The 237,728-nt window shown below is 35.3% G+C and overlaps 12 protein-coding genes across 13 annotated transcripts; 4 read left to right on the top strand and 8 right to left on the bottom strand.

The window, feature by feature from the left end:
- Positions 1 to 14,824: 14,824 nt before the first annotated feature.
- On the bottom strand, positions 14,825 to 28,694 carry LOC117329733 (delta and Notch-like epidermal growth factor-related receptor). 2 transcript variants are annotated; one of them, XM_033887826.1, is made up of 18 exons: positions 28,328 to 28,694; positions 27,093 to 27,270; positions 26,677 to 26,777; positions 25,985 to 26,143; positions 24,240 to 24,425; positions 21,990 to 23,804; positions 21,201 to 21,445; positions 20,830 to 20,941; positions 19,865 to 20,434; positions 19,392 to 19,619; positions 18,978 to 19,031; positions 18,604 to 18,777; positions 17,983 to 18,096; positions 17,298 to 17,510; positions 16,900 to 16,947; positions 16,304 to 16,489; positions 15,358 to 15,393; positions 14,825 to 14,878 (listed from the first exon to the last, which is right to left on the bottom strand). In XM_033887826.1, the coding sequence occupies exons 7-17, from the start codon at positions 21,435 to 21,437 to the stop codon at positions 15,380 to 15,382; spliced, it is 1,950 nt and encodes a 649-aa protein (XP_033743717.1). In that variant the 5' UTR covers positions 21,438 to 21,445; positions 21,990 to 23,804; positions 24,240 to 24,425; positions 25,985 to 26,143; positions 26,677 to 26,777; positions 27,093 to 27,270; positions 28,328 to 28,694; the 3' UTR covers positions 14,825 to 14,878; positions 15,358 to 15,379. The 2 variants fall into 2 exon arrangements, with proteins under 2 accessions (XP_033743717.1, XP_033743718.1); XM_033887827.1 differs by lacking the exons at positions 14,825 to 14,878; positions 21,990 to 23,804; positions 24,240 to 24,425; ... (2 more) ...; positions 27,093 to 27,270; positions 28,328 to 28,694 and having other exon boundaries at positions 15,023 to 15,393; positions 20,830 to 20,937; positions 21,201 to 21,299.
- Positions 28,695 to 32,275: 3,581 nt separating this feature from the next.
- Positions 32,276 to 35,759, bottom strand: LOC117329732. The gene is made up of 5 exons (XM_033887825.1): positions 35,567 to 35,759; positions 34,850 to 35,024; positions 34,272 to 34,375; positions 33,860 to 33,988; positions 32,276 to 32,661 (listed from the first exon to the last, which is right to left on the bottom strand). Exons 2-5 carry the CDS (start codon positions 35,017 to 35,019, stop codon positions 32,408 to 32,410), a joined length of 657 nt encoding a protein of 218 aa, XP_033743716.1. The 5' UTR covers positions 35,020 to 35,024; positions 35,567 to 35,759; the 3' UTR covers positions 32,276 to 32,407.
- A 16,133-nt stretch (positions 35,760 to 51,892) lies between these two features.
- LOC117329731 lies at positions 51,893 to 61,193 on the bottom strand. The gene is made up of 6 exons (XM_033887824.1): positions 60,668 to 61,193; positions 60,005 to 60,046; positions 56,377 to 56,557; positions 54,460 to 54,548; positions 54,241 to 54,327; positions 51,893 to 53,163 (listed from the first exon to the last, which is right to left on the bottom strand). Exons 1-6 carry the CDS (start codon positions 60,729 to 60,731, stop codon positions 52,991 to 52,993), a joined length of 636 nt encoding a protein of 211 aa, XP_033743715.1. The 5' UTR covers positions 60,732 to 61,193; the 3' UTR covers positions 51,893 to 52,990.
- A 1,728-nt stretch (positions 61,194 to 62,921) lies between these two features.
- LOC117329730 (sulfate transporter-like) lies at positions 62,922 to 79,462 on the top strand. The gene is made up of 16 exons (XM_033887823.1): positions 62,922 to 63,331; positions 66,658 to 66,768; positions 69,493 to 69,749; positions 69,988 to 70,152; positions 71,071 to 71,226; positions 71,927 to 72,009; positions 72,230 to 72,377; positions 72,743 to 72,856; positions 73,416 to 73,493; positions 73,901 to 73,996; positions 74,374 to 74,480; positions 74,972 to 75,038; positions 76,142 to 76,312; positions 77,056 to 77,205; positions 77,924 to 77,978; positions 78,982 to 79,462. The coding sequence occupies exons 1-16, from the start codon at positions 63,058 to 63,060 to the stop codon at positions 79,098 to 79,100; spliced, it is 2,151 nt and encodes a 716-aa protein (XP_033743714.1). The 5' UTR covers positions 62,922 to 63,057; the 3' UTR covers positions 79,101 to 79,462.
- Positions 79,463 to 82,979: 3,517 nt separating this feature from the next.
- On the bottom strand, positions 82,980 to 88,660 carry LOC117329729 (MAM and LDL-receptor class A domain-containing protein 1-like). The gene is made up of 7 exons (XM_033887821.1): positions 88,091 to 88,660; positions 87,412 to 87,564; positions 86,848 to 87,011; positions 85,646 to 85,762; positions 85,117 to 85,255; positions 83,779 to 83,979; positions 82,980 to 83,301 (listed from the first exon to the last, which is right to left on the bottom strand). Exons 1-7 carry the CDS (start codon positions 88,278 to 88,280, stop codon positions 83,054 to 83,056), a joined length of 1,212 nt encoding a protein of 403 aa, XP_033743712.1. The 5' UTR covers positions 88,281 to 88,660; the 3' UTR covers positions 82,980 to 83,053.
- A 2,224-nt stretch (positions 88,661 to 90,884) lies between these two features.
- LOC117329728 lies at positions 90,885 to 97,155 on the bottom strand. The gene is made up of 7 exons (XM_033887820.1): positions 96,484 to 97,155; positions 95,857 to 96,021; positions 94,390 to 94,553; positions 93,937 to 94,047; positions 93,400 to 93,535; positions 91,753 to 91,950; positions 90,885 to 91,178 (listed from the first exon to the last, which is right to left on the bottom strand). The coding sequence occupies exons 1-7, from the start codon at positions 97,031 to 97,033 to the stop codon at positions 90,931 to 90,933; spliced, it is 1,572 nt and encodes a 523-aa protein (XP_033743711.1). The 5' UTR covers positions 97,034 to 97,155; the 3' UTR covers positions 90,885 to 90,930.
- A 10,760-nt stretch (positions 97,156 to 107,915) lies between these two features.
- LOC117329727 (zinc finger CCHC domain-containing protein 10-like) lies at positions 107,916 to 126,646 on the bottom strand. Its single transcript, XM_033887819.1, has 4 exons — positions 126,546 to 126,646; positions 118,631 to 118,792; positions 111,759 to 111,809; positions 107,916 to 110,421 (listed from the first exon to the last, which is right to left on the bottom strand). Exons 1-4 carry the CDS (start codon positions 126,587 to 126,589, stop codon positions 110,154 to 110,156), a joined length of 525 nt encoding a protein of 174 aa, XP_033743710.1. The 5' UTR covers positions 126,590 to 126,646; the 3' UTR covers positions 107,916 to 110,153.
- Positions 126,647 to 129,668: 3,022 nt separating this feature from the next.
- On the top strand, positions 129,669 to 131,551 carry LOC117329725 (homeobox protein Wariai-like). The gene has a single exon (XM_033887818.1). The coding sequence runs from the start codon at positions 129,799 to 129,801 to the stop codon at positions 131,242 to 131,244; it is 1,446 nt and encodes a 481-aa protein (XP_033743709.1). The 5' UTR covers positions 129,669 to 129,798; the 3' UTR covers positions 131,245 to 131,551.
- A 3,051-nt stretch (positions 131,552 to 134,602) lies between these two features.
- On the bottom strand, positions 134,603 to 157,009 carry LOC117329724 (ran GTPase-activating protein 1-like). Its single transcript, XM_033887817.1, is given in 18 exon segments — positions 134,603 to 136,109; positions 138,096 to 138,220; positions 139,057 to 139,148; positions 139,366 to 139,426; positions 140,550 to 140,594; positions 140,958 to 140,990; positions 140,992 to 141,054; positions 146,746 to 146,835; positions 147,988 to 148,042; positions 148,556 to 148,640; positions 149,353 to 149,452; positions 151,278 to 151,391; positions 152,143 to 152,301; positions 153,485 to 153,619; positions 154,267 to 154,446; positions 154,849 to 154,908; positions 155,560 to 155,687; positions 156,811 to 157,009. Coding segments are annotated over 18 exon segments (1,710 nt in total). The 5' UTR covers positions 156,926 to 157,009; the 3' UTR covers positions 134,603 to 136,039.
- A 1,658-nt stretch (positions 157,010 to 158,667) lies between these two features.
- LOC117329723 (leucine-rich repeat-containing protein 74B-like) lies at positions 158,668 to 171,575 on the top strand. The gene is made up of 13 exons (XM_033887816.1): positions 158,668 to 158,977; positions 161,319 to 161,556; positions 162,271 to 162,491; positions 163,688 to 163,795; positions 164,757 to 164,850; positions 165,105 to 165,154; positions 165,954 to 166,035; positions 166,790 to 166,875; positions 168,091 to 168,285; positions 169,161 to 169,247; positions 169,609 to 169,872; positions 170,456 to 170,541; positions 171,154 to 171,575. Exons 1-13 carry the CDS (start codon positions 158,966 to 158,968, stop codon positions 171,317 to 171,319), a joined length of 1,689 nt encoding a protein of 562 aa, XP_033743707.1. The 5' UTR covers positions 158,668 to 158,965; the 3' UTR covers positions 171,320 to 171,575.
- A 1,574-nt stretch (positions 171,576 to 173,149) lies between these two features.
- LOC117329722 (leucine-rich repeat-containing protein 74B-like) lies at positions 173,150 to 184,202 on the top strand. Its single transcript, XM_033887815.1, has 13 exons — positions 173,150 to 174,139; positions 175,665 to 175,941; positions 176,469 to 176,659; positions 177,653 to 177,760; positions 178,439 to 178,532; positions 178,783 to 178,832; positions 179,746 to 179,832; positions 180,213 to 180,293; positions 181,054 to 181,248; positions 181,545 to 181,640; positions 182,602 to 182,883; positions 183,401 to 183,486; positions 183,805 to 184,202. Exons 1-13 carry the CDS (start codon positions 174,071 to 174,073, stop codon positions 183,950 to 183,952), a joined length of 1,764 nt encoding a protein of 587 aa, XP_033743706.1. The 5' UTR covers positions 173,150 to 174,070; the 3' UTR covers positions 183,953 to 184,202.
- Positions 184,203 to 199,537: 15,335 nt separating this feature from the next.
- LOC117329721 (protocadherin-11 X-linked-like) lies at positions 199,538 to 225,448 on the bottom strand. The gene is given in 6 exon segments (XM_033887814.1): positions 199,538 to 201,666; positions 202,038 to 202,191; positions 204,317 to 204,484; positions 206,235 to 206,801; positions 206,804 to 209,189; positions 225,249 to 225,448. Coding segments are annotated over 5 exon segments (3,561 nt in total). The 5' UTR covers positions 208,967 to 209,189; positions 225,249 to 225,448; the 3' UTR covers positions 199,538 to 201,157.
- Between the last annotated feature and the right edge of the window lie 12,280 nt (positions 225,449 to 237,728).

The following is a 237,728-nucleotide window of genomic DNA, read 5'->3' as shown; positions in this document are numbered from 1 at the left end:
AACAGAACCGTTCAATTTTTATCTTCAAAAGGTGTCATTTTAGAAGCTCTGCAGGTTCGAGACAATAGTTTTTTAGTATGATGTGTTTAAAATTTCTAGTGCCAGATTTCTGCCCGCTTGGCTTTTTACAATGTACTCTTATTTCACCTACAAGTATATCCTTCTCTTCCCATCTCTTCCTCTATCCGCCTTTTTTCTCGTTTAACTGTTCTTTTTCTGTTCTGTCTAAGATATTTTATTAGACTTATCATATGCTGATTATCATAAGGCTATTGCTAAGGTTTGTATAATTGTATTATGGAAAGGACATTGATAAGTTATGGTAACTTGCGTCCAATCCTTTCTGTGTATTGTTGATGCAATTTTTGATTTGAACTCAATTCAATACAGTGCTAAAATATATTTGAGGCAGACTATGTCCTCTTTGCTCATCTAAGGCGCACTTTGTATTTTCTGGCCCTATTTAGGCGCTGTGAGGCGCATTATTTGTCCCTTGATCCCCTCTGGCCGCAAGACGTTTTTATACGAGGGGAACTGCTTGACTCCTAGCCCGAGTTTCCTCTGGCCCAGACACCAGACATGGTGTCATGGCCAGAGGAAACTCGGGCTACTTGACTCCAAATTATGTCCGACACTAGGCTTCATATCTCATATGGCATTTTATTTATTTTATTTATTTTTATTTTTTCAGTACTCACGAAAAGAAGATGTTTTCATGGGCATTAAAAAGCACTTGTGTTTTACTATGATAATATTACGATAAATAGTGTAAATTAGTATTTGGACCCAAGTCCCTTATTAGCGCGGTGGCCGAGTGGTTAAGGTGTCCCGACACTTTAACACAAGCCCTCCACCTCTGGGTTGCGAGTTCGAAACCTACGTGGGGTAGTTGCCAGGTACTGACCGTAGGCCGGTGGTTTTTCTCCGGGTACTCCGGCTTTCCTCCACCTCCAAAACCTGGCACGTCCTTAAATGACCCTGGCTGTTAATAGGACGTTAAACAAAAAACAAACCAAACCAAACCTTATTACCTTAATAAGAGCTACATACCAGGGGAAGTAACTCTCACTCCTATACCAAGGTCAGATTGTCGCGGTATTGTGCCAAAACCTGAACAGTAAAATATTTTCGCATGATTAATATCTCATATCGTTAATCATATACAGCTCGTTTACTCGTGACACAACTTATTATCTCAACCCAATGTTACATTTGTTTGTACAAAGTCACCTTTCATGAATATAGATGTTTTAACGTCATAAAGGCTTGGAATTGATTGGCGGGTCTCGATGTCGTGCGCCAGGTATTGAAAAAAATGGTTAGATTACGTCCATCAAATGGGACAGAAATATGTAGCTTTACCGCTGAACAACAAACGCACATTAATTGGATAATTACGTCCACATTCAAAGGCTCGATTAAAAATAATTATTTTTCCGCATGATGGCCACGAGACTGTGTATAGCGGGAATAAAAACAAAGGTTGCGATATTATCGTTCGGGTTTATATTCAACGGTTCCGGATGAATGGTCACGTGATGTTATTTATATTCGTCAATAGCACCGGTGATCAGATTACCCATGGTGCCATCGTCAGCCCATTCATGAGCAACTTAAAGTGCATGACAGCCGGACATATATACATAAATATATTTGGTCAAATCGACTATTTAAAAACATTATCAGGTGAACTATACATTTCTGAAGGATACAAGTGTATTTACGACAGCTAAAACAAATGATATTTTCTTTTTGAACAAAACGTGAACAAAGATCTATTGAGTTGACTGTTGTGAAAAATATTCATATACATATATATACAAAAACGGCACCGCATGTGTACTCGGTAAACGAGAACCTTAATTTGTACATGGAATTTACTCGGTGAGAATATTCTTCACTGGTTATACTGACAAAGGACATTTAGCATTAACGACCGCCAGGTAAGTCACTTGATATTTAATTCATGCAAATAATTGTTAACCTGATGCCTAACTAGAAATTATACGTTTTAATGACGTCACAAGAAACATCTGTTAATTTGCTGCTGAATGGAACGGTTACAGAAGAACAATGAATATCAATTATAGATCACAAGCTTCAGATTGTTTTTAAACGCGTCATTGTTACGCGGTCTAGTCAATTGTGAAAACTCCTGAAGGGGACAAAATGTGCTTAACGTAACCTGTTAGTACGACTCGTGGAGACTGGTACCGGTCTGTTTAAATTGACTTTAATAATTTGGACTAACGGAAAACAGCTCAACAAGGGGAAAGGTGTTTTTATATAGCCATTTCCATGTCATTAAAGGCCCATACAAGGTCACGGATGGAATTTAAACTGATTTGACCCTAGCGTTACAACGTTTTCGCTGGACTCTGATCATTACTGAGATTCTCGGACAACAAGTAAGTAGTATGGATTGATTAAGTATTTAATAAATGCTCTTCCATTGAAGATGTAGAGTCTACACTAAAAAAAAAAAAAAAATCATTTTAAATATTAGCCCAGATTTTCATATTCTAAATTTCCAATAGATATTACCGGTTGTGTTATAGCGAATTTTGTGCAATGGAAGAAATGCGTATAATACATACAGGTAGTATATTATTTTTTTTTTTAGTATATATATATACATTTCATTTATCGATACTTAGTGATTGAAAACTAATACAGTAGATGGCCTCATTTTATGTCGCCTTTAATTCACCGGGTTTGAATGTAATTGTGATTTGTATCTATTTTATTGATTAATGTCCCATATACCACAGACAAGTCTATATGTTGTGTGGGCCAAAGGATTGTATTTCGGAATCATTATTTGGCAAAAATAAGGACGGATTCTTGGCAAGTTACATTCGGGAGTCGCGTGCGGCCTCGGTGACATCATCATGCTTGAAATGTAAATATTTACGTTTAAGCTGTTTTTCTTCGGTCGATTGATTTTTTTTATTGTGTGACATACTATTTAAAAACAAAATATTTTCACACTAACAAAAATCTAGTTGCATTATACTTGATGGTAAATTATAGTGACATTACCACCTAAACACAGCGAAACCTCTCAATATCGACCCTTGGTTACTGTAAACCTATTTGTACTGAAAACCTCTATAAAAGACACGTGTATTCCCCTCTGTAATCCGACCAATATTATTGGTACGACACGAGGTATCAGACTAGACAGATATCGCTGTATACCTCCCAGATGTCTACGTCCAGGTGCGTTTACTACATAACCTCTTTAGTCCGGATCCTGACTAAAACGTTCATTTATTTTGATGTCCTGATAATCATGTACGTTCAAGTCTTCATTTTTATGGTTGATACATGGACAGCTTTATTTTTTAATCAACTCTGTCTTATTCATTATACAAATTATTGTCGTTTTTTATTTGTTTGTTTTGTTTTGCTTTGCAATAATGGATGTTTTTTTCTGGACATTACTTACATATATCGCATGATGGCTTTGGCCATCTAGGTACCAAAATTCATGACGATTTTAATTTCCCGCCATCACCTGCGGAAGATCATTCAAAATGTCGTGTAATCATGACGGATAGGAATACTTGATTTAGAACCTCGAGCAGACGACACACAGTACTGTAGGTTAACGTTTAATCATGCGGTTTAATTTGAAGACAATCGGATTGGCATATTCGTGAACATTTTTGAAAATATTGTCTATTTCATAATCCGTATTTAATCTATCGTTGGAATGACATGTTTCTGTTTTCATTGGTGTACATGTTTTCAATCTCTACCCGGAATGGTTCCTATTTTCTCATGAAGCTGAGATCGCGGGCCGTCCTTTTCCATCGTCGTTGAGACCTTGGACATGACATTTACCCCATTTCTATAGAATACATGTTCATGCTTTCCGAAAGTGTTAAATGAGGTAGCCACCAGCTACTACAAGAATATCCCGCCCTAAATCGATCATGGAAGGTCACCGGGCGAAAAATCCAACAAATAATGTCTTTGTTAAAAAATATCAAATTATGCAGGGTACTTATCCACTCCTAGATAGAAGATATCTATCGGCCGAATGTATAATAGGGCCATGGAAATTAACTACCCGGAATTAGTACACCGGCTCATGGAATCGCAAACCAATACCGGATTTGATCAGGATTGTGATTTGTATCTCTTTCAATGGTTCATATCCCATATTCCTCAGGCAGGTTTTGTGTTGTGAGGGTCAAATGATCGTATTTCTGAATCACTATTTAGCCAAAATAAGGACAGATTCTTGACAAGCTTCATATGGCATTCGCTTGCGGCGTCAGTGACGTCATCATGATTGCAATGCAAACAGTTGCATTAATTGGTATTTGGTAAAGGATTCCTGGAAATACACATTCAACCATTCCAATCCTCTCTTCCCTCCGATTCCCACAATTCCTTCCCTCGTATCAGTCCCGTGACGATATAGTCCTGTACTTTATACATGTAATAAGAGATCCGTCTTTGCAGATTTGAAGATGGCGGCCAGCAGACAGGCGCTAAAGGGGCGGTTGGAGCGGTTAAAGTATGACCTTGAAAAATGTTTCAAGGAAACCGAAGACGTTTTACGACAGTATCCATGGAGAAGCTACACAGATGGAACTATCCAGACAAAGTATGAGACAATGCTTCGGACCATTCGCTCCGGAATGGATAAAAAATTGGTAAGTATGATAAACAGAACATCAGAATACTATCGGTAGATGTCGACAGGTAGGTCTATATCTATGACCTTCACCTTGACGTAAATCACCAATTGATCAAACAAATGCACACTGTACATAATTTAAGACTACTGACACATTTCGAATCAACCTTAAAGAGACTGAATATGATTGAGATGGTTGATTGGTTTAATTGTTTACCGGTGAGGTCAAGTCTTTACTGGTGACGTCATCACATCTTGGGGACGCACCCGTAGGGCTTTCCAGCTGATTCCTAAAATATGTGATTCTAAAAATAAGAGCAACACAAACATCCGCATCCATTTTGTTCTTTAGATCGGACTGGTCAAGAACGACCGTATTTAGGCTTGTAATCTTAACTCGGGCGCCACTGTGTACACTCGAACAACCGGAAATAGTTTTTCTGAGCATGCGCACTGTGAAAAATACCATTGATTTAGATCTAACGTTTCATGCGAGTAGGGCAATGCTTGTCAATAATATCTCATATTTTATGCGATCCTTTCGAAAGTAAATATGTGCTCGGTCAATAATTCCAAATCGTTCATACCCTCTCCGTAATAGCATGATAATCGTTGTCATAATTACAAAATATAACAGACAGGTACAAATGGATACTAAATATGCTTTAAAATAACAAACCTGGCGTTTGTAATTAATCAATTACTCTATTAAACGCCCGATCGATAAAATATTAATGCTTTATTGACATTTAATGTTCGAATCCGGAAAAAAGAAAAGCGTTCGGATCGACCTGAAAATAATTATATACGATTATTTCGTTTAATGCTGGCGCGGAACAAGTATGTGGGTCGTCATAGAGATTTCAGCTTCAGTAGCTCGCTATTAGAATGTTTTTATGTGCGTTTAACATATTGATTTTTTTAAAATTTGTAACGGGAACCTGACGCGGCTAGGTGAAGTGATGGAAATAGATCTGGAACAGATCAGCTCGAAAATTTAAATATCCGGAAAAAAGTATATTTCCAAGCGTTTGTAACTATGCGAGATTAAAACATTTCTTCGACACCGATCCGGTCCTCTTGACCGTCTTTTTCTTACTTGCGATTATGTGACGCTTAATATTCATACTAGTATTGTTAAATGTTTTATGCTATTTCAGGGAATGGAGATTTTGTTAGATTTGCTCAATTCCGGCATTATATCTTGCAAATGAATATTTCATTCAATATTACTTATGATTAAGTTTCCTACGTTTAATCAGTGACAATGAGCATGTTAAAAACCAAGTAATTTTATTGTTTGTTTATTTATTTATTGTTTTAAGATAATCTGTTAAAGGAGACTTTCAAAAATTTGGAAACGGGAATATCCTAGTCTTTGAGATGGCGAGGAACAATTATACCAAATTATATTACTGATATATATGTAGTTATTGTCCAACTATCACTCAACCCCGCATATCTTTGTCCTCACCAGACAATCTGCCCATTTTGGTTGTTTGTGTGTGGTACATATATAATATTGTATAGTACACAAAGCACATATGTGTCACGAGATCTCGAGAGTGAATTTACAAATAGATACATTTCGCATATACTAGTTACAATAAATTAAAAACAAATGCATATTTAAAAAAAACTTTATTAAAAAGAGTATTTAATTATACAGGGACCAGGGGACAGGGAACAACCCTTTGCCGTGCCCGGGACCCCACGACGAGGCCCGGTGGACTCAACTTCAGCTGAGACCGCTTACAACATATACAAAGACCTTCAAGCCAAGTAAGGGCAACAACTCTTGATATACTGATTCGGATAATTGTACCAAATAATTTTTCTCGTCACTAGTTAATGTCCTTTGTTACATAATATCGGACTGCGCCGATGAGTTCGGATTTTTAATTATTGGTGTCTGTTCCTGTCATGAATTAAGACACGCTTATAATTTCGGATTAAAAATTGTATTGGGATTACATGGGGATACGACGGAGATTCTAAATATAACATGGTCTTTGTCAGCAATTGCAAGGGAAACCCTCATTGCACTTACAGCTCTTGGTCATTTGGTATACTGACGCTCAGTGATCAGACCTTTTGAATTTAACCGCGACACAAAAACCCGCCTTGGGCAAGTCATAGTTTTTGTAGACATGTCAATAGGTCAAAGCTTTTTATAGTCAGGTCAATAGGTCAAAGCTTTTTATAGTCATGCCAATAGGTCAAAGCTTTTTATAGGCAGGTCAATAGGTCAAAGCTTTTTGTAGTCATGTCAATAGGTCAAAGCTTTTTATAGTCATGTCAATAGGTCAAAGCTTTTTATAGTCAGGTCAATAGGTCAAAGCTTTTTGTAGTCATGTCAATAGGTCAAAGCTTTTTGTAGTCAGGTCAATAGGTCAAAGCTTTGTGTAGACATGTCAATAGGTCAAAGCTTTTTGTGTTCATTTCAATAGATCAAAGCTTTGTGTAGTTAAGTCAATAGGTCAAAGCTTTGTGTAGACATGTCAAAAGGTCAAAGCGTTTTGTAGACTTGTCAATAGGTCAAAGCTTTTTTTAGTCATGTCAATAGGTCAAAGCTTTTTGTAGACATGTCAATAGGTCAAAGCTTTTTGTAGACATGTCAATAGGTCAAAGCTTTTTGTAGTCAAGTCAATAGGTCGAAGTTTTTTTGTAGCCATGTCAATAGGTCAAAGCTTTGTGTAATCATGTCAATAGGTCAAAGCTTTTTGTAGGTGTGAGATACAAGAGCGAGAAGGGAAAGAGGCCAAACATACTATTGCAAGGTTGAGCAAGGAAAAAGCGGACCTTCAACGTCAATTGGACAAGACAATAGATGACGTCAAGATGAGTACGCAGTAAGCAAATTATTAATTGTGTCTTTAAATAAAATGTCAGTTGCTGATTAGGCAAAGATGAACATTTCAGTTTTTAAAAAGTGGAATTTAATGGTCGTTTAATTCAAATAATTTTAACATATTTCTAGAACTCCCCGTATTCACCCGGATGTTGTGACGGAACTCCGGAAGCAGGTGAACGTACTGAGGGGAGAGAAAGCAGAACTCCGGAAACAGCTGAAACAAATGTACTCGGAGAAAAATGAACATATGAACAGGTATATTTACACATAAGTCAGGAAAAGTGGCATTAGACAGGGCGACAAACTTGTTCCTACTTCATTCATTATTTTAAAGTGTCTGTATTATATCATTTCAGTGAGAATTAATCGTCGGAAAGACGACATCGATTCATTATTTGAAATGGAGACGTTATCGTTAAAAATACATAAATAATGTTCAAATTTTAATAACTATACATTATATTATGTACCTTCTCCTCGATATCGGATTATGCAATATTGTAAGTAATTCCATACCTGAATAATTATACTATAGGTTTAGTTTAGTCAGTGTCGATACATGTAAAAGGTACTTAAGATCATATAGATAAATCAAATCATGATTAATAATTTCAAAATGTTCCTTTAAAAGGATAGAGTGGGAATTCGTTCTACAGATTTGGTATAAGTAGAATGAAAACATGTAGACCAAAGGGTTTCAAATCGATGATCCAAATCTAAAGTAACACAACGAGGAAAATCACATCATTTTATTTCGAAATAAGAAAATCAGAAAAAATGTGTTTTCTAAATTCCATTTATTGTAAAGATTCCGTTAATAAAAAATATGCCTTGGGCGTATTTGTCATTAATTTTGACCAGCTATCTGGCTAAACTTTCATTTCAAGTCTTTATTTTTAAAGAGTGGTTGCTAAGAACAATCGTCTTATAGACGGAAATCCCGCCCTTCAGGACCTGAGCGACCCCAACAGACCGACAACGATTGCCGAACGTCTCACAGCTGTTTACGGTCAGGAATGGACAGAGGCGTTCGAGATTCTCATCAAATCTCACGAGACTGAGAGAGCGTGCACAGACACATTACTCGCCTGGGTCACGGTAATGCGTTTGTTTTAAAGTTACCTACTCAGAATATAAATATTGTTGGTGGCTATATATTAAACGACCATTATCTAAGAGAATTACATAAGAACTCTGTTTTAAAAGCAAAAAGTGATGACCGAGTATCCTTAAGCAGACTGCCTTGTGTTTCAGACATGTTATGAGATTTGCCGGAAGAAAGCGGAAGACCAGCGGGAATGGTGTAAACGCTGTTTGTCCCTAGATAATAAGGTTGGTAGATTGTCCAGCTTTATGGAAAACTTTTAAACCAATTAACATCGGTCATGTGTAACTTCATTTTTTCTCATTTACTAAAATTCACGGTCTCCTAGTATGTGGTGAAACCAGGAGGACTTTATATTTCCTCCCCGTCTGTCTGTCTATCTGTCAGTCCGTCCACTCAGATTTCCGCACTTTTCTCAGCCATGTTTCAAGGTATGCTGGGAAAAGGGGTATGTAACTTCAGTATGAATAGCTACGGATCAAGTTTGAGTTTCAGGGTTTTTGGGTAAAGGTCAAGGTCACTGTTACTATTTTTAGCAGGGGCCGGTAGGGGGCATGTATTGCTTATTCATTGCACAGCATGCTTAATAATTTTGATGTCGGATTTGTGTAAATTTCAGTGCTCTCTTAGTTTCAAAGCAGTAGAAGAGCTTCAATCACTTGGAATATTCTAAATATCCTCCTTTATTTTAAACAACAAAACCCCTAATTCGCATATTATTTGCATATTTGCCGCCGTCAATCGAACATCTATGACATTTCTTACCTGATAATTATCCTACATCGTTGGAAATTCGGTTTTTGCAAATTGAAATAATAAATGTTTGTTCTGTCTCGCCTTATTTTTTTTATCTTGCTCATGAAGCCGAGCGTGATGATAAGATGGCGTGAAAGGTGGAGTGACGGAGGATAGAGAGAGAGAGAGAGAGAGAGAGAGAGAGAGAGAGAGAGAGAGAGAGAGAGAGAGAGAGAGAGAGAGAGAGAGAGAGAGAGAGCACGTATTACAATTGAAATGATTTCATGACTGGTTAAACTAAATTAAATTTTATTGATAAAACCAGTCCCAGTCGACAGCGGTACCCACAGCAGTAGCCGTGGCCATCAGAGACTTCCAGAAGAAAACCGCCGTAAACACACTTCCTCACGTCAGAGAGGTAAGCTTACCTTTTCATTTCTGTATGTCGTAAAAGCTTCCAAAAGTGATGAAATAATATCGCAAGTTACGATGAAGGATTTGAATTTGAGTAATAAATTTCGCTGTTTACGATAAAGGATTTGAATTTTAGTAACAAATGTGGCTGTCTACGATAATGGGTTTGGCTTTGATAAACAAATATCGCAGTTTACAATAAAGGATTCGAGATGAAGTAAGATTTCAATGTGAGAGGAACAAATGAATGGGATATATCGAGAGACCGTATGTTAGAATATCTGCAATGTACGTATGGATTATAATGATTTCACATCATTGTGTACATACTTACAAAGTCATTGTGCCCGTTAAGAGGTCCAAGGAAACACCTATCTAGTTATCGTCATTCGTAAGCGGGTTTTCTCCTTTCCCCATTTTAATAAGCAAATGCTAAGCAGGTCTGTTGTTGCGTTCGTTTTCCTCTCTTTATATCCTCATAACCAATCACACTCGATCTTGCTTGGTTAAGACGGCGTATATCTTCTGGTTCCATCCTCACCACATAGCCAATCACACTCGATCTTGTTTGGTTAAGGCATCGTAGACATTTTGGTTCCATCCTCATGATGTAGCCATTCAGATGCAGTGTTGTCTGGTCTCGTTTGTGAAGCAATTTCCGGCTTTCCTGAGTTCATTTTTTTTTTTTTTTTTTATAAAATTGTTGATAAAATTATGAAGTAAGACGATATTCCAGTAGAAGGAAGCAACCTTACTTATAACCTTTTCATTGAATCTTTGGACATCGATGACTGTATCTTTGACTTCTGGATGAGTCGGAGTATCTTAAAACAGAGCTTTGTGAATCCATGGATTGACGTGTTTATCTGTTTCTTTGAGACCTATACTCCATCTCCATCTTTGGTGCCGGTAGTGTTCACCATATGAATTAATCAAGTGCCATTTAGCTGTGTTTAATTTGGACTATTGTTTCATGACGTCTTGTAGCATCAAATGTACAATACCCCTTCCCATCTATGGTAGTGATTAGTTTCTAATAATATTGCATAATGTCTATATTAAGAATTGATCACAAGAAGATTTGTCTTGATGGTAAATGAGAAATATGTTCATATAATACTCAAACAGGAATACTGAATTTAAACATTGGGCTAATTATTTCTAGATTAAAATGTTTGAATATCTTTCTTCATTTAAAATAACATTTATGTCTGCCTAATGAAACTTTTACGGCTAGGGAAAGGTTTTGAAGTTAAACAAAAGAAAATATGCGACGTATGCCTTACAAGTTATTTTTTTGTTTTGTTAGATATGCTGGTCACGTCTGGGTGTGCGGTCGGAGGAGCCAGAACTGGCTGCTTATGTACACAAGTGTGCGGAGCTGTGCTGGTACATGGCCATACAGGTAACACACCAGGATAACGATTGATATATATTGATTTAGGTTTTGTTAAATGTTCTATCAAAAGCTATAGTCAGTTAAGAATATTTCTGAATGTTCTTTGGGAAAGAATGACCAGCATTACTACAAATAAAGTTATTTGATACGCGGATGCAATTGACATATTTTGCATTTTTTTTTAAACTTATTTTATCCTCGACTTAATGGTCGAATTGAGAGTACAGCTTAACCTCATCATTTGAGTCTGTATGTCACCTTTTTTTTAACACATCGAGCCTCAAAACAAGTAATCTGTCAAATATCTGATAGTTGCTATTAATTATTGATTTCGAGATTTACGTTTTCGCCATGTGTTGGCATATCTTGATATAAAAGAAACCTTCCTCTTCTTCATTAAAGCAAGGGCAGCTCTTGGAGTGAATATTTGAACTTGCATGTTATTTCATATGCCATTAATTTTGATTTAAACATTCTATCCTTGTGTTTGAAAAACATATATGTATATTCGATTGTTTCTGCTTGATGTTTGTTCGTTGCAGAACCCACCGTTAGAAATGGAGTGGCTTGTAGAGCAGGGGAAGGCCTCTGATTCAGAACTGTTTTCTCCCTACACAACCCATGGCAATAAAGTGGACTATGTAGTATGGCCAGTGTTATATATGGGAGCTGGACTCACGGTATTGGCCAAAGGAGTTGCTCAGTGCTTCGAGAAATGATTTAGACATGTTTTAGATTTAGTGATGTTACAGTCATGTGTGGCTAATAGTTCCTAGCTTCTTGCCCTACATAATATTTTAGGCTATAGTAATTCATGGAGATGTAGGAGATTAGGAAGTTATTTGATGTTTTAGAATGTTTTTCTTCAAGTAATAATGAAATCGAGTGGTTTGATATCTGCTGCATTACTTTTAAACAATGCTATAATCCAAGATAGCGTTCGCCTTCGCTCTCTGCACCTCTGGAAAATGTCATGGCCAAATTGAAGGCTCATAAGTATTTGATTGGTGCGAGAGAAATAAACCTGACCAATCGCTGAGAAGATGCATCGCTTTTGAAAAAAAAGAGCAACGAACATCTCATTCAAAGCCAGTTAACTGGTAAAGTGAACTTGAGATTGTTTGATACACATCAAAGGAGCAAACTAATCATCTTGTTTTTTCCACAAGATGGCGGCGACTGAGTCTCCGATCGACCAATGACATATTCTAGGGATGAAGAGAGCGAACGTGAACGTGAGCCTTGAAGTATTGATGATCCTTAATGGATTTATCATTCATTGAAGATGATTTAAGGGGTATTCCGAAAGTAAACGATTGCCTCAATCTTTATGTAATAACAAATTAATGATTTAATGGTATAATTTGGGTAAAAATATCATAAAATAAATGTTAAATGTGTGGCTCTCAAAAAAAGTCTTTAAGTACGTTTCTGCAGAAGTGTAGCAACTACTTATCACGCCACATAATGTATTTTATAGAATTCCAGTGTTAGACATTTTATTATTTGAAAACGAGGGCAAACAAAATGGGGAAATAAGTACTTTAAAAGATCTTTGGATATTTATATTGTCACTGTAATATGTTTTATTCATGTTATATCAAATAATAACGAATGTAGTTAAAAGTACAGGGTAAAGACAGAGAAAATATGCTTGCTGTTTCATCGTCTAATGTGTGTACTAAGGGAAATAATCCAGGTAAAATAATTCGGAACTTTAATGACGAAGTAACACTATTATACGTTAGAATGTTCTATTTAAGGTTTAAAAAAACACAACAAAAACATCGGTATATCAAGCTAACTAAGAATACACAGATGCTTAAAGAAACATGTTAGAATACATGATGTTTTATGCTGTTAAATATTTTGAAATCAAATTTGTTCTCCTGTTAAAGATGCTTGTCAAATGTCTAGATTGAATATCATGTTTAGTTTATTTTCTTTCTGATTTTATAAATACAATCATCATCATCATCATCATCATCATCATCATCTTTGCCTTTGATTGGATTTTAATGATGGTATAAATGAAGTGTTATGTTTTTTTATTAGTTTTTCACGACCCATTTTTTGTTTGAAGTGGTCAGTGATGAGAAGTGACATTTTTGTTATAAGTTAAGCACAACAGTGAAGGTATGATAGAGTACGTGTTATTTAAATGCCAATCTTGTCGTGTTCTGTTATTTTTTTTATAATTAGATACACCATTTACCAGATGTTTGAAATATCAATATCAGTTGCGTTTTAAATGTTTTATAGTGATATGAATCAAATCTTCATTGTTTGTATATAATGAGTACTGTTGTAACATCAAATGGAGAATTTCGTTTGCATGATAATTTAGAAGCTTGCTTTGCTATAGCTTAGCATAAACATTCGAAAGGACATACAATGTGTGTTTTTTTTTAAATTTTTTTTTTAAAGAAATGATGTATGTTTCTGCAAATATTTCCAAAATAGTTATGCTGTTTTTGTGTCATTAACTTATGGTTTAAAAGACAAACAAGTTGTTACCACCTTTCAAAAAATATATCTTTACTCAGGAGACAGCATCGCTCAAAAAGTTACCCGTTCTCTATAATCGGTACATCACGTTTAAAAGTATCCAATTGGTAATAGGCTTCACAATATACACTTGTCTGTTAGACCTAGGCATAATACTTTAGATCTTAGCATCACTGACGAGCCCTAGTAGGACGAAATAGCTGTATGATGTCCCTAACATCACTGATGACTCATAGAAGGACGAAACAAATGTATGATGTCCCTAACATCACTGATGAGTCCTAGAAAGGCGAAACAGGTGTATGGTCCCTTATATCACTGACGAGTCCTAGAAGGACGGAACAAGTTTATGATGTCCCTAACATCACTGATGAGTCCTAGAAGGACGAAACAAATGTATGATGTCCCTAACATCACTGATGAGTCTTAGAAGGGCGAGAAAGGTGTATGGTCACTTATATCACTGACTAGTCCTAGAAGGGCGAAACAAGTGTATGATGTCCCTATCACCACCGATGAGTCCTAGAAGGACGAAAGAAGTGCATGATGTCCCAAACATCACTGATGAGTCCTAGAAGGGCGAAACAAGTGCATGATGTCCCTATTACCACTGATGAGTCCTAGAAGGACGAAACAAGTTTATGATGTCCCTAACATCACTGATGAGTCCTAGAAGGGCGAAACAAGTGTATGATGTCCCTAACATTACTGACGTGTCCTAGAAGTATTTCATTTTGACTCTTACAATGTAACGAAATCTCAGTTTGTGTTGAAAGGTACAAATATCTTGTGTGACTTACAGACACCTTATAATGAAATATAATTATGAAATAACAATTATAAGAAAACAATGTGATTAAAACTTGTAACAAATGATTTCAATGCGGATTCTTGTAATTTGTTTTTTTTTCAGTCTAAACTTGGTGTGTCATTAAATATTTGAAGGGATTTATTAACTAGATATTAGAATGATTTTTTCCTAGTATTCTTTTATGCAGTTTTTGACGTAATCTATTTGACTTAATTGCTCCAATTGTGCTTTGACTAGAATGGTCACTGTTACCTGTTGTTGTGAATGATTTTAATGTTTACTGTGTATTAATATAATCTTGTTAATGATTAATAGAAAACAATTAAGTCATTCCTGTTTGACTTTTTTATTTGTATTTTTTTTAAATGTTAAATTAAAATATATGCATGCATCTTACCCTGAAAAAGAAACAATGTATTTCAAATTAATGTCCATGTTAAGAAAATGTAGCAAAAATAGTTCAACGTGAGTTTCATAGGTAACAAACAAAACGACTAGAGATTTACCACGAGATTTTTATATAAAAAAAAAATAACAAAATTATTTCAACAAGAGTTTCATAGCTAGCTAACTGAATTATTACTAATATGATTTTATAGATAACCGAATTTTAAAGTTTTGAAATTGCCTCAATGCATTTTAATTTCAGATAGGTAATAAAATGACTTCATATATACAACAGCGTAATCATCAAACAAGCAGAAAGAATTGATCACTTTTATACATATTTGTTTACTTATGTTGTTGCGAATTCCACGTCTTAGCTGTACGGTGTCTTGAGTTAATTTAAGCGGGGTATTAACCTTTCTGATATAAAGGGATAGGACGAGTATTTAAGAAATCTTTTGAAAGCAATGGGACACTTGTGAGCTCTTACCTTTATTAATTTGTTCTGAGGTCTATAACAGTATATCTGAAAAGAGAAAACACTTTTATGGATTATTAAGTACTTCACGAACTTAGGCGAAGTGATTAGATCGGAAAATGGTGTGTAGGTGTTACATAAAACATTAACAAATACACGTTATAAGATGAGATCATCAGTTCATCAGCTGATAGATCGCCTACATCTGGGTGATCACAGCATATCAGTTGTAATTTAGAGCAAAAAATGTTGAAGGTTATAGAATGCAAGTAATGTATATAAAAATAGTAATTGACAATCCAGGGCGTTGCATTATTACTATTACTATTTCTGCATTTCATTTCGGATCAGGGTTTCGTTATATTTTCTCCTTAACGTGTTTCTATATGGTTAAATGTCATATGTCGTCGATTTTCTGTCCCTCCTTTTTTTTTTTTTTTTTTTAGTAAATACGATTTTCATGGAATATGCGTCTAACTAACGCACAAACCAACTCCAATTTTGGGTCAGCCGTTTGGCATAAAGTTAATGAAAATCTGTTTCATCCACAACAGTAAATCAAGAATTGATAGGTCGCCAAATTTTTCTGGATATACGGGTTTGCATTTGCATTTCTTGTGTATATCTCCATTGTCGTTAATAAAAAAAGGATATTTTGAAGATAATAGAAATAACGTCTTTTTAGAAGACTCGTCAAAGGCTGTTGTTGACTGTGTCACCACCCTGACTCTCATTTAAATTGTGACTTGACCCAACTTTGACCAAGATTTGTTTGACGGGTGACGTCAATGAAGCAGAAAACGCTTACTCTTCCGAAACACCTGGTCTTATTCTCCTTGTGCTTTTCCAGTAGTCTCCATGGAAATCTGTATTTTTTGTTTATATTTTACCATTGATTAATCGACTATTGATTGGAATGATGTTTTGGATACTATGTCTTTCTTGTTATTAACCTTACCTATACACTCTCCACGATAGTTTCGAAGTGACCGCTCCGGACAGCCACAGTCTGAAGACAGGTAAGCCTCCGTGATGTTTTCCTTGCACACACAGTATAAATCGTTCTTGAAAGTGTGCAGCGCGGCCACACACAATTGACCAGTCAAACACACGTTTTCAACACACGGGGTGAAATTATCCAGGTCTAAAGGGACAAAAATGTTACCATATATTAAACAATTTTGTACATTTCAAAATGTTGTTTTCGAATGAGTTGTTGATGGATAGATACTTGGACTTTCGTGAGTGCACAATAGCAGACAGATGTGTTCTTTTATTACAAAAAACTCTCGTGTATGCCAATATGTAACTGCTAGTTGTATTACACTTCAGTAAATCAAACAGATGTATTTTATTTACTAAGTAAAGGACAAAACATTTTATAAATATTGCTAGTAATAGAACAAAATATATTTCCATATGAATTCAAAACAATTCAGAGTCAATAACAAATCAAAGCATAACTTCTTTTGGCGTCTGTTTTTTGGATATTGGTACAGTGGAATAATTAAAAACTGAAAACTAGTGATATCTTTGAAAAGCAAAGTGACTTACCATTTCCATAACAGTGTCCGCCAAACTCCTGACCAGAACACTGCATGACTTTTTCAATATAAAACATTACCACATATACTTAGGTTTCAGGCAAACCATGTCATGCCTAGTTATAATTTGGATGCTACATGTAGTATTACTATATGCGCATCAATGCAGTACCATGGTACACCATTTTCTTTTCATTTTTTAACGGATGGGATACAAACGTTCCAAAGAACAAGATTGGATATTACTCACTCAATCAGACGCTTGTTTAGGAAATTTAGAAATCCGTCAAGACAAATTTCATAATTTTCCATTTTTAGATCAAGTAAGCATGAGCTTCTTCAAAATGTCTTAATTTGTTACAAATAAACACATTTGAAATAATTTTTAGAATACTTGTCAGCCCTCACCTTGGTCACACTTTGGTCCGCTGTATTCTTTGTCACACACACACATGGGTTGGTTGTACCTGTCCAGGATACACACACCGTGGTGACATTCCTGTTTTCCACACATGTCACATTCCGTGCCCGTCCAGGCGTCAGCACAGTGACACATAGCGTCCGGGTCTTGTATACATGTCCCGTTATTATTACAGTGATGGTCACCACACTGCGTCACCACTGAGGGACAACAGTAACATATGTATATAGATACAATAGTGTGCATTCCAAAAATGCAAAATCACAAATCAAACATTTTAAATCAGCAAAAGTAATATTGGGTAGTTAATGACGAAACAAAGGTGCCATGCGACTTAATTTCGCATTTTCTTGCCTAAACTAAAACCCAACAGCAACCGATACATACCTTCAATAATACCAAAATATAGTGTATCATAGAAACTCTTTACAGTATATTAAGTTAAAACTTGCCGACTTACTTAAATAACAAGTGTTACAATACGAAGTGTATCATAGCGACACTTATTGACAGTATTTTAAGGTAATCAAACCCTGCCGACTTACCTAAATCATAAAAATACCAAAAGATAGTGTACCGAAGCAACAATTATTTACAGTATTTTAAGTTAAACGCGGCCGACTTACCTAAATCATAAAAATACCTATACATGAATATCATGACAACACTTACCTAAATCACAATTCTCTCCTTCCCATCCTTCATCACATAGACAACCAAAGTTATAAAATGACCGGAAGTAACAAGAACCATGGGAACAAGATGACACTCCTCGACAGTCTATTTCTGAAATGTGGAAACACGCAATATACTATCACAATCTTAACGTTCTCTGTTTTTGCATGTGTGCTATATTTCATTTACTCACCAAATCAATTTAGCAAACATCAACCAACACGTTACTGTAAAGTACTAATTTTAGCGGTACTCTTATCTTAGCGCTTTTTATGCTGAAATCTTCCGCTAATTTATTTATGACAGCACTCTTTACACTTTATTATAGTGATTTTAACGTCATGAATTGGGTGTGTTCATTCAGTATTTGGCCTTTTTGTTTTACTTTGGTTATGCGCCAAAATTTGGACTCACTAAAATAAATCTTTTAACAATAGTCCCCCTTCTTAACACAAATATTATCATTCATGACTGCATCGCTCTAGCGAAACTGACGTTTTATTAGAGTAACGAATGCTATTTGTTCCAGACAGAAATTTCATTTTCATATAGGTTGAGAATTTGTGAAATACAATTTTCCGCGATTATGATATATATCTAAAATCTGTAACTACATACCGACACATGTCCCATTCAGATGCCTAACTTCGCCAGCAGGGCATCCACACGGAGTTGAATCTGTTGGATTGAACTCGTCCTTACAAAGACAGTAGATGCCTTCCGAATTGACAAGACATTCGGTACCTGGCTGGTTTACGCAGTAGTTTTCTTGACATGTTTCATATACATAGTCTGTTGGGAACAAAGTTAAGTAAGAAATAATTATCATAATATGATGTTCATTTTAAACAATATTTGATTTAAAATGCTATATGATATACGTATTTATTGATATTCCAATAGAAAAATATATAAACTTGAAAAGTTTAAAAAAAAAACCCATAGGAAACACTTTTCGCAACATTACTTCGGAAGAAATAGAACATACTTACTAAAGGTATAGCAATTCCCTCCGATAGAAATCTCAGATGAATTACACACGTGACCTACAAAAATATTAAACTCAGGCACAAAAATATCAAAATGTCAACAATTTACTGTGAAAATAAAATTTTATGTTTACATGTTAATTTAACGAGATAGTGATCTTATTTTTCTTTGCTTTTGTAACAAACACAAACGTTCATTGTACATCTGAAAAACAAATATTTTTCACAGAATCAAAATCGAATCGTGGGTCAGAGTTGTTTGATTAATTGTATACATGATTTGTTTTAAAATACACAACTACTTAATATTCAAAGAAGTTTCGACCCACGTTTCCGAATTCCGGAAGTCCTTATCACCTGAATAGCCACCCTACACTCTCTGACGTCACTTCTACCCATCATGACATCAATACTTACTTTCATTACACGATACTCCTGTATATCCGGGATAACACACACACTTGGGCGTGGCTCCAACCATTACGCAGTACCCTTGGTCACATGTAGAACCGGCACACAGGTCACATGACTCGCCTGTCCAACCCACAGTACAGAGACAAGACTCGAAGGGATCTGTGATGCATATACCTCCATTCAAACATGTCAGATTACATGACGTATCTGTCGTGTTGGTGTTGGATAATGCTGAAAGATATCAATGCAGAAACATTTCATAGTCAATACTGTACACTAACAAAAGACGGGTTGGGATCAAGCATTATAAAACATTGTTTGGTTCTCTGAACATTTGGTTAATTAGCATACCTGTAGCATAACATACATGTAGAATAACATACCTGTAAAATAACATACCTGTAGAATAACATACCTGAATAACCTACCTGTATAATAACATACCTGTAGAATAACATACCTGCAGAATAGCATACCTGTAGAATTAAATGTAGAGATCGTCGTAAGATCCACAGTAGGGCTATTTCCTTTAGTATTTGATGACGTCACATACATCCCAGTCGTGGATAGATAATCTGGTGTTAATTCATGTATCGTAGTAGCTGCTGGTGTATCACGTGACGTCGTTTCCACAACAGAGCCTATGATTTGTGTATTCTGTGTAGTGGGTCGAGAAAGTGACGTCGATGATATTTCGTCTGTGGTTTGCGAGGAGGTTGTGGACTCGCTATTTACCACAATAGGTGTAGTGGTTGATAGAGGTTCATTGGTTGATGCCGAAATAGAAGTATGTCCATCGGTAGTTGCCGTCTCAGTGGCTAGTGGTGTAGTATTTAGCTCTTTGGTTGGTACCGAAGTATCTGGTAATTTGGTTGGTACCGAAGTATCTGGTACTTTGGTTGGTACCGAAGTATCTGGTACTTTGGTTGGTACCGAAGTATCTGTTACTTTGGTTGGTAGCGTACTGTCTGGCACTTTTCTTGTCGTCGAAGTAGAGATGGTCGCTGTTGTTATTGTTTCCTCTGTAGATGTTAATTCTTTATTATCTAAAAATAGATTAATTATCAATATTATTTTATTAAATAGAAAAACAAACAAAAAAACCCCACAAAAACAAAAAAAATCCATTTCAAACCAGGGTAAATGTATTTGTCAATAGGAAAGGTGTTAAGATAATGAATCATCCTAGGTCAGCAAAACGGTTGTGTATTTATTTTCTAAAAGATTGTGACGTTGACTCAAGGTATTCTGTATTCCCCATATCACTTCGTCATTAATACAATGTGAATAAGATTATATTTAGAATTGTTCCTCACGTCTTAAATCGACTGGCGGTACCATATCATTAAAAGCAATCACCTGGATATCAAACGATAAATATTCATAATTATTATTTTAATAGCATGCATAAACATTAGATCAAGCGAAGAACTAGGCGTACCTGTGGTTGAACTATACGAGATGTAGGATTCGGTGGTGGTAAGGAAGGCTATCGCCTGTCCATCACTACATTGTTGATATACCAAATTACTGTCCCGTACCATGTAACCTATCTAAACAATACGTTCATATACAATATTACATCTTAACCATTAAAAATATATGAAACAACAATTACGTCAAATAATATATCTTTCAAATGCCATAACTAATATTTCATAATTTAGGAGTTGTACATAATTTTTTAAAGTTATTTATGCAATTTATTGTATAACTTCTTTTTTAACTTGGACTATTAAAACTTGTAAGCATTATTCTAGCTTTTTTGACAAGAAATATTTCACTTATTTTCACTTAAACAGTAATACTCACTAAATGAAATTGATGAAATATGATATTCTTTTTGAAATCGACAGCAACCCATGATTTGTTCTCGTCGTTTGTGTGGGCAACAGGTAGACACTCCCCACGTATAGCGAGGCCAATGGCCTCCTGTGTGACATCAGGGCCTGTATAGATCTTTTTTGTGGAACCTGTCACGCACAGACAATCAGCGGCCAGAGTGATTTCTAGGGTGAGCAACGTCACGAGACAGGAGAGGGACCACATTCTGGTAACTAAGTAGACAATGTAAAATAAATACCAGTATTACTTTTTGTAAAAGTTGCTTCTTGTGTGCATCGGTATATCTAATCTGTTAAGGACATTTTCTCTGATCTCACTATTCTTATTCTTAGATCGCTATATATGGATTGTTGAACCCGATAGTTACACCCAGAAATGACAACAAAGGGGTAAAAATGTCAAAAAATATTTTTGAAAATTTTCTCTGGCATTATGTCTGATTCCAATTATCTTCTTGCTAAAACATGCGACTAGTTTGGAGATCCATGAGAATGCTACTCAAACTTTCCGATACCATTAAATACTTCATAATGTTAGTATAGCAGAGATAATGTTATCAAATTTTAACCAGGGGATGATCTTAATATCTAGGTCGAGGTAGTTCAGAACTTTATAACAGTTAAAAATTAGATGCGACTAACTTAAACAATTGATGGCGATAGTGAGAGATATTCATTACAATTATTTCATTGTAAACATCATTAGTGCTTTAATGGGCTCTGACAAAATATAACAATAATGACAAGCGACACTTACCTCTGATCCGCTGTAAAGGTCAAGTAATTGAAGTGTCTTATCAGTGTTACGTCCATCTACCTCCTGACCTCGAGTAATGACACACTGCCAGACTAACCGCGATTACAATGTTACAATAACAGGAACCTGTCCTCAGATATAATCGCAACTACAGAAAGTAACGTCACAACACAGGAACTAGGATGATGTACAACAACAGAAACTCGTTCTCACGCACTCTCTCACTCTCTTACTCTTTCACTCTCTCACGCGCTCTCTCTTTGCCATTGATTTTCAACACATAGCGTCCAGTTGAAAAAACTCTTTTGATTCTTAGGTCTTACTTTTGTCAAAGATAATTATTTCAATATCTTATTTTCTTTTCCTTGCAGCAACATATATAATTCTTCAGCTTATGTAGTCCCATGCCATAAATGAACCGTTATTGCTACATATATTATAATATATCAGAACATCTTGGATTGCCTAGTCCTTTGAACCTATTAATCAGCTTTTTGTACTAGTCAATTTACGTCATTCTATCTTGGGACTTTTTCAGAAATGCTTACAATTCTTGAGAAGTTAGTGTTTGTCGGCATCTTTTCATGTTAGCATCTTTTTGTTCCTCTTTTATTCTTTAGTTTTGACTCATTCGTTTTCATTATCCTGTAAATGTGGCACATGCGAATACAATAATTCAGAGTTGTAGTTGTGTAACGAATCAAAATGTCATCTTCCTGGCCAGGCTTGGCAAAGCTACCTTAAAGTAATGCTTCCAAACCTGCTAACATGTCCAATTACCTTATTGGTACAAAGAATACTTCCCTACTATGTAGGCAACGGGGACAGACAGATAAGCTATGGGACAGTTAGTTGATAATGCATCAGTGGTCATAGAAGACTTGAACTTTCATTATCATGCCATATGTCATATGTAATGTTGTTTACGAGTATTTCATATGTTTCAACTTGCCTGAGATATAACACCTTTCATTTCCATTTGCTATCATATTTATATCTTTATATTCTTTTCCCTCTTAGCCTTATCTCGAAAGATCAGCTACCGTGCTGGTCATATCAACTCTTATCACATCACCTGAGCTATTGATATTATCGACCAGAATGTTCAATGTTTTGTAACAAGTCGAGCCAAAATCAATTAGAATTAAAAGTTGCTGGCAAAAAAAGGTTTTTTAATTCCATAATATTGTCTAGAAAATACATAATAATTTAATCTTCATAATTGCAATCGACAATCGTAAATTATTGATTGGTTATTTCTGTTGTAAAATTAAATAAGTTTTGAATTTAACAAACATGCCATTCAACCACCTGGAAACATAATGAACCATTCACAGGCCAGAAACACGTCAACGTTTTATTACTGACCAGTGGTCGTACATCAGGTGATACGTTCCTGACTAACTAACATTAATTAGGAAAGAGTACAATAGTGATACTTGGTTAACGTTACTTTATAGCGATACACTTAGTACAAATCTTAAATGCATATTGTTAATTGATAAATAAGAAAATAACTGAGATCAACAGTTTATCCAGAAATCGAAAAAAAGAAGAAAAAGAAACAGCATTTTCTCAATAACATAACCATAACACGTGTTTTTAGCGTTCGTGATTGTATCATGTTTTTTATGAAGAAAAATTATTTCGCTGAGACACGCTCAGAAAAAAACCACAACCTTTTTTTCTTAAAGAACCACACTAAACCTCCGACCACGACTACCATGATCACTAGAGCCCCCACAGTTCCTCCGACAATGTAGCCCGTTACATTCTCCGATGCTTCAGTCATTGTAGACCTGGCGGCTTTATTTGCTACAACATATGCATTGATCAATAACATGATATTTGGACGATTATGGGTCATCTAAGTTCTTTTTTGACACTACTAATGTAGTACTAATGGATCTTTTAGAGGCTATTATATACATATAACAATTCATTAATGTTTCACCGTTAGATGAAATTAATGTCTCTCAGACTCTAAAGAGAGCTTGTCAAATACAAAATGCAAAAGATTATGTTATTTTTTAATTATATTGAATTTCAAGAATGATAAAGCTTGAATTTAGGTGAAAATTAAACAATGAATTTCATTTAAAATTTATTACAAATCGGATGATATTTTGTTTAAGTTTCTAGGAAAAATACCAGTCACGGTCAAGAAAGAAGAAGAGAAATGAAGAAACAAAGTAAAACTAACAAGTCCCTCTTTTCATTAAGTGGAAGTAAGGTGATAAAAAATATTACTTGTTTCTTGTGCTTGAGGTGTTGCGCCTTGAGATGTAGTTCCTTGTGTTGTGGCTATAGTCGTGGTCGAAGGTTGCGTTGTTGATGTTGTGGTTGTTGTTGTCGTCGTTGCTGCTGCTGTTGTTGCTGTCGGGTCACAAGGGTTCGGTGCAAATGATGGACTGACCCCTAGTGTCGTTGCAGATCCTGGGATTGAAATAAATGCATTAAATAATGAAATATGACGTAGAATTATCACCCATATTCGACAGTTATCTTTATTTAAAAAGAAACCAGAGATTGGTCAATTCAGTTTTTCAGATTTCTTGCGTAAACAAATTACTAACTTACTACCAGTACTTATCCGATAATATGCGAAGATGTCTATACCCATATGTAGTTTTCACTTGCTTGTATGTATCCATTTGCTTCTCTTTGTAGTCATAATCAAGAACAAGAGAATCTCAAAAATGAATTGATTTTTTTTCAGCCTGACGATGTGGAACTCAGCTACTACTGAACTGAATTTTGGGACCAGGTTTCATGTTTCACTGATCTAAAACTTCACAAACCATCAACTAGAGATTTTCGGTGAGTTTTCAAAAGATTTTCACGAATAAAGCCAAAACTATCGTCAAATAATATCTTTTTAAAGAAGTGGTCAGTCACAGAGGATGATTTTAGAAACATTCTAAAATATTACCATCTCGATTTTGCATTTCACAAATAGCTACAATACTTGAAAGTAAATATTACTGTGGGTCTCCCTTAGATCGCCTTTCACTGTTTCATTATCTACTTATATTTACCAATATGCCTAAGAGCTAGGGATGTTAATTAACTTGCGTAAATTACGTTAATCTAATTACAATGTGGCTGATTGGTTATCATTTCATTGCAACAAATTGTATCTACAATGTCAATAGAAGTATAATGGATCAACAATAGGGAGGTCTATATTAGTTTCAGGCTTGAGCAGTGGTACAAATAAAGAATATAACAGATTGATTTTTATAGATTTTTTAAAAGAAAAAATATTAATACGAATGTACAACAGTGCAAGAGGAGTAACTCTTTCTTTTTTGCATACTAGGTATTGAAATACATTCACAATTAACACACGACACCCTCAAACAACTATTATTCAAATTATTAAAAATATTTCAGCTTTACTTTCGCATATTTACTGGTTGGTAAAATGTCCCTATATGCATGTAAACCTAATTGTTTCAATGCTTGGACTTTCTTTTACTTATTCTTAACATGTAATGCACAAAAGCACGGATATTTTTTTTTTATTGTGATGATATATGAAATCGTCTGTGAATTAGTGTGACCAATCATGTCTTTTCAATTTTCAATGTAAGAAAGTTTTTTTGGGGATTTTTTTGTACAATGTATATGCATGTGCTTCATTTGATTTGATGCGATTTTCAACGTGAATTCTTGCCATATACCACACAGTTTAGGCGAATAAAACAACATGCAACGCAAGTCAGACAAATTTTAGTCAACAGGATTATCTTATCTGATGGGAAGTGTAATGATGATTTATTGGTGTTTAATAGATTGCCTTGTAAAACTATCGCAAAATACAATTATCAGATGAAATTGTTTTGATGAATCACTAAACAGCATGTCCTCTAAAGACTAATTTCAATGTATATTTCATTCTTTATACTTGAATCTCCACTTTATTAGAAAGTTTGTTCTACTATTGACATCCAACACATTTATATTTTAAGTTAAATACAAACTACACATACCGTCGTCTGTCATAACAGTAAATTCTGAAACCGGAAGTGAGATCGACGTAGGATTCTGGGCACATATCGTGCAGATGTCTGACACAGAATCTGTCAAGAGTCTCACTGTTGATCGCACCGCAGTAGATGAACCAGTCATGACTATACTGGAATCGGTATCTTAAAAGACAAAATAAAATGAAGCATTTTTGGCTAAAATTCTATGTTTACACATTTCGCCAGTTTTCTATCTTCTATTTTCATGTTATATATAACAAAAATATCGATCATTCTCTTTACAAAAGAAAAAGTAAACTAATTCCATGATATTTATAAAAAGAAATTAATACATACTATCATCAAGTAACTTATTTATTTACATTTTTCTTCAGACTTAGTTAATCTATTAATGAAAAAAGGTGATATTAGAATGTAAAATATCACAGATCCTGAAAGGACAAGAGCGATATTTAAACACACAGGTCAAGATAATAAATAGAAAAAAGAAAGATATGAGTTTCGTTTTTGCACCATGTGTGGCCCCGTAATGATAAGACATACGCATTGATGCAAGATGCTTTTCATATGTTTGTATATAACCTTCATATTGAATGGTAGCGTGGGAATGATTTATTTGCTTGAAGAACGTTACGACTATGATCAGTTTTAGTCCTTCAGCCAAATCACATGGTATATATGATTTAACCACTTACCTGTCATTAAATGGTAGTAGACCTTGTTACTGGATACCGTATTTACCAACATACACACGTACAAGTAGTAGTCATCACCGGCTACATTGATGCTAGGCGATCTGGAAAGTTCCAAAATATGTTTCCAACTGTAATTTTTTTTATTTCTATTTCATTTTTTTATTCAGAAGTTTTTATTCAGTATCTTATAAAATATGCTTCTTCATATTTATTCTTCTGTTTGTGAAAAAGTATGTTTAACTCATTCGAAAAATGCATCTGACCAGCAAGGTTTGGTCGGACCCCTGGCAGTGTTATCGAAACAAAATGGGCTCTGATGTATCATCGGCAATAGAGCTAGACATTAGGTATATATAAAAATGTTTTAATTGTCTTCACTAGGTAATTTCGTGTACTGATATTCAGTTAAGGCTTACCGTGAGAGAAACAAGGATGTGTTATAGTACAGACAGTTCCAGGAAGATACATCAGATCCTCTGTAGGTGAGACCATAACCTTGCATGGTGCTGGTACTAAATGTAATGGCGGTCCGTCCGTGAGAGTCTGACCAAGGTCCGGCTCCCCAGGGATAGGTGCATGTGGAGTTTACTAAACCTCAATAAAGAAAATGGAAATTCACCGCGTCACATGTGTACTCATGGTTGTACAAATAGAGATCCCCAATATCCCTACAGACGTAATACTTTACATTAAATATCATACAGACGCACTGCAATATCTAATTTGCATTCATTTAAAGGCAATTTCCCTCATTTGAGCGTATATCACCGCTTCGTCAGACGTGGACCTGATCTCGAACACCTATTTAAAACGTGTGGCTCTGACATTTTTTGCAAAAGGTCTAGAGGAAGACGTAAGTATGCATATTAAGGCTGACAACGACTTCAAAAACTATCTGTAGTAAAAACGACATTTATTTCGCCTACATCTTCACAACAATTCTGTGCATTTACATGTTTCGAAATAGTCTAAATGTCTTTAATCATTTTCCTACCTATGCCATGTTATATTACCTCCGGAGAATAGGAAATCCCCTATGAATAATTATACAATTCTTTCCTTTTGTTTAGATGAATTAAATGGACGAGTAAAGCCATTTTAGATACCAGTACATACAAAATCAAAAAAATGTACATTGGATATCTCTGTAGTAGGAATATAACTCACTGCCCAATCAGAACTAAGATGGTTTCTCCGAAACCTTCCTTTTAGGCGTCATTTAAGAGCCTAGCTTGTTGATCATTAGTGGTGACTTTTCAGAATTTTCAATAATCACGTGCTAACTATTTCCTTCTTTGTATCGACTTCTTTTGATTTCTCCTTACACTTGATGAACATGACTTTTGCAAGGACAAACGTAAAATACAAAAACATTTACTTAAAGAAGACAAGGCTACGAATTTCGTTTCCTTGGTATCTGTGGAGTAGTCAATTTTAGGCAGCGCACGCTTTCCTATAGTGAGACAGGAATATAAAGGTCGGGGTTTCTATGATGATTAAAATAGGTCAAGGCAGTTATCATTCGTTTTCTTGGTGTTTTCGTTTGCTTACACAACATAGTATGTTGATCCGAATTGTAATATCTGCAGTTTGTTTATCTATTATTAAAACACATATCATCAATCAATGACGTACATATTTTCATACCTACCGAAGAAAGAACAAATGGCGAGACCCAGATAAAACTTCCATCTTTGAATCATTGCAATAAAGATTTCCCGTATTCCCTCGGATTGAGTGTTAACGTCTATCACAGATCACAATAAAAGGATGATATCCATGTTACAAATCAGCTGTTATCCGTAAACCTTTGTGTGGACACGTCACATCTCACAATAAAACGATGATATCCATGTTACAAATCAGCTATTATCCGTAAACCTTTGTGTGGACACGTCACATCTCGCAATTCAAAGTCTAACTTAAATTGTTCTTTGATTATCAACTTCCATTCCCATTAATTCAACAATGATAGACATATGAAATTTAGATGTCAAAAATGTAAATTGCTGTGCAATCTTGTACCTCCCACCGACGTCAATCGCCTATAGCAAGGTAGGGGTGTATAACGGATATTGTCGATGACTATTGTAGAGAAAATTGTGTTCCGGATGGATTGTGCATTACAGGTAAATAAATTACACTTGGAACTAAATAAATACAAATACTGCAATCACGCGGCACATTTACCTTTAAAATTGCTGGCTGGAATGTCTGCCGTGTAAAATGTAAATTTAAGAGAACAAAAATTTTTTTTTTTAAAATGTAAACATAATTACCACAGTATCCACCCTTCTTTTAGTAGTTTTATGCTTTTGCTTATTTTAATTTCGGGGGAATAGAAGAAATATTTAGCTTAAAGAAAGCAAACAAACAAAGAATTGTAAACATTAAACATATTCTATTTCAAGTTGATAAATTTTGATTAAGTTTCGAATCATACGAACGAGGATTTGTACAGAATGAATTTCGATAGGACATGCCGTTGCTGTATTTTCTAACAACAGAACGAAAACATTACTAGTAAAGGATTTGCTGGTGTAATGTTTCTTTGTAGATAAGATAGATACATATGTAATACAATTATAAGTATTGTTAGCTTTCAAAAACAAAAACACAAAATAAAAACAAAAACAAAGATCCATAAAGAGAAAAGGAATGGAAATGAATGTATAGCTTTAACTGGAAAATAACACTTTCTATTAAAAATTAGTATGTAATTAATTCACGATGTTGTTAAGTATGTAAACAATCAATTTTAATGGTAATTTATAATCTATACAAATACAGTGAATAATTATTGTATCAATTGATGTATGAATGCCGAGATTTGAAATATTTTCAAAATAGGATCACATCAATGATGGATTGTTGTTGAATTTTATATTGAATGTTGCACTATTAGACAAATCTCTGCTAAATAAAATGAGGTTAAATCGTGGCGGAATGTATAGCTTGTATAACAATCAGAAAGCTGTCAATACTTATTCATTGATTCGTCATGTTCATGCTGTTTGGACATATACCATAGAGGGATTAACTCCATTGGGTGTAGTGAGGTTATCAACGCCATGCACATTCTAAATGTAAAAGTGGGAATTTAAATAAACGTAAAACGAAAGTGAAATGTGAGACTTTTATATAGCAGGGTATATGTAGTGGTTTACATTTATAAAACATGTTTCAGAAACTTTCAATATGCATGATCTAGATATAAAATATTCATCATTGTTACCAAAAGAAAACGAAATACATCATAAAAGCTAACGTCATTAATAAACACCAACAAATATTCATGATGAGCTGATGTCACTGGATGAGAGCAATAAATCTGATTTTAATCTCAAAAGCGTTCTCGAAAAAAATAAATTGTGTGAACATGATATTGAAATTGTCAGTGGCAGGTTAAATGATATCCCAAGAGTATAAAGAGTGCAGAACTGCATATCATTGGCAGGTGAACTGCGATTCATTACAGGATGAACTGCATTTCTGCATTATGTAATGGAAAGCATGTGTGGTCCAGATAGCATGTATCGCCCAGCCTAAATACCACCGATTTATCCAGGTCGAATTGCGTCGCTAATGATGTCGGAAAACAAAACATTTGAGGTATGCGCGAGACCCGATCTGACGAATAGAACCAATCAACACCTTCAAGACCTCAATTCCTAGAAAGACGAAACATATGTATGATGCCGTTTATTTCATTTTTGGACCTACTGTATCTAAAAAGTTGTATAAAAAGGAGCTCTGGTGTGCCTGTGTTCAGCTCTTTGTACATCAGATCTTGTTTTTCTTTTGTGTCTTTGTACAAACCTTTGTCCATTTGATCTGGTGTTTCTCGCGTCCCTTTGTACAACCCTTTGTACATTTGTACAGTCTTTTATAGATTTGATCTGGTATTTCTTGTCTGCCTTTGTATTACCCTCTGTAGATTTGATCTGGTGTTTCTCATGTGGGTTTGTACAACTCTCTGTAGATTTGATCTGATGTTTCTCATGTGCCTTTGAACAACCCTCTGTAGATTTGATCTGGTGTTTTTGTGTGCCTTTGTACAGTTTTCTGTAGATTTGTAAAGTCCTTTGTATATTTGATCTGGTGTTTTTGTGTGTCCTTGTACAACCCTCTGTAGATTTAATCTGGTGTTTCCCGTGTGCCTTTGTACAGCCCTTTGTACATTTGATCTGGTGTTTTTGTGTGCCTTTGTACAGCCCTTTGCATATTTGATCTGGTGTTTCCCGTGTGCCTTTGTACAACCATTTGTACATTTGTATAGTCATTTGTAGATTTATTCTGGCTTTTCTCATGTGTCTTTGTACAACCCTCTGTAGATTTGTAAAGCCCTTTGTATATTTGATCTGGTGTTTCTCATGTGTCTTTGTACAACCCTCTGTAGATTTGATCTGGTGTTTCTCATGTGCCTTTGTACTGCCCTTTGTACATTTGTATAGTCATTTGTATATTTAATCTGGCTTTTCTCATGTGCCTTTGTACAGCCCTTTGTACATTTGATCTGGTGTTTCTTGTGTGACTTTGTTGTTTTTGCATTCCTACATCCCCATCACTTCCCATTACAGCGCAGATATCGTTTTGATTGAAGAATGTCATCTGGATTAAAATATAGACTTTCTTAACGATAAAGTTATCGAATTATCTGACATGTTGAAACTAGAGTCAAACTTTAAATATATCAATATATATTTACTCTCAAACTATTTAACGACTTTATCAAACCTTGTCTCAGATTTGCCACCTTAGCACTGCGCTGGAACGACATGAATAGCACGTGTCTACCTGCCGTAAATTACGTAATCTATAGAGGTGATTGACTGCATCCATCATTTAAACATTAAACTGTCGTGACATGGTTAAATGCCGGAGCTTTACAGAAAAAAACATATCATATTTCGCGATTTACATAACAGAGCGTCGCAGACAAAACATATCATATTGCGAAATTTGCATAAAAAACATCATATTGTGTGCAAGTGTCTATTTTGAATAATATACACTATAATTCAAATTATGGTTACCGTTTTAAAAACCAGGCCTTAACGACAGTACCGATATTTGGTTTTAACAAGGGGACAACCGCTTGTCGCGTACAGATTGCTTAACAAAATATATCAGGGATATGTTATTATTATTTTTATTGATAAAATAGTTAATTACCAGTAGACTCATGTATTTTGTCCCCGTCTTTTTATTGAGTAACGATATTATTTTTAAAATTATACTTTTTAGAACTGTCAGCCGGAAAAAAAAGAAGCGAGTGGACAAATTTAACACCCTACACCGTCGAGCCGCTAGTTTCATATGGGCGCGTCGAATTTACAAAGAAACACGGCACGAACCAATTCATCTACTGGGTAGAGATCAACCTGACAGTTGTATTAGATCTTAAGGTACATGTGTCAGAACACAGGGGCAGTTCACTATCGTGTGGCTTTGTATTCGGATGAGTTGTCTGTATACTCTGAAAACTTCAAAAAATGCCATACGATAGTGACATGCCCCTGTGATATGGTCTTACATATGATGGAGGAGGAGGAGGAGGAGGAGGAATACTATCAAAATTTAAACGCAACAAGATGAATTTAAAATGGAACAAGTTTTTAATGTCTATTAATATAAAAAAAAATGGTCGCAAACAAGATACAAACGATAAATATTAACCTTAACCGTATAACCCTACATCTATCAATCATGAATATTAAATGTCTTTGTATCAAACTTGTATTTCTCCGAAATCAGATCTCATTGAACCTGTCTGTGTTTTTCTTCCATTAGAAGATCTGCTACTGTGATTATCTAATTGTGGGACCAGATTTCGAATAACGACTACACAGCCCAGCACCGCAACAAAAGAAGGAATGCCGAATATGATAGAAAATATCATCGAATTGTCCTCTTCTTCTGTTAAACAATTGGGAAGGTTTCCTAGGGGTAGCTGGACATTATTAGATATCTCAGTCGATGCACCTATAAGGGAGAAAAACAAATTGAACGTTTAGTAGCATTTAATGCAACGGAAATATAAATCTTAACTGTTATATTGCAGCAAGGCTCAACGTGGGAAATCAAAATATCATTCACTGTATTTACTTTTGCCTATACTGTTTACACTTTCTTTACCTGTGCCTGCATCGAAGTATATTTACATTGGGGTAACTACATATTGCTTAGAGCAAGATTGATAGCAAAGTTCCTTTGAAGCGTCTGTTTGGAAGAAGGTCGCTTTTTATGTTTAAGTAAAATTTTTATTTTCATTACTGCTAGAATTGATTATTACTGTTTTCTTTAGTTTGGGTACTCTATCAAATTTTAAATTATGCATATTTTCATTAGTTATTTCAATACGCTGGTGATTTTTTGACAAGTAGTTCTGTTTACGTTGGATATTCTTGCGCAAGCCTAATCACTATGTGTAAACATTGATAATTGCTTTCATTGGATTGGGTTAGCTTCATCTAGAGACAATCCAACACTAGCGTAAATATTAACCTTATACTTAGTATTTTTTTTTATATTTCTTCAGGAGAGGTTGTTTGTGTGTATCATTCAACATGCCTTCTTAATATAGATATACTATTCGTAGACGTGAAATAGAGAGCCAAACTGTTGATGATTGTGATATGTTAAAACAGTGTTGATCATTATACAAATATATCATCGGTGTCTGTGCAATAGTCCAGAATATTTGACACGAGGTAGAACATTGGTCGATTACCAATACCGAAGGTCAAATATTCTTGAGTATTGCACAGACACCTTTGATAAACTTTTTTGTTTCATCATCACAAAAAAAATATTTAGAATCACTGACATCTCGATATTCCTGTAGACCTAGAAGTCATCATGACTGTCGTCGGCAGTATTGACATCTAAGTGACTTAGAAACTTGAAAGGAAAGGACGAAATTCCGAAACATTACAGGTGTTCAATAGTTCTCATGTGACCTAATTCCAAAGCGTCATAGGTGTTCAATAGTTTGCACGTGATCGTACAATAGGCATTTTAGCAGTGCAATAGTTCATGATATAGCTTATGTGTATATTTAAGGAAAATCAAACGCCTGATGTAATCAAACTATCTAGTCATTGTAAAAACTATAAATAGCTAATCAATGTCTATATGACGACTTATTGCTTGAAATAATATAATTGTTTTAATAAATTACCTGGTTTAGAGAGAACTTTATATTCATACAAACTTGGTATATCGTACTTCGGGCAGCAACATTCACTAAACGTGGATTCAGCCTTCACGGAGAAATGAATTCTCTCTGTTGAATATTCACTTCTCTTTCCTGTAACGAGATCAAGTGATCGTTGTATTCCAATAGAATGTGGTCAATTTACACTAAAACATTTGTATAATTTCTTTTGCAACTCCATTGAATTCCAATTCGTAATGTTTCGGTCGTATGGTACGACCAGGCTTAGGCCATTTATTCTACCAAGAAACATAATCAGCGGACGAAAGATCGTTATTGCCCTATTGTAATGGTAGATGCTTAGGTAATGTAGCTAGTATAGAAAGGTGGGAAGGGGGGTGGAGGGTGCATTCTTATTTGTCCCTGAGAAGCTTACCTGACCACAAATGGTAATAGACGTGGTTGGAGTCTTCATAGGTTATGGCCATGCATAAGAAACCGTATTGGAGTTGACCATCAACATTAAATCTGCGATCAGACCTGTAGGCACATCAGACAGTCTTTATCAAAGCTACAACATATCTTCAACAATTTAGAAACTATGGGCTGGCAAAATAAATTATTAGAAGAACCAGAAGAACCGGTACTAATACAAAATAATTAGCTCCCTTCCTTTGAAAAGGAAATAAAGAAGAAAGAGGTGTACTTATGCGGATACGTGTTTTAAATACATTGACCGGTGTTATACATTTCCAGGTGATAAAGTTCATCAGGAATTACATAATTCTAATGCTTAAGTAAAATGCGTTCAGTGTGCAATATCAAAACAGTAGATGTTCATTTCACTAATTGCAATCACCACTTAGTAACAGTAACACCATTTTATATTTTCAATTTTTGCTACATTGTACACAGTATTGATTTCGTTCGCTATTGGTGATCAGTAAACAATATGAAATTAATATATATGTATCTTAAGTACCATAAGTAATTTTAATTAACTTAGATTCTCACCTGTATAATATCAAGTCTGGTTCTTCCTCTACATATGTCCAATTGGACTGAGTTTGACTGGAGATTACAATAGCCATGCCAGTTATTTTAGTCTGTGTATACTGTATGTTGGTGCGACCAGACTGGATCCAAGGACTACCATCCACCAGTTTAGCAATCAAAGGAGACATATTCCCTACAATGTAAGGAAGAATGTTTGTTTAATATATCTAGATTTGTTTACTCCTACAACAAATACAAGGATGGATGACGTATGTTCTAAAGATTAACAAGAATCAGTCTTATAATAACTACCCATGTATCGTTGAAAACAATTCAATTGATCATGGTCAGACTTCAATATAGACAGACGAACGGAGCTCCAACCCAACCATATAGACATATAGATAACGTGGTATATATAAATACGGTTACCTGCTCACCAGATATATTCCCTGATATATATAAATAGGATAACCTACCCCACCACATAGATACCCTGGTATATATGAATAGGTTACCTACCCCAAAACATTGATAACCTGGTATATATAAATAGGGTACTTACCCCACCACACAGATACCCTGATATATATGTTAACATAGCATGTAAAGCAATTCTCAGGAAATAACATAAAAATGATTTACAAATTTCTTCCTGTCGAAGATTCAAATGACTATAGATACCAACAAGACTGACTGAAAAAGTGAACATGTATTCGCTAAACACACACTTACCTCTTGTTGTTTGGGATGTTGTGGTTGTTGTTTTAGTAGTTGTTGTTGGTGGTGTTGTAGTTGTTTGTGTAGTAGTAGTTAGTTTTTGGGTTGTTGTTGATGTAGTGGTTGTAGTTGGTTGTGTAGTAGTAATTGGTGTTGTAGTTGTTGTTGGAGTGGTTGTAGTTGTTGGTGTAGTGGTGGTTGTTGGTGTGGTAGTTGTGGTTGTTGGTGTAGTAGTTGTAGTTGTTGGTGTAGTAGTTGTAGTTGTTGGTGTAGTGGTTGTAGTTGTTGGTGTAGTGGTTGTGGTTGTTGGTGTAGTGGTTGTGGTTGTTGGTGTTGTAGTGGTTGTTGGTGTTGTAGTAGTTGTAGTTGTTGGTGTTGTAGTTGTCGCTTGCGTCGTAGTATCTGATAACGGGTTACATGGATTTTGTGCAAATGTTGGATTTGAAATCACACTTTTGTCCGCCGAAGACCCTATATATAGAAAAGAGGATATTTTATGCAAAACATCTATCAAAATTCAAATTTTATCGATGATTCCTATTCTGACTGTTAAATCGATTTCAAAATTTAGAACTGGTGCTTTTTCCGCAATATCTACCCAATTTGTTATCTTGTGCCATACCGGCAATGCGACACTTCCGGTCTTTGAGATGAACGTTCGACCGGCGTAAAAGTTGACTGCAACAAAATGATTTTGGGTACGAATGGGATTACTAAAGAGTGTGGTCTAAGATTTTATCAGGGTTGATTTTATTTCTAATCATTTTAATATTTCATCTTTGTATGTTCTAAGCCTTACATTTCTAAATTGAATAATACATTTAAAACTAAAATATACATAAACTCCATATTAACCTACCGTCGTCTGTCATGACAGTGAATTCTGTAACCGGAAGTGAGATCGAAGCGACATTCTGTGAACATATCGTACATATGTCGGTCACAGGATCAGTTGTAAGTTTAAAAGTTCCTCGAACCCCTAAAGATGTACCAGGCTTGATTATGCTATCATCTATACCTGAAAAGGGGAAAGAATTTAACATTTTTTTCTCGATTAAATAATGTCAGCAAAGCAGAGAATTGCTTCCCCAACCACAAACCAATTGCAAACTTCCGGTTCATCCATAAACATGACCACAATTCTGTAAAACCCATCCTTTAAATAAAAGACATACACCAATTGGTGTGTGGTTATCTTCATTTTGTTACGTGTACACATATATTGATGGGGAATTACGACACATCAAAAAGATCGTTGTAAGTATCAACTTAGCACACAATGATCTCATTGGAAAAAGCTTTGTTTGCTTTGGACATTTCTAAAAAAAAACTAGCATTAAAACAAAGTAAAGTATAATCATGATTTCATAAGTTTGCATGACTCCATGTCTTTTTCGATAGCATTTTTCATCTTCACATGAATGCTGTAGTCAATAATCAAGGGCATTTTCGAAGAAAGTGTAACTTAAGGAGATTACCAAACCAAGAATGAGAAATAGGTAATTTAATAGTGTCATATACTGAAATGGTGTCTATCTGTCCGGGCCGTTAAACTGACTCTGAAATGGACAGGTTATGTTTCATTGTGGGCCAATGCAGTGATGATTGCCAAGCACAGAAGCAGAAATAACAAGTATATATCTTAAATGTCCACGTTGCTTATATCTACCTGAGTGGGAGAGTTTGTACTTACTCGTCATTAAATGATAGTAGAACGTGTTACTGGATAACGTATTTACCAGCATACACACGTACAAGTAGTAGTCATCACCGGCTACATTGATGCTAGACGATCTGCAAAATATTAACATCTGTACTTAGTGGGATGATAACTGCTGTAAAACAATATAATTACGATAAAACTATGAAATACAATAGAAATTGTGACAACATTATTTAAACGAAATTGAGACGGAAAAAACCCATTTTTTTTACATATAAAAATGTATGTGAAAAATGTTTGAAAGTTATAAGACCCATCTTACAACAACAAAAATATTCCTGTATGGTTTTGTAATAAATAAGGAGACCATTGAATACATAGTTATAAAGCTAGACTTTCTTTTGAGGGCTCTTAATGATAAGCATTTTGAGGTTGTGAAAACTTTGCGAATGATTATAGAAAGGAGATAATCCAGCTCTATAAATAGATTATAAATCACATAATGATAATAGATAAAATTATGTATATAATGTACCTTGAAAGAAACAAATTCCCATCTTTGTACAGACAATCCCACGAGGAGACATCAGAACCTCTATAGGAGAGGTCATAACCTGACATGGTACTGCTACTAAAGGTTATGAACGTTCGTCCGAGAGAGTCTGTCCAAGGTCCGGTGGCCCAGGGATATGTACATTGGGGAAGCACATAGCCTAATATAGATAATGATGTATATCATTACAACATGTCTATTTTACATAGATATATGTTTCTATAAATAATTTACAGAGAGTTCAAATTAGTTTATCTTCTTGAGAGATAAATGTGAAAGTTTTTTTACCTATAGTCTCATAAATACTACTCATCAAGTTATGTCATAAACAAAATCTTACATATTTGTAGAATTATTGATACATATATAAAGCACGGTTTATCATTTTGTTCTAAAAGTTTCAATACCTGTTAATGCATAATAAAAATTCTGAAAAACGTGCTGATAACAATGCTACAAGCGCAGACCAAGTACCAAAGAATAACAAAGAATGCTACCTCGAAATTGACAAAACGAGGGCAGAAACAACAGATAATACCGACATAATAACGAAACCTAATTCTAACTCGAAATCGATAAAACGAGGACAAAATATTAGCATAAATACGGTATGAATTTGGTTGCAGTCTCTTGAAAAAATACAAGGAGAATAAGACCAGAAGCTTCGGGGCAATACGCATTTCCAAACAAGTTTTCACAAAAATACCTTTAGTATCATATGTTTTAGGTAGGTTTCACTGGTAGGTACTGTATATATTTAAGATTAGGTATTGGCAATACTGATCACGAGTCTCGAAATGTGATATATTATGATAGAACTCACGCCAAAATCTATGGAAAAAAAAAGAAAAAAAAAACAGTATCCACATAATAGAATTATAATGATAATGCAACTTACGCGACGTAAACCATTATTCACAGACAGATTAAGATGATGAATAAGATAATGTTTACACAAGTCATCTCTTGTTATTTAGCGTGTCTTTTTAGATTTTCCTGATATACCTGCGGATCATAAATCTTTATAAACCCTTTCATATGATAATATCTTCTGTATAATGCAAGAAAAATCATTCATTGGAGTTTGAGTTATAAACACAAAATATGGCAGAGGATATTTCATTTTGAATAAAAAAGATATTTCTGTTTATAAATTCATGACTTAGTATTGTTATGTAAAATCAAACGGCACCCATCAGTCATTTTAAGTTTTGCCCCACTAAAAACTAATCTTGGGATTATTGTGTTTAATTATTTAAAAATATGTAGTAATACAAACCTTGAAATTTTAGTTAAATTTTAATTATCATTTACTTAAAAAAGTAATAAGTAATTAACAATATTAATTAAAACAAAATAGTTTTAAAATGTCACCTAATGAACATGTTTCTAAATGTTAGTATGCCCAAATCAAATGTAACCTTGCACTGTTTATCACTATATATGCATTACCTGTCTCATGTTAAACTCTGATGTTGTTACTTACTCACAATATATATATATATATATACTGTAATAATATATATATATATTTCATTTCTGAGTGTGAGGTAAATTCCCCTTACAATTTAGTCAACACTGCCATGAAGGATATATAATTCCCTATCCTTTGACAAACACTCCCCGTATTTTATACATTTATACATTTGTAGTATTTACCTAATGTGTTAAGAATGCAAACATGGAGTATCGAATAACAAACAACCTAGGATACAAGGTTTAAACTCATGTCCAAAACAGATGGAATGCCTTTAAACTGTACACTGTATATTATACATACTGTAAATCGGCAAACAAAAAACATTTTCATTCGTCTCATCTTACTAAATATCTGAAAACTGCCATTGCGAAGGCGTTTTAAATCAGATATGAAAACAGCGGGTGGAATTTATAAGAAATATAATACATTAAGTTTCGAATTTATATCTATTTCTGTCTTTGTGTCCTTGAATAGCTTCGTTTTCGTTTTACTTTTTAAAAAATGACTACTGTTGACACAATGCATTATCATATTAAGGGCACTGTAGTTTTTGCAATCATCTCCTAATAACCTGCCTTGTTTAAGGTGTTTTGATTTCTACCCGTTTCTCCTAGGGGCCTCTCATTCAATAAACCAAATTCTGTCTGTTATAGAAAACACATGTATAAGATGTAGTGTATAAACACAATATGAGTACATGAATATAATTTTCAGATACATCAGTTATGGAATTTTGTAAATTTTATGAATCATTTATGAAAATTTTAAGCTTTTCCAAATGTAGTTTTACATAATCCGTTTTCTTCCTGAATGAATGATTTATTCTGATATCAATAAACACTCGACACATTACGGTATGACTTACTCAGACATTTCATTATTGTACTCCCTTATAAGTTCATCTATAATATCAATATCAGAACCATCGGTATATTGACTATTAACATACCTGTATACAATGCCAGCAGAAAGACAATGGGTTATTCTACTCTCTATCAATGATCAAAACTTCTATCAAACTTGATTGATATCTAAAAGAGTCATGTTTATCGGCAATTTAAGGAATAAAGCTAAATCTGTAAGCCGTATCATTATCAGAACCATTGATATGATGATTGTTGACATACCTGTATGAAATGCAGACAGAAAGTCAATTATCAAAACTGCTACCAAATTTATTCAATATATAAGAGTCATTCATTTTTATCGACAATTTAGGGAATAAAGATGAACTTGAAAGCATTATCAATATCATAACCATTGATATGATGATTGTTGACATACGTCTATGAAATGCAGGCAGAAAGTCAATTATCAAAACTGCTACCAAAGTTATTCAATATATAAGAGTCATTCATTTTTTTCCACAATTTAAGGAATAAAAATGAACTTGTAGGTACTATCAATTTCAGAACCATTGATACGATGACTGTTAATATACCTGTAGGGAATGCCAGCAGGAGAACAATGTGTAATTATACTCCCTATCAATTATCAAAACTGCCTCCAAATTTATTCAATATCTAAGAGTCATTTATTTTTATCGACAATCTAGGAAAAAAGAATGTTAACATACCTGTATTAAATGCCATCACCAGGACAATGGTGTGTATTAGAGTCCGCATGGTCGCTGGACTAATTGGCCTTAGGTTCAGAAATAAAGTAAACCTCACAGGTAGAGGCCGCTCTCACTTCCTAGGAAAACATTCAACTATCTCACTATAGTAAACACCTCCGTGTTGCTAGATTAGGGAAAGCCAGCTCTCACCCTAGCCTCCTGTGGAAATGTCAAGACCTGTTCTTGATTTAGGGACTGTCAGCTCTCATCCTCGTCTCCTAGAAAAAGTCCTCCGAGGTGCCTAAATTAAGGATTGTTAGCTCCCACCCTAGCCTCCTAGAGAAATTCCTCCGTGATTACTAGATTAGGGCCAACCAGCTCTCACCCTATCCTGCTGCGGAAATATCAAGCTCTTTTGCTTAATTAGAGACACTCAGCTCTCATCCTATCCTCCTGCAGAAATATCAAGCTCTCTTTCCTTACAGGAAAAAGGTCGTTGGCTGAAAGGTTAGGGACTTACAGCGCTCACCCTTGCCTCATAAAGAAATTTCTCTGGGGTTGCTAGATTATGAACACTCAGCTATCAGCACAGTCCCCCGGCGGGAAGGTCGTTAGGGACTGACAGCGCTCACTTTCGCCTCCTAGAGAAAGTTTTCCTTGGTTGCTTAATCAAGGACACACATAACCCTCGTCGTTGTAAGTTCCACAGAAACTCTGTAAAAAGAGAAGGGCAAGACTGGATTTACGAATTATCAGGTGCAGATGCAATGACGCGCACAATGGTCCTGCGATTATATTACCTAACAATGGTAATATGGTTGTCGGACAAAACGTTGTGTGGCCAACCATGACTGGTGTTGGGTTACATATTTAAGTCATGTATTTTTTTTCATATGGACGGTCACGTTTTACGACTATTTTCTATCAGTTTTTATATGTACATTCTATCAGATAGGGTAGAGACAGTGTACAACTAATGACTGATGTGGTATCTGTGTAAACATGAAGTATTCTATTTCAAAACAAATCTCCGTGATATTAAAGGGGCATTCCATCGTTCGAATAAAATTTAGGTTTTCAAAATTAAACTTACTGGAAAATATGTATGTTTTCCAAGTATTAAAAGTTATAATCTTTACATTTATACGCAGTTTTACTCTCAAGATAAACCAAAGTTCTTCGAGTATTAATTCCTGAAAATTCTTAATTCGACCCGAAGAATCACTAATTACCGCAAAGACATACGGTATTTGGATACGATACGTCTTTTTCTTGTACATTTCAGCGTTTATTTCATTATTTGTAGGCACACACACTCATATAATCATCGTTCGGACATATATTTCATCAATACAAATTACGCATGTTTCTGATGTCCACATGAAGGAATGGCCATTAAGAAATCTGTCTTTTGTACCTTGGTTATAGACAAACCAGAATGACCTATCGCGTTGACTTTTTTTCGTGGAATATTCAAAGTGGGTAGTTCCATTTGTGCATTTAAGCAATGAACAGTGGTTTTGATGTTGTTATTGTCGATATGGCAGCAAGATGTATGGTGGGCAAATGGCATGGGAACCCGGAACCCGTTAGGGTTCCCATGCTATATTTGCCCACCATACATCTTGCTGCTATATCGACTATAACAACATTAAAACCACTGTTCAATACTTATATTCACATTGTCTTACCATTTCCGTCAACTTTGAAAAAAACTGAACCAACAAAAAAAATCCCGCCTTTTTAATGTCACATGACCCACTGGGTGTTGTAGCCTGAGGCACTGGGTGTTATAGGCGTATTGTGGCAACTGCCTCTTAGCATTGTGTCAATGGGGAAATGCGGAGCAAATGTAAATACAAGTGTGTTAACAAAACATATTGATTAGGAATACTACTTTGTCCACCAGGGTGCTGTTTTGGACCATTCGTTTTTGTTATAATTTTATATTGACAACACAGATATTGCATCATTTATTTTTGATGCATGTTTTACACATATTCAAGTAACTATGTGATGCATTGTTCACATGTAAACAGTTTTGTCGCTTAATCTTGACCAGTATAAATACAAATGATGCAGCTGATGATAAGGTTTGTTACATTATATATACATGTATATATACAAAGCACATATTTCCCCTATATGACTGTAGACTCATATGTAACCAATATGCTAATCAAAGTTCAACACGACAGGTCATTCTGGTCGGACTACATATATTATATCATGTTATGTATGCATTGTATCTATGTAATACATTTTGTATCAAATAAAACAATGAATAGTGACGTAGTATTAATTAAATATCTTAAATGTATAAGATATGAATATGTTAAGAATCTAAATAGTAAATTCACAATGTACTATAATAAAATGGTTTCTGTTAATAAAATTTTCTATGCAAATTTAGTTATGTTATTCAAACTAAAATAATTTCCAAAAAATGTAAATGATCAAACATGCTTCGCAATTGTTTCTAAATTGTTGCAAAATAAAAATATTTACATCTTTATAAAAACTGTATTCGTTATTGTTTCGCAATGGTTGGCAAAATAAATAAAGTTTAGATCTATATAAAACATGTAGATGTTATTGTGTTTGACTGGCAAATTGGTGTTTGTCTTTGTATATCTTGTAATTACTTTTGTCAGTATACGGTTGATTTGGACTCAAGAGTCCCAGATAGTAACCTTATATTAAAAAATATATCATGGCACAGTGCCAATATATAGACTGGCAACTGAAACGTAATATGTAAATGACGTCACGATAAATTGATATCTAAAAACAGTTATAAGTCACGTGTTCCCTTAACAAAATTAATACCTTACAGGTCTGAGGCAAATTTTAAACTCAAACTGGTTAGTACTACTTAGACTGGCCACAAGAAGTTTTTGTAAAGAATTGCGCAGCTGAATAATCATATAAGGTTATCTCAACTTGTTTGAGAGTTAGTATCGTTCATATCCTAGAGACAAATATTTAAAGCTGATATTCAAAACTCTCGAGACAGGTGGCCATTTTATGTATCAATATGCAGCAATTGTTATTGTTCGAACTTATTTCAAGGTATATGTAAGATCATATCAGATGAAACAGAGGAGAAATAGATATACAGAATGGAAATTAATGTAACAACACATCCTCAAAATGAATAAATAAATGAATAAACAAAAAATAGATAGATCGATAAACAAAAACAAACAAATGAATAAATAAAAAATAGATAAATCAAAATAAACAAAAAATAGATAAATCAAAAATAAATTAACAAAAATTAAATAAATAAACAAAAATGAATAAACAATCAAAAATAAATACAAATAATTAATAAATGAATTAAAATAAATAAAAAATGAATAAATCAATCAACAACTTTAGAAATGATTAAGTTATGGACAAGAATATTCTTAGCAATGAATACACCACTTCATCATTAAAATTAACGTTCTTCTATGTCAGTCACTGATGATAGAGACCTAAAACCTGGATATGCAGAGAACATGTAGTGCCCTCTTCTGAGCAACTCCTGAACTGGTAAAAGTATTACACAGTATGTTGACATACCTCGAGTAATTACAGGGGAGATTTAATAACAAAGACCAAACATTCTGAATGGATTCTCTAAGGTGATTTATTACCTCTGTATACAGTATAACAAACATCTTTTTCTTTTCTATTTGTATTTTGACGAGCTTATCATGCAATCACGGGCGTGGCCCCGCTTAAGTTACCTCACGCAATGCTGTTATGTAGTGAAGGTGACGGAGAATTAGACTCTATATATACTATAACACAATATATATAGCTCGTAACTGTCGCGAACCTATCATTCAGGTTAGGATTTGTTATGTTACAAAGCCCTACAAATCTTGCCATTCTTCAAATTATGAATAGAATTTACACTTAAATCTTAAATCTCATAAAAAACATTATCGCCAGTTTCCAGACACCTGCTACTTCTCATAATTAATAGACAACAATCGCTTGGAATGTTGCCTGGGTGTACTACATTAGGGGTACTGTAATCAAAATGACTTCACTGTGATATTTGTGCAGCGTTGAGGCGACATTGATGTCCCCGCGTAATAGACAGAAAAGACCGTAATATGTTACGAAATATCGTTTGTTATTAAAACACGGTATGGCATAAAACTATAGTGTATTGCTAAATACATTGTATGGCATAAAACTATAGTGTATTGCTAAATACATTGTATGGCATATAACTGTAGTGTATTACTAAATACACTGTAGGTCATATAACTGTAGTGTATTACTAAATACACTGTATGGCATATAACTGTAGTGTATTGCTAAATACACTGTATGGCATATAACTGTAGTGTATTACTAAATACACTGTAGGTTATATAACTGTAGTGTATTACTAAATACACTGTATGGCATATAACTGTAGTGTATTACTAAATACACTGTAGGTCATATAACTGTAGTGTATTTCTAAATACACTGTATGGCATATAACTGTAGTGTATTACTACATACACTGTATGGCATATACCTGTAGTGTATTACTAAATATAATGTATGGCATATAACTGTAGTGTATTATTTAATATACTGTATGCCATATAACTGTAGTGTATTACTAAATACACTGTATGGCATATACCTGTAGTGTATTATTAAATATACTGTATGGCATATAACTGTAGTGTATTACTAAATACACTATATGGCATATAACTGTAGTGTATTGCTAAATACACTGTATGGCATATAGCTGTAGTGTATTACTAAATACACTGTATACGATATAACTGTAGTGTATTACTAAATACACTGTATGGCATATACCTGTAGTGTATTATTAAATATCCTGTATGGCCCATAACTGTAGTGTATTACTACATACACTGTATGGCATATAACTGTAGTGTATTACTAAATACACTATATGGCCTATACCTGTAGTGTATTATTAAATATACTGTATGCCATATAACTGTAGTGTATTACTACATACACTGTATGACATATAACTGTAGTGTATTACTAAATACACTATATAGCCTATAGCTGTAGTGTATTACTAAATACACTGTATGGCATATAACTGTAGTGTATTACTAAATACACTGTATGGCCCATAACTGTAGTGTATTACTACATACACTGTATGCCATATAACTGTAGTGTATTACTACATACACTGTATGGCATATCACTGTAGTGTATTACTAAATACACTATATAGCCTATAGCTGTAGTGTATTACTAAATATACTGTATGGCCCATAACTGTAGTGTATTACTACATACACTGTATGGCATATAACTGTAGTGTATTACTAAATATACTGTATGGCATATAACTGTAGTGTATTACTAAATATACTGTATGGCATATAACTGTAGTGTATTACTAAATATACTGTTTGGCATGTAACTGTAGTGTATTACTTCATACACTGTATGGCATATAACTGTAGTGTATTATTAAAAACACTGTATGGCATGTAACTGCAGTATATTGTTATGATTATAAAACTATTATAGGCGGATCCAGGATTTTCTGAAATATTGTATGCATATATGTATTAATTAGGTGTTATAAGTGTATGAGTCTGATTTAGGGCGTAGCCCAAACTTTTTATTAATATTTATACCCAATATATGCCTCTGATCATGAAATTCTTTCAAAATGGTCACTTGGTAAATTTTAGGGGTGCACCCCCCCCCCCCCCCCCCCCCCCCCCCCTTACACCAAACCCCGAGCCGCTTATGAAGGTTAATGTCATATATTACATGATACGTTATATTCAAATTGCTGTAGTATATTAGATAACTATTATTGTGTATAACGGGTATACGTAACTATGTTTGAGATCAAATCCAAACCCTGAAAAATATCAATTTACCCTATTTTTTAATTGAAAGACCAGCTTGATATCATGTTGTTGTTTGGATTGGTGTTGGTATTGAGTCCCAAAGTTCTTTGAAAACCTAGAAAATTTAATCATGTTTTGAAAGAAAACACACGAGACGGAGGTTGAAACAGTAACTCCTAATTGAGGAAAAAAACCAGAGATGCTGAGTCTGGGGAAGCATATTTATAATTTTGTAAACCGCTTTTAGACAGCTATATTCGTATGATATAGTGCAGTATATAAAAATATAATAATCGTTATCATAGGATTTGATATAGAAGTCAAATTAAATCATTTTTTTACCTGGTGTCGTAACATCACCACACTGTGTGTTACTACATTATCTAGGACAACCTTCCACTAGAGCTTTCTCGCATTGTGTTGTGTATGGAGCACAATTTCATCGTAAATTTCATTTAATTTTTGTCATTTTTAGTGTTATCTAATATCAATGAAAATACCAAATCACTGCATTTTGATATTTGATTTTTGATTTTCTTTACTTTTCTTCCTTGTACATTCCAATAGTACATCAGTCCTAGAAGGCCAAAACAGATCATGGTGCAGTTTTATATTCATCACTGATGTTATAGGAGGTCAAAACAGCTGTATGATGCATTTTTACATTCATCAATTTCTTTGTTGTATTCATGAATGACAAGTCTTAGGTCAAAACAGCTGTATGGTGCAGTTATATATTTATGAATGACAAGTCTTAGGTCAAAACTGCTGTATGGTGCAGTTATACATTTATGAATGACAAGACTGAGGTAAAAACAGCTGTATGATGCACGTTATTGCTAAATTCATATTCATGTATAAGGTACCTATCACTTTTAAGACATTTGTATAATCCTTCGGTGTTTTAAACGTCTGTTTATCCAATTTCTGTTGATGTTGTTTACATTTGTCTGTAACAGTTTAATCTAAGTGTGGATGTTTCTTTGTACAAAAATGCATATGTTGTATAGATTTTTTGTTAAAATTAATTTAGACAGTATATGAGATAGTTGGTTGTATTTAATCAACAAGTGTTTAACAGTGCATTATTTTGCCTTATAATCATGACGTAAGACTGTCCAATCAAAATGTAAAAAAAGCATATGATGACGGCATAATGACACATATATGAATATTGTGGAAACTGTACTTAACATATCAATTTAAATCAAACTTGTTGATGTATAACCTATTACAGAAGTAGTAAAACACATAATTTTGTCATACTTTGTATGCAGGCTCTTAATGATACTCTCCTTGTAACTAACATGAATTGATTTATTTCATAAAAATCGTTAGATTTTAAATAAAATAACAACACTTGATCATTCTAGAATAATGGATTCTCCTGTTTTAATTAAACGACGTGTAAAATTAAAAGACAGATAACAAAAAATATGTTTAAAAAAAAGAAAGAAGAAGAAAAAAAAAAAGGATTCCAAAGACCATCTCCTTCTGTACGTGGTGCTTACATGAGTACAAGTCTTCTTCTAAGGTAGAAATTAATCGTGGAAAGTATAAAATATATATATATAGTTTCATAGTTTGAAAAAGTACAAACTTCCCTTACTTCATATTACACAACTGTTATAAAAACCTACAAGCCCTTTATATATATACATATTCCTACATAATTATACTGGTAGCATGCTGAATGAAACCCGAAATGTGAGCACAATTTAAAACTGAATAAAATACTTAACCTATAAATCTTCATTTGAAATAAAATGTTGATAAAAATGGAAATAAATTTATGTGTTTTGCCGTTCTGAATATATTAAAAAGCTTACCTTTGTATCTTAAGAAAATGTGATCTCCATACCAGAACACTGTTGATGAAAAGGAGTCATTCTTGCTTCCGATCGTGTCCAGTTTACTCTCGGCCCAGAACTCAAGAATGAAAACAGGTGAGTACCCTATCAAGCGTGAAAACATCCTTTCTCCAGTGGATATGGGGACGATGTCACGGTGTGTTACATGCTTTTGGTGAAATATGATGCTGGCTTCCTTTAAATCCGTTTGCTCGCATTGCTTACCTCAAATGAGAGGTAATATCCTAATACATGACACCAGGTGTGTCCCTCCAGGGACTTCATGCCATCCTACCCCGAGCTGTCTCCCGCACGGTCATATAAAACAGTGTTATTCAACCATTGTCATCTTAACTGGTGATTTCATGCAAACCTATAACAGCAGATATTGGTGATAAAATTGACATTTTTTGATTGTTTATTTATTTAGTTTAATATTGTTTTAATTTATAAGAAACATGCAATAACTTAAGTTTTGTGAAAAGACACAAAGATGTTAGTTTTCAGAATATTTTTAAACCAGTTGAAGCTTATAATACCTTAAACAAGTGGCCGTGGGTGTCATATGACTTATGCAGTATATTCGTGTGGGTTTATGTTGTCACCCGACACTACTAAAGCCATATACGGACGATAACTAGTTTCACTTTTTAACAGACTCATTTAAATGGGAATTTTATTACTTTAAAGTATTTAATATTGAGAATGAAACCAGTTCTTCATCGTTTTTATATTTAAATTTTCTTTTAAATTATTTTTTAACGAGTTGTAAGCTCTACTGTTATAACTGTAATTGTCGAGACTAAAACACTGAATCTACCCCATCGTTAAAACTCAAAGGTGAACGTCGCTGATGGTTGACGTTCAAAGAATTATGGATTGTTTCAGCTTTTCTAAATCAATGGCAGCGTTCTATCTTATATTTACCAATGACAATATTTCATCTTACCTTAAACAATGACAATGATTTTTTATTCAACCTTTACCAATGATAATATTTTATCTTAACTTTACAAATAACATTTTTTTTATTTACCTTTATCAATGACAATGTATGATATCTTACCTTTACCAATGACAATTTTTTTTATATTACCTTTACCAATGATAAAATCTGATCTTAGTTTTACAAATAACATTTTTTTTATCTTACCTTTACCAATGACAATATTTTATCTTATATTTACCAATGACAATATTTCATCTTATCTTTACCAATGACAATATTTGATCTTATCATTATCAATGACAATATTTTTTATCTTTCCTTTAACAATGACAATATTTTATCTTACCTTTACAAATGACAATATTTTTTTTATGCCAAACCTTTGTTTTTCAAATAAAATCACTATTCGAAGACATGTGCGTAATATAAATGTGTTCAGTTTTCCTTTTTGCTGGGCGTTATCGTTTTAGACCAGAGATTTGAAGGCATTTAACCTAAGGAAACCTTACTCAATATGAACATCACTGATGTGTTTATATAGTAACCAATTATAGCTTCTCTTTTTCTGTCTGTGCTAGCCATTTACTGATACCTGACAGGCTCCCTTGTACTACTGTCAGTGTCACAGCTAAATGCTGTGTCAATTGTACTTTAAGGAACGCTCGCCACATACAGAACTTTAATGTTCTATTTTGTTCATTGTTCACAGGTGGGAGATGAAATATGCCTGCCGGAAAACCAAATACAAAGGCGAGGATATTAAGGAAAAAATCTAAATTTGTACCGTAGATAATTTACCGGCGAAATTACATTAAAATGTAACCACTGCAGTCTAACACGAGACATCTCGGACGAAAGAAAATGATATAGGTATATTATGTATATATATCGAATGCTTTGATTATGAACGCCTGACATGTTATCGTTTCCGATTGGTGAAGATGTTCCGACCCGTGACTTCACAGGGTCACATGATCTTTTGATGACTCTGTACTTTTTGTAGTAAATCTTAATTTGTGTAGAAAAATTAGGGAATAAAATATCAAATTGTGACGTCATTCCACTTTTGTAGGGATTGTATCTTTATTTAAGGCTAAACCAATTTAGCGTTTATCAGTTTTCTCTATTGAAGAGTTTCTTATCAAAGGGACAGTCTTGTTTGTACGTCTGTCTGTCTTTCTCCCCAATAACCCAAAATTATATGATTATTCCTACATGGACCTTTTCAATCATAGATGCTAGCATGATTCCCAAAATGAAGAATGACCACAGCATGATAAAAGGAAATTTCGATTTGTATACTAATAAAAGTATTTATATTTCCATGCTCTTTATCGCAAGTGTTTTACGCGATTTTTAAAAAATAAAAATAAATATATATATATAATTTTTTTTAAATGATCACCTTTCTGCCAAGTTTGTGCACAAATTAAAAAAAAAAAACCCCAAAAAAACGAGAAATTACCTTCATTTGGCCTGATATAAAATGTACTCGGGCTAATGGACCTCCTTTATGTTTTGTTTTGGTTGGTAGAGACGGGCCGTTATCGACACTTAGATGACTCATGAATATATATTGAATCAGTCGTGTTCATGAAATTATTTATTATTACTTTTAACATTAAATGCGTTTTTTGGGAAAAGCAATTATTTTCAATATATTACGGCGTTGGTGTGTACACACGTATCTACATGGGTTATCTTAGATCTGACTGGTAAGGTGCATTGTGTAATGTAACATATCTTATCTACATTTAATACACAGAATGTTTTTTTCATCAATGGACGAGAAGAAAAGTTCATCAAATTCTGATTACAAATATACACATCTACATGGGTTATCTTTGATCTGACTGGTAAGGTGCATTGTGTAATGTAACACATCTATTCTACATTCAAGACACAAGATGTTTTTTTTTCATGAATGGACGAGAGGAAAAGTTCATCAAATTCTGATTACAAATGTACGATACATTTTAAAAGGGCATTCCTTCTTTCGAACATCAGAAACATGCACAATTTCTATTGGTGAAATCTATGTCCGAACGATGATTACATGCGTGTTTTTTGCCTACATATAATGAAAGAAATTAACGCCGAAATGTACAGGAAAAAGGCGTATTGTATACGAATATCTCTTTGAGGTAATTAGTGATACTTCGGGTCGAATTAAGAATGTTCAGGACTTAATACTCGAAGAACTTTGGTTTATCTTGAGAATACTACTACCATATTTATGTAAAGATTATGATTTTGAATACTTGGAAAATATATACTTTCCTGGAAGTTTAATTTTGACGACCTAAACTTTATTCAAAAGAAGGATTGCCCATTTAATAAAGCAGGTTCTACAGGTATTATATGGAAGTCGTATTGTTTTAACAACAATAAAATTACTTCGTTAACAATAACTGGTCAGAACAAAATGTATCATTTAAACAGTGCAAAGCTGAATTATAGTTTATTTATCAAGCACATTAATATGTTTATGCTACCACAGAAGCATTTTTTCTTATTCGCCTAAACAAAGTCGGTTTTCCAACATGTTGAGATTTTTCTTGAACTATATGCGATAATGATCTGAAAAATCCTGCCAAGAACTTGTCCCTTTTACTGACGTTCGGAGATATTAAAGTAATTACGTTTGTTCCATCATCAGACTGTAAGGAGGGGATTATAAAATGTGATTATATCATTGCATTTTACAACAGTTTCGTTCTTCTATATCAGTGATGCTATGAGTAACACAATATAACATTTTTACCAGTAAAATATCGAAAATTATTCATTCTATAAAGTAATATTTTTCACTACAATATCAATATCACATTTTCTTATTTGACCAATCACAACCCTGATTACATACGACAATGGGAAATTTAAAAGCTGACACGGTATATTTTGCTATAGAGAGTAATAAACAAAATATCTAACAGTATCTTCAGAAATACCAAATACATTTCACTTGTGTGGCTAATATTTTGACATTTTTCACTCGTGCTAAAAATGTTAGCGCCGCTTGTGGAACATATTTGATATTACTGAAGATACTGTCTTACAATTAGATGATGGAACAAACGTCTTAATCATTATGACATTTCGAGATTTGATATAGATTTATTTAATATCGATAGTATTAAAGCCGAGAAAAACCATGAGAGTGTGCTAGACCTTTGTAAAAGAGTCTTGTCGAGGCTGCAATTTCACAGGAGATTCACTTAATTCCCAGATCCTGGATTCTTGTTTGATTACGGCCTTCTCGTTTCGTCTTTGTCCACACCAAACATTTAATTGTATTATTTCCACAAGTTCAACTGTTTCACATAGGAATGGATTTTCATGAGCCATTTGAGAAGTAACTTTGGCTAAAAAGAGGTAAAATGTTCACAATTTATTTGAGTGATACCTTTATTTGAATGACAATATTAAAGGCAAAGTTCTAAGATTAAAGCAACACACAACTGTACATTATAAAACGAATAATAATATATTGTGAACCGGAGGAAGTCTGCTGAAAACATGGCCTCCCTATCCCCGTACTTTAGTATCTGAGAACCACTTCCTTAGTATGGACTCTAGGGAGCGTGCTTCATCCTGAAGTGATCCCGTGTCCTCCTCTTGTGTCGGTTGAGACGAACACCAGGTACAATTCTGTTCCCCACACCCCCAGTCATTTACACCAGGCAGTGGTTCCGCTTGACCTGGAACATCAGAAAAAAATTAATTAAACGGATTTGTTAAGAAAAAAGTCGATTGATCAAGTGATTGGTATGTACATGGTTGTATACAGGTACACTGTATATATATTTCTTTCTTTTACGCACAGAGCCAAGAGTTTATGACTATCATTAAAAAATCTAGCCAATTGACGTCAATGATGATCTCAACTCTTATGACAATTGATACAATACACAACATGATTCATGCTGCATACTTGCATTACCAATGCTGCAACTATTTCTTTTCGTAAAGGCCCTAGGACGGATAATTGGGTAATCTAATGGTACAGTGGTATCACACTACACTTTCATCTATGCGGCCTGGGTTCGATTCCCCGATTTGACGTGAAAAGGTAAGGGGCAGCTGAATTCATAGGATATGATCCTTTCAATGGCCAAAGAAGGTCGAATAAATCTCTTGACCACCGGAGAAATGACTACCCAAGGTCGAAGAAAATCCGTGACCACTGAAGTAAAAAGCCAAGCTAAAAAACCTTGATCACTGAAGATATGAAGCATCAAGGTCAGAGGAAGTCCTCGACACAGAAGAAGTGACTCTTCAAGGTCAAAGAAAATACTTGACATCTGAAGAAGTGACTCCTCAAAGCCAAAGAAAGCCCTTGGCCGACTCCTCAGGATAAAAGTAATCTATTTGGCTTGGCCACTGAAAAATGCCTCGAGGTCACATTAATTCCTTGATTATTAGGGAAGTAACCATTCAAGGTCAAATAATGCCCTTGACCACGGAAGAGGTGACTACTCGGTATTCAAGGTAACACAATACACGATTACTGAAGAAGTAACGATTAAGGTCAAATAAAGTCCTTGACCACAGAAGAAGTGATAACTAAATGTCAAACAAAATAATTGACCACTGAAGGAGTGACCATTCAAGGTAAAAGCAGCCTTGACCACTAAAGAAGTGACCAATCAAGGTTAAACGAAGGCAGTGTCCAAAGATGAAGTGACCACATAAAATGCAAAAGTCAAAAACGAATCTAAAGTTGAACATAAAATTGATTAAAGAAAGATGTTTGGATTTGCCCTCCCTTCACGTACTGGTTCGAAGAATGTGAACTTTCTCTGCTCTAGCATTGCCTTTGCCTCCGCATATCGCACACTCCCTTCCCCTCAAGAACTCCGGAGCTGAAAATGAAAGACATTCATGGGTTTTGTTATCATTCCCGAATTCAACTTGGTTTTTCATCAGCGTTTCTTAACAAATTTGATGTTATTGAAAATTCAATATCAATTTCAAGTTGCTATGTACTAATATACCTGCGAGGGTTTTGTAGAACACATTGCCAGTGTCCACCTTTCGATACAGCTCACATCGGAACAACACTTGATTCGAAAAAACGTGGGCTCTGCAAGAACAAAACATTATGACTGAAATCAAGAGTCAAGGAAAATCAGCAAGTTTTACAAAGTCCATATGAAAAGTGATGGAGCACAATACAGCCGTCTGCTTCTGGTTAGTATATATATAATATATGTGTCCCTACTTCTACTATATCAACAAAGTCGGACGTGAAGGTAGGCTTCTATTCAATTTAAGTTCAATCCGACTAAAATATCAAATACAGAAAAAAACTTCAGTAACGTACCTTCGTTTAGAATGCTTAAATATAAATGCATGATATTCTTTGGACGTATGGCAATGATTTAAAGATAAGAAAATGGACAACAAGCAGTTATGATAGCAGACGATGCATCGACTGTGGATTGGAAGTAGGCTATCTATTTTAGAGCGGTTTTGGAAGTTGCAATCTGCTTGGTCGACAGCTCTGTAAACCATGCTAATTATAACTGTCGGCCAATCAGACTGTCCGTTTTAAAACAGCTCTAAGATAAATAGCCTACTTCCGCTTCACAGTTGATCATCCGATCTTTAAGTGTTACAATTTGTTGAAACATGTATAACAGGAGTAAGGGCTAATATTTTTCTATAAATGCAGATAAGAAGCAGACGCCTGTGATTACAACAACTTTTATAAATCCGACATCAAGAGTTTAGGACAACAGCAAGTTTTACCAAACTGATACAAGATTTCAGGACCGAAAAGTTTTACCAAACCGACATTAAGAGTTTAGGACCACGGCAAGTTTAACAAAACCGACATTATGAGTTTAGGCCCACAACAAGTTTTAAAAAACCGACATCAAGAGTTTAGAGCCATAACAAGTTTTACCAAACCGACATTAAGAGTTCATGACCACAACAAGTTTTACCAAACCGACATTACAAAAACTAAGGACCGTCAACTAGTTTTACAAAACCGAAAAAGAATTCAGACCTATGTAGAAGCTGTCAGATTGATAGCATATGTCAGGTCAAATACTCCATTTTTTCAATATTACATATTTATATTCAAATGTGCAATTTGCACCACTTGATATCATACAAATTGACTCTTATTCCTATAAGGGCTAATTAATAATAAAAAGAAAAGTAATCCAACATATTTGAGAGTACACCTTCGAGTTCATGAATCTGTCGCCATCTTTTTTGCCGGAAAAAACTTTGATCGGAAGGACACTTACACACAAGTGGAAATTAAAACGCGCTATAAATAGTTCACGATAACTTTTTGCAATCATTTGATCTTTGAACTGGATTCTATAAATCTATTGTTTTGACACTAAAAAAATGTATATAACTTGCTATGATTTGTAATAAATTATGAAATTTCTGCATATTTCTGAAATTGTCAGTTTTGCATATTAATTTGCGGCGAATCGCTTAGTTCAGGTCATTACACTCTAACTGATATCGTAATAGCTATATCGGATTAACTATTTTATTGTGGTAAAAACAGGTCACAGTAACTGGTGGTTGTTGTATATATTTATATATTTCTTCAACTCTCGTTATATATTTTCACTAAAACTACTACTTTTGTGGTGAAATGGACGACTTGTTTTATGGATGTAACTATGTCTATGAAACAATTCGGCACGTGATTGGCGCTAGTGAGGGATCTACTGTTCGTGAGTGGACATCATTGTACCCTTTATTGGGTTATTGATAGCGTACAAAAGTTGTGATTGTGTTAGTTCTAAAAAATACTAACTCGAGTGAAAGGAGCAATATAAGTAACAACCTCATCCGGTATCTAAATCTATCTAAATCGTACCAACACACAAAATAAGATATGAATCAGTGCGCCACCTCGTGGACGAAGCTTAACTTACTTTGACAGCACAATGTCACTGTCCCCCTCCTTCAACGTTTTAACACATGTCCAGTTCATCCGCCCATGAATGACGTCCTTGTGCTCCTTAAAAATCGAGTCGCCAAAAGAAAATTCATATCCAGGGTTGGATGTTTGGTCGATCCACGGGCCCTCCCGGAGATATTTTGGGTAGACACACTCTAAAAAAAAACATGAAACAAAATATCATAACATGTAGTAAGGACGTTCTAGGAAGGTTCTATTATGTACACATTTACCTATAACAGTAAACGAGCAGGGCATGCATTTTAAGTTGTCAAAATCGTAATATAAGAAAATAAAATCGAAGAAAAACCACTCAAAATACTCGCTATAAGTATCTTATGCAGAGCAGAAAAGAGGCTGTCAGAGCTCCAGAAAAAATCGGTTATCACAGATTATGTCAAACATTTATTGACTGACACAATGAAATGACCTTCACCTTTTCAAGAGGCTGGTGAAGGAAGTCATATGTATTTGCAGAACCTGGTCTTGCTTGAATCGAGATGAGGGGTTGAATATATTTCTGGTCTATATATGGACATCACTTAATAGAGTGAAGTCGAATCGACGTGGTACACTTGCGCTTGGGTTGTAGCTTATGCATTTAAAATGGTATCGTGTACATTTCCTAACACCGAATCACCAAATACATGTAAGATAATTGTGTTATGCGAGCTTGTATTCATAAATAATTGACGTCATGAAAACAAAAACAAACAATGTAAGACAGAAGAAGCGTCTTCATTGACACAGGTGAAATCATATCATTATGTTCAAGGAAAAATTCTTGTTTTTTTATCGTTTACTTGTGTTTATTTACATTCTATGTTGCATTCGCCTATATGTCGTTAGCAAACCAAACTGTAGTTATGAGACTGTATACTACAATTTACAGTGATTCGGTCAGTGTATGAATACAGCTCCAGGTGTTGTAGGTTAAAACAATGGCCGCCAGTTACTTTCGGCCTACAGTGCTTTCGAATGTAAGCATTTATTTACATAAGCCATCACAAATAATAAAGCAACATCACAAGCTATGACAGTAAAGGTTTTTTTTTATAAAAAAACGTAGTCATCACAAAATCTTTATAAGCGCTATTCTTGATTTATACGAAATTACCAAATCGTCGCCGTCGTTACACACACAGGGGCTCGTTTCGAAACATTAAGAGTTAATAGTTTATAAAAAAAATCTTGTGAAAAATCGGGAGTATCGACATGGTTTCCGGATGTGTATGCATACTGGATTTTAATATTGAGGTTATTCACTGATGTCAAAGGCCTACCTTATTCCAAATTCGAGCCCCTGTGAAGTTAACATCGTCTGCTAAGTTAATAACACTGATGTGACCGGTTAGACTGGAATCTGTATCGAACGAAATATCATTGGAATCGTTTTCACCTACTGTCAAGACGACTTTCATTTATAATTTAAGAGCTGATTTTCTTCTGAAAATAACGTAAATCCAGTCGATAGAAACATAAGTGTTTCCGACCAATCGAGTCTATCTGAGTAATACCCGTTCAACGCCGCATCACTTCTAAATGGTAACCGTTTATTTTTGCGCAGAAAAAAAAAAACGTTTTTAATTTCAAACAATCAGAAATTATACAATTATGAACAATTTCACGATATCTACACACGTATATGAAATATATGATCAAGCCAAATTTGTACAAAAAAAACCACTATATGTGTTTGCTATTAATAACGACATGAGGGACTAAATTAAATGGAATGTCGGCTGTTAGGGTAAACGAACTTGATGACGTCAGTGATATGGTAAGCGGCAAATTTAAACGCGTCATAATCTGCAGTAAATAAAACATGTTTATGAATGTAAATATAAGCATTGAATTGTAACCAAATGGTAGTATACAGTCGATATGAATACAAATTGGGCGACAGATAAATATTTCTTGCCATTTATCTGTCACCCAAATTGTATTCATATCAACTGTATACTACCATTTAGTAACAGTTCAGCGCTTAAGTAAACTATATTTTTTTTTATAGATATTTCAAATGACGCAGTTAGTACGTCACGTTGAAATATCTGTTAAAAATGCAGTTTACACACAAGTAAACGATAAAAAACAACAATTACTCCTTATATTAATATTTTAACCTGCATTTTCATTAAATTTTATCTAAAAATTAAATCGGCATTCTTTTTTCGGCGTTATACGAATAGACGTAACAGCCAGACAATTAATGGAATCGCTAAAAAAATGATTTCAGTTTGGCGGGAAAGGTTGTCAACTACAGAAAAAAACAAAATATAGTTCCACGGTAACGTCGTTTTTTCATTCGATACCTGTACGATATTTGAATAATTTTATTTTTTCATTGGTATATTTTAGTTGATTCTACCATATTCTTCCTACCATATTTGAAAAAAAAGTCAAAACAGAAACGAAAATAGTCATTGCGCATTCACTCTATAATTGTGCACTGGTCCCAGACTTTTGTCACTAGCTATGGACATGTATTCCTACGCGTCAAATTTATGTTTACACACTTGTTAGCGATGTTTTCGTTATTAAGGCTATATCACGAACACACATTGGAAATGTGAATATTACAGAATAATGTTGGCCATTAAGCGAAATCTTGGTGTACGATTTACAAGATACAAGATACAAGATACATGAAGCTGTATTTCACGTCGAATATGGCAATGGGTAACATAAACTCTCAAGAGCTCGTACTTTGACTCATAAATGGAGGCCTTTTTCATAATCTTTTTGGTCAATAGCCAGATAAGAATTGTTTCATGCATTTTGTCATCACTTCTGTCACATTATTTTATACTGATTATGCTGCCTTTCTATGAAAGTTATTTTTTTTTATATATAAAATTCACCTAGTAGCTATAGCTAAACTACCTACTTTATATTCAATTTATATATATATATATATTCAGATCGTGTATGATAGTGTGTGTGTGTGTGAAAGTTGTTTTTGTTTCTTTCTGTATCATGTGAATACTTTATGTGGAAAATCTAAATAAAAATGTCAAAATTTAAAATAAAACTTTGAGAAACAAAGACTTACATATCACAAATTCAGTGTTAAGAAATGGATGGTTAGAATGAACACTAGCATTTCTCAGACACGGCGTTGCTAGAGGTTAAGTTAAAACACTATCAGAGCAAAAAGTGCAATAAACATATATTTTGCTGATATAGCCAAAGGATATACACTAATATAGTGCGTGTTAAAAGAAACTTACTGGATAAACTATGAAAAACTATTTAGTGAAAAATTAAATTAAAAAAAGGCATAATAGCAAAGTGAAAATAGTACAGAAGAGTTTAAGTAAAAAAATATTAACTAACGTTCATAACAAAGCACCATAACATCAAAACATGGAAAGCACTGCATGCAAATCTGAGGGCGTTAGATGTAAGTCCACAAAGACGTCAAACATTTAAAGAAAGAAAAAATCAAACAAATACACACATAAAGCACTTACAGTCGAGGCCACCCCACACACGGAGCCGTCTGCGAAATTCCCCATAATTCTCGACCTTGTGCAGGTCGTTCGGCAGACATTTCCATATGCGGAATGCCTCATATCTGAAAATACTTGTCGCCATACCTGATGTTGCTAACCGTTGGTTCACGTATTTGTCCTTCTGTCCTGAAAAAATACACAGATTATTTTTAGTGATAAGGCAGCAAATGTAGTCTGGAGCTTAACTGTGAAAAAAAAAAACAGTAAAAAAAAAAAAAAAAAAAAATGCATGTCATGAGCTTCATTCTATGCATATATAGAAATGAGGTATTGGAATGTGATAAAAATTCCTTAATGTCAGAGTTAAAATCATTAAGAAACTTGACTTCAAAATTCGAGCGGATATTCCGTCGATATTTGTGGCTTTTTTGTTTTGGAATTTGGCAATATAAATAAGATTGTGATCAAATGCTAAAGTTATGTCACAGGAACATGTCTAGTCTTATATTTTCAAAAAAATAACCAGACATACCTGTATATAAAGACAAAGGAATCAACGATCATCGTTCTTTCGTCTTTCGGTTCCTACAATTTTTATATATGTGACATTCATCGTAGTAAATCCAACTTAAATCGGGACTTGCAACATGATCCCAAGCTTCTTCAAAACAATCTTTAAAGATCAATATAGGTAATTCTGGCTACCTTTTAAATATAATTAGACGACTAGACATGCTCCTGTGCTTAGATTGTACAGACAATTCATTGGTAGGTAAGTAACAGTGATTTAATTGTTGTCTCTCTTACCTGTCGCCATAATAAAGCTGGGAATCAGCAAGAACATGCAAAGCACCTGCATCTTGGTAATCATAGAGGTTGTATTGACCGTTTATAGCTCTCCGTGTGAATCTGCAGGTTTCACGACTCCGCCTTTTATAAATACCCCCGTGGTCGCAGTCCAATAACCACACGCCCACATCGTTTGTTGTAAGGTTTACGTTGGAAAGTTAAAATACAATCGGTCAGTGTTCAAAGTCATCTACGTGGTAGGTCAAATGTAAAATGTTCAAATTTAGATTTGTGTTAGAACTGGAAACAAAGACGCAACTGACCAAGATCAAATAACCAATAAACGAAAATATTTGATGCAGTGCCAGGCATCGATGAATCAAGCGTGTATGAGACCCGGATCTGTGTCGATTTAAAACAAAGATCAATGCAATACATATTCTGCTTTTTTTTCAGTCTGGATTTTAACCGATCGATTCAAGTATTGGGTATTGGTGTTATTTGATAAATGTTTATGTATATCATATTTCAAAAATAAATGACAACTGTTTTACTGACAAAGTAAACAGCGCTGTAATATAGTTTATTTTTTCACGCGAATCTAACGGATTTTATATAATAGTAGTTTGTGTAACCTCGTCAGCAAACACACGAGTGGTACTGTATTTACTTTATTTATTTGGATTTTATTTAAAACAGAAGCAACAATTACTTTTTATCGCTCTAATTCCATGTTTACTTTTCAATTTCATGCTTGATTTTTCTTTCTCTTTCGTATACAAAAGTGGTCACTTTTCTTTGTTTCTTTTTGTCCGCTTTTCCGGACACGATATTATAAAAAAGCATTGTGATTGTAATTCAGTTCAGCTCAATTACATTAAATATTGCGCGTAAGAATAAAGTACTGCCGCCCAAGAATACAACACTATGCCTTGTGGCGCCCCTGTCAGCTCTTTAATTGTACTTCCGTTGATATCCCAGTGTACCACACCCCTCTACTTTTATCTGAACTATGCAAGTAATTCACAGTTAGTTTATCTGTAGTTCATAATTAAGATGTACTTCAATCAACCCGACATGGACTAAATCCAAAGCGTATGACTGACCCAGTCCTCTCGGGCACTAAACAGTCATCGTCGGCGTTACAATAGTAATGTATGTATAAAATATATGGGGGGTCGATATGTTTATGTTTATATCGACCCCCCCATATATTTTATACATACATTACTATTGTAACGTGTCCCTGTGGTTGAGCTACACTTATCACGTTCGTCGGAGACCCACGGTTGATTGCACTAAGCTTCGCTACACCTATCACGTGATAAGCAAAGCGTACGTTGTGCAATCAACCGTGGGTCTCCAACGATGCTAAACAGAGGATGTTACCCGATTCACATCTTAAGTAACAGGGATGTTAAATCAAACTTCCTATAAACGCAGTTAATAGACCATGTTAATATATAGGAGAAATCGATTATCCAATTCCTGAAAGTATTTTAATACAGTGTTTATAACATGAAATATAAAATATTAATTTAATTTATGAAATAGCAAATATTTTACTCCTCTCTTCAATTCCTGAGGTTTATTAAGTTCATAATCGGCGTTCTTTGGACATTGAGTGGTAAATGGTATACATTGGTATGAATTAGTGCGTACATAACAGTTATAGCGAAATGCATAATGCTGGCACATATAATAAGTTAACAATATCCATCGGCGCCCCATATGTATATATGCTTTGAATTCATCAAGAATGTTTTGGATGAGGAAATGACAAAGATTGAAGATGTCTGCCAGAGGAAATTTGGACGAGAACAATGACATCGTAATCAAAACAGCTGTTCTATACGGTAAGGGGCGTCAGATGTTATGGCCTGGTCTGGGGGTTGCAGGGGGCGCTTTCACTTAATTAACAATTGTACTATAACATATAGAACAACATTATATAATACGTAAATTAAATTTCAAATAGTAACGCAGGTTTATATAGGGGATAGCCAGCATGCAGAAAACACGTGGTGATTTATATTTTCTTTAATGTAAAAAAACAAAACAAAAAACAAGATACAAGTTTCTCTTCGTATCTGCCGGACTAAGCATGAGTGACGCGTGTGTGTTTGGATTATATCATCGGACTTAAAAGAACCCCCTAGCCGCGTGTGTTTAGTGACACACGCATGTCAAAAGAGTATTCTACAAGTACGTACGTATGTATGCCACACACGCTTTAACACATACATGTGCGTGTAGCACTGGCTATGTTACGGCCTGAATAAAACTAGGCCACAGGACTTTAAATACAGCTGCTGGGCTTCATAACAACATCTGTACATGTGTGTCCCTCGGTATATTTAAAAGTATATATCGTGTCCAGTATAATCGGCGATTTACGGTTCAACCCAATGGAGGTCGCAGATTCAAGCGTGAAATCTAGGAGAACATTTCTGAGGGTAGCTGCTTTTGAAAAACAGTTCAAGAGGCCACCCGAACCGCCAAAACCACTATCTCAACGGATTGCGGCACAATGCAGGGATGATTTCTCCAAGCGGAAGCTGTTAAAAACTGTGCATGCCAATTTTCCGTTCATAGGATTGATAAAGAAATATAAGCTAAAGGAAAGCCTGGCAAATGATGTTATATCTGGACTTACGGTCGGCATTATGCAGATTCCCCAGGGTGAGTATATAACGAATCATATGCGCTTGTACTCCAGACCCTACCCCAAACCAACACCCACACCACCCTTCTGACTTCCTTAAATATCTGTGACATACACGCATGTAAACAATTTATGGATTTGAAAGTGCAGTGTGAAGGACGACAGTACAATCAGACTTTGTTAGAACACAGACGTTACTCTAAAGTGTTAAAATCAAATGTAATACGATAAAGTCATTCCTCCCACTTAGTGACCCTCCAGCGAGGTGAAATCACGTCATACATTGCATGCATGCTGCAGTGGGCGAGAGGAGCCTTTAAATCAAAATGCATAAACAGTTGGTAGTTTGTTGTAGTTATGACATTTTGAAATTAAAAAAAATCGAAAGCAGCATATCAAATCGCATATATGTTTGATGTTTGTTTTTCGTAAAATTAACTTAATATACTGCTTAATACATGATAACGCACGTTCTTTCAATAATAAGAATAAAACACAAAACTCCTCCCAAAATTGATTCGCTTATCATTTTTTTTAAGAATGTAGCCACGTTTCATATTTGCTGTGAATATGTAGGACACTGCAAAAACACGTGGTTTCACTCCCTAGCAACCATAATATGGATGGTATCTAGACATGGTAAGGTTTGAATTTTAAAGCGTGTTGTAAACCCTGCAACCTGAAAATAAATTTAAAGTCCGTTTTCAAGCTGTTGATCTCGAAATTGATTGTTTGATATCATACTGATATGTATTAATTGCTCATTAGTCAAGCCGGCGGAATGATAACCTTTGGATATCACGTGACGCATGAAGTGCATCTACGAGAACAGGAAGTAGGTTTCGAGTTCCTCCGAGTGCTGAATAATTCTTATCTAAGTGAATAGATAGACATGGAATCTTGCTCAGATATAATATATCAATATTAAAATTTATCAATTAAAATTTAAAAGTAGCGTTAACAAAATATTTCCCTAGTCGCACGATAATCTTAACGGCCTGGTAATTAATCGATAGTTTCAACGTGTTAGTATCAATAGCCAATGTGATAGCATAAAGGTAGTTAAAGGCATGTTAACAGTAAATCTTAACTGCAAAAAGTTACCATACATGGTCACAGTATATTTTAAAATGCATGTCAACACACGTTAGTCTTAACTGGAAAAATATACCATACTTAGTCACACGGTAGTCTTAACTGAAAAAAAATGAGCATACATAGTCTTACGGTAGTCTTACTTGTAAAAAATATGCCATACATAGTCACATGGTAGTCTTAGTTGCACAAATATATCATACATAGTTACACGGTAGTCTTAAGTGCAGAAAATCACCATACATAGTCACAAGGTAGTCTTAGTTGCACAAAAAAAATATCATACATAGTCACACTACAGTCTTAAGTGCTGAAAATGCTATGCATAGTCACATGGTAATGTTAACTCAAAACATCACAATAATAGTAACACAGAAAATCACTCTATAAACATACTCACACGGTAGTCTTAACTAGAAAATATAACCGTACATAGTCACATAGTAGTCTGGCATGGCAACACTCGGTAGTCTTAACTGGCATGGCAACACTCGGTAGTCTTAACTGGCATGGCAACACTCGGTTGTCTTAACTGGCATGGCAACACTCGGTTGTCTTAACGGGCATGGCAACACTCGGTAGTCTTAACTGGCATGGCAACACTCGGTTGTCTTAACTGGCATGGCAACAATCGGTTGTCTTAACTGGAATGGCAACACTCGGTTGTCTTAACTGGCATGGCAACACTCGGTAGTCTTAACTGGCATGGCAACACTCGGTTGTCTTAACTGGCATGGCAACACTCGGTTGTCTAAACTGGCATGGCAACACTCGGTTGTCTTAACTGGCATGGCAACACTCGGTAGTCTTAGCTAGCATGGCAACACTCGGTAGCCTTAACTGGCATGACAACACTCGGTAGTATTAACTGGCATGGCAACACTCGGTTGTCTTAACTGGCATGGAAACACTCGGTAGTCTTAACTGGCATGGAAACACTCGGTAGCCTTAACTGGCATGGCAACACTCGGTAGTCTTAACTGGCATGGAAACACTCGGTAGTCTTAACTGGCATGGAAACACTCGGTAGTCTTAACTGGCATGGCAACACTCGGTTGTCTTAACTGGCATGGCAACACTCGGTTGTCTTAACTGGCATGGCAACACTCGGTAGTCTTAACTGGCATGGCAACACTCGGTAGTCTTAACTGGCATGGTAGCATTCGGTAGTCTTAACTGGCATGGCAACAGTCGGTAGTCTTAACTGGCATGGCAACACTCTGTTGTCTTAACTGGCATGGCAACATCGGTAGTCTTAACTGGCATGGCAACAATCGGTAGTCTTAACTGGCATGGCAACATTCGGTAGTCTTAACTGGCATGGCAACACTCGGTTTTCTTAACTGCCGCGGTAACACTCGGTTGTCTTAACTGCCATGGCAACACTCGGTTGTCTTAACTGCCATGGCAACACTCGGTATGGCAACACTCGGTTGTCTTAACTGGCATGGCAACACTCGGTTGTCTTAACTGGCATGGCAACACTCGGTAGTCTTAACTGGCATGGCAACACTTAGTTGTCTTAACTGGCATGGCAAACACTCGGTAGCCTTAACTGGCATGGCAACACTCGGTAGTATTAACTGGCATGGAAACACTCGGTAGTCTTAACTGGCATGGAAACACTCGGTAGTCTTAACGGGCATGGCAACACTTGGTAGTCTTAACTGGCATGGCAACACTCGGTAGTCTTAACTGGCATGGCAACACTCGGTTGTCTTAACTGGCATGGCAACACTCGGTAGTCTTAACTGGCATGGCAACACTCGGTTGTCTTAACTGGCATGGCAACACTCGGTTGTCTTAACTGGCATGGCAACACTCGGTAGTCTTAACTGGCATGGCAACACTCGGTAGTCTTAACTGGCATGGCAACACTCGGTAGTCTTAACTGGCATGGCAACACTCGGTAGTCTTAACTGGCATGGCAGCATTCGGTAGTCTTAACTGGCATGGCAGCATTCGGTAGTCTTAACTGGCATGGCAGCATTCGGTAGTCTTAACTGGCATGGCAACACTCGGTAGTCTTAACTGGCATGGCAACATTCGGTTGTCTTAACTGGCATGGCAAGATTCGGTAGTCTTAACTGGCATGGCAACATTCGGTAGTCTTATATGCCCACCAAAGCAAGAACAAGCACAGCATGTTGTATACAATCATAAGACTTGGACAAAATCGTCTTCTTTGAATTTCATCGGTCTCTATCTTGCCTTTTCTTAGTGACCGTTGTTTGTATTGTCGTTGTAGGGATGGCATATGCTTTGCTGGGATCACTGCCCCCGATCGTTGGACTGTACACGTCATTTTTCGGCCCGCTCATATATTTCTTCCTGGGAACTTCACGTCACGCTTCAATGGGTTTGTATTGTTTGTATTGTTGTCTCCGCGGATTTGTTTACGTATAAACATCATCACAATTTCCGTCAATTTCAACTTGGATTCACGGGAAGAGTAGCGATTTAGAAGGATAAATTCTTGCTTCAACAACTTCTTACGGAAGCATATTAGCACAGGGGTCTGCTTCTGGTTAGTATCTATAGAAAAATATTAGCTCCTACTCCTACTAGATCTTCAAGTGTTACACCTTGTTGATATAGTAGGGGTAGTTGAATGTTTTTTTCTTCTATAAATACTATCCAGAAGCAGACGTCTGTGGTATTAGATTCACATAGAAATATATTTTTTTGTGATTATGAAAATATTTTATCTTGCGGGCGCACCACTTAACAATTTGACTTGATCTGCCGTCGCTAGTTATAAGGCGACATTTTATAAATATTACATGCTTAGCACGTGACAGTAGATATTGTCAACCCTTGGAAACCCACTGTCACCATCGGCTTCGCACGGAAATTTACTTGAGGTAATAATATTTTTATGTTACAATTTCCAATGTATGGTTGTTATAATGAGAAATGACTTATTATAATAGTACGCATACAAGTTTTTAATAACACAAGCATCTTATCAAGCCAAATACGATCTATTTATATTTAAACGTTTGATACGATTGTCTTGCCAGTTCTAATATATATTGCATCCCTTCCTTCAGTCCATTCGTCTATGAACACTTACAACGTTGCAAATAATAAATAAAACAAAAAACAAAAAAAAAATTGTGAGATACCTAATTGGCGGTCGCCAGATAATTCAGTGGTGGCCACCAGATAATTACGTGGCAGTAGCCATACATTTAAATGACGTCCACAAGATAATTAAGTTGTGGCTACCAGATTAAGTTGGTGCCAACATATAATTAAGAGGCGGCCACAAGATGAGAGAGTGGTGAACACCAGATTAAGAGGGTGCACCAGATAAATTATTTTCGCAATCACAAAAATAAAAACATTCCTATGTGAGGCTTATACACTTCCGTAACTTACTGCCCGAATTCTATATTGTTACTTTTACGTATACCGTGACTTTTTTGTGTGGAGAAAGTCGTCATTAAAAAAATCAAAAAACAATTATACAAAGTTTAACTGTTGATATCAGTGTGAAAATGCACACCCTACTCGAATGTCCAGATTTAAAGAAACATTATATATTTGATTTGCCTACGCCATTCTCTACTAACAAACCACGAACTCTATGTGCGAACAAGTGATTCACTGTAACATTTGTAACATATATTGGATATAAATATATATATTTGTAAACAAGTCTACATACATATGTTTATGGATTTGGTAGTAGGTTGTAACTTTTTTTTTTTACATCACCGTGTTACGTAATATTCTGACTCATATGATATGTTTGTCCAATTGTTTAAATAACATTTCAAATGCTACTTAGTAAATATGATTTAACATCCTGGTACATTTCATTTCATCAAATATTGACACAGTTATTATTCGTCCACTGGATATAATAACAGGCAAAGCCTATATATATTCTCTCCTTAAATTGGCCAAGGTGGTATAAACAGTGAGAAAATGTTTAGACGTATTAGAATTGAAAGAAAATTAAAACAAAATAGCTCGCAATAGTACAAGGATAAGGGGATGTTTAGATTTATGAACTCTATTATACAGTGAATGCTTCATATGATTTTGGTATCTCTAGTTATTATATCAATATCATACTTCATTTTACTCAGAAAGAAAGGTATTTTGCTATCAACAGCTTAGGTCATTTAAGGTTGAAAATAGGACTTGTAGACTTTTTTGTCTTTGTATATCTCCATTACAGGTCTCGATTCAGATCATTTTCCAAAATTTTGGTCACTAACAACTGTTACGAATTCATTTAAAACATATAAAGAGTGTACTTATTTACAATGTCAAGATACGGTCATGTTAAAGTCACTGGTAAGTAGTCATGCTCAACCAGAATATCATGTATGTTGTTTAGAATCATTATGTTTTTGTACACATTGGCTTTAATTCATATAAAAAAATAAATGACAAGATTTTCCAATAAAACGAACTTAGTTCTTTTATTGCGTTATTTCAGACAAAGTTAAAAAGAGGTTTAGATGAGACATTTTATAAACCATTCATGGAACAGTTATTTATTCTTTTCATTGTAGTATAGATGTATAATTGGTTATTTGCAAATTCTACAAGTCTACGAAAGGATTGTACATAGTCCCTGCTAAACCTATGCATATCAACTGCTAGAAGATCAGTTTTGTTGATCATTGTCCCCAAAGTAAACAATACAAAGAACAATTGATTCCGCATTAAGCCACACGTTAGGCGTCTCACCTCATACAATGCATTCAGTAGCATACACAATAAGTATTTCTCATTATATTACGTCAGGGTATGGCACAGCATTGACTTTAACTTCCCAATACTTTCAAGACAGAATGTAGAAAGACAAGATTGCGTTTCACAGAGTACGATTTGCTGATAAAGCATAGGGGCATCCGAACTTATGCAAAATAGGAAAATATTCGCAATAAGAGCATACTTAGTTTAAACTGTTTCATTGACATAAAACGACAAAGCGATTAGTCGGTAAGTTAAGCCAACTTATAAATGACTGTCCCGAAATACTGACATACTACGATCTATGTTTTGGCTATTATCAATTAAATAATTTGCGGCCTAATATTGTGTATCAATATTATCGCAGGGACGATCGCCATTGTGAGTTTGATGATCGCATCCGTCCTTGACACTAGATTAGGGGGCGGCACAGAAACGCTCGGCCCGGAAACCACTTCCCCTGTCTTCGATTACAACGTCTCGACCACACCCAGCTCTGCTAACTTCACGAACACTACAACCGACGCCACACCCATCGCAACTATGACGTCAGCCTTCTCAGAAATGGATTTACAGAAGATTCGAATGACGGCGGCCTTGTCATTCGTTTCCGGATTCGTCATGGTAACATTGAGACGTAGTAGCCAACTAGCGAAATCTGTGCAGCGTTCTTATTTCTTCATTGTTTATTTGGAAGTTAACATTTCTTGATTTTCTCTATGATGTTCGTTAATAATGTCAAATTGAACGATATTTCAGTAGCCAATAACATGTGTAATGTACGCCAACATTTATGTCGGTTATCCCTTTTAATTATTTAGGTGTACTAACAAATCAAATGGAATTGACTGGTTTATCCTAGATATTCCTGGGAAAGATTAACATGGGGATGGTGGCCACCTACATGTCTGAGCCGATGGTGTGTGGATTCACCTCCGCTGTAGCCATCCACGTGACCACAAGTCAGGCTAAACACATCCTGGGGATCAAAGTGGGACGGCATAACGGAGTGTTCAAGGTCATAAAGGTAAAGTTTTGTGGAAGTTTTCAATGCCATAATAGAGGTAAAGTCTTTTAGAGGTTTTCAAGGTCATATGGGTCAGGTTTTGTCGACGTTTTCAAGGTTATAAAGGTAAAGAGGTAAACGTTTGCAGATGTTTTCAATGTCACAAAGATAAAGTGTTGAAGAAGTTTTCAAGGTCATTAAAGTAAAGAGATAAAGTTTTGTAGATGTTTTCAGGGTCATTAAGGTAAAGTGCCGTAGAAGTTTTCAAGGTCATAAAGGAAAGTTTGGTAGAAGTTATCAAGGTCACAAAGGTAAAGCTTTCTTAAGGATTTCAAGGTCATTAAGATAGATGAAGATGTCTGCAATCAGTATTAATTTTCACAGCCGTGTGTCAAGACCATGGAAGTTATGCCACGTTTGATTGCTTGACATGATAAAACAATAAAGAATACCAACATGATAACGAAACGAATTCAAATTCCAACTAAAAATCGTTAAAACGAAGGCAAACTATGAACATAAATATATATATTGAGACCATTGCAAAATAACAAGGATGATAAGACCAGGTGTTCCGGCAGAGTAAACGTCTTCTGCTTAATCGAAGAAACTCGCCATACAAATCTAGGTCAAATTCAGTTTTAAAGTGACGTTCTCAAAATGAGAACTAGGGTAATGACAACAAAACCACTAGGTATATCAACAAGCATCAAACATGTCTGACCTTTTCCAAATGATGTTGACCAGGATACCCAACCAAACCGCATCTATTTATGTGATAGTGTCCATTGCCAAGAAGTTTAAACTCAAAAAGGAATGGAGACAATCACAAAGAAATTTTAAGTCTGTTTTCAAAGTCATAGAGACTTCCGTGGGCACTTAATTATGTTTTACATACAATTATTTACTTTGCAAGATGATTTTAAACCTCTATTGCAGACATGGATTGACATCTTCAAAAACATTGCCACTATCAACTGGGCTCCTGTTGTCACCTCTATCATCTGTATACTCGCCATCTACGCCGTCAAAATCCATGTCAATCTTCGTTTCAAGGCCAAACTGAAGATCCCGATACCCATCGAAATCATCGTGGTATGTAATGACGTCATCTAATCACGTGATCCAAGTAATCATTAAAACCATACCTCTTGAAATTTTACTCTATAAAAATATCAGATGAGAATATATATTAAGTGCACGAGTACGAAAACAAACTACCAAGATCATCGTAACGATCCGCCATCCCGCGTTGGTTCCTTTTTATACTTCACTCTCATCTTTCACTGGTTTTATTGAATATCAGACGTATAAAAGAAATCTCTTGAAATCTGTGAAAATGGTGATACATGTATCATATTGTATGTATTTCCAACCATACAGGTCTTATTTTATTCGCTAGCATAATTTGTTCAATACGATACCCTCCTTTCCATCTTCCTTTTGAAAAGGACAGCATCGCAATGAACACACTTGACTAGCTAAGTGAATAATGCTTCCTATTGTTTATATATTTAACTCAGTCATAGTCGAAGGTGAAGGACGCTGTACGCCGTCTGCTGTCCGTCCATATACTTGTATTCATTTGAGTGGTATATGTATCGGAAGAGATTTGTAGAAGGACTCAGACAATTCTTTTACTTCTTATATATTCACGACAATTGTTATTTGACGTCAAAAACATGGCGGATTTATTATCATGGTGGGTTGTCACCTCAAAAGCGAGTTGTTTTAATCCTAGAAATATCTACGAGTATAATCTATATTTACACAACGTCTGTTTCATTTGCCAAAGGTTTCAATAGCTACAGCGATCTCCCATTTTGCGAAGTTCAAGGCAAATTATGAAGTCAACGTTTTGGAAGACATTCCATCGGGGTACGTATGCTTTGATTGCAGTATTTAACATTTGTCGTTGTTGACACAATATCTGACTTAACATATCGCCCAGACAATTGTCACAATGATAGCAAAACCGTTCCTATAAATACCATTATATATGTTCCTGAATTTAAAGATAAGATTGATATCATTAAAAGAACAACCATTTAAGATTTCAGGAGACATTTAAAAGTTTTCTGTCTTTATATGAAAACAGGCTGCCAGCCCCGGCTATACCGGATGTGACGTTAGTCGGAGAGAGTTTAAAGGATGCTGTCATTATTGGCATAGTCGCATTTATACAGTCTGTGTCAATGGCTAAAATTCTGGCTCGTAAAAACAACTATCGCATCAACCCTAACCAGGTAGGTAAAACCAATACTTGGAGCGAGGAAATATATGAGACTTTCACTTTGTGTGGATTGTTTAGTGGATACAATCCACTGGGGCTTGTTGGTCTGCTTTGAATTTCCAAATATAAATAAACATACTTTTGAAAAACGAATACATCCAGTTGGATTACAACTCTGAAAGCCATGGAAATAATTACACGATTCAGGTTTTCATACTTTACGTTACGTAATAATGATACCAATGAGGTACTGGAATTAAGGGCATTATCAAATTTGCTCAAGCTGGCACATTTTAATTGCATGATATAGAAGTAATATCACAAAAGTTTCATTAGCGGAATCATAATGTAGCGAACTGATATTAACTACAACTGCAGGAAATGGTGGCGTATGGAGCAGGAAGTGTATTGAACGCGGTGTTTTCTGGGTATATCCCAGCTGCCTCTGTGGCGAGGAGTATGGTCCAGGAAGGAGCTGGGGGACATACCCAGGTAAGTCACCTTTAAGGAGTATGATCGATGAGAAGGCCGGGGACATTCAGTTAAGTAACTTCCTACATCAGATATACAAAAAGACTATTAACACGCTCATTAGTCAATATCGATTATCACATAGTATGTCATAATCGATCTTTGCCTAATTAGCGTGCTAAACACCTTTGGTCTACGGTAGACGCGCCGTGTTTTTAAGTGTATGATTTAGAAAGAGAATAATTGATGTTAGTATATTTATTGCTTACCAGGGAGGTTCATTTGAACCGTATATAACACAATAAGGTTGTTTTTATCACTCTTTATCCTCTCTGTAATACACTGTTTATCAAGTATACTTATTTCAAACGTATTAAAATTTTCGATTATCTTTTTCCAAATCTATTTATTCATATTGCACTGAATATTGTAATGAAATGTTTATTCGTGATTTCAGAGAAAATGTAATAAATCAAAATATTGATATTTAAGTTTATTTAACATTATTACATAAGAAAACGTATCATTCCTTAATATACCGCACAATGTACTTATACTTACATATGTTTCTTTCCTGTAGGTGGCGTCCCTGTTCGGCTGCCTGGTCGTATTAGTGGTCATTGTGGCTATCGGACCACTTTTCTACTCCCTTCCAAAGGTACCTCACATTGTTTTCTTGGTTATGTCATCTGTATGATACCTAGCTGTATTTCCGAAAACGAATTTAAGGGTGCTCGTCCCGACCTTCCGCCTACATGTATAATAATTTCTTTTCTGTTTGATGCGGAGTTATATCCCTTTACGTAAATACTTCCCTAAATTATTGACTATGGACTTTTTGATGTCTTCCACTTCTATAAACCTGTTCTCCAGGTACACAAGTCTGATAATCATACTCATTCGTTTATAATTCCTCATTTCAAGATAGAAATGCAAAGATGTATATCAAGCGATATTGCTTCATATAGCTCAAAGCGACAAAAAGTTATTCCATCGTATCTGAAGTATGTCAGGGTGATGTGTTGTTGTTTTTGTTTTTGTTTTTACGATGTGAATCTGTTATAGTGTGTACTGTCCTGTGTCATCCTGGTCAATCTGAGGAGTATGTTTCTTCAGTTTCTGGAACTCAAACCTCTCTGGAAGAAATCCAAGTATGATTTCGTAAGTTGTTTGACATACTACTCGTTTTCATGATTTAAGTATCGAAGAGAAAAACACTGACAATGAAAAACGGGTACAGTTGGAATAAAATCTCGATTTATTTACAACAAAGCGTTAAACAACTCATATATACACTTGTACAAGTTTTTATTATTGTATAACTCATAAATATCCCTTTTTTTGGTCCAAATGGAACTGCGCGAGAGATCTTGGATGTTTGCGGAAACGGAGTGCCCGGAGAAAACCAACGTTCTTTTCCCTTTCACTGTCTATTGTTTTCAAAGTATTTACATAGACAAGTAGGCCTAATTAATTATATAAATACTTTCATTTTTAGTTTCTCTACCGTCCTACACAGGAGCTTTTATCTGTTACAGATGATCTGGATCGTGACCTTCCTGGCTACAGTTATCCTGGACGCTGACATCGGGATTGGTATCGGGATTGTCTTTTCTATCCTGACTGTAGCCATCCGTACACAAAGGTAGACATATTACTTACTCAAATCAATACACCTGGTCAAAAGGTTTATTTATGCGTGACATTTCAAACATTTTAGAATTTGGATTTTACAACGAATATAAAAATGTGATGTCCCTAACAATCATTCTAACTCTTCATAAATATATGAATATTATGACGTCATTGTTAATAATTGCATGTAATATGACAATGAACTTAAAAAAGGATCTTAGCTAACGGAGTCAAATATCTTGATATCATTTGTCTAAATCTTTTTAAAGAGTGTTTTCAACAACTAGCGAAATGCTGGAATATTATATGGAGTTGAAATACTGATGTCACGTGACCTAGTTTACGTTTCACAAAATATGCAAGTGTTATTATTATTCGATTATTTTGTTTTAAAGAAATGTAATTCAGTAAGTTTTATGATTAGACTACGAATTATTCGTGTTGTAGTATGCTAATATAATTATATAACTTTATAATAACAAACATTGTTATCTTGGATAGACCAGAGTTTTACCGAGCTGGGCTTATTGACGGACAATATATTAAACCAGTAAATAGATACAACGAGGTAAGTAACAAAATAAAAACAAACATATTGTTTATCAATTTGATTTTAATGACCCGTAATCAAAGTAAAGACTCATCATGTTTCAGATTTTGACATAGTAGAAATACAGTGTTTGTCAATTCTGATGATTCCTAGGTGCTAGTTTAGAATAGCATTCGGTCCATGGATGTTATTTAATGCTTTGAATACGTATCGAAAGAATATTGATACACAACAGTGAAAGGTACTTGTGAAATATATAAGCACAGAGATAAAGAGTAATATAGATATATCAAACGAGATACCATTTTTGTTGTAGCTATTATGTCTTGGAATAATTAGAAAATGTGCCTCTTTCTGTTATCGCTGCCGATGTGGTTTGTATAAATTCGTTTTATAAATAACACTATTGAAGCGGTTTATCATGAGAGTACACTCATAGTTTTGCGTATGTGTGTATGCGTGTGTTATAGCCCCATGGCAAAAAATATTCAAGTTAATCGTTATACTTAATTTACTTTTCTCAACCCCTGTGTAAATCCCCGTTTGTTGATGGACTCTTCAGCCAATCAAAAGCGACATTGCATTTTTATGTTATGTTGCTGACATTGCATTTTAGCCAAAGAATATGCTTGTTATAATAAATTATTATTGTTGATGACAAAAAAAAATGGATTTTCGATATTATTATTAGCAAATTTAATTCTAAGACGTCAGAAGAATATAAGCGAATCTCGATAAGTAGATAACAGTTGTATGGTTGGTTGAAAGGCGAATGCGTTTAATCAAACGTGTAACTTTAATTCTTTATTGACACATATGTTGACCTGTTCTATTTATTTTCTAATTAGCAATTAAATCATTAGCTATTTAACTGTTTCTTAAGTTAAAAAAGAAATCGACAACCATACTGGCTGCTTAGAATTAGGAATCAATGCATTTGTATAATATTTTGCCTTGTAAAACTGGATATTTTTTATGGCAGCTCATAAAAATACAAATACATAGTATATTTATAACAATTGTTTCAAACTTTTATATATATGATCAGTTAAAGAACTTGTATTTTTTAAATTTAACAAAATGTGAACGAAACATTCATTATGCTTACTTGTTTTAAACAGGTAAAAGAGGAACAATCCATTAAAATAGTCCGTTTCCAGGCTCCGCTATATTTCGCGAATTCAGAGATGTTTGTAAAGGCAGTTCGTGTTGCATCAAACATCGACCCGGAAGAGCTGAAGAAAGCCCGAAAACAACACCAGAAGACAAACAATGAGAATACCACAAATACCGTATGTACACCTAGATTATTGACCGATAATTACAAATCATGACCTTATTTACAGATACTGTAAACGTTCATATCTTATTTTAGCGGTTATCTTATTTAAGCGTTTTTCGCTCTGGAAGCATTCCGCTAAATTATGATTGCGCTAATTGTAGCTTATTTACATTGGTTTCTATGATGATAATTTTTGGTGAACAAATTCGTCTGTTTTTAGTTTTGCGCTACTTTTACAGTACATTAATAGATTCCTTTCAAGATCAGCTCCAAGAACCTGCTTGACCTGCCGCATCCCACACAAAATGACGGCAGTTGTGGTGGCCGTTTATAATCAAGAAACATATTTTCCGATTTTTTTTCGTTATGGCCTAAATGACCTGTTCAGATTAAAGATTTTAATTACTGGAATTATGACACGAACATGTATGATAAAGGTTCGAACAATTTCAAAATTATCAAAATCCTTGATTTATCATATTGATTGGATGAGAGAGGCGATACATTTATTCTTTTATAATATTTGCTCAAATTCTTCTTGATTTACATTGGTTCCCTTTTCTGGATTTCCATGTTCTTTGGCCTATAGTATCAGTGACGAGTGCTAGATGTTTGATTCACAATTTGCAATATGTCCTGTCTGATACTGTAGTCACATTTAAAGGTGCTGAGCACGTTTGTCTGTTTAACAATGTTTGTGAATACTTATATATTGTTTTAAATATATATTCTGTTTTTATTTTCATTCCGCAGTCTGTAGAAAATGGAATCCCAGATTCAGAACTCGGTGAAGGCCTGGCACTCACCCAAGCGGAAAACCACCCGAAGCGCAGGGAGGCAATACTGGTGGACATGAGTGGCGTCCCCTTCTTGGATATAGTCGGTGTGAAAACATTGAGAAGGGTCAGTTGAAAGATTAACCTGACATCAGGTTGTATACCATTATATTCTATTCATTTAAAGATTGAAATAAGTATCAAATGTTTTGTTTTTGCAATTATGATAAAGAAATGATAACTAGAACATTTAAGAATTTCGACACACCCCTGTGGGCTAGATGCGGGGCTTGAATGGATCAAATTGTCTAAATTATCAATCACGCTATCAGATATCCTGCAATCAAATTCTCATCAACATTCAGTCTGTATACTAGAATTTGTTTTATTGTTTATGCTCACTTACAAAACTGTAGACGATTGTGATATTGACAAATTCACATTGACTACAATTGTATAGCATGTAAGATATTTTGATATATTTACTTGATAATTTCAACATGTCAGGTAAAAAATAATGTATGTTCGTGTATATAAGAACTCGGGTGCTCGTTAAGGCCCATTGGGCCTCTTGTATTTTATATATGATATCTAAAGAGTACTCATGTCTTATTCCCCTTCGGCTACATTTATCAAACTTTGTATAATTACTTTTATCAACGTGATATGGCAACAGCGATACGTAAACATTTCTAACAAATGTAAAGAATTTGATATTGATAATAAAATTATGTTGGAGTCTATTGATCTGACGTTTTGAATGGTAAGTGTTTTGTAATTACCTGATTCAAAAAGTAATTTGTGTAATTTAGCTTAATACTTTTGGATTTTTATTTCCCCCATAGGTATTTAACGAGTACAACGATGTAGACGTCGATGTAATGCTGGCCGGATGTAGTGGTACGTAAGAATGATATATCTGATACTTGCCTTTGACCCCGCACATTTCTATTTAAAGGTCTCCCTTACGTTACTAGTCAGTTTATTTTGCTTTTCTTTTTAATCAATAAGACGGAACAAATTCAGATTGTTCCATCTCTGCTTTGTGATGAGATGTAGCAGGGAATAATTCTTAGTCTAACAAATAATCTAACCTGAGAAATAGCCAAGCTGTTACGCTCACAAGCAGACGATATTTTGGTTTGATCGGGTTTGACTTAAAATGTAAGTATGCACACTTATTTTGCTTTGGCTTTAAAATGCAAATGGCGGCTGTGATTAATATTACATAAATATGACATGAAAGAAGGCATTTCAAACAATAAAAATGCTCATATATCATACTTTTAAGACATATTTTCATAGTGAAAAGGACGTTTTTAAGACAAATTGTTTAATTGTGGAGTTAGGTTCTTTTTTATAAAGAAATATGCATCTTTTATCACGCAATCAACGGCTGAACATTTTCCCTAAAAAACAGTCTTCTTTCATGTTCAGAGTTCCTAATAGTGCATAACAAGAGCATTTTTGATGTCTGAAGTGCCTCCTTATACGCCATATTTGTGTGATACTACTAGTATTCCCAGCCACCATTTACATTTCAAAGTCAAAATAGAGTCAGTGTTTAGAATATCATAAAGTCAAATCTGGTCTAACCAATGCTCCTATTGTGTGTTATAGACACTTGCGCAATATATGTGATACAAATGAGCTAATTATGAGCTAAGCATTTTTTCGTATTTTTTGCTAGCTTAATTATATATCAACAGCAAGATCCAAGGTTGGCCGTGATTCATACTAAAAGTTACTTCTGTTAAATACCCCGATATTAGAGATTTTATAGGCTTGTAAAAAGTCACCGATATCACTGGATTTGTTATTTAGATGACCCTTAAGATGATACGATCATATCAACGTACATGCACATGGCATAACGTCATAATTTAAATTATTGTTTTTGTAGACGGTGTGTTGGATATCCTCCGATCAACAGATTTCATGTCTGAGAAAGAAGATTTTATTTACGTGGATGTTGAATCTGCTATAGAAAGTCGCAATGAAAAGGCAGCTGAGAACGAATAACCAAGAAAAAGTGACCGATAAATACCAATAGGTGAACTATAAACGCTATCACGTGATCAATGAACAAAAACACGTGGTTTTGCAATGATATGATGAAATCATGGAATGATAATAGGTGGGCATTGGTCAGAAACTTCTGGCACGTGCATATGCATGAATACTTAATGCTCAGTAACGTTATCACAAAGTTGTTTAATAACACTGTTCATATTCGTGAAAATTGGTGATGACATCGCCATGTAAACAGCCTAATACCAATCCCGACGAGTGAGGGATGTTATAGATGAGTGCAATGTTAAACATCCATTCTCTTTGCGATAGTAAAACAAATTACTATTAAAATGACTGCAATACTTTCCAAAGACTTCTCGATTTGATTTGTAGAGGAATTTGATTAGAATGCATGCCGAAAATAGTCTCTCAGTTCTTTCGTTTGATGTTTGGTATCAATAGTCAATTGTTAACATACATAAATCGAAAGAACAAAACATTGTCAGACGCGTGACCCCACGTCGGATGGGCTGAATTGAACGTTTTTGGCATAGCAAAGGATTACCTTGCTATCATGCGTAACCTACAGGATATCAAAGTGGATTGTTAGAAGCATTCGGACTATGAGGTAACCTGATTAGTGGTGACTGGATGAATGAGACAACCTGAGGTAATATGATTAGTGGTGACTGGAATAATAAAACAACCTGAGATAATCTGATTAGTGGTGACTGGATTAATGAGACAACCTCAGGTGATCTGATTACTGTAAACGTACTTATTTTAGCGCAATCAAATTTTAGCGCATTTGCAGATTTCAGCCAGTTAGCGCAATGATGAATTAGCGCATCCACAGAACTTTCTATAGAAATGGAACGTACAAAAAGTAATTAGCGCAATCATAATTTAGCGCAAGGCTTCCAGCGCGAAAAGCGCTAAAATAAAATTACCGCTAAAATATGTACGTTTACAGTAGTGGTGACTGAATTAATGCGATAACCTGAGATAATCTGATTAGTGGTGACTGGAATAATAAAACAACCTGAGATAATCTGATTAGTGGTGACTGGATTAATGCGATAACCTGAGATAATCTGATTAGTGGTGACTGGATTGATGAGACAACCTCAGGTGATCTGATTAGTGGTGACTAAATTAATGACAAAACCTCGTCAATCATTCTCTTGTATACAATGTGACTGCCATCAACCATGTTGAATGTAAAATGGCAAGAAGGTCTGTTAAAGATATAGTTGAGCAAGAAGCCGGATCAACAAAAAAGTTCTTCATAATGCTTCTTCGAAAGTTAGGGATGTAAACTACAGTGACGAATACGTACGACGCTGTCCTGTGTCACTTAACAGTTATCTGAACGAGTTAACACTGAAGCTCCATTAAATAGAATTCCGTCCTTATAGATATCGCAAAATATGCAATTAACTGTTAGGTATTATCCAACACTTATTTTCAGTACGTAGGTATATATTGTGATTGAGACCTCATTTTTAGCTCACCTGGACCGAAGGTCCGGTGAGCTTATGTCATGGCGCAGCGTCCGTCGTCCGTCCGTCCGTCCGTCCGTCAACATTTGCTTCAAATCGCTACTAGTCAAAAAGTTCATATTGGATTTTGACCAAATTTGGCCAGAAACATCCTTGGCAGAAGGGGAACAGATTTTGCATAAATGATGACTCTGACCCCCGATGGGCTAAAGGGGCGGGGCCCAATAGGGGAAATAGGGGTAATTCCTTTAAATCGCTACTAGTCATAAAGTTATGAATGGATTTGAACCCAATTTGGTCAGAAACATCCTTGGGGGAAGGGGAACAGATTTTGCATAAATGGTAGCTCTGACCCCGGAGGGGCCAAAGGGGCGGGGCCCAATAGGGGAAATAGAGGTAATTCCTTTAAATCGCTACTAGTCATAAAGTTATGAATGGATTTGAACCCAATTTGGTCAGAAACATCCTTGGGGGAAGGGGAACAGATTTTGCATAATTGGGGACTCTGACCCCCGAGGGGCCAAAAGGGCGGGGCCCAATAGGGGAAATAGTGGTAATTCTTTTAAATCGCTACTTGTCATAAAGTTATGAATGTTTTTGAACCCAATTTGGTCAGAAATATCCTTGGGGGAAGGGGAACAGATTTTGCATAAATGGTAGCTCTGACCCCGGAGGGGCCAAAGGGGCGGGACCCAATAGGGAAAATAGAGGTAATTCCTTTAAATCGCTACTTGTCATAAAGTTATGAATGGATTTGAACCCAATTTGGTCAGAAACATCCTTGGGGGAAGGGGAACAGATTTTGCATAAATGGGGACTCTGACCCCCGAGGGGCCAAAAGGGCGGGGCCCAATAGGGGAAATAGGGGTAATTCCTTTAAATCGCTACTAGTCATAAAGTTATGAATGGATTTGAACCCAATTTGGTCAGAAACATCCTTTGGGGAAGGGGAACAGATTTTGCATAAATGGGGACTCTGACCCCCGAGGGGCCAAACGGGCGGGGCCCAATAGGGGAAATAGTGGTAATTCCTTTAAATCGCTACTTGTCATAAAGTTATGAATGGATTTGAACCCAATTTGGTCAGAAACATCCTTTGGGGAAGGGGAACAGATTTTGCATAAATGGGGACTCTGACCCCCGAGGGGCCAAACGGGCGGGGCCCAATAGGGGAAATAGTGGTAATTCCTTTAAATCGCTACTTGTCATAAAGTTATGAATGGATTTGAACCCAATTTGGTCAGAAACATCCTTTGGGGAAGGGGAACAGATTTTGCATAAATGGGGACTCTGACCCCCGAGGGGCCAAAAGGGCGGGGCCCAATAGGGGAAATAGTGGTAATTCCTTTAAATCGCTACTTGTCATAAAGTTATGAATGGATTTGAACCCAATTTGGTCAGAAACATCATTGGGGGAAGGGGAACAGATTTTGCATAAATGGTAGCTCTGACCCCGGAGGGGCCAAAGGGGCGGGGCCCAATAGGGGAAATAGATGAATTCCTTTAAATCGCTACTTGTCATAAAGTTATGAATGGATTTGAACCCAATTTGGTCAGAAACATCCTTGGGGGAAGGGGAACAGATTTTGCATAAATGGTGACTCTGACCCCAAAGGGGCCAAAGGGGCGGGGCCCAATAGGGGAAATAGTGGTAATTCTTTTAAATCGCTACTAGTCATAAAGTTATGAATGGATTTGAACCCAATTTGGTCAGAAACATCCTTGGGGGAAGGGGAACAGATTTTGCATAAATGGTGACTCTGACCCCCGAGGGGCCAAAAGGGCGGGGCCCAAAAGGGGAAATAGAGGTAATTCCTTTAAATCGCTACTTGTCATAAAGTTATGAATGGATTTGAACCCAATTTGGTCAGAAACATCCTTGGGGGAAGGGGAACAGATTTTGCATAAATGGTGACTCTGACCCCCGAGGGGCCAAAGGGGCGGGGCCCAATAGGTGAAATAGAGGTAATTCCTTTGAATCGCTACTTGTCATAAAGTGATGAATGCATGTTCTAAAAGCAATTCTTGAGGTATTTCAGACCTTAGAGAGTCTGGACTTTATTAATCTGAAAGCAGTTCGAATTACCACACTATAACCATATATAGCATTGTTAGAGATTAACAAATAAAACAAAGTGAATATGAACATTATTTTAACATTTGGCCTAATCCAACCAGGTGAGCGATGCAGGCCCCATGGGCCTCTTGTTTAAATATAACAATCGTTGTCCCGAGGACGCATTAAACCAAGGAATGCTACATTGTTATTTTGCCATGCAGTTAAAACATTTTTCCTGCGGGTGAGTTTGAGACTAATTTCAGAAAAATGTTTAGCATAAAATCGCCGCGACGAGTGCGTGATACTGTTAACGCAATAACAATGAAGCTGTGTTCTAATTATAGAATTATTTATTATGACAATATATGGTTATGAAACACAATATAAATTTGTCTTGGTTTCTACTGGTTGATCTCACATATGAAGGGGTGTTTCTCATTACAGCCGACATCACCCCATTCATAGTTACTATCGGCGTACTGCATGAGGAGACAGTCCTGGTCACCCCCGACATTGTTGGGCTGGCCCTGGTGCCAGTCTGTATACGTCACAGGCAAATGAGAACCATGATCTGTCCATTCGAAAGTACCCTCTATTCGCTCATCGTTGCCACTGGTGTAAAACCCGTTCTGGCCAATTGCTTTCAGTCCTGTTCATAGTAAAATATGATTTTAAGAATTATAAAAACAATATTTAAAGTCAACAGAAAATAAACACATCTTGTAAGAATGCCATTTTGGTCATTTTTTGTAACGTTTTAAAAAATTATGTTTGTCTATAAGGATGTGGAAACAGGTGGAAAAGGAATGTAAATTTTAATACTTTAATAGTTTCATCCATTGTTCTGATAAGTGGTTGAAAGTAAATAAATAAATAAATAAATAAATATGGAGCTAGTATTTTTTTTTTTTTTTGGTTAGTCAGAACTACGAACGACAACTGACATAACTTGTTATTATTATTGACCGTTTCTGTTTTCAACAGAAAGAAAAAAAAACACAACACTTTTTGTGCTGCCGTGCTTACGTTGTAAAAAGCCTTCCTCGTCAGTTAAGAGTTAATACAGAGAAAGCTTTCTCGTAGTATTACGTTGTGTTTACCGACGATTTCCTGGGATATGACTTACCTTGGTCAGCGTTTATGATACCTAAAAGATATGTCTGCTCTTCAGCACTGTTGATGGACACGAGGTGGGCGTTTCCGGCTTCTTCTTTACAGGCTTTGGCGGCATTGTACCACGTGGCCGGAACAACGTGTATCATATAGCAAGCGTTAGAGGAAGTGTTGGATTGGTATATATGTGCCCCGGCTGGACAACTGGACATATCTGAAATAAGTATGCTGATACATTTAATGCGACGTAAGTGATAAATACAAAGTAAGAACTAAAAAAGAGTTGTTACAGTGCATTAGGTGTGCAATGACGTCATAGAAAAGTTAAGAACTATTTTCCTACGTGCGAAGCTATGATCAATTACTGATTTGATACAGTGTTAGATGTGTAATGACGTCACTGCTTTGTCAATTGACGATTTGCAAATATACAGAATGTTTGTATATAACATCCCATGACGAGCTATCAGAAGTATATATGACAACTTCAGTTTTCATATAAAGATAAGGAGATATACCACATAACGTATACACTGTGAATCACTTAGATTTCGCGAGTACTTTATTTCGCGATTTTGCCTTTTCGACAATTTCGGGAATACGTGATTTCTCGAACGCGGTTCTAGAAATGTCTATGATTAGCTATTAGAATCATGGACAATGCAAGACACCTAACTGGTTAGCGGATTCTTCTCGCGTATTAACGCAAAAATAAATCCCTCGCGAAAAATATGTGATTTACAGTATGATACAAAATGGGATAATTTAGTCGAAATGAAGAATACAGAAATATCAATGGTCTCTATTTCTATTCATTTTGTTAAATTTGAATCTTCCCTTAGCTCGAGGATAAGGCCATCTTCGCTAACCAAGGCTTCTGATTGCGTTACAATGCACGAACCCTTGGCCGATATAGTCGTCAGTTCTGGCCCTCTAGCGGAGATTCGAAATTACCTTTATGCATGAAATTTTCGACCAATTATAACGAGCGTTACTTCATGAAGGCTTGTCTCATTTTGATGAGATATGTGATCAATGACTTCTATCAATTGATTAAACACTGTGAATGTTTCCTCAAAGATTGTATGTATCTGTACTTAGATAAAATGCCATGACATAGTCGTCAAGGTAGCAATTTTTTTTTTTACTGCGAAACCAAGCCTGAATGTAAAACGTGATTCGATTGGATGCCCTTGGATGCCAGGGCGCGACGGTTAAAACACGACTATATCTGCCAAGGTCGCGTGGAGTGTAACGTAATCAGAAGGCTTGGCTAGCGAAGATGGAGTAGGGCGTGGAAATGTTCACCGAGCAGGAGATACTTGACTGGAGTTAGCCAATGATCACTTACCGTTATGTCGACATGACGTGTTGTAGATATATACGTCATCAATAGCGATATTTCCATTTGCCCCGGATGTTGTTGTGGAAGAATGTCCACTGGTATAGTGGGACGATTTGTGCGCATGCGTAGTGGCTTCAAACATAAACTTTTGGCACAAAAATCGTTAATCATATATTCAATTTCGCATTCATCAACCTTAACAATTCTAATATATATTAGCCTATAATTCTATATAAAGTACATTTAGTAAATATATCTTAATATAAAATATATATGTTGCTTTAGATTATGAAAAACGGAAGTTAACTTTAGGTCACCCACAACTAGAAACGAAAACAATTCAAGAAATTACACCTACTAGTTGTAGTATAAATATGTCTGAACTCGCAAACCGTGCAGTGAATTTTACACGCAACATACTAAGAATCATGCGGCACCTCGAGATTTGTATGGATGAGACAGATAGCATTGTTAAGTAATTATTAGCTGCTTTGAAAGTTTGATGTTAACAGAACCCCGTCTGCCCTATACTCACGTTGAAAGAATGGACTGTATACTCAGAGTCAAGGGAGACCTCCGCCATGTGCCAATTCCGGTCCACCTGACCAGTGTGCGTGTACACTGGGTTCCCAAGACCACTTCCGCCAAATATCTAACCGGAAATAAAAGTTTTAAGGCAAACTGTACCGATAAAAACACTGTAAATAGGTTGTGATTTAGAAATGTGAAACTAATGTAAGAGTTATGGCACTCAAGAACCATTGAACACCTATATCAATCTGTCACTTTTATTTACTAGCAGGTACACATGTTATCCGGTGACATGCGCAGTGATTTGTTCCAATTCCCATAGTCCGCTATACTAGAAATTTCCCGGTTCAGCGATCCCTATACAGGATGTGCGCCTCTGAAGTCATTTTACCAAAAATCTGGAACATTAAGTGTCTCAATACTGACCCTGTGTATGTATATATCGTATCACACCATTACATTGTACATACACATTAGGTGTCTCGATATAGGCCCTGTGTATGTATATATCGTATCATACCTTGGCATACACATTAAGTGTCTCGATGTAGGCCCTGTATATGTATATATCATATCATACATAGGTGTACCATTAAAGGTCTCGATATCGGCCCTGTGTATGTATATATCGTATCATACCTTGGCGTACACATCAAGTGTCTCGATATAGGCCCTGTGTATGTATATATCGTATCATACCTTGGCGTACACATCAAGTGTCTCGATATAGGCCCTGTGTATGTATATATCATATCATACATAGGTGTACCATTAAAGGTCTCGATATCGGCCCTGTGTATGTATATATCGTATCATACCTTGGCGTACACATCAAGTGTCTCGATATAGGCCCTGTGTATGCATATATCGTATCATACCTTGGCATACACATTTAGAGTCTCGATATCGGCCCTGCGTATGTATATATCCTATTATACCTTGGCGTACACATTAAGTGTCTAGATATCGGCCCTGTGTATGTATATATCGTATCATTAAGTGTCTCGATATCGGCCCTGTGTATGTATATATCGTATTATACCTTGGTGTACACATTAAGTGTCTCAATATCGGCCCTGCGTATGTATATATCGTATTATACCTTGGTGTACACATTAAGTGTCTCGATATAGGCCCTGAGTATGTATATATCGTATCATTAAGTATCTCGATATAGGCCCTGTGTATGTATATATCGTATCATACCTTGGCGTACACATTAAGGGTCTCGATGTCTGTTCCGTACATATTGTACCAGAACCTGAGGCAGTATCCCGTAGATGGCGACAGTAGCGGTGACGTCATTCTGACAACATGTTTAGTGCTGGAATAACTCGCCACGTGCGCTGGATCCAGATACATGTAGTGTCCTGTAAGAGGGATGTTCGACGTGTTTAAAAAATCTCAACTTGTGATGTAAAATTCTATTTTATCTGTTCTAAGGGGTTGTATTCGGTTCCTCAAGGATTTTAACTGAATTGCACATTTGGCAACGATGGAACAATATTTTTTTTTTTTTTTATGTTGCGTCGGAAAGATCCTTCAATCGGAATTTGATTTGGAATCTGTGTCTTAAAATTAATTTGACGTCACGTAATGACGGGATTATGATTAGTCTACAAGTATGAAGGAATGACTCGAACAGTTTCATATGGAGATATGTAAGTTTATAAAAAAAAAAACTTGACGACGCACCATCGAACTCCAAGGGTTGTATGTCGAGCTAGGGACCCTTGGATTTGGAATGTGTAGACACTCTGTTGGCCTTACCTGTAACTGACCCGTACGTATGGTCACTAAGAGGGCCAGTAGTGGTTGAGACCCTGCCACTCCCCCGTTTCCAGCTTTCAGAACTGCTCTCCTGTGTAAATCCACATAGGCTACTATCCTCAAATCCGCAGTAGATCAAGTGGGTGTCTGCCCCTGTAATATGCAACGTTCAAACACAAGTTATAGCCTTCAGTGAAATCTGAAACATTTAACATGGTTTGGACGAACAGGGTCCCGCTGAGTTGTTGACAGTAGCATGTATCCAAAAACTTGTTATATGACAGACCTTGAGGTTCTGTGCACCAATCGAACGCGCCTATATTGTAACGTCAACCCATTCTTGTAATCCGGATACCCCAATTGATGGGGTTACAGTAGTGAGTTTTAATACATCCTGTCAGTCTATACACCAATCCAACAAATCCATTTGAATGTATTATATGTGTTTGTCAGCATGTCAATTTATTGTAGATGCATTTACATCAAATAAAATTTTGATAAATAGATGGGACATGTTTCGTGTTTTGGCATACCAGGGCTAGGGAACAGATATTCGACTGTCTGAGAGCTCAGGTTTGGCACGAGTGTCATGATCATTAGCATAAATTAAGAATTTATGGGGTTTTCCTCCAGAAACATATGCTTACTGAACGTTTGACCATATCATAATCTTTGTTACCTGAGGAAGTGGAGGTCCCGTGTGTCTGAATCGCCACCAATGAAGTATTGCAGGTAGCTAGTGATTTACTGGTTAAAGACAAGGCTGACTGGAGTCTGGCTATCTCCCTTGTCCCTAAATCCCTCTCCTTCTCCAAGCGCAACTTTGACTCGTTCAAGGACGAATCCGTAGTCTGGATCTGTGTTTCCATAATAGACTTATCATTTTGAAGTGTTTGAAGCGCTGCTTTCTTTGCCTGCAATTCGGCAATAGCTTTAGTTAATTCTGCGGATACAGATTCGAAGTCTCGTTGTACCTTGTGAGCAGTGGATGACAATGCATCCACCCCAGCTTCAATAGTGTTAATGTCCGAGCATGAACATCCGGTGTCGCGCGCAGAGCGAGTTTTAGATGCATTCGCGCAATGGCCGACAACCACGTTGTACTCACATTGTCCCAGTAAACCCACAGGTCTGGTCACCGATGACAACAGAAGCAGGAATCGTCAGAAAATAAAGTAGAGGCAAGAAATTACCCCCGTACATTTTACAGAAGGCGTATTGAAATGTATCTGTCTAAAGGTCACGTGACCTAACGCGTACTGATATGTGTGGTAATGGCTTATCATGTCAACGACGTGGCCGGCTGGACTCAAAAGTGAACTAGTTCCAAACAGCTCTAAGATAAGACATTGTCCTTTATAAACTAGGCTTGTTATAGTTTTGAAATAGAAATACGCAGCTATTTATCTCGCAATTTTGAAATCATCATGTTCTAAATATATTTTAGATATATTTATATATCTTAATACCGGTTAGTTATAAATATGTCTATATTTAAATCAATTTCATGTTTTAACTTTCTGATTTAGAAAAAAAAAAGCATTGTTTACACTAAGTTAATACTTCATTAACACCATCTATCCACGCACAGTATATCAAAGTGTCTTCGCGTTTTAGCTCAAGATGAAGTTCGAAAAATAGCCTGACATTAAGAGAATTTGTATTGAAATGATATTATTTATAGAATGCCTTCTGATGACATTCATATTTTTTGAATACAGACTACATAACTTACTAATTAATGCCCTCAGGACAAAAGCATTAGGTTAGAAATCTAAGTTTTCAAAGATAGTTCGACGATATTTTTCTCTTTAAAAAATATAGATAATGTCAATCGTATTTACGCTTCTCAAATTGAAATCAAAGGACACACCAGTCTCTTCTGCATCACTTCCTTTCGCTTATCTTGAATTATTTTAAGAAGTGTGACGAGACATGATTTCATTTTCTCGATTGTAATATAGTTATCATTGATCGAAGCATTTCTCCCAAACCTACCTCGTTAAAAGTTTAGTTCATATTCAAGAGTTTTGTTCGTAATATCAGGATTACCGTGAGAGATGTCAACTGCAGCCGGAAACTGAGTATGATACAGCGTGCCAAAGGATGCAGGTTGATGAAGCTGGAGATTTTTCACCATCGTGATACCAGATACTGCGAAAAGCAAATTATACTTTATTTTAGTGTACGAGAAAAACTGAAAAAAAAAACTACTCCAAGTCTCATTTAATAGAATATGTCGACCGGTATACCATGTAGAACTTGAAATCAAGGACGCTACATAGTCTCCAACACCAGTCTCTTACCATGATCTTTACCTATATTGTAACCAGCAGGGACAACTTGCAACTAAGCCATGTCGTTAGAATGATGATCTATTTTCTAGATGTAATATCCTTTCTTCCCCTGCTTTCGATATCCAAGGACTTGTTTTGATTAGTACATGGACAGATGTCCACTACTGATGGCAAACTTAACAAAACTAGGTTTCGAGAGCTTGATGGATTGATGAAGACGTGGGAAAGTTCCTTATGCAATATAATGCCAGGCACGTTCAGAGCATGTTGATATGCCAAGTAATTCCGTTGTCATCATCCTAGTGACTTAACCCAGATTTGACCTAGATTTGTATGACAGGTGTCGTCGAGGAAGAAGACGCATACTCTCTCGGAACACCTGGTCCTGTTCTATTTTTACTTTCTTAGACATAACTTGGCTTTTATCTTCATTTTAGAGCGAACATCTCCAAGAAATCACAAGATGCGAATTCTTCCGGGACAAAAACGTGGTTTTATTATCTATGTACCTATAATTGTCTTGTTTTGCCGATTTTGAGATAGATTATCGATTTGGTTACAGGGTCGGCGTTCTCTGGTTGTGAGTTAAATTTGTAAGATGTATGAAGACAAATCTGACCTACAATTTTTTTTATGAATGTGGGGTTTGAATGCAATATTTTGTGGACGGTGTCGTGCTACTCACACACGCGGTTGAATAAGGGTGTTGAATTAGGTACGGATGTCCATGAAAAATAATTTCTAGAAAAAAACAACTATCGGCGCAAAGTGATTGATCACGACAATGGATTCAGAGATAAGGGGCGGAAAGCTCATCGGGTGACATAGGTGTTTCGACATTTCCAAACTTTCCAAACCATAATAATGAGTTGTATCACTTAATAATTGGTATGGGAAATGATATAATCCTGGTTCTATAAGTCTTGCTATTAATATTAATCAAGTAAATATATCGGCATTTCTAACAAAAAAATCACACAAAAAACAAAAGAAAAAGAAAGAAAACAACAAACAAAAAACAAAAACAAAAAAACAAACAAAAAAATAACAACAAAACATACAAAATAAAAATAATTAAATAAATAAGAAAAAACCAAAACAAACAAGAAACAGGAGTACATTTTAATTAATCAAATGGAGGAAAACACAACAAAAACACAAAAACGCAAAAACTTCTTTTTTTTCAGAAAAGGGCCTTTATTTGGTTGAAGCTTCGCGCAAGCTAATATTGGATTTGACAGATGTAAGGGTGTCTTGATTGACAATCGACGTCGCCCCAGTCGTAGTCGGCAGCTGGGTATTCCATGAGAACACAGTCTTGGTTACTCCCGACGTTATTGGGTTGGCCTGGGTGCCAGCTCGTGTAGTTTACACTGTACGAAGTACCGGTGTCCGTCCAGACGTACGACCCTTCTGTCTTCTCGTCCGAGGCAGAGATGTAATAACCGTTCTGACCGGCAGCCGTTAGACCTATGGGTTATATATAGAAACAAAAACTGGTTAGGGCGATATCAAAATGTTAACATATTTGTGTAGTGTTCATATATATACATGTCATTGTATAAGCTATTACTAAAGTGTTATGCTTAATAGTTAAAAGTATTAGTCAAGCGTCCTTAATAATTGTGTACCGGAAGTTATTGTTTGTATGTGAACATGCGCAGTGTAATAAATGGAGACCATGCGTGTCTAAACCTTGAATGGTGTTTGTGGTAAAATCCAGGTATGTAAACACGTGTACTGAAGTCATCGGGTGATGACCACACTACAAATTATAATAATATACTTTATCAGGGACATTGAAGCCATGCAAAAAATAATGTTCGCATGTTTACATTTTTTTCTTTGTGTGAGTATATGTTTGTGTTCTTTCTCCGATGTACTGTATTAACAGACCATGAGAGTAGTTTTGTCAATGTGGTTCTGAGTGGCGTAGCTAGGCAAAAATTAAAAGAATGCTTTAGGGTCATCTTTCCCTTTTGGATCACGCGGTCGCTATTCAAGAGAAGTTTTGAAAGAATTACGTCTTCCTTCCTCAACTTACCAATATCGTTTTGGATGACACGAACGAGATAACTTTGGGTCTCCCTATCAGGGATTGTCATCAAATGCGCGTGCGCAGACTGCTTTTTACACTCCTCATTGGCCTTGAACCAGTTAAGGGGCGTTGAGTGGAAGTTCACACATGACGTCATGTTGCCTACACTCCGTTTGTACGAGGATGTAGGACATGTAGGAATGCCTTGAAAGAAAAAGAGAGAAAGTTAATACATTGTACATTTAAGGAAATTTTAGATAATTTAATACTCCCATGAATGACTGAACTCGCGTTTTAGGAACGCATACGAAACTGAGAAAGGGGAATATCACAAATGGGTGGGCGGATTAATGTTATTTGTATACACTTGATTAACTTGAATGTATATCTAGTATTTGGAGATATAACATAGAAGAAGCAGAGAGTTGTCTCGATAAACCCCGAATCTGTGATGATAAGTCAGAGAGTACACAGCGAGTTTTTGTTATAGCTCTATAGCATCAAATATATATGTATACACTGTATATTCAAGTTAATCCTGATAATTTAATCTACTGTGCACAATCCCAGTGGAAATCTACATTTATTGACAAACTAGTTTCTCCTAGTAAATTACAACAGCCGCTCTACCAGTCAATTAAAAGCGACGTAGCAGACGGCGGCGTCACTTTTTATTGGCTAACAGTATACATTTTTAAGCCAATGAGAATACTTGTTACATGCAAGATTGAATTATGTAACGTCAATACTGATAGAGTATGCATTGGAGATTCAAAGTACTTTTGATGACAAACTGAAATGGTTAAACTTATGTCCTACTTATCGCAACAACTTATTTTTTGTGGAGATAACGATCTCGCCAAATTTGCATAAGTCGGCATTATTTAAGAAATAATTAACGATGATTCGTGTATTGTTGCAGGATATACAACGAGGACGAGGATATTTTGCAAATAAATTAATAACGAAGGCCGCAGGCCTGAATTATTAATTAAAATTACAAAATATCCGAGTCCGAGTTGTATATCCTGCAACAATACACGAGTCAAAGTTGATTATTTCCATTCTACCATGTACTGTTTAGTTCTGAGATCTACCTCTTCCTAATAAAAAAACGACAACGAAACCCCGGGAAATGTGTCGCTACATGGCTGTTACAATTCACAAGAAACGATAAGGCGAGCGTGCTAATGAATATTCAAAAGCTGTCGTCAATCCCAAGCCAGTTGACGACAACGTTACGAGAACTTTCGAGGATGTCGGCCAGCAATTCCTGTAGAAATGCTCTCCAAAGTTTGCCTGTGGAAATTGACCTTACATCATATTGTTTAGCAGTCTGCTCTGGGTTGATAGGAATTTACAATCTGGCAAATTTCCCCGTTGTAAAATACATGGTCTCCGACGTTCAAACGTTTTGGCGCCGCCATGTTTGTTTACAAATGCACGATTCACGAGCATGTATTATTGACACGAGAGTGTATTACTGGCAAATAATACACGGCTTTAAACCAATCAAAACTGGCGTTGCATAGCAAACGTGGTAGAATATGATAATAAATCAGCTTATCATGACGATTATGTAGACTTTCTATGTTAATCGAGACAATTAACTCAGTTTTAGCTAACTGGTGACAGATGTCACCCACTACCTACTGCTACAAGTGGTGTTGTAGGCGTAGAAATCGTCGATGGCGATGTTGCCGTTTTGGTTGTGGTAGACGTAATGGCTGCCGCTACCACTTACGTACGTGTACGACCTGTATGCTCGTGTGGTCGCCTCAAACACAATCTGTACAAATATTCATCGAACATTGCAAAATACAATCTGTACAAATATTCATTGAACATTGCAAAATAGAATCTGTACAAATATTCATCGAACATTGCAAAATACAATCTGTACAAATATTCATCGAACATTGCAAAATACAATCTGTACAAATATTAATCGAACTTTGCAAAATATAACATTAAGAAATATTCATTGAATAATGCAAAATACAATCTGTACAAATATTCATCGAACATTGCAAAATATAACATTAAGAAATATTCATTGAATATTGCAAAATACAACCTCTACAAATATTCATCGAACATTGCACAATACAATCTACAAATATTCATTAAACATGTTTTCATCTTTCTTATTTATTTTTTTTATCCTGGAACAATGTCTTCATAACTTACGTTAAAATCAGTTGCGGTGTACTCGTCGTTGAGGTCTATTTCCGCCAGATGCCACATAGCCCCGTTGTTACCCTTCCTGCTGAAGATGGGGTTGCCCAGCCCGCCGTGCACCTGGTAAACAAAACAGTACACTTGTCCAAGCAAAACAAATAAACATAAGAAAAAAATCAAACACTAATTTGCAAAAATAATGTAAAATTAATTTTACAGAATAATAAGATTAGATGGAAGTCCGAATTCGTCCGAAGAAAAAGGAACAGACTTAATTATCTCCTGAAATAATGTAATGTTACATTATGTATGTGCTTGTTCCGGCTCAATTGTCGCTAAATGAACCATACAATTTTAGACCACAACTTAATGTGCTCATTGAGACTCAATGTGTCACTACCATACAAATTTATCACACACCTTGGTGTACATACATTTTGCTTGTTTAGAGTGTAAATTTACCTTCGCATACACATTGAGGTCCTGTACATCGACTCCGTACATGTGGTACCAGAACTTGATGCAGTAGTTGTTCGCACGCTTTAAAGTTGGCGAGGCTAAGCGGAAATAGCTAACATGGCTTGAAGAACTCCCTAGGGATTCGGCATCCATCAACATATAGTACCCTGGATGTAGAGTCCAAAGCAGATAGACATGGCGGCACATACAATTTACAAATAAGAAAAAATATATATTTATAAGTGAACAGTATTGTTAAAGAGTTCATCTAATAACCATGTTTTTCAATATGTTTAATTGAACTTGACCTGTATGTGCAAAACTATTCTATATCGGCCCAATGCATTCGTAAAAGACGTTTAAAGGGGCATTCCTTCGGTCTGACATCAGAAAAATGTACAATTTTTATGGATGAAATCTATGTCCGACGATGATTATATGAGTGTTTGTACCTACAAGTAATGAAATTAACGCCGAAATGTACAGGACAAAGGCGTATTGCAGACAAATACCGTATGTCTTTGCGGTAATTAGTGATACTTCGGGTCGAATTGAGAATTTTCAGGACTTCATACTCGAAGAACTTGTGTTTATCCTCAGAGAAAAACTTTCGTATTAAAGATTATAACTTTCGCTACTTGGAAAAATACACATTTTCCAGTAAGTTTCGTTTTGACGACCTAAACTTTATTCAAACCAAGCAATGCCCCTTTAATCGTTATGGTTTCTCGATATTATGAATAAGATTGGCGTGACGTCGATTTGTATCAAACAATGGTTGTTAGAATCATGGGTACTCGATCGCCTGTCAAAAAAAACACACTCGATACATACAACGCAATCAACTCTGGTCAGTAACTTAATCGGCCTAGTGAAATGACCCAATTTCGGGAAAATAACATTTTTGACAAGCCGCTAAAAATATGTCGTTCGGAATGGTCTCAATCGAGGAAAGCTAATTTGTCTTCAATTAACTTTGATTGGTTGGTTGAAATTAAATATCCAATCAGCGTTGAGATTACAAAATGAGGCGGGTGGCGGAGTTTGACAGAGAATTTTAATGAGCGATCATGATGGATAGCGTTGACATGGTTGAGCAACAGGATACCTCACAAATATGAACTAGTATGCAGATAAGTTTATGTTCCACTTAAGTTTCACTGTCATGAAGCTGTAGTGTTGTCAGGCCGTAATTTCGGCTAACGTTTCATGCAGCCTAGCGACAGTGCATATTGACCCATACACCAAAATACTGACAAATTATCTGTCTGTCGATTTAGACCAACGACATAACTATCTTTAGCGGTGGTCCAATCTAATTAAAATGAGACTTACAATTTCCACTCCTCTACGATACTCTACGATACACTGCAATTCAAGTATTGAAATTACTAGTCTAATTTTGAATAGATTGGCGATGGTCTAAAAAAAAACATTCAGGCGACGGCGATTTGTTAGTTAAGCGTTTACCTGAAGGAGTTCCGTAGGTATGATCTGTCTGTGGTCCGGTCTGGGAATGCAGATGCGTGTTCCTGTTGAAGATCCAATTACCACTGTCGCCTGATTCCTGAAGGAAGCCACATATGTGGCTGTCCTGGAACGGGCAGTAGAAGGTTGTGTACTCCCCTCCAAGTGCTGAAAATGAAATCAATCACAAAACAAGTACATATTTATGCTGTAGATGATAACGTATGATTAAATAGACTTAAACATAATTAATTATGATATTGAAGACATTTTTCATAGTACAAGAAAAGAATATTGCTTAATTAACATTACTGTTTTTTAATTAAATAATGAATGGCGAAAGTCATACTCCACAGAGGAGAGTGGTCAAGGAAGTCTCCACGAGGAGGAAACCCTTACATAAAGGGAATGGAATAGTAATGAATATTCCAGTGTGAGTGTTTTTGGTATAGAAAGGGTAAGGCCGAGATATTACCGAGTGTGAATTACCCGGTACAGAGGTGTGACTGAGTGTGATATTACCGAGTGTGAATTACCAGGTACAGAGGTGTGACCGAGTGTGATATTACCGAGTGTGAATTACCCGGTACAGAGGTGTGACCGAGTGTGATATTACCGAGTGTGACTTACCTGGTACAGTGCTGTGACCGTTGGGATTGACCACTCCTTGACACACATTGAGATCCCGGGTAGCGTTCTGGAGTTGCTCCCTCAGATTTTTTATCTCCGTCCCAGCTGTGTTGAGGACGCTAGCTAGCTCGTGGTTAGTCTGGTTCAGAGCGAGTTCTTTCTGATGGAGGGTTGCCACCAGGTCGGCGTTTCCTGCGGTATTCACAGACACCTGTTGGTTAGTCTGCGCAAGTTCGGTTTTTGTCAAGTTAAGTTGCTTAAAAAGGTGGTCCACTGCCTGCTGGAGCTGGGATACAGTTCCCTGTAGTGACGCCAGGTCGTTCTTAGCCAATGTGACGTCACTGCACGTGCAGTCTTCTCCGTTGAGATGACCAGTTGCACCTGAAGCAGGACTGGCGGCAGTTTGGACAGAGTTGCATTGACCCTCCTGTCCAAGTTTTACATTGTAAACACACTGTCCGTTATAAAAACTACATCCCGGAGTGAAGGCCGAGTCGGCAAAGTGTAAAGTGAAGAGAAATACAAGCGTGACACACGGTGAGATCGCCATGTTGATTGTGCCAATTCCGAGCTCCGCTATCAGAGTTGTCGTAAGACAGGTAGTCTACTTTGATGATAAGAAATATGTTTCGACACTGGGAAGAGATAGCATACTGTCTTTGAAACACAAAGTCTAAGTCTTGTGAATGTTTATCTGGATAACTAAACACAAAGTCTAAGTCTTGTGAATGTTTATCTGGATAACTAAACACCCTTCGTGCCGAAGCACTATTCAATGGAAAAAGTTAGACTAAAATGTTTGAAATTATGACACACAAGCCAGGTTTAAACAAGAATCACGTTGAAAGAGATTGTGTTAGCAATATATCGCTAATATTGCCATCGATATTACATCGTATTTGTCAATATTTTCCCCGTTTCAAAATATCTAAAAGCATCTTGCGTTTTCACAGTTGACAACTGTTGTTTATTATCAATATTCCCCGCGCCAACATACTTTTCTTTAACATAATGTCCATGCTCCTGTATGCTGATATCAATATGGTTTTTATCAGCATTGTTCCTCACCTGGAGTCTTTCTGTGTTACTGAAGTTCTCGTATGACGTCATACTGACGTTATCTTCGTCATCTTCGTTTAATACGCTTAAATTCGTCCTATAACTCCTTAGGTTGATACCATGATGCCGAAACACTTTCATAGACATTTTCTTGTGATTTTTCCTGTCTCGATAGTCCGTTGAAATACTTGGGGGTCTTCCACCACGGTAAATATGACCTCCATTCCGCAATGGTGACACATTTTGTTTTGTTGCAGGCATTTCACAACAGCCTCCGAAACAACACATCACTGCAATGATCACAATGGACACTGCAGAACAAGCAAATATAAAGAAAGCCAAAAGACTGGGCTGGTCCAGTAGGAGCGCCGAGCCGTGGTCAACCGTGACATTCATCCTGTCATGGACATTGACTCGTGTACCTTCTCAGTTTTTTGCTGGCTGAAGTCGGTTGCTTGCATTGCGAATCTGTAAAAAAAACATCGAGAAGAGCAATAAACAGCGGTAGCCCTCCCTTTGCTCTATATTTGTGGTTGTACATTTCAAAACGGCAAAAAAAAAATATTTAAAAAAAATCAAACTTAACTTTTATAAGTTTATGTTTATATATGCCTCCGTTTCATAAAATGCATTATTTAACGTTCAGCGCCAGCTTCATAGTTCTTCCTCACTGATGCATACTGCCGAAGACAACCAGCAGGACACACCACTTAGTCATATTATGTTAAGAAATGGCGAACAAGTCACCCCATACACTCCAAAAACTAAGTTCAAAGCAGAAATAGGAATTAGCATTGTTACAGCCTCTGGTAAGTCTTGGACAGAACCCACAGTCTTCCTCAAAAGTGAAAACTCACAATTTTAGATCTGAAGTGAGGTAATGTAAATGAAAACATTATGAAAAAGAAAATTGTTTAGAAGGAAGAGAAAATATACGATCCCAAATTGCCTCTTACAATCAAATGGAACATTCATCATGCTTAAAAATACGGTAAATCTAACCACGGGGATGGATGAGGCACGAGGTCTGCTTTGACTTATGCTTCTACGGTGGCTGATTTGTGTCATTTCGTCTTTTAGACTTTAAGCCCCGAAGAGACGAAAATTGACAAAACTTAATTTTCGTCTTTTCGGGGCGAAAAGACGAAATAGCAAAAATAAGCCGCCGCGCGCTTTAGCAAGATGTCGCATCACCTATAATGATGATTTTGCCTTTCTACTAAAAAAATATAAATACCCAATAAATCAGATCAAAAGTCGGATCTCTTTCATTCAGAGCGACGAAATTTTGAAACCACCCACGCGGGAAAATTTTGCTTTACCGAATCTGACTAATGATGTTGATAAATGTGATTTGCGACGTTTGACAGTTCTTTGGTTATGGTTTGGTACCTTCAGAAATAGCATTTGTTTTTCGGTAAAATATCCTTATAAGGTCACCATTTGTCGGTAAAATGTTATCTAGTCACGATTTTTCAGGAACATGTCATAAAACTGTCCTCATTTGTCAGTAAAATATCTTTATAAGGTCACCATTTGTCGGTAAAATGTTATCTAGTCACGATTTTTCAGGAACATGTCATAAAACTGTCCTCATTTGTCAGTAAAATATCTTTATAAGGTCACCATTTGTCGTTAAAATATCAGTATAAGGTCACAGTTTGTCAGTAAAATATCATTATAAAGTCACCATTTGTCCGTAAAATATCATTATAAAGTCACCGTTTGTAAGTAAAATATCATTAAGTCATCATTTGTCTGTAAAATATCATTATAAAGCCACCATTTGTCGGTAAAATATCATTATAAAGTCACCATTTGTCCGTAAAATATCATTATAAAGTCATCATTTGTCCGTAAAATATCATTATAAAGTCACCATTTGTCAGTAAAATATCATTATAAAGTCACCATTTGTCTGTAAAATATCATTATAAAGTCACCATTTGTCAGTAAAATATCATTATAAAGTCACAACTTGTCGGTAAAATATCATTATAAAGTCATCATTTGTCAGTAAAATATCATTATAAAGTCACAATTTGTCTGTAAAATATCATAAAGTCGCCATTCATCAGTAAAATATCATTATAAGGTCATCAATTGTCAGTAAAATATCAATATACTGTCATCATTTACACGTTTCATTGTAACAATTTGCATATTCTATAATATATTTACAATATTTGACACTTACTTGTCATACAGTCACAAAATGATTTTACAACGATATTGGCTAAAAAGAGCGGAAAACATGAAAAGAAATAAAAACCGGAAATACATTATACTGGTATTAAAATGATTTTACGTTAAATGTCGATGCAGCTTGAATGAGTGATATTGCGTGTTAAATAGATATGATTTTATTGTTTCTTTTCGAGTTTTCTTTGATTTGTTAACAGATCGGTTGCTAATCATGACATCAAATCAGATCTCTTCTGAAGCCAACACTGGGAATTGCATTGTAATTTTGTCGCATGTAACAAAACAAAAATATATAAAACTGACCTCTGACTTAGATTGTCTGAGATATATGATATTGGTCTGCTGGCGTTTAGCAAATGTGCAAAAATACTAAAAGGTTAAGTTAAAGTTAAAGCATTGACACAAAGTCATGATTTCATTGCACCTTTGCGTGACGATGATGATATATTTTGATGCGAAGCTTCCCCTGGGAAGAATAAAGATGGCGGTAAAAATTACACAACAGGTACAGTGTATATGAAATAAATCAAACCTTTTACGTCAGATTCCATAGTTGTCCGTCAAGATTAAGTTCTCTCATCCTGCTCAGTTTAATCTACGGCCTACAGGCCCTTTGGAGTCACATTCTGTACTTGAACAAGGCCTAAATGAACTACAATTTCAAATATTCTTCACAAATGGCGACTTAAGACAGCAAGAAAGGTCCCTGGAAGGTCAAAATCACAGCTGTCGATAATGCACTGCGATGCCTTAGTTGTTGGTGGTACGGCGCCTGGTTCTATACCTGGTTCGCGGAGGCGTACAGGTGAGTCTAGAGGTCGAATATAGGTAAATTAGAGATATCAAATATTTATAAGACATGTCTATGTGGGGATCAACGATTGCAGCCGTCACCTACAGCCGGCTAGAGAATCGATTACTTGAAATCAGGTCCCTACCGGAACTTCGTTAAAAGAGATTCCATAGATCCGGAACTGTCGCTTTCCGAACGGAAATAAGTTTTGATAAATAATTTGTTATTTTCCTTAGTCCTGGAAGCCAACATGAAAACAAAATATACTTCTATCGGCAATATTGTACAAAACTGGAAATCAAGATAAAGGAAGCAGGGAGACCCCGAAACTGAATTTTAGACATTGCTGATTTTTAATACCGGAAGTGAATACGATTATGATGAAATGAAGGATTTTAGGTGCAGTACCGTCATGTAGGTTATGTTCCAATTACGCAACCGAACATTAAATGGTGTCTGCGATATCGGAAGTACTCAAGTCTTAAATAGAATCGTAGATATGGTTATATCTGATATTGACGATAACAGCACAAGTGACAAGCGCGACATTAACGCCACGATAAGATGGAGGAGTATAATCAGGAACGCCGAGATACTTCGACTGTATCTATTGCTGACACAATATAACACATCCGCTCTTCACAAGAGACATGGCCGTAGGCTGACAAATGTTGGCATGCGCTGAGGAAATCTCCATGGTGATATGTGTCAGTGTTCATGATTAAAGACTGCGTTCACGTTACATAATATACTGTGCGGGTTCCAAAGGTAGGAATTATCGGGATATCTACAAATGTTGTAAATGGACTTTGATTTGATATTTTTAGGTCTTCTCAAGTGACCTTTTCTAATCGGCCTTGTCTTTTGTGGCCCGTTTAACGTCGTGCGTCCTGTGTCAGCCATTGTGCACCCGTAAACGAGTTACATTTTCAACTTCTTCTCAATAACCATGAGGCCCAGGGTCATGATATAGCGCCAGTGACATGCTGGGATAAATAGCTACCAAAACTATTCAAACGAGTGACACTAATCAATTGTCAAGGTCACAGATGTCAAATGTGTTCAAATCTATAAATAACCTCTTTCCAGTGACCCAAGATGCACAGGATCATGATACTTGGCCAGCAGCATGGTGGGATGAAGGGTTTGTTCAAATGAATGACCTTTATCTGTTTTCCGGGTCTAAAAGGTTCCAATGTGATGAAATATTTAAATGTCGTCTTCTTAATTACCAACAGGCCTTATTGTCAATAACACGATTCACGGAATCATGACAATGGGCCAGTAACATGCTGGGATGAAGGAATACCAAGTTTGTTCAATTGAATGACCTTTACCTACTTTCAAGGTCAAAAGCGTTCAAATGTGTTGAAATATTTAAATGTCTTCTTCTGACTGACCAAGAGGCTAAGGAACATGACATGAATCAATAAGCGTGTTGGGATGAATGGCAACAAAATTGTTCATATGAACCAATTCAGTAGTTAAGGACCAACAAATGATAGAATCAACATGCGGTGTGTTTGTATCTGAACCTATACAAACGGACAGATGATATGGTCCACATACGGCGTGTGTCTTGGTAACTGAACCCGTACAAACCGACAGAGATATGGTCCACATACGGCGCGTGTCTTGGCATCTGAACCTGTACAAACCGACAGAGATATGGTCCACATACGGCGTGTGTCTTGGCATCTGAACCTGTACAAACCGACAGAGATATGGTCCACATACGGCGCGTGTCTTGGTATCTGAACCTGTACAAACCGACAGATGATATGGTCCACATACGGCGTGTGTCTTTGTATCTGAACACTTGGTATCTGAACCTGTACAAACCGACAGATGATATGGTCCACATACGGCGCGTGTCTTGGTATCTGAACCTGTACAAACCGACAGATGGTATGGTCCACATACGGCGTGTGTCTTTGTATCTGAACCTGTACAAACCGACAGAGATATGGTCCACATACGGCGCGTGTCTTGGTATCTGAACCTGTACAAACCGACAGATGATATGGTCCACATACGGCGTGTGTCTTTGTATCTTAACCTGAACAAACCGACAGATGATATGGTCCACATACGGCGCGTGTCTTGGCATCTGAACCTGTACAAACCGACAGATGATATGATCAACATACGGCGTACAACTTGGTATCAGAACCTGTACAAACCGACAGATATATGGTCCACATTCGGCGTGTGTCTTGGCATCTGAACCCGTACAAACCGACAGAGATATGGTCCACATACGGCGTGTGTCTTGGTATCTGAACCTGTACAAAACGACAGAGATATGGTCCAAATACGGCGTGTGTCTTGGTATCTGAACCCGTACAAACCGACAGAGATATGGTCCACATACGGCGTGTGCCTTGGTATTTGAACCTGTACAAACCGACAGATACATGGTCTACATACGCGTGTCTTGGTATTTGAACCTGTACAATCCGACAGATATATGGTCTACATACGGCGTGTGTCTTGGCATTTGAACCTGTACAAACCGACAGAGATATGGTCCACATACGGCGTGTGTCTTGGTATTTGAACCTGTACAAACCGACAGAGACGATTTTGTTGTTAAATTAAACACGGCTTTGTGAATTCAGTGTACAACTGCTATGAGGATATGTTTCGACGGGGATCGCGTTACTGTATAGTTGGAATAGTGTCTCTTTTTGTATCTTTACATTTTATTCTGAATGTAACAAAGGACCTGTTACAGGTTACATTGATTTTTGCCCACGAGCTAATTTGATAATAACTGGGTGATATTTGTAATACTATACGAAACAACCCATGAAATACGTTTAAAAAATTCAAAAGGTCCCAGGAGCCTGTTCTATGACCATTCTAATATCACCCTACATGGGAGTGTGACAGGGTTCCATTTTTAGTCAAAATAACGCACATTTAACTTCTTTTTTTTTTTGCTTCAAAAAATTATCAATTTCTTTAGAGTGATATTTACTGTAAATCATAGATGCATTTATGCAACAAAAAATATCTATTAAACAAGAGGCCCAGAGGGCCTGTATCGCTCACCTGGATTTCATGAGATATGAAACAAGAATGATGATTAAGTGTATTTGTCACTGGTATTGCTATGTCAATATATCATAGGCATTTTATATGGGTACATGAGGATTTGATGTCAAAAAATGCATTAATCCATGAAATAAAATTAACTTTTGGCACAACCCCATAGGGATGCTACCACACAAATGTGAGTGATATCCATTGCTTAGTTTCAAAAAAGAAGTTGTTTAAACCAATTGACCCCTTTTGACCCCGCCTTCTGCACCCCGGGGGGAGTGGGGGTCAGTTCCTTCCTTTATAAAATGTTGAATCCCTACCCAAAAGGATGCTACCAGGCAAATATGAGCGATATCTCTTGCTTAGTTTCAGAGAAGAAGTTGTTCATATCAATTCAGCCAAATTGACCCCTCTTGGCCCCGCCCCTCAGGCCCCCCGGGGGGTCAGCCTCACCATTTGTACAATTTTGAATGCCCACCCAATAGTGATGCTACCAGGCAAATATGAGCAATATCCATTGCTTGGTTTCAGAGAAGAAGTTGTTCATATCAATTCAGCCCAATTGACCACATTTGGCCCCGCCCCTCAGGCCCCCGGGGGGTCAGCTCCATGATTTGTACAATTTTAAATCCCCACCCCATAGTGATGCTACCAGGCAAATATGAGCGATATCCATTGCTTGGTTTCAGAGAAGAAGTCGTTTATATAAAGAGAGCCAAATTGACCCCTTTTGGCCCCGCCTCAGACCCCTTGGGTGTCAGCCCCACCATTTGTACAATTTTGAATCCCCACTCCATAGGGATGCTACCAGGTAAATATGAGTGATATCCATTGCTTAGCAGAAGTCATTTATATCAATTCTGTAAAACTGACCCCTTTTGGCCCCGCCCCTCAGACCCCAGGGGGTCAGCCCCGTCATTTGTACAATTTCAAATTCCTACCCCAAGGTGATGCTACCAGTAAAATATGAGAGATATCCATTGTTTGGTTCCAGAGAAGAAGTCAATTATATGAATATTGCCCGATTTACCACATTTGGCCCCGCCCCTCAGGCCCCTGGGGGGGTCAGTCCAATCATTTGTACAATTTTAAATCCCAACCCCATAGTGATGCTACAAGGCAAATATGAGTGACAGGCATTGCTCGGTTTCAGAGAAGAAGTCGTTTATATCAATATAGCCAAATTGACCCCTTTCGGCCCCAACCCTCAGGCCCCTGGGGGGTCAGCCCCATCATTTGTACAATTTTGAATCCCCACCCAATAATGATGCTTCCAGGCAAATATGAGCGATAGTCATTGCTTGGTTTCAGAGAAGAAGTCGTTTATATCAATATAGCCAAATTGACCACATTCGGCCCCACCCCTCAAGACCCCTGGGGGGTCAGCCCCATCATTTGTACAATTTTGAATCCCCACCCCATAATGATGCTTCCAGGCAAATATGAGCGATAGTCATTGCTTGGTTTCAGAGAAGAAGTCGTTTATATCAATATAGCCAAATTGACCACATTCGGCCCCACCCCTCAGACCCCTGGGGGGTCAGCCCCATCATTTGTACAATTTTGAATCCCCACCCCATAATGATGCTACCAGGCAAATATGAGCGATAGCCATTGCTTGGTTTCAGAGAAGAAGTCGTTTATATCAATATAGCCAGATTGACCACATTTGTCCCCGCCCCTCAGGCCCCTGGGGGGTCAGCCCCATCATTTGTACAATTTTGAATCCCCACCCCATAGTGATGTTACCAGGCAAATATGAGTGATAGCCATTGCTTGGTTTCAGAAAAGAAGTCGTTTATATCAATAGCACAAAAATGACCCCTTTTGGCCCCGCCCCAGAGGCCCCCAGGGGGTGAGCCCCATCATTTGTACAATTCTGAGTCCCCTACCCATAGGGATGCTTCTGACCAAATTTGGTCAAATTCTGATGTGTGGTTATGAAGAAGAAGTCAATTGTTGACGGACGGACGACGGACGCAACGGTATGGCATAAGCTCACCTTGGTCCTTTGGACAGGTGAGCTAAAAATTACATAATCTTAAACACCAAAAATACCTATATTTTTAAGCCAATTTTAAGCCATATTCACTTTTTATGGAATTGGTACAACTACAAATATCACCCAGTAATTATTAAATTGGCTCTTTGGCAAAAATCAATGTAACCTGTAACAGGTCCTTTGCTAACGTTTGAGCTTGCGTAACAAATCAGAAGATGATGAGCGTTGTATTACATCTCTCTCCGAGCGGCGTTCCTTTACCATATACATGTAACTCCAACACGCAATCCCTGTATTATAAAACTGCTGTTTAAGGTTGAACAATAATCAGGTTCTTTTACAGTTAAGGTATATATTAGTGATAATCGATATTGATGTTTAACATTGTTAATGTGTGGTTTGCGGTAATATTTTTTCCAGTAAAGCTGCATGTATATTCGTGCCTATTTCTTTACGTTAGGGTTGTCATACATTAAAATTCACCTTTTTTTATTTAATTTAACAATATTTTTATCTAAAATTCATTCAAATATAAACACATTTTTTTTATAATTTGGGGTTGGAAATCAAGCTTAAAGCTTTGTTAATTTTGTCTATATTTACAATGTGCGTTACACCTGCGGTGATTATTGTACGTATATAGTGTCCATCTTCTGTTCTTAAATCACGAAATATATATAAATATATATATCGCAAAGACCCTCTGAAATGAGGAATTGATGGAACAGCCTGTTGAAGAAGTAAAGATAGCTCTTCTGGGAATAATTATTTCCAATATGAAATCGCCTCCGTTTGGTAAAATAACACTATTGAATGGCATTCGATGAAGCAGAAGACGCTTATTCTTCAGGAACACAAGGTCCTATCATTCTTGTTCTTTTTCAAGTGTCTCCATGCGATTTTTTGTTCATATTTTGACCTGTTACGTCTATTTTGAGTTGAATTTCTCTGTTGTCATTCTAAAGGTGCCCTCGGGCGAGGCCACATTGTAGTGAAAACTTATAAAATTCTAAACTGTTTTTAAAATGTGGAAAGCTGCAAATTTTGGTCTTTGAAACATTCAGCAATCTGATTTATATCTAAAGTTCATTTATAATCTATAGTTACATAAGCCCTGCAATCAGTTAGTAGTAATTGTACCTGCTGCCCCCATTGCATGATCACAAGAGGCAACTTATTTTGGGATATTATCTTCTATTTTTAAACCTTCCTAATATCTCCCTTAACACTGCCTCATTTTCGGTTTTTAGTTGAGGAAGGCTTTGGGTTGTTCCCTTGTCGAGATATACCAGATAGAGACTATAAAAGTTGGTAAGTTACTACTACTGCTTAGCGCTAAGCAATTTTGGGAGGACGACTGGTTCGCCTGTTGTCAGTATAATGTGACCATGTGGGGTGTCCTGCTGGGTGTATTTGGCAGTATGCTAAAGTGAGGTAGCACTTTTTAAGTTGGCATCAGTTCTGTCTATGTTTGGTTTGGTTTATTATTGTTTAACGTCCTTTTAAGGGGCCACGGTGGCCGAGTGGTTAAGGTGTACCGACACTTTAACACTAGCCCTCCACCTCAGGGTTTCGAGTTCGAAACCTACGTGGGGCAGTTGCCAGGTACTGACCGTAGGCCGGTGGTTTTTCTCCCCGTACTCCGGCTTTCGTCCACCTCCAAAACCTGGCAGTCCTTAAATGACCCTGGCTGTTAATAGGACGTTAAACAAAAAACAAACAAACAAAACAAACGTCCTTTCAACAGCTAAGGTTATGTTAGGATGGCTTCCCATGTGGTGAATGCAAATGTGTGTTTTGGGAGGCTGCGGTATGTTTGTGTTAAGTCTCCTTGTGGTAGTCTGGAACTTTTGCCGAAGACAGCCAGCAGGACACCCCATCCCATCACATTATACTGACAACGGGCGAACCAGTCGTCCCACTCCTAATATGCTGAGCACTAAGCCTGAGTAGCAACTATATTGTACCATTTTTAAAGACTCTGGTATGTCTCGGTTTGGAGACAGAACATGAAGCCTTCCTCACAGAGGCGAACTCTCAACTAAAGGCCAAAAGTGAGACATTGTCAAGGGAGAAATTACGAAGAAAAACGTTGTTAAGAAAGAAGAGTAAAGATAAGATCCAAAATTAAGTTGCCACTTACGGTCATGCAATGGGGGCAGCAGGTACAATTCTTACGCCCTACCTGCAGGGGAAGTTCTGCCTATCACTGATCAAATCTTCATTCAAACTCTTAATCATTAATGTACACCATACATCTGTTTCACACTTCATCAATACTCCAGCTAAAAATATATCATCTGGAATGATAACAACGCAAATAAATGCAAGAAAATAATCATTTTAATAGTCTTACCATACAAATTTGAAGATGTTGCCTAACCAAACAAAGAGGGAGAAATCCTGTTTTTCTCTTCGTAAAGAACTACAGGAAGATGAAGACCCCATATACATATAAAGTCTAGGTATTGTGACAACATCATTCTTAAATCAACTAGCATTACTCAGCAATCGCTGCTCTAGCAAAAATATTCAGCTTTTTTGAAATACAGAAAATATTATTAATATATTATTTCTGCCACTTGCATGAATAGATACCTAGTTATCAGATACACTTTTACTAACTTAAAATAGAATATACTGCAAGTTCATATTTGATTTATGTAGTAATCACTTACTTAATCTTAGTCTATATAAATAATTTCAAAATAAATGTAAACATCAGATTATTTGATTAATTTCCCACAATAACAGTAAAAGTGTTGTCCACATGAACTTATTTTCTGCATTTATCAAAAATATTGATGTGTTCAACGACATTTTTAGATAAAAATTTTAACAAAATATCAATACATGTAAAATATATTTCCTTCAAATGCATTATCCATAGTATGAACACAAGTTAATTCCTTCAGGAAAATATTGGAATTAAACCTAATCAAAGAACCATAACTCCAAATGAAATCTGTAGTCCCTGCAGAAGTACTGCAAGTGGAGAGTAGGTAGTATTATATATCATATACATTTGTACTGAGAAACGTTTGCCACAGTTAAGTTTAAATTAAGTCAAATTTAACAATAAAGTTAAAGTTTCACTACTTACTAAGTCTAAAGAAATTTAAAACATGTCAAAAATAAATTTTTTGTCTGAAAGTGAAAGTTACCCCTGGGTGAAATCTTTTGTTTCTTTGGATGAAAATTTTCTTGTATGAAAGTTTTCCCTAAAATGTATTCATTACGTGTTGTCATTTTAACATACTTAATCACCATAACAGAGAAAGTCTGATATCACAGTGACTGAACGTCAGTAAGTTCAACGTTACAGTTTAACAAAAATGATGGCTGTCACCTCTAGCCAGCTATGATCATTATTCAATGTCTATTTTAAGATAAGTGCTAATTAAGCTACAACAAGAACACAAACTGTGAAACAGGCCAGAAAATATCAATCCAACATAAAACATGTTACTTTTAATTTGGGTTTAAAAATTTCATTTGCACTTCAATACACATGTCATGCATTCTCTTACTACAACTGAGCAACCACCCATAGCTAATCTTGATTGATCACACACCTTCCCCTTATAACGACTGACCAATCAAATACATTCAACTTATCACAACTGACCAATCACACATATTCAACTCGCCACAACTGACCAATCACACACATACCATTAACAAATAATATTATTGATACAGAATTTATATTCAATGTAGCCAAGGGCTACTTCATTACATGTTAAATGCACCATTTATATTCAAGTGTATTAATTGTACAATTGTTTTAGAGTGAAAGTATTGGAATGTATAGTCTGTTTCTTAAAAATGTTGATTCTGCTTGCAGGTCATAATATATGTATAGTCTTTTCTTTCAATGTGTTTTATGTCATATTTATGTTCATGTATAAACTGTTCCTTTAAAGTGTTATATATCATATTTGTGTTCATGTATAGTCTGTTCCTTCAATGTGTTTTCATTCTCGATAAGTTACCAAGTTATCTCCCCTTCTTGTGAATGCAACCCTAAATTTTTTAGGACACCTCATTGTCTGTTTTTTCTTTAAATGTTTTCTTTCAATCTGCTGGTCATATTTATCCAATTTACATACACATAAAATGAAAGCAAAACACACTGTAACATTTGGTGAACAAAGGGTCCAATGGGCCTGTATTTCTAACTTGTTTTTCAGATTTGAATTTCACACAAAAACTCAAATGTTGAAAAATAATCAAATTGCTCTTTAACCTAGCAAAGAATTTCCAGACAAAAAAGGCCCAGTAAAGGAAACAAATGAAATCAAAATCAATTACATGGCTCTTTCACTAAATACAGGCTTCTGTAAATATTTCATTCTATTCATTTCATTTCATTTTTTATGGCAATCTCCAAATAATTCCATGTTCAGTTCAATTTCCAATACTGTTACAAGCCACAGGTTACAAAAAATATTGGCTTATTGACTCCTGGCTGTTGTCAGTTGCAGTCAACACTGAACTATGTTAATATTCTCCTCCATGCCATAACTTCTGAATAAATTCGTAAAACGTTTGGCTTTGTCTTCAATTTCTACTTTTTCTCCTTTTCCTCTTTCGTTTAGAAGTTTTTTTGGAGGACTTCTTTGTGTGATGGTCCGAGTCTGATCCAGAGTCTGATGTGGAGGAGGACGAAGATGAAGAGGAACTGGAGGAGGAGGATGATGAGGAGGATGAGGATGAAGAGGAAGAAGAACTGCTAGAATCAGAATCAGATGAAGATGATGACAAAGAACTGTCACTATCGGAATCACTGCTGCTGGAACTGGAGTCGGATGAGGAATCTGTTCCAGACCTGTCAATCAAAAATACAAGGAGTTATAATCAGAAACAATATCAATAATATACAAGTACAGTAGTTAGATGAGGAATCTGCTTCAGACCTGTCACAAACACCAGGATTATTATTATAAATAGAAACAATATCAATAAGTTAAATTTACTCAATTCATTTTGAATATCGATACACACCACAAGTACACAAAAATCCAACATAAATACTGATTGTATCCATTACCAGATATCAATTCAACAAGTTTCAGTGGACAGATAATTTTAGATTATTTCTTCAATACACTTGCTGAATGAACAAATTGATCTCGAGTTTTTTTTACAATTTTGGCAATTTAGTTTTTGTTGGCCAAGAAAATTTGAAAATTGAGAAATCTGAAACAGGAATGAAGCAGATCTTTTTTAGGATTTATATATACAAAGAATGGAAAAACAACACAGATTCTCAGAATTATTATCATGGAGTCCAGATGGCAAAACCACTCTCATTTAAGGTATATTGGAAATATTTTCTCATTGTAGGATGTGCCTCTCCTTCTCATTGAAACTAACACTTTTCTTTAATGAACATTTAGCTGCCAGGTTCTAAGAATATCAAAATCAATTTCAGCATACAACTTTAACTAGAACTGTACCAAAGATAGCTGACTATACCCCCAATACTCTACAACCACCCCGAGTCCTGCTCTTCCACAAACAAATATTTATTAAGATGGATAGGGACAAAATGGCAGATCAAAATGTAATTCTATAAGCAGAACTTCAGTGTACATGTACATGTGTGATGACTACATCAGTTTCAGAGAGTTGCCTGGACATGTACAAGTGTCTGTCTACAAACAAAGGGGCATAACTGCTGTAAAATGGCTGAATCTTCAGTGTTGATCGACTACATCAGTGAAGTTTTAAAAAGTTTGAATAAAAACAGGAGGAGTTTATCCAGGCAGGACATTGTAACTATCTCTATTGAACACCAAAAAGTTTCTAGTCAAGAATCATGTTACCGCTTTTTAAAATGATGGGAGTTTTGATTCTCTTAAGCCTTAATGAAGCCTGTATAATGCTATTTTTACCCATTGTATCTAAATTACCCAGTATTGATTTCCCTACAAAATATTCAGATTTACTATATTTATCCTGAATAAGCCCTGGAGTCAACAAAATTAGATTCAAAGGGGCTGAGCTTATTGCTGTACCATGGCCATCATCGATTAGGATTAATTTTTATGAACTATACCATCAAACAGCATGGATTAGGATTAATTTTTGACTGTAATAGATACTGGTTGAATATTACCAGGGTTAGTGATACGAGCTTGTCAGGACTTGTTTAATACTTACTTCTTCTTCTGTTTCTTCTTTTTCTTGTCCTGGATACTAGTCACCTTTGTCCTGTAACAAATGATGAACATCACTGATCACATTCGAGATCTAGCTTGTTTCCAGCTTTACACCGACGTTCAATTCCAAGATTCATATACAATTGTACTAATCATGATGTCATCATTATAGTTTAAAAGACAGGGGCTGAGATAGCTCAGTCAGTTAGAGAGCCAGCCACATAACCTGAGGTGAAGATCAAGGTGTGTAGTCCAAATTTGAAGCTCCCTACCCATGTTGGTTTGTGTTTCTCTGGAAGCCGAGAAACAGGCCTGTCTGATCATGAGCTGTCTCAGTTGTGCTTTTGAGCAAGACACTTTACCCTAATTGCACTGGATGGCAAGCGAAGAGCCTCCCATATGTTGTTCGGTGAGGTAGTCGCCAACTACTACAAGGAGACCCCACCTAAAAATTATCCTGGCTGTTCACAGAGCAATATAAACCCAGAAAACAAACAAAACAAACTTAAAAAGACAAGACCAAGTTAAAACAAACTTAAAAAGACAAGACCAAGTTATTTTACTGGCAGTTTTAAATTTACGAAGAATAATATTAATGCACAACAGAAAAGAGACCAATTGAGCCTAAACGGTCATCTGACCACAAAGACTTAATGCAGACAGAATTATAACTTATATATATACACCCCTTCCAGTGAAATCCCAAAGAATCTGTTTTCCATGATGGTGGTTTTGGTCAGCAGTGGGAAACTAATTGTTACCTTAATTATCAAAATCATTTAAAGCCAAGATTGCACTGGTACTAGTTTCCTCCTTTAGGCACCCCTCCTCCTTGCCCATAGGGGTCAAACAAGCCATACTGATTTCAGAAATGATTGCCCCTCTTTCAGCGATATATTTCAGTCAGAATTAGATGAAAAAGACCCAACCCCTCTGCCCCCAGGGGCCAAACTAAGCCTGATTTATATAAATAATGGTTGTCCTTCCCCATACATAAACCTTACTCTCCAACCTAAATCAAAACAAAAAAAAATCATAATTATAGGGTCACAGTGTAAACCACCATATTTAAAAAACATTTGTAGAGATACAATCAAATCCACTGCCAAACAAACCCTTTGTCAGTATCATTTCAACAAAGCGATAACTGCTATAAAAATTGTCAACATCAAAAAAATAATGTTAGGGCTTACAACTACATAAGACTACACAATGTGTGAAAAAGACTACACAATGTGTGAAAAACACTCTCAACAAAATAACTAAACACAGAACCAGTCAAAATGTATATTTTAGGAAGGAATAAAACTGGTTATGCACTCTGAGATAGTTTGGATGGTCGGGTGGCAGTGGTAACACACTTGCCTTTCACCTAGGTGGCCAGGGTTCGATTCCCTGATCGGAGGTGAAAAGGTATAAGGTCACCTGCCCGACCAGGTACTCCAGTTTCCACCCACAGTAAGACCCCTCGCACGCTTCTATCCAGGCCAACAAGAGTGATTAATATAAGTTAATGTAGCTGGTTTCGAATTGTTGTAAAAAACAAATAAAGTTTACACTTGAGATGGACCAGTTGTTCGGATCATATTCATAAGCTAAAATTTAAAGTCCACATATACCAGAATGATGTATAAAATGTCTTTCTCACATGGGAAAGTAAGGATAGATGGTGATAAATGTCAACTCCAGCAAAAAAACTGGCAGGAATTAATGGCATTCGGGACATTTTTCAATGTAGTTCTTAACAAGGGCAATAACTCTTAACTGGTCAGATTTAACAATAGGTTTTCTTTCCCTTTTCAAATGAAATATTGGGATCAATTAGTTTTTTAAAATTTGGTTGTGTGGTCCATTAAATAGTGTTCAGTCTACAGGAACCAGAAATAGTGTTAGTCTGGCCTAACTTCAAGTAATACTGATTACAGTAGAAATCAATAAAACACTGTTGTGTCTACCTGTGAAACACAAATGTTGTTAGCCTGGCCTCACCGGTACCTGATACTGAATATAGCAGAAATCACCAAAACACTGCTGTGTCTACCTGTGAAACACAAATGTTGTTAGCCTGGCCTCACCTGATACTGAATATAGCAGAAATCACCAAAACACTGCTGTGTCTACCTGTGAAACACAAATGTTGTTAGCCTGGCCTCATGATCACCTGATACTGAATATAGCAGAAATCAATAAAGCATTGTTCTGTCTATATCCAGGAAACATAAATAGTGTTACTCTGGCCTCAAATGATCACAGTAGAAACCAATAAAACATTATTCTGTCTATACCCAGGAAACACAAACAATGTTAGTCTGGCCTTAACTGATATTACAGCAGAAATCAGTAAAACTCTTCTCTGTATATATACAGGAAACAGAAAAAGTGTTAGTCTCGCCTTATATAATTAACTAAAAGTAATACTGATTACAGCAGAAATCAACAGAACATTGCTGCATCTATATACAGGAAACACAAATAGTGTTAGTCTGGCCTTAACTAATACTGATTACAACAGAAATCAATAAAACATTGCTGTGTCTTTACAGGAAACACAAATAGTGTTAGTCTGGCCTTATCTAAAAGTAATACTGATTACAGCAGAAATCAATAAAACATTGCTATGTCTTTATACAGGAAACACAAAAAACATTAGTCTGACCCAATTAGAATACAATGTATATACTGATTAATGCAGAAATCAATTATATATAATTGTCTATACAGGAAACAAAAACACATTAGTCTGGCCTCAAATGATTACTGCAGAAATCAATAATTAATTGAAATTGAGTAGAAGCCTGTCATTGCTCAATCTTTGAAGATTTTTATATTCTATGATGGTGATATTCTTTTCTTCATTATGGTTTAAATTAGCCAGAACTTGGCAAGACATTCAACTTCAATGTTTTAGGTTTTTTATGGTTTGCGAAGTTAACAATATTCTCAGGGCTATTAATACTTCAATGAATTACATCATCATGCCATTCCAGCTACCTCATTCTCTTTCTACAATTTTCCAGACAATTTCACATTTTTTTTTTTACTAGTCGTACAGTAGTTATTCATGAGCACATTACTTGGGAAACCACCAGGACCATTTATGAAAATGTGTATTCAGACATTCATATATATATATACATGTCGTCAGTTTTGGAGACCAATAAGAGAGATGGATGATTATTTTAAGGGTTTTGGCTTGAAATAAGGGAGATTTGTCTGCGACACGAATATCAAAATTTTTACTCAACTTTAAAGCAGTAAATCAATTTGAAAGTTAAAAAGGATATCTTTTTTTTGTTTGTTCTTCAAGATATATATGTATAAACAGCAAAATATTGAATAGGCTAAAAATGCAATACATTTTGACATTCTGAAACTCTTCATTTTTGATGTAACACAAAAAGTTTGACAGGGTTAACATTGTGTATGTTACATAAAAGCATCTGAAGTTTTACATGCAGCTGAGGAAGACAAGCTGGTGTACTTAACATTTTGGATTTTCTTTAAAATGTGAAAGCTTCTCTCTGAGGCATCACATTAGAAAAACATAAAAAAAAAAAAAACGCCATAAAATTCCTTTCTGGTGGAGTCCCTAATGGTAGACCATTTAGATCTAAAAATATTCCAAGTCTAAGTAAGTCATGAGAACTGAATGAAGATGTCTGTGATAGGAGTCTTTTTCCCACTGCAGTAAATCTTCTCACAAAAAAACCCAACAACATTATTTGTCATTGTCATGGTATGTCACTGTCAGTGTAAACATCCTGAATGATCACTAAAGCCAACACATGCGTTAGTTTTTTGTAAATTTTATAAAATAAATTATTAGATTTAATTATACTATCACTGATCCATGATACAGTACATGTTTTATGTCAGCAATTACACTTGATGTATCAGGTTGTATTGAATTTGTGGCCCGAGCATGCTCAGAATAATCCTGAAGTTTTGGCATATCCCTCACAGATAGTAATTTAATCAAGAGCTATTGCCTGGGGATGGCTAACTATAATCTGTCAGAAAAAGTTAAATAGGACCTTGACCCAGAGATATCCCACAACAAGTTTTCTCAAAATCCAATTAGCCATTCTGAATGAGTAGCTTTTCTAATGAATGCCTTTGACATATAAATGCCCCTGCTCCTATGCTATGAATCTAATGTTACGATACTTTATAGTTCTTCATTATATGATAACAGAATACCTACAAATTGTCGTCTCATCCATGTCAGAAGAGGCCAAATGTGACCTTTGACCTCTTAACCTTGACCTCTTAACTTTGACCAATCACCACCAGAATATGATCATGTAACTTGATGCTATGATGATCAAATCTGTTGAAGGGTTCTTAAGACATCGTCATTGATTTGGAAAAATGTGTCCCATGCAAAAGGTTCCAAAGCAAAAACAATCTCACCTTAACCTTGACCACTGACCACCAGAATGTCATCCTGATCAGGTGTACGTAGAACTTGTGGATTTGAGATACCCGGTATTATGGTGTAAATATGAACCAAATCTTTTGAGTGGTTCTCATTTAGGTTATGATATTGATCCAAAATGCGATGGGTGCAATCATTCGCGATGTATGTGACATGACGGACGGTATATGGGTTAACATTACATTTATCCTGCAACTGCCACTGTATTGTCGGAATACACCCGCCATATATATTTTTGCTGTATACAGCAGTGACGGAAAACAGCTTTATTACATTTTTACCAGTGAAATATCAAAAATTATTTATTCTATAAAAGTGATATCACTTTTGCTGATTTGACCAATCAAATTAATGATTAGAAAATACCAAAATAATTGACCAATCAGAAAGCCCGACATATATGTCAGCACCTGGACAGGGGAAACTACTTTTTTTGTTTACAAATTATCGCTGTAGGCCTGATTAGCATACGGGGTAGGGTTTTCGTTGATAAAAAATGTAATAAACAGAATATCTAACAGTGTCTTCAGTAATACCAAATATATTTCACTCGTGTGGCTAATATTTTGATATTTTTCACTCGTGCTGCGCACTCGTGAAAAATATCAAAATATTAGCCCCACTCGTGAAATATATTTGATATTACTGAAGACACTGTTAGATATCCTCTATGTATTTTGGAATCTTAGTATGTGCGTCAATTTGACCAGCCTTATTCCAAGTGAAACAACGTTTAAAAGGTGAACATATTTGGATTATTGTTGATACCGTTTCACTTCAAAATGATTATTTTTATGACTGTTGCAGGATAAATAGAATACATGGTCAGTGTCATAAAATATAAGCTGTATTTTTGGCTCGAGACAGAAAGATAAAAAGTGGCTTGTCTTTCTTTACCCTCGCCAAAATACAGCTTATATTTTAAGACACTGACCATGTATTCTCTATGTATATGACCCCCAAAAAATATTGAGGGCATAAATAGTTGAATGACTGATAACAGATAAAACAATTGATACATTGTATATGCATGTATAACATGGTAACACAAACGATTTTACTCATGCCCTGACCGGGTCTCGAACTCACGATCTACAGCACCTAATCAATGAGAATCGCCTAGTCAGAAATCTACACAGCTTAATATCACTATGCCACATCTACGTTCTAAAAAAGAATGTTTCAATGATGCAGTAATGGTCGGCTCAATACCGTGAGATGTACATAGCCAGTAGAGTCTGGGTTTTAACATTTTTATCAATAGATCCTCTTTCTCTTCTATTAATACAGTGTCAGATAACTGTAATTGATATACAATGTATAGGTAAAATATGAAATTGATCTCAAGCACAATGATGAATATGCTTATTGACATAAAAAAATTCTTATTAAGGAGTCTGATATATGTATATACAAAAATGTATATACACGTACAGGGCTTTTTCTCACTGGTTTGGGAAGGGGCCTTTTTGTCTCATCTTAGGAAGAAAATTGATAAATTGGGAAAGATTTTTTCAGGAGTAAACTGCAAATTTTTGGAATTTGGCTTTAAAATGAAATAATTCCAATTAGGAATGGGACCATTAATGACCCCAAAAAGCCCTGATATATATAAATATATGCCATGAAACAGTTCAGTATAACATATATTACAATTTAACACAATATATATAAATACCTACATACCACAGAATCAGCTGATATATAATATTTTACTCCAGTCAATATTTTCTATATGGGGGAAGGGGAAAATTGATTCCAGCATGCACAGCTGTCTATAGCTATGATTACGTCCATTAAAATAACATAACCCCAGCCGATAAATAATTGAACAGTCTTTGAAAGACTTGGAAATCCTACAATATTGCAGTTACACACAAGCACATATATATATGGTAATTCAAGGTGTGGTTGGGGAATATCCAGGTACATATTATATTATTACATGTATATTATATATAAATTATAAATCTGACTGAATTTGATATTAATTGTAGTTTTAGAGTCCAAGCAATATAAATTGTCATTTTGTATCATGTGAACTATTAAATTAATTAATGGTGATGTTATAAATACATCCAATCCTTTTTCAATTTGACTTCACCATGACATAGCAATCTTGTCCAATATCAATGACCAGTCATAGTATATACATGTGTGTGACAACAAAATTATTTCAATAAGCCAATTCATTGTTTGACTCAAATTCTTCCAAAGTGTATATATAATATGCCCTTCACCAATGAAGTGATTAGAAATTAATTGTTTTTTGAATTATAAGCATACACAAAAATCAAAATCATACCAGTTATATTCCACTCTCACAGATAATACTTTTTTATGTAATCTTTGTGAGTTTCGTAACCACCACTGCACTACATGTGTACACAATTGTTCCTAAATCTCTGATCATCAGTGTATATATTCATACTCACAATGTGTCAATTTTCTGTTTGTCCTCTTCCATTTTCATTCGTTTTGCCAGTTCCTTGGTTCGTGAAGGACGGTACACATACTTGCGTTTTCCCGTGCACTCAAATGTAAAATGGCCTTTCTGCAGACATTTCTGACAAGTGTAGTTCTCGGCAGTAGGCTCCCTGTAGAAAAGTGACACACAAAACTGACTCCAGATTAACCAGTAAAATACGCCAGACAGAATCAAAATTACAACAAAATCATTTATCTTTCCCAGTTTTCTGTCACAGCCATTTCACACCATCTCTCTCGTAGAAAGTCATTTTTGAAATCGTCAGCTTGTAATTCTATTGCCAGGTGTAGCGTGTTACCATGGCACTCTCTACGCAAACTTGTGATAGGGTGTCTGTAGCGATTGCTGCCACAATTTACCGTATATTGGCGTTATACAAATACAGGTTAACGTTGCAATGTAACCGCAGACACTGGCCACTAAGCTAGTGGTAAAGTGTATTGATTCGGTGAAAAGTCTATCAATTTCTAACCAAATAAAACATAAATTATCTGTTACCCCACAGTAGAAGTTTGACTTATATTCACATTTGAATTTCCATGATCATGCTTATTAAATAAATACATTTTTTCTCTTCAATAACTTAAAAAAATACGTAATTACTTTCCATAGCAATGATATCTGTGTACTTACTATTTGCATAATTTTTCAGGAGTTAATCAAAAGAACATTTATGCAGAAACACTATAATTATAAAGAATTTATGCCATAAAAGCTGCTATTTGACTAACTATGGCAAACATCCATTACTCTGTGCCGGAACTTTTTGATCAATATCATGGCCATTTGATTGACTGAGGCGGTGCCAGCTAACACATTGTAGTGTCTGATGTGTAATCCAATAAAATGGTGCCTGGAAAAATGTGACAGCTCACCAGGTAATCAATGATATGAATAAGAATTGTTCAACTACTCGTACTAGAGGACCGTAAATATATCTAAAGATACATTTACAGATCCAATTGGCATTGTTAATTGTCATAACTACTACATGTGTACACCATCATCAAAGTAGTTTAATTTCAATTAATTTATATTTATAGTGAAAGTTGAGTAAAGATGCACACATAAAAGATTATTACATTTTTACCAGTAAATATAGAAAATTATTCATTCTATAAAAATGATATTTGAAAAATATCACTTTTTCTGATCCCTTTTTCCGATTTGACCAATCAGAACACTGCTTACAAACAACAATGGGGAAAATCAAAATTTGCATGTCATAATGCATATGCTAGATAGCTAGAATACATGTCATGATTTGGCATACATTTGTGAGCCGTTGACACTAGTCACAGGGGAAAGCAATGAATTCTGGGAGAGATTTAGCTGCCTCAGTATATTTTGCTATAAAATGTAATAAACAGAATATCTAACAGTATCTTTTATAGTATATTTTACGCATTCATGAAAAATATCAAAATATTAGCCACACTTGTGAAATATATTTAGTATAACTGAAGACACTGTAAGATATCCAATATTTATCATATTTATCTGCAAATAAGCCAATGTACCACAAATAGGCCGCTGTGCAACAAATAAGCTGCTGTACAAATAAGTCCATGTACCACAAATAAGTTCATGTACCACAAATAGGCCCCTGTAACAATCCCCAGTACAACTAATTATATAACATGCCGCTGTATACCACAAATCAGTAAAGAGTACCTCAACTAAAATAAGTCCTGTACAATGAAAAAGTACCTTAACACAAATAAGTCCATGTATACCACAAATAAGCCTTGTATACCACAAATAAGCCTTGTATACCACAAATAAGCCTTGTATACCAAAATAAGCCTTGTATATCATAAATCAGTCAATGTACCACAAATAAGCCTTGTATACCACAAATAAGCCTTGTATATCATAAATCAGTCAATGTACCACAAATAAGCCCTGCACCACAAATAAGCCATGTACTGCAAATAAGCAATATATACCAAAAATAAGCCTTGTATACCACAAATAAGCCTTGTATACCAAAATAAGCCTTGTATACCACAAATAAGCCTTGTATATCATAAATCAGTCAATGTACCACAAATAAGCCCTGCACCACAAATAAGCCATGTACTGCAAATAAGCAATATATACCAAAAATAAGCCTTGTATACCACAAATAAGTCCATGTATACCTCAAATAAGCTGTATACCATAAATAAGCCCCTGTAAACCATAAATAAGTCCATGTACCGTAAATAAGCCCATGTACAACAAATAAGCCATGTATACCACAAATAAGCCCCTGTATACCATAAATAAGTCCCTGTAACACAAATAAGCCCATGTACAACAAATAAACCCCTGTATATATATCACAAATAAACCTCTGTATACTAAAAGTTTGTTTACCACAAAAATGTCCCTGTATGACATACCACAAATAAGCCCTGTTCAACAAATAAGTCCTGCACCTAAAATAAGCCCCTATTCAACAAATAAGCTGCTATATACCACAAATAAGTCACCGTATCACAGATACAATGTATATTTCCAGGCATCTCTAATTTAACATCTGGATATTTCCTTAAATGAAGGGTGTGTCATGATCACTGTGTTGAAATGTCCTCTACATGATCTAGCTAAATATAATTGCACCACTCATTTTTCTACTATATATATTTATCTATTTATTTAGCAGTACCTTTTTTGGTAAAATCAGCAGCTTATCTATATATACATGTACTTACAAACCTTTTCTATATATACATGTAATTACATACCTTTTCTATATATACATGTACTTACATACCTTTTCTATACATGTTGTATATACATGTTCTTACATACCTTTTCTATATATACATGTACTTACATACCTTTTATATATATACATGTACTTACAAACCTTTTATATATATACATGTACTTACATACCTTATCTATATATACATGTACTTACATACCTTTTCTATACATGTTGTATATACATGTTCTTACATACCTTATCTATATATACATGTACTTACATACCTTTTATATATATACATGTACTTACATACCTTTTATATATATATACATGTACTTACATACCTTTTCTATATATACATGTACTTACATACCTTTTCTATATATACATGTACTTACATACCTTATCTATATATACATGTACTTACATACCTTTTATATATATACATGTCCTTACATACCTTTTCTATACATGTACTTACATACCTTTTCTATATATGTACTTACATATCTAGCTCTAAGTTTATTATCTAAGTTGAGTATATATCAAAACCTGTCTGTAACACATGACATCAATCAGCTGGTGTACACACAGTATACATACATTTCTATAGGTGAGGTTTACAGAAGCTAGCCTAGCTTTACATTTAAACACAAGAAGTACATGAAAGTTATCTGCACTAAAATCAATACAGCTTGATTAAATTTCAAACCCCACAGCTCTACAAAATAATTAAACAAGGATGTACACACAGCTCAATTTACAAGCAGGAAGATATAATCTACAAATAAGAGAAATTTGGGATAGAGGACTCACCGCCATCGCTTTATACCTCAAAATAATGTCACAGCCTGAAAGAGCACAAAAGTAGTTGAAATTGACAAGCTAAGAGGCCCAATGGGCCTGTGTTCCTCACTTATGCTACTCTTCAGCTTATTAAGTGAATACTTCAATTATACTTTTTCTTTTCAGTAATGATTTTATAAAATTTTAGTAAGTATACATGCATATATGACAAATATCTTTACCCTGTAATTTTGATATTCAGAAATTAACGATTTAGATTTAAGAACATTTAACCATTGAGACTATTATGAGCTATAGTTGCCCAAAATGTCATGACTCCTGGCCTCATGGTTTTGGAGAGGAAGTCCTGTTAAAAGATTTTAAAACTGACACATTTAAAGATTTTAAAACTGACACATTTAAAGTTTAAATAAACTCAACATGATTTTGTTTCAATTCAGTAAAGCATAGATCTGCCAGCTAAACAGAAATAAAACAAAATCAAATTGTTCAGATACACTCTTTCCGTATATGAAAATTAACAATGTACCAAAAATCATCATGATTTGTCTTTGTGTCACCATGGTATATATATATATATATCTGCAGTAATGATTTATTTTTTTAATATATTGGTTTCTCCTTGACACTCTGCTATTCAGACAATTTTACGTAGTATCTGTCTCATGATACATGACAAAGCGCTCGTTTCTAACCTTTAGGTATCATTAACTCGGGTTGATTTATTATATAGATTTGGTGACGTTAGGGAAATCAGCGACACCTATAAGATGATATACGGAGACAACAGGAAAATCCCAGAACATGCCTACTGATTTATCAGACAAGTGTCACCTCTTACAACAAGCATCAGTATTTCTAAATACTAAGGCTCAAATCCCATGTGGTTTCAATAGCGTTGGATTGACAAAATCATACTAGAACCATACTAAAAATAGTAATCTATTAATACTGGTAATTACAACTGGGAATTCCTATAATGCAAACATAAGTCTATAACATGCATTTTAATTGGTCCATATCTAGATTAACATTATATCAAAAAGTAGCAATAGCCTTTTGCATTTTAGGTATTTTCCGTTTGCCGAAAAAACATAACTTGGTATGAAACCTGTTTTGGAACCATGATGGCAATACATTTAACAATAAGCTAAAAATTCCCTTTATTTCGCACTACGAGTGAGGGAGTTTATCATTATATCACTGGTCGAGTACGGTAGAAAAACATTGGGTTTTAAACAACTTGGCATCTTTTTAGAGGAACATATGATTTCTGGAGACTCGGTATCTATATCATTGGTGAAGATGAAAGTGTGGAATGTTATTATAAATAAGGTTATGTTGTTTGTATCGTAAATTCAACATGGGATTCAACTGTTAGTAGATCTAGCTAGATTACACATGAATATATGGTGAAGTTACAAACAGGTATAAAACACTGGCCATGGTGTTGACATTATTTCCATACAGGCAGAAAACTGACATTGATGGAAATACCGACTGTTTATCATTAAAGGTCACTAAGGCACAGCAAAGTAAATCTCTGTTGCCAGTGACAATGTCGTATGATCACCTGGACGGTCATGATCAGCTGATCTACTCTATTCATGAAGTGGCGCCAACCTGTGGCAGTTATCCGGCTGTGAATGACAGGTAAACAAACTGATTGCTTTCTGCAGGATTTGATAACCAAATCTGATACATGTAAGATCCATATATTTGCTCACTAAATCCTTCTCAATGGCTGAAGTACTAGTTGCTACCAACCATTTGTGGTCAGATAAGTAAATTAAGGAAAAAGGGATAATTTTCAACCAGTTAGTGAACCTTGACCTTTGATCCAGTGGCCTTAAAATTTGATCACAAGATTCGTAGTTTGATTTCAATCAACTTTGCTTCATTAAAATATAAGTCATAACTAATTGATAAATTTATGAATATAAATACACGAGGGTGGGGCACAACGTCCCAGATGGTAGAGAGTTGTAGCAATCCAGATGAATCTGCCGTGGATACAGGTGTACACACGAGGGTCTCACCAAAAATCCAGGTAATAGATGTGAACCCAACACAGAGATTCATTCGATAGGTCCGATTTATTGGAGAGCATTGTTTACATGTTTCGGCTGATGATGGCTACCCCATAGCCGAAACATATAACTGTATGACACATCCCTTATTTTTCAGAATTGACTGATCATGAATACCTTATGGCTATGTCACATTTACCACTGAGCTGTGCAGTCTTATTTATATCAATTGCCAGATGTACCAGGAAATAATACTGCTACCACAGCACTCCCTCGGTCACATAGCATATCGGTCACAAAGTACGATGACGGATAGTGTATTTTGAAATTTTGCAGACAGAAAAACTGTGGAATGATGCATGTATGGCCACAAAAATGATGACTCATGGTCAGTATACAACATCCCTGTTGTTTTTTCTTCAAAAACCAAGGCAGCCGCAAGGAGGCTGTGCGGTGCCTGAAAGGTAACCGCAGGGGGGACCATACAGCAACCATGCGGCCAAACTGATGCTACAACTATATATAGTTACAATCCTGCATACACGGCAAACACATGCGCAACGCATGGTCATTGTGTGGCTGACATTATAATGGTTGCTGTGGCTCTAACAAGATAAAAGGCATGTTAATTTTTAAGCAACAGTAAAAACTTACTCAGCATTAATTATAATTCTACAGCGACCCCCCCCCCCCCCCCCCCTAGCTACAGCCTATGAAATATATAGGGATACACGATATGGCGACTCACCACAGGCGGCAGCGAGTTTCCCTCAATTTCAGGGACCTGTGTCCGCCATACCCTCGCTGTAGAGCAAATGTGACCAGGTAAAACTGGCTCCTGCTGCCATTGGTACCATTATACTGCGCAAGGGGGGATAACTCAAAAGTATTTACAAGGAAGATTTCCCCAGGATGATGAGATCATTCTGCAAGAACAGCCTGTTGTCAGACATCAACTTTACAGACAAACTATCACTGGACTCCTTACAAATGGACATTGTGTCTAAACTCTCAAGTCCTAAATTTCCTCCTATCCTGTTTTATCAACTTTAAATCCCCACATACATGTAGTCATCACTCATCAGTCATTTATCATATAAAGCATAGAAGAATCATCAAGCTGTTGTCCGAGCTATTAATGTCCTTTATCATTGTGTGAAGTTTGATCAAAATCCCACAAAGAATGAAGCCCCAAGTGTTGACAAAATATGGCGTTGCGTACATATTTACAAGGCAGACGAATCTGAAGATCTAGAGGAAACCTAGCCTGTTATCCCACTATATCAAAAGCAGGGGATTTTAATATAAGATGTCAGTCATGAACAAGTTGGGAACATGTATATAGATGCTAAAGTTTCTACAATTTATATTAATTATTAGCATCTATACAGTAATTAGTGGAATTATAGAGAGTTCTCAGCTCCCAGTTATTATATCCAGAACCTAGGCATCTGGTTATATATACATCAACTCATTTTGGAGGATCGCAAAACTAAGGGGAACTAAAACATATGTACTTGGCTGTAAGACAGATGTTAAACATCCATACATATTGCAATTTGACATGTAAGACCTATATATATAAACCTATTTCATTATTGTAAGAAATATTCCGACATACTTGTGTTCTGTTCAGTACAGTACAGGAGTTTGACATTCTATCAATAGATATGTATTATAATCCATAAAACAATCTGTATACAATAAAATATCTATCAGAGTAATTCTATATGGTTTATTATATATCTTTATTGATAGTACTATATATATTGTGGAAAAGAGTGTTTCTTTGTTGTTTTTTTTTTTCAAATATGAAAAGAACTTTAGAAGAGAATAAAATCAGCTTGATTTCAAAGTTTATAAAATAGCAATCCATGTATACGTAGTAAGGTAGGCTTAAAATGTTCATTATGATTTCAAGCTACTACGTGGATTTTTCAACATGCAGAATTCAATAAAAAAAAAACACACACACACCTCTCAATCATGTCCACATGTAGGCCTACATGTGGACACAGGTGCCCGGGTTCTAATATTAAATGATTGATAAATAATTATAGCACACCTCTATCATATTATGTGTAAAGGTTCGTAATAACAGAGTAGAGGGTGTGTTATAATTATTCATCAAATATTATATTTTATTAGAATCCGGACATCTGATGATATTGATATAACTTCTGACCGCGAGTGTTAGCCTTATGGTCTCTTTAAATCGCCGCCACAATCCTTGGCCATAGTACTCATTCGGGAAAAATACATGACATTAAATCCAACAGACACATCAATTATGGTAATCAATAACATAAATAGTTATAATGGCTTACTTTTTCTTGAAGAAAGGGTGTCGAACTGCAAACGACGATGCCATCACGTTGAGGTTGTTTATCCTTTACCGGTGTGCACCGAAAAACTTACCTTCATAATAGTGTGCACGTACACGTAGTGTGAAACCTGTACACCGTTCCCGGTCTCGATCCGCTTTTCAGTACCTGTCTTCTTCTTATTTTTAAAATTATTTTTCATTTATCTCCACAGCGGCTGCAATTTTTATTTATATAAACACATTTCTGTATAATCTCCGCAAAGAGGAAATAAATATTAATGATGGAACCTGGGTTTTATCGGCGTCGCTAACACACAGTAAGACGTGCAGACAGTGCTATATATTAACAGGGCCAACACAGGCGATATGTTAGCCGTATAATAGAAGTGTATAGAGTCGATTTAATTCTTTTTTATTGGACTTGTCAGTGATGTTAGGAACGAGAAGTGTAGCAATCCGGAATGGAGGACCAGGAATAATGATGTGCCAATGAGACTGTAAAATATATGTCAATGTTTGGATTTTTAAAACGTACTTGCATGCCATTTACAAACGTGTCTGTTATCCGCTCTCTGTGCATATACTGCTCTGAAATATGATCACAAAATCAAACAACACTCATACACCAGCGGTTTTTTTTTAAGGCTATAAAAAAATTTCCTCGTCCCCCCTGGATCCACTAGTGCCTAGTCTGGAATATAGACGTGAATTCATATATTTTATATGTTTGATTGAACTTTGTAGTTATTTCACAGAAGAAATTAACTTTTTAGTTCCTCATCGGTTTTTCATAAGGTTGAGTAGCTCAACTCTGTTTTATCCCTGTAAATGCCGTGTCCAAATTAATTCTAACTACATACATACCTTGGGCATGTTTCTGACAGGTTTTTAACGTCTTACTTGAAAGATTTAAGTTGGACTTGGAGATTGGGGTTTTTTGCTGTTCATAACATGATTGTCTAGATGATATTAATTTAGGACATCAATTCTATTTTACATGTGTATGCTCTATTTATACCGTATTTGTTCTTACTATGCATTTTATTTACTCTTATCAGAGACCTATATTAATTTAGTATATAGGTCTCTGCTACAACGTTCTTCTACATATACAGATTTTATCCCTTATTTTAACATGTCACGGTCTCATGGATTACCGAAGATTAAATGCTTGAGAAGGATATACATGTACGATCGTTGTCAGTGAAGTAATATAAAAGTGCTTCGCAACAATTATAATATTATTGATAGTTTACGTACAGGTACATATCATAGGTACTTATTAAAACCATAATTTTAGCCCCTGTTTTTTTTTATGATAAAAAGCAAACAATTTAGTTCATCGTGATTAATCATAATTAATACTAAAACTTATTAAACTCACATTGGTTAAAGAGTACGCTTTTTTTTTATAATTCTATTTATTTATCTATTTTTGTTATTTATTTATTTATTTATTATTTTTATTTTTTTTTGTAATTATCGTGAAGTGATTGAGATCCTTGTGATTTTACTTTCCATTCGTCTGTCGCAAGACCTGTCTCTCTTAAAACAGGACTTTAAAAAGATATACAAACATGTTCGGAGAATTACGAATTCTCCAGTTTGAGTGGGTTAGTTACAGCTAAACAATTACCAGGTGTGAGGTTACGGTCCACAAGTTCGTCACACCTGTCACTGCACCACAGGTGTCTGTGATTTCTGGCGTTCTAAATCGGCACGCGCCGATAATTGCTTGTGAGTTGACGCGTTTGGTTTCCATGCACTTCAAAAAAAGTTCCGAAGATATGCTTTTACAGGTTGTACGTAAATTGAGATAGAATTTTGTTAAGAATTGCGTTTATACTATAGGGAATACATTACAAGTCTCTGTTGAAATCAAACACATTATTTTTGGAATTCAGTGAGTTTCGTTTTCCCTAAAAGCAAAACAAATTCGTATCTCAAAGGTTTGCCTATATAATAATTAACCTAAGTTGGCTCATTAATATACCCACGATGTTGAAAATTTACTCTATGAATCTTGTCTGGGTAACTAATCTTTCATGGACAAGTTTTATCAATTTCGGACCATTATCCGAAAATCACAAATAGCGGTATCTTCCGAAGTCGATTTGCAACGTATCCATTGTTGTTTTGGCTAGTAAAAATTCAAAATCTTCAGCATTTATTTCACATCATGTATGAATTGCATTTTAAACTTCTATTGCTAGAAGTATTTTAACCGAAATCAATATTGGTATGCAACAAACCATGCCCCCAAAATAAAGGCTATTTGATGTAAGTCGCTGCATGTTATAAACGGCCCATTATTCAAATGTTATACATGTTACAACGACCCGTTAAAAAGAAAATTATTCAAATTTTACATGTTAAATACGATCCGTTATAATAGAAAATCAATAAGAAGTTACAAGTTGTATACGGCCCGTTATAATAGAAAGTAAGATGTTACTTGTTATATATGGCCCGTTATAATAGACAATTATATGTCCATGTTTTCAGTTTTGATTGGTACTGTGGTAAATAGAACTAGAATAACACACAAGTGGACGCGCCAATATTTCACAGTTCATGGGATATTATATTACACGGAACACGTTTTTTTTTATTATTATTCGGAGACGTGTGGTATTTATGTTTCCAGGGAACTATATCCGTCCCTGATGTTTCTAATAGTTCTTACTTAAATTATAGCACCGTGTACAATATTCTAGAAATTGTCATGAATTCATTTGATTAGATTTTCTGTGAAAGCTTAAAATCATCAATGCAGTTGGTGTTCACGATACCACACCGTACACTTATATGGGAAAATGGATCGGGATCATTAATGGCGTACGATATTTCATCCCTGTCCACCGGCGTGAATGTTGTCGAAATAAAATTGTGAGCATTAATGTATCACCTCACTGTACTTCCTTTCCAGAATGTGGGTATGAATTAAATCGAATGGTTTAAGAGACAGAGAAGATCATGTTATGGACCAGGAATGTACATATACGCCCCTGTTAATAGTACATAGTTTATAGGTAGTATTGGATAACAAACACCGCCTGATAATGTGTTCAGTCAGCAGCATCCGAACTCTTTGGATGTACGGATGCTTACATTGTAATGAGGGTCGGAAAACTTAAGCGTCTACACAACGTTGAAGCGATGAGTCAGACCGAGGAAGATGATGATAACTGCAGTAGTGAAGTGCAGAAAGACTCAATAATTTTATTTCATTCGAAAACACGGATGACGAAAACATGAATTTTATGAAGTACTGCTGTCAGCAGCAGAAGAGGAAGGAGAGACGCCGACATCTTCAGCAGGATAACGAACCTATGATACCTACCTCCGAATCGCCCAAAATGACACCAGTGTTGGATCATGTATCAAGATCGGCATCAACATCAGACAGCATCAATAGTGCGTATATCACAATGATATCTGGTCAGTGTGGAACTCCCCATCAAGACATGATGTTTGCAGTTTTACACAACGACAAAGTGACTCTCCAAAGGCTCATTGAAAAGGACGAAGCGATCAATTCGTGGACAGATATTTTTCAGTTTGTCAATCGTAGTCAAAGAGTTGTTACTCCAATGGAGTTAGCCTGTATGCTTGGTTACATAGATTTAGTGGAGCTTTTTCTCGACAATGGCTGTAGTCCAAATCTCCCTACCACAGCGGGTAGACTTATCCATACGATCATGGATACCTTAAAATCAGAGAAGATGGACTCTAAAGAAGGGCAATCATTGGTGAAGAGATTATGCAATGAAGGTTGTTATGTGAATATATTTGATCAGAATCACAAGACGCCAATTCTTTTGGCTGCAGAACTTGGAAATGTTGAGATACTGAGGACTCTTTTATCAGTTGTCGACCCAGTGGTATTAAACCATGGTGATGTTCCTAATGGGTTTACCCCATTACACATGTCTGCCATGAGAGGGGACTTGGACTGTGTGTTAGAAATACTTAAATACTGCACTCCCAGCATGGTGAACATCACTGACGGTAAAGGTTACACACCTCTGAAGCTTGCCCTGGTTTCAATGTACAAGAACGTCACATATATGAATAACTTGATCAAAGTCTCCAAGAATGGAACCAACGAATCCTCACAGCTCCAACACTTAAGACAGCTACAATATCAGTCAGTAGGAATCATTGAAGCTCTTCTTCTACATGGTGCTGAAATAAATAACCAGACAGACAACTACAAGGAGACATTATTATACCAAGCCCTAGAACTTGTGTGCAAGGACGAGACATGCGAAAAATTCAGACACGACAAATATAGTCATACAATGCAACTGATCGCATCAACAAAACTACAAGATCTGAGCTTGGCGATAGTAGGAAATGAATCTGAGGGTAACAAACAGAAAACTGTGACAGCATCACCATATTCTGGAATTGTTCGTCTGTTTGTTTTGTACGGAGCAGATCCAATTCAAAGCAAGGATATTTGGCAACAGAATTTTGGGATGTTTGGGATTAGAGACCAAACCGAAGTGCAACAACTCATTGATGAGGTTTTTTATTTCTGGGAGAACAACATAAAAGATGGACCCCCAAAACTAATTCATCTAAGCAAACAAGTCATAAGGACAGCGTTAGCTAGCTGCCAGAACCTTCACAAAATGGATGACCTCCCACTTCCGCCGTCCCTCATTGCATTCATCAAACTGCAGTGTCTCTGATTAAAATCAATCAAATCTGCATGCATAGTTTTTGATTCAGATTGATCCTACAATTATATATCATGATTTGTTGTGGTTGAGATTTAAACAGCCTGACTGGGTTTTAATGTCCTTAAAGTAATCATATTTGTGTTGAAATCTACCTATCACATTTCTTCATTTGAATTTGCTCTCGTATGTTATATATATATGTATTTATTTATTTTTCTTGATGTAAACCAGATACCTTCCAGAGTTACAGTAATTGCTGTTGCATTATATTATCGCATTTATTATGAATTTAGCTATCTAAATTAAAAATTTTAATATTGTGAAATTCATCATATTGACATGTTTTGATGTAAAATGTTCAAAACTGTTATTGGAGAAAATTTCACTTGATGGTGATCATGATTGACTTAAAAAATTCAAAACACCATGTGACTTTTATTTTTTCCAAAACTTTAAAATAATGTACAATTGTTTATATGACCTGATAGACAAACAATATACCTGGTACATTATTTCCTAGTCAGTAGTATAGTCTATGTTTCAATACTTATTATTTGAAATTTAATTGTCCCAATTAATAATCAAAATAAATATTGGTGAATTATTCAGTTACTCAATTGACTACTTTGGATGAAATCAATTTCATTTATATTTAATTTCAGAAAATTTAAGCTTAATCATATATATTTTTGACAGTACATGTATATTCCTGGTTTTATTTGATAATATAGGGAGTAGTAATATATGTAAAATGATCTTAATAGATTTTCTAAACCCTAGTTATATACATATAGTGTATCATCTTGTGAAATTTCAGAATGTTTGGCCTTCTGTAAGGGCCTTATATGATGTTCTTTTCGCAGTACAATGTATATTCTCAGTTCTATTTTTAAGATGAAGCCTCGGTATACGTATAGTAATCAGCTTTTTCGTTGTCATTGCATGGTGCTTTCATATATAATTTCATTCCATATTTAACACGAGGCCCATGGGCCTTATCGGTCACCTAAGTTGTGATATTTATATATACCGATAGACGATTTTTGCTTTAAAACTTAGGTAGAAGATTTAACATACTTGACCTCAGTGACCTTGAAAGTAGGCCAGGCCAAAGTAATTCATTTGAATAAACTTTGCAGTCCTTCATCCCAGCTCGCTACTGGCCCAATATCAAGACTCCAGATCAAACTTCAATGGGCCGTAACGTTAACTATTATGGTTAGATCGGTCCTGATGAGGAAATTGTTCAAGATTTTATTAATGCTTACCAAATTTCATCAAAATCAATTCATATTATAATCATAATTATGTCCAAAACTATGTAAGCTACATACAATTAATCCCCAAGTTCCTTGATTAAAATAACATGGCATTCTCTTAAACCACGTTATAGCAGCAATATGGTAATACCTCTTCGAATGTGTATAATATATGTTTAAAAAAAATGTATAAAAAGGTGTCAATGATGAGTGGTTGCTTTTGCTGTGTACAAATGTAGGAAGTTTATTAGAATATTTTAGCACTTTTAGCTTCCCATTACTCTTCTTCATTGCATATATGCATGTAGCCACAATGTACAACAGACCCATTTTCAGATGAGTTGATGAATCATATAATAAGAGTATATTTTTATTATTTTTTCATGAAGAAATTATTCCCAAAAGAAAAAGTATTCAGTTCGATTAATTAATGTAGTTTTAAATAATTTATCTATAGTGTTTCAAAAATGTTTAAATTTATTGTTGAAATACTGTAAATAAGAATTTATTAAAAAAAAATTGATTGATATTGGTATTGAAATATGACTACACAAATCTAATTTGAAATAAAACTTAAAACTATTCATATCATTGCCACAAAATTGTATTGCATGAATACTTAGATATATTGAACATATAAAATTTATCCTTTTTACGGTACACATATGTGCTGAACAAATGACATATTATACACCACTTGCTCTTTGTTAGAGTCTTTCGCCAGTAGTGAATCGTTCATGACATTTTATAAAGGGAGGTAAATCACCATTCTCCTTTTAATCTGTATTGAATTTAAATATATATGTACAAATTATATATAAAGTTAAGGATTGTATTTGCATGTTTTTCCATTTTCCTAATAAATCTTCAAATCGGCAAAATGACATGGAGTTTTTAATAAAGGTGCAATGTTTTCATGTTTGCATATTGTTTGTTGTTCATTTTAAATGTTAACCACATCAAAATTGGAAATCCTTTATAATATTACAAAGTTTGGATACTCAATATATTGGGGGGAATTATCAACTTACCTTTGTATTTTACCTTAAAGCTTGGATATTGGACAATTTTTAAGTTTCTATGCACAGATTGTAACATCCACTTTAGTTTTGGTGTGGTTTCTCAGTTCTCCTCTAGTTCCCGGCAGATTATATCAAATTTGAACAACACTGATGTAGCAGCATTGGACCGGGAGTGGCCAGCAGACAGATGGATCCAGGAGCATGATGTTCCCAGTCCGTGGTAGGTAGTTGTCTGACCCAGTTGATGTCCAAGAACTGGCAGGGCATGACTAGCTTACAGATACACCCAAGAGGTGGGATATATGCAGGCCATCCCAATGTGTTGTCTGAGCACCCTTTTTGATTCTCCAAGGAATTTTCTCTATTTAACTACTGTGACCTTGAAAATAGGTCAAGGTCAAATATATGAGGAAACCTAACATTGATCATGGTCCCAACAACATATATATATTAATCAGCAGCACACTGGGTGGTCACTGGCAAAATAAAAGCCTCAATATATCGGACCAATGTGACCTTGGAAATGGATCAAGGTCATTCATACAAGGACACCTTAATTTTATCTACACCAGGTAACTCCTAGCTAAATATCAGCCCCCAGTTGCTTATACATGTAGTTTGAGAAATAAGTTAAAGTTGACGGATGGATGATGGACGGACACTCTTTCACCATACAATAACGATAACTCATGTGAACTAAATATAAATCTGTCGGTCATTTAGTTTTTCTGATCTCAAAATCTACCATGTTATATGTACAACTTCAGACCCAGAGGAGTTTAACAGTAATCAACGTATTACACTAGTGACCGATCAGTGAGAAATAGTGATATCAAAGTTCAGAAGTCAAAATACAAGATGGCTGTCAACATGCACAAACGGGAACTAAGGGATACCTACATATGAAATTTGATGAGTAATGTTTGTGAAATGGTGACAACAAGAACTGTTTAAGGCTGGACCAAATACAAAGGGAAATTTAAAACAGCTCCCAGTCTGATGATGGTCTGCTAATAACAGTTGGCCTTTTGATGTACATGGCCATAATGATCCCATTTCAGTGATAAAAATAATATAAAACATAAAAAATATTATTGCAATGTTTTATTACATACACAAAATAAAATCCAGACAATTCACAACATGATCCTGGCCATCGGAACCAGATACATTATAAAATAGTTATGAATAATAATTTATGATTTATATTTGATGTTTAGCTAAACCATGAGTTTGTTCATCGAATCCTGAGAAAATTTCAGTGTAGATAAAAAGGGTACATGTGTATGTATAAACCTGGTATTAAAGGGTCTAACCCTTGTATTATGAAGATGAAATATCTAAAAGTGATTTTGAAGAAATCAAAATTCTATCACTAACATTATGCATAATTAAATTTGACAAAATACAAAATCTGATACCGTATATTTAATTTGAGACAAAATTTAACTGCATGTTGCATGTTTGTGACAATTCTTTATTACATGTATTTATGACTTAATATTTGGTACAATGTAGCATACCATATTATCTGCAAATAATCCCCTGAACATAAATATGCCCCCTTCTGTATTTTTGCAGAATCATCATTTTTAAAGTGGTAAAGTGGTTTAAAAATAATTACTCTCTAAACTTTAATACTTAAATTTTTCACACATGGGAGGGGGGCTTATTTCAGGATGAACACGGTACTAAAATTTACACTATGGGAGGGGGCTTACTTGAGGGTAAATGTAGCACTAAATTTTTTCACGAAGGGAGGAGCTTATTTGAGGATAAATACGGTATATTCCTCAAATAAATAGCACTCCTAAATATGCATGAGTAAAAGATCTGCTGGACATAAATTCTTGTGAAATACTGAGTAAATCCACAAGCCTCGACACAAAAAAAAACAAAAATCATCTAATAAATGTTAAATTTTACTTTTAAATAAAAGTTGCAGTTTTTCTTTATGTCTAATTAATTAGAGGTCCTTAAAGCTAAAATAAATTTGAAGCATTTGTCAAAAATATTGTTAGTAGCACAATTTGAATTATACATATTAATGTATCTGAAAAAGAGTTTTAATTTAAACATACTGATTGCCCCCAGAGTTGAGGAAAAGAGTATTAAAATAACTCATGTAATATAAAATGTTTCTGATAATTCTTTTTTAATTGTCAAAGTTCCGATTGATGAAGGTAATGAATCAGATTGAAAATGACTACATAGGGTGACACTACATGTAACTGTTGTAGAGCAGTTAATTTCAAAATTGGTACACATCACCCAAAAAGCACAAATTGATAATTTAAAATTCTTCAGTACAAATGTATCAAGATTTTTTCCAAATTGTAAATCATATCCACAAATGATTTCCAAACAAACAACAACAATGATATCTTTCAATTCATAAAATAAATGTCTTTTGGTGGTTCTGGATGGCAGCTATATAAAATCCACCATGGCTAACTGGTGCAGTTGTTTGTGCTGTTAAAGATGGATGCTTTGGTGGTTTTTCCAGTATAAAAGAAGTAGTTTTCAAAACCTGAAGAGTGTCTGGAGAAGATTATGCCGAGCTGGTCCAGATTTGTCCAGGAGTGGATGTGGCCTGAAATTAAAACATTTAATGCAATGATCTAAGAAATCTTATTAAGTTTTGAGAGTTCAATTTAATTTTCAATTATGTCAAAAGGGTTGGACATCAGTCTAGGTCTATGGAAGTCCTTTACACATCAATAACAAACATATACATATTCTGCAGCAAGTATACATACATACATGTAATACATAATTATTCTGCTGCATTAATTAGATATTAAGTATCTAGAAAATAGAACTCCAGGGAGATAATTCCGATTTGGCTTCTTTGACGAAAGTTTTGTTATCAAGTCCTTAAAAAAGTCATAATCTGTAAATTTGTCAGCTGGTTATATAGTTCGATTGATATATATTTTTTTGGCCATTTATCATACATGACTGCCATGGGATACAGGACATCATTTCTTTTAGAGTTTGTGGCCAATAAAATATTGAATTTAAAAATGTTTGTAAAACAGACATACGGCCGTCTTAAGGTTAAGTGAAATGATGAGGCTAAACACAAATGCCAGCCAAGATGTCACCGAGGCATTTTTGGTTTTCCTCTCTCAAACTAAGTGATACAGGGTAAGCTATCCTGACTGGGAGTTTAATATTGGATAAATAACTATGACTTGTACAAACATGGGAGAATACTATTACAATGAAACCTCACTTAACAACCAACTAACAAGAGGCCCAGAGGGCCTGTATCGCTCACCTGGTTTCATGAGATATGAAACAAGAGAACTATGCTTAAGTATATTTGTCACTGGTATTGCTATGTCAATATATCATAAGCATTTAATATGGATGAACATAAACAAACCCTACCCCAAGGGATGCTACCAATCAAATATGAGAGATATCCATTGCTTAGTTTCAGAGGACAAGTTCTTTATAACAATTTAGCCAAACTGGCCCCTTTTGGCCCCGCCCCTCAGCCCCGTCATTTGTACAATTTTGAATCCTTACCCCAAGGGGGTGCTACCAGGCAAATATGAGCAATATCCATTGCTTGGTTTCAGAGGAGAAGTTGTTTATATCAATCTAGCCAAACAGGCCCTTTTTGGCCACGCCCCTAAGACCCCTAGGGGGTCAGCCCCACCATTTGTACAATTTTGAATTCCTACCCCAAGTAGGTGCTACCAGGAAAATATGAGAGATATCCATTGCTTAGTTTAAGAGAAGTTGTTTATATCAATATAGCCCAATTGACCACATTTGGCCCCGCCCCAGAGGTCCCCAGGGGGTCAGCCCCATCATTTGTACAATTTTGAATCCCCACCCCATAGTGATGCTACCAAGCAAATATGAGCGATATCCATTGCTAGGTTTCAGAGAAGAAGTCGTTTATATCAATATAGCTAAATTGACCCCTTTTGGCCCCGCCCCAGAGGCCCCCAGGGGGTCAGCCCAATCATTTGTACAATTTTGAGTCCCCTACCCATAGGGATGCTTCTGACCAAATTTGGTGAAATTCCGATCAGCGGTTATAAAGAAGAAGTCAAATAAGTCAATTGTTGACAGACGACGGATGCCACGGTATGGCATAAGCTCACCTTGGTCCTTCGGACCAGGTGAGCTAAAAATTAAGACCACCCTGCTATTACGGGCGTTTTTTTCCAGTCCCATTACTTTTCTCAATGTCTTTGCATTGGTCGATTCAGTAACACAACCACCCTGCTCTTCTGTATTATAGCCATTTTTCACAGTCCAAAAGACTGTTAATTAACATTAATTGACCCCATGACCTGTGGTCAAACTTACCTGATGTGCAGCAAGTTGTGAACAGCTTGCCTCATGTCAGGCATTTGATCTTTTGTTTATCTTAACAGACTGCCCTTTCCACCAGGTGACAGATAAACAAATTATTGGCTTATCTACCTGGGCTAAGAGGGTGTATTGACAAGTCAGAATTCTACGTATCGATCATTTTGAAACTATGTAAATTTTCATTGCTTCGCCGATCCGACTCAGAAATGGAATCATTCTTTTTCCACTTTACTGTACTTACTTAGCGATAAATGCTGATAAAATTTCTCTTGACTGTTTTGGAAAGTAAGACTGTTGGACGGCATGCTCCAATATTGTAAGTGGGCCGACGATACTACTGGGAGGTCGGAATTTTTTGTCTTCACCCTGTCGTTCAAACAGATAATTAGATAAATTATTAATGGAATTAGAAGACATCGATTCACTTATACTGCACAACACAGATTCAAAGATGTTATTTTCATGCAACAATGATGGTGTTACAAATGGTGATATATGAATGATGTCTGTGCGATGGACACACAATGTTTTTGGTGCTTGTACGATTACACAACTGTAGATCTAGTATCAGGTCAATGAGAAAAGATTTTAACAGATGATTGATGTAGAATGTAAAGTGTTGTGTTGGTAATAGTGATGCATTTATAAATAGTTCAACATTTTTTTTATATTTGGCTTATTGCATTTAACAGGTTTTCAAACAGAGAAATGAACTGTTTTTCATGTTCTGTGCTAGTTGACAGGGGAGATAACTCTCAATTACCTATGCATCCATAGCAGCACTCACGACTTGCTAGATCTACAGTATTTGCCCTCACGATTTACTTAAACACCACCAAAAGTGTGAACAACGGTGATCAAAATGAACATAAATTTCACACAATATCACTCATGACATTATTGTGATGTCACTCATAGTAAAAACATATCACTTGAAATCATCATCGAAAAAAAAAAATGCAGTTGTGAAATAATCATCCTATCAACCATAAATTTGTCAGATATAAACAAGTTGGGAATTTACTATATTTATTTTTAACAATAAAGTTTTAAAATTTTCCGCTTTCAAAGTTTAAAATTGTCAGATATAGACAAGTTGGGAATGATATTTATTTTTAACAGTACAGTTTTAACCTTTTCCCCTTTCAAAGTTTAAAGAGAACTGTACCAGTGATTAGTGACCTGTAATTAGTACTAATTACCTTTAACACTCCCATATTGACCAGCAAAGAATTGGCAAACAAAGAGGCTCCCCCTTCCTTACTATCCAGCAGTAAATCCTCAAATAGTTTATCTGAAACAAAAAATCAGCAACATCTCAAAACAATGTCCTTCCATTTTAACGTAACAAAAATGTAGCCAGCTTCCTTTTATAAAAAGTCTTCAGGTGAAATTGATTATGATGATCTCGTGTTGTAATATGTTGTAATGTAAACACAATTAATATACCTTTTTTTGTAAAAAATTAACATAACAATTTATCATTATGCAAAAAGGTAAACAAAATGTACCTGTACAATCACATGCTGCTTCCTTGGTCTTGGTGTCAACTGGCACAACAACAGATGAAACCTGTAAATAAACAACAAAACTAGAGCGATGATCCTCTCATAGTGAACACTCTTCAGGTTAGCAAAGTTGACTGAAGACCCTATGAATAAAAAATGTCCTAGGTACACAAAAATAATAATGAAATGAGATGGGTGACAAGTATGTACCGAGTAAGAAGGTCTGTTCTCATTGACCGGTTTATCTCCCATTCTAAATGTTCAAGATTTCTCTGTTACCCCCTAAGGTGTGATATCTAGGTCAACCCCTAGGGTACGACAAGGATCGAAGTTCTTGCAACAATACAATGATGTCACAACAACAATTTAATCACATCACATCAACATTGTGTTGTATTGCAATATTTCTATTCAATATCACCACAACTGGACGCTGAGAAAGTAAAACAGTCTGCTGAGAGAAAAATAATTATCTGCTACTTTGAGGACATGACAGAGAAATCTCCAATCCTTAGGATTTTTGTTTTTGTTTTTACCTCGGAATCCTCAGGATTTTTTTATTGTCTATACCTCGGAATCCTCAGGATTTTTTTTATTGTCTATACCTCGGAATCCTCAGGTTTTTTTTTTTTTTTTTCCTCGGAATCCTCAGGATTTTTTTTATTGTCTTTACCTTGGGTTAGACAATGAAGAATATCATCCCTCAAGTTGGAAATATCTCTATATCGCCCTCAAGGTAGGGGAAGATTATGTATATTCCTATACTCTACTAATGTAATGGCCTTAGGATATGTAACCACTTTCCATACCAAAATTTAACAGTTTGGTTTGTCATGATGTGAAATTTTAGCTTTGCTTTAGATCTGGATTCTTCCTGTCAAAACTGAAGACGAGATGAGTCATTTAAGAATCAGAATCTCTCAATATGTAACACAATGTAGTCAGAATCTCTCAAGATGTAACACAATGTAATCAGAATCTCTCAAGATGTAACACAATGTAATCAGAATCACTCAAGATGTAATACAATGTAATCAGAATCTCTCAAGATGTTACACAATGCAATCAGAATCTCTCAAGATGTAATACAATGTAATCAGAATCTCTCAAGATGGAACAATGTAATAAGAATATAAGTATATATTAATCAAACTTTTGTTTCTTTGGATGTTAAGTTGTTGTCTTACCTTCATAAATGTCTGAACAGCCTTATCCACGTCTGAACATTCACTCTACAAAACAGATATTGTATATATATATAAAATTCAACATTATATAGATAGTTGTATGCAAATACATTTACTTGAGTTGTTGTTTTTGGATCTGAATATTTTAATTTTGTTGACTGGCTCAAATTTTCTTTCTCAAGAAATAAAATAATTTTATCGTTCTATTTTTTGAAAGATCATTTAGTTAACAAGAAATAGCGATAACAAGAATTGTTTAAGGAGGGATCACAGATGTAGGGCAACTTGAATAACCCACCATCTAATGATGGTAAGCTAAAATCAGGTGGTCACAACAAGCTAACCGCGAGAAGGTTTCTGTTGAAGAAACATTGTATAACATTATGAAGTATAAAATCAACTATTTACCCCTAGTTCTTGCTTCAATGCTGCTGCTCGTCCCAGTTCCCATTTGCATCAACTTCGTTGGAGAAGGGAATGCAAGGAAGTCTTTTGCAGACACAGACTAAAAAAAAAGAATATTGAAAACTTCCATACGTTTTTTGTATCTAATACTGGATACTTAATCTTAAGTGTACTTCCAAGAATTTTTGTTTTCAAATGATTATCTGATTATACTCTTGAAACCAAGACACAATGAATTGTACAGCTTTTGTTGCATAAACAATTACTTCAGGTTTCTATTGTCTTTTTCGTAATATTCAGGTTTTACTATAAGAAGACACTCCAGCATAACATCAATATTGCAACATAATTAAGTATTGAAGTGATAACAACATATCCATATGTCCACAATAACATAAACGTGATAGGGGAAGAGATCCATGATAGCCCGGTAAGTGTGGCAATCAGACTATGTGTGTTTGCTGGGTTTATTGCCCTGTGAACCATTTTGAGGTGGGGGGTCTCCTTGTAGAAGTTGGTGACTACCTCATTGAACAACATAAAAGGAGTCCCATGGCATGCCATCCAGAGAAATCAGGGTAAAGTGTTTTTCTCAAGGACACAAACACGACAGCACAAACCAGCACGTTTATCAGCTCCCCGGTAAACACAAACCGACACAGGTAGGGTCCTACTAATCATGACAGGTGAAGATCCGAGGTGTGTGGTTCGATCCCTACACAAGACGGTTTGCATTTCTCAGGAAACTGCCCATCATAGATTTCTCGCCGTGTCAACTTCTAAACTGTTGGAGTAACATCACAGACTGTTCTGTGCCGACTCATGGTTACGATCAGATACTTGATCACAGCATGCCCTCGATAACATGTGACAGGCCTCCCATATGATGTACAGCGAGGTGGTGACCACATACAAGGAAACCTCACCTTAAAATGATCTAGGCTGTTCACAGGACAAAACCCAACAAACAAAACAATGAAAACATCAACTAGTTTTACTCCTGCCAAGGGGCTTTGTGAAGCTCTGGCTGTTTCGATATACTTATGTGATTATCTTGCATTCAGTTTTATAAAGGCAAAGTAATCACAGCACCTATTTTTGCATAGACATTTTGGTATATATCCTTAAACATATTTCAATGCCGCTAAATATTCAGACTTTCCATCATGTCCAACATGCTATTATCAAAGGAAATTATCAAACACAAACTGTACATTCTGATATCTTGTCTAATCTGACCAATATACTGTCCGACAGGGTGTTCTTTCTAGATCTGGAGCAGTCTTTAATTAATCTGTATCTCAATAGATACAATATCTTAGATAACTGACTAAATTAAAATCTGCCCTGCTATGATATCTTTCAACTATTAGTTTCACTCATACAATATGTTAACGGTGCTGTTTATGAGTACCGGGTATGTACACTGTTCATGAATATGTATACTGTTCATGAATATGTATACTATTCATGAATATGTATACTGTTCATGAATATGCATACTGTTCATGATTTTGTATACTGTTCATGAATATGTATATTATTCATGAATATGTATATTGTTCATGAATATGTATATTGTTTATGAATATGTATACCGTTAATGTGTATTTACATGATAACCTGACTTAACTGTTCCCTTGTAACATTGATCCTGTCTCTGACAGCTATGGTATTTGGTTTCAGCATTTTCCTTCTTAATTTACAGTAGTTCTAACCTCCCTTATCCAGACCCTGTTTATTCCGTACAATCTTCAGGTATGTGAGAGAAGTATGTTCATGGTGAGGCTTCGGTAACAATATAGTGAACTTGTCAAATTTACTGGGTTCCTGAAACCTTTTAACCAGACGAAGTGATGTGTATCATATCTGCTTCATTACTGGATAATCTATCCTGTGCTAAATATCCCTAAAACACTCTATAATTCTCAATCTTTCATTTTTGGGCTGCTAATTTCCATTCTCTTATTCACATTACTCCAACTCAGTCAGCATATTAATTTGTCGAGCTACATCACTGTATCTTCCATCAAAGATGAAAGTTTGAAGAAACATGCTGCCTCAGAAGTTGTAATGCATCGATATGAAAGGGTTACTGGTTTACTGTGACATCACATCCACTACTTGATCTTAATACTTGTAGAAGCGATGAAATACAACAAAGATTTTATAGAAAACAATCAAGATACTGCATGTTTAAAAAGATCTATTTTATTTTGACATGAAAATAAAAAAATTGGGCCAGTTCAACCAACTATGCTACAATCAAAGTGAACAAACTTGTAGCTGTGATTATGCTTTTGACAACATTTTGTGAATATCAGTAAAAATGATTGACAGCTTTGGTGTTAAAAAATAAAATATAAACAAGAGGTCTACATGGCCTGTATTGCTCACCTGTATATTTCAGAAATTACTTCAAAACATGCTTATTCACAGCAATGTTAGAAATATAATATTTGATTTCCTCGTTCCTATTAGATAATTCATAGCATATTCAGTTGAAATATACTCTACTTCAATATATACCGTCTTTATTTCCCCTATTTTACCAAGCCCTTCTGAATGTTTTTCTGTTTGTAGGTACTCAGGTACATATTGCCAAACCTGGGTTCTTATCAAACCCAACCCATGATACTCAGGTTTGATGAAACAGACCTTGATACTATAGCAAAATTTTATCAAAATCCATTCAGAACAAGAAAGCCTTTGAAGAAATTTTTTTTACCGACAGACACTGCACCATGTCATGAACTCAACAGTCTTTTGGTCCAAGTGACACACAGGCCTCAACACCCACCTGAGTTCTGAGACAATATTTTGTTTATAAATCATGTGTAAGTCAATGCTATTTATTTGAGCAAACTTGGTACTCTTCGCCCCAGCATGTTACTGACTGAATATCATGACTTCTCTTTGGGCCTTATATATATATATATATATATATATTGAGTCATTTAAAATTTTTTTAACACTTTTGACCCAAGTGACCTGGAATGTAGGTCAAGGCCATTCATTTGAGCAAACAAGGTAGCCCTTCATCCCAGCATCAAATATCTAAGTTAAAAATGTATTTTTGTTTCTATGAATGGATGCCGTATAAAAGACGATGGAAAAAGGGTGATTGCAATAGTTCACATGAGACTTAAGTCTCAGGTGACCTAATAAAACACAAATTTTGACTTTTTTAAAAAACAATAGTGACTAAAAACTTAATAATGAATGCTGATCTACAATAACAAGACATCAAATATCCAAACAAGTCAAGTTCTAACCCAAAGTTAAGTGGAGTTGTTTCCAGGATAGCTGACTAATATCCCCAACCTTCCAACCCATGCAAACTCCCTCCCAATCCTAACATATTTCCATGTTCTCTGTCCCAAACACTTGTTAAATTAGGATAAAAAGAGCAATTGGATAAAAACTGTTAGGAGAGTTGTCCAAACAAGGTTTCTATTAAGAAACAGGAAAGGGACATAACTGCAATATAAATGGTTTAAACATCAGTGAAAGTGATTAACGATAATTTATTTAGTGAAACTGTACATGATTCAGACAACAACCATATACATAGTAAAAGGGGATTTAACTCCAATAAAATATGATTGATTAAAAAAATGTGGTTCCTATACTGCTATAGTTCTGATAGGAACTGGTACAAAGATTCAGTCAGACTATAACTAGCATAACTGTCATAAAAATCATAAACTCATAAAAAAAAAAGATGCGCAATGTTCAGTGTGTGGTGACTACATCAGTGATGTTTGAAAATTCTGAATGAAATCTTCAAGAGGAATTGTTCAGACAAGAAACCATAACTAAAAACTAAAACTCCCTTAAAAATAATGTGAATCCCAAAAAATAATCCCAAATGCACAAATATACCGTGTAATGACTTCATTTGTATGGTAGTATTAATTTGTCCGGTAAAAATCCTGTACACAGACAGACAGACATATATTACTGTACACTCGAAGAATCCAAACTGATGATGATACATTAAAACCAGTGGCTGAAGGTAAAAACATAAATGTTGTAAAGCTAATTTTAAAACCATGTTGTGAGAAAAACTCTAACAGGATTTAGCAGCCAACGAAAATGAGGTATGATCGCAACTAAGACATATCAAAGAGTATTTTTAGCATGAAGACAGGAAAAATATTAACAAATCGATGACAGAAAGACACATTTTGGACAAGATACATGTAGCACATAAATTATGAATGACATTTAGAATGTGATTGGAATTATATTATAATTATATCTTGAATTTCTTTTATTAAAATACCTGATCTTGCCTTGAGATGACAGTTTAAAATACCATGTTACTAAAAATATCACAGATAAAATCGGGAGATCCAGTAAACATTCAACCATATTTTTCTACAACTTATAGGAATCAGTGTCATTGAGACGAATAATGAACAAGAATTGTCCCGGGGACTGAATAAACAAATTTCCTGGAATACTAAGGCGTTCGCTGTTGTCAAGACAACTTCATATTTCCCAGATCAGCAACGAGATCAAGTGTGGCGTCACCCTGTAAATAACCCAAAGGAGAATTTTAGTGGCCAAGACAACAACAAGCTAATTAACAGGGCTTTATTACATAGCTATCAGCTGTGCTTGTGGTGAGGTTTTAATTTGTGAAAGTGATGATAAGGAATAAGTGGTTTATCCTACTTGGAGATTTATGACATCCTATCCTATCCAATCAAACACTTTAATCTATCTTTAATTTCAATTCCAAACACACAGATATTATATTCCAACGTCTAATTTGACTGCTTAACATCAAGATAATGTAACAATTTGTATACAGTCATTTTCAAACAAAAATTCAAGTCTATTATTTTAACTATCAAAAATTTATTGTACCATTCTATTATAGTCCATATAAACACTAAAATTGCAAAATTTTAAACACATTAACATATTATATTATACAGTACAAAAATTTTGAATGACTTTAGTTTTAATTAACACTTAGTTAAATACAATTTTGTGAAATCCATGTAAAGTTATCTGCTTAATTAAGTTTCAGAGCTCAACAGTTAATGTGTAGAGTTAGCCAAATTAGGGAAGATTTTTATTAACAAGACACATTTTCTTTAGAGGATAAATACAGGGTGGGATGGGTGACGCCACACTTGACAAGTTGTCCAACATAAGTCCAGTTAAATATGACATGATCGAAAATCAACACATATATCAGACGTTTCAACAATAAAATACTTTTTATTGAACGTCAGCATTTTGTCATAAATTATATGTTTAATCAACAGATTAGTATCCATTCTTAATATATAAACTCAATACAAAACAATAAATTAAAAATTACACAATTATAATAATTGCCGGCGAATATCTCATTAGCATGAATGCATTCAGTCAATATTATAAAATACTGTATTTAGTATTGTCAACCATTTTCAAGATCGATGATTAAGTGATTCTGAAATGATAAATCGCTGCATTATAGTGATTCTATATATGGGCTATTCCAGTAAAACATCTATCCCACCTCAGGACTCCAGGTTTTGTTAAGGGGTACCACCCATAGAATTTATTGAATAAATTACGAAAACTTATAGGAAAGAAATTCAATTATGGATAAAAGTGATTTATTTTGGAGTCCTGGGGTCAGGTAGATATTTTAATGGAATAGTCCTACGACAGTCTGGGGTCAGGACATCAAATAATCACAGAAATTTGTATTTTTCCATCTCAACCTGGAAAACATACTACAAGTCACAAACACTTTATACAGAAAGTTTTCTGAGTACCATACCTGTTTTTCAGGACTGATGGCCTTGCCCTTCACTTGTAATTCGGGGTCATCGACTGCATCCCCTTCTTCATCCTCCTTGACCTCCACCTCCTACAAAACCACAAACATGTATACATCCAATATCCCCTATTGTGATGACCCACATCAAGATATATAAAACACAGTAATTCTAAATATTAAGAGGGTTTCAGGGGGTTTATTAGATATCTTGTACACAAGCTTTTAATTTCATTTCAAAAGTTGTCAAGTGTGACCTTTGACCTTGACCATTAAAAGTTAATCAGGTGTAGACCTTGATGGTTTGAATATGAAATACTTGTAAAGCTGCCTTGGGATTAATGACATACAAGAGACCAACCAACCAATTGTTTTCCCATAGACTTTAGTGTTAACGTTTTGGATTATTTCATTCAAATTCTTGAATTGAATATGACGATTATGGTTTATAACAAAAGTTTAGGGTCTGATATAACACCTAATCAAAAAAAAAAGTTGGGTCCTTCAGCTCAAATTTTCTCCAGGGTAGCCATTTTGAAAAGAGGTGAATTTCGCAGTAAAAAATCGCAAAAATCTTAAATGTTTACATGTTTACTATTATTACGTGAACTTTTGGGAAAAAAACCAATCGGACTTACAAAATTTATATCAACATTTCTTATTGATAGTTACCTATCAGGCTACATATCTATTTTCTCACTTCATAACATACTGGCCAATCAGTGGCTGCCAGACATTTTATCCTTGGCTCAACGTTCTATACACAGGGGCTGTTTCAAAAATATATTTTTTCAATTGGTTGGTTGTTCCCTATAATGTATCTCTTTGTACACAAGTTTTTTTGCAGACCAACTTACAAATGCACTCACACTGCCACACAGACTAGGTAACTGTTATAAACCGCAATATTTACTAAGTGGACGGTAAAATTATTTTTGAAAAGTTTAACATTTTGGCGTTTCATTACATCACTGAGGATGCTGCATAATGCTGTAGTTCAGCAATGTTAGCAAAGAACACGAGTAGCACTAGACATTTATTTATTAATGCACATTATATACATACCTAAAAGATCATGATCTAATTACATAATCATCTATTTCCCTATCCACAATGCCAGAATCACATATCATTTTTAACTTCGTGTACAGCAAATTAAAAACTTGTTGGACCAAAATGAAAAATTCAAGCACTTTGCAAACATAGGAATGACAACCCGCTATCCTGAAATAATTTCATACAGACCTCTCCATGGACATCACCATCTTCTTCATCCTCATCATCTGTACCTTCATCACCGCTGCAACAAAATAAAACATCTTATAAATTTTATACAACCATGATTTATCATTCTTCAACAAAGTCAAACTCTTAAAATATTAATAAAAGTAAAGCGAGCAGGTTCTTATAGGATATATCCAATCTCCTTATCAGTAAATGGTGGGAGTTAGGATTCAAAAATTTGGAAAATATTTTTTATTGAATCCATACCATTTAATATTACAAAACCTTTAACCATTTTTTGATTAACAGATGCCAGATGGACAACCAGATGGACACTGTCAGTATACCACAATACATCTATCAAAATTTGATCGACACATAAAAAGTTATATAAGTTAATTATAATATATCTGCCTGCACTGTGGCATGTTGAAGAAATTTGTCTCATAAACTTAACTTATTGTTGATGGACAAATGAATGGACACTGTTATAAAAGATTGTCAGAATTTGCCAGGAGTATCAAACCATGGAAGATGTCATGGAACAGGAACAGTGATCAGGGAAACTCTTGTCGTGTATGTTACAAACCTTAGTGATCCGAGGGCATCTGCCTTATTTATGGCCTCCATTGTTCCCTTAACTTCTTCCACTCCATCTTCTCCTAGCTGATTGGCTGTTTTAAGACAAAATGCAACAATCACACAGCTGTCTATATATAGTATATCAAAATATATACCAACTTTTTCAAATCATAGAATCATGGGTATAATTATGATACAGCAGAAAATTACAAAAAACTTTATTTACAAAATCCCCTCGTTTCCAGATAACCTTAAACATCGAAAAATCCTCCATGTGATACCCTATGTTTTAATCTGTCCATCAACTTTAACTGACAATTTGTCTAAAGGCTATCATTTCCTCTTTCTTTAAAAACATTATGCAATTATGCACTAGTATCTCCCCTTTCTGAGGTTTCATGCATCTAAATCCCTCCATAATGCTAAAATTAAGCTAGAGAAATGGTGGCAATTTTACCAACCTCTAGCTAGAGATGTCACTGTGGAAGATCTCCCTCTACTAGATGGCCAAAATTTGTCACAATAAATCTCCGTATTGGGAGATAAAGTGGGAGATAAAATCGTAACAACATCTTATTGATGTAAAGTTATGGCAGTGTGCTGATTTTCACAAAATAATGCCAATCAATTTTAACAGAACAAAGAATTTGATCCATATGTTCATTTAAGAAGGAGCATTTCCTCCACCCCCTGCTCTTGATATGAAAAAAACATTTGGTCATACAGAGGAAAAGGTCAGTATGCATGTCATTGCATGGTCCAAAATAAGAATTTCAAATCAATGATCGATTGTTGTTTACTTACAATCCAGATCTAAAATCTCCAAATTGACCTTGTTTTCCATGGCATCGGCTATTGCTGTGGCCCCCACCTTGTTTATTTCATTTCCAGAGAAATTAACTTCCTACAAAAAGAAGATCAAATCCATTTCATATAAAGGTCCAAATACGTGTACATATCAAAACAGCAGAAATAGTGGTGATTCTTCCAACATTATTAATACCGTCTACCCGTTTCACCTTATGCAGGCTTCATCAGGGTTATCCATTTGATTTCTCTATCACTCGGTCACCCTGCATACTATTGGGTATCCAGTGGATAAGTGGAGGACCTACTATCCACACCAGTACAGAGAATGGTGTTGGCTATAGCACCTGAATCCCATATCAAATAAAGGTCCAAACTAAATCTGTCATATATATTCTACTAGATATCTGTCATATATATTTGACTAGATATCTGTCATATTCTATTTGACTAGATATCTGTCATATTCTATTTGACTAGATATCTGTCATATATATTTGATTAGATATCTGTCATATATATTTGACTAGATATCTGTCATATTCTATTTGACTAGATATCTGTCATATATATTTGATTAGATATCTGTCATATATATTTGACTAGATATCTGTCATATTCTATTTGACTAGATATCTGTCACATTCTATTTGACTAGATATATGTCATATATATTTGACTAGATATATGTCATATATATTCTACTAGATATCTGTCATATATATTTGATTAGATTTCTGTCATATATATTTGATAAGATATCTGTCATATATATTTGATAAGATATCTGTCATATATATTTGACTAGATACCTGTCATATATATTCTACTAGATACCTGTCATATATTTGACTAGATATCTGTCATATATATTTGATTAGATACCTGTCATATATATTTGACTAGATATCTGTCATATATATTCTACTAGATATTTGTCATATATATTTGACTAGATATCTGTCATATATATTTGACTAGATATCTGTCATATATATTTGACTCCATATCTGTCATATATATTTTACCAGATATCTGTCATATGTTTTACTAGATATGGGAGTTCATTGAATTTTATCAATTCGTAAATCAGATACTTATACAACCAAAATTGATAAATCATTATTTTATGTAATAGCGTAGGCTAAATTTGTTACTTACTACACATAAACAAATATATCAGATTTTAATTAATATTTGGGTCAGATAAATATAAAGCACATACTTTCGATATTATCATTTGTTTAAGGCTTAGAATGCTACTTTACAAAGTAAATGAGAGAAACCCAATAACAGTTACTTTAAGTCACATGATAGTCCAGCTGTTTTTTTCTAATTTGATACGATATAGCTGCCAATATCCCTAATTGACAGCTGTCAAAATCACTATCATCAGTAACTTTTTAAAAACATTTTGAACTTTCAATTAAACCTGAAAGCACAGTTTGAAAGAAAAGCTGAATGTACCTTCAGGCCAAATATTATGAACCGGGGTTTCAGTTTCAACGTTCTTTACCATGCTAAATAAATTTTACATAAATATTAATATTCTATCTGTAATCAAATCTGTCATATTGGTAGTATTTGGAACTCAGCAATTTTATAGGCATGAAAAAAAAAAAAAAATTTATCGATGTAGCGTGATACATTTTTCACTACTAGCATTTCATACATTTTGTTTTGTCAGCGGAGAAAGTTTTCTTTTAAATAAACTTTAATCTGTTGTCTGATATCATACATCTCTGGGAAATCTGTGATCAACATTCACAACTTTTTATAATTGCCTAAAAATCAAGAACTCCCAAGTAAACATTTTTCATACACTTTTGCGATCAAAATAACAAATGATTTTTTTACAAGAATATAACACTGTAAATTAAAACCTTCCATGATTATCCTGTTTGTCGGTCACCAATACGTACCTTGAGACTAGTATGACTGCTAGAGATAGCACTTGCTAACACCTTGGCTCCGTCTGTCCGCACCAAACAGTCCCCGAAATTTAATACTTCTAATTTCTGTATATGAGGTAGAACCTATAACACAAAAAAGTCGTGATTAACGATGAAGAATAAATATATCCAAAACATTTCACCGATATCCACCAATCAAATAGAGCATATTGAATGGTTTCCCATTTAATATAACATATATTTCACTCGTATGACAGAATATCGATATTTTCACGAGTGAAAAATATCGAAATATTCTGTCATACGAGTGAAATATATGTTATATTAAACAGGAAACCATTCAATTTTCTTCTTATTGCATTTTATTTACTTAAAAACAAAATCAAAAACATCGAAAAATAAATAGTGTGAAAAAGTGTGTGAATCATCAACATAATTCAAGACGTCATCTCTTTGTGAGGTTACTCCACATCAACTTGACGGCGCAATTTTGAAAGGTTTGATCAACCCAATTTCAGCGTTTTCTGCTGTTAACGGAGAATCTGTGCATGAATAGCTAATGTCCAGTGAGTATTTTGTCAAAAACCAGTCTTAATATTTCAGAAATACAGCAAAATAACCCATATAACTATCTTCGCTTAGGTTGGAACGATCAGCAAGTTTCAATGAAGTGAATACAAAGGTTTGTTCTGATTAACCTAAAAATGAAAAACTTATATTTTTCACTGCAACACTTATATTTTCACTTCAAAATCTTATATTTTTACTGCTCATTGCTGCAGTGAAAATATAAGTTTTATTAGATTTAATTTCTATATTTCACTGGCAAAAATGCAATAAAATGTTTAATTGAATCTACAAGTGTAGGACGTACCTTTGCTATACTTTTGGCACCTGCCACTGTTAATGTATTGTCATTGAGATTTAGTCTTTTCAGCCCCTTGTTGTGAGCTATGGCGTCCGCCAGGGCATGTATTCCAGGAGGGTTGATCCCATTCTGTGGCATAGAAATCTCCTCTAATGTTCCAATTGCCTGACAACAGATAATAATTTTGGTGAATAATTTTAACGATGTGCCTGGTTCATAATTTTTGTAGTTGTTCTGACACCAATGGTGCTGACCTCTTTAACCCCATAACATGGTCATAAGATTGCAACATGTTTGATCACCAATGGCGTCCATGAAAAATGTCTGGACAGAAAGCCATTGGAAACGTACGGACAGAAAGTCATGGAAAACATCCGCACAGAAAGCCATGGAAAATGCCTGGACAGAAAGAGACAAAACAAACAGCCAGCTGGACGTAAGTGTGGATGATATACATGTAGTTTAACTATCTGACAGTCCATCGATCATTCAAAGTAGATAAACATCAACAATTGACCACAAGGTAGGGGAAATGACAGGACAAGTGGACAATGATGTGGACAATATACATCTAGTAGGTATGACAATGTGGCAGTCCATCATTAACATGTTTAGATTGTTTTCAGTGTCAGAAGGACAGTTTGATCAGCGACTATAAAAATCATTAACAAGAGGCACAGAGGGCATGCACTGCTCACCTGATTATTTCATTAATCATGGCAAAACACTTTTATTTATTCTATATAACAAATATTTTCCCCTTTTGGGATCCACCTTCAATATAAGGTGTCAATATTTTCATTCCATTAACATTAAGCTTCCTGACTCCAAAGATGATTCAAAAGCAAATTCAGCTGATAAGCACTCAGTTCTATAATATTAAACCAATTTTGACTTCCTATATTTGAAGGACATGTCAGTAGGTGGGTGGATAGGTTGGTGGTTAGTATCTATACAATATTCAGTATTGTCATCGAAGAATGCAAATAGTTTTAATCAAAATACATCTTTTGATACAGAAGAGAGACTACAAAAGAAGCCACAGACAAAATAATGATCACATTTTCATCATAACTAATCCTCTTCTACTGCAGACTGCATCTGTGTACCATTATTTACAACCTAACACACAATTTTGGTTTTACTTTCATCCCAGACAGCTGCCAACCTTAAATGATGGTTCCAGGTCCCTCAGTTATTGAGAAGAAGCTGAAAGCCATTTCAAGCGAAAAGTTGAAGCCAGTTGGACAACACACAATGGCATAATTCAAGCTCACAAAAATTGCTTATTGATGTAAGTAAGAAGCCCCTATGTATATACATATGGAAATTCCATATAACACAATACCTTAAAGGCGGCAGCCAGAGCGGTAGCTCCATCATTCTCCAGTCGGTTACGTCCCGATATAAACACCCGCAGGGCCAGTGATTTGCCTGCAGCACTGCTCGACTTATGACAGTCCAGCAGGCACTGTGACAGCATCTGTACCAACAGGGAAACCAACAGTATTACCCATGGAAATCAAGTGGACGGTAATGTATAAAAAGATTACAGGAATTTATCAGAGATCAAATGAAATCATTATTGCTGAATTCAAAGTTTAAGATTACAAAACTACACTACTGAAAATCAATGCTTGTTCAAGACATCAGTCAGTCAACAATGGCAAAAATATCTGAATTATCTCAAAAAAGAGATAATTACTTGGTAAAAGTCTGCTGTATTACTAAATGTAAAATATTCATCAATAATATTTGAGAGTGAATAAAACCTGCAGATATTTGTTTTGTCTTAAAGGTATTGTTTACAGCCTTGGAGATCAATTTGTTTTTCAAGCAAACAAACAAATGAAAAAGGAATTGGTCAGTGTGACTTGTACATAGTGTTAAATACGATCTCTGTCACTCAGCTGATGAAGCATGCTTCTTTAGCTCAGGGGGTAGAGCTATGGCTTATCATGCCGGAGACCTGGGTTTAATTCTTGTTGGGGCACTCGCGATCGTCTGTAATGTGTTTTTACCTGTTCTTCATACAAGCAAGCAAACAAGCAAGCATCTGGTACTTCACTACACACATAATTCAGTATTCTTTTTATATATCTTCCATAGCCACCAGAAAATAGTCATTACCTTTCCACCTCCAATGCCCAAACCGTTGTTGTTGAGCTTGAGTTCCTTCAACGTGTAACAGCTTGGACTTTTCAGCAGCTCAATCAGACCATCCACTCCAGTCGGACCAAACGCATTGTCACTGAGGTCAAGCTCCACAAGTCCAGCCCCGGCTGATATGATCCCCTTACCTAAATGTTTCTGCAGAGCAAATCAGCATTAATGTCTTTAATACAACATATTTAATTTTAAAATGGAAGTTTAAATCACAACGTATCCCAGTGTCACCAATATGGTTATTTAATTACATTGAGTAGTTTTTCAACGTTTTAAATATATAAATATTTTGAATAAGAAAAATCAGGTTGTGACCTTAAAAACATGGGTGAAAGGGCCTAAACAATGGTCATGTGCACGTGTGTGACAATATTTTTCATGTCATTTATATATATATTAAGGATTTTCTTAACTTTTTCAACATCTTATTTTCTTGACTTTTTCAACATCTTTTTTTCTTGACTTTTTCAACATCTTGTTATGATTTTTGTTCTACGTATCTGATACAAATTGATAAATCTTTATAAGTCTGACTGAAAATCTTACCAAAGCAGGAGGGATTTCTGTTTTCAGTCGACCAGTAAACATGTCACTCCAGTGTGCTCTCTACAAAGAAACAATAACAATAAAATCACTGTATATTTAGTATTACAGCATCTACGATGAAATAAACAATAATTTCTATCCACTGTACATGTGCCCTCTCTGTATTAATGATAATGAAAACTTGCTGGCTGCTCCATTCCCTAACTAGATTAAGACGTTTTTTTCCTGATTGGTTTGGATAAACTGTATATTGAAACAAACAATATCTTATCAAGGTACATGTGCCATCCCAGACAGAAACAAACGGAAGGGGGTGGGGACAGGAAAACTTTGACCAGTACTAAAATGAAAGAGGACTGTGATGTCGTCCAAGGTCAGAACTTGAAGAAGAAATCAGTAACACACTTTAGACTTGTACCAAATGGTACACTATCAATAACTGAATGATGAATTTCCTTTGCAAAGTTTGCAATTTTCTGATTGAGGTTTTTGAATTTTCTAATAAGAGGCCTAAATTGCCTGAATCATTCACAAAAGCCACACTACTGCTAAACGGCCTATGCTCACTTGCTCTTTTGGCAGGTGAGCTAAAACCTGAACAATAATAAACTAATTATGCAAGTAAATCAAATAAATAACTTTGATAAAAGAAAATGGATTTGTTAAAATTATAGATAATAGAAGTCCATGGTGGAATAGTCTTGAACCTACCTGAAATTCTGGGTGATTTTTTAAAGCTTTGGCAATGACCTCTGCTGCATCAGCTCCCAATGTGTTCCCTTCCATTCTCAGTGCTGTCATCGTTTTGCATTTTGATATCTCGTCAGCTATTTCTTTGGCTGTGTACAAACAAAAAATAATACTCACTTGGTGATCAATGTATGCTGCAGTTTTTTTATCCTAACATCATTATTGGAAGACACTTGATCATAAGTGTTTGCAGCTTGCAATCTACCTTTATGCCAACTTTTTGGAATTTCTATAATAATAGTATGGGAGAGTTTTGAACATACTTAAAGTTTTAAGCTAAGAAATGTACCTTTGACAAAATAATACTTCAAACTGCGTATTTTGAGAATTGTTTGGTGAATTCGGAAAGATTTTTTTTCAGCAGTAAACTGCAAATTTTGGGAATTTGGCTTAAATATGAAATAACTTCAATTGGGGATGGGGCCCATTAAAGGCCCCCCAAAAGCCATCGGAAAAAGCCCTGCTGATAGTACTAGTATTTGAATTCAAAAGTATAAAATACTTAAAAATGTAGCATGTCTAAATTTTAGGTCCAAAATCAGGAGACTAACTCCCGAATGGTTTTAACTGTTAATTGAAGCATTGAAACAAACTGTCTGTGCTGAAATGGTGATACCCATGCTTATGCATATTCAATAATAATAAGTACTTTTACCATATGACTAAAATCCCCATATTTCATCAAGACAAATTATAGATGCCCATTTGTGATCGTGGGGTGCTATCCTGAACCAAATGCAAATGGCCATGGCTTTTATCACATGTGACATCCTGACCCCACTAGCCTTTTTTGCCTAGGCATTCACCTATGGGGGTGGGGGTTGCAAATATCCTCACTTTTCAAAAATATGAACTCAACCAAATAAAAAATCATATATATAAATATCACACGTATGGAATGAAATTAGTTTTGTATTCGGGATAATTGGATTACGACATTTCAATTACACTGCTGTTTTCAGTACTGAAAGTGAGGCACATGAATAAACAACGAGAAGGGATGTTTATCATGTTATTTCAATTCATTAGTACGCAATCCATTACTAGAATCAGTCGCAATTTTAGTTCGTGACTATATGACAATTTGGTTCATTCTGTATTCTGACACACACATATAAAAATGTTATTTAGCTTCTGTACATAGTTATATGCTACTGTGACAATGCAGTGTGAATGTTATGATACGTCTCGGTACCGACACAAATACTTTACCATCGCTTGCTGTATTAAGTTTTAATCCTCGTCCTTTAAAACTTAATTCGAATGTTTCATCAACCTTGGTTTTCGCTAACTGGTCTGTAACTTGTGATATATCGCTGGATGCCATTTTAAGGCCGTTACTTCTGTTGATAGGCCAGTTGTTTTTTCACCATGCAACTTAGCTAGATTATGGCGGCGATTTTGAACCTACTTCCGGTTCAACAAGGGAGATAACAACTGGATTTTTCTTCGGCGACATCAAAGGAAATCTATGTCCTTGATGCAAATTAATAGAAAACTATGACGATATCGGAATGATACATTATCATCTTGAAAGACATATCAATATTTTTGTTCCTTATAATAATAAAAAAATTTATGACAGACCCTTGGTCGATAACATTTCAGTGAAAGACTCTTCAAACAAGTTGAAAATTATCAATTTAACACGGTAATCACTTGGAATTATTTTATCTGTTAGGCCTAAATGATGCACTCATAAAACTCGTGATACATGTAAAATTAAAAACACATATCAAGTGTCCAATTTAATTGTGGCATATATTAATATGACAAATAGTATTTGACCCTGGTTATATCTTAAGTAAAAAAAAATAATTAAAAAAAAACCTCTCACTGTACCTAAATTCCCTCACTTTTTTTAAACAGCATCAAACCATCAATTGACCATAATCGTCATTTTTGACGGAGGTCTTACCAAAAAAGAAGAAGACAAAAATGCTGATAAAAAGATACTTCCCTATAATTTCTAAAAGACAGTAACATTTTCTTATTTTAATAATAAAAAAAAAAATTAAGCCAAAACAAAACAAAAATTGGCCAAAAAAATAAATAGATCAATAAATAAACAAAAACAAAACAAAAAACACTAAATTTTAGTATTTAAAAAAAAAGTATTTCATGTCTTGCGTTGAGGTTAAACAAATTTACCATTGGATGACTTCCTGACATAGTTTTCTTGCCGCTGAACCTGAAAACCAGAGTATAGACCTATCCACATAACTTTTTTTTACCACTAAACATATATAATTGACGATGCTTTAAACATCGAAATTGTTAACTTTATTTGTTGAAGATAACCATTTAGTAAGTTAAGATAAAGTCTGCTGGGTGTTTTATTAGTGGTATTATTTTTCATGTCCCTAATCATTGAGACAATTTTGGCAAAATCAAACAATGAAAAAGTTTTGAAAAAACTTCTGGATAGACATTTGACGGGCCTCTCGCGATTCGATAAGCCATTCAGTGAAATAGTCACCGACTACTACACGGAGAAGAGCTTTCAATGACCCTAGATACTGACTAGACAATAAACTCAGAAAACATGTATTGACCAATGACGTCATAATGACAAGACGTAATGTAAACTAATTGTCAAATCTTCGAGGCTATCCGTCCCTTTATCAAGACACAAATATCTTTTAGGTAACACAACAAAACAAAATAGGATAATTGTATGTGTATCGTCGGAAATGCCTGGTTGTGTAAATTTCTAACACAGCTATGTATACGAATCCTTACGTAACCCCTAAAAGGTTTAACTCTGCCACCGGCTACTAATCTGTAACGATATATATACGTTGTAACGTGTTTTCTCCATTCGGAACCCAAACAGACTTTACCTTTATTGGTTGAGGGTAACGTTAAATACCGACATTGGCTTTACAGCATTTAAAATAGACACACTGAGAAAGTCCAGTGTTTCGCTTTACGCCTAATTACGCCATTGTCCCTTTTGTTATCGGGCGACGTAACATGACGTGTTTAATTCCCTACTATTGTATTTTAAAGTGACTTTTATGATACTGGCCTATCAGATTGTATCTACTAAATCCCTCGAAATGTCTATGAATACTTTATTTTCCTTGACATCAAGAATTGTAGCGTTTGTCATCGTGTAGGAAATCGAAATACTTGGTATCTTATTAATAGTGTGTGGAATAGCTTGCAAAGAAATATACTAAATAATCATTTTAAGACGAACATTTTTTCACAAGTAAGATGTGTGGATATTATTATAACCAATTAAGAAATCTTTGTTGTCTATAAGATAGTGGGAGCAACTACACGGAATAATATTCTGAAAGTTGATGCAGTTAATGGACTTTTCCTAATAAAGAGCTGAACGTCACGTGATAGACTACAGATGGGCGACAAGGTAAGAAATCATGTTTCGAACCAAAATATCTCTGACTTCCAGATATGATTTAGGATACTGTTTGTCATTTAAGGCGTTGTACATATGACATCTGACTATTCTCTGAAACCACGACAAAGACATTTAGAAAAGAAAGAAGAAAAAAAAGCAGGGTAAATACTAGCCGCTATTACAGACTAGTAAATCAGAAATCCCGGGTTTCAATTTAAATGATTTTGCGCTTGTTTTAACATATTTTATTGACATATAGACGTGCGGCTAAAGATTAGTCAGTAAGTTTTATCAACTTATATGTGACTTCTCCTGTAATGCAGCGATATAAAATACAGCTATGAATGATTATGTTTAGTTTTATTGTGTGTGTGCGTGTTATTTTTTATTTATTTATTTATTTATTTATTCTTATTATTATTTTTTGGGGGGGGGGGGGGGGGGGGGGGGGGGGAGGGGGATGGGTAGGGGGATGATGCATTATCAGACAGGCCGTTTAAAAGAAAATCGCAATATCAGAGTTTAAGCAAGCTAGGTTGTCCATGATATAGATGTACGCGCCATGTGGATTCTGAAGTATAAATTATGCAGGGTTATCATGAGACCGTTTAAAACAAAAGCCACAATATCAGCGTTCATGCAAGCTAAGTTGCCCATAATATAAATGTACACGCCATTTGCATTTTGAAATATGGATTATGCAGCGTCAATAAGTAATAACCCTAATTTTAAATATCGATAACTCTTTCACTCTAAATAAGGAAGGTCATCGCGTGATATTTTGAGGATAATGCGCGTGACATCATAACAATAAAGACGATAAGGTATTATTAGGACCAAGAACCGTCTTCTTAATCAACGCTAAAAATATTATATGGGGCAGACGGTTACATAACGTAGGTACAATTTGTATAACCCTCACGCCTAAGGGTCACCGAGTACAGTCAGGGAGACGAAACATGGCATTTGGAACCTAGCCATAGGCGGAGTCTTGTAGGCGGCAAACCAGTAATCAGAGACCTATTATAGAAGGGACAAGCAACGCAATGTAGTTATATATTTCTCTAGCTGCATTATCAAAGTAAATAAATAAATAAATAAATAAATTTAGTGATATTTTGGATTCTAAAATCGTCTGATAGATATTAAGTCATGAAGATAAAGTAGTGTTTTATGATCAATTGTGCTGAAGATTTAAATGTGTATGATTGATGAATACTAGCTATAATTTACCATAGGAATGGTTAGTTTTATATTCTTTATTTATATAATATCTGGTGAGTAACGGGAATGGACATATTAAAATATAAAGAAGTTCTGCGAAATAAAACGCAATGTAAATGTTTACCAAGAAAACAAGCATGCTTAAGCAATACATGGTCACTACCGGCTTGCGCTAACAATAGAAACAGTGACCTTAATCTTAATGAAAAAAAAAAACAAAAACAAAAACAAAAACAACGAAACTCGAACTTAATCTGTAGCTACACATACTGAAGTTACATACCAACATTTACCAACACACGTGGCTGAGAAAAATGCGGAAAACCGAGTTGACGGACGGACTTTGGGGAAACCAATAGTCCTCACGGTTTCACCAGTAAGGGAATAAGTGTATTATTTGTCGATGTTCACTTGACTTGGTAACTAGTGTTGTTAAGGTTTGGTGTGTATAGAAAAAACATCAATAAGATTTTCAAGATGGTGGCCATTTTAAAATCTGATATGGCTCATAATTCCAGCGAAAACCATCTATGAACCACATACATGTATGACTCATTAAACGTGCTGTTTCGATATAACTTTCCCGTCATGATCAAGAGAATTAGTAATACTATTTTCTAAATGGCGATCATGACGGCCATATTGAATATGACACGTATGGGTTTGAAAATACCTGGCATAGCTCATTATTGAAAGTTCTGTCTTGTTGCAAGAATCAGTTCAGGAGAAGTAGCGATACAGGGGAGACTTTCGTCCATCGGTCGTGTTTACATGTGTTGTGACCCCACTATATATTATACGTTCACTAAGCACAGAGGAGGGATTGAAGAAAACTACTGTGTCGATTATTCCAATTTCAGAGATTACATTAAGATTTATAAGAAAACACCGAGAGGAAGTCTTCAATATGGTCTCAATAACAGAGGTGGTCTTTTAATGAAGCATAACTAACTGCAATTAATTGATTTATTGAGATAGAAAAAATAGCGGTCTTTCAAGAGAGAGAGGACTTCTTTACACACCATAGACGATTTGATTTGCAGGTTTGGTCGTAATTGATTACACGGCAAATTAAAGAAATGAAATGATATTATTTATAATATTAAAATCACTTTTTACATTAAAGGCCCATCTTCGTAAACTCAACTTTTCTCTACCGTCGGTTTATCGCCATGTTGTTCCCCGAAAACCCAGAATCATACCACGGAGAAAAAGCGAAGAGTACCGGGTGACTCTTCCACCTATAGTTATGACGGAAACATCCGAGGACTTCGATGATTCTAATGATATGACGGATAAATCTGAGGACTTCGATGATTCTAATGATATGACGGATAAATCGGAGGACTCCGATGATTCCGATGGTAAGTAATAGACGTGTTAATTCTTACAATCGGAACACCACAGTGATATTATCAGAAGACGTATCTTGCCTACCGATATGTATGGTGGCTCGTTAGGGCCAAATATCAAATCTCGCATTCTCACTCTCTCGACCTTATGTCAAAAATACGAGAATGCGAACACGCGACGGCAAGAAAGCAAAATCGCGACGGCCAAAGTGCGAGATTAATCTCGCGTTTTCACTGTCGCGTTTTTGCATTCTCACTAGCGGGTTTTGCATTCCCGTCTTTTCGCTCTTTGGCGTTCTCGCGTTTTTGCTTTCTCGCGTTTTCGACCACAGGTCGAAATTGCGAGAAAGCGAGATTTGAGATATACTCAATTGGGTGTCTTGGTCTCGCCATCCCGGCTTTCCTAAGTCACGCTCCAAAATAAACCTTGTATTGTAAAATACAAACCATGTATTCTCTATTTACATGTTAAACGTTGTCAGGTCCTGTGGCTGGTTTACTCAGTTTTGTACATGTACTTGATATATCATGTGCGAACGATGCCCTATTGGACATTAAGAATATATTCAACGCTCACATCTTTTTGACCTGTCTACGAAGAACACAGCATAAAATGTTCAACGTAAATTAAGGAATAAATTTAGACAACTAATTGCATCCTTTTTTTGTCGTGTGCGTACTCAACGAATAAAATTTATTCTAAATTAAGTGTAACTATGCTCACAGTTTCAGATGACGTTGTCATTTTGGAGGAAAACAATCAGCGATCTCGTCCGATGAGAAGACCTGCGGACACGACTGGCTTGACAGTGTATCTAGCTGCATGTAAAAAGTACAACATAACTCCAATGTCTACGCTACGACGCCAACTCCAAGGTGAAATGGTCTCCATAAAGGACCAAACCATACAGGGGAACAACGCCAAGGCCTTCGCTTTGGCACTAGTGGTGAATATGCATTACAATTAAACTCAGTTATCCCGAACTTTGATTGTTCGAAGAACCCGCTTATCTCGAACGAAAAATATTCTATTTCGAGAGGAAAATTTTATATATAGGTATACTATGATTCCTCGAATGCCGCGGTGGCCGAGTGGTTAAGGTGTCCTGACACTTTAACACTAGCCCTCCACCTCTGGGTTGTGAGTTCGAAACCTACGTGGGGCAGTTGCCAGGTACTGACCGCAGGCCAGTGGTACTCCGGCTTTCCACCACCTCCAAAACCTGATGTTAAACAAAAACAAACAAAATCCTCGAATGCTTAAGATATATCGACGATTTTCAATATGATTTACAATTCTTAATATACATGTATAATACAAATTAACGAAAGATGGACAGCATTGATATAATTACTTAACATATACAATAGATCTATCAGAATATAGCATATTGAAAATAAATATTACAGTAAGGTCACAGATGTTTGACATTTCTGAGCGGCAATATCGAATGGATAAGTGAGTGGAGTATACAATAGTGTAGTCAGGGGATAGACGGCTATAATGTTGGTAAACTGAACTGAGTGAAAAAAAATATAAGCTAAAGCTGAGTTACAGAACGTGCTGTAAAACACAATTTCGAGTACTTCCCTACACTTTAACACTAGCCCTCCACCACTGGGTTGCGAGTTCGAAACCTGCGTGGGGCAGTCGCCAGGTACTGACCGTAGGCAGGTGGTTTTTCTCCGGGTACTCCGGCTTTCCTCTACCTTCAAAACCGGGCACGTCCTTAAAGGACTCTGGCTGATAATAGGACGTTAAACAAAAACAAACCAAACCAAACCAGAACTGCTCAATAAGCACCCACATAGAAGACGAAAGATTGTGTTGTTACAACTATAGCCACATTATATGATTAAGCAAACACGAATGTTTTTTAATATGTCACACCGATGAAAATGTATCCGCTGGAGGATGTACTATCACAAAATGAACTGTAAAGAAAGGAATTAAGAAGCGACTGGCGGCCATTTGTAATGCCAGGGCCGAATGGTGCTTACCGATGTCGGACGATTGTGACAGATTAAAGTTTTATGAAATGGCATTTTTATCTTTTTTTTTTTTTTTTTTTTAATATAAAGGTGTTTTATCATATTATTCAAGACAGATTGATTTTATTTTCTATCTCATCTTGTGTTTAAGGCAAACTTCAGTATCACCAATATTGACCTAGAAGGGAGTTACCTGGGACGAGATGGTGTTACTTATATAGCTGATGTCCTAAATAACAATGCCAACATTACAGAATTGGTGAGTATAGGACTTATAGCAAGTTTTTCATCTAAAACTTAAACATGGATTTATATATATATATACATGAATAAAGGATGTTTCTACATGTACATGGTTTTGTATTTCTAATCGGAGCGGTGATGATCACAATTTTAGCATATTCAATATTCACCAGATGGCGCACTCACATGACAAAAATACAAACTATCATAGAATAATTTGTAATTATTGCGATATTAATTAACCACAACTCTTTCATTGTGAAAGCCTCTTTTGTATATCACATACCATTTATAAGATGTTTTGAAGTTTTCAGTTTTGTCGCATTTTGTAAATGGTGTATAAAATGTAAAAAAAATTTGCCCTACTTACCAAGTTATAGCTTGAAACACTCTTTTAATACGACTATATTGTAAGTATGTTGAGGCTGGTATTGTTACTTTGCTGGTGGGCTGGTCTCCTAGGTTTGCCGTAATCTGCCTGCCATATTGATTTATATGAATAGAGACATTACTCAGAATACACATATCCTTGAAGTTCGGTGGAATCCAATATTGGAAATTACGAAATTTATTGAATTATCGGGTTTTACACTTCCCCATATAGGTTTTGCCATTTCTTTCGACCTGTTTGAGTTTTTTGTTTGTTTGTTTGTTTTTCCTGTCGGCTCACAAATATCAACACTTAAGGTACTTAGCATCACAGGCGTCTGCTTCTAGTAAGTATTAATAGTACTAGTAGGAGAAGGGGATAATATATTTTCTATTAATACTGACCAGGAGCAGACGCCTGTGTTGGCATCACTGTCGAATTCCGAAAGGACGAAACAACTGTATGATGCAGTGTATTCCGTTTTTGTTTGTTTTTTGTTTTTTTTTTGTTTGTTTTTTTTTGCTCTACTGTATCTGTATCTGAGTACCAATTTGTATTGAAGGGTAAAACTATCTTGTGTGTCATTTGTTTTATTTTATTTTTCAAGAACCTAAGTGGCAACAAACTGATGTCCCATGGATTGCAGATTATTGTGAACACCTTGCGAGACAACCGATCGCTTCGTTCGCTGGATTTGTCGGGTAATGTCTGCTTGTTCTGGTATTCAATCGGTCATGATCAAGTGACGTCATAAACTAATCAATTTTATCATACCAGCCTGCATTCCATACTATCAAATACAGACAACTACTCAAGTACACAATTTGGCATTAAACATTTAAGTAAAGTAAATAATAATTATCTTGATTTAATTTTTCAATATTTTGATAATCAGACATTCCTGACATGCAGATAGAATATCATTATAATAATTTTATTTATTCTTTATTTCCAGATAATGATTTAACGTCAAATGATGCAAGCTATTTGAAAGATCTTTTGCTGGTAATACTCGTTTTTTCCCAGTTCTTCCGTCTTTACACGATAACGAGTCTTACAAATTAACCACTCTCAAAAGCATCCGTCTTGATAATGAATTTATTTCCATTGAAACGCGGATCAGTTTCATAAGGCAGTAAAAAGTTCTGATAAAAAAAAAATGAATAAATAAATTAAATTAAAAAAAAAAAATAAAAATAAAATGATAAACAAAAACTAATAATGTGACAAATACGAAAGCAGGTTGACGTCATTGTCGTTTGATAAAATATTTTCCCCGCGTTATAACGTGAAAACGAGTACCGCTTTGCGATTAATACAGTAACCATCATAATTATCACAAAAAGAAGAAAGTTCAACGATCAATTAACATTGAATTAAATAAAACACTATTATTTTACTTATTTACAAATGTGCCATTGCTCAGGCCGTCGTTGTTACCTATACATTTTTTTTTACATTGGATGTGTTTGTATCTTGATTAACTTTTTGCCTATAAAGTTCGAACTCGCCCTTATTTTCTGAAGCGCAATTTCGTATACTTCGAACAGGTTCGTCAATATTTACTTAATTTTACTCGAACTGACCGACGGTCTACCGTATATCGCGAAACTAATGCGTTAAATCGCGAAACTTTTGCGTTATTACGCGAAAAAACTAGTATTTTCTCCTACGAAAATTATCCCAAACAGCTTTCGTAGATATAATGTGTTTTATAAGATAAATGAAATTTTGAGTTTCTTCCTTTTTGATTGTCTTCGATCGGCTGCGAGTTGTTAAAAAATTTGTTTGAATTCCTTTTCAGTCTCGTTGTATTCTACAGAGGTTGAACTTTTCCAAAAATAAATTTGAGGAAACTGGCGGCGTTCTCATCGCCCAAGGACTAGGTAACTTTCCTCTATATCTACAGTGGAACTTCGATTACTCGAAGCCATCAGGGTCGTTGAAAAAACTTCGAATTATTTGAGTGTTCGAGTTACGCGAGTTTCAGGGTTTGGTATATCTTATATATAATACTTGATATAGAGAAACACTTCGGGTTAAACAGGATCGTCGAGATATCTGAGTTCGATTTGACGAATTTTGCACTGCTCGACTGGACTGCATATGATAGTCCATTAACAAGCAACGCACTCATTATTGAATAAAGGGTATTGTAAAATAACAAACTGATGCGTTTAAAAATATGAGTGACATATATTTAGCTCATAAAAAGGGGTACAGACTTTAACACAAACTTGGATTTTACAAAAGCTTTTTTTCTACTTTACTTATGTTTTTCATATTTTGGCCTCGTTTTGTCGCTTTTTTAGTTAGAAGTAAAATGTGTTTATTCTGTTTGTTTCAATAACGATCACAACATTGTCCTAACTGAAAAATGATTACATATAATGTACCTCAGTTTTCCTTTTGGTAGCCTCCTATTATCATCACATTATACCATTAACACCACAGACGAGTCCTAGACGGACGGAACAGCAGTTTGTCATGCACTTTAATTTTTCTTTGGCTCCACTGTATCTACCTCCTATTTTGTTTGGAGAATGGTGCTAATATCTTATGTCTTTTATATAATCCATTGAAATGGCATGATATGATATTTCCAAGTCCATGTTGTGTTGATGTATTATTTACCTACAGCTAAAAATACAGAGGTAAAAGTGTTGGATATCAGCTGGAACCATCTAAGGGGAAAAGGAGCGGCTGCCATCGGACAAAGTCTAATGGTAGGTTAATCATTGTTAGCAGACTCTCCTTCACAGTGTTATCACTCAATAAATAATTGTTTTGCATTTTAAACACTGAGTTGGATGATTAAATAGAATTGTTACGTTGATTCACCGTCTTTATCCGATTTAGTCTATACAGTGGTCCCCCTCTTATGAGGCCACCCATGGGACAGGCATCGGATGGTCTTATAATGGGGCTGGTCTTTGTTGTGAGTTTTGTCATCTGAGTGACGTCAGTGAGGTCAATGATAACACATGTGTACATGTTACATTATATACATAGACAATTTGTTATGTTTAGTTAAATTGTGTTTATCAATGTTCTCCTTTGTTTACTGTTAGTAATGTTCTGAACTAGGTTTACCTATGGTATGTGTAAATTATTCCACAAAATGAAAGTGCATATCTCGAATAATTAGCAAAAAATGTAAGCAGTCATGCCTGAGTTACCTGGGATACACAACATCACCCCATCACCCCTGAAATCTGTATCTATATGGCGGATATTGTCGATGAAGCAGAAGACGCTTCGTGTTACAGAACACCTGGTCCTATTCCTGTACTTTTTCTATTATCTCTTAAAACTATATTCTTATTCATATGTAACCCTCATTTTATCGATTTCGAGTAAACATGAAATAATTGATATTATGTCGTTATTCTCTGTCGTTTTTGTCCTCGTTTTATCGATTTCGAGTCAGAATTTTTAATATCATGTCGGTATTTGCTGGGGTTTTTTTTGGTCCTCATTTTATCGATTTCAAGTTTGAAATTTAGCATGATGTTGGTATTCTCTGATGTTTTATTGAACAATTTGAAAAAAATAAATTGGAGGGGGGTGGGGGGGAGGGGGGTGTTGCCTTATAAAACATTTACTACGAGAACATTTAATTCATTGTTCATATCATGTTCAATACTACGATTTGTTTAATACAATACTGTCGATAGCATTTGAATTTTGAATAAGATATACTGGTCTCTGGAATATTAGTGTAAGTACCATTTCCATACTCTTTAGATTACAAGATGTATGGTTTTCACATCAAAGCTTTTCCCTTAACTTCAAAGAAAGGCTGAAGGAAGAAAAATAGTCGCATGTTTAAGAAACAGTTGCTATAGTAACATAAATATATTGTGTACATATGTTTACCTATTGTTTAAGATTTAATAGACTACTGGTAACAGAATCTGAATGACATTTTATTGGTCTAGAACAACACTACACTTGAGGAGCTTGATGTTTCCTGGAACGGCTTTGACTTTCCCGGATGCCATGGACTCGGAAGAGGTCTGAATGTGAATAAATCTCTCCGAGAATTGAACGTTAGCTCGAACAGAATTGGTCCTAGCGGAATGGCAAAAGTTCTAGAGGGCCTGAAGAATAACAACACTTTGGTCAGCCTCAAGGTTAGTGAGAATGATAGACAGTGCTGTCAACAACATGGAATGTTTCAACAGTCCATCGCTTACTTTCCAGTGGGTTCCCGTTGGGAGTTTATTTATATAGAGTCCAGTCATTAGAGTTGTATGGGGCTACTTGGCATTCATCAACAAGAAAAAAAAATCAATTACGCATTTTTTCACCATTTTTTGCTTGTATAATGTCATCGTGTTTTACGAATCGTCTCTGCCCCCGACCCAGGGATGCGAACCGAAACTGTGGTCCATTCTCTTGAAACACAATGTCAATAGTCCCTTATGTATATGAGGCTATTTATTTTCATTTCATTTAAAATAGAATAGATTGACATTAGATTTTGGCGTTCGGATATTTTTCAATATCTAATTTAAGTCATTATCGGTTTTACGTTTGAACGATATTGTTCTTTGTTTATCAAACTTATCTAGAGTTCTACAGTATGTCGGTATGTGATCGTTTGTAATTTACTTGTCTCTTGATAAAGGACATATTGCCTGGAAAATCCGGCAATTTACTTGTTTGTACTGTCGTTATTACTACATGACCGTTGATCTATTTCTAGTAATAAGCATCCAGCGAACATCTGTTTGTTAGAATCCAGTACCTATATTGGGCCATGCCGTCGTTATTATTTACTAGACCTTTTATATCCATGTATATGATTATGAAAAGGAACTGACGAGAAAACAACAGACAGGAACAATAGAATTTTGTTTGTTTTTGTAAATATATAAATATAACAATGGAGCCTCAATCTAGTATGTTTCATGCATCGTAAACTCGGGATTAAAATGTAATAGTTGTGTTACGACGATACCATCTGAATATGTACATGTATTATTCTTTTATGGGCGTGGCTCAGATTGCAGGTAATTCGCTGGGATCAGAAGGAACTTTGGCGGTTTTGAACGCTGCATTGCATTCTACCATCGAGGAGATAGATTTCGGGGTATGTGGTACATTGTGATCAACGAGAGTCTGTTGTTCAAATATGATTAGCTTCCTGATAAACTAATATTATGATTCCATGAGAATCACATTGTAGTAAAATTAAGAAAATAACATACAGATGTACTTTTCGAATCTTGCATTTATTAAGTACAGTGTACATTTAAAAACATACTGTAAACGTGGAAATTTACGCGAAAATTTCCCCCAAGCGTATTATTTTGATATCAATTTGCATAATCTCGAACTACAAACGAAGGTGGATTGATCTCGAAATTAACCCCCCGCGAAAATAACCAAGTTACAGTATAAAAAATTAAAGATATACCAGTTTTTGTGGAAATGATGATATCATTTTTCAGAACCAACCTGTGTCGAATGAATTTGTGGACCTTCTTGCAAAACAGAGCGCTCAACGAGATATTAAAGTGCGTCACGGAAAAGTACTACAGTCTAAGACAAGGTCAGAAGTTTGCGACGAAACCAAGTACATTCCGGGGAACCCGCTCATGGTCTTATTTGAATTCATACGAATGAAGAAACTGGACCTTCTGGATGTTTTTAAAACCCTCGACGCCAACAGTAACCACTCTATAACATGGCAAGAGTTTCAGGTCGGAGTTAAGGTACAGTACCAACATATACATCAACTGTTAATGTTAGGATTCCAAGACTCATTACACATTCAATATATTAATGTCATAGGAAAATGTAGTTAGAGATATATAAAAGTTATGCATCAACATATGTAGAAAATTCTCTATTTCTGATTCTATGATCTAGTTTTATTTATTATCAGGAACGTTATTTATTCTAAATACGGGTCCGTGATAGCTCAGTTGGTCAGTGCGTTGGCCAGCGTAACCTCAGGTGAATATCCAAGGTGTGTGGCTCGACGCTTCGAACCCTTGGCGGTTTGTTTTTCTCGGGAACTAGAGGAATGGACCGGTCTGTGCTATCGTAGTTGTGTCCTTGGGCAAGACACTTAAACCTAACTGTTGAGGGTGACATGCGATGGTCCTCCCTTATGTAGTGAGGTAGCCACGAACTACTACAAGGAATTGTGTTCAATAATAATGTTAATGTATTGCTATGTTTGTACTCGTGTTGTTGTTGATAATATTCCAACTCTTTTTCAGTCTTTAAAGACAGCCACCCGTTTTTTCCACCTACATACATATTGGTTAAACATAACCGTTTCCTTTCCAGAAAAGTTATATTCCTATCCGAACTAAAGATTTGGAAGATTTAATTAAGAATATGGACTTAAATAGAGACGGGGAAATCAACTTCAGGTATGCTATTTAGCATAATTCATCATTCAAAAGTAACTATTAGGCACTAGATTGTTGCAAAAGGAAATGCATGTAATATCTAATTCAAGGTCTATCAGATCAGGCAATGTATATTTCGAATACTGTAAAAGTACAATATTTAAGCGGTTAATTTATTTTAGCTATTTCTGTGCTGAACTAATTCAATGATTAGGCTAATAGCAGTCTCTGTCTATTGTTAGCTATGGCAAATACTTTGTTTGCTAATTCATCATTGCGCTTATTGTGTTTAAATTAGGTTTTCCGCTAAAATTTTAGTACGCCAAAAATACCTTCACAGGGTCCTACCATCTGTTGAAAATAACGTCTTTGGCAGATGTGCATAGATAATCTTAGAGTAAGGATATCGCCATTGTTCTTGAAGATCACCATTGTATTGAAGGTCACCATTGTTCTTAAAGATCGCCACTGTTCTTGAAGGTCGCCTTTGTTATCAATTGTTCTTGAATGCCAAAACAAAAGTACAGAAAGTAAAAGATATGAAGAAAAAATTATATTTGAATGCACAGATAATATACGGGTTGTATGTACTTTACTGTTTACATAGAATAAAGCCTACCTTGTTGTTTTCAGTGAACTGGTCGTCGCACAGAAGGCTCATAACGCCAGGGCGGAGAAACTGTTGGCCAATAGTCTGGACGCCTTTGACGACAGCAATATTGGACAGATACATCATGATATCCAAAAGTGGTGCTGCGACAAAGATGTCTGCCTTAAACGATATAAACTCGTAGAATGACGACATTCAGTTTCATACGTTGCTTGATTAAATGAAGGAGAAACAATATTAAGTTATAATAAGATGGATATGAATGTAAAATTTTATAATAGCAACTTGCAATGTATGAGACTTGTTACACAAAGGTCGTTACTGCAAAACATCTAAGTGTAATATGTATTACATTTTTACCATCGAAATATCAAAAATTCATTCTATAAAAGTGATATTTTTCACTAGTGAAAAATATCATATTTGCTGATTTGACCAATCAAATTAATGATTAAAAAATACCAAAATAATTGACCAATCAGAAAGCCCGACATATATGTCAGCACCTGGACAGGGGGAACTACTTTTTTTGTATGCAAACTTTCGCTGTAGGCCTAGTTAGCATACGGGGTAGGTTTTCGTAATATCAAATATATTTCACTCGTGTGGTTAATATTTTGATATTTTTCACGAGTGCGCAGCACTCGTGAAAAATATCAAAATATTAGCCCCACTCGTGAAATATATTTGGTATTACTGAAGATACTGTTAGATATCCTCTATATATTTCTTAGTACTCATCAACATAAAGATTGTTTAATACTCAAATACACATGAATCTCATTGCCCGTTAGATATAGATAATTGAATAAATATATAAACACATATTATGTTTACTAGTATAGTTAAACATAAACTAGTATATGTTTTGTTTTGTTTAACATAAACTCTAACAATTTCATTATAGCAGACGCCTTAAATTAACTGCAAAGAGAGTTGTGTTGACAATACTGAAAGTAAGCACATTGTTACCTGTGGAAATGAGCAAGTTCATCAGAAATAAAATGCGTAAATTCTCTGGCGGAAGATGAACTGAAAGCTTAGTAATGATATCTTTGAATTGGTATCTCATTTGTCATAATAAATTTTAGTAATGATAAAAAAAAGACAAAGATATAAATTGATTTTGTTGTTATTTATAGATTTCTATTGTTACATGTTTGAAGCTTTGATTAACAGGAGACGACCAACACATGTATAATAGCTAGAGACAGAGATCTTAGATCTTAGTCTTAATATCAGTCGTTATAGACAGGCGGTCGTTATAGCAGGTTTGACTGTATAAGTATTTATCACAAGATAATAATTCCTGGTAGAATTGTGTTAGACCATTTTTATTCGCTTATACGGCTGATCAAGATGTCTTGCAAACTTGACGATAACGATTGTGTTTGACGGGAACTCTTTGTTTACAAGTGTCTGTAATCGAATTTGAATGTGATACAATTTTCAATTTGAGTTACGTATATTGACATAAAATATATTGCACTAACATTTTTCCGAATTTCGACCTAGTCCCTACAAATGTGTACTGTGCAGATATAACATATACTATAAAATAGTATCTATTCGTACTTAAACTTATTGGAACTAGTTAAAAATAGAAACATTTTAGAATGTACTATGATAATGAGGACAGGACAAGAGTATCAAACTCGAATTTTCGAATTTGGCTGCAGGAAACTTGCATCAAAAGTTCAAAAGAGAACGTTCTCCAACTTGGAGTATAGGCCTATCAATGAAACTGGAGTGAACGTCCCCCCAGCCGGGAATATTGGTCTACCAATGAAACTGGAGTGAATGTCCCTCCAGCCGGGAGTATTGGTCTACCAATGAAACTGGAGTGAATGTCCCTCTTGACAGGAGTATAGGTCTTTCAATGAAACTGGATTAAACGTCTCTCCAGATGGGAGTATTCGTCTATCAATGAAACTGGAGTGAATATCCCTCCAGCTTGGTGTATAGGTATATCAATGAAACTGGAGTGAACATGAAACTGGAGTGAACATCCCTCCAGCTTGGTGTATAGATCTACCAATGAAACATCCTTCAAGCTGTGTAACATTTTTGTCAACGACATTGAACTATGGATTTAGAATGATCGGTATCGGAATATTTGCATGTTAAAAAGTAAATATATTAGAACCGCTATCTGGGACCAAATGGTCAAAGTATGGAAAGCTTCGGGAATGATTTGAATATTCAAATACATTGATATGAATGTTTTCATGTTTAATTGTCATTAAGCTGATAAGGTTTTGTAAAGTAGGGATCTATATATTAGCTCCGGATCAATGATTTTGATTACGAGGCAGGATTATCCTGTCCCAGCGTTGTGTATACAATAAACACTGGGTCTTATCTGGATTGCTATGAACCTCTGTGTATTGTTTTTAATCCATTAATGTAAAGGTTAAGGATTACACAGCCCACTCCTTAGTACGGCGATCTGGTACAACTAAAACAAAATCACATTCGGGGCGGTTTGCGTTCATATTAGTGACTGGTAGTAACTGAATCAGTATGGTTGTTCCTACGGAAACGCAAGGACGTATGTAATGATACTTTCCGGACAAAACTTATATTGGGGACAAGATAAAAATTAAGTGATGGAATATATTTCTAGACATGGAAATATTATTTTAGGATCAAAGTGAAGATGGGAATCTGGACAGGATGACAGGATAAGAAGATAAATTGGAACCATGCTCTAGGACAGAAGACAATTTTGGAATTATATACGAAGAATGGAATTAAGGCTTCGCACATTCAATAACAACTGATCAATATATCCACGACAAAGGTGACCAAGGTGAAATGATAAAAAATCAATTAGCTTGATTATGAAATTGGAATAGTAGAAAAGGTTTCTGGAGAATACATCTCTAACCTTACCGGGATACACGCACTCAGGTGTTCAATCTATAACAGACTTTAACGATGGATACGATGGAGCTCAGACAGGGGTCAGTGATGTCAGACATCACAAACAAGGCCAGAACATCACAGGTGAGATTTAAGTTTTATTGGTCTTGTTATTTTGAGACAAAACATCAGTATCAGTATTGAAAATTCTGTGGTAATTACCCGTTATTCTTCTGATTGTTTAGTTAAAGTCTATTCATGATTTCTAAAAGAAACTCGAATACTTATGTTTTTTATTATATATGCAGGTATTTGTATTTATTTGTTTTACAATTAATATGTATCAGTTGTACAACTATCACTCTCGTTTGTCTGCAATTGAAGACCACAAACAGTACTGTAAATGTGGACATTTACGCGAGGGGGGAATTTACGATAATTACACGGATCCCTTTTGATCGCGAAAATTTCCCCCACGTTTATTATTTTGATACTAATTTGAGCATACTCGAACTACAAACAAAGGTCGGTCGATCGCGAATATTACCCCCAAACGTATAGTTTCTGTATCGAAATCGCGAAATTAACCACCCGCGAAAATAACCACGTTTACAGTATTTATGTTAGGGTTAACTAAAGCACAAGGAGAAAGCCCACGTGGTAGGGAAGATTATGCGATATCGTCTCCCATCCGTCCCGAAATGTGGAGAACCAGCAGTTTAAATTGCCTATTTATTAAAAAATTTAAAATAAAAAAAAAAAAAAAAAATCCAATTTAAAAAAAGGGGGGGGGGGGGGGGGGGGATATCTTTTGTATTTGTTGATTTGTCGTTTTCGGGACACCTTTTTTGTTCTGTTAACAAAGCAATATATACCTCGGATTAGATTTACCATTGTTTTGGAAATGTACATAACGATATTACAAATTGACAGGCACATCACAGCTCCTTAGTGATAACCGACAACATTAATTTTCGTTGCACATTATGTAAATACTGATTACCCAATTAGGCGCCAGAGCTTGGCAGTTTATCAGAAAATATCCTAAGTAGATTGAAGAAATAGCCGGCGTGCTATATGACTAGCTGAAAACTTGATTGTGTTAGTTATAGAGGCAAAACACAATAGAACGGAAGACAGCCAGAGGATATTAATATTTTGCCACTGATAGTATTTACTTGAAATATTGAAAACCTCCTAAAGTTGAAATGGATATTCGGATGTGATATGGATGTCTCCCGATGCCTACCCTTCTAAGGAACCTCATAATTATCTACGTTTTATAAGAGTTATTGCCTTTGCGCGGTATTTTCTTGTCCCTGCCAGTATCCTTCCAACATTATTAATTTTAAGGTTTTCATTCTCCATTAAGCTCGCTTTGCTCTTGTCATGTCTGTTCCGTTTTCTCTTTTCACAATCCCTAAATATTTCAATTCATACTTGTTCAACTCAAGTGCTTTGGTGTCATTCCTATTAACATTTCCTATGTCAAAGACCCTTTCCGTATAGTTTTACTTGTCAAGCAAGAAATCAGATGTGAAACCGGTAGGAATCAGTGAGTAAGAACAAATAATCAGACTCAATCTTGTGGTTGAGCAGTTCTTCGCATCGAACCCGAAGGTCAAACAGAGTTATGGTATTATGTTCAAATCAACTATTTTTATTTCAGAGGAGGACTTCACTGTTGATGCGGAACAACAATAGCACGAGTCTAGCTGCTACAAGCGTCAAGGCTCAAGCACTGGCCAATAAGTATCGGCTTTCCAAGACTCCCAATAAACGAGACCCGCCAACAAAAGTTATGAGGATCAAGAAACTTAACGAGATGCATGCGTCTGGCGATTTTGATATCAAAGACGACGCACTCGAGAAAGCGAAGATGCGGAAGCAATCGGAAAGGACTACAGGCCATAACTTCGATGAGTTCGATGACTTTGATTTTGATGGTACGTAGTTTTTTTTTTGCAGTTATAGAACAATGTGTTCATACTGTGTGATCATTATTTAAAAAAAAAAAAGAATACGATTTTGTGCAATTTGAAGACAAACATCAACCAAGCTCCATCGTACATTAACCAAGGTACATCATAGTTAACATTTATATTTTTAAAAGGGAAGTCGTTAGATACATTTGCAAATGAATTGCGTACAGGACAAGGGTAGGTAGTAAGATGGAAGACACTAAGACATTTTCTAGCGCTCAAGATATAGCTGAAAACCTCAAAATGTTTTCGCCAAAGCAAAGGGTGAATCCTGAACTTCTAGAGATGAGAGCTGTTAGTGTCCAAACACAAGAAAATCTCGTTCAGCAAAGACAAAATCTTGATCTTGATTGAACTTTCTTCACCACATCTATATTCCAATTCTCTGTTGGACCGATTCCTAATTTTAAAAGTACACAGTATGACATAGTTTTTCACTTATATCTATAATTATTTAAATTAATTTTATATACATATTTACTCCACCTCAGAGGAAGAAGAGTATTATTATGCGGACAATAATGATGAGGAGCAAAGCCAGAAAATCTACACGGAGGCATGCAAGGAATTCGGAGCTAAGTACATGAAGCTGATTTACAACCAACTCGCCAAAGAGACGTTAAGTTTGCTCAGTGTGGTACTAAGGACCATGGACAGCAAAGCCTTCGCTACGGCCCTTGTGGTAAGTTTGATATATCTGCACTTAGTTTGGTAGTAAGGACAACGGACAACAAAGCATTCGCTACGGCCCTTGTGGTAAGTCTGATACGTCTGTACTCAGTTTGGTACTAAGGACCACGGACAGCAAAGCCTTCACTACGGCCATTGTGCTAAGTCTGATGTGTCTATAATTAGTTTGTTACTAAGGACCACGGACAGCAAAGCCTTCACTACGGCCCTTGTGGTAAGTCTGATTTGTCTATACTTAGTGTGGTACTAAGGACCACGGACAGCAAAGCCTTCACTACGGCCCTTGTGGTAAGTCTGATATACCTGTACTCAGTTTGGTACTAAGGATCACGGACAACAAAGCCTTCGCTACGGCCCTTGTGGTAAGTCTGATTTGTCTATACTTAGTGTGGTACTAAGGACCACGGACAGCAAAGCCTTCACTACGGCCCTTGTGGTAAGTCTGATTTGTCTATACTTAGTGTGGTACTAAGGACCACGGACAACAAAGCCTTCACTACGGCCCTTGTGGTAAGTCTGATATACCTGTACTCAGTGTGGTACTAATGACCAAGGATAGCAAAGCCTTTGCTAAGGCACTTGTGGTAAGTTAGAATTTCTATACTTAGTGTGGACGAGGAACCATATCCGTTTACTGTGGCATAGGTTGGAAATCTTTATCATTAGCTAATATCGAGCCCATTTAACTTTCCAGGAAAGGGAATGGATATCTTTATGCAATGGTTACATTTCATATTCCCTAAGGGTGGCGGTTATTGGATATCATCTCCTCATAACAATAGTTCTCTTTGGACATAGCAAAAACATACAGTTGCCAATAAAGAAAACCAGAACTGTTAGGAATCTGTTTGCGTTTGTTGTCCGATTTTATCTCATTTTTAGATAGGATATCTAATCAGACATTCTTTTCCCCTTAACACTATAGCCTGTTTTCTTTTTAACACTGGATATATGACTGTTTCCCTTTATATTGGTTGTTTTACAGAAAAATTCTACCATTGACACGCTGATTCTGGAAAACAATCGAATAGGAGGACGAGGGGCAAGGTACTTTGCTGAGGTGTTGACCCGGAACCTCTACCTCACAGACGTGGTAAGTCACTGGATGGGAGGTCAGAAAAATCACAATCATAGCCTAGGCAAAAATGAAAATATATATAAAACATTGAAAAATAACAGGTTTCCTGAATATAGATTCTTACAAATGCTCTTCGTTCGTATTAGCGAGGAACATTAGTAAGAATATATCAAAACACAATTCCATAAGTAGCTAAATATTGGACAATTGATGGTGGTTTGGGCAAATAATAAACCTACTTCGTCCCGATGAGAAATAAAAATGATGAAAAAAAGGGTCTTTTCCTTTATATGGCTACTATTTAAAACACATTCAAGACGATCTACTGTTTCCATTAGAAACATGTTGTAAACGTAATATATCAAAGCTTTCTACTTTACCAAAACGGGCCGATCACAACAGAACGAAATGGCATACTTATCATATAAATGGCAAATGTACTTAATTTTATTTGTGGGTGTGACAGATTTTATGCAAAGTGTAAAAGAGTGTGAATAGGTAAGGAAGTCCCGAAAGGACCTTATATTGGACGGAAACATTCGGAATATCCCGGGTGAGTTCCCTTTCCGTTACCATATACCAAAGCCTGTTGGTATTTTTTTTTCTATTTATATTCATCGAAGTAACGCAACACTATCTCTGAAGATTTCTTTCCAAATGAGAACTGCATTTATGCTTTTAATTTCTCTTTAGAAAATTGTAGAGAACCATCTAGGCTCGGAAGGTGGGGAGGCGATATGTAAAGCACTTTGTCACAACAACTACGTAAGGCGGCTAGATCTGTCGGGTAAATATCAACTACTTATTGAAATACTAATGATATCTTACAATTATGCTTTAACAGTTTCATTTCAGAAAAATATTATTTCGGAAGAATAAATAAATGAATAGATAAAACAGAAACAAACAAGCAAACAAACAAACAAAAATAACTTCGTGTTGTTGTGTAAAAAGATACCATTATACACTTTATATTTAATGTTATATGTTATATGTTTAATAACGAAAACTAATATCGTGCTTTCTTTTAAAAACAGGAAATGGTTTTGTGGAGGATGATGCACTATTTTTCAAAGATATGTTAGACGTAAGTATGAAACGAAATCTAAGATGTACTAACACCACATTCAGAATTCGCTGACGTCCTATTTACATATCACTGACTTCACATTCAGAACTCACTGACGTCACATTTACATATCACTGACTTCACATTCAGAAATCGCTGACGTCCTATTTACATATCACTGACTTCACATTCAGAAATCACTGACGTCACATTCAGAAATCACTGACGGCACCTTCAGAAATGACTGACTTCACATTCAGAAATCGCTGACGTCACATTTACATATCACTGACTTCACATTAAGAAATCACTCACGTCACATTCAGAAATCACTGACGGCACCTTCAGAAATGACTGACTTCACATTCAGAAATCGCTGACATCACATTTACATATCACTGACTTCACATTAAGAAATCACTCACGCCACATTCAGAAATGACTGACTTCACATTCGGAAATCAAGCACGTCACATTAAGAAATCACTGACGTCACATTTACATATCACTGCCATTGCAGAAATATGTACTTCTGATAAAAGAATAATTATTGCCCTTACTGAAAAATATACAAAAACTTTATTTTTCGAAATAAACGTAACATAGGTTGATAAGTGGAGAAGATAACAAAATCTTACTGCAAGGTTTACATCAGCATATTACATGTCCGATGAATGCAATTATATTCTAAATACAAGATTTATAATTGTTAGATTTTTATCATAATTCACTATCCGAACTGCAGCTCACAACATCATACCACGTTTCTAGTATGCATGGCGTTTCACAGAGTCCATATCTATGGCAGCAAAAGAATTATCATAAAACATATTTTACAAGGAATTTAACACCTGTCAACTCAGTAGAATTGTGGTAGATGTAACCATTAATGTAACTGAACTGTAAATGACAGTAATATCTTTTTATCCAGGAGAACCACGCCTTACGAGAACTTTATCTCGGCCACAACGAATTTCGGGAAAGAGGCGGCGAGGTGTTCGCCGACGGACTAGGTATGTAGCCCTATTAAAAATATTAACAAGAGACCGACCGGTTAACCGGCTATTCTATAAAGGCTTCAGCAGGGGTGGTGCTTTTCACCATGATATTTGCACCATTTTTAGCAAAATATCCCCTCTCTGGCCAGACCAACTTCATCTTCCCGAAGCGATATTTTAGAGAAATAATTTTACAAAATCTAGGCATGCAGGAGGGGTCTTAGAATTTTAAAGTAACAAAATTTCTCCTGTTTTGTCCATTGACTCCATCCTTAATCCCTTGTCGCGATAGGTCTAATACTTGTCCCCCCCCCCCCCCCCCCCCCCCCCCCATTCCTCCCTTGTTTTAGACCAAATATATTTATAAAGGTACGTATATCTTGTATATTCACAGCAACTAAACGATTTCCTCAGGGTGCTTGATCTCAGTTGGAATCACCTGCGAATGGGCGGAGCTACAGCTATAGGAAAAGCACTCCAGGTAGGCTTGGCTTCAAAGTTCATGTTGACGATACTCACTATGAAGTGCATGGTGATCACAATATTATCTATAAATCGAATTGAAGTATTCCAGTACAGGCATGGCATCCATCCTGGTTCATCCAATCAAATGCATCAATTACCTTTACAATAAATTTTCATCAATTACTTTCTGGGCTAAAGACCCAATAACCTTACTCGTGAAAAGAAAGAAAAAGTCTTTTTAGAGATAAGATAAACAAATTCAGCGACCTCTTACGATGTAATACGGATCACATTCACAATTCATAGGCCTTACCTGCATGGACAGATGATAGTTTTCACAGACAATAAAATTGTTGTCTTATTCAACACATTATCATTTAGTTCACCAATATACAGCATTAATTATGTACCCTTTTTCATGACGTTTGATACATTACACATTAAGTCAGAGAGATGATTTGAACAAAATCAATATTTTTGAATACTTTATAAATTCGTATGACGTTCGCTTTGCTCTGTGTTGCAGAATTTATAAAATATGATAACGACTACTGTGTGGTGTTGAAGCAAACATATCTACATAAATTATGTATATGACAAAAAGAATATATTTTATTATGACATTCAAAGCAGACGTTTACCATTCCGGATCACGTCTCACAATTCTTTACTGGTCTCCATTTTGTTCTCGTCTTATCGAATTTGAGTTGAAATTTTACAATTAAGTTTTTATTTTGGGATTCTGTGTTGTTTCTAAACACACGTACCATTTTCAGGTCAATCGTCATTTAGAAAAGCTTGATATTTCTTGGAATGGTTTTCATGTACGTGGTGCAATCACGATGAGCAAGGCGCTTGAAACTAATCAGGCTCTCTCGTATCTAGACATCAGCTGCAATCGTCTAACAGACGCCTGCATCACGTGTCTGCTACAAGGACTGAAACACAATTCTACGCTACGCGTCATAAGGGTTTGTATCTTAAAGGCAGCTACTGCTTCCACTAACACAATGAACTTAACATATGCACCAAATAAATAAGATTTCATATTTTACAAGTGGTGTCTATGTTTATAATTATTTCTCGTTTTATATTCAAGCTATTTCTTGCGCAAAGAAAGCATTCATTATTAGCATAATAATAATAAAAAATAATGACGATATTGTTTAGATGTTGTAAATCGAATCGGTTTGTACATTGCTTGTTCAAATATCATTGTATACATTTAGCATTTTACTTACTTATGTGGCTTTACGTTTTCTTTCAGATGGCTAAAAACCCTATGTTTCCTGACAGTGCTCAGAAAATCCTGGAGTGTGTCCAAGAACATCCTAGTATAGGACTGGATCTCATTGATCTTGGTGTTAGTATCTCATACGACTACTTCATGACCCAATTCATCCCTTTGAAAATATTTCAACCTTCCTTTTCCTTCCATCATTTACCTTGATTAGCATTTAAATGTATTTATACACGTATTAATGCTGTTAATCACCCATATTTGTAGCACATAATTACGTCTTTGATATACAGCATAATGAATAGCTGTTGATTTTCCTTCCGCGAATTGAAATCCAATCCATTGGTGTACAATGCAATTTGGAAGAACAGTCTTATATCTGTATTGTCCATATTCTTAATGAAGAACATAGCACAACTTGATACAGTGTATTTTACGGTTTTATTTTGATAAATATTGAACATTTTAAATTTTTGTTAGACATCTGAAAACATAATTGATAACCTGTTAACAGATAAATTTATAGTTTTATTGTGAATATTATTTAATGTGAAAAACAAATAAACTGTCATACATCCGTACTTATTATGAATAATAAGAGAAGATAATAACATCTTTAAAATTCAATACTTATTATAGCTTATGGATACTGTGAATAACTTAGATTTCGCGACTACTTTATTTCCCGAACTTACTTCTTCAGAGATATTCGCGAACATATGATTTCGCGAACGCTGATCTAGAAATTACTTTAAATTCGCGAATGATGAGCTGTTATAGTCATGCACAAAGAAGCAAGACTCCTTTATCGTACAAATAATCACGAAAGATTTGAATTCCCGATTGACTCTCCTCCGAGGCGTTTATCTTTTAACTCATAGGTCGATTTTTCATCTCCTATCTTGAATTTCAATACCTCCGTACAGTTAATCCTGATCTTTTTGCTGTGGATTTTTCCTTGTACATCTACATGATTTTGAAAAATAGTTAACGATACGCTAGTAAACAACCATCAAGCTTATTCGTTTGTTATTGTATGTGCAACCCCAATTTGACCATGAACACTTATCTGTAACCCTTACAGGACCAAAGTGTCACGGAGAAATTCTACGAGATTCTGTCTGACCTGAAAACGAAGCGACAAGGATTCAAGGTGAAATATGGCGTCGTCTGGAAGGCCGACAGGGAGGTCTTAGGAAAACAGGATGACGATGAGGACGAAGATGATCTCGTCAATGAAGATCCGTTGCTCGTCCTCATGGAGTATGCGCGCATGGAGAACATCTCGCTTGTGGAACTCTTCATCAAACTCGACAGTGACAAGAGTGGGTCGTTATCGCGGGAAGAGTTCATGGACGGATTGGAGGTTTGTGTGATAAGACATCTGTAAAATCTGATTTAAGTATCAAGGGATACATATTCAGAATAGTAGAGTATGATTTATATATTTTAACATTTCTGTCGACCTGTTTTGAGTTTTTGAGGTCGCCTCTTTGATATAAAAACTTGATTCCCTCATCATCACTGACGAGTCCAAGAAGGACGGAACAGCTGATGCAATTAATTCATTTTTTGCTCTACTGTATCTAACTCTTTATTTGTACTGTAAGGTGCTAATATCTTGTGTGTTTTATGTAAATGTACAATTCATAGACGTAGAATCCCATTAAGACCTCTAAAACATGATGGAGCTGGAACACAGCTTACAAGTTTGATTTAAAACAATGAAATCAAAATGATATGACATGATATACTTATGTAAATGTGTTAGAAAATGAAAGTACGCTTTAAAACTGATTTCCGGGAAAAGTGTTGGAAACTCTCTAATAGATATAGACATTCTATGATGTCTCTGACAAGTTTGATATTTTTTTTATCGACAGCAAGTCAATATCCCAATGCGAAGAAAGGCTCTGAATAAACTGATCGACAAAATGGACCAAGACGGGGATGGAGAAATAGATTTTGAGTAACTATACCTTTGCACTTTTGTTCTTTTGTCCCTGAATACTAACCGGTAATGTTAGATAAAATAATTAACAGATATGTGCCTACTTGAAAATAATTATTGATATATGAAACTGCATATGAAAGTAGTAATTACGTTTTGATCTGTTTAGGGTCTTGTATGGGCGTTGTTGTTTGATAAACAAAATACGAAATACAAAAGTGTATATGTATTTAGTAAAAATGATGAAATTATGAATATTGACTTGTATTTTGATATCAAGTTTAACAAAATCCATGCTGATCTCAAAACATGTCGATTTCCATTCAAACATTTCAGCGAGCTGATGGATGCACATGAAGAACATAAAGAAAAACTGAAAGAGTATCTGCAAGGTGATGTCCCTCTGGACGAGACGGAAATTGGACGAATTGACAAATCTCTGAGAAATGTCATGAATAAACGGTATATAATGCACAAGTTTTAATCATGCTCATGACTTTTGGGGCATTGGACATTTTAACCATTAAGCTCACTGGACTTGATTTTGTGCAATTCTTTGTAGAATGTTGAGGTCCGAGAGGATCACCAATAGCATTGCAGGACGCAGTCATATTAAAATCACCCAAATCCAACTTCTTCATTTTTCATTAAACTGAGTTGATTTCAGTGGATGTGTTCTACAATCTGTTAATATGAAGTGCTATTTGCTATTAAAACCACATCGAAGCACACGATTGTCACTTGTTTGTATTCTCTTCTTCGAGGAAAAATCACATTCTGTATTACAGCACGCTTCTAGAATCTGAGACTTCTTTTATATGATTTTGAAATTTTAAAATACACGAAGCACTAAGTCACGACAACCATCATCGAGTGGTTCTCACGGACGATGTCATTAATTCATCACGAGAGCAGTGGGATGTACATACGGCGTGGTGATGTGTTTCTAATTTACTAAAAATGGGGTGAGTTATGTTCATTTGATCTTTTTTGGAATAGTTTAAATTCTATGCAAACATGAAGTCACAAATTCATCTATAGGGATGAAGTAAAGTTATCAAATCATCGAGTTTATCTAAGGATGAAGTTAAGTTATCAAATCATCTAACTTATCTAAGGATGAAGTAAATATGATATTGTGATCGAGTCAATTGCATATTGTTTCTCCTATTTTAAGTACCTTATTTGCCATAGATGTGTTTCGTTTTTTTCACGACAAAATAACAAAATTATCGATAGTTATTATTTTAGTGTTTTTGGTTCTCGCCAAAAACTAAATACACGTAGAATAGTTCACTGTATTTCCGTGTTTTGTCCGATATCCAAAAATTGATTTATTTGTTTTTGTAAACGAAATAATGGAGAAATATCAAAACATGAAAATGAATGGTTCCTGGCAGACGCAAGTTTTAAGTTAGAACAACCAAGTTGCAATTCTTTTCTTCTTTACATGAAATACCGAAAAAGATAAATACATTAGTGTAAAAACAGTGAAATCTAATTTGTTTCTATTGTTTTATTTCGGTATTTAATAGCACAGTGCTGTATATATATTCTGTATTTTCGGGTATCTCTGAAATACATCTACAATTGCACAAAAATAATGACGTCATCACATTTTGCTGTCTTTAGGTCATACGACAAAAGACGGGTATCAACGACTGCCGGCGGAAAAAGAAGGTTCGCAAATGACATCAATATCGACGACTGGTTTATGCAGGAACAGGAAAAAAATGAAAAACAATTTCGTGACATCGTTGTTCGTAATTATCCTCGTTCAGCGCAAGCGCGAGCCTGGGTCCAAAAACTACAAGTTTCCCAGGATTCGAATGATCCTAATTCTTCTACTGATGCTAACGCAAACACAGTAACCTCCGTAACGACAAATGATGCTAATGACGTAACTACAAATGATGCTAATGACGTAACTTCAAAGGATGCTAATGACGTAACTACAAATGATGCTAATGACGTAACTACAAATGATGCTAATGACGTAACTACAAAGGATGCTAATGACGTAACTACAAAGGATGCTAATGATAATTCCGTTGTCAATTAAGGAATGATATTGATTTTTTCAGCGTTCATGAGGTCATAACAACATTGGCTTCTGGACATTCATGATAAATATTTCCAGAAAGTCAATATTGTTGTGACTTCATTAATATTGAAAACAAAAATTTCATTCCTTATATTTACATTACGATTATTTTCTTTTCTATCTGTCAAAGCCCCCAATGATAAAAAGAACATTCTTTCATGTTTTTACCCGGAGTAACATCGGAGAGGGAACAACCGTTTTCGCGGGAAAGTGTCAGACAATTCTTGGCAAACGTCATAACAACAACACAAACAAAATGTAGTTCCATCTACAGCATTTGTTCTGTGAGATTTTTGGGGTGATTTTTATGTTTTGAACATTAAGGAGACAGTAACAACATTGGATTTATGTAAATATAACACGGATCGTGTTTATTTAAAAGATCAAGAGAATAAACAAAAATCCGACGGCGGAGAGTACTACCCGCGGTAACGCGGTCCCTGGCATTACTACATACTGTGCATGTGATAAGGCTAATGTTGTATGAAAAATGAATACAATTTACGCCAATGCTTTCAAGCAAAGACATATATACAGATATATATGTCTCTGTTCCAAGCATGCTGAATGTTAATATTAACAATTGAAGCCATGCCAGTCAACTAGATCTGACGTCATAAATGTAACATTCATCGACTGTTGAACAAATATAAAATTGATTCATTAATGAAAAAACGGTTATTCCTACTACATACACATACAGGTTAACTATAGCAGCAGTAATAGGGCTTGTTGGTCAGAACGAGTTGTAAACTGGGGATATGTTTTATGAAAGTTTGTTTTCAACTCACGAAATCTAATCGTGCTTCAGGATGGGATCGTCTAGGCTTGAATGACACACAACAAGAGATCTAGATGATTCTTTACAATCCAATTCTGTGACAGACATCATGGTTTTCTTCGGTGCCTTCTGCACTGTGGACATTTAAAAGACAAACATTCATGTTCTGCCACCATTACCATACACGTTGTTTTTACCTACTCTTCGCCAAATGCATTTGGCACAAATCCCTAACCCACGATTCATATGAATTAAATGTAAAGGACTTTGTTGGGAATTTGACCCAAGTGTAAATAGCATACTTAACTAACGTTTCGCTTATTCTGGCGTTTAAAAATGTTTCCACTCGTCTTCATATGACCTTGGCTATTGCAAAGACGTTAAACCCCCAAAACAAATCAAATGAAGTTCCCATGCTCAAATGTAATATCCCCCTACACCAAATCACATAAATACAGATTTCTGATAAAGTTTGTTAACTTTCCAATATTGTATACTGATACACAATTTTATCCAATAAAATGTGGAAGTATACATAGCTGTTTTATTTCTTGTGAATGTTTGAATGGTTTCCCATTGATCACGAAGTTATTAAAACATTCTTCACCACAGACTAACATTTTGTGTATTCAGTTCTGTTTCAATTCATCAGGTCTTAAGGACAAAATCGTATTCTTTACAAATCTATGACAAAAAATATTTATAAAACCACCAATGTCCAACACGTTCTCATCGTTGTAGTAAATACAAGCGATATTTATAAATTTGCTTTGACACATATACATACTTATTCCTAACAAAGAACGTGTGTCAACTTAATTCAAACAAAAACAGGTTCTTGATTTTTCAAAACAAGATATAAAGAGAGTCGCGATGACAACAAGAGCTTATGATTTGAATGACCGCCAGGTTCGTTGGTAAAACGTGTGTATACAAATGCTTGGCTTGTAGAGCGTCAACATTCTGTAACTTGTTGATCTTGACACGGAAGTGATGTGACCATGACTCTTGATACTTCCTCATTTAAAGTCACTTTTAGATCAGCGTCCTCGAAATCAGTATCGAGTAACTTGTTGATCTTGACACGGGGATGCTGTGACCATGACTCTTGATAGTTCATCATTTAAAGTCATTTTTAGATCAGCGTCCGCTAAATCATGTATCATGTAAGTCTGAAGAGGTTAGATCGCGAAATCTATTTAATTTACAGTAATAATGGTTATAATACCAAAAATATATTATTTAGTAAAAGAAAAAAGAAAAAGAGAGAGAATTGTACATATCAACAACTACGAATAGTTTATGATCGCCTGTTAATTGGAAAATGTGTCAAAATTGCATACTGTGTTGAAACTAAAAAAATAATTATAAGTTTTATACTTGTCTAAACCCCATTTGTGATTTGACAAATTGAATACGTTTAAATAAAAAAAAACCTGATAATTGATAGCAAAAAAGGCCCCTGTCCATAACATTTCCAAGAATTGCAAATCAAGCATGTTTTGATATAGGATACTTTCCAACAGAATTATGGGGTAGTACCCAAGCATTACTATCTAGTTTAGTTGATATTGACTGAAATGCACCTGCATCGCTCACCTGACATTCACTTCTTTGCCACTCCGTTAATCAAAAGAACATATACGTGTTTTAATAAATTTGGTGACCTTGAATGTGTGTCAATATCATTTCATTCCGATTAGGCGCTTTGGTGAAATAGAAGAAAGTGTTCGAGTGTTTTAACGAATTTGACCCCTGTGACCTTGCGCAAGAACCGAATCAAACATCTTGATTCTTAATCAGAAGATTGAAATGGCTGGATTTTTTTTTTTTTTATATATACTTCTATGACCTTGAATATGGAACAGGGTAATTTTGTTATCCCAAAAACCGACTAGTGAAACATTTTAATTCTTGACCTTTCGTGTGATCTGAAGAACTCATTTAAGGGTTTGGACAAATTTGACACCCGTGACCTAGAATAGGGGTCAAGGTCATTTCTTGTAGCAACCTATTTTGGACTTCATCCCAGAAAACTACCAGCTAAATATTTCAATTCTAGGCATTACGATTTTAACCAATTTGACCCCTATTACCTTGAAAATAGGTCAATGTCATTTATTATCCCAAACTTTTTGGTTGCAACAAATTTGACCTTGAATGCTGGTCAGGGCAATTTCTTTTCACAAAATTTGTTGGGTATCATCCCAAGAACCTATATATATATAGCTACCAGCCAAATATATTATAGGCCTTTTAGTCTTTCATAAGATATTTGAGAGTTTTAGCCAATTTGATTCCCTTTACTTTAATCTATGATATTCAATTGTTTAATTTCATTACATATTCCCCATTTTGTTGTCTATTTAATTTGACAACGTTGCCAAAGACTCAAAGACGTGCAAAACATTTGGGAAGGCACTGGACAATACCAAGCCAATGCATCCAAAATCTAGACTTGCCTCCACACTGATTTGTGTCGTTTTGATTGAGCAATTGAAATGCTTTTGTGTATCAGAAAAGTTTTATATTCATTCTATAATTTAGACAATCTTAAACAATCTTATTTGGACCCGCGGCCACAAGAAAATTTGTTAATGTTTGCTAGATTTATCGCCACATGAACAACCAGGGTCATTTTGAGGTGGGGTCTCCTTGTAGTAGTTGGGGACTACCTCACTGAAAAACATACGGGAGGCACGTTGAATGACATCCAGAGCAATTAGGGTAAAGTGTCTTGCCCATGGACACAACCATAACTTCTTGAGAAACACAAAGTGACACTGGTAGGAAGCGTCAAATGATGCACCTCGGAGTTCACCTGGGGTTATGTGGCCGACACTCTAATTGACTAATTGTGGCCCCCTGTGTTAAATGAGGAGCATATCAATTAAAATTATCAAGCTTGGCAGGTTGAAAAGAAATCATAATATAACATTTTGAATCCTTCTTTTAATAAAGCATAACCTTGAGTATTCATTTATAGGTATGTGCTGGGCCTGTGCAGGTATTGTAAAACTTCCCGAGTTTTGGCATATAATACACTGTACTTACAGATAATTTTCAATGTTCTCACTTCGTTCCTTTATTTTAAGATTTCCCTTCAACATTCAAAATAGTGGAGGCTTAAGCTTCTGTGAATGTTTTTAGCACTGTGTAAGATGACAGGGTATTCCCGAATTAATTTTCATTACAGGCAAGACAAAACTCTCTTATTTCTGCGATTTGGAAGGCTTCAGGTTATTACTCGGAAATCAGAAACCAGACTTACAAAAAAGTACTTTATTAGTTGATTATAACAAACTACTGTTTGGGCTGCCTAATCGAGCAGTACAGTTTTAAATCCTCTGCTACTGGTCTCTGTGTCGTATTAACACATGATGGCATACCTGTTTCCAATGTCTGATAAAATTTCAACCGGTCTTTCATGCACTCGTGGAATTTTGATTTGTCCAGTTTCACTTTATCCTCCAGATGTTTAGCAGAAACTGTGAATGTAGTAAAATTCAGAAAAAGCCACAGCAAGGCAACAGAAATCAACGAAAGCAGTGTTTCTCTGAATGTTACATTCCATAAGTTTAACAAGTCGCTGCTCTCAAGGAGGATGTCCTTCGTAGGGTTATACAGGAAAACAGATGCTCGATCAGCACTACAGCCAATTGTAGGGATGAATAAATCCTCTAATGACTTATTCGTATTAACCTGTGTAAACCCATTGGATACTGCCTTAGCTACAATTTGGTCTATAGTGTGTAAATTCAAAAGAATGTCTCTGTTTATAGCTCCACATTCAACTTCTACACAAATTTCATTGGTCTTTGAATCTTGCGAAATTTCAGTCTTTGTTCTAATTTTCTTGGTCACTGGTTCTAGATCATCTGTATCATCTGAAAAGTTTCCGTCCTTTTCTTGTAATTGTAACAGCTATGGTTAGTTCAATATGATTACATGTACAGGTATATTTAAAATATTGGTGTGATGTACAGTTGACAAAGTGGTTAAAATTTTTGCTTTTTTAAGAATATCATGGTTTTTACACAATCTTTGTTACCAGGGATACATACACTCCCTCCAGGGCAGAACTTGTTCTCATCTTGAGGAAGAAAGTAACGTAATTCTCGAGTCATTATGTGGGCACCGATCAGAGACATAAATATCACAGTACACTGTATGTGATAGACATTCTGTCAGAGTTACTTCTCTTTGTTTCACTCTGTCATGGTACACCTTGACAGCTAAAAGGCCAGTGAGAATGCAATGTAACAGATCTAATGAATTATTTTTTTATTACAATGTCTCTACTCAGTATCAGACCTGGGACCTCTGGTTTACTAGTCTTATGATCAACTGATCAAGCTAAAGAGAAGTTCTATTATTTACCAGAGTTTCAGAAGACAATTATTATCTGACTTCAGTATGATCTACTGTTCTGAGTCATCTGCTTAGATTCTTATTGGAACTTAATTAGGAAATAGTGGAGAAGTATGGAATGCTGTTTCAGTATATATCTACAAAATGTACATAATTTCACCATGCATTACGAATGGAGGAATTGCTTAATTTGAGGAATGAGAATAAGAAATAAAGAAAGAGCACTTTTCCTGTTTGAGCACTGCTCGTGTTATATATCATACATGTGATTATAGACCTGGGGAAGACATGGTACCGTGTCTTATAGAACTCCAGGTAGACTCAGAGACCACTTGGAGTGCACTCCAAGTTTACCTGGAGTCCAAACGGAGTGCACTCCAAGTCCACTTGCAAGTGCACTTGGGTGTAACCTTTAGTCTACACTCAACTGTATATACATGTAGGTACTCGCCTGATCTGTCAATACAAATACAACAAGAGGCCCAGGGGCCTTAACGGTCATCTGACTCTAAATTAAAACCCTTATATTATTGTAGTATGCATTCTCTGTAGCAAGTATATAGTGGCACTGTTGGCCATGGTGGCCATCTTGGATATCTGACCGACCCAATAAATAATAACACTTGGTCTGGACCATCTAAGGATCATTTCTGGTAAGTTAGAGCTGAATCTCACCGGTGGAATTTGAGAAGAAGTTTGAAATAGGTGTTGTTCAGGAAAACCATGATTGCGCAATCATGTTACAAAATGGCCGCCATTGCTGCCATGCCAAAGTTTTTACAAGGCCGAAAAAATAACAACACTTTGTTGGCACTCCTTCCTTAACATCCACACCAATTTCGAGCTCAATGGCACCAGTGGAACTGGAGAAGAAGTTTAAAATGTGTTTTTTAAGATGGCGGATATGGCGGCCATCTTGCATTTCAGACCAATCTAAAAAATAACAACACTTGGTCGGGATCATATCACGATCATTTCAGGCCAGTTTCAGCTCAATAGCACTGGTGGAACTTGAGAAGTTTAAAATGTGTTTTCAAAATGGCAGCTATGGCGGCCATCTTGGATTTCGGACCGACCCGAAAAATAACAACACTTGGTCGGGATCATATCAGGATCATTTCAGGCAAGTTTCAGCTCAATAGCACTTGTGGAACTTGAGAAGAAGTTTAAAATGTGTTTTTCAAGATGGCGGCTATGGCGGCCATCTTGGATTTTGGACCGACCCGAAAAATAACAACATTTGGTCGGGATCATCTCAGGATCATTTTTGGCAAGTTTCAGCCCAACAGCACTGGTGGAACTTGAGAAGAAGTTTAAAATAAGTTTTTCAAGATGGCGGCTATGGCGGCCATCTTGGATTTCGGGCCGACCCGAAAAATAACAACACTTGGTCGGGATAATATCAGGATCATTTCAGGCCAGTTTCAGCTCAATAGCACTGGTGGAACTTGAGAAGAAGTTTAAAATGTGTTTTTCAAGATGGCGGCTATGGCGGCCATCTTGGATTTTGGACCGACCCAAAAAATAACAACACTTGGTCGGGATCATATCAGGATCATTTCAGGCAAGTTTCAGCTCAATAGCACTGAAGTTTCAGCTCAATAGCACTGGTGGAACTTGAGAAGAAGTTTAAAATGTGTTTTTCAAGATGGCGGCTATGGCGGCCATCTTGGATTTCGGGCCGACCCGAAAAATAACAACACTTGGTCGGGATCATCTCAGGATCATTTCAGGCAAGTTTCAGCTCAAAAGCACTGGTGGAACTTGAGAAGAAGTTTAAAATGTGTTTTTCAAGATGGAGGCTATGGCGGCCATCTTGGATTTTGGACCGACCCGAAAAATAACAACACTTGGTCGGGATCATATCAGGATCATTTCAGACAAGTTTCAGCTCAATAGCACTGGTGGAACTTGAGAAGAAGTTTAAAATGTGTTTTTCAAGATGGCGGCTATGGCGGCCATCTTGGATTTCGGACCGACCCGAAAAATAACAACACTTGGTCGGGATCATCTCAGGAACATTTCAGGCAAGTTTCAGCTCAAAAGCACTGGTGGAACTTGAGAAGAAGTTTAAAATGTGTTTTTCAAGATGGCGGCTATGGCGGCCATCTTGGATTTCGGACCAGCCCGAAAAATAACAACACTTGGTCGGGATCATATCAGGATCATTTCAGGCAAGTTTCATCTCAATAGCACTGGTGGAACTTGAGAAGAAGTTTAAAATGTGTTTTTCAAGATGGCGGCTATGGCGGCCATCTTGGATTTCGGACCGACCCGAAAAATAACAACACTTGGTCGGGATCATCTCAGGAACATTTCAGGCAAGTTTCAGCTCAAAAGCACTGGTGGAACTTGAGAAGAAGTTTAAAATGTGTTTTTCAAGATGGCGGCTATGGCGGCCATCTTGGATTTCGGACCAGCCCGAAAAATAACAACACTTGGTCAGGATCATATCAGGATCATTTCTGGCAAGTTTCAGCCCAACCGCACTGGTGGAACTTGAGAAGAAGTTTAAAATGTGTTTTCAAAATGGCGGCTATGGCGGCCATCTTGGATTTCGGACTGACCCGAAAAATAACAACACTTGGTCAGGACCATCTCAGGATCATTTCATACAAGTTTCAGCTTAATCTCACTGGTGGAACTTGAGAAGAAGATTGAAATGTGAAAAGTTTACGCACGGCGCACGACGCACGACGCACGACGACGGACGACGAAGCATGATGACTATAGGTCATTCTGACCCTTCGGGTCAGATGACCTAATAAATGTATATATATTGGTATAAATTGGGTATATTGACAGACGAGGCAAGGATGCGTGTCAAAAGTTTCTCGACGTGTTGAACCTCTAACATTGTTGGAGTTAGAAAAACCAGTACTCCAACAATTGTTTGAGGTTGTCATAGCAAAAAAAAATATGATAGGCTCAGAATCGACTGACCAGCTGCTTCTTGTGTTATAGTAGAACTAGCCGGACTACAACTCTAACAATGTTAGAGAATTGAGTTACATGACGAGAAACTTATGTCAGGTCAGTTGGGGAAAAGAAAACCAAAATAGTCGGGTCAGTTGGGGAAAAAAAACCAAAATAGCCAGAGATCTTCAGCTACGTGTACTGTTGATAAACTAGAATCTAGTACCAATCACTACAGTAGCACTACATATATTCTATTAAAAATCTACCTCGAATAAATTCCAAAATCGCCAGGAAAGCAGCGCCTCTATCGTTGTCCATTACAGCGTCCACTCCATTCTTTATGAAATCTTCCAAAATGTCAAGTTTGAAAAGTAATCTCATAAAAATTAAGCAAAATTCGATTTCGTCAGCGCAAATATCGTCATGAATATAAGGTGCAAGCTCGACACTTGCTTCCGAGAATACACATCCTCTTTTCCCATTACATGAATCAATGACTAGATTAATGAAAGATTTGTCACTTTCAATGACATTTTTCAACGTTTTCTTGAGTAGTCCCTCTTCTTCAGAATCTTTAAATGCATTAATTTTGTGGAAAACTTCCATGACGAAAATGAAAATGAAACTTGAAGCTTTTGTCTCGGTCAACCAGACGCTTAATCTAACCGGGCTCTGAGGGGTGAATTATCGTACGCCAGCCCTTGTCCCGAACCAGACCCGTATCCAGACTAAGGGCATTAGTTAGTTAGTTATTTAGTTTGTTTGTTTATCTCTGGGATAAAGGGACTATTTTTTTTCTTATCTCCACAACAACTTCATAAAAAATGGAATTTTTCTCTTAATTAAAGAACCCTCAAAATGAAAATTCTTATATCTTACATTGTGATAAAAAATATCATATTTGTGGTTTATAGGAGAAAATATCCTATATATCCTATTTGTTTACACAAAAAAATATGATTTTATGTTGTTCTAATATCGATGATATACTCTTTTGACTATGTTTAAGCTTTCTTTTATTCAGACATTTCAAAACATGTATAGTTACAAAATTGAATGTAGAGAATAGGAAATAGAAACAAGTGTCTCAGACACTTATGTAAATCTATCACCTTATCATAAACAGCAAATATAATGAGGATGGACAACATATTATTGGCATATAAGACCATATATTAACAATGAATAACAAAAGTTTAAGCAAGAAGAAAGGGAAAATGGTGAATACTTGGTGTAGAGTTCAGATTGTTGAGACAGACAACTTGACTTTAAGTACAAAAACATGCTTTTGGAATAAATAAAATTTTATGAAAACCTGTTTGTTTTAAGTATATAATCTTGAACAGCTAAGACGATGACCTTATTTTCTTGTGGTGAAAGTGTTTGGTTCCCAAATAGTAAGATATCTGTTGTAATATTAAAAGGTAAGGAATATAAATACTGCCTTCTTATGTCGTCGTACCTGGCACATTCTAAAAGGAAATGGGTAGCGTTTTCAACTTTTCATGCTTTTGACTATTATAAAAGGTAGAAAATCTAAGATGGTTTACTATAACAGTTTGAGCATGTCTGTCTCAGTATTTAAAGACACTCTTCGTAAGATTAATGACATAGGTATTCCTACTTGATTGGTGACAGGAAAACTAACATTTTGCATGCCAGATTAAGATGTCGATCGAGTACCCTAAATGACGACTTATTTCATGCTAATTTGATTGATTTCTAACTTTATCCATATGGACATTGATTATGTAGAAAATACTTACCATTTCTTCTTTAATTGTAACAAGTATTAAAAAACTGAAAATATGGAATAGGGTAATGCCAACAAATGTCAGCTCAGTCGAGAAAGATCACTCACTCTGTCTAAAAACAGTACTTTAAAACTATCTTTTTAAAATTGTAAAATAACTTGTCAATGAGGGAGACTTTCACATTCACTCCCTCCATTCAAACTAATAAGCATCTCATCTCTACTCTTCTTAAACCCCCATTTCCAATAAAATAAAATCATTATTATTTAAATTCTGATGTCATATTTTGTAAATATTTATGTGTTGTGTTTTTTTTTAGGGGGGAAGGGCTTCCTACAAGTTGGAAAACTTGCGCCCAAACCCAGTTGTCTATGACAAAATATGTATAAATCAATATAACAGTTTCTGATAGACATACGATATACATATGTATCTTATACATCAGTACATTTATATACTTTAACTATAATTTAATTAAGTTGTTTTCATACATGAACATCGCACTTGTCACTAGTACTTAGATAGAGATATACTTTGAATTGATCATGGTTTTTTTTTCTTTCTGGGATGTCACGTAAAATACAGCTTTCGTCACATTTCAGATGGATTTTCTTCCACATAGGGATAAGAAAATTGCTAATAAAAAATTAAAGAAAACATAGAGAAGTTGCAGACCAACTCGTCGCATCTCGGCAGATTCCGTACCTATATTGATGAAGGGTAACGGTCATCAGCTGAGGTTGGCCGAACGTTGTAGACCAAGATTAGGCATATTCTATTAGGAGTTATCTCCCCTCCACCGCAAGGTGCTCTTGTAGGGCGCTAAATTGCGAATTTGAAGCGCGTCGGCGGAAGCCATCGCAAACTTATTAGCATTTCAATGAATGCATTTTTACAGAATAGATACATGATATGTGGAGTTCAATCAAATTTCACAAAAGTAATGACTATAAATTAAACATTAAATCTCAAATGCCTAGATGACCTGCGATGGTTTTATATATACCAACCATTGATATAGACTTCAAGAACATACGCGAGATTTGATGCCAAAAAAAGGTTAAGCCCCAAAACATATATGGTTAAAATTGAGGGAAAATACAAAAATATTTCATTAATTTTTTTCTGTAAAGTCGATATGTATAGATTTTTAAGTTTAATTGTTGCATCTGTATATATTAAATTGGAGGGATGCGTACTGATGGGCTTAAAAGTCTTTAAAAATATCAAAGTTTTAGTGTGGAAACGGTCGCTATGGAAACAGCATTTACTCATATCCGGTGAGCTAACAATAAACTCACATTTGAATAGTTGTACATAACTCTGGATCATATTAAGGGATACGATTAAATCGGAACACACTTTGACTTTTGATGTTGGGTTTAATTTTGTCGGTTTGATTTTTCAAGTGTCAGTCGTTACGTCGGCAAAATTGTATCAAGAATCGACCTATCATAGTTCATTATTTACTTGAATATACAGCGTTATCTGCTCATAGAATTTCATATATAGACAAATACTATTGGTCAAGACCAGATATCATTAAGTTCAACCCGAGACGTGTCGTCTCTGGTTTAACGAACTAATGTTTGTATAAATAATGTTAATAAAAACTAATGAAAATGTGTACTTTTATCAGAATAATTAATAACATGATATGTTCTCCTTGATAAAAATGCAAATGTTTTGTTGTGAATCAGTGCTGTGTATCAAGTACGATCACTATTTTAATTGTATATATTATATTGTAAATATGTTTTTGCTCTATACATCATTTCAGTATGTGAAAAGAGAATACAATAAATTTGAACTTGAATTGACTTAGAATCACACTTCAGATTTTGATAACTCCAGTGTTTATCAAGTATTTTGAAGGAATTTACGGATGATGCTGCAACCACATTTTCCGGGAGATTGTTCCAAGTTTTGACGACACCAAGGACAAAGGCTTCCTTAAAGACTTCGAGTTTGGAGTGTTGTGGGAGACCATTTTCATTGAGTGTCCCCTTGTCCCATGTCTTTTATACTGTTCCTTCCAAAACTTTATAAATGTTGATGCAAAACTATCATAGACATTGTTGGTTGTTTTGTAACCCCAGTAACTAAGAGTTGGAAACCAAGTTTCCTTAGCCGCTCCAGGTAAGATTTGCTTGTGCCCCTCCCCCTTTGAACTGCTTCAATAACATCTATATGCTTTATCCTAAAGAGTAGACTGGCCACTAAATTCAAATACTAGATTATCTCCCCTAGTTTGAAACTTGGGGGGGGGGGTCTCTAGAGAATCGGACATATCCTAGAGACCAAAATCATAAAGCTCAACTTTATTTATGATTTTGATATTCTAGAGGCGGGTGGGCAGTCTACCTAAAGGAATACCATGTGGTGTTAGCATATTTCCCAGATGATCTTCGACTAAGGTTTTTGTACAACATTGTAAAATTGTGTTCACTTAAATGAAATGATCCTCTTGAAAGAACAAACATAAAATTAATTGCTTTTTAACTTGATTACTTATATAATCATCAAACATGAGAGATCTGTATATTATATAATGACGCCGATGTATTTTTAATTATGTTACAACTGTTGGCACTCGCAGACCTTAAGTATCATGTCAGAATCTGTTAGTTTTTTTGTAAGATTTAATTTTGATACTAGATCAATTGTACATTTGAAAGTATTTCATTTCTTCAGGGTAAACAATTTGATGGATAGAAGTTTCGCCACAGACTTATACAAATCGAGGAAGACAACGACATGTTTTGTTCTTTGTCCTATATTAAGACCTTAGACTTGATTATGTATTTGTGTAATACTGTACCAATGTAGAAACGATAGCCATGCAATCTATTTCTGCAGTGAGAGATAAAATCACTGGTTATACAAGTTAATGTTTAAATATACTACATCTCCCACAAAGAGTAATTGTGCTCAATTGAAAACAGGACGTCAATTTATAACATTATTTTGTCTGTACCATCCTTTGGCTTAATTTATAATAGGAAGACAGATTAATAATACGGAGACGGATCAAGAATAAGCAGACGGATTAATTTATGTGCATTGTACTTGTTACTGAATCCGACTAATTTACATTCATGTTTTTGTACTACTGGTGCTAGTATTGATTCATCTATAAAGTACAGTTTAAACTAACAAGAACAGTCTATAAATATAATAATCAGGAGATATATAGTGTACTGTAATCAGACTTTGGTTTCTTTCTTCGTTTATACGGGACATAACTCGTTGAACCTCTATATAAAGGACACCTCTCTATAAAGGACACTTTTGCCTTGTCCCTTAGGTGTCCTTTATACACTGTATTACACTGGACTGTATATATTTTTGTACATTACCAAAAGCTATACTTGTGAACTTAACACTACTTACAACCCTCTGAAACTTTGAAGACTCTTTTAATCTTTTATATTTAAGATGGATAAATTATTATCATCTACATGCATATACTACAATATACCAGCTACTGATTACATGTAAATGAGAAATAAATTATTTCCTTTGATAAAAAAGAGAACTTAAAATTTAAAATCAACCATTCAAAAAATAAATGATGAGTAGTATATAGATGATAAAAAGACGATTTCACCATTTTTTCAGTGTTTGTCGTTCAAACAATTTTCTCATCGCTCACTGGCTCGTGGATGAGATCTTGAGGCCACCTGCGGTGACCCCTCCATGTCATCCACAGCTCACGATGAGAAAATTGTTCTCACGACAACCTCTGAAAAAAGTGTGATAAAAACTATAATTACATCCCGATATTCTATCCTGTTCCACCTCCTACATCTTGCACGTATCATTTGTTTTTTAATAAACGATCATTATTGGGATGTTGTAGTCACTATTTTTTGTATTTGTTGGCTTAACCAGATACTTCCATATCGTAGATGCTAATTATTATTAATACTAATAATTTGGAATTTTATATATCACTTTATCACAGCAACATAGCCATCTCAAAATGGGTCACATATTACTATCAGTGGTTTTTGGGCCTCTGGCCATCAGCCAATGTCTACTCAAGGCCCTGGGAAGCATAAAATTACAGCCAGAACTGCCAATATACCGATATATATTGACCACTTAAAGACTCTGAATAACAACAAAAACAAAAGATATATGTTATATGTATTTTTATTGTATTATTTGTTTTTTTATGCATATTTAATATTTTGTAGGATTTACAATAATTGTAATACTGACTTCAGACAAAACATTTGGATTCAATACACACAGAGTAGAGTTCCCATGAACCCTTGTAAAAATGTCTGCTGAATTATGGACGCAGAAACAAAGAAGCTAGCTGATGAACTTTCATACTTCATGAAACGATTTCAGTACAATCAACACATGTACATCCACGACAAACACTCTACACAAACACTTACACAGGATATTGCACTAAATAATATTGTATTTCAGGTACATTGTATTAAATACAGAAAAGCCTTTTAATATATAAATTATTAAAGATTCAGAATTTTTTTCCATTAGATTTAAAAATTGTAACAGGAAAAATTATTACTCTTGCAATATTAAATTAATTTTTTTAATTAATTTAAGTATTAAAGAGTAAAAGGATAAAAAGAAGTGCATTTTGATTATGCAAAAATTTAAATAAACATAAAAAATGTGTCACATATAAAAAACACATACTGCTATATCTACCATAGCATGAGTGTAAATTTACATCTTAAGAATGAGAAGTATCAGCTCAATTATAAAAATAAAAAATCTTAACGATTTGCAATAATTTTAAAAAGATACATCTATATCTTAAGATCAGATATAAACAACGAAAATTTAGAAAACAAAATTTGTTTATCATTCCAAATTTTGGGGCTTGTTTTAGGTACATATACAACATCTTTCATGTAAATACAATTAATGTTGGTCTAAAAATTTAAAGCTCTTGATGAATTCTCATATCAATTTAGACTTCTCATCAGTAGTTGGTCAAAATCCAAAACAAATGAGTTCTCTGGTGACAGAGTAATATGATACAGATGTGTGAAGCGATCATGTGATCTGATGAATTCTTTGAAGATGTTATGACCATATATGGACATGATGATTTATGAGAAGTCACATGACATGATCATGTGACATGATAATGTGTGACAATATAAGACATGTTAACAAACACAAGAATTTTCTTTCTTTGGCAGTGATAAAGGAAACACAATTAAATCTATATTTGGTGATATTTTAGGTAAAATATTTCCGTTTTTCCCGATAATTTCATATCAATTGATTAATTTGATTAATTCAGCTGTCAGATTTGTCATATTTGGGAAAATTTTTTATATCTTATTTATATCTTATATTTAGTCAAACTTAATACTGCGATTTGTATAGGAGTTGCCTCCCTTGCAATGTTGAAACTCTAAATTAACATCACAAAAGTTCTTGTTCATGCTTGTGAATAAAATATTAATTCCTTATCATTAATAATCAAACCAGTTTGCTTTTTGTGAATATTACAGAAAGTTTATCTTCCTTAACATAAAAATGACATTAATGGAACCACAGACTTATAGCTTATATATACAAGTTTGGCAAGAATTTTATACTGAGCACGGAAATACAAGTTTTCTCAGTCTTTTCCTCTCATTCATTAACCCTGCATGTTTTTCTTTTCTGTCTCTTTCTCTCTCTCATACTTTTTCATCCTTTCTTTCTAAAATGTCTTCCTCTGATAACTTTCCTCTCCAAAAAGACACATATCACAAAATATCATACAACTGTGTCAGATTTTAAGAAAAGTTCATCTATTTCATTACACAGTTCATCAGCATTTACAGTATAGCTTCCAGACGTCGTAGTAACGTCATCGTCGTCACGGTTGGTTGTCGCACAGCTCTCACTGAGCGTGTCGTCAAACGTCGGAGTGACGCTTTGAAGACGGTATGTCCTTTGGTTTTTATCACTGTTCACAGAACATCTGCTGGATCGCAGATCTGCCGAAGGCGGCCGTGGAATGTCAACAAATTGTTTATGGTGTGGGGAATAGTTGTCCGATTGCAGCCTTTGCACTCTTTGACCTTGGCGAGGAGGCCGTGAATTACTACGCCCTCCCTGCGAAACGGGATTCCTATGGGAATTCCGTGGAAAAGTGTCATTATTAGAATGTCCAAATGTGGAAAACATTGGTCTTCCAGCATTCACAGCACTTGAATTATAAGAAAGAGAAGAGACACCACTGCTATCTGTGGCCGAGAAATGTCGTGAATCTCCACTGTGATCTGAAAAGAAAACAACTCTTGATATAAATACGTAAAATATCATGTTGTGATGTCAGTTGTCTAACAAAAGATACGAGAGTGCTGACATATCAGAGTGCAATTGGTCAAAATAATTAAAGATATTGTAATATACGAAAGAAGAACAAAATTTTAAAAAAAACCAAGAAAACAAATAGAAAGATGGACGGATGAATATAGACAGACATCCTGATTACTATTATTATAATAATTAATCTAGATTAACAAACTGAATTTTATTTCAAATGCAGTTTTCAATAAAAATAAAATTTTATTAGAACAAAAATTTGTTCTTCTATACAAAATAATAAATTTGATGACTTTTTATGAATAATTGAGGCTGAAATACTCACCAAGGTCAGGTGGGTGTGAAAGGCCTGCGTTACGGAGGTCCTCTTCACTACCGCCGCGGCCACTGTCGCTGGTTGTGGACTCTCCGGACAGGTCGCTGCGGTTATCATCATGGTGACTGTCTTTGTGGGGGCAGGGCACTGGCAACTGTTTCATCTGCCAAACAAAAAATATAATCTTATCAATCCAGTACAGTCGTAAGGACAACTTAATTACAAAATTAACTACTTAACACAATGTAGATGGCAACTTTCCAAATTAAATTTAATCTTGATTAAGACATTAGGAAAATCAGAAAGAGAGAATTTCGTGAATACAACCGAGATAGGTGCATCATTATGCATCAGTGGGGCTAGCGGGATAAACACCCTACCAGGCAAAAAAATTTGGTTCGTTTGATGATTTTCAGCTTAAAAGTTTGATCCTGCACCTGCATGCCAAGGACAATTAGCCCAGTATGGACGCACAACATGGTATTGGATTCTGTAAAACAATTCTCACGATCTGTTTGGGGTCTGGTAATTAAAATCTACGGAATAGGCCTGCAGCTATATTATATCTCCCCTTAAAAAATACAGTGATTCTTTACCTTTTTCATTGACTGATGTATTTGATAAAAAATGTCTAGTATACTAGAGAAATGGACAGCATGAGAAATGAAGAGAAGACTCGTATATTAAGTTTGGAGAATGAACTACAGTGAATAATGGTAGCTAGTCAAAGCTGAGATTTGGAATTGAGATGTTATAAAAACTAATAAACATAATTAATTAACAATTTTTTTTAAAGTTAGTCAAATTCAGAAAATTTGAGAATTGCCAAAACATATTAATTTTTTTTAACTTATAATTTTATTCTGTTTTTTAAGCAATTTTTTAAATGAAAAAAAAATAAACCCATATTCATTTACTTAAATCCTTCACAGGCTTCAATGGGGGAAGTTCAAAAAACGTAATTTATTTAATTCACTTAAATATAGCTCTAATTAAAGTTCTTTGATTTTTTGTTTCTTTTTCATTTACTATATTCTTATGATACATGAACATTTTGTTTTACGATAATTTTCATATAAATTCAGCATTAAAGCTTCATGTGAATGATTTAAAAAATCTAACAGGCCGTTCAAGGTGAGTGTGTGGATTAACAGGTGTGGTTCAGGGTGCGATGTTCCCCCCTGGGCTAAGTGTGTCAGGTCAATCAATTTTATACATGAGCAAGACCCAAATAAGTAGGTCTTGTACACTTCCTAAGTCAAATTGTAGTCTGCATGGAAAACCAATTAATAACACAATGACAGGGGTTTTGTCAACCTAGTCTATCCTACAACTGTTGACCTCGGAGAGTCTTTCATCCCGTCACCTCGTCAGTTCTTCCCAATCTTACTGACACCGACGAACAATCATGGCTAATTTGTCAGCATAGAGATAGCCACAGGGCGACTAATTACACATTAAAAAAAATATCTCCGGGGGAGAGAAAAGGTTTCCTTAAGGGCGAGTTTAAGAAATATACGAATTGATTATGTAGAGAATTTGTCAAGGATTATTAATTAATCTTTGGTGTGAAGAAATTTGTAATTGGCGCCAATGATGCCTTAAGTTGCCGTACATCGACATAAACAGGTGAAGATTTACATAATGATATGTATATATCAATTTATACTCCGAGGCTCTGGCGCTCTTTAATCAATGGTTAGTGAATTGATATCACTTGTTCAGATTTTGATAGACAAGTCAGAAATTGTGAAACATTGACCAATATTGAATTAATTAAATTGTCAAGGCAAGAAAAATATGATAAATCTCTACCATTAGAAACTAGACCTGTCAGAGTAAGGCTGACTACATTAGGTAAGTGTTGAAGATTTTAGGATCGAGTTGTCGTCTATAGTAAAAGTGGCATATGTACAAGTCTAGGTGTAGAACTTCAGCACATACTGATTACATTTGTAAAAAGTTTGAAAACTTTGAAATTGGTATAAAACTGCAGGAGTTGTTTGGACAATATATCTGGTCTACCAAAAGATGGATGGATGGTTGGATGGAAGGACAACCTAAAATATTCTGAAATTGTTCCCTACTTTCATAATTCTCAACCTCACAACAAGTATTCTGGATTTTGTTCACTTTAATGGGTTTTTTTTCAATTAGTTATTGTCTTATAAATTGGCTGGATTTGCTAAAAGTTTATGAATTCACTTTCCATAACACCTTAAGCTGTGGCCCTTCCTGTCATTATAAAACTTTAAGTACATAATACATTGCTATATTTCCCAACATACCTCAGTACTCTGTGGGTGTTTCCTCCAGACCGACTGCCCTCCTCCGTCCTGTGACATCAGAAGTTGCTGCTGGACACGAAGAGAAGCCATGCGATGTACCTGTTTTTGTTTACTGTCGGAAAGGTTACTGCCCTCCCTACTGTGGCTACTGTTCTGTTGAGGAGTGAGCTGAAATATAAAGATCATTATATTAATCATCAACCTAATTAACCAAGAATAGTGATTGTGAGCAATAATGGCAAAATTCACCCTCCCCCTCATTCACCTACTCCAAAAACTTTTTCAAATTTATTCTATAAAATTTATTTTCAATTAATAAAAATGCATTTTTCTGTTTTAACCAAACAATATAACATTGTTGTATTAACCATACATTAACATTCCCTAAAATAAACAGTAGAGTATAAAGTCATTTGGTTTAAAAAATATTAAAATCTTCAAAATCTTTTTTTTTTTTTTTTTTTTTGCTATTTCTTTGATTTCCTTTTTTTTATTTTATTAATATATTAACTATACAAGGTATGCTGAATTGTTTTGGTGCCATTTTGAAAAGCCAGAGAATACTGCTATATAGGTTGATAATCAGATTTCTGATCTCTTGTGTCCACGGTAGTCCTATGTAGTTATGTATTAGTTTAACCTATTCTAGTCAGGACATTAATATTCATCACAAAGATTTACAAGTTCTTTCAATATTTGCTGGAGACCCACATTATCCTTGTATACATTGCATGGTCAACAAGAGAGCAGTTTTCCTCAGAGGTTTAATGTCGACTAAATATAGATAGAAAGTCCGAACATATGAATATCCAACGAAAACATGATTTCTGATAATTTTTTTTTTTTTTTTTTTTTAACAAATTTGATGCAAAATTCATTTTGTGAATATTCAAATCATTAAACAGGTGATGCTCAAATGTCCCTGGGTGGCGCGGAGTTACCCGATACCTACGGTTTACCTTGTGTAATACCCGTTATTTTTGTTTGTACGGTCAAGGTATTAAGGAAACATGCAAACATGGCTCTTAGAATTAATCAGGCCGACACAAACAGACAAAGAGTTTGATGCAAGCTGCCAATTTTCCCAACATGGCGATGTGTTGTCCGAGCACTTGTCATTGGGGCCAGAGGACGGCCCTGTCTGGGGCAGTAATAGGGTATTACGGGGCCCTTATTGACCCTCCATATTAAATCAGGGGGTATGTTAGTAAACAGGGAGCGGAACTAAGTACAATGAGGGACAGTTTGTTTATTGTTGACCCATCAGGCACTCGAGACAAGATCTTGTGTGCTCAAGTGGTCATTCTGATGGTCATCTTGGCTCTTATCTTACTCGACTGTTAGCTGTTAAGAGATAAGATTACAATTATAGGGCTATTCTAGTCGTTATCGGCTCCAGAGACATCAATACTACACTGATTCTGGTACATATCATGAAACCAAAGCTTATTGCTGACATTTAGGTTTTGGAAATATCTAGGATTTTTATTTTAAAGCTATGGTTTTATCAGTGTCTTTAATAATGAAACAGTAAGCAGCTATTTATTTTACTAATTAACCCTGAATTGTGCTTTCAAAAAAAGAGATGCATTTAGTAAAACCATTTTCCAAGGACATCATAAAACAGCAAATTGTATAATTTACCGTATTTATCCACAAATAAGCCCCCTTCTTTTTTGCAGAATCATCAATTTTAAGTTAATAGATTAATCCCCCTTCTTCATTTTTTTGCAAAATCATCAATTTTAAGCTAGTAGATTAAGTTAAAGTGTTTAACAAATAAGCTCTTCTCAAACTTTGATACTTCCCAAACTCCAAGTCTAGGGGAGGGGGCTTATTTGAGGTGTTTACCACCTCCATCCACCAGTTTTAAGCCTGTCAATTAACTTATCAGACCTTTAAATATAAGATTACATACCTGTCTACTGGAGGGATCGTCCATGGTGGAGCCACCTGCCTTGAAGGTGACCATTCCCGAGGAGGTGATGCTGGTAGGGACAGACGAGGCGAGACTCGGAGGGACGGTGAAGGTAAATCCACTATCCTGTTCATCGTCCAATGAAAAGCTCACTTCCTTCCTGTTCGGTTTGTTCATCATGTGATGTGGCGGTAGAAATTCGTCCCGGGAGCCTTTTGACGATGAAGACCGGTTACTTCCGCGACCCATGGTTTGAATAATCTTCATTTCCTCAGCACTTTTTGAATTGTAATTACGCTTTTTCATATCAATCCTTCGAATTATGCAAATTGAGATTATAATTGCTGTTGAAAGAACGAAAGTGATGCAAGCGATCGCTATGGCAATAAGGATGTTGCCACTGGTTACCACAACTTCCTCCGATATGACGGTACTGTTGACAAATTGAACTTGTATGTTGATATAGTGGCGTGAACTCTGCCTAGGCATGCCGTTGTCTTCCAAGGAGATGTCCAACGTGTAGATTTTAATTTCATACAGCTTAATTTTCTTGTTAATAGAATCTCGCCTGAGTACTGGTCGATTTTGAACAAACCATTATCATCGCCACTAATGATGATGAAATTTACTTCTGCATTTTCACCAATGTCCGCGTCCTCGGCCACAATGGTTGTTACAAGGGAATCAGGTTCTGCCCGATACGACAAAAGTATAGAACTGTTCGTCTCATTGGGGAAAGTCATTACAGGTGCGTTATCGTTAAGGTCCCTCACTCTCACGATCACCTGCGCTGAACTCTCACGAGAGTTGGAACCATTATCGCGAGCAATAACCCTGAATTGGTACTGATCTTTCCTCTCTCGGTCCATCTCGCGGTAAGTTCCTAGTTTCCCGGTTGTCTTGGAAATGGAGAACGGCATGGTGATGTATTCTGGAGGAATAATGTAAGAAATCTGTCCGTTTTCATTTAAATCCTCGTCAGTTGCCGTCACATTTCCGAAAAATCCGAGAAATTTCTCATACACGTCAAACTCGTACACATCCTGTGTGAACTTGGGCGTAATATCGTTTTGATCTGTGATTGTGAGAATAATGGTGGCGGAAGCAGTGTGTTTTTCCGTTAAGCCATTGTCCACAGCAAACACAAGAAATTCCAGTCGATCTACTGTTTCACGGTCAAATGGTACACGCGACTCAATGATACCGGACTGTGCGCCGATGGAGAACAGAGAGTGTGCATCCTCTGGTAGACTGTATGTGACCTTGGCATTGATTCCCTGGTCAGAGTCCATGGCACTGACCTTGGTGATGAGGGCCGGGGCGGGCGTGTTCTCCGTCACCCTGGTGTTGTACACACGGTTCATAAACTCGGGCTTGTTATCGTTTTCATCAGTCACCTGCATACCAAATGTTATACTGCTATTGAGGGAGGGTATCCCGCCGTCGTGACAAAAAATGGTGATAACATGTTCGATTTGGTCCTCACGATCAAGTAGACCGTTTACCACGATGATGAACTCGTTTCCCCCCATAGGGTTCATACGAAACAGTGGGTTGTCAATTGAACATGTGACCTCCCCATTTTTACCTATATCCCCATCCAACGCCTGGATATGTGCGATGGGCGTGTCCACTGCGGAGTTCTCCAACACCTCTCCGTCCTTTGGAGTCAAATAGTTAATATTGATATCCGGCGAATTGTTATTTTTATCTTCCACAGTAACCATGACAATTGACTGATTGTCATTGGATGGACTCCCTTGGTCGAAGGCAACGACGATGAAAGTGTAGCTACCTCCCTGTACATATTCAAGCTTTTTAACGAGGCTGATGTTGCCAGATCTTTCATCAATACTGAAGTAAGAAGTGATGTCTGTCCCTACACGATCACTAAATCGGTATCGGACTTCTCCATTTTTGCCAATATCCTTGTCTGAAGCCTTGATCTGTAGGATATTTGAGCCAACCGTTATGTCCTCCTCAACTTTGACCTCATAGCGCGTTTTAGTAAACTGTGGTTTGTTATCGTTAATATCAGTAACTTGGATATCAACAGTCAACATTCCGGTCCGTGGGGGACTGTCACCATCTTTTGCAATTACGAAGATTTGATACGAATCCTTGATTTCCCGATCAAGGACCTCAATCAGTTGTAAACTCACATCCAGACTGCCATCTGGCTTTTCATCACCAACAACTAATCGGAAGGTATTGCTCGGAGAACTAAGTTGGTATCCACGGAGAGAGTTGTTGCCGACCATGTCTTCGTCTGTTGCTCCAACAATTGGGAATGTGTTGCCACTCTGCGACCCTTCGGAGATATCCAAGGTCATGGACTGTTCTTTAAAAGTCGGAGAATTATCGTTAATATCATCAACAATGATCCGCACTTCAAGCCATGCCACGTTTGTATTTCCGGTAGTTACAGCAGCGATGCGGAGCTTTAATTCGCAAGTTTTGTTAAAACGACAGAGTTCTTCCCTATCTAACTTAGCCTTGGTACTCAAAATTCCTGTCTGACTTTCAATATTGAATTTTTCTAAATGTTGACTTCCTGTCTCCACAAATCTGAATGTTGTGGACGCTGTGTCAGTTATATTCGCATCCGCACCAACATTCCCGAGAATCACCATCGGGTCACGTTCCTCCTTGATATGGTAGTATATAATCCCATCACACAAACTGCAGAACGCTGCAGTCATGACGAGAATTATCCGGACTAGAGAATCCATCGTGACTTTTGTTTTGTGTAAATCTCAAATACACATCGTAATTAAGTTCCACTGCTCAGTTGTCAACAATCACACCTCCTTTCTGAAGAGTTCACTTGTTGAATCACAAAAAATCACACCTCCTTTCTGAAGAGTTCACTGGTTGAATCACAGCAATCACACCTCCACTATAAATATTATTGACAGGGTTGAGATGTTTTCCTTTATGCAATAGTGTTGGTTCCTGCAAAACACAAAACAGGTATGTATGAGTGGTGGGATTTACTCGGATTTTAGGGATTATAACAGTTATTCAGACGTAATCTACTTATAACAATCCCTATACAATGAAAAACATCTACCTAGTAAGGAAATCTCTGGCATATCCCTAAATACCATTGTACAGTTTCCTTGGACTGATGGCTGATATGACCAAGACAATAGCCAAAAATGTATATCATAAGTCTTTACCCCTTTCACAATTCACCGGCCAAATACAGACGGTCAGTTGTCCTTTAGATGTAAGAAATGACCAGGGGTCAGCCAGACAATCTTAAGGGCTCTAATATAGACAAATCGTCTACAAGACCACTGACCAAAAATCTCAACAGTTTTATTTCATTATACAATTTACTGTAATATATATCCAAGCCGATTCCTTGTCTACCTTAAACCACATTAAACTAGGCGTAAATAGGGGAAAACAGCCACCATAACATCTCAGCATGTCTGTCTGTATAAAATAATGGCACAGTACATGTACGTAAAGACCTTAATGAAACATACACAAGACCACAGCATGTCTGTCTAAAATAACAGTAAACCATACCAACCTACCCAATTAACAGTATAGACAGCTCGGGGTGAAATCACATTTTTAAAATTTTCACAAAATGTGTGGAAAATCACGGATTTGATACATGTTAACATACCTGTTCTTTTTTCACCCTTTTTTGAGCAAGAAATAATTGAAACAGAATATACAACCAATTTATCTTGCCAGGGGGATGGAACGAAACCTCCAGATTTAAACAACTTTAAGTAATTGATTTGTTAAAGTTTCCTGCCTGAGACTTTTTACCTTATGAAGATAGAGATCAAATTTACAGCTCATCTTTAATCAAGTGAAGAAGAAATTATCTGTTACATCTATCTAAGTATCTAGGTAAATAAAATATGTACTGTAAATTTGTCAATTAGAAACCCCCAATTACTTACATGATTGATAGGTCAATTTATCTTTTAGTCCTTAAATCTGAACATTCAAGTTCAGAAATGATTTCAGTCTCATCCAATTGATTTATTTTAATTACCACACTGTTTATTCTAGCAACATTCTAGTAATATGATTTAAGTTACTAGAAAAAACTTTATCAAGAGTTTATTTTATTTGAAAACTTACACACATAGCTGGACCAAATGAAATCCTGTATTTTTTTTACATTTTTGTTTTTAATTTCATCCAGTTTGATTAAGTTTGTTTCATTTGAAAACTACATGCATAGACCTATTGAAATCCTGCATTTTTTTTATTCTGTCAAATTTCATTAATGTTTAAATACTTATTACAATTTACTCCATATGTAGACAAGAGGACGTCACATATATATAGCTGTACTTACCAAAAGAAAAAACTTTCTATAAAACTTCAAATCTCACCAAAAACTCCAAAACCCAACTAAAAATAATGCTGGATTTTTATTATATGTACATTGTATAAATATATATATACTTATGTCATATAATTTATTCAAAACTCTTATCAAATACAATAGATGGTCATTCTCAAGTTACATGTAAGAAACTTCAAGGTGACCACCAAGGGAGAGGTTCTTAAGGCCAAACTTGACCAGTGGTGAGCACATAGTCAGTAAAATTAATTGCCATGCAGTGTGAGAACTTCCCTGTATAGCTAATTAATGACAGTTCAATATCCTCTCAGATCTCACCTATGGACATGAGTACCTAATATACCACTTCTAAGTATGCTATGATGCCTGAGGCACCAAATTATATATACAGTGGTAAGAGGATTGAAAGTTGATATATCTATGATTAAATTGATTCGCTGAATCATCGTAATTTTGGGTGTAGGTAAAATATAGTTGTAACTGTAATCAGATTTTGTGTCCTTCATTTCAAAATTAAATCCTTCACAATTATGAACTACAGATAAAATGATTCTTCAGACGTTCTAAAATTATATAATATTATCATGTCCAAAATAATCTTTGAATATAGACATCAAAATAGACACTTCCACCCAATCATTACAATATTTTTCTGACGAAATAAAATTTAAATGAATTAATTTCAGCATAAATAGTCAAAAATTTAGATATGATTCTTCATAATCTGTCCAGAGACATATAAGACACTTTCTATATACTGGACAGTTTAAAGCTTTCTTGAGAAGGTTTTGTGTGTGAAATAGAGTTTATTGAAATCTCTTTTTAAATCAAAACTATTGTTCCCCTCACTTTTCTCTAATGACAAGTGTGACATGGTCTTTTCGCGGAAGGAATTCTGGCTGATTTCATCGTTCATTGTCTACATCCAAAGCCTTATATCTCAAAGACACAGGTATATAATTATAATATGCACCATCATGTGTACTAGAATGTGTCCCTACGGTCACATCTGCCGAACCCGTCGCAGTGAAAGGGGCAGATAATGACAGTGTCTGCCGAATTCCCAAGTAGAGAATATAAAAATTATAGTGATTACTGCTCGCCAATACGTTTCAGAGCCACCAGAGATAATTCACTAACAATCTGATTGTTAAAGAGAGGTGTCACGTAGGATCTTCAGTGGAAAGGGACAGGGATACTGCTTCTATAGTCTCACAAAGGCATGGTGGTCAACACACCGGTCAGCGGCCATAATTACATCTTTGTGGGGAGTCAATTAGATGGATTAGGGGTCAATAGTGACCCCAAGGAGCGGGTCTGACTTCTGACCATTGAACAACTCGAAAACATACAGATAATTACCGTGGAATATTGTATGGAAAGAAAAACGGGTTTTGTTAGATAAAGTAAAGAATTGTTTCTGTCACATCTGCACCAGGGGACCCCAATGGTCATCAGAGATCTATCGGACAGAGTCAAATTTGAAACAATATGACACATGGTCACAGTTTAAATGTTCAGTAAACAATGAAAAACGAAATCCAGGTTAGAAAAAATAACTTTTTTTAACTTAAAGAGGCTTTTAGAATGGGTGAAAAAAATCCAAGAGAAATGAGAAACTCAGAACCACCAAAAACATAAACCATGCATACAGGTCCAATTTAACATTTGTAATAAAAAGTTTTAAACGGGATCCCAAAATAATATAGCATATACCCTTAAGTGAAAACTAAAATAATTACGTCATAAAGACCATTATTGTGCTTAAGTGTTTGTAATAAATCAAATTTCCACAGGAAAGAATATCAAATCGTAGGGAAGATATTGATTTTATATAAGGAAACAAAATATAATAGATAAAAAAACAAAAAACAAAAAAACTAGAAATCTCTCAACAGAATACAGACAATTGGTTATAATTAAGTTATTCTTTTTGTTATATGCCCCACAAATATTTTTGCTAAAAGGCTTGACGTTCATTTCCAAAAGGTTTCATGCTACACAACATGGACACACTAAAACATTTCCCCAGAGAAGCAGCAGGTGTCCGGATGAAATATAGTTACAAATGACACGGGTCACCTTCATTTGGATGTCTCAAATTTTCTCTGAGCCCCACAATATACCCGACACTTAACATTTTATCAATGACTTTTTCAACAAATATTTGAAAAAGGTATTAGGCCTCTCAGTCTGTAGCTGTGAGTTAAGTCTTCCGAGATAACATGACTACAGCAGGGTGTTGGTGAGGGGTAACTCTGACCAACGTCCAGCCCTGACAAGCATTACTGGTCACCAGCGGCACACTCTCCACCTGTGTTAAGACAAAGGGTCTTAACATTTTTATCCGAGATTACTGTAACCTTTGTTATCTCAGAAAAATATCAGATTTTTCTTTTTCTCTGTGGGTGAAACTGATAAAAATGATCAATCGAAGAGATAAAGGTTTAGGAATGTTTCTACGTTTCTCTCCAAGCGACAGGTGAATTGAGTAAGCTGAAACATTTAGTAGAATTCCACAATATAGACATCATATTCGGTAATTTACAACTGCCACGGTCATAAAGGCAGCTTTATTTTGGTTCATTTTCCCCCTGTATATTGACATCACACAATTCACTGCTGTAAAATGTGACCTCTTGGGTGTCAATATGAAACCTCATTCACACCGATATGACAAGCCTGTTAAGTTGTTAAGGAGAGAGAAACTAAAGTCATTTAGCTACAGCATGTTCTAGTACAAGTTACATAGGATATAAAGCACTTGGCACGCAGTTGTAAATACAGCCCAGACCATCTTAACAGACCGTTTTATTCCACTCACATCCACTTGTGTTATTTGGTTAAATAGGTAAACAGGTAAACAACCTCACAGGTGCAAATCTTTCAGGTGTGTAACTGTATTGCTCAACAACTTCAGTATTTTAGTATGCTGAATGTGCAAGGGACCATGTGATACAAAAATTTCCAACAGCAGAACTGCTCATTCCCTCCCGTTTTTCTTTAGGTATGCATGAACATTTATTCATTTTTAATTAAATAGCATCTTCATTATAACAACAAACAACATCTTGGTCATCAGTTAGGTTTTTACATTCAAACACATGTACACGCACATATATATATATATTTTTTTTTGCATTAGTTAAGAGTAGACATTCAAATTCCCCCTACTTGGTAAACCACATTTAATCGCAAACTGCATATATGAATATCTTCTTATTTTAAAATCAATTATAAACAATATTGATTTCTCACATGATATTTTGAGAATTCAAACTTGTATTGTGAATAAGGAACGTCACCAAGTGACATCTACAACAACATGTTTTCTTAAGATCGATTAAGGAAATTTTAATTTTCATCAATAATATCTATTGTAATTTAAATACACATCAACACATATATTTTTTTTAGTGAGTTTATTGTGACTTTGAAAGCTATGTGGCTTTGAAAGCTTTCCTATGTAAATTACATAATTTATAGACTTTAAATAAGTCTTTGTTATAAAATCCATTCTTTTTTTTATCCCAACATACAAAGGAAAATTGAATCATAATGTAATTCATGCATGATCAATGACTATACGACACCTAAACCTTGAAATAAAATCTTACTGTAATTTCTAATTTGAATACGTTTTTATATACATCTTTCAATTTATGGCAAAATAAATTAAAATTCGACAAAAAATGACTCAATCAGGAAATAATTAATCATACAATAATGAATTTTAAAGATAAATTATTTTTTGTTTGTGACTTAAACTTCCATAAACATAAATTAATTATACATGTGTGTAAAAAGCCATATGACCAAAGTGCACATATGGACAAGTTCATTCAGATAAATTTGTTATAATCTTTCGTTGTACTACGTGGGTTTAATTGTTTCAGCTCTGTTGACCAAGTGTATCGACTTTATCTTAAAACAACTACCTGATTGATCTGATAAAAGTTTTAAATATCAACTGATTTATAACCAACCGTTTAATTACCAAAGTGCATGATTATATTATAGTCTGAAGCAAAAAAAAAAAAAAAAAACGATTTGGCTAAACCAAAACTTGAAGTTTATATGTTAAATATCAGATTTAAAATTAAACATCTTAAATTTTCTCATGTTTCAGTCTGATTTAACCTAAAAAAAATCTTAATCTTTTAACGAAAATATCTATTGAATCATAAATAATTTCTGATTTTTTTTTTCTGTTCATATTTTAAATTAAGAATGATACCTACTATACTTAGGTGTATTTTTGTACTCACCCACAAGCAGAGGCATAAAATCCATCCATGCTAAGTCCAAGACACTTTGATTATCTGATAGAAGTTGGCCAAAATTAACTCCCACTGCTGGACGGATTAACCTTGAGCTAACTCAAAATCACACATGGCGTATCTTATATTTCAACTTATCCAATACATTTCACAGGAATGAATTTTAGCCTGGAGACTTTCGAAATGACACCAGGTTAAATAAGATTTTCTAATTAGATTTGTCAAGATGGTGCAGAAGTAATTATCAGACACACAAGGCTCTCGTGACACTCGGGCTACTGTTCCAATTACACAGAGGATGTCCCCAGGTCCAACTCCTTAAAATTTCTAGTCCCTATACACACTGACCACTTGTGACCACCAGAGGGGGCAGTGGTCAGTAGTGGTCAGCACAGGTAAATATCAGCACCAACCAATCACAGTGACAGATGAAAAGATGTCAGACATTACTGATACATTACTGTATCACTCCTAAACAAATTCAATCCTAATTTTCAAAATCAGCGATCTGTGACTTGTCAGTATTTGTTTATTTTAGACTCCATCATCAGTAGATGAGGAAGGCCAAACGGCTCCGCCCACACAGACATACGGGTCTAATCTTATGCTGTCAGACATCGGACATCTCTGATGGATGGTTGTTGTCAAAGCCTACAGAAACTTAAATTCATTTTTTAAAACTGTCTTATCAGTATGAGACAGCTTATCATCCATTTTAGACTTATGACCAAAGTGACAAGTTATGGTTGCTATCAACTTTTCAAAACCGAGAGCTGCACTAAATTTATTTTTCGTTTACGTATGTACATGTAAATGTTTATTAAGAAACATATTCCACATGATAAATAAATACATAAAAAAAAAAAAATGGTTTTCTTAAAAGTTTACAGCCATCAAATTTCTACGTAACCGTAATTATAAACATGCCAAGATGAAAATGAATCAAATTGTTTAAAAATTAGACAATTTCATGTTTTTGGCTCCAGACGTTGATATTTGCATGTTAAATAAAAAATCTGCTAAACATGCAGCATTATACGTCAACAAAGAAAACATGTTGGCATATTGATATTAAATTAAAAAGTTGCTGCATATGCTTAAAGATCGATAGATGGTATCTTACCTTTTGCTTCATACAGGTATTAGCAGGGAGCTGTATATATATACTCGTTTATCTGAATACAGATTTATAATGATATAACATTTACGATCTACAGCTGTGTGGGGTTTTCTGCCAATACCAACATTTATTTTCAACTATTCATGTAAATCGGTTTCCTTGGATTTCCCACAGACATTCAGAAAAGTTTTATTTTATCAAGGTGCTGTGTTTGTATTTGATCTACCTGAAGTATTTGTGTGTGATGTGATTTGTAACATGTACTGTATCAATATATCATACAAATCATTTCTTTGAAACAACTCTGAAATCCCCAATGTAAACCTAATTACTGAGTAAAAACAGTTAATCTACTAATGAAACACTAACCTACTATAATCTGTCAAGTTAGACCACAAATCTAAACCCTTTAAATCTTTTGTCCCCAAATCTACAGACACCACTGTGAAATTCTTCTTACAGGTTCCAGAAAACAGGTGCTTTTTTTAACACATCACATCCATGAGCTCTTCAGCTGGTCAAACAGGTAGAAAAATTGGCCCCTTTATTCCCTACAGCCCCTATAGCATAATCATCTCCCTGTGAAAAGTTGGTCACCTTTCTTAAATAAAAACTCTAGATATCCACTTTTCTTCTGAAGTTCTTTTAGGCTATAATAATGTCTTATAAAAAAGATCCCCATGGACACTTTCTCCATGCAAAAGAGCTCTGACACTGGCCCCTTTACTCCCTCGAGCAATCACAGCCCCTTTAAGCTGTCGTGTTTACTTTGAGCACTGTCTCTTGATCCCCTAACCCTGTTGTTGAGGGTAATTGAATTAAGGGCTGGCAATAATGGATTAGCCTGCTACACTGACCCTAAATCCTGGCCCTTCTGTTTGATGTAGGGAGGTGGACAGGAACCCTGATCGTGTTTACCCCAAACACTGACCAAACCTGGAACCAAACTTGTGCATTGACACTATCTCCAGAGCCTGAGAAATGTCCAGTTTTCTGGACACTGTCCACCCCTACCACCTGAATATTAGTGGCACTATCAGTTGTTAGTTCTTCTAATCTACTGCTCCCGCCTCAGCCAATTACCAAGCCTGATAAGATAATTACCTCCCTTTGCAGATATTAGGTCTGAGGTTACAGGGATCAGAGGGAGCCTAGCTATACCTAATATAAATCATAGGGATCATATTAACCCCTAATACCCTAATTAGATAAAACAGATAACGGGATGAATTGGTAGTAACTGAGTAAAGAGTATCACTCCTTCTTGATTGGATTACAGTGCATCATACTTATATATAGACTTCACTTGGAACTTAGTAAATAAACTAGTCCTCTAGCTGAGGTTTGTAATTTGTTGTACTAAATCGTCTTTAGTAAGAATTTAGTTAACTAGTCCTCTAGCTGAGGTTTGTAATTTGTTGTACTAAATAGTCTTTAGTAAGAATTGAGTAAACTAGTAATGTAGCTGAGGTTTGTAATTTAGTATACTAAATAGTCTTTAGTAAGAATTGAGTAAACTAGTCCTGTAGCTGAGGTTGGTTTGTAATTTATTATACTAAATAGTCTTTAGTAAGAATTTAGTTAACTAATTAGTCTGAAGTTTGAAAATGATTGAATTAGTCCTGTAGCTGAGGTTTGTAATATATTGTACTAAATAGTCTTTAATAAGAACTTAGTTAACTAATTAGTCTTAAGTTTGAAAATGATTGAATTAGTCCTGTAGCTGAGGTTTGTAATATATTGTACTAAAAACACTTTAATAAGAACTTAGTTAACTAATTAGTCTGAAGTTTGAAAATGATTGAATTAGTCCTGTAGCTGAAGTTCGTAAACCAGCCCCAACCCTCCTCAGAGCTAGGTTGTTTAAAAAACATGCTGGCTTTAAAAAAGAAGAAGACAATTTTACCATGAAAATCAACGGGAAAGTATTCAGTTTAAATGACTATAATTCTAAGACAAAATAAAATCCCTGGAACACATTTTCAAATATACTGTCATCGTTCCAACTATAGAAACTAAAATTGTAAGCACCTTATATTCATTCTCCATTAAAGAGCCACCTAACTGAGCCTGTTTTATTTCTGTATATACCTTTAAAGATAATTGTCTTCCATTCTAAGTTTTGACTGCCCGTGGCCATTGAATTATCTCTTTCACACATTATCAATAAAAAAACATATGTGTAAAGATTGCCATTAATGAAGACAATACATTTTATGTGTGTATGTGTGTGTAGGGGGGTGTACACACAACTGTGATATTTTTGGGTACACATATATGAATATATATATATAAGTCCATTTAAAATTCATGATCATCTTCATACATTAATTCCTTGCCCTGAGCTAAAACACTGAAACCACTAAAACTGTGACAGTCACACGTTTGACTCTGAATAAGTGGTTCTTTAAAGATCAGAAACAATTTCATCAACTACCTAGAGTACTCATGGCGTTTACAGATTTCAAAGTTAAAATCAACCTTTCGATGTTTCAGGCAGAAAACAAGATTATCTTTATCACAGGTAGAAATGACTTCTATGCTAATTTGATCAGGACTAGCTGGTCGGAGTACCTGTAGACTCCAGAGGTTGTTTGAACCCTTCAGTCCATTAGGGACAATTAATGTCTCTGGATCCTTATGTTGACACAGTAGGGGTTACTGTGTACAATGAGAGAGAAAAAACAAAAAATACAGAAATGTCAGGTGCATCACAAGTGTTAGTATTCGTCCAAAACCAGTACGACTTTTCTTTTCCTGAACAGGGCCGTCAGAAATCAGACTGACTGTTGAGTACTTTGTCAATATTGACACAAGTTCATTCCATTGTGGATCAAATTATCGAGTCAGAAGGTACACACTATCACAAGACAATCATTTTCAATAACGACCACAATTATAAACCCTGTAATGAATTGAGACCACACTTGGTAGCTGGGTGACAGGTATTATGGAAATATTATTCGGTAAAAGCCTTTAATTCTTGACCTCTGGGGAGATTGTGTTTTATACATTATAACCAAACAAGGCTGGCCTTCTCAAGAGTACACAAATTGGATAAAGTTAATAACTTTAATTAAAATCTTATTAATGAGGGTTAAACTGTGACCTACTTAAGATCTGGAGGGAGGGCGGAGAACCTGTCATTGAGTCTAAGAGACAATATAAAATTGTCACCCCCACTGCTACCAAGTAGGAAACGGATAAACACAACCATATTTAATGGCACCTGTGCACATTTTCAAAATTCAGAAAATTGCTTCAAACATATTATCATCCGTCAAAATTTAGAATAGTTCCTAAAATTATGACAGCTTGAAATTAACATGATTTATGTGAATCAAACAATTTTTTTAAAATAAGGATTTAGTAGTGATATTTTTATGATAGTAAATAACACTTATTTATGCTGGCTGCGGCAACTTTAAAAGCCAGTTTGGAATATGGCGGGTAATATATAGTCCGACTCCATTACTTTAAATAACAAACAAGTGTCAAGCCATTAAGTCATATTTCATTTGAAATGGAGTGTACTAATTGAAAAGTACCACAGGAAATAAATGAGTTTAATTCAATTAAAAAAAAGTAGTTTATTAAGATACTGAAATGAAATATAGGGCATAAAAATAACATAACCTGTCAAATCAAGTTTTGATGGATTTTTTTTTTTACCTTTTTAATGATTATTTATATTGAATGTTTATACCTATATATAGTAAGAAATATTGAGAGTATGGTCTAATATAGGTACTCAATCCTTACAAACAGACATTCGCTGGATGCGTATTACTAAAAATAGATATATGGTCAATGAAAGTAATAGCGACAGTCCAGACTGATAAATTGTCAAATTTTCGAGGCAATCACCCGTTTATGACTCCTAATTGATATCATTTAGCCTTGGCAAACTGGTAATTGATAGAGGGATCGTTATCAAGCTAAGCAATACCTACTAAACTTATGTAACTGTTTCATGTTCTTTGTCCGTTATTTATTCATGTCTTCATAAAGGGGCAAATTGACTCGGAAATTCAATAATATAATGTCTGTACTGTTCGTATTACTTTCACTGACCATATATAGATATATAGGAAAAATATATAGCATCAAAATCAATTTTATATTTATACAATTAGGAGCAAGGCAAACAATTTTTTCCTTGCTGAAAGTGAAATTATACAGTTGCTATGATCTTTTATCATTTTGACCAGTTTTGCATCAAATTAGTTTTCCAATGGAATCTACAGCACTGACTTAAGTTATCCTCAATGAAAATTGCCTTATTCATGACCAAATATTGCTCAAAAATTTGTTCTTTTAAGTTCATAAAATATTAACACGGATCAAGAAATGTAGATATGAGGTGGACACGATGGCGTCCACATTTTTAAAACCTTTTCTGTATCACGATGTGTGTGCAGACCTTTCTACTGGTGGTCTTTGTCGATTGAAAAATTGATATGATGGATGTTTGATAAATGTTCCGTTTTTCGAATGGTCATATTCAATGTCTTGTATTGAAGTGAATGGACAGGCCATATAAATTTAACAGATCATTAAACCTACTCAGGAATGTTTTATGCTTTTGTCGGTTTTTGTTGAATATCCTATTTCATGGTTGATCAAGCTAGTATTCTCTAACAATTTTGCGGACTCCTTTTCCATCCCTCAAACACTCGAGTACAAAATTTTATTTTCTTCTGGTTATAAATCCCAGCACTTTGATGTCAATTCCTTCATCTGGTATTTCTGACACTAAAACACTTTAAGGTATATTGATCAAAAGATTTGAAAGTTACTAGAGGATTTTCGTCAAGTATGAATATTCTCAATTAATACGTCTGTTTAACTTGATGGAAAAAAATCTTTTCTACTTTGTATTGAATTTCATATCCCAAACATCTAAAGAAATATTGATGTTAAGAAAAGGTATATATATATATCTTCATTATTTTGTACATATACATTAAGATTTATATACTGTTACTCTACATCATACTTAAAATGGTCTTTGTCTTGAAGTTTGAGTCAATAAACTTATCTTAATCATGAAAATTTCTTAAAACTGATGGACACCCACTTTTTTGTGAACAAATATTCATTAGTAAGGAGTAAAGGAGTGATCCCAACACGGAGTTTCGTCCAGAAATTTATTCCTTGAATTGTTTACATGTTTCGACTAGAAGGTAGTCGTCCATTATACATAGGTGTAAGATTGTCATACCATTTTGTGTTATAGAGACATTTTTGAACAGTATACTGTTAAAAACTTCATTAAAATCAGTAAAGATTTTTACCGTCTGTAGACCCTGTTGTATATATACTATACCCCCTGTATACTGGTTTTGTTTAATCTGCTTCCGGCTGTAAGAACATGGCCCGTTTTTCGTAATCCTTGTATTAGGACCTACAAAAGCTGTGTTACGGGGCTTTTGACATTGTCTACAAATTATTATGAGCTTTGTTTGTTGTCTACAATCATCGGCCTGATTTTGTGTCATTAAACTTCCAGCTCGTGAACATAAGAACCAAGTCCCTGATCCCTCTACCGAGTATAACCATGTGCCAATTAAATCCGGATTTTCCACTCTTTCCGTATTTTTGCCATTTTACAGATAATCCGGGGATATACACTGACTCCGTAAGTCAAGTTGTTAATCCATTTAAATAACTTTTTCGTTCAAGCAGTATCATGAATTTTTGGTCCAATATACATGTATATATATGTATATTGAACCGTACAGCTTGGTTGTCAAATGACATTTGTGTTTTACGATATCAATAACATTTCCATACTTAATCAAAATATGAATCGTACCATTACATCATCCAAACTGTTTTTATTGACTTTACTGAGATTTATCTCAACATCGTTGATATTGGAACAAAGTTTCTAAATATTTAATTTTCAAATCCGATATTCAATATAAAAGGAAATGATACAATTTTATAATGAAATAAATGTTCCAGAAGAAATTTCGTTTAACAGATAAAATGAATTTCATCCTAGCACAAGTCTGTAGCGTGGACCATGAAATGTGAAAATCAATTTTTAGGACATAATAGATCATGCCTTATATGCAATAACCCTGACACTAATCCAATTATTACCTCCCCTGACGGAACTCTCCTACTAATGTCATAGTTCTTTATGCCCTTAAGCTTTGTAACTCACTTAACTGTCAGTGTAATGGAGAGGTCAATACTGGCCATTCACATCATCTGCCTCCCATGAATTGTGTAACGAATGGTCAATGACCATATGGTAGCAGACCATCTTCAGCTGGACACTGGTCAAAATGCGAAGAACAATGGAGACTTTTCAAGACATGTAAAGAATCTACCATGATAATTAAGTCACAAAACCTATACTTTACTGAATTTGTGTCTTTAATGTCTAACTGTACAGTAACTGTCATCATATCTGATTTATAGGCAGCCAACAGTTATAGGTTAGACAAAACACAGCAGGTTTAATGGGTTCCAAATCTCAGTCTGCAGCACACCTTGTTTGGAATTTCTTTTCCCCCGTCACATTAACTGTGCAAGTATGAAACCTTTAGAAATTTGTTCAAAATTTGTTATATAATTTTATGATAATGCTTCATGCATTCCATTTCGAAAGTAATGGAACAAAATTAACATGGTCAAACTAACATTTGTGGAGCAGAAAGTTCAGGTCACAGTGACCTATATTTGGAAAACCAAAAATATATTACAGTCCTTCACCAGAGTTAGAGTTTGATAGTCTATGCTAAATTGGCTTAATTAACAGCATAGAGCTAAAACATAACAATCTGATGAAAATGTCATATGAATAAACTGACAAATAAAGGCCAAACCAATGTATCACAGCTACTTTTCAGTAATTATACATTTCAGAGGTACATACAATTGAAAAAGTACATTTAATTTTTTATGGGATACTGTTCTTTTCAATAAGATGTGTATGGTGCAAAATATGGTCAGAAATGAGTTGCCATTATTTCTTATATTAGGTGTCAATATTAAATGTCTGTTGAAAGGTAATAATATGTGCTCTGCGTACACCATTTAAGATGACAACAGCTGTTAATAGGACGTCCATCAATACAAAACCAAAGAAAACAATATTGTATATAAGATATAGGATAATGTAATGTTATTTGGAAAACTGACCTGAAGAATTCGACTGATGTTAGCATCCACAGAGATGACACAATCTAATATCACTTCCCACCTGTCCTACACGCCAGGTAAATTGGTCTTAGTCCCAGGTGTGGCATATAGCACTACTGAAGTGTCGGCTCACTGACTGACCGTGGTCAATAGGTCTGAGGGGGTCATTTAAATTCTGTAACTCCTAACACCGACTTCATCACAGAATAAATGAGCTAATGGTCATCCCTCAAATAGCCATTACCGCCAAAATTGTACCAGTTCAATGAAGCGTATCACAATTCGAAACCCATCCATCCGATTTCTTTGTTACACCTATCGGGGTAAATATATTGTATGGTCCAAAAGTAAACAAGGATATGGGAAGGGGGTGTATTGAGAGAGGATGTTTCTACAGGATCACCAACATCGGGTGGATTTCAAAGAAATTATTTTGCAACTAACAAAGATGATTTCTCTAAACTAATCTCCTTATTTAGGGGATTAATCAGCCAATAATGTCATCGTATTGGATCCCTTTGAAAATGAGGAATTATCTGTTTGGTCCCTACCCACCTGTGAAAAACACCTTCTCATCCTCTAATTCTCACTGTTACAAGGTATAATGTACATTAAATAATGTTAAAAGTTTCACACATTTTTACAAACATTTGGTACCTCAAATGACAGAATTGACTTTGTCATCCATGAAAGGGATTTTCAATTCCATTTTTTTCTTTCTTTATTTTTTCTTTCATTCCTTTTTTTTTTTTTTTTTTTAGTTTTGTGTATAATTTATTATATTTATCCAAAAATAAACCAGCCCTTGTCCACAAATAACCCCCCCTTCTTCATTACTGCAATATCAACAATCTTAAAATAGTTAGCAAAAAGTGGTTCACAAATTAGCCCTATCTAAACTTATAAACACGAACTTCACATATACACTAGGGTTGGGGCTTCTATGAGGATAAATACGGTATCACAAAACGTTTAATTTTCATCGAAATCATGCTGCTATATAAGGATATTTTCTCTCCCATTCAAATCAGGCTATGAACCAGACCAGGAATCTTCTGAGCCCCTTGCAAACCGTGTACCTCGATCCCCAATCTGGTGAATTTTACCACAGACCTCTTAACATTTAAAACAAAGGGACATTATTACAGGACAGACATCGATAGTACAGTTTACTTGACTGGTATAAGTCACATTCCATCTCTTTTTGTATTACCCAATACTCATTATCCTGGAAAGGTTTAAGATACAGAAATGTCAATGATTTGACCACTGAGGTGTTACCGTAAAGTCACAGTAAACAATAAATCTCAGTTTTTAGAGAAATTAATGAGTTACTTCTGACACCAATTTTATTTTCAAGCTGATCATGCTGACGACTTCTGACCTACCAACCAAGTTAGGTATAATTAAGTCATCGTAAAGAACTGTATAGCCATTACGCTTGCTAGGTATATACCCAGGAGGAAGGAATCCACGATCCGCACACCTTGATCAATAGAAAAATTTACCTCAAGTCATACGCTAATTATTTTTACCTGGAGTCAATACTTATCTGAAAACAGGATATGTTTGAATAACAGTAATGAGAAGTGTTGATGATGGCATGTAGTATTAGATCTGTTACTGGGAGTTACGGAACAGAGTGTCTAACCCACACAACACACCACCTTATACAATTGCCTGCAGCTCGGAAAGATATTTATATATCATGATCTTTGCTTTCACAAATGCCTTTTCTCTGTTTTAGTCATTTCCTATATAATGTACAGATCATGACATCATGATAGCTTTGTACAAAGTGAATGAACATTTCAAAGTTCACACCTACCTATTGTAGACCGTAGCATCAAATGAAATAAAATTTCAAAATGAAACAGGCAGTATACTTGCAATACATGTACTTACCTCAAATCTACCAAAACAATTTTGAAAATACTTATGTTAAACATATTTAAGAACTCCCCTTAATATATAGGAGTGTTATTTAATTTCATTGAATATTCTTCACGAATCACACTTCATCTAGGAAGATGATTTATCATCATTATTAAAAAAAATCTGAAATTAAGCAAATCATACCCAGAAATAATATTCTTCAACTGAAATCTACGAACCTTGCTTGTAAATCCCATCCGTATTTAGATAAAACTCCAAGCAGAATTAACAGTGTTAATCCTCTACTGATAAGCCACTCACTTGAGGAGCACACAGTATCCCTCTCCCCAGTACCATAATAGCTAGTTACACTTTAGAGAGTCCGTCGACAGGAGAATACAGAGAATCCGTCACCATCCAACCAATCGCTTTAAACGTACAACTGTTGGTATCATGAGAGAGTGTGAGTATAGGTGGTTAAAAGTCTACTCCAACCAAGCGATAAAAGTGTGTGTATTATAATAGAGTAAAATCAGTGTCACATATCCAACCAGCTCGGTGCTCTCTCACAACGAGTGTAGTTCGTAGTGGCCGAGTGTGGTTCGTAGTGGCCGCAGACGTTAAGTGAGAACTTCATTGTTCTGTCTTTCATGTCCTTCCACAATACACAACATGCATGTATGCATCCTTCCTTTCTGACACCTACACTTTCCCTTACCAGACCTCTGGACCTTGAAACCCCAACCCAATAAGTAAAGATGCTGTATGTCTCTATCCAACCCAATAGGTAAAGATGCAGTCTCTATCAAATCATACTTTGTAAAGTATCATGAGGCCTGTCATACCTGAAATATGGGTCTTAAACTTCACATTAAGTATAGTATGCATTGAAAACCCCTCTCCACCTAGAACACATAGATATTGTATAACTTCTTACTCCATATGTACATGTTTTCTTGTAAATATAGATTCTTGGATCCCCACCAAGTATGATGTCCCTGAAATTCTAGGAATACATCTCCAGTATTAATTGTTTCTTTAATTAAAATTGCCTCCTCTCAAAGTACTAATTAACTTATTTGGTACTTGTATATATACCAACACAAAAACGCCATCACACAGACATGCATATGCCACGATAACTTTATGCAGATACTTATTTTTTTCTTCATCTGCAGTTCTACTCTTCCAATATTATAAAATCGGAAAAGAGATTTATCAATCATATTTCATAAGTTTCATTTTATTATTTGTAAATCATATTTCATAATTTGTGTTCTATAATTCTTAATCTGTATTCTATATATCATATTTCATAATTTATATTTTATAATTCGTATTAACCTTGAGCGGTGGACAATCTGCTAAATATGATGCTTGCCTGGCTGACAATTATACCAAACGACACCATTATAACGGAAACCTAGAGGGACATGTTTAACAGGTATCAGTGTTGATTTCAAAAGTATCCGTCTCGCCTGTACGAAACACCCGATCTGTATTTATCACATCCCGCTGTGCTTCAATCCACCTTACATATCGAATGTATACCACGCCTGTCATCGCTTTATTGATAAACCTTTTCTTTACTTCCCGATCTTTGTACGAACCTACAAAAACACAACGGCGGTGTGATACCCTTTTCTCCATTTCTAATGACAGCCATTAATTCATTTTTAGGAAATCAATTTGTTTTCAGGTGATGAATTAGCCGGCAGACTTTAGCTCTTATTCCACAGTTTGAATTGAAACCAGAAACGCTCTCGTTCCTATATATGTCTGAATAGACAAATAAAAAAAACACAAATTGATCATTGTTATGGCAAAATACGGAGTGTATATCGACGAGACCCTTAGAATGATCAATCTTCTATGTACATTATGTATTAAACTTGTCCTGGTACAAATAATCACTGACTTGATGTGATATTGAAAATTAAAAAAAAAGTTATGAATTCAATTATATTTTCCTCATTCTTATAGAAAGGAGAATGATTTAACACGACCATTTAACCATAAAAAAAAACATCAAAAAAGTTATGACTCCTGCAAAACTGAAAAAGAAGAAATTTTCAAATTTGGATCAATGTGCTGTTATACGACCTTGACAAAACACTGGTTTCTGTACTTAAAACTTGACACCTGTCACCTATAGCTGTTCGCTTTAATGAAAAGTCCAAACTTTTGTCCGATATTTTAATTTATCAGCCAACAACTTGCTTAAATGGGTTTTTGTCAGGTTAAGGCAGGAGGCGCAAGTACCTCCATTGTGACTAAGTAGTTTTACTAAACAAAGGGTCATTTAAAGATAATTATGGAGTTTGATAAATAATATACATCTTTTTTGTATATATGATCATTTTTTTCATTGTCATTCTTACAATAGATATCAAATCTGCTCAATTAAGATCCAGTATTCATGATTTTTTTTTTATTTTGTAAATTTTTTAAAAAGTTTTTTAATAATTGATAATCTTATTTTCAATTCCACAGTTATAGATTTAATGAGCCCTGATTTAAGACCAATTAGGCAGTATAGGATGTGCATGTACTTGTGAGGTGTGCAATGAGTGGGAACCAGGTGTTATCAGACGAGCCCACCTGTGATACCAGCAGCGTGTGCCGCTAACGGAACACCACGCACAGACAACTCAGGGTACATGCGCTGATGGAGACTGTGATTAATATTTTTTATTTCAATTGTCTCTAAAACTCAGTCCACCTGTGACACACCTGATCGTAGTCTTTAAAAACATCCTGGTAAAGACAATCTCTCTGATAGGTCCAAAACACGAGAAAACCTATGCAGAATGGAACAAAAGCTACGAAATATCTGGTCGGCCAGATTACAACCAAGAAACCACCCGATATCACAATGAGGCTGTTCATGTGGAAAAACTTCTGACACCAATTACTTGTTTGATTTGATATCAGGGAGGTTGCTATGTGATTTACAGGAAAAGCAAGACAATACTTCCCCTTGTATAGAAACAGCTCTTCAAAGTCAAACTTTCTGCTTTGGTACAGAATGTTCAGCAGTACAGACAGTTAATATTTGTTTTGATCAAAGTATATAGCTCTATTGTATATTTCTTTTCTCCTTCACCAGAAATATTGTCCAGAAACTCTAATCTGTTTTTATCTCTGACTTTACGAGCCATCAGTCTCATCGCCAAGTTAAATCAGTCTTTTTATGAGTTAATCAGCTCCATTTTGGAGTCTGTTCTTTTTCATGGCATTTTTTAAATGTTTAAATCTTATTGGTGAATTTTACAACCAATTTGAGCCGATTTTAACCATGAGGCTGTAAAAAGCCCATATAAATTGGTCTCAGAGTCTCCATTGTACACGAACAATACACTGGACATTCTTTTACAAAACAGATTTCTTCTGCAAGTACATCGATGTGAAATTAAAACGACTTTGAAAAAGAAATAATGTATTCATATAATTTTCAGCCCAACACTTTGTTTATTTATTAATTTTTTGTTGTTGTTGTTGTTTTTGTTTTTGTTTGTTTTTAGAAAAGAAAAGCAAAAGAAGATCACATGAGCATGCAAGGTTTAGGTTTGAACTTCAAAGTCATCTTTTTTCTATCTTTTTTTTTTCTCATGAAAACACGGTAGACATTTTATTGACATACATAACTGGTAAATATCAAAACAAAAAATATTCTTTAAAATCTGGAATTAAACATCAAAAGAAACCAAGTTGATGTAAACAGATTACAAACAAGAAATAAAAACATTTATAAATAAATAAAGTAAATAAAAACATAAGTATTCAGGCAGTTGTATATATAATTTACAGGTAAATGTAAATATTTATTAAGATCAGGAAATACATTGAATCAATATGTAAATAAGTGAAATCAATGAGGCGGAACAGTCCTTACAAATTGATTGTCACCGCTCAAACCTGTCCAAGGTATAGAGATTTGCTTTGGGGGTCAAATTGAAACAGATATAAAGATTAGTCGACTACCATGCCCGAAGAAGATTATATATATGTTGGGCCCTGGAGCCTTCAAGGAAAGATGTACAAACATCTTGACATCTTGTTTGGGCAAATTTGAAAAAAATGCTTCATCACCTATCAATGAAAGAAGATCACTTGTCACCATTAATGTTTAATTCTAAACATGATACAAAGATTTTTCCACATGAAAATCTGATCAACAAAAACAGTGCTAAAATAATTCCCATTTGGACAGGACAGGTGAAAATGTGCCCTTAAGAGGTTTACTGCTTGTGCTTTAAACTGGACGACTGGACAGTAGCTATTTGTTTTACCCTGAATTTACATTCAACAAACAAATATTATTTCCAATGATTGTGAATAAAAATTAAACAAACAAAAAAAATAATAAATCAGTTGATGATTAAGCTATTGATAAATCTTTCCCCTATTTTTTATGATCATAACAAATTTTTCTTTATAACATTCATTTAAGAAAATAAAATATCCAATAAATGTTTTCTCAATTATAATGATTACAATCTATGTCATCGAGTTCTTTTATTTTCTTTGCACATGAGTAATTTAAAAAAAAATACCATATCTTAAACTACTACATGTGGATAACGGAATTTACTATCCTCGATAATAAGTTTAGTGACAATAGTTTAGAAATTAAGTTTCTGGATATCAAATCTGCTTGATTTATATTCAGATAAAACTAAAATGAAATTTACAAAACTTACGACTTCAAAAAGCCTTGAGCTGTTGGAAGTTACAATCAGTTTTCTCATAAAGTTGAATAAAATCTATTTAATTCATAATCTGAAATCTTAACCTTTTTTTATTTCCAAAGGAACAACCAATTAACATGTAAAATTCCAAACTGGTTTTGACAGATGACAAAAGAATTATTTCATCCAAGCAGACCATATGGTGCAAGAGGAAGTGCCGCCATAGAAACTCAACATAAATATGTCTTTGAATCTAATGTCGCAATCGACAAATTGTCATAATTACAAACAAAATAATTACAGAGGAAAAATCTGTTACCATCCCAACGCAATAACTTTCATGTAACAGCTCAGAATTTCAACAACAACAGATGACAGCATATGAATTAAACATTTTAACACTTTTTGATTTATTCACATTTTCCTAAAACATCAATATAGCTTCGGATGTCATTTCCATGTCAAAAGGCACCGGAACTCTTCAATGCTCCTGATGAAACATGGTATATTACCATGAAAACTGGGTATATAATTACGGAACGAAAATCTCAAAATAAAGATATAGCTATATATAATAGCTTTCTGGGAAGAAAGATAAATGTGATCTATATTTATAGATTTTAGAATGATTAAATATTATTTTCCTGTCACTCCTGGCGAATCGCAGCCATTGCTGGAGTTTCAGTTTTGATAACAATGGTTGGTCATTCAATACTTGGTTCATGACAGGCATATACCATTTTCAGAAGTCCCAGCCAATTTGTATCTGATCAGAAGTTTCTAGTGAATTCGGCTACCTGACATCGGTCCAATAATCTTCTTTTGATGAGCAACAAAGAACAACGAATACCCTTTGTTGACTTTACAAATGTCGTGTGCTTTGACAATTTGTCTGGTATAGAATAATCATAGTATCTGACAATCAAGGATTCCATGATTATTTATAAGCTTGTCCTATATAGGGGATGCTACTTTTCCCTTTTAATCCATTTAAGTGATATTTCTCTAATGATTAGATGATATCTCTATAATGATTAGGTGATATCTCTATAATGACTCAGTGATATCACTATAATGATTAGGTGACATCACTATAATTATTAGGTGATATCTCTATAATGATTAGGTGATATCACTATAATGATAAGGTGATACCACTATAATGATTAGGTGATATCTCTATAATGATTAGGTGATATTTTTATAATGATTAGGTGATATCTCTATAATGATTAGGTGATATCTCTATAATGATTAGGTGATATCTCTATAATGATTAGGTGATATCTCTATAATGATTAGGTGATATCTCTATAATGATTAGGTGATATCATTATAGAGATATCACCTTATCATTTAACAGATATACATGTATCCCTAAATCATTATAACGATATCACCTAATCATTATAGAGATGTCGTCTTTATCATTATATAGATACATGTATATCACCAAATCGTTATAGTGATGTCACCTTATCGTTAGAGTGATATCATCTAATCATTATAGTGATGTCACCTAATCATTATAGAGATATCACCTAATAATTATAGAGATATCAAATCATTATAGATATATCACCTTATCGTTAGAGTGATATCACCTAATCATAATAGTGATGTCACCTAATCATAATAGTGATGTCACCTAATCATAATAGTGATGTCACCTAATCATTATAGAGATATCACCTAATCATAATAGTGATGTCACCTAATCATTATAGAGTTATCACCAAATCGCTATAGAGATATCACCAAATCGCTATAGAGATATCAAATCATTATAGATATATCACCTAATCGTTATAGTGATATCACCTAATCGTTAAAGTGAATCACCTTATCGCTATAAATGCTTTTACAACAATGAGTATGTGACATCACTTAGTTCATAATTGTTGAGAACAACCAACGATTTTAGAAATATCGGTAAAATGGAATTAAATGTTAAAAGGCACCCCATAGCCATTCTGAGATGCGACAAATTCAAGCGGCTCAGAAACCACAAGCCAGACTTGTACTCTCCAAATAATTAATGGTAACTATGGTACATATCTAATCTGATGACAGAGACATCACTATGACACTGCACTGGCTTTCACAGCCGGCCGAGGACGTACAGAAATTGTGGGAGGTTTATGTGGCCGAGTACAATAGACTAGAAACACATGGCCAGTGTACATGGCGGAAATAAAAAATTAATTATCACACAAATGGAAGAGTTTTTCATCACAAACGTAGGACGAGTTAATACCATTGTTGGTTGTCTAACCCGAGGGATGGATGATTATCAAGCCCGTTAATGAATTGATGACACCTGACGATACAGGATATCGTCACAGCGATAAAACTCCAAGTCAGAAGTTTCTGACCAGATTATACACAGCGCTCAGTGTTGAATTCTCACATCCTACGATATACCCTTGTGAGCCATAAGTGTGCATGTCCATCTAGGTCAGAAATGCACAACTCGGAAATAAACTGTGCATAAACCTGGAACTCTGTCTCAACATTGGACAGCTTGGGCTGGTGTCAGGGGAGGCATCAATAACACAAGCACTGGCTCATTACAGAATTGTCTCCCCTGGTGACGGCTTTATGTCTTATCGCAGTCCGATCATCTGCGGATTATGTTTGTCACAAATGTAACGGCAAGTGGACGTTGTGTCCCGTTATTGCTGACTGGGGCATCAACAATGACGGATCGACGGTATACGTTTCAAAAATGCTAGACCATTTTGAATCAACTGCAGGATAAACCTCGGGAAAATTGAACTTGTTTACTCTATACTTTAATTGAATATTTCCGTTGAAAGTTGATTTCATTTGTAATCATACGCACCATTCAGTGAATTAAAACGTTGTTTAGGGATTCAACTCAATGAAATAAAATTCTTTATTATGCAAGCGATTACTTAAAAGAATTTGAGAATGGTATGGATAATGAATTCGCTTTTACACACAATCTGTTCTACGAAAAAAATCTGATATGAACAGTGACTTGTATTTCCAAACCCTTATTCCAATTTCATTGATAGCTGTATTAATATACACATTTCATTATTGCATTAGGTCCCCAACTGTGGCTTGAGACTTGGATTGCCGGCTATAATTGTTCTACGTACTCTCGATCTGCTTCGGGCAGGCCTCGCTATTATGGAAGGTCATGGGTATTGATGCTGCCATTTTGATAGGCTCATATTTGCATATATATTCCTTTTTTTGATTAGAGGTTGGGAATTTTCATGGAAAAAAATTCAAATTTTTATTTCTTAGAATTCCAACAATCTAGTAAAGCATGAAATGGTCAATAATTCATAACATTACTTGTGTAAATCCAAAGTCTGAACTCAAACAAGATAGTCCCGAGTCTAAAATCAAACAAGAGACAATCCTAGGCCTGCATGAAATCAAACAAGAGTGAATCCCGAATCTGAAATCAAACAAGACAGATTCCTGAGTCTGATTCCAGAGTCTGAAATCAAACTAGATAGAATCCCAAGTCTGAAATCAAATAAGAGAGAATCCCGAGTCTGAAATTAAACAAGAGAGAATCCCGAGCCTGAAATCAAACACGAGAGAATCCCAAGACGTGAAATCAAACTTAACGAGTTGATGACATTACTTGTGTAAATCCAAAGTCTGAAATCAAACAAGATAGTCCCGAGCCTGAAATCAAACAAGATAGAATCCCGAGCCTGAAATCAAACAAGAGAGAATCTCAAGTCTGAAATCAAACAAGAGAGAATCCCGAGCCTGAAATCAAACACGAGATATTTCGTGAATCTGAAATAAACAAGATAGAATCTCGAGCCTGAAATCAAACAAGAGAGAATCCCGAGCCTGAAATCAAACACGAGAGAATCCCAAGACGTGAAATCAAACTTAACGAGTTGATGACTTAACTGACCAATCAAAGCTTGTTCGGTCAGTATCCTGACCAAGATGGCACCCAGAGCTGTATTATTTGCATAGCCTAATGGAGAGAAATGATTCTAATTAAGGGAGGCAATCCAGTCAATTTCGGCTCCAATTACATTCTATAACACCTTGTTTGATTGGCTACCATTCTTATTCCAATCACATTTTGAAACCCCTCATTTAATTGGCTACAAATTTCCATCTCAATTTCAAGCTCAGTTGATTAGCTACCATTTCACTTTATTAAATGCATGGTCAAAAAAGAGGTTGTTGACAAAAAGCAAAAGCCTTCAAGAGCTGAAGTAATTTGTGAAAATATACATAAGGAAAACAATTTGAAACTAAACTTGGGAAAGAAAATGGCTGTATTTCTGAATGTCTTCAATTTCAAGAAACTCATTGCATGAATGGTAGTGTTTTCAGTTTAATTTTTCAAGGCTAAATTGTTGTTTTCTCCAATAGGTAATGAAAATACAAATAAACAGGTCTTACAAGTTCTACTCCATAGGATTGGTTATCACACCTACAATCATATTATACCTATGTATATCTACAATACACTATAAACGTAAAGGTTTAATTATCAAACGCAGGTTTCATTCTCTCCATGCAAGCAATTTATGGAGTCTGGCGTTGTATAGATAGGAAAACAATATGCTTTCAGAATCAATCCAATATAATTCTGCTTCCAAAACACGAAAAAAATGCAGAAGTATCAATCTTAAAGAGCTACATCTTGGTAAAAATGAAATGAAAAACAATTTTTTAGTTTTAGAAATAAAACAACAAGGTATTTGTTCCTACCTGAAACAGGTGTACAGAGCCGAGATCACAGGTGTATAGGTCATAAAATCCTTGACAATGTTCACTGATTCATGTGTTTTGCTGACCAAACTCAATTCATATAAATCCAAAGAATCACTTTGAATGTAAAAACAGTGTAAAAGTTAAACTTCCACATTTTCATTTCAGTAAACATGTGGACGTCCCCGAAAGTTTGTGTCACTGTTTGGGTTTGAGTGAGTAACGCACCTGAGCAATGAGGGCGTCCCCCAGAAAATTGCCTCGTTAATGAGGCTCGAGGAACAAACCAGGTAAAACACAGGTACCGAACATGTATGATATATCTCACACGAAGATCAAGTCCCCGGCCAACCACCCGTGTCAGATTCGTATGAAATATCATCTCCATATCAGACTATGTTTGAACTTTAATTAAATGGTCAGGTCAGTTCTGTTATAGAATTAAGACTCAATAAGATGGGGCCTCCAAAAAGGTTTATCAATCTTAAAGTTGGGATATATTTAACATTCTGATAAATTGAAAAATAAAAAATAAAGTATCATGATATAAAGTAAACATTTAGGAATAAGAAATTGAATGTTTTAAATTTTCTTGAACTTGTTTTATGGAATTGCTTTAAGGCAAATCCCTTACCAATTAAATTTTATTGAAAAAAAAAAAATGTTGAATTTATTTAACACATTTGAAGATAAATAAGTAAGAAACAAAAATAAAAGCTATCTAATACCTGAAGAAAAAAAAAGTTTAATTAAGTCACTCTTTTGGGATCAAAATGAAAATTGACTGTGATGATCGGGACTGTGATGTTTAGAGTGACGCAGATGCCTTAAGTTTACGGCTTGTTACGAAGCTCTTCCCCCATGCCTCCCCTGTACAATTTGTAAGGGTCGGAAGCACACCTGCTATAATAGGGGGATTACATACAGGTATACATTGTACAAACCCTGATCAATATCTCACAGGTAGATTGTCTGACTCTCGCGGCTATCTGACAAAAACATCTGATACGTGTAAACGTTTCTTTGAAATTCGAGTCTGATACAAGCTAACCTAGCCCGATAAAGAACTTGCATGGGTGTACGGTATAAATGAAGTCAGAAAATGATTATCTCATCTTTCTGATTGGCCGCTGTCCTTAGTCAGTTGTTGACCTCTAAGCGATCTTACCAATTGTTTTGATTTTAAATTACTAATGTGACCGTGATTGGGCGTCCCAATTGTCTCAAAACAATCGGTCCATTTTTCTACAATTAGCCATCAGTTGATAATGTCAAAATCTTTATTTATAAAGATTCCTTATTTGTGACTCACAAACAACAAAACAAGCTTAATTGTTTTTTTCTGTCTTGTGATCAGTTTGACTTTTCCCTGTCCTTTCAAATGGATAGTTTCGAATGCCTTGAATTTTTCATTTTTTTTTAATTTTTTAAATTTCAAAATTATATAGCACTCACTTTTTCAGGTGTCATGTCAATTTTAGCCATAACTTGTACATTTATCAGGCTAGATTAAATTTGAATCTTCTCATAATAAATATTAATTTGCCATTGATCAAACTAATTATTCTGAATCAAATTAAAACAAGTTTTTGTATTAGTACCCCTGAGTTCCCCAGAAATGAATATGAAGTACATTTGGTCCACAGGGGTAAATTAATTATGTGAAATCCCTTAAAATCCAATCAAGCAAAAATATATCACCTGTAAAGACAGCATGCTTGATCATATTAAATACACTTGCTCATTAATCTCTCATCAGGCACAAATCAATATTATAACTTAAACAGATGTTTGAAAATTTGGTAGCTTAACACCATTTCATCAAATTCTCCTTGTCATTATTTCTTACGAATATTTCAAAACATAAAACTAAATTAACTCTCAGATTTGTATTACAGAACTCAATAAACCTCAAAAACATTGAAATTTCAACTTTTATATGAAACTTTTATGTAGAACATCCAGACTACAATTTTCTAAAACTATGACACAAAACTGACAATACATAATATAGCTGGCCTAAGGATTGAGTTCAGTTGCTTGAAGCTTGCATCTGACAATGATTTTCAAAATAAACATTTATGTCATTGCAACGAAAATTTCGAAAAAGATTGCTTGAAATTTTCATCTTAGACCAACTTCTTTTGAATGCTAAAAAGTTGTAGATTTATTTAAAACTAAATTTCTAAGATCACATTTTTTTTAATCATTTCCTGAAAAGCTAACCAATATTTGAATACCAGAGTCCTGGGGTTTCCTTCACTCCAAGTTACCACAAGGGAGTGATAAAGGACAGGCTCCCAAGGGAGTCAGTGGAAGCCTGGGGTGTTCATTAAAGAAGAAAATGAATTATTGATTTTTTTTTTTTACAAAGTGTCAAGATGGTGAACTGTCCTTCTGAGAAGTTGGTGTGGGGTTTGTAAACACATTAAAGATGATTGGTGTTGATTCTCTTTAAGCCTACTGCAGACAAGCTACAGATGGGGAGACCCCATCAACATGTATTAGTATAAACAATGACCATAGCTTAACTCTACACACCCACTGACCACAACTGACCCAGGCTATCAGTAGGACATCACAACCTGTCCAAAGGTCACATGACCATCAAACAACAATCAAACTCCAGCTACATGTAACTTTGCTCCTTATCTGACTTCCTGTATCTTTTTGATGTTTAACATGCATGGATACATGTGTGTATAACCATGGAAGATGCAAGCCTTTTGGTGAGCAAGACTTAATGGAGACAAGGTAATTAATTATGCCTGGGGTGAAGTACCAGTAAGTGCTCAAGTTGGCAGCAGGTGGCCCCAGATAAACGTTTGAAATGGTAGCACTTTCCAAAGCATGTGCAATGAATAGCACCTTTAGAAAAAAACAACATGATTTATGTTTAAAACTTTTCTACAAAGAATCTGTATAACCTTCAGGCACAAATTTTACATTAAAAACAAGAAATATATTGAACATTTTCCAAACCTAAATATAATACACATCTGTATATACTTTGCTTTGAAAATTATACATTCCCGCCTCTTCTGAAAATATGTAAAGTTTACTCAGATTACAATAAATCTGGAAGAAATATGCTTTGACAAGAGAGAAAGACATTATTTTGCGAAAGGAAATTTCTTCTATCAGTTTAAAAATATCTTAACAATATCACAAAGTATGATATGTCTGTTCTTATTTTTCAATTCTGCAAAGTTTTTTTTAATAAATAGCAATCTTTTCCGTAGTAACACAATTTACAATGAAGGAATTCCAGATGATGTTAACTTCATATTTCAATTAGTA

Source organism: Pecten maximus, chromosome 6, assembly GCF_902652985.1.
Source record: "Pecten maximus chromosome 6, xPecMax1.1, whole genome shotgun sequence".
NCBI lineage: Eukaryota > Metazoa > Mollusca > Bivalvia > Pectinida > Pectinidae > Pecten > Pecten maximus.
This window is presented reverse-complemented; position numbering and strand designations above follow the sequence as displayed.

What these genes read in the sequence shown, in the direction of transcription:
- LOC117329725 (XM_033887818.1), top strand. Translation starts at nt 129,799, where the DNA reads ATGAATTTTATGAAGTACTGCTGTCAGCAGCAGAAGAGGAAGGAGAGA.
- LOC117329729 (XM_033887821.1), bottom strand. Translation starts at nt 88,280, where the DNA reads ATGGAAACACAGATCCAGACTACGGATTCGTCCTTGAACGAGTCAAAG. An exon ending in CCCTTAATGTGTACGCCAAG is followed by an intron (nt 85,763 to 86,847) that starts GTATGATACGAT and finishes ATTTCCGGTTAG; the next exon opens with ATATTTGGCGGAAGTGGTCT. An exon ending in TATCATAAACGCTGACCAAG is followed by an intron (nt 83,302 to 83,778) that starts GTAAGTCATATC and finishes TACTATGAACAG; the next exon opens with GACTGAAAGCAATTGGCCAG.
- LOC117329723 (XM_033887816.1), top strand. An exon ending in GGACTCCGATGATTCCGATG is followed by an intron (nt 161,557 to 162,270) that starts GTAAGTAATAGA and finishes CTATGCTCACAG; the next exon opens with TTTCAGATGACGTTGTCATT. An exon ending in ATGCCAACATTACAGAATTG is followed by an intron (nt 163,796 to 164,756) that starts GTGAGTATAGGA and finishes TTATTTTTCAAG; the next exon opens with AACCTAAGTGGCAACAAACT.
- LOC117329727 (XM_033887819.1), bottom strand. Translation starts at nt 126,589, where the DNA reads ATGGCATCGTCGTTTGCAGTTCGACACCCTTTCTTCAAGAAAAA. An exon ending in AAACAGAAAATTGACACATT is followed by an intron (nt 111,810 to 118,630) that starts GTGAGTATGAAT and finishes CATTTGTTACAG; the next exon opens with GACAAAGGTGACTAGTATCC. An exon ending in AAGAAGAAACAGAAGAAGAA is followed by an intron (nt 110,422 to 111,758) that starts GTAAGTATTAAA and finishes TTTGATTGACAG; the next exon opens with GTCTGGAACAGATTCCTCAT.
- LOC117329730 (XM_033887823.1), top strand. Translation starts at nt 63,058, where the DNA reads ATGGAGGTCGCAGATTCAAGCGTGAAATCTAGGAGAACATTTCTGAGG. An exon ending in TTTTCTACTCCCTTCCAAAG is followed by an intron (nt 73,494 to 73,900) that starts GTACCTCACATT and finishes AATCTGTTATAG; the next exon opens with TGTGTACTGTCCTGTGTCAT. An exon ending in AATGCTGGCCGGATGTAGTG is followed by an intron (nt 77,979 to 78,981) that starts GTACGTAAGAAT and finishes TTGTTTTTGTAG; the next exon opens with ACGGTGTGTTGGATATCCTC.
- LOC117329731 (XM_033887824.1), bottom strand. Translation starts at nt 60,731, where the DNA reads ATGATTACCAAGATGCAGGTGCTTTGCATGTTCTTGCTGATTCCCAGC. An exon ending in CCAACGGTTAGCAACATCAG is followed by an intron (nt 56,558 to 60,004) that starts GTATGGCGACAA and finishes GTTTTTTTTTAG; the next exon opens with AGTGTGTCTACCCAAAATAT. An exon ending in GTTCTACAAAACCCTCGCAG is followed by an intron (nt 54,328 to 54,459) that starts GTATATTAGTAC and finishes TTTCATTTTCAG; the next exon opens with CTCCGGAGTTCTTGAGGGGA.
- LOC117329733 (XM_033887826.1), bottom strand. Translation starts at nt 21,437, where the DNA reads ATGTGGTCCCTCTCCTGTCTCGTGACGTTGCTCACCCTAGAAATCACT. An exon ending in CTCTACATTTAATTCTACAG is followed by an intron (nt 19,620 to 19,864) that starts GTATGCTATTCT and finishes GATATCTTTCAG; the next exon opens with CATTATCCAACACCAACACG. An exon ending in TCTGAATGGGACATGTGTCG is followed by an intron (nt 18,097 to 18,603) that starts GTATGTAGTTAC and finishes TCCACATTTCAG; the next exon opens with AAATAGACTGTCGAGGAGTG.
- LOC117329722 (XM_033887815.1), top strand. Translation starts at nt 174,071, where the DNA reads ATGGATACGATGGAGCTCAGACAGGGGTCAGTGATGTCAGACATCACA. An exon ending in CCTTCGCTACGGCCCTTGTG is followed by an intron (nt 176,660 to 177,652) that starts GTAAGTTTGATA and finishes GTTGTTTTACAG; the next exon opens with AAAAATTCTACCATTGACAC. An exon ending in TGGATCTCATTGATCTTGGT is followed by an intron (nt 181,641 to 182,601) that starts GTTAGTATCTCA and finishes TAACCCTTACAG; the next exon opens with GACCAAAGTGTCACGGAGAA.
- LOC117329732 (XM_033887825.1), bottom strand. Translation starts at nt 35,019, where the DNA reads ATGTCTCCTTTGATTGCTAAACTGGTGGATGGTAGTCCTTGGATCCAG. An exon ending in CCAGACTTGATATTATACAG is followed by an intron (nt 34,376 to 34,849) that starts GTGAGAATCTAA and finishes ATGTGCCTACAG; the next exon opens with GTCTGATCGCAGATTTAATG. An exon ending in CTATTACCATTTGTGGTCAG is followed by an intron (nt 33,989 to 34,271) that starts GTAAGCTTCTCA and finishes ATCTCGTTACAG; the next exon opens with GAAAGAGAAGTGAATATTCA.
- LOC117329728 (XM_033887820.1), bottom strand. Translation starts at nt 97,033, where the DNA reads ATGGCGATCTCACCGTGTGTCACGCTTGTATTTCTCTTCACTTTACAC. An exon ending in ACCTCAATGTGTATGCGAAG is followed by an intron (nt 94,048 to 94,389) that starts GTAAATTTACAC and finishes TTTGTTTACCAG; the next exon opens with GTGCACGGCGGGCTGGGCAA. An exon ending in CTACAACACCACTTGTAGCA is followed by an intron (nt 91,951 to 93,399) that starts GTAGGTAGTGGG and finishes TTTTCTTTCAAG; the next exon opens with GCATTCCTACATGTCCTACA.